General features: G+C 39.7%; 5 protein-coding genes across 11 annotated transcripts; all 5 read left to right on the top strand.

Moving 5' to 3' along the window:
* The first annotated feature begins 5956 nt into the window (after positions 1–5956).
* Positions 5957–40794, top strand: LOC133136348 (angiopoietin-1-like). The gene is made up of 9 exons (XM_061253782.1): positions 5957–6678; positions 19950–20105; positions 20294–20415; positions 22127–22359; positions 25152–25279; positions 27238–27339; positions 28176–28342; positions 38230–38360; positions 40163–40794. The coding sequence occupies exons 1-9, from the start codon at positions 6325–6327 to the stop codon at positions 40321–40323; spliced, it is 1554 nt and encodes a 517-aa protein (XP_061109766.1). The 5' UTR covers positions 5957–6324; the 3' UTR covers positions 40324–40794.
* A 4898-nt stretch (positions 40795–45692) lies between these two features.
* On the top strand, positions 45693–50168 carry LOC133130793 (zymogen granule membrane protein 16-like). The gene is made up of 4 exons (XM_061245637.1): positions 45693–45741; positions 47270–47357; positions 48470–48602; positions 48787–50168. The coding sequence occupies exons 2-4, from the start codon at positions 47306–47308 to the stop codon at positions 49133–49135; spliced, it is 534 nt and encodes a 177-aa protein (XP_061101621.1). The 5' UTR covers positions 45693–45741; positions 47270–47305; the 3' UTR covers positions 49136–50168.
* A 361-nt stretch (positions 50169–50529) lies between these two features.
* LOC133130781 (zymogen granule membrane protein 16-like) lies at positions 50530–55283 on the top strand. Of its 2 annotated transcripts, none has more exons than XM_061245624.1 (4): positions 50530–50671; positions 52327–52414; positions 53841–53973; positions 54158–55283. In XM_061245624.1, exons 2-4 carry the CDS (start codon positions 52363–52365, stop codon positions 54504–54506), a joined length of 534 nt encoding a protein of 177 aa, XP_061101608.1. In that variant the 5' UTR covers positions 50530–50671; positions 52327–52362; the 3' UTR covers positions 54507–55283. The 2 variants fall into 2 exon arrangements, with proteins under 2 accessions (XP_061101608.1, XP_061101599.1); XM_061245615.1 differs by lacking the exon at positions 50530–50671 and adding an exon at positions 50686–50984.
* A 303-nt stretch (positions 55284–55586) lies between these two features.
* On the top strand, positions 55587–111215 carry samd12 (sterile alpha motif domain containing 12). Of its 4 annotated transcripts, XM_061245601.1 has the most exons (6): positions 55587–55983; positions 70924–70995; positions 71240–71415; positions 79582–79711; positions 85456–85596; positions 108533–111215. In XM_061245601.1, the coding sequence occupies exons 2-6, from the start codon at positions 70980–70982 to the stop codon at positions 108553–108555; spliced, it is 486 nt and encodes a 161-aa protein (XP_061101585.1). In that variant the 5' UTR covers positions 55587–55983; positions 70924–70979; the 3' UTR covers positions 108556–111215. The 4 variants fall into 4 exon arrangements, with proteins under 4 accessions (XP_061101585.1, XP_061101577.1, XP_061101565.1 ...); XM_061245593.1 differs by lacking the exon at positions 70924–70995 and having other exon boundaries at positions 55591–55983; XM_061245581.1 differs by lacking the exons at positions 55587–55983; positions 70924–70995 and adding an exon at positions 56084–56781.
* Positions 111216–122263: 11048 nt separating this feature from the next.
* LOC133130918 (exostosin-1b-like) lies at positions 122264–193059 on the top strand. Of its 3 annotated transcripts, none has more exons than XR_009708975.1 (12): positions 122264–124054; positions 170186–170279; positions 173613–173720; positions 176492–176611; positions 180092–180224; positions 180531–180649; positions 180972–181067; positions 186191–186280; positions 186452–186612; positions 186714–186885; positions 187922–188429; positions 188589–193059. XR_009708975.1 is itself a non-coding variant. In XM_061245920.1 (11 exons), exons 1-11 carry the CDS (start codon positions 123102–123104, stop codon positions 188105–188107), a joined length of 2232 nt encoding a protein of 743 aa, XP_061101904.1. In that variant the 5' UTR covers positions 122264–123101; the 3' UTR covers positions 188108–193059. The 3 variants fall into 3 exon arrangements, 1 of the variants encoding a protein (XP_061101904.1); XR_009708977.1 differs by having other exon boundaries at positions 187922–189816; positions 192189–193059; XM_061245920.1 differs by having other exon boundaries at positions 187922–193059.
* Positions 193060–288358: the final 95299 nt, after the last annotated feature.

The following is a 288358-nucleotide window of genomic DNA, read 5'->3' as shown; positions in this document are numbered from 1 at the left end:
ATGCACGTAATACAAAAACAAAACATTGTACAGCAAAAATGAAAATATATATTGTGTATAAAATGTGACTAATCATTGCTGAAGGTACTGCATTGACTAATGAAATATAAATGTTTTAAAATACTGGTCATGTGCACTCAGGTGCACGACCCTCATTCGCTCATCACTCCTGCTGAACCATAGAAGCTCATGAAAGCGTAAAACTCCATGCAGTTTCTGCTGACCGCCGATGTTTGTTTAACATGCATTTTCCTCTCAGGGTCAGGAGAAACAATCACATTCTTCCCTTTAGAACAAAAGACTGCTTGTGGTTTCTGTATAAACAGGCATGTCTGCCATACAGATCTGCCCTGTTCTCAGTCTGGCACTGATATGGGAACAAGCTGCATAATGAGGATAATTTTTGAATACCAGTCGATACAGAGAATCACATTTGGAGTGGAGTTTACCACATACGTGCTATACCAAAAACATGCATGTTCACCCTCCTACATGCTTGCACACGCACCTTAAATTTGGACATTTGCCCTGACTTTTTCCTTGTAGACTTATAGCTCTGTTGCAGAGGTTGATTGTGGCACGATGTCATCGATAATTATTTGATTGTGAATTAGAGCTAATTGTTAATAAGAGGGTGCACATTGAGGCAAAGAATTGCAATTTGACTGCATGTGATAAACTTTGTAGCTAAAAGACACTGCTAAAGTAAAGATATTGAGAAATACTGGATTTAAGAAATCTAAAATGAATTATTGTCTGGGATTTATTGTACATTATGCTTAATTGCTTGTTTGTAAATCTGTATTGACAGGTCTAATTTTTCTCTGCTAATACATTGGGCAAATACGTATGGAAAAATGAATGGCAACCCAACATTTATGAGGCAAAGGTGTTCATTGTTATTGATTCATTAAATGTATAAACACTGTGCATTTGTATTACCTACATAAAAAAATAAAATTCCTGAACATTCCTGATCCTGGAAATTGAATAACAATTTGACTCCCATGAACAACTGCAACACAGAATTGTATTCCTTAGTTTGTGGGATTGCTGAATGGTGTGGTCAATTTGTCTAGCATCCAGGTCAGCCAAATGCATACAGCCAAAGAGATGTAACATCCAGGCCAGCCAAATGCACAAAGATTACAGCTTTTCAGAGGCAGATCATGTAAGTGATAATATGTCTACTATTCCATTGACATTTGCCTGTGTTTCATCTTCTTCAAAGGCCATTCAGTCCTCATTTTCCGCAATAGATCTTGGGATAACCTATAAACAACCTCCAGTTTGACACAAGGACCCATGTATTATTGCTGAACCCCCCAAACCCCTGTGATCTCTCTGAATCATTAGTATTTCAAGCATGAATCTGTTGGGCTGTATGGCTAGTAATGCTGTGAAAACATGAGTAAAACACTCAAACATTTCACACATCTCTGTGACCTCACTGTAGCTGACTGTGTGAAGAGCATGTGGCTAATCCTCATTGAATAATATGTTTCAGATGAAGCCCATATTGTGATTTAACCCATAAAATAATTACAAATGTAATTCCCTGTGTAGAAATACTCAGTGGTAGGCTTATGTTCAAATTCTTTCTTCCGGTCGATACATTTGGGACAAATAAAGGCTATTGTCCATATAGGAAACGGAGCATTTATGTGAGCTTGTATTACACTGAATCTGGACTGGGGTTATTGTACCCATTGGGATTGTAAGGTGTAGCAGAACAGCAAGTACATAGGACCATGGCACAAACTGCAGAAAATAAAGGAATGATTCTGTATGAATGATGATGCAATTACATTTACTGAAATTACACAAAGCTTTTTCAGGGTAAGGGAGTTGAACTAAAAGTTTATGATATACATTTCTTTAGCAACCAACGTGGGCCTGTGTATGTCCAATCCCCACCCTAATGTGGAATGCTGAATCTGCAACTGAAGCCACATTCATTTACAATGTGGGAGAGTGTACATCGTGGTTCTCCTCCCAAACGTGGTGGCGCCAGCTGCTTCTTTTCACACCAAGTTTGTACAGAGCGGAGTTGGAGGAGGAGGACTTTTCATATGGGGCCATGAGATGCAGTTCACGGGCAACCAGAATGACCAGCGGGGGTCACCAAAGAGTGAGGAAACGTGGACTTCTGACCACCTGAACCCTCCAGTACCCTGGCATATGCGATCGTCTGTTGCACAAGGCCCTACAGAGGTCCCGGCTGCAATTGGCACAGCCAATTTCCGGATTCGATTCATGGCACTGAGAAGAATATAGTTTTTAAGAAAGCAAACATTTCTGGCAATTACATATGTGTTTCTTGCTTTAGCCCTTGTTGATATTGTAGATCACATGTGATGTAACCAAATGCTTATCAGAGATAAGAAAGTGACACAAACTTATAGCACTTCATCATGGAATCCCCAAGAAGGAATGCAGGCTACAATTTCTTTGTTTCTCTGGTTTTATTACAGTTCCACAACTATTGTGCAATTACTGATTTTCATGGAGAAAATGCTAAATGTAGGAATGGTTGGATTCTTACTTAAATACAAAAAATGGCTTCATAGTTAAATATTTTCAAAAGTTAAAACATGTGACTAAAATGTCAGTTTAAAAAAACTGCAGTTTTTCACACAGTTTCCCTACTTGTAATTCTTGTAATAAAATGTATGATTTGTTGTAAAATACTGTACATGTGTAAAATAAAAGTGTATATTTGGTTTAAAACAAGTATATAACTTAATGAGTTAACTTAATGGGAATTTGTCCAGTTAAACTGCAGCAGGATTGTATCTTTCCAGTGGTTCTTATAAAAATGTATTCACCAGTTGTTCCCAAACAAAATGATAAAGAAAAACGTTGCATTTTACTTTTCAATTATATGAATAATTGTAACTTGTGTGACCAATCTCTTGTGATCCCACTAGTCACTGCTGTTAAACGCTTCACTAGTGTAACTGCAGCATTTACTCTACATGTGTTTTGAAAAGCTTGTAAAAATATTACTCTATATAGGAGCTTTGGAGCCTCAGATAGATAACTGTGTGGATAATTGCTAACTAAAAGAACGAACAGAAAGGCCAGGCAGTAAGAGCAGTCGTCTGGCAGTCGGAGGGTTGCCGGTTCGATCCCCCGCCCGGGCTGTGTCGAAGTGTCCCTGAGCAAGACACCTAACCCCTAAATGCTCTTGACGAGCTGGTCGGTGCCTTGCATGGCAGCCAATCGCCGACGGTGTGTGAGTGTGTATGAATGGGTGAATGAGAAGCATCAATTGTACAGCGCTTTGGATAAAGGCGCTATATAAATGCCAACCATTTACCATTTAAAGAACAGGTGTAATCATGCCACAACCCTCCTCATCTTCATGAAATAAAAAAATAAAAAACTTTCCTACTAGAGGGTGTGGTACAGCTCCATCATGTCTTCTATCAATCTTCAGACTACGCAAATCACTTCATTCCGTAACCTCAAGATGACTCCTCCCCGCGTGGTCGCGTCTCTTCTCTCTGTTCTGGGCCCACGGTCAACGTGGCCAAGAAAACGTCCCACAGTGGTGGGCCACAGGACAACAAGATGGTCTTCTGAGGAGACTGAAGATCCACCTCTTCAGACTTGTAGCAACTCCACTTTACTAATTCAGATTATATGCTTATGGTTTATAGATTATATTTGTGTGGTTATACTGTATGTGTGATGTTGCTCTTTTATATTCCTGATGTTCTCTGCTTTTGCTGGTTGCTCTAGATATGGCATCTATTTATTAAGGGTACAGTAATGTGAAGTGAACACTCAGTTATGAGGCACACAAATCGTATCACAATACTATACTGCTAAAATTATTTCGTTGAATAAGGCACTGTAAAATAGTTATATTTTTTTACAAGTCCTGTGAGACCCAACATTGTGAATAATATAATAAAAATAAAAAGTATTTCTTTGCATATTTGGACAATGCAAGCATCCATTAAATTTATGTTTTACAGGGTTCACTGACACATGTTTTAAATAGAGTGTTTTGGAATTAAGAAATTTGGCACATTCTGTATGTATGAAGAATGTTTTTCAATATTCTCTGTGGCAGGACTCCACCCACCACACTTTTTTTTATGCTAAAGAATACAGAACAGCAACAATAACTTTAGAAGCCTTGAAATTATAAAATAATCATACATATCATACATCATGAAAAGGGATATAAACTTTAAAAAAGTAATGCCTTGTTAAGAGCCTCGTCTTTAGGTTTTTGAAACTAAAGCATTTCTCAAAAATAACAAAAGGACTCAAACTCAAATGTTGCAAATGTTGCAAATAAAAATCCGTCTTTCCCTCTCTCTCACTCTCTCTCTCCCTCTCTCTCTCAGTCTCTCCCTCTCTCTCACTCTCTCTCTCCCTTTCTCTCTCTCCCTCTCTCTCTCAGTCTCTCCCTCTCTCTTACTCTCTCTCTCACATTCTCTCTCCCTCTCTCTCTCAGTCTCTCCCTCTCTCTTACTCTCTCTCACAGTCTCTCTCACTCTCTCTTTTTCTCTCTCACACACACAATCCCGTTCAGTTTGCTTTCCATTCAAGGCTGAGTCACAGAGAGATCTAGGCAAACTATTCCGGCAGCCGCATTATGTAAAACTGGACTTGGACTTGGAGAGTAGCCCCTTTGGATCTGCTGACCGCTCCTGCTCCTTCACAGGGAATACACAGTGCCTCAGTGGTCCCTATAAATATTTATGGGACAGTGGAGGGCATTAAGGAATTCCCTCTCTGTATTTGCCTCCCTGGCTCAAAGATGCAACCATATTCTCAGAATTGTAGTATGTCTTTTAATACCAGGCATAGTTGATTATACTTGAGAGGATAGTTGACTACACAATAAGTACTGCTTGGTCTAGCACTTGTTGATACAGTATTACTGGCCATGTATTACTGCTGGTCTTAACAGTTCTTAATGTGTATGTGCAAACTGCATACAATGTAATGTGTTGCATCACCAAACCTCAAAACTGAGAACTTGACTCATGTTTTAATACCTAATGAACCTGTGATCATGAGCAGTTTGAATGTTTTATGAAATCATATCTGAAGCTTGACAGTCATTTAAACTAAATTATGTTTACACAAATTTACAGCATCAAACCAATTAATGGTCAGCCAAGATTTCAATGCAAGGTTATTTGAAAGAATGAGAAGGACATGAGGCTCTCATTCTTTCAATAAAGGTTGCTGAAACAACATCCAAGGTTGTAAGATATGCAGGACAAATATGTGCCCAAACACAGGTTTACCAAGCTATTTGTGTGTGTGCCTGTGCGTGAGCATGTGTAAAGACAGTTGAGTGGAGGACTGAAAGATGACACTCAACAGGAAGAAAAACTCTTCTCATAGTCTAACAAAGCTTTAGCAAGCAAAGCTGCACACAGCTTTAACAAACAGAACTGATAGGTAACAGATAATGACATTGATCTTCACAGAAAATGCTGGGGTAACCAGGCATGGCAATGCTGGATTTAGGTATGACTTCTTCACTAGATAATATAATGTCTCCAGAAATGTCCCATAGGTTTTTAAAGAATGAATACAAAAGTAATTTAACAAAGGTCAACTCAAGGTTGAAACTTTTCCATACATATTTTGTATTTAATAATATACAGATGAGAAGAAGCCTAATATTGTAGTAGATCTTGGTTCTCCTTCTCTCACACACACTCTCTTACACACTTTCTCTTTTGTGTACATGTGCACTCATTCTATCCTGCCCCCCCTCTCTCTCTCTCTCTCTCTCTCTCTCTCTCCCTCACACACTCTCTCTCTAACACACAAACACTCACACTCACACTCTTGCATACTGTACTCTCTCTCTCTCCCTCCCTCTCTCACACATTCCTCTGCAGTCACTCAGTGGGGAAAGTGTAGAGCTGCTGTGTGTGAAGTCTCAGCAGTGTACAGCCCCCTCTCCCTATAAACACACACAGAAGACACAGAAGGAGCAGAATGGACTGCGAGCAGACAAACCCCTGCACAGCCTATGTGTGAAGAGTGCATACCCTTTTTTTGTGTGGATAGATTGGGAGACCTGCTACCAGTCGAGAACAACGCACCGGTAGAGCATCAGGGCAGCGATGTTCCACAGGCTCAAATGTCCCTGGACTCAAGTCTCTATATTGTCCAGTGGGACAAAAAGTGAAATCTCAGCTGATCGTATCTGCAATAGACCTCAGAATCTGCTGGAGTTTTGAAGAGAGGAATCTAACTTTTGAAAGAAGGACTCTACCCAGGAATCACCTCAGTAAGGATCCTCAGTTTTCTCCTTGGCTCTGTGGCCACAAGTGGGATATGTCTCCCTGCCTCTGGCTCTGGCTGACAGCCCTATTGGTAAGAGCTGGTGTGGCACAGGACCAGCGCCCAGACTCTGAGGGCACTGCTGGCACAAGTAGCACCAGTGGTAGTAGCAGCAGGCGACGCTACAACCGCATACAGCATGGAGGTTGCACCTACACCTTCCTGCTGCCAGAGAATGAAGGCAGTGGAGCCCCCTGTTGGGATGGAAGGGCAAGGGTAAGAGCAGGTGGCCAGTACAATGGTAATGCTCTTCAGAGAGACGCACCACAGCTGGGACAGGACTTCTCTGAGCAGAAGATCCAGCGTCTGGAACATATCATGGAGAACTACACCCAGTGGCTTCAGAAGGTGAGTGAGTGTGTGTGTGTGTGTGTGTGTGTGTGTAAGGGAGAGAGAATGATAGAGAGAATGTTATCTGTCTTTATCTGTATGGATATACAATCTCTTATTCAGAATGACTCACAACTTAACGTATACTGTACAATAATTTGAAGCAAACAAGATAAAACAACCATAAAACCATAGCGACAAATCCTTAATCCCCCATGAATATCGCCATGATAGCTCAATTATCAAAACTGGATATTGCTGTGTTAACGCTTAATTTCGCCTGATGGTGTATAGCTGTATTATAGTGAGTGTGGTTGCGCACTATATGTTTGTGTTGGTTAGCTCTTTCATTGAAAATAGAAATCCAACGGATCCCGATACAAGACCACTCATTCTGTAGGTAATATAAAAATATATGTGCTTTTTCTAATTTCATGACTGTACATTTTATTAAATTTGAATTAGATCTCAAAATTCTACATTTGATCATGAATTGTCCATAACATGGGGAGACACAATGCTAACATGAATGAGCCTAATCTAACATTCTATATGAACATGAGATCATTATGTTCAGCAACGTTATCGCATGCAGGTAGTAGCTAAATGACATTCCATACCATATGAACAGCAAGCTTACAGCAGCCAGTCTTGCAGCAAAGCAATGGGGGCCAAAAGCTAAGTTGGTGTACGTAAACAGAAAACTTACAGCAAAACTGCCAGCTATAATGCTTTATCGGGCTCGACATAAACACCAACAAAGTGAGTTCACTAGACTAGCCAGCTGGCTCTAGCTACATGGAAAAATTATCCAAATGGCAGCTAGTTAACTAGCTTGCCTATAGCAATATCCTTTTAATTCAATTCAATTTTATTTGTATAGCGCTTTTTAAAAGGGCCTTTGTCGCAAAGCAGCTTTACAGAGAAACCGGGCCCCAAGAGTACGCCCAGGGGAACAGTGTCAAGGAAAAACTCCCTGGAAACAGGAAGAAACCTTGAGCAGAACCTGACTCAGTAGGGGAACCCATCTGCCGCTGGTTGACACCGGTTTGTAGAAACAATGGTTTTAAACAGAAAACCAGATTAAATAAAAGTATATAAATATCCAATAACTTGAAGCTTTTAGCTTTTGAAAGTAGTTTGCGATCTATTGTTACCTCGCTAGCTAGCTGGTTGGCTGATGTGGGATATTTCTCATTACACATGACATGAGAGAACATTCAATCTCACTAGCAAGATAATAATATGCAAATACCGTGTTGACAGCAGACAACTAGCATGTCCTTAAGCTTTGATTTAATAAATGTGTTTAAGACAGCAGCATTATCATTGAATTAAGTATTAATTTAACCTCCCGTTGTAAAAACCAAGGAAATGAGTCACAAAAACATGTTTTAAGTGAAATGTTTGTATTTGCAGAAAGCCTCAAAAGAAAGGAAATTTAATTTATCAGCTCTAACGCTGACATAAACCTGCTCTCCATTAAGGTATCAGTACAAATCTTTGACTACAGCCCTGTAATTTATATTTAGTCTAGAACAATACTTTATAATTTCTGCCCAATTATATGCATAGTATTATATGCAGTATATTTGTAAATTCAACAGAAAATTATTGTAAACATTACATACAACATTATAAATTATTTCAACAATTATTATCAAAGTGATTTGTGGGTGACACTATCATTGTGTGACTGTGAATGCACTGCCGTTTTTTAATTGGTCAATTACTTTTGGTCAAGATATGTGGTCCCAAATTGGACACATGGATGGAAATTGAGCATACTTTAGAAGTGCAAAATAAGTATATTGCCTCTAACTTTAATATCCAAAATTTGCAATACATTTAGCACGCCTGCTATTGAAATTTTGTAGTGGGCCATTGTAACATGAGACATCATTCAGCAAATGTACAATGACCTACAATGACCTCTTTCATACTTGCGGATAATGGCACTTCAGACTTAATGGGCTCAGTGTTTTATGGTCGGTGCTGTTGCAAGCCGTCGCACTGGCAAAGTGGTATTTTTGCGAAGGATTTTGATATGGCTGAGCCATTTGGTATTTCACAATGCACCAGTGGGAGGAGAGCCACTGCTGTGTGTGTCAGTCAAAATCAAGCAGCACGCTGCAATTTTGGTGTCAGTCTGGTGTGCAAATTGCAGTGCCACCTCCCACCTGCTCAGACCATATCTACACCACAAGCCATAGCCAGCATGAGCATATTCATACCCTATTCAAAAGCAGTGGTTTCCATGGATTAGCCTGTATGCTGTCCAATTTGGCTTTGATATACACTCACTTTGATATAAATGTGAACAATTTCAGAAGTTCTCTTATTTATGATATTTGTTGCATTTTTTTAACAAAAGAACATCTCTGGAGAAAGACGACATTATCCTCCTCTTCCATTGCAGTAGCACTGTATACTATGGAAATTGGCAGTATGCCCTGCACAAAGTGCATGTAAAATGCTTATGAAAACATGCCTACTGATAATATATTTAGCTTAATTCAGCCCATTTTCCACCTGCACTGCACGTTTTGAGCTGCATGCTCCTTCATTGGTCTTGCATGATGGTGTTCACACTAGCACACTGGGAACAGATTGAAGGTTTAACACATGAGGACTCACTAGCCCAGTTCTTAACGTCTTGTCTCAAACTTGAAAAATCTCACAGAAACACGACTTGTCACAGAGGAAGTTAAAAAAGGTCCTGTTGAGCATAAAACTCAGACTTGGATTTCAGGCTTTGACCAATTCACACTATGCAGCTTATGAGCCAGCTGATAAAAGCACACTATGCACTTACAGATAGAATACTGGCAATTAAGTGAAGTGTTGCATTTGATCATTTGGGTCCTGTATAAATAAAATTAAATTGAAAAAAGGTCTCATGAGACTTATATGACCCATACATTACAGAGCATCCATATAAAGATATGGAAGTGCTTCAGGATGATTATGGATAATGACAGTGGCTCATCTGGTAAGTACAATGATGAGGTTAATATGCAACATTGACATATGGTATCACTTTAAAAATATGTATTGCAACTTGTAATTCATTAAGCAATAGTTTTTCAAGGATGTGTCTCTACAGACCAGATTTCATTAGTATTTGGCAGCCAGAAAAACAATGTCTCTTTTATATATAATATAGGATGTCATATGGGAAGAAGAACTGTCTAGGCCTATTAATGAATGGTAATATACAGCATTGAGAAATCAGGCCCAGTCCGCTCTGCTGTTAGGTACAATCTGTGGACCTGGGTCATGTGCTGATGTGGGCCTTTATACATTTGACCTTGTGGTTGATTCTATGAGGACTCCTGCACATATATCCTCAATGTAGTACTAAAAGTAACGAGGAGCCAACGCTTGATACAATTAAAATAACAGAAATGCAGTAGTGTGTCACACGGATCTCTTCTGCTCGAGTGTGCAAATGATAGTACCTTATATTGAAAAGGTTTGCCAAGTTAAATGTATCTGTTTCCCGTGACTTTCATAATATCGTTTGGGAAAAAACACTGATATTCTTCTCAGAAGACAGCTGTTGAAAGGCTTACAAAGGTTTATAAATATCAGGGAGACATCAAACATCAAATAAATAGCATGATCAGCTATTTACAGTTTAGCTTCGTTCCAATTGTCTGCTTAATTCTGTTTGTGAACATCTGATTAAAAATATGAATACATTAATTGTGTATTTATGCCCATTAGCAGCTGGATATGCACCAAATTGGTGTTTCACAGAATAGTCTAGTCACTGTGAGGCCATGTTTTATTGAATTAACAGATATACTGTATTTAAAAAAAAGATTGTACATATTTAAAGGAAAAAATTAAATAGCATAGTTTTTTTAAAATAGCATAGAAATAATTGAAGCCTATAACACAGCCTGCATATTGATGTTTCATAAGTAGACAGAAACAGGCAGAGATGAACTAAGTGTTGTGTCTTGTATGACACCAGATGGTAGTATGATAAATGCAGAGCAATTTGTGTGATGACCGCTAATGATATCACTTCCTCCCTCTATTTAAGCTGAGCTGAGCAGCTGATTTGACGCTTGATTTTCACTTGTTCTTGATTCCTTCTTCATGCATTTCTTAGACTCCTGAATGAAGTGTTTTTCCTGGAACTCCTTTGTGGATTAACATTTAAATCATATTATTACATAAGTAAGTATTACATATGTCATCTGCTGTTTTGGATAAAATTCCTGATAGACTAAAAGGCATAATTACTTTTGAATGGTACCTATTAGCAAAGGTTTTTTTTTAAATGGCATACTTTTTGTATAGGAACTAGTAACAAGTCTGGAAATGCGCATTCAAATTTTGTGAGTTGTACAATGAAAGGCAAATTTCTTCAAAAGGCTGAGCTGCATCTGCCTGTGGACAATGTTATTATGACAGCTTGGTGCATGAGGATGCCTTATGAACACAAATAATACAACATTTAAAAGATGACATCATATGAATAACACAGGAAATGCGGTTGTCTTTCAATGTGAATGTTTTAATATTGAGAAATGAAAACATCTAAAGTGAAAAAATCTATTTGGGAATATTCCTTGAAAGTTTTTGGTAACTTCATAACCATTCTCAAGTCCATGCTCCATCCCATAAGAATATTTTCTCAACGGTTACCTGTGAAGGTTATTTAAGATACTATGTGATATATTTCCATTCTCATGTCATGATTTTTATAAAGCATAGTGAGAATTAACATAATTCTCAAAATGTCTTTTCAACAGTGGCCGGGATATATTCACAGAATTTTCACTATTGAGCTGATTTATGGCTATTTTCAGATCTAATCTAGACCATGGACACCTATGACTAACCTCTATATTTATTTTTCTGACCATAAAAGTCTAAATGGTCTACAGAGACTACGGTAACGACTTCTGCCATCACCACTAATCTCTTAATGGCTATTCTGTCCAGGCCTAGATATCAAGCTTTTTATATTTTCCAGCTTAAAATACAGCAAAAGCAGCTCAGTCATACATGACAGACCTGGAATGTGTGACCACACACACTAAAAGGCTCCCTAAAACAATTCCTGTGGACAACAATAGCACCTACCGCAAACCCGAATGTGGTCTTCAGCTTCAGCAACAGTTTAAGTATTTCACTCAACAAAAGAGTTGTTTTCCTAGCCAGTCCGTATATCTCAACCTTGTGCAATGACTGCCATTCAAACTGGCTCTGGAGAGAAACCTTTTGGTGGATAGCAGGCGCCTCATTGTTGGTGCACAGATGGCAGTTGACGGCTCACTGTGCACTTCTGCAGATACTGGAATGACATCATGCAGCTGCCAAAGAAGAAATGTGTCAGACTTGTGTCCGCGCATACATACAGCAGGTAACCGGGTGAGCACGAACGCTGGTCCTATTATTGTTACATTACGTAACGTATTTGCTTAGCAGACATCCTTATCCAGTGAAATTTACAGACGGTGGTGAATTTAAGACCTGTTGGGGGAGGGGGTCATCTAAAAACTGTGCAGGGCTGTGTTTGCCTTGCCTGGGAATCATGCCAGCCTTCTCACTTTCCTTGGAATACCACTGACGCTGCTGTCATGGTTAATCACAGATAATGGTTTATGAGCCTCTCCCTGTCCAGCTCCTTCCCCACTTACACTGTACAAAACACACACATGCACTGGTGAATAGATGCAGTGAGGGTTGCTATGAAAGCATCGCTTTACATTAAGTCAAAGGTCTACTTAACACAACAGGGTGAGAAAAGAAAGAAAAGGCCTCTATAAGCTCATACAAGGGCCCCGGAAATGTTGCCAGCAATTCTCTTGGCTTTGTTTGCATTGATTTTTAGCTCTAATAATAGTTCATGAGTATTGCAGCTTGTCCTGGTTATTTTGGTGATAGTTATCATGGATTTGGTGGTTATCACAGATGCAATGTACTATTATAACCTAGCAAATGAATCATATGCTACTGTGCTTACAAATTTAAATATTTATGGCAATAATTAACACTGCTATTAAAAACGAATAGAAGTTGATAAATTCCAAAACTCAGAATCCTTTCTGCTCATGGAAAACATGTGAGCCCTATTCAAACTGAATTCAAAATTACATCAAAATGGCTAATTACTTTAAGCAAAACGTGTTTTTGATTTTTCCAATGGGACATGTTCATTTGTGTATGATGTACTGTATACTGGTATGATACATTTGATATTTACATTTTTAAATATAGAGCACTGCATGTTTTAAACCAACATTGCGGACAGAACTAAGACAAATAATTAAATAGATGTGTTGTCCTTCTCGCAACAATGACAGCTCCTGCAGCCCTGGGTCTGATTAATTTCACTGTCACTATGGTAAGGGGACTTCAAAGCAACCTATTGAGACCCGGAGCAGCAGAGCCTTAATGGAAGCCCTGTAAAGAGCCAGACATTCTCATTTCCTACCACCCCACTCCAGCTTCTCTGTTAGAAATGAAGGAACAAAATAAATAAATAAATGCAATGCTGATCTGAAGAAGGTATTCAACTGTAATGTGGTTAAACTTAGAGTTTCTTTGAAAGTGGGTTGGATGACTGAGGCTGTTGTGGCACAATCTCTCTCTCTTTCCCTCCAGTTCCCAGGTTCCACAGTGCGTGTTACCCCCGCTCTCTTGTCCTGGCTAATTAGAGGTATAATCAGAAATGGCTGGATGCCACAGACTTGGCTTTGTGAGTTTCATCATTGTGGATTCTGAGATGGAGCCAAAGGGACACATTGCATTTGACCCCAGTGAGATCACTCTCTCTGCCAGCTCAATCAATGTCATGTAGTCTTTCAACCACATTGGTGGGATGTGTTCAGAGACCACACTATGGAGTAGTATTGAGGGAACTCAAGTTCTAGCCTACAGCTTTCAAATGACAGAATGGGGGGTTCACGGTGTGATGCGACACACATTCTAATCAGAATTTGCAACTGAGGTTATGGTTTGTTTAAAATGTAAATAAAAAAAGTTTTTCAATCAAATAAAGTCTGGAAACTTGAGATGGCCCTGGAAAAATATTTATTTCATGGTTGGTTCTTTTGCAGTGGATTGATCCAATTTTGGGCATCCAGGTCCGGCTTTTTGGCTAAATTCATTGTCTTTTGTTCATGATTCTATGACACCTTAACCAGAGCCCCAGGGTCAATAGATGGAAAACAAACTCATAACATCCAAGACTATACTACCATATTTCACAGGCATGCACTTCATTTCAGCATAAGTGTGCTACTTCTACTGCCAAACCCACTGCTGGTGTGAATGGCCAAACAGCTCATTGTTGAATGACTTCTGAGCATCCTGCCTAGCTCCAATCACAGTTCCAATGCCCTTTAGCAAACAGCAGGCACTTATTTTTGACTTCCCTCAGTTGAGGCTTTTTCTGGCAACCCTTTTCTGGCAACCCTATTGGCACAGAGCTAGTGTTTCTAGCAAAGCTTTAGCCTCATGGGCATGGGAACAAGATGCATTTGTGTCCTCTTTCAGGCAGGTTTACCTCACTGCTCCAGTTATTTTAAACTTCCTTATTCACATAATGGGATGGGGGAGGTTGTATCTTTAGTTTTTAGTTTTTTCGATATGTGAAAGTGATCAAAATCCTATGTCATATCGACAATGCTTAACATTCATCTCTGCACTGTAACATTTAAGAAACATGGATGTAGAGAAGTGTTTCCTGTAGCCTACAGTTTGCAGTGAGCTGCAAGAATTAAATCAGCATGGCCTCTGTAGACTCAAAGGAACAACTGACTAAAGAGAAACTGCAAGATTGTGTTCTGCTCAATCTGGGATTATCAAAATAGCTCAATTGGATTAAATTAATTTTACATTGCATCAAAGTACAGTTTGTGACTGAGGCTAATATAAACCCATCTGAAGAGACTAGTTACTGTAGCTGTAAGCTTGCTTACTGTTACCCAACTACAGCTTACACGCTTGTATAATGTAGTCTCAATTCTCAATCAATTAGCTTTCCATAAACTGTATTTGGTATGATGGCACTCATTTACACATTTATTCGTTTTTATTTCTGAGTAAAAAAGCAACAAATACAGGAGCGAGGATACAGCTGGGCACCCAAAACGGTCTGCACACCCTGGAGAGACCGGCGAGTAGAAATGCACATTATCCTGCCAGAAATTGCTGGACAATCACAAAAGAAAACATTTATTGTGCATTGGTTATGTTCTAAAGATTACTGGTATAAGCATGAAATGAGCATGTTCGATAAGGGATGAATGAATGGACAATAGTAGCAAAATAGTAGCAAAATACTCTTTGACTCTTAAGTCAAATAATTTAGCTTGCTAAAATGATCAAACTGCTCCCATTCATTTCTTAATCAGGTTTCGTGGACACAGATTAGGCCTAGTCCTATATTAAATTGAATGGTGGTTCTCCATAAAAAACTTAATTTAATCCAGGGCTAAACTTAGTCTGTCTGTGAAACCAGCCCAACTTGTTTACATAATCAAAGCTCCAGCTCCTGTTTGGAAATTGAGGAATAAGTGTGAACAATCATCAAGGTGCTACCTCAGTCAATGTTGCTGCTATTATTGTCTGCATATTTTAAGTGTGTAGTTGATGTTCATACATTCTCATGCTCAATGTAATGTGTGTGCTGCCTGTCTCTTTCTCCGTTGAAATTCCCTGCTGAGACTTGTATTCCCTCTCTCTCATATGTTCATCCCAAGTTTTATTCCTTGTGGCAATCTCTTTAAAACCAAAGTTAGAACCAAAGTCCTTAAATTTAAGATTTTTGAGAACACAATGTCCCTTAGGCAATGGGGAACAGAATTCCTTGAAAGCGGTCTTTCATAACAGCAAAGGGAGAGGACTCCTGAGCCCTGGCTGTTACCAACTGAAACCTCCTTTACACAAAAGTACAGAGAATGAAAGAAACACAAAGCCGAGTCTTCTATATAAAACTCTCAACCCTCATTCATTGCTGTCCTTTGTATCCACTTTTTATCAACCCATGGTTTAGCCTGCCATGAAACATACACACGTGCACACACACACACACATACACACACACACACACACACGCATACATGCACACACACAAACAAGCAGTTGTAGTTATATGGAATTCTCTCCTCTCTTTGCTGCACGGTTGCTATGACAGAAATCTAGCTTTCTTTCTCTAACCTGCATTAGGCATGAGAATGTATGCCTGTGGCAAACAAAAACGGCAAGAAAAATTGGTTGCTATGTACACATGACAGAAGGACACAATGTCAGGATTTACTCTAAACAGAGCTGGTGTGTCATCTCTTATGGTTAGTCATGGGTTTTCAAAGTTTCAATTAAAATTGACTTGTATAGGTACTGTAGGATAACATGGACAAGTTATTCCATTGGCTGTAATAGTTTAGTGTCGTTAGTTTGATAGTTCACTGTTCACACAGATTTTTTTCTGAATAACCCGCCCCCCAAGCATAGTGTGTGGGTCTGATTTCGCTGTTATGAACAAGCTGTAAATGCTTTTGTGAAGGCAGTATAGCCAACCTTACATTTAATACAGTGTTTATTTAAATTTAAGAACAAGGGCTATGGCTGTATGAAGGTAATATACCTTTGATCTGGGAGTATGCTCTAATGGGGTGCTTTTCAAGTTTGGTTCTAGTCATATTCATAATGCAGCTTAAATATTATTCATAGATTTGCTGCTATAATGTGTCAAGAAACAGCATAGCGCACTACCATGCATTTATGGACTGCTCTCCAAAGTGTATGCTCCAAATTCAACACAATTCGACACATAATTTTTTATTCAGATTTCTCCATCTGCCAAAATTGTTTTATTTATATGGATTTTGATTGAGGTTTACAGTCAGATTTCACTTCTCGTGTTAGGTTACACTTGAATATATATTCTATAAGGTAACTGTACTTCCTAATTCCTTGGCAATGATATTTATGACTCCCATTTGATGCCAAATGTATTATACATTATTTTATTCTGGCAGTCTACATTTTATTTAAGATGATACCTGATTATGGTACCATAGGTATACATAAACTTTGAACCTTTTTTTGCTTGTACTTATTAGTACTCAAACGAAACATTATTGTACTTTCAGGGTACATAGTGATGGCTACAGTAGAGATTTACATGCTAGCTGATTGGTGATGTTGGATTAAAATGAAATGAACACTGAGGGGTTCATGAATACAGATGGTATTCGGTCTACTTGTAACAGAGCTTTGAATCAGCTTGTAAACTTTGTCAAACTATGCTAACTACAGATGCATTCATTAGTATCCATCTGTGTAAGTACGGCCATGAAAGTGTGCATGCATGTGTGCATGTGTTTGCTTGTGCATTTCAAAGTGCATTCCATCTGAATCTGAAATGAATGATCTTTTCTAATTCAAGTACTTGTACATGTCCAATATGGTTCATATTGTTCTTTTCTTAACATCCCTAATGCTCTGCTATTGAAAACAAATAAGTCCGACATTTCCCAGTAGAGACTTGAACAAGCTTCCAAGACCTCTAACAACAAAACCTCATTGTGTGATAACTTTTTTAAATAATTTATTTCATGGGCTATGTGGATATTTTAGACTGATAGTGGTCTATTTGGGTCCTGACTGAGCCCATTTCTCTCTGTTCTTTTCCCCAGTCTTTGGGAGAGGTGGGCCAGACCACAGACTGAGTTATATATGGAGCACTTTCAGTAAGTGTTACATTGACCAGGTCTAACCACATTGTCTGTGGTGCTGCTGAAAAAAGGACGTGGCCTTTATTTTGACATGAAAAGTGAAAATCATGTTACTTTTGCAATAACAGGAAGGCACTCCAGCCTTGATGCACTTTAAAACCGTAAACGTTAAACCACTCAGCAGTCACAAAATTCGGAAACCATTTAAGTAACTGCACTCCAAAAGGACATTCTGGAACATTTTTCATCTTCTACTGACAAGACTGATATTAAGCAAGTATGTGCCTGTCAGTTCAGTGATATTGAGAGAGACAAATTATCACAAAGAACCAAGTGAAGTCACCACTACGGCTCTATTAAAGGCTAATGCATGTCAAAGCAAAACATCTGCAGGCTACATAATCATATTGATTATGCCACTGTTTGGCCTATCCATTCTTCTTTATAGAATGCTGAAATGTATACTGCAGGAGAGAGCAGTTCACATTCATTTTATGGATAAAAGGTACAACGGCAGTGCTCCCTTGTCAGAGAACATAATAATCTTAAACCAATACAGCATATTGGCGGCCTCTCATGATAAACTACTACTGTACACCACCATAAATTACGATGTCATCATTGAGGCAAGTTTATAATTATCAGATATAACTGAAACAATTCATATAATGATGTCTTGGAAGAGTGAAAAAACTTAAAAGTACTATTGTCTGTCAGTTTAAGTGTGGCACTAAAACAAACCCCTGTTCATTTAACTGACTAAAACATAACTAAAACTTTATTTGTAACCCTTTTTGTTGTCAAGTGTCAAAGTTTTGTCTGCTTGCCATCATAAAGGCTTCATTTATGCTTTTGAAGTGTACTGAAACCATACAAAATCTCACTGTCCATGTACGTGTTGTTTCACGTAAAAGGTATCTCTCTAAACTATGCTTTAGCAGCAGTGTGTTTGATTGAAAAAACAGCTGGGTTGTCACAAAAAAAGTCAATTTTATCTGCAATTCCCACATGTGTTTTACTTCCTTCTGTTTCACTAGTATGTTTGAAAAGCTTATTTCAGCAAGAAATAAATACTCAGACCAGATTCTGTTCACACTGCTATCCTGAATTTATGCACTGCAATGTCTGGGTGAATGTCTGGTTGCCCTTTTACTATTGCTTGCTGAATTTGCACTTTCTTTCCACATCTTATAACACTTGAGGGATTTATTTTTATGTTTCTTCTAACACTTGAATCAAACATGTGGGGACTGCCAGTTTATAGTCGGCTACAGTACAGAGCTTGAAAATGAACTCCATATACAGTAGTGTGCAAACATTTGGGCACTCCTGGTCAAAAAGCCTTTTACAATAAATATCTAAGTGAACAGAAGCGAACCTGACCTCTAAATTGTACAACATGACAAATTTTAAAGCAAGATTACTTTTTATTTCATTTTTTATTTTATTTTTTAAAATCATTTTTATAAATGTTATAATCAGTCAATGAGTCAGGAACAATACGGCAATCTAATATATTAAAGTTCTGTAAAACCTTTTGTTGTATTTTCTTACCTTAGCGTGAAATTATTTCTGGTTTGCACTTCAGTACATTCAGCCGAGGAAACAATAAAACAATCCATGCTGTGATAAAGTGTTTGTTTACCTTTTAAATGCTGTAATTGTAATATCAACAAATGGTCAAAGACGTATTCATATGGTATTCATATATTAATTGTGTAGTGATCAATGGAAATACATTTTCTTGGGTGATTTGGCTTAATTTCCCTTCCCTGGTTTTATTTCAAATGAACTACCATTGATCTAACTCGCTTCAGAATTGTTAAATTGTTTACAGAAAAGCTGGTTTTAAGCTCATGATAACATCATGACAATGAAAGTAAAATCAACATGATTTGATGTACATCTGGTTTATCTCAACCTGACTATGACAATATCCGACTATGGTAACCCAGACAACAGTTAGGCCTATGGAATGAATATGAAAATAGGTTGTCCCTGTACAAATATCTATTTTTATTGTAAGAGTATATTTTATGGAACTCAACCCAAGGAATGTATTACTCATTTTATTTACTCTGTGTAATTTTTATGTGGCATTTCTTTCTCTTTGATATCGAATCCAAAACCTTGAACATTTATTATTCTATTGCTTTCAGAGTTATTAGAAAAGACTCAGATTTCATCCTGTACTTTAAATAGCTTACAGTACTGTAAGTCAGGAAATCAATATTCTACAGTAACATGACAACATTCTTTTCACCCAACAATGTTGACATACCAAAGATTACTCAAATTTGTAACTGAAACAAAAAAGCATTACAAATGACTTTATTACTACAAACTGAAAAACGAGTGAATATGAAAAATTTGTATTTTCCTAAGCTAAAATAGTTGATCAACCAAATAGTTATTAGCGGTTTTAAGATGAATGAACAAATGAAGGGCTGTAATTGCCGAAGTATACTTTACACATATAGACAATTCTTTCTTGTCTGTTGAGTGGTTCCCTTTCTACCAACCATGAATCCATTTTGGTAGTATTTTCAGAGTTCTCGTGTGTCATGGCCGTGTATGTTCTAGATTGAGAGCTCCATCAGGGAGAGCATGCGGACAGAACTGGCTCAGCTGCAGCAGACCGCGGTGCACAACCAGACAGCTGCCATGCTGGAGATGGGCACCAGCCTGCTGTCACAGACGGCTGAACAGACCAGAAAACTGACTGACGTGGAGACGCAGGTACTGCCTCAGTTGGGTTTACCAAGCATTTAAAATCAGCCTTCAACTTGAATACTTGAACTAAATTGAGTACTGTATTTCAGCCTGGAAGTAAAGCATTTCACTCTATTGGGTTTGGATCTGATTCTAGTCCGATTTCTGGACTAAACTGGAAAAGCTCTGTGCTGATGCTCTTTATTTTTGGGCAGGTTTTAAATCAGACGTCAAGACTCGAAATCCAGCTGCTGGAGAACTCCCTCTCAACCAACAAGCTGGAGAGACAGCTCCTCCAGCAGACCAATGAAATCAGCAAACTCCACGACAAGAACGGGTAAAAGCGTGTGGAAGCACTGCGTCGCCCTCTCTGCACAAAACGTATTGCAGTGTCAGGATCTCCTGCACTTTCTCAGAAGCATTTGAACTTGTATGGTCTGACTTTTATCCAAATATGGCCCATTGTACGGTGGCCACAGAGATAAAGAAATGCCTGCAAGCTATTTTTAAATAATTGGGACAGAAGTATAATGTCTCAGTTAATGATGAATCATTGAAAAACACGATTATAGATCATTGTATCAAACAAAGTACAATGCTTTAACTGAATTGATAAATACATGAATAAACAAATACTTTCACCCCTAAATTATGATAAAATATTTGTCTCAAATAAACATTATTTTCCTGTTGATGTTTTCATTTTTATATTGCTGCTGAGAGGGGGCATCAATTGGAAAAGATTTGATAAAGGAAAAACACATTTTATTGATATATTTTTTATATTTCATATTTCCACAGCAAATCTCAAACTGTAAGAATTTCCAGAAATGACTGTTGTAACATTTCAGAAGAAGTGAATGACTGTGTTATTGATTGGCAGTGTTCAAATAATGTACTGAGGTGTTCTAAACACTTAAATCACTGTGCACTCAAAGAATACAGTTCAACTGTGCAAGGTGATTCAAACATGTACATTTGCTCTCTGTTTCTTTCCCATCCCTGATGGAAATTTCAGCTTCAGTTCTAGCCTGCTTTTAAGATGTTCATGCTGGTTTGAGGCTAGTTTGGAGTTGGTCAAGCTGGCAACAAGATGGTTGAGATAACAATCATGCTGGCACAACCATTTCTTGTTGGTTAGCTTGGTACAGGCAACAGACATCACCAAATCATGAGCTGAGAATTACAGAAATTAGAATTTGAGAATTAAAATGTCAAAGAACTTGAGATATATGAATATGCTGTTTATAGGAAACCAAATAAATGTATGAAATTGTATACTCTTGAAAAGTATGAAAAAATGCTCAATTTAAAGGTTTTGTCTGCTCGGATCCCATTCACTTTGAAGCTCAATATCACAAAACTACTCAGAGTGCAGATAGAACCTTCTAATTCTCAGTTCACAAAATTCTAGATGGCATCCAGCTGGAACAGAAGTTGGTTCCAGTCAGATTCCATCTTCGGCTGATAGCTGGAATTTCCACCAGTGGTTGGATTTCATTGTTTTTTCCCAATCTGATCTAATGGCTGAAGTTGAAACATAATTTGGACATATTTGAAAAATGTAAGTCTGGATGGATTGAAAACATACAATTTAAGAAGACAATCATAACATTTTTAATTTTGGATTGAATATTGTTGGCTCTGGATTACAGTGAGCTCAATGTTCTGAGTCATGTCAGAGAATCTAATCATGATATCCATTACCTCTCTGTTTGCAAGTTGGTATTAACCTGTTTTATTGAAGATGGACTGTTGTTGATATGGGATGGACTGGCATCCTGTTTTGGGGATTGACTTCAACATCAGTCTTCAACCATATCAGCCTTTGAATGTCATATGAAATAAACTATAACTGTATAAGGGTCCCAAACTTGGACATTTCTACCCATTTTCCACTGAAGTACTGGAAAAAGGCTGACTCTTACATACCTTTAACACTGTAGACCTGGGACCTGGTTGATTCTCTATACCCTTTTTCTACTCATTGTTGGAAAACCTTTTCAATGGATGTGTTGCTTACTCAATGCCATATAAACTATGACCAGGTTTCTGGAGCGAAAGATGCAGGAGATGGAAACGTGGCACCAGAAGGAGTTGCAGTCCTTGCGGGAGGAGAAAGGAAGCCTGCAGGATCTGGTGAGGAGGCAGACAGGAGTGATCCGCGAGTTGGAGGTCCAGCTGGGCCGAGCCACTGGAAACAATAGCGCCCTCCAGAGGCAGCAGCAAGCTCTGGTGGACACAGTCAGCAGCATTCTCCGTCTCTGCTCCCGGGAAGGAGGTACAGAACACACACCCACACACCTACTGCATATGGGTACATCCTCCAGTGATTTTGGAGTGATCTGCAGTTACAGCAGTCAAGGTAGGAGATGATCAGAGACAGAACCAGAAGCCAGAATGGTTCCTACAAGATTATCATGATTTACAGAGCAGGATTAAATAGGTCTAGACCATAAAGGTGTTCATGAACCACTGTTTGTGCCCAGGGCAATGGTTTCCAAGATAAAGTCAAATGTATATCAGTGGCTGCTAAATATGATCATTTTTACAAATATTCATAATTCATGTAATTAGGTTAAAATTAATGATCAAACACTTCATTGATTTTGGATGTGGACTGATATTTTCATAGTGAACTGTTCTTAGGAATGTCTCTGAAACTGTAGGTCATTAATTTCCTATCCAATAATGCAGTTGCTAACTGTTACTTTGGTTTGAAAGTGGCATACAATACACAAAACAACTATCTGTGCATGACCTTACGACAATGACAAAAAGGCTTTTTATGTTTTCTGTGCATGAAGACTTGTCACCTTTCATACTGTACACAATTTTAGTCCACTACCTTTAAAATTGTGCTCCACTGCTTAGACCTGGGCCGTCTTCATCTCCCGTTCTGATGCACATAGTGCTATTTCATTTTTGTAATCTGCCCCCTCGACACACTGAAATTCATAGCCTCATGTAACAGCAACCACATGGAATCAAAGAACCCATCAAAGTGATTTATAAAGGAGCTTTGTGTCAACTGTCCTTTTAACACGAACCCTACACTGCAGACAAGTCCCAGCTGACCAGAATACATGCCTCCTTGAACAGTGCATCGATAATAGTGTCAAAGCTAAATTCAAAACCATGAAACTTTAATCTAAACCTTATATCAATTTATTATATGACCATGAATTCTGCAGAGCTGAGCACAGTTATGTATTAGGTAGCACAGCCTGTTTGTTTGACTCATTATTCAGTTTCCTTTAAAATAGCCTATCTCTTACTGTAATATACTTTAATAGGGCATAAAGGCTTGTTTGCCAGCAACATCAGCATAACAGCATATTGTATCCATAATGAAATTTATGTAATGCAAGTGATTGGGGTTTGTGTGTGGTCTAACTAATGAGTACTAATTGCACTGTTTCTAGTAGGGAATAAATGAATAAACAATATGAGGAATATAACTTTACAGAAAGTAAGTCATACTGAAAAGAAAGAATGATGTGGAGTGGAAAACATATGAGGTGGTATGGAAACAACCAGTGACTATTCATTACTACAAAAAGCCTGCTAACAAATCACGTGTTGGCATGGAAACTGTCTCTGTGGACTTTGTGCAGTGTCTGCAGTCCAAGATCACAGTCCAGCCGCCTGTCACAGTGGGAGATCTCTGTCACTGACACTCAATACCCTGCTAAAATGGGAGATATTATGTGTTTGACAAGAAACTCATTCTTCAAAAGCTCGCTTTTGATCATCGCAGGGAATCACAGCTGTCCTTTAAACGACGGGGACGCATGTCACTGTTGAGATCCACCTCCTTGAGAAAAATAGACTTTAAAAACAATGCTGTGAAAGCCGAGATTCGATGTTGTTAAAAAAAAAATGTCTGAAGTCTGAATTTCCATCTCCATAATTGTCATTTTCATGTTGAATGTTAGCCACTTGTTCACTTGTTATTACAGAAACTTGAAACGTTTAGCTTGTAGTGTTTAGTCTTCAGCCCATTGCTTGGTTTGAAAATATCTTAGCCTTCATCATCTATAGATGGAAACAGACTTCCAGCTGACACTTTGAAATACCTGTCAAAGACAGTTTCCTTCATTTGAAGGCAGAAATACTTCAGTTGATTGGCAAAACCACATTTTGTTCATTGCTTACATCTAAAGGGTTTATCAAAAGGTTTAGCACCTTTTGTGCTGTGACATCCCATGATACTATGCTGATTTCTGTTTTTATAAATGTTTCAAATAGATCACAGTGCGAGAGCTCACTGATGCATTATCACCTGCGATATAAATATTGTAGAGTATTTAGTATTACTAGCACATTATTGCAGGTTTTGTTACATCTACACGTATATTCATTTGGACTGAAAAACTAACCCAAGTACTATGCAGCATATATTTTCAGGTGATCTAGACACTAATCCTGCAGACCTTCATGGCAGCTCTCCATCTCACAATTAAATCAATTTGCTTATAAATCTAATCATCGCTGCTGACGTGAGGATGTAGAACAGAACAGCAATTTAGCCTAAACTGTTGAATGTAAAACATTGCTGTTTTATTCTTACGCATTACAGTATATACAATATTATCCAGCTGTTTATTTTTGTTATGTGCCTTATGGAGGCCAAAAATATTTCTGCACAAGAGTCAGACATATCATTCATTTTGTGTATCGTCTTATTTGCTTCACACGGTAGAGTGCAGCTTAAATTTAATGGCAAAATTCTTTGCAAATGCATCCAAGCTGATGAGCTGAATGTGCACTGATGGACTTCAGGTTGCTAGATGTACCTTTCCCAAATGTCCCCACCATTGATTTTAACATATATCCTACACGCCTGAAGATTTCAGTATTAGCCTGAAGGTTTTCAATTGGCAATAATATACACTGCTGCTCCTGTTGTGAGACCTTCAATTGAACCCATTACAAAGCAATTCACAACAAGCACTGAGGATTTGTGAATCCTGCCATGTTACCTGGTGGTAACCCTCTCATTTTAGGGTTTAAAAGCCTTACTTTTCCAGCCCTGACACACATGTGGACATGTTGTGTGTTTTTGAACAGTGGCTCTGAACATCTCGAAGCAGGCGGAGGAAGAAAGGAAGTTTCGAGATTGTGCAGATCTTTTCCAAGCTGGGTACAATAAAAGTGGAGTGTACACCATTCATATTGGCATGCAGGACACCAAAAAGGTGGGTATGGTTTGTACATGGCTATCAAATACATTTTACCTTTCATCATTTAAGTCTATATTGTGCTGCTGTCAGAGCTTCCCCATTGCCTGCTATAACTATGAATGTCTATGATTTTAGATATTTTCTGTGTTCCATACACACACTTGTATGTAAAGTGCAGTAGCCCCCATAGCTCAAAGCCATAGCCACAGCATCTCAGGGAAAGGTACAGTCCAGCAGCACGGGTTGACTCATTACAGGGCTGGAAATGAGTTTGAAGGCCCGTGAAAACAGCAGATGTTCAGCAATGCGTTGACTTGCTGCCAGACCGCAGAGACGTTGGCAGTGACCCCATGCCTGATCCTGGCTGAGAGACCTCCCTAATTGCATCCAGCTCTCCTGTAGCATTTTCAGCTGTGCTGGACCGTCAGGAGAGCCCTCCTGCCAGATACACTGCTTGTGCCCACCTGATACAGCTACAGAGGAATGTTCTATTCGCAGTTGAGAACAAACTTTTACAGAGGTGACAGGAATTCACTCATATGATAAACTGTTTTAAGTGAAGGTCACCAGCTTTTGTGAACTGTGGATTCTTGTTGAACACTGTAATTGCTTAACTGTGTCTTACTGACCTAATTTCCTGAGGGAATTTAAGGAGGAACAAATTAGCTCAAATAAGTGGAGTGGCAAGAGCTATTAAAGTGCAATAGGAAGCAGAAGGAATGTGTTCAGAAAGAGGTGAAGCTCTTTGGGTCATATGTGAAAGGAATCACCTGGTCATATCTCAGGTCAATGGTCATACATGTTGGGTGGGGTGTTGGGTACTGACTATTGTTTTTGAATGGCTGTTCTACCAAAAAGTAGAGCAACAGCATTAATCTGAATTGTGTCAATGGAGTACTGCTAACTGTATTAATTTCTTATTGGGCATTCACATAAACTGTTTATAGTCTTTTTATGGATATTTATATTTATAAACTCTCCTTTAAAGGCATCTATTTTTGCAGGTATGCTCCTGTTCCTCTACCATGTTATTGTGTTATTGTAACCACATTTTCAGTTTGAATGAATAAAAATGATCTGCTGCTGACATTTTTATCTGAGAAAGCTAGGGATATAACAGTTTCAAGTTGGACTGCTTTTCCTGAGAAAAAAATACCTCAGCTGCTTAATTGCTTGGATAACAAGTGAAATGTTATGGTGAGGCAGTTAAGATCTGGACATACCGTGATAAAATTGAACTTCACTGTGCACAGCCGTTTAATTATTATAACAAGCTACATATGTGCATATGTTATGGATAGCATATTATAGGTATATGCAGTCAAACAGCTTAGTGATATGACTTAACAGAGTACAGGAGCCATTTCCAAAATGTGATAGTTCTGAGCATGTTTTCTATTTCAGGCTGAATAGAGCCAGCAGATCTCGCTTTGGCAAACACACACACTGATGAAGATGGAGACACATACACAGACATAGCTTGAAGTTGGACTGGCTTGTGGGTGCTGCAAGCTCTATTCAACCTGAAATAGAAAACATACCTGTACTTTATAACACTTCCATACCAACAAATGTGTGTATTTTACTGGTCTTCTGCTAATGGCTCATATAGCTGCATATTTTCTTTCCCTCAAAGGAGAGAATGCAGGATCCTTTATATGATGTGTACGCAAGTTCAAAATTTCTAAGCTGCACGACAGAAATACAAACCATGAACACTAGCAAACGTGAAATGAGTTCACCTTGTGCAATCAGTTAAAATCATTGAGTAATCAACAGAATGATAACTACAGCCCTTATGGGTCCATGAAGCCCAAAGCATTATGAATTATATTACATGGAAAATTTGATTAGGGCACCTTTATATACTCAGAGGAAACTACACCTCTTGGTGTTAAAGGCCTGTGTCCCTGAGCTAGCTTCATGAGCTTGAGCTCCTGTACATCATTGAGCCTAGCTGTCTTTCTCTGTAGGTGTACTGTAACATGGAGGTGCAAGGAGGGGGGTGGACAGTGATTCAGCGGAGGCAGGATGGCAGCGTGGACTTCCACAGGACCTGGAAGGAGTATAAGATGGTGAGCCAGAGGAACATACTTCAAACCCCTTTTCCAGCTACATTGGACACACTGGATTTTGTTATTAATTGCATTTGAGTTATTAATTTGACAGACACTATTGTCCAGGGTGATTTACACTCACTGATTACTTTATTAGGTAGACCTGTACACCAGAATGTTAAAGCTAATATTGAATCAGCCAATCATGCAATTAAATGCATTAAAGCAATGAGAGAGGTCAGAGGAGAAGGGCCAGACTGGTCAAAGCTGACAGGAATGTGACAGTACTGCAAATAACCAAGCATTACAACAGTGGTGTGCAGACGAGCATCTCAGAACACACAATGCTTCAAACCTCTATGTGGATAGGCTACAGCAGCAGAAGACCAATAAGTAAAAGAAGAAGTCTAATAAATATCTAATAAAGTGAATGGTAAACGGTTGGCATTTATATAGCGCCTTTATCCAAAGCGCTGTACAATTGATGCTTCTCATTCACCCATTCATATGCACACTCACACACCGATGGCAATTGGCTGCCATGCAAGGCACCGACCAGCTCATCAGGTGCATTTGGGGGTTAGGTGTCTTGCTCAAGGACACTTCGACACAGCCCGGGTGGGGGATCGAACCGGCAACCCTCCGACTGCCAGACGATTTTGACTGCCTTACTGCCTGAGCCATGTCGCCCCCACACTCACTGCTCACTGAGTGTATAATGTCATAATATCAGGCTGGGTTCACTCACTTTTGCAGATTTTGATGAAAGAAAGCTAAAGAGTCATAAAATTGATGTAAAATGTCATATAAAATCATCCAAATACCAGTAGGCATCTCATGTCCCCATGTTGCAGGGTTTTGGGAGTCTGTCTGGAGAGCATTGGCTGGGGAATGAGCTGGTTTTCCTCCTCACCAGCAGGAGGCAGTATGCTCTGCGTATTGAGCTGACTGACTGGGATGGTCACCTCGCCTTCTCCCATTATGACAGGTTTCACATTGGCAGTGAGAAGAATAATTACAGGTAATTACAGGTACAAAACTGAATGACTTCATGGAAAGAACGTTATACATTTCTGATCTACACTACATGTTCTGGTCATAATTATTTATTGTGTTTGACCTGTTCAATGAGGTTATGGCTTTCACAAATTCAGAAGATCCTGCCATGCTTTCTGTTGTACTTACAATTATAGATATGGAATTTTCAACTTACATTCATTATTCCTGTCACAAAGAAGAGAGGGGACTATATGGGGTATATCATGAGGCATTAGCACATGCACTTATTAAAAAATGGAACATGTATGTGCATATAGATACAAGGTACATATATACCTGCCATAGGTACATATATGGACAAAACAGTGTCAATGTTCTGAAAATACAAACTAATAAAATCTCATTGTCTCACCTAAATAACTACATATTGTAAAAAGTGTTCCCCCGTCTGAAAGACATGCTAGGAAGAATACAGCTTTCAGAAAATACTGCAAACATTTGAGACGATGTAACAAATCTCGCTTCTTATTGTGCTGAAAATGTATCACTCCTGTCTGGATGCTTTACATTTACATTTACATTTTAGTCATTTGGCAGACACTTTCAATCCAAAGCGACTTACAAGTGCATGCTTCTGTAAGAAGTAAAGGAAAAGTATCAGGGAGGGGAAAAAATCAACCATGACTCAAATGACTTATTGTGAAATGATTCAACTAATTATGTATTACAGTGCTCATAACAATGCTTTATTGCCTAAATTAAATAGGAAATTGGAGAAGTTTAGATTACATACCAGAGATTCTGAGTGAAGCATCTGTTTACACAAATTAAATGTTTCTGATGTCTGTATTAGCCAGAACGATCACAATCAGTTTTATTTATCTAAGTTTAAATTAAAGTTACTTTGCTAGAATGCCAAAATATATATATTTTCTCAACTTTGCTTACAGTGATGTAGTTGTGTTGGATAAGAAAGTCTCATGATAAACAACATTATGTCACACACAGATGTTTAATTTTACTTTTACTAAGCTGCTTTTACAAGTTTTAGAAAACAAGGAGAAAAGTGATATTTTATCTGTTCGTTTATCTATGATCATCTTCTCGGGGCATTTGTACAGTATTTTCAAGCAAGCTGCGAGCCAAAAGATTTATTTTCATGCACAAATGCAATATACTGAGAATTGCTGTGTGCTAAGCTTCGGCTTCAGAAAAATAATTGTTGGGCTGTGTAATGGAGGTGAACTACATTTTCCCAGTCTGAGTGGATGACTCTCTGTCATACAGATGTAAACACACAAATAGTCATATGAAGTTTCACCAGGTAGAGGTCACCATCATAAGGGACATTTAAAAGGACTTGATGACCCATATCCCCATTTCAGCCATCTTAGAAATGCCTAAATGGTTTTTCCACATTGGACCTGCGTGCCGCGCTACCCAACTGGGAAGCACCAACACACAGCAGGTCGCCAAGCAAGAGCGATCGCAAGTAAGGCTAGTATCTGGGCAAGTAGTTAGTCTTAGAACTTTTGGTCATGTTAATGTCATTGTAATGATTGTGCGAACTTTGTGTTTAAGTGTTTAGGATTCCGGTGCTAGTTGCCCACTGCGCAGACACACGTTGCGCACATGCAAACATGCCCTCTGCACACACTCCATCCCACGCTGTACGACGGGTGCCAGGCCCTTTGAAATAATGACTGGCATGCACTGCATCTGTTGTACCGCCCAGGGGTTGTGAGTATTGCAACCACATACAGTATGTGGATGGCTTATGTAACCGTCTTCAGGCCACATTTGCTTGGGCCCAAAGGAACCTTTCGGCTAATGTCAGGAGAGAAGGCCTATTATGACAAGAAAACATTGGATTGCGAGTATCGGATAGGCGACAAGGTCCTTCAACTTCGCCAAACCTGTGGGAATCTCGAATAAGTTCCTGCAGAATTGGTCCAGGCCTTATGAGATTGTTGGCAAACTCTCCCCCGTAGCTTACCGCATAAGGGTGTCAAAACCAAACCAGAGACCAGCAGACAAGTGGGTTCATGCGAACCAGATCAAGCCCTTTGGGCAGTCACCACCCCAAAGGGGATGGACTAACAAACAAGTTCCACTCAGTAGTAAGCATGCATCACCGACAATGCCAGCATGCACTAACCCCTGAGATACCAGAAAGAAATTAAGATAATGTATGCTTTCAGAGGCCATAACCTCAGCATTTATTACTCCCTTCTACAGCAGCTTCTGGTCAGGGGGACCAAAATTTGACTTCAGTTTAGAACAGACCACATTCTCCAATTATGTGGTCAGACAGGCTCCTGTTTCAGGGCATTCCTCTAGCCTGGTTGCTCTTGGGCTTCGCCTTAGTGCAGGGGTGTCAAACTCGAATTTTGGAGGGCCGCAGTATCTGCTGGTTTTTGGTGTGTTTCAGCACGAGAGATACATTTCTAAGTCTTTCATTGGTTACAGAGTCCACACACCTTTTTCTCAAGGCCTTAATTGGCTGCTGATTGAAAGGAAACCACAAATACCTGCTGACACTCCAGGAATGGAGTTTGACACCCCTGCCTTAGTGGTTGGATAATCATGGCCAGCATTGCTTACATGCTCCACAAACACATTCAAACCCTATACACCAAACCTGACTCTTGCCTTCTTCAAGCACAAGACCTCAGGAATTGAACAGCAAGGTAATTTCCTTTGTTTTTGCTATACACAATTGACAATTGAGTTTGAGGTCAGATGACAGATCTGAATTTGAGCTTTTATTTCTGGGGTTTTTTAAATTTTTGAATCAAGATATGTTAGACGACTTAGAACATATCACCTTTTGTTTCAGACCACCCAATTTTTAGGTGAGCAAAAGTATTGGAACTTGTGACTGACAGGTGTTTCTTGTAGCCCAGATGTGTCCTGTTAGATTGATTGGTTAAACAATAAATAGTTCTAAATGTCTACCCTTGGTTTTAGAATGTCCTGAAAAAGAAGGAAACTGCTGGTGTACTGAGCAACAGACATTGAATAGGTCGACCAACAGCAGTTGATGACAGAAACATTATGAGAGCTGTGAAGATAAACCCCAAAACATCAGTCACTGACATCACAAACAATCTCCACAGGGCAGGGGTGAAGGTTTCTCAATCAACTGTTCGAAGAAGAGTTTTGAGAGCACCAATATAGAGGCTATACCACAAGATGTGAACCACTCATCAGTAGTAAGAATCAGAAGGCAAGATTACAATATTCAAAGAAGTACAGAGATGATCCACAAAAGTTCTGGAACATAGTTTTATGGACTGACGGGACCGATATTAACCTCTACTAAAGTGATGGAGAGGCAAAGTGTGGAGAAAGAAGGGATCTGCTCATGATTCAAAACATCTGTGAAGCAAGGTGGAGGAAGTATCATGGCTGGGTCCTGGGCTTCTGGAGTGGGGTCACTAATCTTTTTTGATGCTGTAACTCATGATGGTAGCAGCAGGATGGATTCAGAAGTCTACAAAAACATTGACAGAGAAATGGTTCCAATCTAACAGAGGAACTTCATCATGCAGCAAGACAATGACCAAAAACACACTGCCAACACAAAAAAAGACTTCTTTAAGGAGAAAGAAGACTCACCAAGTCAATCACCAGACCTTAACCCAATTGAGCATCCATTTCATCTCCTGAAGAGGAGATTGAAGGGAAAAACCCCCAGAAACAAACAACTGAAAGGGGCTGCAGTAAAAGCTTGGAAAAGCATCAGGAAAGAAAAATACAACAGTTCAGTGATGTCAATGGGTTGCAGGCTCGATGCTGTTATTGATGATCTTGACCCCTGATCGAGAGGAAAATTGACTTTGGATTTCCATGTTACTTGTGACGTACAAATTATAAGCAAAAATGTCCTTATGATTACCATATTACAAATAAACATGTACATAATTTACACAAATCATGAGTACCTATTTATAGTGCATACATTCTAAATTATAAATTATAACATATAAATGTGACAAATTTTATATGGTGACAAAATTGCTCAGTTGGCAATGCAACACACTGTAATGGAAAGATTCTCTCTGGAAGCCAACTATCTCTTTACATATGCTTGATGGGCTTAGATCCCATTGAAGCCTTGCCAGAAAAGTATTTTTGAAAATGCTGGAGGTTGAAACAGTTGACCTCATGTCCTTCGCTCTATGTTGTGATGAGAAACTCACATCACCCTTTAATACAAACTTCAACCCCACACAACGAAGACACTGTTGCCTTATGATAAATGAATAGGGAACAGGCAATACAAGACTTCAGCAAAATTGAATGCAGAGTAAAGAGAATACTTTAAGCAAAGATTGTTAACTTGGGTGTGGAGCAGGGAGCTGTGTGATATCTTTGTAATTGGACACATGCTTGCTTGGGCTCATTGAGGGCTCTGTGAATTGTTTTTGTTGTTTTGGGATTGCAACCTTTCACTGACTGTAGCACTCTCAGACCTTTGCTGAGCTGAGCCTAGAGGCCTATCCTGAGACCATCTCCCATAGCAGTTTTGCTTCGGAAATTGTTCCCTACCTTATTCCTAAGGACTCTGTGTGCTGGATTTCATTATTGTTCAGCTCAGTACATTATGTTTTACTATCAGTTCAACACTGTTATGACAGATCTGATTTTTAGTATCTAGTATTTAGTATATTTAGATTTTACAAGTAGATACATCATTTTATACAGATTCCTTGGCGTCACAAAATCTTTTATATGGCCTAAAATATGTCATAACATATGTATGAAAAGTATAATTCATACAGCTGACAAACATGTGAAGTAGAGCAGAGCCATAATGTACTCTGTAAGTGTTGATTTAACACTGAACATTTTACTGTGCATTTGAAAAGGTTTCCAGCGATTATCTCCCAAAATATTATTTATTAACTCAAAAAGCTTTCTGGAAAATTGATGTCACAGCCAATTATTCACTGTCCTGCCAGCCACAGTCAATGCTGTCACAAACGGGATGAGGCACACTCCAAGCAAAGCCTACTCAAACCACTGACAGTTGCTACGTTTTAGTCCGACTGGACATCCATGTAAAGCACCACTCTGTAAATAATACATTTGTGGAATAGAGCAGGCATGGAGATATTTGGAATCTGTAATCTGTACACAAATTTGAAAGAAGCCACACTGGACTGGAAAAGCAGATAAAGCAGTGTACATGGCTGAACTTTTCATCATTTGTCAGTGAGAGTGTGACGCTATGTGCAAAGGTTTTTTTTTAGCAGACCTGTAGCAGGGAGTGTGTTTGCAGGTCAGACACAGCAAAGCATTCCATGGCTACTCAGGCTCCAGGCTCTGGTGTTTTGCCCTTTGATTTAGTTTGGCCACAGCTCGCTCTCTGCATTGCATCGCTTGACAGATCTAAAGAGACATTTGCTCATGGAGGGATCTTGTCTCCCTTCTATTTTATGTCCCTGGCCTAGATACAACCAAACCGTTATGACCCCATTATGTGTCCTTCATTTTGAACTTGTTTAAGGATGTGCTTTTTTGTTAATCCTCTTTCATCACCCATAGTTTTATGCTTCCTAAAAGTAATGAAAAAGAAATTCCTTAAAAAAAGATTTTGCTAATCTGAATTTGAATTTGTTACTTTGTAATGGTAACCATCTTCCTTGCATGAAGTACAAGCTAAAACACTTTAAAGAATAATGTACATAAAGTGTGTAATTTTGTATACCAGTACAATTGAAATTGAACTCAATGTCATACAGCAGAGAACAGCTTTTTATTCTACTCATCTAATTACTATATATGGTAGACACTAGTACAGGGGTCTCACTGCTATTTCATATGTGCAGTTGCAGGTCTCTGATAAATCCGTGCACTGTATGTGAGACATGTTCATAGGAATGAAAACCTTGTGTTCTCTACAGCAATGTGACCGTTCCAGTAATATAAATATCTGACATGCAGCAGCAAAGTGATTCCTGGAGGGCAAAGTGGCGGAGTACTTAAGGGATTGCAACCTTTGGGATTGCCTACACTCATTTTATATTGAATCCCCTGAAACATATGAACTCTTATCTCAAACATTGCATTCCACTGTAAATTATATGTAATTCATGGAGAATAATGATGTAGCTGTAGCCATAACTCTGGCTTCATGCAACATTGCAGAGAAAGATCAGCATAAAATGATTGATGCCTCAATATTGTAGCATGTTTTTTTAACATGAGACTGTTGCCAAATGAGCCACTATGGAAAGGTTCCAGATGTCTTTTGGGGTTTTTTTGGGTTTAGATGTGTCCTCATGCAAGGGCAGGTGAAAGCTAATGGTGCTGTATTTCTGTGCTAAATTTGGTCTGACACTACATTGTGGCTGGGAAGAGGGGCTATTCATGTAATGCTCTGTATTTTTAGAGCTTTTGGATGCCTGTTGCTTCCACAGAAACTGATGTATACATTCCTGTGGAAATCTGGAGTAGTATAGAGAATATTTAGCTTCTATTTGACTCTTCCTCTCTTACACCAAAAAAAAGGGATAGGGATATTTTCTCTACCTTACAGACTCTTACAGACTGTGATGAAAAATGTATTCACCCGACATAATATGCATACAGTATAAGGTAGCCCTGTAAGATCATGAAACTCAGGAATCTTGGTTGTTTTCCTTTGGTCCTTTTCAATAAACATAGTCTACGTAAGAATGTTCCCAGGGGTACAGCATTTCATACAGTGTATCATTATGTATCAGTATATATCAACTGCTGTCAACTGCAGTTGCAGGTATCTGATAAATCTGTGCCCTGTATGTGAGATATGTTCATAGGAATGAAAACCTTGTGGTCTCTTCAGCAATGTAGCCATTCCAGTAATATAATTATCTGTCAGGACTATCTGTCAGAACACAGGAAGCAACCGCGAACAGAGAGGAATCTGATCTTTAATTGCAGGTCAGGCAGGCATAGAGCAAGTACAACAGAGGGGAATGTCACAGGTAACAGAGTTTGTGGTCATTAATACAGAAGAGTTTGTAAACAGGGCTACAGGACACAACAGAGGTAATCCAAGAGGGGTCACAGGCAAAAGTTTGTAAGCGAGCAGGTAGTCAGATCTGGCAGAAACACCAAAAAAAATCCAAAAGGCAACAAATGAAATTCCAACCCAGTCTGAAAACAGCGGTTCAAAAACAGGCAGAAGGGTAATCCAGAAGGCAGTGGTCAGGGTAAACAATATAGTCGATACACAGGTGAGTCAGACAGAGAAAACACTGGAAGGAATGGCGGAGAGTTGAGAAGTGACAAATGGTCTGAGGTTGGAGACGTGGAAGACAGGGCGGATGCGACATAGGTGAGGTGGGAGGCCAAAATAAATGGCAGAGGGTGTGATGATTCCGGTGATGGTGTAAACCTGGGGGCATGCTTGTGGAAGATGGCGCAGAGGGGAATGTCCCTGGAGGACAACCTAAGAGTGGACTAAGAGTGGCTAAACCGGGGCCGCCACTTCCCTCTCTTCCACTGGGAAGAGAGGTGGCTCGTAGCCTAGACAACAGACTGGGAGCGAGTTTACATTACATTACATTAATGGCATTTGGCAGACGCCTTTATCCAAAGCAACTGGATTAGACTAAGCAGGAAACAGTCCGCCCCTGGAGCAATGCAGAGTTAAGGGCCTTGCTCAAGGGCTGTGCGGATCTTATCGTGGCTACACCAGGGATCGAACCAACAACCTTGCAGGTCCCAGTCATGTACCTTAACCACTACACTACAGGCCGCCTCTATGAGCATTAAGAGTTATGAGCGTATACGTTCAGTCTGTCTGTTAGTCTGTGGATGAAACCTGGACAACTGGGCCTTGGCTCCAATGAGTGAACAGAATCCAAAAATGGCTGGAGAACTGGGGACCTCAGTCAGTGGTGACTTCCAGGGGGAGACCATGCAGGCGGAAGACGTGGAGGAACAGCAGTTCTGTGGTCTCTTTGGATGAGGGTAGTTTAGGGAGTGCCACGAAGTGAACAAACTTGATAAAGCGGTCAACTTAGTTTAGGTCCACTGACATTCCCTTGGAAACCAGGTTACGTGGGACCAGGGATGCATGCTGAGAGATGAGCTGGAGTAGACCCTGAGGTTGCTGATTACTAGACTTCGCTCACACACTGGTTCTGGTTCAGGAGGGCTAGGGTGCTCCAGATTCCCAGGTGACAGAGCTCGAATGGCATCACCAAGTACTTGTAGTGGCCTCGAGGGGTGTTAAAAGCAGTCTTCCACTCGTCACCCTCATGCATCCGAGGATAGGTCAGTTCAACTTGGTAAAAAACGTGCAGTTTTGGAGGGAGGAGAAGGCCGATGAGATATCTATTCTTGACCGTGATGTCGTTCAATCCAAGATAATTAATGCAAGGGTGCAGAGTTTTGTCCTTATTCACCTCAAAGAAAAATCTGGCTCCAGCAGGTGATGAGGAAGTACGAATAAGACCCTCTGCCAGGAACTCATTGACATAATTTTCTTGAAAGATGTTGAAAGATGCAGATGGAGATAAGATTACAAGACTCGAATAACAAGATGACAGGACTATGGAAAGCGACTGGGGACAAAACACACGAAACACACAAGGAAACAGAAAAAAGGGGAAAAAGAGGGGAATGCATGTCTTTAAAGAAAGATATTTTTCTGCAGCATAGTAAATACTGTATATCCAGCTGTATACATGTATTTTCTCTCTTAATTCCATAATTTATTTATCATTTCTTTTTACCTTTTTATAATTTATAATGTATTTAGTACATTTAAATTGGGTACTGCTTTGCAGTTTTTTTTGTGTATTTTTTCAGTTTGCATATTGCAAGGGGTGTTGATGTTATTTCTGAGCATGTTACAATTAATCTATCATAACTGTCAAACCAAGTTGCAGACCACAGCTGCCAAAAATATTTAACGCACACCACGTACAGTGATAAGTTAAATCACTAATGACAGTAAGTAGTCTGGAATATTGGTTCAACAAGGTGATGACTTGTTACTTCAGCTGTGCAATTTACATCCACTGAGACTCCTGTCACTACACAAGTATCTGATGGAGAACAGCCATGAGTTTAGCTTTAACAAGTCTGTTTCTGCTCTCTGCCAAAGACCAAAGCCCTAAGGAATTAATGCCTCTTAAAAGGCTGTCTTACCATGACTGTTAACTTGAAGAAAGGGAATAAGGAAGCAATTGTACTCATTTACAAATGTACATGTATTCTGTATGTTGCCTGGTGTGAAAGAGCAATATCTGGAGCACTGTTGTATGGCAAACATACTGTTCCACTGAAAATAGCTGAAAAATAGGTAGCACATATCAAGGAAAGGTTTTCTAAAACCTTCTGTTGAATTTAGAGCTATTTCATAGCTCTGTTCTGTGGGTCTGACATGTTTCCTGTGGGGGCTGTGTGCTGTATAGGAAGTGATTTACTTTAATGTGTAATGCACTTTAAAGCTGTGGGCTTAATCCTTTAGTGTGCAGTAGGGTTTTAATGTGCTATGTCTTTGCGTTATTGTAATATGTTGCAAGCTTTAATTTGTTGAGCTTTAAGATATCGTATATTTAGTTACTACATTACTATGCTCTTTGTTTTAAAGTACTATAGGTACAGTGTGCTTTAATATGCTGTATTTTTATAATAAAATCAAAGGAGAGCAATATGTTTTTCTAGATCTGTATCTGTCAAAAAAAGCACCATCATCTCTGCACAATCCCCATTCCTAGTAGTCTGTATGAAACTAAATCCTGCCATACGCTGTAGAAAATGACATGCCTATACAATAGTTTAATGTCAGGCTGATGTGATGTGTTTTTTGATACTGTACTCCTATATGCATGACCCCATGTATTTGGGGTACTCCTTAATGCTGGACTGTCTGTGTCTCTCTCTTCCTCTGGCTTCTCTCAGACTGTTCCTGAGGAGCCACAGTGGAACTGCAGGCAGACAGAGCAGTTTAGTGATCCAGGGAGTGGACTTCAGCACCAGGGACATGGACAATGACAACTGTATTTGCAAGTGTGCCCTAATGCTGACTGGAGGTCAGTCAAAGTGATACTTTCACTCAAATCCCCAACAAACACCAGAAATAACAATAACCCGATCAAATCAATGTCAGCCATCGGCTGAATGTCATTACCTTGAGACAGGTATTAGCAAATTCCTTTCCATATAAGAACAAAAGATGTATTTCATTACAAGCTCTGGTGTTTGCAAAGTTCTCAATTTACACATGTGAGTATGGGAATTGGATAAAGGAACATAGTGATAATATCAAGAGAATCAGCAAAATACATTAGTACTAGATATTGGCTAAGAAGGATTAAAATAATAAAAAAGTAAAACTAGAGTAAAAATTTATAATAAGACCAACAGATTTGTGATTTATGCCATGTGTCAAAGAAAACCCTAGATGAGGTGCAGTGGGATAAAGTCGTGTGCCTAAAATCTAAAAAAGATGACTGTCAGACAAATGTCAATAAGCATTTTCATTGGCAGAAATAGTTGCTGTTGATGCAATTCCTGAGAATGTACACCTGGGATACATTAGCAATGGACGGCCAAGCACTTTGGAGCAAACTACTGCACTCCAAAAAGCCACTAAGCCTACTTTAAACAGAGATCACATTTGCTCTCGCTCTGTCCAGCAACATGCATTTGAATAGCCTTCCAAGAGGGCTTATTCTCACACTTTGTAGGGCAGGGTTTTTATAAAGGAATAGTGCAACAATCCTCTGCTGATGGCTCACCTCTGTGAAGACTGATAGCCATCTCAGTTCAGATCTCATGTCACTCATTCTAAATCCAGAGTGACTGGACGTAGGAAGCGGTGACTCTTTCACAGGACAATGATTTACAGAAGAAAACAGGTAGAAGGAAGAGTGCAAGAAGATGCGTGTGTGTGTATACTGCATGTGAATACCCCAACAAATAAGTATAAATTACTGGGCAATGTAATCACACACACACACACATAAACATACAGCAATACATACATGTTGTATTTCTAAGTAAATAAGTTATACACAAAATAACAAATTATGCATTTTTACTGGCCACTCGCTTTTTGAACCGGAGTGTAACCCTCAGTCAACGGGTTGAGTTGTTACTTAATCGTACAAGTAGATATCATTATATATGTCACTAGACATCAAAATGGGATGTCAAGATGTGGTCCATGTCATGATTAATCGTACTATTAAAATAATCAAACCTTGTATTTTTTTATATGTCCAGTGGAGATATAATCCTCTAAAAAGTATATTCCAAGGTAATGTAGGCTGTAGGTTATTCCCTTTGATGTTTTCTCAGTTTCTGCTTGGTGATAGAAGGTATACTTTCATACTTAATTGCTGAGATCATCTGTGTTCTGTGGGGTTTATTAAACTTCACTCCTCCACTACTTCATGAACTGATGAATTGGTCTAACTGTCAAACAAATATGGTTATGAACCAGAATAGAAAACAGTGATTTGTTCAAGTCAGGGAGTCACTGATGACCCATGATAACTTTGTTCACTGTGAAGCCTCACTCTTTGTTTGATCAGAGGGGCCATGTTCATGATCCCCATATAGTGAACGCACAGCGCAAACATCACACATTTAATTACCCCTCTGAATCTAATAATTTTTTACATTTTGTAAAGGGAAAAAATCTATTCTATTCTAGATAGAGCCAAAACAAAGATGGTGACTCTAACATCAGCCCTAGATTCCTCTCAGGATTCAACAGACCCAAAAGTTGAATGAACATGTTTTCCTACTAATTATGAATTATTATTTATTATTATTTTTCCTTCCTGTCTTGTTCTATAACTATTTTTCTCTCAATATCTCTCTTCAGGTTGGTGGTTTGATGCCTGTGGACCATCCAACCTCAATGGCTTGTACTATATGCATGGACAGAGCATCGGTAAGCTCAATGGCATCAAGTGGCACTACTTCAAAGGCCCCAGTTACTCCCTGCGGGCCACCGCCATGATGATTCGACCACTGGACTTCTGAAGGAACCCCTTGCTGTCAGTCCTTTCTTTTGATGATACTTTCCACTCAGGCTGGTTTGGTCCTGGGATGGAGGTCTTCCAGGTTCTTTAAAACCTCTTTGCATGGAGTGGAAAGGACCAGGTAGTGGAAAGGAGGACTCATCAAATCCATCACTGTACAACCAAATGTTGACTGGTCTGCTCTTGAGAACGCAGGTCTCTCTTTGGATTCATGGACAGCCATTGGTGGCCAGTCAGCCTATTCAGATACATGACATTGCTTCTTTGTGTACATTTTTCTTACGGCATCTATAGTTTGCATAAATCACCATCTCCTGTGGGCATTTTCAAGAGCTTTAGAAAAGCCTTTATGTAGGACAGTGCCATGTCAAAAATAATGTCAATGCCATTTGTTCTTCAATGTTTTTTATATGTAAAAATGTATTTTGATGTTAAAGGCTAGAGTGCAAAGCAATAAATGATTTTTAATGTATCTCAGATTAGTGTGACAGCTTGAGATATTAAATGTATTTCACTTTATTCAAGTGTGATGTAGAGGTCAGTAAAATAATTTTTTAGTGAAAAAGTGTGAAATTATTTCCCTTTTTTGGAAATTTGGATAGAACAATTTTACCATTAAGGCTTCATTGATACTTATATTCTGTCTTATTCAAGAAAGACAAAATACATTAATAAATTATGTCAAACATTAGTATTTTTAGATACTACCCCAGAAGTCCTTTTGTGAATGAATAGCTTACTTTGTTTTGCTCTGCTGAAACAAATTTCCTTGTATTCTGTGCACAATATTTGGCAACACGTGAATGGACTGCAATATCTGCCAGTGGAACATGTAATGGAACCTAGCATGTTATATGAACACAGTAAGTTTGAAATACTACATTTTGCTGAAGCTATACCATATTTACCTATGATTTATTGTGGTTATGCAGAGGCCACCATGTTGGTGCTGTGTTATTGATCAGTGTTTTTGACAATTGTTGACAAAGTTTCTTTGATACATCCTTTGATACATGAATGTAGTACATTTGTGACACATTCACTTTTGTTTACTGCAGTCTCAATTTTTTAAATTCACAACAGTTCAAGGGTTGAATGCCTGATTCTGATTCTGATTGTAAAACAAAAGGCACTGTGTTTACCATGACACCCTTTCAATAACTGATTACATAATATTCATGTATTGGTTACACTGTGCAGCAGTGTATTGTTGCCACAATTAAAAATATATATTTTCTGCTCACCTCAACTTTTCTCATTATAGCATTATTATAACAACAAATATATCTCATTAAAATGAGAAAGTAATCTTGTTATGAGAAACGTTCTTGTTGTAATAACAAGAACACATTATTTTGAAGATAGGGTGATACTCATCAAAAGGCACAGTTCATTGACATCACTAGGTTATAGTACAGGCCTATGTAGATCACTATCTCCTGGGATGACAAACTGAAATGCTAATTATGATACCTTCTACTGTGAATATCAAATGTTACAGAAATTTGATAGGCTAAATAGGCTTACGGATCAGACAGATTCTTCTTTCTGTACAGGCCTATACATTTCAGAATAATTTTACAGTAATTGTACAAATACTGTACTTATCACAGTGCTCAAGGATAAGTTATTGGCCGTCACTGAATTAATTCTGTCTATCCTTTTTGATAAGCTATATTTTCTTGTTATAGTGAGATACAGTTTCTCGTTTTAACAAGTATCTTGTACAGAGTGGGAAATATAAAGAAAAAAATGTCACTGTGTTAATTTTAAAGGAGTTAAAGGAGTTATGCCCATTGCATCAATATTTTTTACATGATGTTTTATACTTATCAATTCAGGAATGTATAATGTATGTTGAGCGAGTCTTCCACAAATCAATGATACATGAAGGTACAGTACATGCTTTATTTATTAGTGTGATTAATGTGTAACAACACACAGCTTATAGTCATTCCCACCATCTCCCTGGAAGCTTTGGAACCAGTGCAACAAACCCTCTCTCCACTGTCTGAAATGGAAGACCAAACAAACAAGAATGTAATAACACGGGAGATGGGGAGTGAGCTTCCGGGAGGGGGTTTGACGGGGAATGTCCTGGTACGAGAGCCAGACCTTCTGACCGACCGTGTAGTTAAGAGCAGACGGTCAGCCTGGTTCTTCATCCCGGAGATATTCCGCAATAGGGTGGCCCGTGCTCTTCTCCAAGTTCTCCGGGCTCTGGACACTAGGGGCTGGGCAGAGGGAGTCTCCACCTTCATCTCCTCTTCAGGAAACATTGGGGGGCTAGTACGCTGGAATGGAGAGATTCCCGTGGAGGAGACAGGGAGAGAGTTGCACGCATGCTCAATCCAAGGTCAGCAGCTGGAACCGTGTGGAAGAAGTTCTCTCCCCCAGGCAACCCGAACCCTTCCCCAGCTTCTGTGAATCAAGCATTCCGTCTGCCCATTAGTCTCGGGGCGGAACCTGGAAGACAGGTGCGGTGTGAGTACAGACGGCCCGCCAGAATCTGCTGCCAAACTGAGGTCCCCTATCAGAAACCACCTCCTAGGGAAAACCGTGGAGGTAGAATATGTGTAAAACCAAAGGTTCTGCTGTTTCCTTGGTTGAGGGGAGTTTATACCACAAAATGTACAGCCTTGTAAAAATGTTCCACATTAGTCAGGACCACAGCGTTTTCCTTCCGAAGCAGGTAGTCCCGTGACAAAATCCAAGGCGATGTGGGACCAAGGGCGATGAGGTACATCTAGAGGTTGGAGGAGACCACTGGTGCACTGATTACCCATCTTAGTGCATGCACACTGTAATGTTCTCGTAAGGGTGTAACAACCGCAAACTAAACATCAAGTTAAACTCCACTCAAAATGAAGCAAAGAGTCGTCGGCGTAGTAGTAAACAAAAACGTTTACTGCTGACTCCTTCACCATGACATCGAGTGAAAACTGCAAAAATAAATTACAGAAAACAAATACACTGAGTCTTGTGTCGTTTTAAAGCATCCTCAAGTTGATTTGTTTATGTATGAAGTGATGCAGGCCATGGTTGGTAAACCATGTTCATAATTATATTTTTTCTCCAGTATGTTCCTGCATCAGTCAATTGAAATGGCTTTGCCTCAGTGGTGGCTGCTGGCCAGAATTTTTGGTGAAGCAAACCCACCAAAATCAAACCTGTTTAGCGGGTAAAGTGACCTGCTTTACCTGTTGACCTAGGCAGTTTTGAGGTGATAAAAACAGACCACATCACACAGCCTGTTAAACAGGTTTAAATGGACAATCAATCACAATGGGCATGCATGATTAGAAGACATGAGTGAAGCATGCTTCACAGGTGGGCTTAAAAACCCATCATAAATCCACAAATATCCAATCAATGGCTTTTATGCCTTATAAGGTCTCTCATTAAAATATATAGGCCTAGTGAAGCAAAAATGTGTTTGCCTCATGAGCGGAGGTGCTGTTTCATGATTTTGAGGCAAAATTACAAAGGTAACTGTCATTGTTATGATAATTTAACATGAAATAAATATGTGTTATGTATGATATGCATGTTCTTTTTTTCCCTTTTTTTGGCACTGCTTCACCTGTTGTCAAAGAGTAGCCTCCTCTGCTTTGTCTGTGTTACTGACCCTTATCTACGCAAATAATCTTCCAGCATCCAGTAGATGGCAGTCTTAATCAAATCACAGACTAGTCCTCTTATACAGACATTATATCCACAAATTGCTGTGACTAACATAAAAATGTGGCAAGGGCAGGTTTGCGGGAAGGAAGCAAGCAGCCCAGGCATGTGGCTTACTTAACCAGTAGGTATATGCTTCCTTCCCGCAAACCATGCCCTTGGCACACAAAAAAATAAACACTCTGAAGACATACTAAAAACTGAAGACATGACTCTGCAATCAACCCACAGAATACATTTTAGGAACCTGTATTATTAACGTTTCAATTAATGTGTTTCAGTCACCTTGGCATTATCTGTTTATTGCAATAGACTACATGTGAGTTCACTGAATCAGTAAAATGACAGTAATGTGTGCCAGGTACTGGAACATTCTCTACAAATATAAGTTTGGCCGTAGTTGTACCAGACGTCTAAAAATAAGTTATTGAAGAAAACGTATTTCAACATGAATATATTTAGACATATCAAGAAAATATTCTTGGATGTAAAGTTGTTAACTTTTTTTGATCAGTGCACCATTAATGGTAAATAAAGCCAGCAGTTCACTTTAAAAATAAAAACATTTGCCACTGTTAGATGGGATGGAGAGATATTCTTTTGAATGGTTATGCATTCTGGTCCTGGATTGAATTACTTGCTGGAATTATTTGTAACTAGGCATATAGCATTTTAATGGTCTGCCACATAACCCAACAGCATGTGCCAAACATTATTAACCATTAATTAATTACTAATAACCTAACTGTAGATCCCATTCATGTAAATGAAATATGGCTATTTCTAGCTTAGATCTTTTGTTTCAAACCAGAAACCTTTTTTATATTAATCAAGGCTGTAAACATAATTTGCTTACTGAGATCTCTATGCCGACTTCTTTCTTTCCGGTATGACTTTGCAAAATATCAGCTGATTGCTGATTGCAAAGTTAAGTAAATAAATAAGTATATACATTTTCACAATTTTCACTGAAGAGATATTTTTCACGTTTATCTTTTAAATCGAGTAACAGAACAGATAAAAATGGATATGATTTCACACATGACCATCCACAAGAGAAAACCTTCAGGCTGAGAGGTCAGTAGGCTGATCAAAAGGGTTTTTCGGTAGGGAGAATGTAATTAAATGAATGACCAATGGGGTCAATGTGACTGATTTCAGCCCTATACGTTAAATAATTCACTAAGTAACAGATTTAAAGCTGATGGTGCTAAATAACTAATACATGGATATTTCATGAATACAGTCCTTTTATTTATAAACAGACAATCCAAAGTACTGAAGAATACTAGACTAATTGAATGTGATGCAGTATAAATAAATTTCAGTTTAACCCTGTAATGTTCTTCTCAGCCTTTTGGTAAAGCACATTTTGATATCTTGCTGAAAATTATGTTGGTCTGTGCAACATAAAACATAAAAAGTCAACATAAAAACCTGCACATTTTATCCCAAGAAACTAAAACATTCAACATTTTGACATTGCTTTTTTCTTGGTGAGTACATAGGTCCACATTCAATTACTAAATGTTCCTTTATTATCAAGAGATCAGGAATCAGGAAAAAGTCTCAAATAAAAAACAAAAGGAAATATGTACGTTCTTTGCCAAAGAATGTAAAGACGTCACCCACTGGAATGTAGCCTACCTTACACATATAAATACAAGAATGTCCAGATCAAAATATCATTCTACACCTTTGAAAATCTCACTCTCTGCATCTCTACATTACTGAGCTGGTGAGTTTCTGCGAAGCCACTCTTGCAAGCAATTAGATTATTTATAGATTTATGACTGAAATAATTTTCTGAATTTATTTATTTATTAATGAACATACTGTGCACAACTAACAATGTGGCAAATTAGTAATAAACCACTGAGCTAGAAACAGTTATAAGAGTATTACTAAATATAAGTTTGTAAATAATGATTTAAACATCATACCAATATTTCATTATTTTACAGTAATGAATTCTAAAGACAAACTAGCCCATATTCTTGCACAGGGGTGTGCACAAGATTTCAAAATCAGCCACAGGCTGTGAAATGATCATTTCTGGTGAATGTTAAGAGTGAAATACAATGAATTACTTACATTTTTAATACAAATGTATTAAAACAAAATATATGGCCAGTTGCCCGCTGCTATAGGAACAACCTACGAGTAATATACATACTTAGGTATAATATACTGTAGATAGGTTGGTGCACTTAATTCACTCATCACAGAAAGAAAGAGCGTACTGTGTACTTGTTTGCCTGTAATTTAACAGACCATTGTTATAAACAGGGTGATCTCAAATTGCATTACTAAATGAAAACCTGGTTACCGTGTGTCCATTTTGATTAAGGTTTGTTTTGGCTCAATATATTGTGAGGTTTTGATGAGCGCTTGTTGTAACTGATGTTCATGTAATGGGGGAAGGAGCACTGGGTATCAACACATACCCACATGTGGGGTGGCCTGTAGTGTAATGGTTAAGGTAAATGACTGGGACATGCAAGGTAGGTGGCTCTAATCCCGGTGGACCCACAATATGATCTGCACAGCTGTTGGGGCCTTGAGCAAGGCCCTTAACCCTGCAATGCTCCAGGGGAGGATTGTCTCCTGTTTAGTATAATCACCTGTAAGTCACTCTGGATAAGAGCATCTGTCAAATGCCATTAATGTAATGTAACACATGTGTAAGGGTCTTTTTGGGTGTATTAAATTATTACATTCAATTAATACATATTTTGTTGTATTAAATTATACTGTCATAGTGGCTATTTTGAGACAATTCAATGTTTTTTTTTGTATATTTTAAATAAAATAGAAGATACTGGATGATGATTGGTGGTCGGTGACTAATACACACAAACCCCAGTCCTGCACGTCAATTACCGCTCATCAATATTTCTGCTGTTATTAATGTATATCTGTTTCATTGTTTTGAAGTACTGAGATTTATTTTCTAACCTTAGGTTCTATATTTCTAACCTTCTCCCTAATGAAGGTCCCTAATGTAAAAAAAAACGAATTCTCCTTCATATCTAGAATACACACTGTAAATACTTTTTATGGCTATGCAACCCTAAGATCATGGACAATTATTAATTCTGTTCGGGAAGCTTTGATACAGTGCATGACACTTGGACATACAATGGATAGGTTTCATTGCGCTAAACAACTGGATCAGTACTCTGCAAACCAAAATACGCAGAACATGATTTATATCATTTACTGTAGCATGTGACGTCCTTCTTCCATTTTGAATCTGGTTACAGGTTTCTAGAACAGTTGCTGATCACGACTACTCCAGAATGATCTCTATCTTCATCTTCTGTCTTTGCTGTCTCACAGCTGGGGCTAGGAGTAAGTGTCTCACAATATCACATACACTGTAATAAGTTTTAAGACATTATTACATCATGCGTTCACTTGACTATCACATTCTAAGAACAAACAACCTGAAATGTAAGCCAAATTGCAGTACACGCAAAATGAATATGACTGGATTGGCATAATCACAATTTTCAACAAATGTCCTACAGATTGCTACTAAATAATTACTAGTGATGATGTTGCATATTGATAGAATTCAATCTCCTTTTATAAAAAAATTTAATTTTTTAATTTGGTAGCCAATTGTACCCCATCTAATTCAATTAGAGTTAGTGTTAGATACACCGTGCACACCCCGTCCCACGGTGGCCGAAGGAGAACAATACCAAGTCCGCTGCATCTTAGCCTGTTGCACCACCGTGGCTCTACCAATATATTCATTATATAATTTCCTTAAAAAAGTTCCAAAATGAAAACAGAATGGGGGAAAAGCCATGCTTAGCATTTTTGTATTTTTAAAAATGTTTGTACTGGACAATGGTACAGAAATAAAATGAATAATTATTATTATTATGAATATTATTATTATTATTATGAATATTATTATTATTATTATGAATATTATTATTATTATTATTATTATTATTATTATTATTATTATTGTTCTTATTATTATTATTATTATTATTATTATTATTATTATTATTATTATATTACTAGAATCCTTTAGGTAAGTTGGGAGGAACCCTACTTCCAGCAAGGCAAAATAAATTCATACCCCACCACTGTGGACCCCAGTCATACCCAGCAAATTAAACAAACTATTGAATTTGCCAAGCGAGTCACTCAGTAACCACAATTTTACATTATTGACAAAAATGTGTGAGACTTCTATTTCACATTGTATTACATAGGACTGTAATGGATAGAGAAGCAATTATGGAATTAAATTTAGTCATTGATTGACTAATTGCCTAATATTGACCTGTGTTGCCTATTGGACATATGTGGGAAATGCACTGTAATGTACAGTTATTTTACTTCATATTGTATTGTCTAATGTGTGTTATGTTGCCCTGGAAAGAAGCATTAGTCTAAAATAAATGATTAAAAGCCGTGTCATTTTGTCTTTTCCTCCTCAGACCTACCATACCACTTCTCAGGAGCAGTAGGCAGGGGCAGTGGTACTTCTTTTACATCTGATCCGCCTAACACTGGGACTGGGCGTATCACTGGAGTCAAAGTGTGGGAGCTCAACAACGGCTACATCAGGGGGTAAATATCAACAAATTATTATTGAATTAATCCATTAATCCATCTGTTGCCGTTTACCACTCAGGCAAATGAAATTATTAAATAATGTTATTTTTAAAAATGTCAACATTTGCTCTTAAAATGAAGTGAGAATGTAGGTTTGCCTTTGTATTTATGATGGAACTCTTTTCTTGCCCTGTTTCAGATTGCAAATAAAACATGACTACGACTGGGGAGAGCTCTTTGGCCGGAATACAGATATAGAACATGAATTTATCCTATTTGAGCATGAGGTCATTGTGCAGGTTTCAGGGAAATACAATCCAGGGAACTGGATCTACCTGCTGACCTTTGGCACAAACTGGGGGCGCACTTTCACAGTTGGCCAGGCCTCTGGCATTTCCTTCAACTTCTTTCAAGCTTATCCTCTTCAGGAGCTTGTAATGGTCAGTGGACGGTTCGATAATAATGGTCTCTCCTCCATTGCTGCACATTGGGGAGTATTGGACCTGGGCTCCACGGGTAAAAATGAGTCAGGTGTAGCCCACCACTAATTTATTAAAATACATATTCTGCTTATTCACCATTTATTAAATAGATGTCTGGATATTACATTATTGGCATTTGGCAGACGCTCTTATCCAGATATAGCTGCTTTGCTAAGATTAATTAAATCAAATCAAAATGTATATGTATAGCAAATAATTCAATCAATTGTCACAACACACCTTACAAAAAGCTCTGGCCTAAACCCCCACAATAGAAGCCTAGTGCAACAGTGTGAAGGAAAAGGGGCTGAGCGGGGGGTGATGAAGCGGAGGCTGGAGAGAAGCAGTGGAGGAGCCCAGATGATTTGGGACAAGATCCTCACCAGCAGTATGGAGGGGGAAAACTGAGAAAGGCCATACGGGAAGTGCAACAGAGCAAGAGGAAGAGAAATCAACAGAACAGGGACACCCATACAAGAGGGAGAGGGAGACAACCATTCCAACTTACCAAGATAAGCCTAGCATTGTCACATACTACTGTACATGTACCCAGTTGCAAAGAATGTGTGAATGCAGAATTTACAAAACAAATACAGATTTTTCACAGGTTTACACTCTCCACTATCTGATCATGACTTAACATTTGATGCTTCAACCAATCAGTCCAGCTCAAGTTAAATGACTGGGGATGCCTACTAGTGATGGAGAGTAAAACCATTCAATTTTATTTACTTTTTATAGTTGTAGTACATGGTTTGTTTCTACTCACTTCTGCAAGGTTATGAACAATTCAGTAATGTACAATGCATCAGCAAGGAAAACTTTTATTCAGCTGTGATGATTTTGTAATATGTCTATGTGGAATAAATCAAATGACTACAGATATTAATTTGAAATTGCCCTGCCATTTCTCCCATTTTTTTAAAATGCAGATATTTTGGAATTATCCACATTTGCATTTAAATACACATCTCTTATATCTTGAATTACAGGTTATATTTCCCCCTGCTGACAGAATGACGATTTCCCTTTGATGTTCTCATATCTTGACTGATGTTTGTTCGATGTAAAGCTTTTACAATAAAGGTTGTAAATGTGAGTTGGGTTGAGTCACTGTTAAGAAAAAAATACAAAAAAATAAAATAGAAAAAGAAATCATGTAGTGAGTTGCTTTTACGGAAAAAAGCTAAATAATTATTTGATTTTTATTAAATGTGAGTATGCCTATATTTCACACAGGCTTGTTCCCACGCACTGAAGGCCTTTGGTGTGATTTTACTTATGAACAACATCCATCCCAAATGAATTTCCCTTTCAGGTGTTGTTGTAGCTGTTCGAACAGTCTTTAAAAACAGCTACAGGTTATGAGGACAAACAGGCAATGAGGTATATTAAAATCATTGACGGGCGGTACGAAATACAAATAAACTACATTTCCCATGATTCCACAATTAACAAATGAGTTTCGCAGCGTGGCTGATGTTTGTCTGTGTTGGCTATTGTAAATGCCCAGAAGCGAAATTCGGCTGCATTGTATACATGTACACGAATAATGACTGAATTACATGAATTAAATGAAGAGTAATAGAATGCCTGTCGAAGGTAAGACGGCTAACATTTCTTGAAGCAAAGAAATATCTTCATCCGCCAATGTTTGGAGTTTGGGAATAGAGCCGCGGACAATTCGCAAGTGGCTATGATTGGCTAGTGCTGCACGCCTCAGAAAATCAGTGAAGTATAAACATTCGGTGTAAAAAGTCTCAAAAAACAAAAGGAAATATGTACGTTCTTTGCCAAAGAATGTAAAGACGTCACCCACTGGAATGTAGCCTACCTTACACATATAAATACAAGAATGTCCAGAGCAAAAGGTCATTTTACATCTCACTCTCTGCATCTCTACATTACTGAGCTGGTGAGTTTCTGCGAAGTCACTCTTGCAAGCAATTAGATTATTTACAGATTTATGACTGAAATAATTTTCTGAATTTATTTATTTATTAATGAACATACTGTGCACAGCTAACAATGTGGCAAATTAGTAATAAACCACTGAGCTAGAAACATTTATAAGAGTATTACTAAATGTAAGTTTGTAAATAATGATTTAAACATCATACCAATATTTCATTATTTTACAGTTATGAATTCTAAAGACAAACTAGCCTATTCTTGCACAGGGGTGTGCACAAGATTTCAAAATCAGCCACAGGCTGTGAAATGATCATTTCTGGTGAATGTTAAGAGTGAAATACAATGACTTACTTACATTTTTAATACAAATGTATTAAAACAAAATATATGGCCAGTTGCCAGCTGCTATAGGAACAACCTACAAGTAATATACGTACTTAGGTATAATATACTGTAGATAGGTTGGTGCACTTAATTCACTCATCACAGAAAGAAAGAGCGTACTGTGTACTTATTTGGCTGTAATTTAAGTTAAGTTAAGTTAAGTTACTTTATTTGTACCCGTAGGTAAATTTGTTTGCAGAGAGAGTCACACAATACTTAAAAACACATAAAATACAACAAGCGTATAAAGTGCAGGGTGCAAAAGCTGGCAACAGCCCTTAACCCTGCATTGCTCCAGGGGAGGATTGTCTCCTGTTTAGTCTAATCAACTGTAAGTCACTCTGGATAAGAGCATATGTCAAATGCCAATAATGTAATGTAACACATGTGACAGGGTCTTGTTGGGTGTATTCAATTAATACATATTTTGTTGTATTAAATTATACTGTCATAGTGGCTATTTTGAGACAATTCAATGTTTTTCTTTGTATATTTTAAATAAAATAGAAGATACTGGATGATGATTGGTGGTCGGTGACTAATACACACAAACCCCACAGTCCTGCACGTCAATGACCGCTCATCAATATTTCTGCTGTTAATTAATGTATATCTGTTTCATTGTTTTGAAGTACTGAGATTTATTTTCTAACCTTAGGTTCTATATTTCTAACCTTCTCCCTAATGAAGGTCCCTAATGTAAAAAAAACTAATTCTCCTTCATATCTAGAATACACACTGTAAATACTTTTTATGGCTATGCAACCCTAAGATCATGGACAATTTTCAATTCTGTTTGGGAAGCTTTGATACAGTGCATGATACTTGGACATATAATGGATAGGTTTCATTGCGCTAAACAACTGGATCAGTACTCTGCAAACAAAATACGCAGAACATGATTTATATAATTTACTGTAGCATGTGACTTCCTTCTTCCATTTTGAATCTGGTTACAGGTTTCTAGAACAGTTGCTGATTACGACTACTCCAGAATGATCTCTATCTTCATCTTCTGTCTTTGCTGTCTCACAGCTGGGGCTAAGAGTAAGTGTCTCACAATATCACATACACTGTAATAAGTTTTAAGACATTATTACATGATGCGTTCACTTGACTATCACATTCTAAGAACATCCATCCATCCATCCATCCATTATCTTAACCCGCTTATCCTGAACAGGGTCGCAGGGGGGCTGGAGCCTATCCCAGCATACATTGGGCGAAAGGCAGGAATACACCCTGGACAGGTCGCCAGTCCATCACAGGGTACACACACCATTCACTCACACACTCATACCTATGGGCAATTTAGACTCTCCAATCAGCCTAACCTGCATGTCTTTGGACTGTGGGAGGAAACCGGAGTACCCGGAGGAAACCCACGCAGACACGGGGAGAACATGCAAACTCCACACAGAGAGGCCCCGGCTGACTGGGATTCGAACCCAGGACCTCCTTGCTGTGAGGCGGCAGTGCTACCCACTGCACCATCCGTGCCGCCATTCTAAGAACAAACAACCTGAAATGTAAACCAAATTGCAGTACAAGCAAAATGAATATGACTGGATTGGCATAATCACAAATTTCAACAAATGTCCTACAGATTGCTACTAAATAATTACTAGTGATGATGTTGCATATTGATAGAATTCAATCTCCTTTTATAAAAAAATTTAATTTTTTAATTTGGTAGCCAATTGTACCCCATCTAATTCAATTAGAGTTAGCGTTAGATACACCGTGCACACCCCGTCCCACGGTGGCCGAAGGAGAACAATACCAAGTCCGCTGCATCTTAGCCTGTTGCACCACCGTGGCTCTACCAATATATTCATTATATAATTTCCTTAAAAAAGTTCCAAAATGAAAACAGAATGGGGGAAAAGCCATGCTTAGCATTTTTGTATTTTTAAAAATGTTTGTACTGGACAATGGTACAGAAATAAAATGAATTATGATTATGATTATTATGATTATTATGATTATTATGATTATTATTATTATGATTATTATTATTATTATTATTATTATTATTATTATATTACTAGAATCCTTTAGGTAAGTTGGGAGGAACCCTACTTCTAGCAAGGCAAAATAAATTCATACCCCACCACTGTGGACCCCAGTCATACCCAGCAAATTAAACAAACTATTGAATTTGCCAAGCGAGTCACTCAGTAACCACAATTTTACATTATTGACAAAAATGTGTGAGACTTCTATTTCACATTGTATTACATAGGACTGTAATGGATAGAGAAGCAATTATGGAATTAAATTTAGTCATTGATTGACTAATTGCCTAATATTGACCTGTGTTGCCTATTGGACATATGTGGGAAATGCACTGTAATGTACAGTTATTTTACTTCATATTGTATTGTCTAATGTGTGTTATGTTGCCCTGGAAAGAAGCATTAGTCTAAAATAAATGATTAAAAGCCGTGTTATTTTGTCTTTTCCTCCTCAGACCTACCATACCACTTCTCAGGAGCAGTAGGCAGGGGCAGTGGTACTCCTTTTACATCTGATCCGCCTAACACTGGGACTGGGCGTATCACTGGAGTCAAAGTGTGGGAGCTCAACAATGGCTACATCAGGGGGTAAATATCAATAAATTATTATTGAATTAATCCATTAATCCATCTGTTGCCGTTTACCACTCAGGCAAATGAAATTATTAAATAATGTTATTTTTTAAAATGTCAACATTTGCTCTTAAAATGAAGTGAGAATGTAGGTTTGCCTTTGTATTTATGATGGAACTCTTTTCTTGCCCTGTTTCAGATTGCAAATAAAACATGACTACAACTGGGGAGAGCTCTTTGGCCGGAATACAGATATAGAACATGAATTTATCCTATTTGAGCGTGAGGTCATTGTGCAGGTTTCAGGGAAATACAATCCAGGGAACTGGATCTACCTGCTGACCTTTGGCACAAACTGGGGGCGCACTTTCACAGTTGGCCAGGCCTCTGGCATTTCCTTCAACTTCTTTCAAGATTATCCTCTTCAGGAGCTTGTAATGGTCAGTGGACGGTTCGATAATAATGGTCTCACCTCCATTGCTGCACACTGGGGAATATTGGACCTGGGCTACACGGGTAAAAATGAGTCAGATGTAGCCCACCACTAATTTATTAAAATACATATTCTGCTTATTCACCATTTATTAAATAGATGTCTGGATATAGCTGCTTTGCTGAGATTAATTAAATCAAATCAAAATGTATATGTATAGCAAATCATTCAATCAATTGTCACAACACACCTTACAAAAAGCTCTGGCCTAAACCCCCACAATAGAAGCCTAGTGCAACAGTGTGAAGGAAAAGGGGCTGAGCGGGGGGTGATGAAGCGGAGGCTGGAGAGAAGCAGTGGAGGAGCCCAGATGATTTGGGACAAGATCCTCGCCAGCAGTATGGAGAGGGAAAACTGAGAAAGGCCATACGGGAAGTGCAGCAGAAATCAACAGAACAGGGACACCCATACAAGATGGAGAGGGAGACAACCATTCCAACTTACCAAGATAAGCCTAGCATTGTCACATACTACTGTACATGTACCCAGTTGCAAAGAATGTGTGAATACAGAATTTACAAAACAAATACAGATTTTTCACAGGTTTACACTCTCCACTGTCTGATCATGACTTAACATTTGATGCTTCAACCAATCAGTCCAGCTCAAGTTAAATGACTGGGGATGCCTACTAGTGATGGAGAGTAAAACCATTCAATTTTATTTACTTTTTATAGTTGTAGTACATGGTTTGTTTCTACTCACTTCTGCAAGGTTATGAACAATTCAGTAATGTACAATGCATCAGCAAGGAAAACTTTTATTCAGCTGTGATGATTTTGTAATATGTCTATGTGGAATAAATCAAATGACTACAGATATTAATTTGAAATTGCCCTGCCATTTCTCCTATTTTTTTTAAATGCAGATATTTTGGAATTATCCACATTTGCATTTAAATACACATCTCTTATATCTTGAATTACAGGTTAAATTTCCCCCTGCTGACAGAATGACGATTTCCCTTTGATGTTATCATATCTTGACTGATGTTTGTTCGATGTAAAGTTTTTACAATAAAGGTTGTAAATGTGAGTTGGGTCACTGTTAAGAAAAAAATACAAAAAATAAAATAGAAAAATAAATCATGTAGTGAGTTGCTTTTACGGAAAAAAGCAAAATAATTATTTGATTTTTATTAAATGTGAGTATGCCTATATTTCACACAGGCTTGTTCCCACGCACTGAAGGCCTTTGGTGTGATTTTACTTATGAACAACATCCATCCCAAATGAATTTCCCTTTCAGGTGTTGTTGTAGCTGTTCGAACAGTCTTTAAAAACAGCTACAGGTTATGAGGACAAACAGGCAATGAGGCATATTGAAATCATTGACGGGCGGTACGAAATACAAATAAACTACATTTCCCATGATTCCACAATTAACAAATGAGTTTCGCAGCGTGGCTGATGTTTGTCTGTGTTGGCTATTGTAAATGCCCAGAAGCGAAATTCGGCTGCATTGTATACATGTACACGAATAATGACTGAATTACATGAATTAAATGAAGAGTAATAGAATGCCTGTCGAAGGTAAGACGGCTAACATTTCTTGAAGCAAAGAAATATCTTCATCCGCCAATGTTTGGAGTTTGGGAATAGAGCCGCGGACAATTCGCAAGTGGCTATGATTGGCTAGTGCTGCACGCCTCAGAAAATCAGTGAAGTATAAACATTCGGTGTTGCCTAGCTAGGGAGTGATTGTCTGTCGGTTAGAAGAATATTTCAGTGTAAAATATTAATAGACTATGTGGGCAGACGTTTTATTCTCGAAGAACCGAAAACACGCAGTAACTAGCTTTTCAGCACAAACGCTCATCGCCTTTTTCCAATGCCCCTGTCAATTTATGATGCGCACTGTGGAGAGACAGAGCTCCTTCGTATACCTTATGTTTGTAGGCTACTAATCGGTTACGCGTGATTTAGTCATGGCAAGGAGCGAGACCAGCCAAATAAATATTTAACGTTGTTTGTAACTTCTCATTTCTTGAGGAATATTACATTTTCATTATCTCGAGATTCCAAGACTGGTTCATATTATAGACAAAACTGAAGAGATTATCAGTGCGCTAACGTTAGTTACCTGTACGCTACTGTAGCGTAATGTAGCCTACATAATTGGCCGCATTGGACGTAGCTCCTCATGAGATAATCGTCCGCTGCAGCTCAATCTGTCGACACGGAGTGAATTGTTTTTGGGAGAGAGCCTTGCCTAAAACTGTCTATTGAGGACAAACGTTTATATTGCGTGTGCAAACATCTGAGGCGGGATGCTAGGACAGTCTCACCACCTTATCGGGGGGATCCTGTGGATTCAAAATCCTATGAGAGGTAGGTTTTTAAAAACCGGTTTTCAAGGGGATCCTTCTCAGCCGCCAAACGTTTTTTAATTGGCACATATTTTTGCATGACGTCTTGTGCATGCCACGGATAATTAATGGTGTTTGCGCTACAGTCTGCGGTAGGCTATATCAACATCCATAAAGTCTGATTAAAACTATAACGTTAGCTATATTAACTCTAAAATATGTATCCCTCAGATTGTATATGCTAAATATGGGAGTGCAGTGTGTTTGCGTTGTTGAATAGGACATGTGCAGGCACAGCAGTATGATGAGCGTTCTGATAATGCTTGACGTTGTGGTTTTGTACAGCAACAAGGGGAACATTTCTCGTTTGGCTCAAACCAACGCGGAGAACCGACGCTAATTGAAGAGGCCACGTAGCCACATTTTAAACAACCGGCCTACTAATTTTACCAAATCTTCTTCCCAACCAAATACATAATAACCACATACTCTAACCTACTTAGAACCAATTACATGTCTGCAGCCTAAATTAACATTATTTTATTAGCACTACAATGAAGTGCTGTTTCTTAACACTACTTTTTGTCATTTAAGTTCAAAGTTTGCAGGCTGTGTGAATTAAGATGAAATAAGAATTAGTCTGCTTTTAAATATAATTCTAATTGCAACGTATTGGTTATTGTGAGAATGATATAGCGGCTGTGATATTCATTCGTATATGTAGTCTCAATGCATGTTATACAGCATTTTCATATTCTCTTTATAGTATCTGCACAGTACTGTACGTGGCATACTACCATTTTTCTCAAACCTTATGACAAAAACATGGACAAGTGTGGCCTTGTATGTAAGGGATTGGGTATTTAATTCTCACTGTGGGTAGGGGATTGCTTAATTAATTGTTTGTTTATCATTGTAGTTGCTACTGCTATTGTGCTCTGCCCTTGAGCAAGGTGCTTCTAAAATCTTAATTAGGCTACTTATATCTTTCATATTTTTGTATGAATGGAATATAATTACTGTAAGCAATAAGTCACTGAATAAATGTGTCTGCTAGGCTAGTGATTACTAACAATAAGTATTAAATGTCCAGTGCTCTCTGTAGACTCATTAATTACTGAAGGAGAGAGCCTGTTTGAAGTAGAATCACCCTTTAATGATGATGTGTGTCCTGGGAAAAGGGAACTCTTTCAGTAAAATATTGCGGTCATCATTTTGCTGATGTATTCACTCAGTGAATATAGGGCAAACATAAACAATTCAAAATAAATGAAGACTGCTTAAGAAAAGTGCATCTTCTTATAGGCGCATATATTCAAATTAAAAGTCCTTTCAAAGATGAATGGATATTGAAATATGTACAATGCACAGGACTTTTCTGTATTTTTCAATGCGTTAGAGATGAATGAACATGTTTTCAAAGAGAACTGAATCAGTCCAACTGTACTACTGTGTTTGGTGCTGTAAAATCTTTTCAATCTTTAACATGTATATCAAACACAGGATATGGTGTTTCGGAGAATACACTAGCTAACAATGCAGTGCTTTGCTCCTTCTTCCAATTATGATTTCCAAAGATTAAAGGTTAGCCTTCATACTGGAATTCAGGCTGATTTCTTGACTCCCTTGGAATAATTGTGAAGAGGAGAGTGGAATACTGGAACATTGTGTGTTGTTAACACAGCCTTGAGATAGACCTGCTCATTGGACCAGGCAGACATGAAGTGGCAGTGAACACGTCATACACAGTAATGTGCACAATCCAGTGAATGGATGCCACTCGCTTCCTCTTTCTTGTCTTGCTCCAAATACCCCTTTATGGGTGGTGTTTAAATACTGTGCCATTTTTATTCATAATAAGCACAGCACTGTCAAATTGAGAATTGAGAATGTTAGTTTTATGTCTTCAGTCAATCTTAGTGTTGTTAGAAACATGCACCGACGCATTGTGGCACACAGGCCTTCATCGTCCTGATAAAGGCCTGTGTGCCACAACGCTTTGGTGCATGTTTTTAAGTTCTTGCCTATGCATTAGCCATATTAGCAAGGCTTTTTTACGGACCCAAATCATCAGTGCCTTGGTTGCCATCCTTAGCTTATGAAGTTTCATTGATTGGAAACTTTCTACCGTACCATCTACTTGGTTGAACACTTTTTGGTAATTTTCTAGCCTGACCAAACTTTATTTGACATTGTATAATATAATAAATGATCTATTTGACTTTTTACTTGTGGCTGTTCTTAACCAGTTAACCATCAAAGTTTATTTTATCGTGAATTATAAAATGGGTTGTTTCGATCTTGAAAGCTGACTGGTTGAGCTTTTCTACCGTGATTATAAATCCCATAAAGTAACAGTAAATCAAACAGCCTGTTTACAAACAATATCACCCTGCTCATTATTTTGTGCTTCTATTCTATGGCCCTGTGTTCTATATCGATACGTTATGAATTTTTTTTTACCGTTATTTATCTTTTTGATTAGCCTAATGTTAGCCTGATGTTCAGAGTAAATTTTGATAAGTTTGACAGAATGTCAATGGATGACATGTTTGAAAGCCAAAGTGAGGGTGGTACAGCTGGGATACCTGGCCATCCTGCTAGAGCCAAAAAAGAAGCAGTGGATAAATGAGAAAAATCTCAAAACGAAAAGAACGCCGAGGCCTCAACAAAGTGGGCAATTAGGATGCCTTATGGACTGGTGCCAGGAAAAGGGCATAGGAGCCGATGGGGGTGAACTGGCTTGCAACAATGTTGCCAAGGATCTGTAGAGCCACAGGCACCACAATCTATACAAACCACTGTCACCGCAGTACCATGGTTTACCATCGTGCAAACTTTATTGGATGCGGGGCTCGGCGCGAGAGAGATAATGTCAGTCAGTGGTCATAAATGTGAAATCTGCCTTGAAAGCTACTGGAGACCCAATGTCACAGAACGAAAATGCTGGAGTGACATACTGGCCAACACTGATGTCAGTGTTACCCCAGGCCCAGCAGTTAAAAGTAGAAAACGAGACAGGAGACATTTTATGGACATTTTTTCAGTGGCTGTACAATTTATGGTAGCATCCAAATAAAGCAACCATTAATTGTGTTCTGTGGACTACATTATCTGGTGGAAGAATAGTTGCTTTATGAAAATAATGATTTAGAAAATAAAGTAATATTGTGTCATCCATTAGTTGTTCATAAATGTTGTAACGCTTTTATAAAAGCAATAAGGCACTTAAGCCGTCTTGTATGGGGAGTTAAAGGGTGTTGCCACCACTCGGCGTCGAGCCTAAGCACACACTTTAACCGTGACTGCATTCCCCATACAACAAGGTCTCTTGTGTTGTATTCTCTTTGAACTGATGAAACATGCTAAGACATAGCAGTAACAGCTCAATATTTTGTACATACATAGGAGATTTATACCTTTTGAAATACACAAACATTCAATTTTACCTTCTACCTGACATGCAACACTATTTGGTCATTCCTGGCCAGACCTAACTTGATGTAGCATTTTTTTTTTTTGAGCAGTACAATGGAAAACATTCATAATCTGAAAATAGACAGAAAACTGTGAGAGTACACATTTTCAGGTTTTTTCCTGCTTTAATGCCTAAGATGCCGCTCAGAAATCAACCAGTTTTCATTGAGAGTGACTTTTTTGGTGCCACCCAGCTTTTTATAAGAGCCGATATTTGCAGAAGGACCAATTCAATGAGGCTAATGTTTAGCATTTTCTCTTGAATTTACACAAAGTTTGAGCAAAATTGGAGTGGTCACCGATAACACCTCTGGTTGATTTTTCATGGAATGACCCTGGTACATTTTGCAGCCAATAATAATACAGACCAATTAAAATAATTGTCACACATAATCTCATGTCTTCTCAGTTTCCTTTGTTAATCTTACCTCTGCAACTCTTATTATGAATTTCTCGAGTTAAAAAATTACTTTGAGAATGTGCTAAAAATGAAACAGAAACTGACAAATATCTTTGTTCACATTGCCTTTGTACTACACACAATTTTGCTGACATTTGCTGGCTTCCTTATTATGTCATTAAAATGTTCTGTTTTTAAGTCATGTGATGATAAAGAAATTGGAAAACTGAAGTAATATTTGGGGTTAAAAAGCAATTCATACGCAACATTAATGATTTGTGTGTTACTGACCTACCCACCATATACTGAGAAGTCTGCTGTTGCTCGAATGAGAGCAGGCTCAGCATGAAAACTTCAGGAGAAAGAAGACTGTGTCTTTAGATATGGTTGGGGGTCCAATATGGGTAAACATTAAGGGCAAACATTTGTTAAAATGTAAAGGAGTGAGGTCAGAAAGTGATTGATTTCTGACAGAATGCCCTTGCTATGATCAAAATCACTTTGGGAAAATTAAAAAAGACACAAGGTTTCCATTTAGAATGCTTTATTTTATATGCAAATGAGTAGTTCCAGTAGTACATTAACTAGCCTATGTGAATATCTACAAAATCATAATTGTTTTCTTAAATAAATTTTTCAGTTTAGTTTGTTTTTAGTTTGTGGGTTTTTTTTTGTTTAAAATACTAAACTAGTTTTCATCTTAGTTTTTTTTAAATAGTAGTGGCGGCAGCTTTAGCCAATGACATGTTGAGAGAAGCAGAGGGGTCTTAATCACCCTGAAGGAAATGGATGACCTTGTTTTTTATTATTGTACACACAATATACACACCCAATCACTGTGAATAATTAATAGTTTTATTATTATAACATTTATGTTGTTGGAATTTAGCTTTGAACAACTGAACTGCATCATGGCATTTTTGCACTTAGTGGAAAAAGTAATGGTTTTATCAAAAGATGGCATGGTAGATTACAACACAGCTGTGTTGCTCCTGTGTTCATATTATACTGCTTTGCTCAGACAATAAGATGCACACATCACATTCATGATTAAACTAGCCGTTTTTTTTGCTTTGTACGCACATAAAGGCATTCTTTTTCATTTTCTGTTTTTAGCAACTATTTCACTTAAATGAAGAGAGACTAGTCATTCTAAAGAAATGGAAAGACCTGCCATATTAGACCCTTCTCGATTCTTAGGGCTTTTATATAAACAAATTCTCTTGTTTTTGTTGACAGTACTGTGATTGGAGTGTACTTGTTTTTGATTGCAGGAGGCTGTGTCCTGTGGGTTTGATTAGGCTAATTAACAAGTGTTAGCTACATGTTCAAATGGTCATGTTCTGTGTTTTGTACTGTGGACGTCTTTGAGATAGAATATTTCGCACTGTATTTTATGGTTGCTATCTTGGCCAGGTCCCCTTTGAGAAGAGATTTGAATCAATATTATGAATAAAACCAGTGAATAAATATTACTGTAAATGGTCCATCTGCAGTTCATAGTTAGCTTTTTTAGGTAATTACAGCTATTGGTCTCTCAATGAAGCTGCAACAATACCCACAGGCATCAGCTAACATTGTGTGCTCTGTTTAACTGGAGCACATTCTGTTAATAATAATAATAATAATAATAATAATAATAATAGTGGGTTAAAGTCTTATCTTATTTTAATTGAAAGTGAGGCACAGTGAAGACCTACTACTGCTAAGGCTGCATAAATAATCATATTAGCAATCATTACAAAGCAGAAACACCCCAACTGTAATGCATAAAATATTATTAATAAAGTATGATGGCTCAACCAGAATTTCCCGCTGCTTAAAATAAGAGCATTCTCACTGTCTTATGCATTTGGTCTGAAGCACTCCTCTGCTCTGAGCATGCTGTTGGCCCTGTAATGCCAGTTACGAGCACTATTAATATAGCGTGACTCTTTTTGTAAATATTCAGGACAGACAATTGACAGAAAGTGTAACATTTGTGGGGCAGAAACCTAAGTATTTTAACTTTGTGTTTGTTTGTCACAAAGGATATTAGGCGGGTGTCTATTGTGTATGGCTGTGATATTGATGCTGGATGAAGCTGACGTTGTGTTGTTTACCTGGGATGTAGTATGAAAAAAAAAGAAAAAGATTTGCTGTGAAACAACACCAGTTGAAGCAGGTGATTTATGATAGAACCCATGGAATGTTGTAGAATGTCTGCGTGGTTGGTTCATGGGTGTGTGGTGCTTGGTATGCGTAGAACTGGTCAGGCAGCCACTGGGCCTGTCTTTGCTTGAGCAGGAAACTGCAGGAGAAAGGTGCATCGCAAACTAGTTCAAAGAGATCAGAGCACTGCAAACCCGTGGTTTTGAAGTTATATAGCTTACATCTGACTGACTGTATAATGCACAATTGCTGTGATGAGTAATTGGGGAGAGTCAGGGAGTAATAGTAAGTATATTATTTTTTTCCTTCATTAACTCTATTGGGGAAAAATAAATATGCTTGTTTCTAATTGTGTGTGGAAGAATTGGAATGGTTGAGGAAAACTGAAATGGAGGTGAAAGTTTTTATTCTGAGGCTTGTGATCTGAGCAATATTGAAGCTGAAAGTGGCACAGTATTTACCCTGAGGGCACCAGCCTGGATGCTGTTTTCAGTTCCTCTACTCCTTTCTGGGCCCTGCATATTTCAGTCAGATGTCTCTTAGTAAGCACACTCCTATACTGGAAAGATATGCATGTTAATAATTCCATAATAATTGGCCTAAATGATGAAAGTGCTGTTCCTCATCCCTCTTTTTAATAGAACTGGGTCATATTTGTGTTGTCATTCAATGGCCTACAACTGCCAAAGATATCTCAAAGCAGCATTACTTCCACAATTCCAAAAGGCTAGGCTCTGCCCTATTTATCTGTGTACGCCTGGCATTCTTCCACATTAATTTCCTGGAATGACAGACAGGGCTGCGTGATCTGATAGGGTTGTGTGACCTGTTTTTGCTTGAAGAATTTAGTGAAGCAACTGAGGACAGAGAAGTTGGAGATTCCAGGACCTGACACTGTGATGAAAGGTTTAGAGTCGGGTGGAGGTGGTGCACAAAACATTGCCTGTAATCTGGCATGAGCCAACAATCAGCTGATGAGCATTAATACGTATGCTATGAAGGCTATAATGTATGTTAAATCTATTTAGTTGTCTTCAGTGCGTGTGCCAGCGATTCAAAACATTAATACACTATCCACATCTTACAAAGAAATCTTGATTTTTCAATGAAAATATTGATGAAATGTGGCAGGGATACTGGTTACCTTTATTTTGCTATTAATAATTTACTTACTTTTTTACCTTGGATGGCAGTGTTCCATTTATGAGTTCATTTGAGAGGAGCAGTTGTATGTTGTTGTGGAAGAATGACTATCAAGGGTTTTTTCTTTGGGAATTTGAGTTTGAGTCTTCTTGGGTCTCTACAAGCTTTGCACACCTGGATTTTGGCAGTTTCTCCCATCCTTTCTGGCAGATCCTCTCAAGCTCCGTCAGATTGGATTGGAAGCATCTTGAACTGCCATCTTCAGTTCTCTCCACAGATGTTCTATGGGGTTTAAGTCTGGGCTTTGGCTGAGCCACTCAAGGACAGTGAGAGACCTGTCCTCAAGCCACTCCAGTGTTGTCTTGGCTGTATTTGTCTGTATTATTTGCTTCATTGTTGTTCTGAAAGGTGAACTGTTGCCACAGTCTGAGGTTGTGTGCACTTTGGAGTAGGTTTTCTTCAAGGACCTCTCTGTATTTGGCTGCATTTATCCTTGCCTGAATTCTGACCAGTCTCCCTGTCCCTGCCGCTGAGAAGCACTTCCATAGCATGATGCTGCCACCACCATGCTACACCATAGGGATGGTATTAAACAGGTGATGAGCAGTGTCTGGTGTTTGCCAGACATAGTGCTTAGAGTTCTGCCAAAAGTGTTCAATTTTAGTCTTTTATTTGCCGTTTGGTAACTTCCAAGCGGACTGTGAAAAAAGGTTTTTCACTCACGAGTGGCTTCCACCTTACCACTGTACTGTAAAATGGTGGTCCTTTCGGCAGGTTTTCCCATCTCTGCAGAGATTAGTTTAGATTAGATTAGATTCAATTTATTGTCATTGCCTTCTAAGGCAATTAAATGCTTCCTCTGCATTTAACCCATCCTAGTTACCTAGGAGCAGTGGGCAGCCATAGTTTGGTGCCCGGGGACCACCTCCAGTTCTCAGGCCAGTGCCCTGGTCAAGTGCAGCGGCAGGAGTACACCAAGGGGGAATTTAACCTGACCGGAGTACCCGGAGGAAACCCACACGGACACGGGGAGAACATGCATACATGAAGCTCGAACCCACCACTGTCTTGCTGTGAGGCAACAGTGCACTGCACCACCAGCAGTGAGCGTGTTTCACTGGCAGCCTTACAGGACCAAGCCATAACACCCCCTCACCTTTGTCTCATCTGTCCGCTAGAGTGCAGAACAAGTGATCGAACACAGGAACAAATGTGAAGAGGACCCTAGAGGACAGTATGGTTCCGAATCCAAGTGTGACCATACACCTTTTTGTTCTTTGGGCTTATCAGTGGTTTGCATCTTGTAGTTGAGCTGGTATAGAGCTCTATGTGTGGTAGATTGTCAGGGGGGTTTTCTTCACCGGGCTGTATTCATCCACTACAGGTCTTCCTGTTTCTGCCAGGTCTTTTGACATAATAGAGTTCACCAGTTGTTTTTTTCTTCAACCAAACTTTTGTCTTGGGCATGATTTCATTTCTAAGCCTCATGATGGCCAGTTTAATTTGCATTGACACAGCTATCTTCCTCATGTTTTCACAACCCAAACGGCAATCTCACACAGGCAAGGCAATTGGCATTTGCAAAGTCTACCATCAAGATTAGACATCAACAGCTCAAATGAATGCACCTGCCTAACAAAACACGATTCAACAAATACTTGTAGGACCTAAAAATGGGTGGGACCATGTACAAAACGGTGCTTTCAACTTTCTCAAGTAGCGATATTATTGTTTAATGGAAAAAAGGCGATTTTCCTTTTGATCAAAGTGCATTGTGAACTCAAAAGGTTTGAAAGTGATATTGGCGCCATTTATTTTCAATTATGTTTTACTGCCAAAATGGTTCCGTAAACGAATCTCGTCACGTGACGGCCGGAACTCTATACTTATGGAAATGAGAGATGAGAGAGTTTTTTATTTTAAATTAATTAGCATCATTATGGGTTATTGAGTGTAGATTGATGGGCAGTTTAATCCATTTAAAATTAAATCCACAACACTATACAGTGTGGAAAAAGTGAAGGGTGTCAGATTATTTTCTGAAGCCACTGTAGGTGGCTGAGTAGTTTAATGTAATTACATTATAGGCATTTGGCAGATGCTCTTATCCAGAGCGACGTACAGCAAAGGTATAGGTATATAATTACACATTTACAGTAATATCATTACTTCATCTCAGTAATATTTACAGTAATAACAGCAATTCATTCCACTTCATACCATTTGCATGGAATCCAACTGTTCTTTTAGAAGGCAGGGCATAGTCATTATTACCTACATGGCTGGAATTCATTCACAAGATCACAAGTACTGACACACAAATTATTATTACTGGATTTGGTAGTGAACTCCTCTGAGCAGGGATGCCTGTCCATGGCTTGTAATCTGTGTTTGCTGTGTCCGGCCATTGAAATTGAGATGTTGGTGAAAACCTATACTTGGTGAATGTCTTGCATAAGCCCCACAAGGTGCTACGTGAGCAGAATGGTGAGAGGTGAGTCTGAACACTGCACCTTGGATGGTAGATCAGAGCAGCTGGCACGGCTGCTTCCGTGCAGAGAGAGGGGGAAGGAAGAGGGGAAAGAAGAGCAGGAGGAGGAGGGTAAGAGTGCTTTGTGTGCATCTCTCCTCACAGTGCTGATGTCACTGTGGAAAAAGGGGAGATGGGAGAGGAGCGCTCCAGGATATTTTTAGCAGCAGAGGCTAAAAAAAGCCCCAAAGCTCCCGAGGGGCTGCGGCAAAGCTGAACACTGAGAAACAACCGGAACACTCTCGCTCTCTCTCAGTCGCTCTGCTTCTCCCTGTGTCTGTCTTCTTTCTTCCTTCCTCTCTTTCATTTATATCTGTCTTATTCTCTTTCTCTTTACCTCCCACTCTGTGTCTTTTCTTCCTCTGCCTGTCATCAAGCTCCCTTTGCTGAGATTGGTTTGTGTCGTATAGCCTGCTTTACCACTGTCTTCAGCCCCTACACACATTTCCAGGAAGGATGAGAACAAATGTTCACCCATACAATTATTGTTCCGCAAAATACTTTCCGTTGTTAGCAAATCAGTGACTCTTTCATGTTTGCCTCAATGTTTAGCAGTCAGTGTTGCTGAAGGTTCTTTCCTAGTTTGTGGGCGTTGGATGATGTTTTATTATGTCACAGTGTATTAGTATTAACAGACTTGACATGGGAAATTCTGTTGATTTTCAGGTATGAAAACATTTAGAAAATGTAGTTCCTGTGTGCATGTGTGTAATGGGCATAGCATTTACAGTATGAGGAACTGATCATATTTCTGATATGACGGTGACTTCACATTTGGAAACCCTCCCCACCCTCCACCTCTCGATATTCCAGCTTCCAGACAGGCGTCAAATTGGTGATTCGACCGTCTTGACAACTTACAAGCATATCTTTCTTTGTGTGGAAAAATACATTTTGACAGCAGCCACTCTTGAAATGTTTTGGCCTGAACATAATTTTTATATTGCTTTAATGCAGAAATACACTACAAAATCACTGTGTTTGTACCAGTATTTTTAAAAAAGGGGCTTGTATATATATATATATATATTTTTTACAGCCAAACAGACTAAACAATATGGACTGAATGGGAGATTTTCATCATGTATTGCTTTAATCTTCCAGATTTGTACACTACTGCCATCTAGTGGTGCAACTGCAAACTATACATAAGTGATTTGTGTATATTAAGTGGCTGTCAAAACATTTTGGTGAGTGTAACTACAGTACTGTGCAAATAATTTGGGCACCCCTGGTCAAAAAGCCTTTTAATATCTAAATGAACAGAAGCGAACCTGACCTCTAAATGATACAACATTAAACATGACACATTTCTTCCCAATTTAAAGCAAGATTACTTTTTATTTTTACAGTTTCAAAATAATAAAAAAGGAAAAAGGCCCTGTGTAAAAGTGTGTTCCCTGTGGAAACCCTGTCAGTAATTACAATACAATTATCATTCAGAAATATGCTTTCCATTGTTAGCAAATGCGTGTCTCTTTCATGTGTGCCTTGATGTTTGGCACAATCGGTAATTACATTAGAAATGAGTGACGCTGAATGTACGCCCAGTCCTTTCCTAGTTTGTGGGCATTGGGTGATGTTTTATTATGTGACGATGTAGTAATATTAATATAGACATGGAAACATTGGAAACTTCTGTTGATTTTCAGGTATGAAAACATTTGTAATTAGTAATGTAAATTAGTTTATAATTAAGTCCTTGACCGCATTGTCCTTGGGCCATGTGTGTTAATTAAGTAATTCAAAATTGGCACTGTGCATTCAGACACCATAGGAAATAAAAGGGCTTGTATTCATAACTCCTAGGGCAACTATAACAGCATGTAAATCCCATTTTTCCTGGCAGAACTATTCTTCAGCCTCCTTGCATGTACGGCATGTTTGAGATCTTTCCACAGATTTTCAATGATATGGTTGCCATTCCAAAAGCATCATCTCTCTTTCCTGGAGGTACTTCATGGTTGATTTTGAGGTATGCTTTGGATCATTGTCTTGCTGGAATACCCAACCTCTCTTTAACTTCAATGTCTGGACTGACCTTTGAACATTAGCCTCATGAATTTCTTTATATTCTTCGACTCGCACAATCTTTTCTCTGCCTTCAGCTGCCACACAACCCCATAATAGATCCACCTCCATGCTTCACAGTTGGAAAGTTGTTCTTCTCTACAAAGACTTCACCCTTTTTTTCTCCAAACATACCTTCTTCGGTGGTCGCCAAAAAATTGAATTTTGGTTTTGTCAGTCCAAAGCACATTGTGGGGCACATAGGGGGCAACGTTGCTCAGGCAGTAAGTCGTCTGGCAGTTGGAGGGTTGCCGGTTCGATCTCGCCCTGGGTGTGTCGCTGAGCAAGACACCTAACCTTTAATAAAGGCGCTATATAAATTCCAAGCAATTACCATTGTTCCAAATGGCTTCAGGCTTCTAAATGTTTCCTTTAGCATACATCAGATGCTTAATTTTGTGTTGAGGTTGTTCTTTCTGGCAACTCTGCCATGTCGGTCTTTGATGTTTAAAGTACATTGTATTGTTGCCATGTGAACAGCATGTGCCTGCTACTCTTTTTCACAGCTCTTTGGAGTGGTGTGTGGGTTCTTCTAAGCATTTCTCACCAGGTCTCGGGCCATTCTATCTGAAATCTTTCTTGGTCTTCCAGACCTTGCCTTGACTTCAACTGTTCCATTGGACAGTGGAAATGGGTAGTTTGAAACATTGAGAGAGTTTTGTAGCCTCGCCTTTCTTGGTGGAAATGAACTATATTCATTCTGAGATCTCTGGACGACAGGAATCCATTGGTGTTAACACCAGACAGAACAACCACTGAAGTTGGATATTTTAGAAGTCACGGAGTTACTTCAGAATAAAATGTTCAGCCCTGGAATTATACTTACTTGACCGACTCATTGAAGCCGTAACTAGTAAATTACTTGGGTCTGGGCCTTTGAAATGATCTTTTAAAAAAAGTATCAAAGAATAATCCATAGGGGTTCCCAAACCTTTTCTCAGAGCCCTTTTTCTTTAAAAAAAAAGAAAAAAAAAAGTTATAAAAGAAGAAGAAAATAAAAAGCAATCTTGCTGTAAAATTTGCAGAAAGGTCTCATGTTCTGTACCATTGAGTTCAGGTTTGCTTCGATCACATACAGATCATTTGTAACAGATATTTATGAATACTAACTATAGTATTCTAAATAAGTATTTATATTAGCGGTGTGATTAACAATCATTTCAACACTTTTTCGTTGACCAAAAATTGGTAACGATATTTTTTTCTGAACTTGAAATGGTAAGCTCAGTTTAATTAAATGAACGCACTTTCACCACCAGTGACAAAACACACAAATTGGTCGGACAATTGAAATCCTGTCATGACAAAGATTGCCCTGCGCTGTATAAAATCAAATGCATTGACAAAGTTTACCGTTACATAAAAATATAAGACAAATTGTGCAGAAACCATTGCCATTGCATGTTACTCTATATCACGCGAATATTGAAGACTAATGTGACAGCGGAAGTTTGAGTGCACAACCCTGTCTGTAACAAAGTTCTCAATAGCAGCGGATTGGGCACATTTCATGCCAATTGAGTCTGTCAGGCGGAAGCCATGGGGAATAGGGATGAAAACACCCAAGAATGATCATTTTAACCGATGCTTTTAAAAAAATGAGACGCGATCGACCAGCATGACTGAGTATATTTCCTTTAACAGTATATTTAACTTTCAAATAATTTATATTCATGTTTCTATTAATGTTTCCAAATTTTTATGTAATGTTTTCAGGAAATATTATCATTATTGTTTTCAGGAAGTATTATTGTTACTGTTGTTTTCAGGAAATATTATTGCCTTGTATTCATTTCGAAAATAAAGAGAATGAATGCATGCTGGTTTGTTGTGAAATATTCTAGTCTTCATGGCCATAAGATAGATTTCACCCTTAAGTGGAAGGTCATCCAATAGCTCATCTAATCCTCCCAAGTTTACAAAAAATTATATTCATAAACATTGACCAATTATACATAGCAATATCTTCGAAGATATTTACTTTTGAAGAACAATCTGTTCCATTGTTGTGGTGCTCAGCCCTGCTTTGATTGCAAATGTTCCATAAAGCAAGAACCCGGAACAGCTCCTTTTATTTCAGTCTATGTTCCAGATTTGGCAGGGACTGGGTTTTAGTCAGTGCAGCTGTTCGGCTAACTAGGTAATCCTGCTTTGTGGAACAGGTCCCTGAATTCATTTTGTTTATTGTAGCTGTTAGTTTAAATCACCATATGCTTAGAAAGTTGTTTCTCATGTAAGGATTTTACATGTTTTTTAATAGGGAATCATTTTGCAGGCATACATTATTATTGGCAGTGAAGTTTGTATTTGGCTGTTGATATCATGGTATGATTGTTGAAACATTTTTATGGAAAAAAAAATTCTGATCATTCATTTCTTTTGCTTGTACACAGCTTGAGGGAATCATTATTTCTGTAAGATAAAAGCAGTCCTCTGCTGACCTGAGGAAATGCAAGTGGTTACTGGTGAGAGCATTTCTGCAGAATTTGGCAATAAAATACGCAATATTGGTTTTAAATTGCTGGATAAACGAACACGCTTCACGTTATGTTCTATATTTGATCATGACTAATTCACCCTTGATTCACTGGTGTTGTACAGGTCAGCATATACGGTGGACATATGCCATCAAAGTGTCTGTCCTACCGATGCAGTCTTTGCAGAGCTGAGTGCAGTGATGACAGTCCTGCTTTCCATCTCTCCTCCCAGCTGTCCACTGCAACCTGAGTCACAATGGTTTAGATCACCAGGTGTGCACAGAGGACGTGACATCACCCCTGGATGAACTTCCAATCGGTCATGGAGTGGCCATCGATGATGACAGCCCCACATACCAGGACCAGAGGGAGCCCATCTACCAGCAGCTGTCAGACCAGGCCATGCAGGTAACCAGCAGCCTGACAGACTAGGCCATGCAGGTAACCAGCAGCCTGTCAGACTAGACCTTGCAGGTGATCAGCAGCCTGTCAGACCAGGTCATACAGGTAACCAGCAGCCTGTCAGACCAGGCCATACAGGTAACCAGCAGCTGACAGATCAGGTCATACAGGTAACCAGCAGCCCGTCAGACCAGGCCATACAGGTAACCAGCAGCCTGTCAGACCAGACCTTGCAGGTGACCAGCAGCCTGTCAGACCAGGTCATACAGGTAACCAGCAGCCTGTCAGACCAGGCCATACAGGTAACCAGCAGCCTGTCAGACCAGACCTTGCAGGTGACCAGCAGCCTGTCAGACCAGGTCATACAGGTAACCAGCAGCCTGTCAGACCAGGCCATGCAGGTAACCAGCAGCCTGTCAGACCAGACCTTGCAGGTGACCAGCAGCCTGTCAGACCAGGTCATACAGGTAACCAGCAGCCTGACAGACTAGGCCATGCAGGTAACCAGCAGCCTGAACTGTTCTGCATGCTGATTTCTTTATGAATGTAGCACATTCACATATTTAGCACATAACCCATTCTCAGTAGATGGTGACTCAGGTGCTATCCATGACGTGTGCTAGTAACTGCATGGATGTTCTTTTTGATTGTGCTTCTCGTGAATTTTCAATCAGCAGAGGCAGAGAATGCCATATTATTTGAAATTTTGCAATTAAAAATGCCAAGTAATGCAACATAGCTTTTCCTTATTGTTGCAGTTCATGATGTATGGCTCAAAGCCAATTCTGCTAACCTTTTGCCGGTGTGTCTTTGTGTGCAGACCATGGAAAACAACCCCAAACTTTAAACCTAAGTGGACTTTGTTTGTACGTCTTTCAGAATAAATTAATCTGTTCTGATGACATGAACTGAAACCACTCAGGCTCCTGCAGACTGCAGAGCTTACAGTATACGACACTAGAGTATTCTCGGCTATCAGATATGATCTCAAACATGAAATTGGATATGGCTGTCTGTACAGACTGTACATCAGAAGTGGGCAAATGTTTTCCTGATTCCACCATTAGGTGGCGCTGTTAACTCACAAGAGCTGTTACAATATTTAGTAACGTTGCAGCATTAATCACTCTGGAAAAGATTTCAGTGAGAAGACTGACACTTTCTTGAAGCAAAATTGCATTGGAATTTTGCAAAAAGTGGTGAAAAGACAATATTTGGGACAGATTTTCATACTATATCTATACTACAAAATGTGTCACATTAAGATTCTCGGTTTTTACTAGGGGGTATTTTTATTTTGCTTTCACCATGTAAAAAAGACAGAACTTTACATACTGTACATAGTCCCTTTCCATTTCAGGGCACCATGATGTATGGGACAAAGGGCTTCACATGTGTTTCTGGTTAGCCAGGTGTGTGCACTCGCTTAGTGTAGGTACAGGTAAGAGTTTTCATTTCTAGGCTTTTATTTTATTTTATAAAAGTGCATTGCATTCAGGAATGACATAGTTGCACCTATTCTACCTATATTCATAGAAATCATGGTCAGCCTATTCTTAGTCCTACTGTATTCTTAGTCCTACTTTTACCATTTCTACGCCTCATCATGGCTTCCTTGACTTTCACTGGCACAACTCTGGTCCTCATATTGACAAATGTCACTAACAGACTCCACAGGGATTCAAAAGTCTAGACCAGATGCTGAAAGCTTTCTTACCTACACCTATCAGAAACACATATGAAGCACATATGAAGCTATTTGGCCCAAATATCATGTGTAATTCCTACGAGGCTCAGCCAATCTGGATGTAAATACTCCAGTCTGTGCCAGTCTGAACTTTAGCCTCATATTCACAATTTTATTTCAAATCCAGTGTGCTGGACAACAGAGCCAAAACGTCAGAAACTGTACCAAATACTGACAGACCGCACTGTATGTATATTCACAATCTCTCAAATATTTCAGAAAACAAATTAGTGCCAATTGGCTTCCAGTAATGTTGTTTTGAGCACTAGAAACATATGCTTTCTACTGGTGATCTATGCAGCTCCTATCTCACCAGGCTTCTGCATGGTTATGTGCTGTCATCATTGAGAGACTCACTGCAGAATATCATTAGGTCTCTTGTACTCAGGGTTTGTGTGGCGAAGGTCACTGGCTCCAAGTGCTCTTCAGAATAGTCAGTTGAAGCACTGAAGGGTCATTCAGGCAGCATAGCGGTGCATCGATTTCTGATTTGGCAAGAGTGAATTAGAAAAAGACCAACCCCCCCTCCCACAGAAAAGAAGAAAAATCAGTTGGTTAAATTGAAACCATTCTCTTTGTCACATTATACACTGGGACATTTGGCTGTAATGCTACTCATCAGGAGGAATAGATGTGCACACAGTCAGATATTCCAGCAAAAAAAATTGATTCTCTCCAATAATTTAACTTGCATGTTGCATTGTTTTCTGCTACTATGTGCTGAGGGGTGTCAATACTGTATCAAAATATATTGACTGATTCTAACACACGGTTGTTAATTGCAGGGCAAATAAATAAATAATAATGAAAAACAGTATAAATGTAAATGAGCAGCAGTAATAGATAGGCCTACCTGTAAAACAGCAGTCAGAACAAAGAGGGATTAAAACACTCCTGTATGAAATGCATGTTTTTTATTTGCTTAATGGGTTGACTTAATTGGCTTTGAGAGATCGTTTTCACTTGCACTCATGCAATTATGCTTACTAGATGTGTACACTTTGAATACATTAGATTATGTTTCATCGATCCATTCAATTTGAAAGTTTTGGAAGATATTTAAATTTAGTTTAGATCAAGCATCTTTCCTGTGGAAAAAATAACTTCCCCTTCCTGCTTTTCAGACTTTTTTATGCATCCCTGTGTAGTACTAGACTGTGATTAAATAGTATAACTATTTATATGTTTGACAAAAATTGGACAAGAGCACTTGTCTGTATTTAGAGTAGTTAGACTTCACAATCAGTTATGATTTATGTACGTCCGAATTTGAGGGGGAGACAAATGAAGGAAAGGAGGATCCATTTTAGAGGAGCAAGAGGAGGGAGGAGATTTTGAATGAAAGGGAGAGATGATGGTGTAAGAGGAATGGTTTATAGAAAGGAGGAGGACATGTTTGATGAAGAGGAGAGATGATGGTGTAAGAGGAATGGTTTATAGAAAGGAGGAGGACATGTTTGATAAAGAGGAGAGATGATGGTGTAAGAGGAGTGGTTTATGGAAAGGAGGAGGACATGTTTGATGAAGAGGAGAGATGATGGTGTAAGAGGAGTGGTTTATGGAAAGGAGGAGGACATGTTTGATGAAGAGGAGAGATGATGGTGTAAGAGGAGTGGTTTATGGAAAGGAGGAGGACATGTTTGATGAAGAGGAGAGATGATGGTGTAAGAGGAGTGGTTTATGGAAAGGAGGAGGACATGTTTGATGAAGAGGAGAGATGATGGTGTAAGAGGAGTGGTTTATGGAAAGGAGGAGGACATGTTTGATGAAGAGGAGAGATGATGGTGTAAGAGGAGTGGTTTATGGAAAGGCGGAGGACATGTTTGATGAAGAGGAGAGATGATGGTGTAAGAGGAGTGGTTTATGGACAGGAGGAGGACATGTTTGATGAAGAGAAGAATATTGATGCTGGAAGGGGGGTGGAAAGAGGAGGGTAATTATATTTGTGATTTCTTATTTGTTTTTATTTCTATGCAGTTTCTCGTTTTGGTTTTCAATTTCAGTTCAGTTCACTTTTCAGGGCAATTTTACAGTTTCAGTTTAGTTTAGATTTTCTCAAGATTTTTGCTCGTTTTAGTTTGGTTTTTACTTTGTTTCAGTTTCCTGTATTAATGTAAGAATTTGTCAGGGCTAAAAAAAATATTTATGAAAACATGCATTTACATCTATTTACATAATTCATTCTTCAAGTCTTAGTCATGAGCAAAAAGCACAGTGCTTACTGTAGTTGGCAGAAGTCCAATCCATTAAATGTAGTTTCGCTAGTTGGCAGCACATGCCATACTGCTGTTGCCTTACCTTAGTACATAGTCTCTTTTCTGTGATTTTGCGAACTGTTTGTATTTTTGTTTCCGCAAGCATTTTCTAATTCCAGGCTGCTGATTGCCCTGTTAACTATAATAACCTTGGGAGGAGGAGAGTGGAGTTACAGTGACTCTGAGTTGAGGCTGGAGAGTTGTGAAGCAGATGGTTTGCTACCCTGGTCTCAGAAGGCTGTGAGTTCAGTCAGGGTGGAACAGGAATCTGGATTAAGCCGGAAACCTTCATTTTCCCTCCTTTTTCACTAAGCACTACTCCATTCCATATCAGCACTTTCAGTCAGCCGTGTGTAATTATCCAAAAATCTTTTTATTGCTTTATGCACACAGCAATTATTGTAATTATCGCCTACATTCCCTTCTCAATGATCTGAAGTTGGGAATCGCACATTAAGGGGTTGGAAATATTGAATTGTCGAAAACAGCTCTGCCACCTTTGAGCCCTGTAGTTTAAGTGAAATAAATTCTATTATATTTTAATTTTGCATGTGATTTTATGAAGCAAGTAATTTTTCATTTATTTATTTATTTGCTTACTTATTTTTTAAACATATAGCCTGGAGGTATTTTGGTATCTTGTGTAATCATAATGCAAGTGTATTTAATGCATCTAATGCAGTCAACAGAAAGGCAGTGTGTAAACAAAAAAACTGGAGATATTAACTTAATATTAAATTAATTGGGCCTTATTCATTCAATTATACTGTATTGTATATGTGTATCTATGCACATTCTCATGGAAAATGTTGCATTTATTATTTATAATCAAATATTTATGGGTTCTCATGACCTTGTAGATGCTGCACACGTCATTGTATATGGTATTTCATCTGAGCAAATATGGTGGATCAGGGTAGCCAATTCCAAAATATCATAATTAATACCGCCTACTCCAAAATAGGGATACATTAGTGCCCAGTACGTAAAGTATGTTTCTTGTAAACAATGACCTTCAAGTATGTTTATATTACAGTTCTGCCATTTGCTAATGCTTAAAAAAACTACAAAATCTGAAAGTATCCTGAAACAAAACTCATAATACTTTAATAGCGTCATGAATTCCTAAGTACATGCACTAAATAAATATTTCACTGTGTGACCCGATTAATTGACATTTTTAGTAATCTGCTGTGAAGAAATCATCTCACTTTACTGACATTGGGTCTAATAGTTTGAATTAGCTAAAACCTTAGTAGGAAAAACATTGAAAGCCTCTATAAAATGAAAGAAGATCAGAGTCACTCTCTGGTATTGAAACAGACACTCGTCTTCCCAGTTCTGCTGTCTCTACCCTCCCCCACTGCATGGGCTTCCTTTGTGTGTAGGGATCCTTCATTTTACACGCATGTTCTCAGCAATTAACACAACACAATTAACAAAGCAGGGATTTGTTGCTGATGCTGAAGGTTTGATATAATATATGAGCACACTAGCACAACAACTTGTTCAACTACTAACACTAGGTTTGTGTTTTACATTTGAATATGTATGCTCTTATGGCATTCATACCAATGAAACAAAGCAAACTTATAAGTAGCTTATAATCGTTAGGATGCTTAACGGTATGTTTTGTTCTTTGATTCAAATGTACAGGTGATATGACAAAGGACTCGGATTTTATTATCAGTTGCTGTAAAGATTGAACAGAAAAGTACAATAGCGCTGGCAAGAAAATGCGTACATGCACCTATAAACTCACACATTTATAGGCGGAGGTGTTTAAGGCAGGCGGGTAACAGGGCTGCTTGTTTTTATTTCAGAACTCTGCTTCATTTGTAATTTATGGTGAAGTTAGATTTTATCAAACCTAAGTGTAAAGGTGAGAACTGTGATAGATGATCACTGAAATAACATGCCGCTCTTTGAACTGTGCTGCTAGTGTAGTGTAAACTGTGTTTATTTGTGACTGCTTTTTTCAGTGGCAGGAGGGTCATAAATGCATGCTTCAAATGTCCCTCAAGGCAATAGAATGGACATCTGTTCTATAAATTTGTGATAAAAAAATATGGTTCTCTAGTGACCAGGGCTGTTTTGCTAAATTAAGTGATGTAAAATGGTTTCAGTGCACTGTGTATTGCATTGGGTTGTGGCTTCAGATACCTTGGGCATAAACAGGCTATCACACTTGAACGTTTCACATAGTCTGCATGGTTTAACCAGGTGTATAAATGTGTCAGTTTCCCTGGCTGAAGACAAATGCTAGGCAAACAAATCATGTCATATAACGAATATTTAAAAAATGAAACCTGAGTAACCTGCTGCTATAAAGCTGCTAAGGTTATCACCACTGTCTGTTGGTGTCAACAGGGTAATATGAGTCATAGTTCTTGTGAGTTAGTATTCAGTAATTACCTTTTTTTCTTTTACATTACATGGCAGACGCTCTTATCCAGAGCGACGTACAATTGATTATACTAAGCAGGAGACAATGCAGGGTTAAGGGCCTTGCTCAAGGGCCCAACGGCTGTGCGGATCTTATTTGGCTACACCGGGGATTGAACCCCCGACCTTGCGTGTCCCAGTCATGTACCTTAACCACTACGCTACAGGCCTCACGTTCTTTCTTTACGTGAGCTTGCACTGGAGGGGAAAGGCATTTCAGTGTGACGCGCCCTGCTTAATGCGTGATCTCAGCGCGCAGAGAACATGGCGGATTACAGCAGCATCATTGACCTGTAAATGTCTGAATCTTGGACCTGCACAGGGTTGAAGCACGCTGAGCCAGTTCAGCCTCCCTGAGCTCACAGTGTCCACCGTGACGTGGCATATGCTAACACGGTGTGACAAAAAGCCATTCCACACAGAAACCCTGCATAAGACGGCTTGTGGCTGTAAAAGTAACTTTCTCGGCTCACAGAATACCTGTTCACATAATTCCGCCGTAGTAGTCTGGGGCTATTTCGTAGCCGCTCCAGGAATGTGGATTGTGCAGCTTATTTGCGGTGTGACGTAGGAGCTGAATGTTAATCCGCCTTCAGGGCCGGGGTAGCGGGAGTCAGCGAGACGGCAGCAGCATCAGCAGTGCTGAGTGTGCTCCGACTCCCAGCCATTACTCTAATAATTACAGCCATCTGCAGGGGAGGAGAGATAATATCCACTCCATTCCGGCTCCGCATGGGGCAGACGGTGCTGCGAGACGTGTTTATCCCTAACAGAAACCTGCACGTACCTGTCATCAGATGAGGACCGAGCAAATCAGGTTAAGTACCCAGAGTGCCTTGCTCAAGGGGGCTGCCCGGGCTTTGGGAACACAGTCCTCTGATTGCGAGCCCAGTCTCCCGACTGTTAGAGGCTGGCAGGGCTCGAACAATTTGGATAAATGCATCCTTTCCTTGCAGCGAGGATCCCAAGTGTAAAAGAAAACCGGCTTTTGTGCAGTGGCAATTATGGAAAATTTTGAGTTAGGCTTGCACCCCCCAAAACAGCGGTCGGTTCAATTTCCATGAGTACTTTTGAGGCACTTAACCTGGTTCAGGAAATATGTAGCTATATATATATATATATATATATATATATATATATATACACAGTGGTGTGAAAAAGTGTTTGCCCCCTTCCTGATTTCTTATTTTTTTTGCATGTTTGCAAATATTAGTCAAAGACAGCACAAGTAAACACAAAATGCAGTTTTTAAATGAAGGTTTTTATTATTAAGGGAGGGCCATGTAGGTTTGGATTTTTTTTCTCCCTTAATAATAAAAACCTTCATTTAAAAACTGCATTTTGTGTTTACTTGTGTTGTCTTTGACTAATATTTAAATTTGTTTGATGATCTGAAACATTTAAGTGTGACAAACATGCAAAAAAATAAGAAATCAGGAAGGGGGCAAACACTTTTTCACACCACTGTATATATATATATATATATATATATATATACATATATACAGTGGTGTGAAAAAGTGTTTGCCCCCTTCCTGATTTCTTATTTTTTTGCATGTTTGTCACACTTAAATGTTTCAGATCATATATATATATATATATATATATATATATATATATATATATATATGTATGTTGCATTTAGACAATACGGCCATCTCCTTTGAAAATAATATAATGAAATGAAATGTTTACACAAGTTGTTCTTGAATGCTGTTTCCACAGACGGGGAACTTGAAGCTGAGCAAGCCAGTTGCCCTGTGGACGCAGCAGGACGTCTGCAAGTGGCTGAAGAAACACTGTCCCAACCAGTACCAGATCTACAGCGACACCTTCAAACAGCATGACATCACAGGTGATCCCTCAACCGAACACGTACTCACTCCTCTGTCCTCAGTCTCCGATGACAGCCATGTTGTGAATGATGCTAGAATACACCTTCACTCTTTTCTGGTTTGTGATCTTTTAATTGCCTCAAGTGATTCAGCACAACAACCACAAAACCAGCATCAGCTCTTCCACAGCAAATCAGTCATTGAAACTGTGCTCATGACAGAGAGGCATGGTGCCTGACAGATATTTTTTGTAAGAATATGGCTGACATTAATAGTGGAAGCCACAGGAGAAAGAGACATCTGAATGGAACATCCTACTGTGACATCCTTTGAGATATTGTGGAAAAGTATGTTGGGTTTGAGAGGAAAAACAAAGAAATCATATTGAAGCACAAGTGAGGGAACGTGGAAAAATGTCCCTTGGCAACCAAAGATAAAACTGTTTTATTGAGCTCGAAATTGAATTGAACAAGTTTGAAGCTTCAACAAATTCTCAGTGCACAACATTAATCAAGACATTAATATTATTAAGAGCTAAAACAGAGGAATGCAGTTTGACAAGGAAAGCTCTCCAATGTAAGACGATTCTTCTGGCCTGGTCAGGGGTACTTCTGCCTTGCATGGATCCAGATTTAATTGGACTGTGAAGTTGGGTGTGCTATCACTCACACACTCACTCATTCACTCACTCACTCACTCACTCACTCACTCACTCACTCACACACTCACACACTCACACTCATTCACTCACTCACTCACTCACTCACTCACTCACTCACTCACTCACTCACTCACTCACTCACTCACTCACTCACTCACTCACACACTCACTCACTCACACCCTCACACCCTCACTCACTCACTCACTCACTCACTCACTCACTCGCACCCTCACTCACTCACTCACTCACTCACTCACTCACTCACTCACTCACTCACTCACTCACAAACATTGGGTCACTTGCAACAACATTTTCATATTCTCCTCGGTAACTGGTTAGAGAAGTTAGAACTTCTCAGTTCTGTCAATGGATTATGGGTATTAAGTTTAGTATGTGATAATTTTGTGTTGGTCTTACACTATTGGTCTTCATTCAGTGCATAATATGGGTTGCTCTCATTAATGGGGGGCCGCAGGTGTAATGTAGGTAGCATGACCTCCATTACATGCAAAGCATAAATATGCATAGGTGACAGTGGATTTGTGAAAGCAGCCACTCCATGCCCACGCCACCTATTTCCATTCTTAAAAGAGACCACAGAATAAACGGGGCAGAGATTGTGCTGGAGTGGTCTTAAAGCGAACATAGATGCCTTTCGCATGGACCTAATGTACTGGCAAAATGCAGAATTCAAAACTGCAGGATCAGGACTCATTTATTTCATTTATGGGATTGATTACCAGTTTACATGCAGTACACACATACAGACCGGCTACACTTCAGAAAATTCTATTAAATAAAATGCAAAGTATGTATATACAGTGTCGATCTGTTACGCAGTCAGCAGATGTATTTTATGTTTTAAATATTAATGGTTCTCAGTGGATTACTGTAGGTATAAAAGTGAGGCAGTAGAAAGATCATAGAGGAGCTAATCCGTGCTTATATAGTATGCATTTTTTATTTTCTGTTTTTACAAATGATGGATGTGACCCTTAAGGCCTGGTTCTCCTTGTATTATGTGGCATGCGAGTTCATGCAATATCTGAATGTGTTCTGTAATCTCCACCAAATGATTTATCTGGAAATACATCTGTGAGAAGCTGAAAGCAGATTAAAGCAGAGAACCTGAAAGCTGCATGGAGGAGAATGCAGTGCTGGTTTTTTACCTTCAGTATCAGTGCTGTGCAGGAGTTTGTGTTGAAATAATGCAGATCTTTCATTATCTGAGAATAAAATTTACATCTAATTAGTGCACCGAGAACAGCCTGTTGGGAGCTCTTGACATTCATTTCGCCTAAAGAATCGTGACATGGTCAAATGCACTATTTCTCTCTCTCTGTGCTTCCCTCAGTTCAACCATCTATCCTTCCCTCACTGCCTCCCTGTTTCTCTTTCTCTCACTCTCCCTTTCACCTTCCCTCTCTCTTTCGATCCGAGGCACAATGCTGTAGGTCCGTGGGAGCGAAATGAGAAACAAGAAATTTGTTGACTGCGGAACAAAAGTGCTAGATTATTTAGCGGCGTGCATGTCTTTCTTCTGCTGTCAGGGAATCGATCGAGCTGCCATCAGCAAAACAATTCGCCATCAACCACGAAGAAAAGCTTCCAGTTTAACTCTCTCCCAGGAACTTCATTTAAAAAGATCAATAGTGCTGTGTAGGAGGACAGCTCTCTCTCCGGGGTGAGCTGTGCCCCTGCATGGTTCCGGCGCAACTCCTGCAGCTCCGTCAGCTGCCTGAAGAAGATTGACAGCGCTGTCAAACGTGTTAGACAGCACTGTCTTGTTTGAGAGACAGCCCAACAATTATCATTATCATTATGCGTCAGAGAAAGACAGCACAGCTATGTGCGAGATAGACCAGTCACGCTGCCGGTTGGGTCAGACACACAGACTGTCCTACTGTGTCTTACAGCGCCATCAGGCGTTTGAGCCCATCCACGGGTGAGGCTGGTTATCACGGTTGCTTTCCCTTCGTGCGTAGTGTGGCGACACTTGCCCAGAGGATTGTGGGTATGCCCGTTTTCCCTGTGCACATGCACACCACCCTCAATCTGGTAAAGACTGACTCTAATCCTGTATCTCTGCACTCCGCATTCATTGACCTCGGACCCGCTGCCAGATTCATTCACGTAGTCGTGAGTTATAGCCCTCTGAGGTTTACAAAAAAGGGGAAGGTGGCGCAGATTTGTAGACCCCCTCACCCCACCACACCCCCGTCCCGGCCCACTACAAATGCGTAATTAGTAGAGTACAGTCACAGCGCTGGAGGTGGAGGCAGGATGATGGCACAGGAAGGTGAGCGCATTAATTCAGCAACATTAATCACAGCTTCAGGGTCCAAACGTGGAGATTAATGTGCAAGGGATTCTGGGAGGTAGTAGTCCCGCTCCGTCTCTTTCATTAATTTCCCTGCTATGCACGCACTTGTGCTCCCACAGTGAGGACAGTCCTGTTGAGGCTGGTTCAGGTTAGACTTTGGGAACACTGTTAGCACCAGTGACGCTACAAAGTGGCTCTTGCACAATGACCAGGCAGTGGAGTATTAATATTCTTATCCGATTAGCGAGGGAACACATCAGTGGAGAGGCTTGTGACAGTGGCTGAGCCTCTATTTCTCAAACTTGTCTCATTGATAATTCCACGTATAAGAACAGTGGTATTAACATTCTGCTTCTTTTGAAATGGCCATAGGCCATGGTGGGTAGAGCTAATGGTGGCTATGATCCAGCCATGTTCACTCTAGCTATAACTGCAATATTATGATCTGCGTCAATGCCCTTCTATTAATATCAATGTATTTGTGTTTTGTGACTAGAATTTTTTTTTTATCCTCATAATCTGTGCTCCTGTGCTTTCCCCAAAGATGATCAAAAATAGGCACCAGTGATATTTTTTTTCATTCACCTCCATGTCCTCAGAAACACTGAGGACATGGAGTGATTGGTTGAATGCAAGTGGAGTAAAAAAGCTTACTGACAAAAGTTGATATATTTACACCTGGTACCTTTAGGGAACCTTATGGATTCTAGCTGGTGCGTTCATTAGGGTCTTGTGAATTTGGCTAATACTGTCTGACCACACCTCAGATTTTCTGCCTGTCCATGAATAACTGCAACAGTCCTTGGAAAGACAAATATTTTACCCATGCTCTTCATTATTTGTAATTTATATGATTGGCAGACGTCTTAATTCAGGCTGTTGAAATTTTACATTATTTCCCCAGATTCTCTGGGCCTGATCAGAGAGCGCCTCGGTGTGCTAGGCAGCTGAACACAGCCGTTAGTGTGTGAAGAGTGGAAACGCTCACGGTGTTGATGAGGAAGCAGTTGCATCAGTTCAACTTAAATCCTGCTGCTTATAGGGCTGATGCAAATACTGGCAGCAAACAGTGTTAGATAAACATGGACTAGTTACATCATTACTGCATTTTACACGTCTCTGGGGACAATAGAAGTCCACCGTTGATACCAGGTAATGGACGGAGGTGATGAAGCAAGCTTTTTCTAGGTAGAAACAAGAAAATGAGTGGAAGCATTCTAATGGAAATGTATTAGCCATATGGGCACGTGATAAACACTGCTCTGACTGCCTCTGTGCTGTGTGCTCCCTTTTAAGGCATTCCTCTCTGTAGCCATTTCCCTCCTCACTTCTGGCCCACTCTTTATGGCCTGGGGCTGTTTCCAGCGTTATCTCTCTCTCTCTGTAATGTAGCCGCCCGGCTCTCCTTGTTGTGCTGTCCCTCAGCTGGAGGGAGGGGTGTGGGGGGGTCATTCAGCTGACCCCGAGAGCCAGAGCTCTGCTGAGCTCCACTACTCTCAAACCTCATTTGTGCTTTGAGAAATCCCCGCCTGTCTCTTTGGGGACCTTGAAACTATTGACCCGCAACCGAACAAGGAAAAATGTTTGTCTATAGCGAGAGGTTTGCGCAAAAGTAAGTAAGCTCAGTTTGATGTTTGATGTACAAGCACACGCCCATGGACAGACTATCAGTCTGCCCAAGGGCCATTACCCACAATCCATTTATTTTATTGCTTTTGGAACAAAAAGTAAATACACTAACTACCATTTTTAAAAGTGTTCAGTATGACTTGGCCCAGAATTGAACTCAGTTTTGTGGGGTCAGGGCACACATCCTAACCGTGAAATGGTTATTTCTGTGGGGAAAAGGGCACAAGAAAAACGGCACTCAGTGGACCAAAAGAAATGCACTCAATGAAGGAGAATGGTCATTTGTACACACACACACACACACACACACACACACACGCGCAAACACACACACATACACGCGCACTCACACTCAGACATACACACACACACACAGACACGCATACACACACGCATACACACATGCGCACTCAGGCACACACACACTCACACACGCACGCACACACACACACACAAAGCTGTATAATATTAATATTTAGTCATGGCTGTATCTACTCAAGAAAAGCACGCAAAATAATTCTATGACCTCAGAGCTGCCTACATTTGTCTCTGACTGCAGAAATAAAACAGAACAGTGTAACTTAAGGGCAGTACTCAAAAAAAGAAGAAAAAAGCATGTAAAAATAGCCTGTTCATGGTGGCTGGAGTAACCTTCAGCATATTGGATAATACCAGCCGACTAACCTTCAGCGTGATTAATTGCACTATTGGTTTTTAGGACACTGCAACATTTTATAGGATTTTTTTTGCTTTAAGTATGATGCATGATCAAACGGAATATAGATCAATCAAGCTGGATTTTTGTTTTATTTTTCGTAAATTACACTTCATTGCAGAAAAGAAGATAACAGATTGAAATGAAAGATTATACCAGTTACGAAGAACAAAATTGTACAATGACAAAAAGTATGAAGTGACGGCAATTAAGCAATTACTGCGAATCATTGGTAGTTGACATCCATCGCGTGGACGCGTGTGATTTGTATTCAGGAACCGGGTTTAGCTCAAATGCGGGGACGAGACTGTCCAGGTCAGCAAGACGGCACGGTCCACTGCGGCCGTCGATACGGGGGGACGTAACAGATATTGGATTAAGGGGGCACAGGGGCTGAAAATGCTGATGTGGTGTTTGGCCCTCTCTCCCTCCCAGGCCGGGCTCTGATGCGGCTGACAGACAGGAAGATGGAGCGGATGGGCATCATGCAGGAGAGCCAGCGCCAGTACGTCTTGCAGCAGGTCCTGCAGCTCAGGGTGCGAGAGGAGGTGCGCAACCTGCAGCTGCTCACACAAGGTACGGGCTGCTGCGCTGATCCTGGGTCAGTCCCCAGCCTTTTCCTTCACATTACTGCGGGTCTCGACTAGCAACGGGTAAGATGATCCTGGATCAGGTGGGACAGAGGGTACAATGCACTATACGGTATGGGCTCCATCTTCTGTTAGTCACTTCTGACATGTAGGCTTAAGCGGCGTGGCGCTACCCAAATAAACCAAGACATTGTTTAATGGTTGCGGTAGATTTTGTACTGTGCAGTGTATGTCTCCTCTTAGCATTCAATTCTACTGTAATAAAATGTAAATTACTTCTTCTTATAACAACATCTGAATTTCATAAACAGAACACAGCTTTGTATTGTCTCCAGAACTATAATCCATATTGCGTTTTGGCAACATTCATTCGCATCAGCTACTGCCTTGTCATAACCTCAAAACAGGATTGTATTTGCCTCAATTCTGCTATTTGTGTGCCCACAGAATTGTGTAGCTCAGTTGGCTTTGCGCTGGTCCGTGCCCTGGCCTATGAGTAGATTGCTGCTGTACAGCAGCAGGTTAGAAATGGCCAAGCGGTGTAAGGAGAGTGGAAGTGAGCTGGGTAATTGTGTGTTAGGGAGGAAGGTGCCTGTGGGAGAGGCGGCGGTGGCAGGGGAAAATAACAGCTATAATGGAATGGGAAAGCCCAGAGAGTCACCTGTTTGTGTGCAGGCCCTGTGGCGGGTCATTGCGGGCGGTGATTCATCTTCGCTCAGACACCGCAGTGGTTGCTGCTCATGTACAGTAGCTGACCCTAGTTTGTTTTGATGGGAAGTGGAGCTCTGCTTGTGTTCCCTCAGAGACCTGACTTCAGCAGTGCAGTCCTTTCGCTGGAGCTAAAATGGCTGAAGGTTATGTGGCGTAGTGGCTCAAGATCTGGACTGCAGCATTGCCGAAATGTTTTCACTCCTCACAGAAGCAGCTTAGGGTCACAGAAGGTCCCAGGGCTAGATGGGCCGGTCTATTTTAATCCTGAACAAGGTGCTTAAGCTGAATATCACCAAATGTTTCCAAGTCTGTAGCAGATGGGGGGGCTTTTGAAATTCCCTGTACACTGGCACAGTGTGGCACAGGCATTATTAAACCCATGGTAAAGTACTACAGGGTTTAATAATGACCAGTGATTGGTTTTCCTGCTTGATTATATGGCATTAGGGTGACATGGGAACCAGTGAAGGACAGTGGATGGTGCAGTCAGTTTACACGGGAGGTGATCCAGACACAGTGGTTAGGAAAATGGGGAGTCCAAATCTTTAGAGTTGCTCCTTTGACACAAAGTACTTGCCTTCAAATGCTGTTATAAACCGCCGTCTGTATTGTAATAATGGGTCCTGTGATTGTATAGACAGAGTCATCTGCTAAACGAATAAGAAACGCAATATTATGTGTTATGTGCCATGGTTAAAAGATAAGAGAAGAGTCCCACACGGAATTGTTTTCTAACAGGGTCATTTTGTTGGCAAATGGAGTAAAAAGTCATTGGTCTGCATAACCTTTCAGGTCATTAATTTGTAGTTTGGTTGTTTAGCAGACCCTTTTACCCAGAAGGACTTATAAAAGTATGTTGAGGTAAATTGGAGAAAATTCCAAGGATTTATTTTATGGCGGGATTTAATTTACACTGGCGCATGGAATGCTAATTCTATTGGAAATAACTCAAGGTTTGAAAATGTGAATATAATATAATGTTCAGAATAATTGCCAAGCAGAGCTGTTTGATATGCTATATTTTTGCATCATGTAGATGGACCTCTGATTAGACAAAAATGAAGAATGATTGTAATGATCATTTGACTGTGATCAGGATCATGATCAAAATGCCACAGACTATAATGTGCTTCGGAATTTATACATCTGTCCATTTCCTTGAGGCTAGCATCGTACCTTTGTTTTTAAATATCCTAATATCACTACATTCAAGTGTAAGATGAGGTAAATATGGATAACAAAATTACAGTAACCATGTTTATATTTCAAATCTCAATTATGGTATATTTTTGTGCCAAATGTTCTCTATATATATCCTACATGTTAATATTCTTATATTTGATATTCAAGGTTCATTAAAAAAATGAATGTGCTCATGTTAAGTACAGAATTTTCCTGTTAAAAGGCATTATAGTTTCTATTTATTTTATGTTTCCATTTCTTTCATCAACCTGAAAATGTCAGTGTTTTTTTTAACACCCTTGCAACCCGATTAGCTGCATTTTCAAAGGCATTAAAAGGCCTTATCATACGTAAATAACCATGCGCCTTTCATGCAATTACATTCATCCCAGGTGCCTTTGAGTCTCATAGAACTCCAGTTTCATTAGTAAATAACTGAAGCTGATGCTATCAGCACTTGCATTTCCATGACTTCTGTGAGATTAAGAGTTTTCTCTTGCTGCGTGTGGCCTTGTCTGTAGTGCGATTAAGAAGGCTGAGGCAGGTGACATGTCAATTCTGTCCCGGCAGCCTCTACATGGGCCTCTACATTTGTACATAACGTGCAGGGATCGTATGCTCTCCTGAGAGGCAGGAAAGATTCAGTGAGCAGGACACTGTACAGAATTCATTATCACCTCCATTCTTGGTAGGTTTCCTGCTGAGCAAATAGTTTCATCATGTGATTCCTACATTTGTAAAAGTAAGTTCTATTTCATTCAGGTATACATATTACAACTGTAAATTGAACTCATACCTTATCGGGGGAATGGTTTAGTGTGCCACTGTAACCAATGGTACCTACATCTAAAAAGCTTTAAGAATCTTCACTAAGAACATCTCCTTTCAACAGCTATGCTACGGTACTTCAGTCTCATTGCTTTTACAGATAACAAACCTTAAATTTTCATCCAGTAAGTGATTTATGGCGCTATTTGTCTGATAAAGGATGAGACGGCCCACTTGATGGTTGTGTGATTTTGCAGCAAGCTAAGAGAAGTGTGAAATGGACCTTTTTATATTGGCGCTGCATTCATTAATGTGTTCAACCGAAAGATGTAGCCGGATGCATACGCTGCTCTGGTCTGAAAGAGGAAGTGTGCTATTTTGTTGTAAAAGCATATGAGTAGTCCAGCTTTACATAGTGAGATGTTTTACTGTTCCTGAACCTCTTCCTCATGGCTTTGTCTCCTCTCCTCACACTCTCCTTACATCCTTACCCCCAGTGTGAGTCATTGATTAGGCAGTCAAGCTGAAGTCAGGGTCACTCTGTGTGAGCTGTAGAGCTTCAATTAGAATAAATTCCAGAGGGGAAAATATAGATATAGGAAGAGAGAGAACAATTTCTGCATTCATTTTAATTCATATTAATTTGTGAGACAAATTATTAAAGCATTAAACGCTTATCCTCAGAATGTTTCATTTTAAGATATGTGGTAAAGTTGTGTCCAGTAACTTTACTGTTTTTATTTTGAATGTGAATAGTCTGCATCTTGGGTGAAGTTACATGTTGTGACATGCTATCCATTTATACAGCTGGCAGTAAAGCCGGCCAGGTTAAGATCCTTGCTCAAGGATACAGCAGCAGAGCCCCCCCCTGGGGTTTGAAAAGCCTTCTGATATATGCTCGTGAGCTGAAGGCCTGCTGTGCAGCCCACTGGAGCTTTCCGCCACTGTTCATGATTGCATGCATGTCCTGAAATTAATCTGCCAGTCAACCGCTGTACCCACATGCCCAAGGAATGAAACCAAGCTCTCTCATTTTTTTTTGCGGTGTTTCCCTTTCTCATTAATCCGTTCTTATTTCACACGGAATTCACAAAATATTCCTCATAGGTAGAAGCCATATTTATTAAGAATGGGAGAAAATGTTTTTGTTTGTGGCTTAGATGTTTATAAAAATATCCAGGCCAATACCCTATAATAACATTTTTGCATTATTTGGTCTCACTACGTGCTCATTGGATTTCCAGTAAATCTCCCTTTATGCCAAAAAGATTTTTTCTCAGAAGATGCATCTTAATACATAATTGTCCACAATAAATCACAAGATAAAATAAAGGTATAGATATAATATCAGAAAAATCTATTTTGATAGAATGATTCAGCCCATATACATTAATGAAGATGGTGTTGTATATTGAAGCCTATTTTTATAGGTTCTGAATTCCTGGAGTGTATGCTGGCTTTTGTTCAGTCCAATTATGCTGTTTTAATTAGTCCAATTAATTACCAAGACTACACAGTTACACAGATGCTTTCCCTGGAATACACTGCGGAAAAATGTTTGTCTAGGCTACGTGTGAATTATTCATAAATATTCATGTTTTTGAAATTAAGATTAGAGGTTTGAGAAAAAAAAGCACACCTATCTGAATTCAGTTTATTGTTAGAGTGTGTGTTTTTCAGGATGCTGTAGTCTTGGCTTGTCTTGTGGTGTTGGATGGCACTGTAGAACATGGGTCTTGAGTAAACTCATGTGGTTCATTGGTCAAATGACCGATAAGACTGTGCTAAGGATCCATGCTATAACTTCACTTGAAGTCTGACATTGAATATGCTGCAAAATATCTCCAGACTGATATTCATATTAAGAAGCAGGAACCACAGAGCTGAAAAATCTTGATCCTATACACCAGGGATCAGGAACCCTGTTCTTGGAGATCGACCATCCTGTAGGTTTTCACTCCTGTATTATGGTTGGAGTAAAAACTGTAGACTGTAGACCTCCTGGAACAGGGTTGGTGACCCCAGCTCTACACCTTTCAGAATCATCAGCAATAGTAAGCCCATGTTGCCTGTTATCGATGGGCTATTGCTCTGGTCAAATGAATCACATCCTTCACAGTAAGACAAACTGATTTAGAGTAGAAAGAGTAATATGTTCACATCTTGGCTGTCTCAGGTTTGGCTTAACATTTAAGCCGATCAAGACTGGTTTTTAAAGAATGTATAACACGATTTGCAAATGTAATTTGCTTCAGCCCACAGAGGGGAGTTGAATTAAAGTAATGAGTTATGTGCTTTGCATGAGGGCTTGATCTAAGTTGCAAGACCTGGAGAGAATTTAAAATGAGTTTAGTTTGGAAAAAAAAAAAGAGGGTTACAATCCAAACCTGACTGGATTTTGAATGAAACTATCCTTAAGAGCACAATATTTACTGTTTTTATTTACTAGCTTTTTTAAAAAGATACTACTGTAGAGTTGAACTGGAGGTAGTGCGATCTGCGCTCCCTCCATTCCTGCTTGCGTTACTCTGTTTGGATGTCTTTGAGGCTGCAGAGCTGTGGGGTATGCACTGGACCCTGGAGAATACACCAGATGTGAGGATAATGACAGTGACAGGACAGATGGGTAAACAACAGGACATTTGCTTACGAACATCAACAAGTATAGCAAATGAAAATGGTCCTTATGAACCAGGAAAGATCGACAGATGGATGCTGTAGCATTAAAACAATCTGAATTATGCAAGTCTGTTGTCATCATCATAGTGGTAGCTTATGCAGTTACCTCTTATTGAGATCCTTATTGTAAAATGGATTCTCTTATTTTCACTGATACAAAATGGTGAGAATTAAGCACAACAGCTACACTTTCCATCAACTAAAAAGCTGGAAATCCACCTCCAAACCTAGTTATTTGGGCAGCAGCATAAAGGGATTAAAATGGTATCTACTTAGGGTATGTACAGGGGTTTTGATGCCTTGTTATTTGGCACATTGATAGATTCAGTTCTTTAATAGTGTTACAAGCAGCTGAAAATGTATATTTCTCTTTTTATTTGTGAATGAGATGTGATCATTAACCTGTGTCTATCTAATAAGCAGGACCGACCTGAATGGGTCAGAAAATGTAACCAGATCACATGGCTTCACCTCTTGGTGTAAGGCATGTAGGACAAGGACATGGGCCTTTATTTATTTGAGGCAAGATGATTCATAAAGCTTCAGTTTTTCAACACAAATACATCACCTTGTACTTCATTTCCATGTGCTCTGGGGTCTCCAAGTTGAATACATTTCAGACCAAACAAAGAAAGCAGGCTTTTAATCTGTCCAGTCCAAATGCCGTTTCTCATAGATGGAACCAGTGGCTGTGTTTGAGCCTGCAGCACTATCAGTAACCCTCAGAGTGCTAGTGTCATCACCCACCTTTCATAGTTTACTTCAGTTATGTTGCCGTTTCATTAAGCCTGATTCCAGATGCAGTGCAAAGATGTGCATTACCATTTAATACATGAATTATTCAAAAGGACAAAGCAGGTTTATGTGCCTGATTATTGTTGTACTGTACATTCTGTTCAGAAACTGTTATTCTTACATTTGTTGTTTGCTTATGTCGGAAACTACTCACATTTTGGTTTTGCACAGCAATTAATTTACTTCAAAATCCACATTCCAATCACAAGTGCAGATGAGAAGCTGCTCCAGAGAAAAACAAAAAGGTGCTGATAAGCATGTCCCTGGGAAAAGCATATGGTTTGCACCTGCAAATTCATTTCCCTGTCGATCAGCAGAAAAACAAGAGTTTTTCTGAAAATGCCGTCAGTGTTCGCTCTAATGGCTTAGTGAAATATGTGGCATCATTGCTCAAATGGGTCATTGTTCAGGGCCATGATTACAGCCTGATGTATAAGATTAATCCTAAAACTGTAGTTTTTGTAGTTGTCCACCTGCCATTTGCCTTGCCGGCTGTCTTGAAGTGTTAAAAGCAGTGTGGCAGGCTGCAGAGTGGCTTATCCTGTTAAGACACTGTACCAGTGCAGGGTCACGCCTGACTGTTGGGGACTTGGGGATGGGAGGGTTTCAGTTGGCTCAGGGTTACAGTGCCTCATTGTAGGGACCAATGATCATCCATCTGCAAATCTGCATGGTAATATTGATTTGCAGTGTCTTCCTCAGCCTCATGTCTGTGCGAACTGATGTTGTGATGAGTAGCACCGGCGGACATTTTGTGCTTTGAAGGAGAGAATATGCTTGTCTGTACTCTCTCTAAGTGGAGGTTGTAGCAAAGAGCACTAATACAATTGGGCATTCCAAACTGTAAAAAGATGTTTAAAATAATTGTAATTGTGTTTGACTTGATTTCACAAAACCAGTTGGTGAAGTGAGTGGGTAAATTGCAAATATAATTGGAATTTAAAAATGACAAGCTTTCGGAAGGTCAACAATGGATTTGTGTAAACTAGGAAAGTAAGTATTTGCGATATTACCAACCCACATACCATAAGTGCTTTTCTTACAAATGGAATGCGTGTCAATAGTGATATCATTTTAATGTGTTGTCTTTATAGGGCTAAATGAGGATGATATTTTATGATGCAGAAGCATCGCTTGCTCACTCACTCTTTTTATTTTACTCTGAAGTAGGGAGAATAGTTGCACTTAATTTCAAATAGGTAATAAAGGACACACAAGGTAGTAGTAGTAGTAGTAGTAGTAGTAGTAGTAGTAGTAGTAGGAGTAGTTGTTCATGCACTCTACACAAAGCACATTTTCTATAAAAAAAAAAAAAGAAGGAATAAAGATCAAGAGGGAAATGGCACAGTGTACTATGACCTTGAAGAACAAATTCATTTTTTTGGTTTATACTGGAAAACATGTTTCAGCATAATATATCCTTAGTCACGTTCTGGGTTTGTCTGCAGAATCTTGAACAGAATCAAACTTGAGTTCTGTGGGAACAACTGTTTGCCAAAGGACACGGAAGAAAAACTGTACTGATGATGGTGTATGGCAGGATTTTAATTGTAGCTTGCCAAAATTGACAGAGGGGTAATTTTGTTCTTAATAACTTGCTTGCTATTTCAGTTATTCAGTTGTCTGAACATGAAGGCCAAGGGATTGTTCTGCTTTATTATTGTAAAACTCAGGTGACCTTCATGAAGAGAATAGCTGAGTGAAGCCAGGTGTGACCAAGTGAGGAATCTGTTCAGGTTGTCTGCTCACCCTTCAGAGTCTAAAAATCATGACATGAATTTGAGAAACATTCTTATGAAAATGCTTGTGTTTTTTTGGGCTGCAGCACACACTTGTAATAGTGCCAAGCTTGTCACCAGCAGGATTTGAATTCAATCACAGTATTAATTGAAAGCTATTCAGATTGTTCAATTAAGCAAAGTGCTTAAACCAGTGTTGATTTAGTGGATATCCGACAATGTAAATAGGCAATATCGACATTGTAGGCTTTGTGAATTTGCCTGGATGAAGGCATTTGCTAAGCGAATGAGTAATGATGAATAATAATCTGTTGCATAGCATTCTGGGTGGAACTGGATCACGTCAGCTCACAGTCTCATGGATTTCTGTCTTAAATCCTGCATTCAGGTTCTCTGCATTCACGTGTTGTGCCTGTCCTTTTGGTCATTCCTTACATGTTACAGTACATGCATGAAAGCATGTTTCTCTCCACCTCTCAGTCGGTTGCTAGGGAACAGTGGGTTGCTGCCATGCATTTGACGCAGAGAACAGAGCTCTCAGGTGCCATTTTAAAAATAAGTAATTCCGAGGCCACCGCAACATTAATTTCAATGAGTCTGATGCATGTTGCTTGTAGAATGAGCATATGTGTCCTGAGGGTGTAAGGAAGACATTGGAGTGCAACTGGGAGTGATTATTCCTCCTACTGTGAAGATGGAACGCACTTTAGATTAAGTGTCAAAGGAGAAAATATGGCTAAATAAATTAGTCTTGAGGTGGTTTCAATCAACATTTGACTTGGCTTTCGCAAATTAAATGTTTTTTTTTTTTGTTCAGATAAAGTTAATTCATGAACTCACAAACTGTGTTTAATAAGATTAAGAAAAAGAGAAACATCTGAGTTGCAAGTCTGATTTCATGACAAATGTTGAATGAACCCAAGTCCCAGTTTGTTGCAAGCTTGATGTGCTTATAAAAATAAAAAAATGTTGATTTTCTGTAGATTTGTACATCAGATATTGAACAAAATGCAAAGGCCAATGAAAAGCCATTTAATATGGCTTGCAGGTGTCACTAGTACAAGCCTATACACACTGGTATGTCTACAAGCATCAGGAATTGTTGAGGAGGATTAGAGTTTGAGCACCTATTATCGTAACCAAGCTAACCTAGAAGCCTAATGAATCGTTGCGATTAGGGAACTCCAAACGTGTTGTACAGTAAGTGTAATGTTAATATTGTAAACAAAGTCATATTAATATTATGAAATGTAAATGTATGAAGTAGTTTTTTTAATGTAGAGAGCTTATTATGTGTATTTTTAGAGGACTTTTACAATTAAATTCGTAATGGTGTTCACTTCTCTCAAATAATGTGAATAGAAACGTTAGGTAGTCGGTATGTGTCCCCCCTGTTGGTGGTCGATAATAGGTGCGCAACAACAACAATCAGATTTCTATGGTAAGGTCAATGAACTCACACTCAGTTGATGGAAGTGGAAATGCTGTGTTTGTCCTCATTTCAGAAAATCCCATGAAAATCTCATGACTGAGAAGGCTGTGATATATACATAAACCATAAACCTTCCCGGTTGGAGCACCGATGTTTCCATTTTTGGGTTCACTACCTGTGGTTGCGTTGGCTCATCTGCCCGCTACAGAAGGTGACCTCACTCCCACAGTCAGAAGAGAAATGCAGTTTCTGCATTTATCTGGGGGGAATCTCGGTCTGTTGCTTAGTGACCTGATTGTATGGTTTCTTTTGTAGTGTGTGAACAGGGTCTCCTTCCGAAACCTTGAGCAGGCTGAATTCCATCATACAATGAGGGGGCCACTGGGGGCTTCTGAGTTAAGGGCCTCCCCGTTATCCCCCCCCCCCCCCCCCACATGTAGTGGAGGTCAGCCTTTCCCAGGTGCTGTTTTCACATCTTTCCACGATGCAGTTTTGCACTTTTCCATCTCACTCCCCCTAGCTCCTGTCATCCCACATCAAAAGAGAAGTGTATTGCATTGTCTGTAGGGATGAAAGCCAATCTTTCTTTCAGAATTTCAACCAGGTATTCGACCGTGTTATGAAAAATTGATGACTTGGATTTGTAATTTGTATGCTTGTTATTGAAGACAATGTGTAAAAAAAAAAGAAAAATGTTTCCCCTTTCCTTCAATATTCATGAAAGAGAATCTGGAAGAACTTGCTGCATTCAACATCTTTCCTAACCTGTATGTGTGAGTGAATGCGTAATATACAGAACTGCAGCTTCCCATACCTAAGATTAATTTGATCTTGAGTTTCCATAAAGTATTATAATAAAATGAGTAGGCATCTGAGAGTGCTCTGTAGGTTTTGTCCGTTTTTGTGATGTGATAACGGAGAACCCAGATATATATTATTATCAGTATTAGTGTTGTTAAGAATGTCTTTAGAAAACAGCCTCATGTTGGGTATCTTTCACAGTTTCATATGAGCTTACATGCATTTTGGAAACTGCATAATTCAATTAGGCGGTTCCCCTCCTGTGGAGTAAACCTCTAACAAGCTTCCATCACTGATTTCAAGGAATCAAGATGGGCGTCTTGGCATGTTTTACAGTGAAATAATTTTGTATATCAAGTAATATGAAAATCTGTGGTTATTTGGAGATTATTAGGTTATTTATACTATTTTTGCTGTATGATATCCAACATTGCGCTTTCTGTAAATGAAGAATGGTGGTCCAGTTCATTCACTCTATTTTCTGTACCATGTCATCACTCAGTAGATATGGAAGAGAAGTGGCACACTGTATGTGTGGATGAATGGATCCAATGTGAACACAGCAGCTCTCTTTGGAAGGCTGATGGATGGTGAGGTGGCTCTATTCTGTCAGTGTTATTCAGGTTTTCCTGCTGAGCTGAGGTCTGCCAGAACTACCTTTGTTAGAAATGTTTGTGTGCTACTTCTATTCTTGTTATGTAAACCAAACTGTTTTTAAAGAATTGTGAACACAAGTTACTCACTTATCCAGTTTAACCCTTTCACATTGAGTAACTTGTGCTATATACTGAATTATTTTCGTAAAATTAGCTAGCTTGTTTGTCTTCCGAAAAACATTATATTATGCCACACTGGCACTGCATGTGACAAATGAATATGTTGCTCTCATCTGTAGCATTGACGTTACACATCTGATTATCTACATAAGTAGCTGGTGAGTCCATTTGATGACCCAGTCCGGCTAGATAGATAGCCTAGTCAACTAGCTAACCGGCCAGATGGATAGCCTAGTCAACTAGCTAACCGGCAAGATGGATAGCCTAGTCAACTAGCTAGCCGGCTAGATGGATAGCCTAGTCTACTAGCTCGCCGGCTAGATGGATAGCCTAGTCCACTAGCTAGCCGGCTAGATAGATAGCCTAGTCCACTAGCTAGCCAGCTAGATAGATAGCCTAGTCCACTAGCTAGCCGGCTAGATAGATAGCCTAGTCAGATACCTTGCTAGCTGGCTACATAGCTGATCAGCTAACTAGATTTCTGCCTGGCCCAATCAGAGACATATTCCCCCCCTCTAAAAACCCAAACATAACTGAATCCTTTCAACTTTACTTTCTTTGACAATACTTTGGTGTTGCTGCACCCATTAGCTAAAATATTCATGTATTTGCATTGGGTGCATCCAATTAGCTTATTGTGCCATGATAAGAATGTTCTTCCATGGAAGTTGGGCTGAGTTGCAAGTCTGTAACAGAGGCTGTGCATTGTTGGAGCAAATATTGTGTCTATTAGTACTCCCTTCATGTCCTCCATCAACTCGCAAGAGTACAGGGGTCAGGGTCTGTGTGAATCCACATTAATGCTGCTGGCACAACTCCACGGCCTAAACCATTTCATCTGCCATGTAAACATTTTCCAGCAGAAATATAATTAAAATGTGAGTGCAGTGCAATAAATATACAGTTCTGACAGTAATTTAATAGGATATGCCATCACTCAGGGACTGAAAGCTGACTTCTTCATACAGGCATGCACGGAGACAGGGAGAGAACGGATGAGGGGAGGGACACTTGAGGGAGGGTGAAAAAGAAAAACATTGTTCTCCTTTCATAATTATTTCCTAATTAGTGTTGTTCCTAGATTTTCCAGATGGGTGAAAAAACTACCTGGGAAAAAATAATAATAATTCCTTCGGTAGAGGACACTCGGTACACATGAAACTGGCACATCCAGAGAGAGTGTAGACTGATACATTACAGGTATTTATTTTCCTTTACATATTTAAAAAATGTGTTTACATTGTTTATATCCTGTTGGAAATGGAGGTAGGGAAAGATTATTCAGTTTCATTTGTTCTGGCACATGAAACATTTTGTTATACTATCTTAAATATGGGATTATTTGAATTTGAAAGCAAGAAATGAAAGAATCCCTGTTGGGGTGAAGGAATGTGAGCGTATACTTTGTTCTTTGATAATATTGCAGGTGCCTGTGAACATTTAACTCAACAGTTAATCTTACTGGAAGCAGGGGGCTCAGCTAATTTTATTTCTTCATCCCACAGTACCCAACACAGTGGAAAAATGTTTTTAGAAAATTAATCTCAGAATTCCACATATCTATTCCATATATATATTGGTTGTGGGTAATGAAGTGTACAGTAGCTCCTGAGCAAATGAAAGAACAGCTGCACATCAGACAGACCAGGAAAGAATAAGGAGTGTGTCTCTACTTTGATTAAAAAGCTCTTCTCTACTCTGAGTATTGCCTTCCTGTGACAGATTTGTTCTTTTAAAACAAGTGAACGACAGAAAATTAAAGATTTGTGGCACGCCTACTCGGTGTGTTGATTTATTGTCGCGTCATTCTCCGCACCATCTTTCATTTCGCTGAGGGCCAAACGTTGGCGGGAGACTTTCTTTTGCAGTCAATGTGATGACTGTCAGCGGAGCGCTGTCATCAACAGCCAAGCACTGCCGAGCTGGGGAGCGACTGACACCACAGAGATCACAAAATACCATCTAAAAATAAAAATGAATAAGGCACATTTTCTTCTTAATTCCCGTGTTGCATAAAACTGTGTACTCACACTCATGCATGCGTACACTCCCTGAGCACTTTATTAGGAACACTATACTAATACTGGGTAGGGCCTCCCTTTGCTCTCAAAACAACCTAATTTCTTTGTGGCATAAATTCCGCAAGACGTTGAAAACATTCCTTTGGGAGTCTGTTTGACATGATTGCATCACGCAATTCCTGCAGTGTTTTCACTGTATGTGTGGTGTGGTTATTTGCGTTACTGTCACCTTCCTGTCAGCCCTTGACCAGTCTGGCCCTTCTCCTCTGACCTTTCTCCTTAACCATGTGTTTTTGCCCACAGAACTGCTACTCACTGTTTTTTTTTTTTTGTTTTTTTGCAAACTCAAGAGACTGTTGTGTGTGAAAATCCCAGGAGATCAGTAGTTTCTGGGATGCTCAAACCACCCTCTCTGCCACCATTCCATGGTCAAAGTCTCCATTCTGATATTTGGTCTGAAAAATAACTGAAGCTCTTGACGATGCTTTTATGCATTTCGGTGTTGCCTAATGATTAGCTGATTAAGTATTTGCATTAACATGCTGGTGTACAGGTCAACCTAATAAAGTGCTCAGTGAGTGTACATACATACATACAGCTGGCCCATGACCAGGACCCACAATTGAATTGCTGTGAACATTTTCCTGTGATATTTAGTATTTATTTACTTGTTTCTCTTCCATTTAAACATTAGCTTGTTAGTTGAATGAAAACTGACTTTTAAGCACTATATTGGCAGCCTGTAGCGTAGTGGTTAAGGTACATGACTGGGATCCGCAAGGTCGGTGGTTCGATCCCCGGTGTAGCCACAATAAGATCCGCACACCCTGCATTGCTCCAGGGGAGGATTGTCTCCTGCTTAGTCTGATCAACTGTAAGTCAATTAGAAATAACATGTAAGAAATAGCCAAATACATTACATGTAATGTAATATTGATAGTCGGTTGTAGCTGTGCTTGTAGATAGCCAGGTTTATATGTTGCCAACAAATGCCTTCTATGGACAGTTAATAGAAGTCAAGATAACCTCCCCAACTTCAAGATAACCTCCAAGTCACAAATAAATGTTTAGTCAATATAAAGAGTGAAAACGAATCTTAAATATTAAAAAGCTTTCACTCTAGTTTGATTGTGGTAAGTCAAAAATAAAGTAACATACATTTTCTCAATTTTAGGAAGTAAAGCAGATGCAGTTACTTGAACAGCATACATAACACAAGATATGCGTTCTATCAAGATATCATCAATCCTGTTAAAACCCATATCATTATTTGCAGCACATGGTAGCTCCGTGCATGGTGTGGTTTCAGTAAGCCTCACACTCCCATCGTTCGTCCGAACCCTCTTTTTCTCTGGCTTCCACACTGAGGATGGTGAGGATGAATGCCGGATGAATGCCAGACTACGCAGCACTGACGAGCACAAGTGATGAATAAATCCTGTACAGTCAGGGAGTGAAAGATTAGGCTTCTGGGATCCACACAGGACTTAGTCGGAGAGATAAAGGGATGTTCACACCAAGCTCAGGTCTTGGCCCTCTTCTGCCACAGTCATTCTAATGCTGTAATTAAAGCACCAATCTTGAGCTCAATTTACACATCATGCATACCTAACTTCCACATCACTCACTTAGGTAATCTCAGCGCATGTTCAGAGGAAGTGCTGTGAGCTGCGTATTTAAATACATACAACAGAAAAAAAAGGAAGAAAAGATGCGCACAAGCATCGTCATGCTGAAACGTGCATTGTTTGTTCTTTTTTTACTATGTAAGAACAAAGAACTTTTTTTCATCTAAGGTCAGTCCTTTTTTTTCCCTGAGTGTGAGTTTTTTTTTGTGTTCTAAAGTCAGCATTCAAATCTCCTCCGAGGCAGGGATACAGTGTTCAGCGCATACAGAATCGGTAATCAATCCTATATATGCTGAAGAGAATTTAAGCTTTCGATTAATGATTTTTCTGTGTTCTCTCTTCGATAACAATCACAGCCAAAAGATATGGAGCAAAATTTATATTGGTGTCAAAATCAGACCAAAGGTTAATTTCCAGCTATGTGATGCAGAAACTCCTACCTGAACCACACAGTCTATGCATGGAATGCTAAGAGCCCCTCAGGCTGTGAAACAATGATTCATATAAATGCGATTCCTCGATTTCTCTTAAAATGATGTATAAGAGGAATGCCCCTGTCACATCCTGTCACAGTTAATTTTTTGGTTAGTGTTGTCAAAATTGTCAATGTGCCATGAGACAAGGATATTAAGGTGCAAAAGACCGACTACATTACACTGCATGCTCCTATACAGAGTGACTTACTAAAGGGTAAAACATCTGCGCTGGGCTCAAGAAATGTAAAATGTGCAGAGCCGTGCTAAAATTGCTGATGCAGTACCACTTCTGAAACCTATTCACATTTCACTAAATATCACTGCTCACCTTTAATGAACATCCCATAGGCCATTGCTTGTGTTAGCTCACATATGGTGCACAATATTACCACAGAACCAGGTGAAGTGTGTCAAATCTTTAAGGTGTGCACAGTAAACGGAAACCTAATATGAAAGTTAATATGAATATGAATAAAAAGTAACCTGTCTAATTAGCTGGCTGTCACTAACGTTTGAGGCAGTTAGCTCCAGTATGTTGGTGTTGGTGTGGCTGGAGCAAAGCCCAGGAGGTCCACAGGGTTTTGACTGGGTTCCACTGGTTCTCTTTGGGTAATGAATCTGCAGAAGCAGCTGGCATCCTTTATAAATTAATAAAAGCTTGCCTTGAAGGAAGATGGGTGAAGGGGGGTGGAGTGGTGAATCTAGACTGCTTAAATAATAAAAACCTATCAGAAGGATAGGTTTTTTTTTTACCTGTCAATGTTTTTCTTAAGTACTGCTCCAGCAACAAGGAAATATTAAGAATGTCCCCAAGTTCAGAATTCACCAAATACTACTTATTAATGAAAATCTCAAGGGCTAAGCTATGAAAAGTCAGCAATTCTCAATGCTCTGTTAACAAAAACAGCAGAATAAACCAAATTTGGGAACAAACTGAAAACTCCCTAGAAATGGGGCAGAGGGACTGAAATGAGGAAGGATAGACGCTGAAGGACCAGAAACATGCTGCAGGGTGCAATAATGAGAGAATGAGGGAGGGAATTACTGTGTGGCATGAGAACCAGAAAACAAGAGGCTAGTACAGAGTGCAATATTGTATTTAGGGAGAAACACCTCCCATCCTAGCGGAGGCAAAATGGTGGCGCATACAGTAAGACTACCTCTGCTTTCCCTATCTTTCTTCCTGACTGTAATCTATCATTTAATAAGGAGTTAGGGGTTCTACCCCCCACCTCACCACTGTAGACCACATACATTTAAAATGAAGTTATAGCAAGCATTCTCCTACCTGTTGTGTGGCAGACCGGTTATGGAACTTCAGACAGTCATTAGTGGGTGGTGGGTTCAAATGTAATGTGTTCTTCTGTTGTTTCGTTAGCAAAGATTATTGCCATGATACCTTAATAGGACAAGATAATAGATGCAAGGTTATCTGCTAAGAGAGAAATTTGCAATTGTATTCTTGTCTTGATGGTTAGTTGTTGTTGTGATGTTCATATGCATTGAAATAATGCTCTTCTGTTCATTTATTTCAGTAAAATGCTCACAATAAAATGTAAATGTTTGTTTTCCTACATAATGGAATTGTAAGGGACTTAGAATCCACACACTTCACACCCTCTAAAAGAATAATTACCATGCAAACTTTAGCAGAAAATTACAGTGTTGTACACTGCCTCAGTGAACTTCCTGAAAAGAGAGTTAGACCATTTATGGATGTCCATGTTTCTTGTCATTGTTATAATGGGCCCCATGGTCAGCCCCATAGCTGGATGCATAATTGGGTCTAATGTAGCCCTGGGATAGGACAGCTACATTCAGAAGGGATGTCTGGGTCAGATAAGATGTCAGGATGTGAGGTGCACATTAATGGTCTCTCTCAGATTCTCATGTCTGTGCAAGCACAGTTTGCGAACTGCAACATAAGAGGTAGCCAGCCGGTGGTATGGCTTGCTTCTCTAGAAAGTAGTACATGCTCCCCAATCGACAACAGATTGTTATGAGCATTTCACCGTGTGCATTATTGGACATTCCAAATTGTGGGTAAAAAATGGGATTAGATCTTCGATCAATCCCCAGCGATGCTAAGCGTTTAGATAAATAGATAAGGCCCATAATTTATCATCGCTTTAAAATCCTCAAAACAAGTGCTGAGCCATTTTGTTTTTCGTTATCCTCAAGTGCGCAGGTGGTACGTATTCCTGCAGCCTGCATGCTGTGGTGGAGCAGATGGAGTAAAGGCGTTCTCTTCAACCGCCAGTTAAATAAATTACCACCAGTCTATTTTTGAGCCAATGTGCAAGTGTGGCAATCCTCAGTGCTTTGAACATGAATGTTCCAAATCACAGCAGGGAAGCACAGACAGTATCTCACTTCTCCTCTCCCCCTTCTCACCCCCCTCTCTGCCTCTTGTGTTTGGAAAATAACTATAGCTAGGCTTTTTGTATCTGCATCTGTCTGTGTGCCTGTATGACTGTCAATCTCAGGTTGGATTACTGTGCTCACACTGAGAATAATGAGGAATTTAAGTATAGACACAGTTTTGCATATTTTTATCGCCATGTTTTTCTGTTGTATTTGTAGACTCATCCTGTCATGGCAACACTATTGATGAATTTGGGTGAGTGCAGACTAGCACACGCGTTCTCTGAAATGCATGTATACCCGGCAGCCAGTATTTCTGTTCACAGTGCCGTCCAACATCTCAGCGGATTACGTATGTTACAATTGATTTTGGTAATCCTTGGCAGAATATTCACTTCTTGCTCCTGTTCTGTCAGTTATTGTACTGAAATGGGATAGAGCTTCACTATGGTCGTGTAACGTTTGGACCTTTGGCAATTTGAAGGCTTGCACTTTGATGAAAGAAGATAAATATGTTGATTGAAATGTGCGCTGGCTCTTGAGAGCTACATACGTGTCTGTTGTTTGTGTCTGTGAATAAGGGATCCCCAGAGAGTGTAGTTAATCATTAATCGGTAATCATTACTACTACAACCAACATTGTAGCAACACTTCTTAAGGTTGTTCCAAATCTTGTTGGTGTTTATCAGTGTCAGGTGGAAAGTCTTCGTCCATTGAACACTACACTTCGTTCACTGCTTCTACTGTATGTTCTGTGCTTTAATGAAAATGTTTCCATTCAACATTTTTCAAAGCGTAAGGACTACAAAGATGCAAGAGTAACTAAAAACTTTACGGCACTCTTTGATTTGTGTAGTTTAATTATATACAGGTCTACAAAACCGATCCTTGTGATGTAGCTACCTCGTTCTTTGTTCCATATGTACCTTTGTGAAGGTTTCTGTTTGTTCTTTTAGCTGTCAACTCTCAAGGAGGCTACAGATAAAGGAAGAAAGGGATTTGAAAAGCAAACTAACCCCCCATGGTGCCTCCTGCTGGCTGAAAAAAAACTGCTGAGAAAAACAAAAGTTTGACACGGTGGAGAAAGACTATGCAATCAGTGAGATGGAGGAGATGGAGAAACCCCTATTGCTCAGTTTCAAGATTTTTACTGCTCTGTTCCCCTTTGTTTCCACCCCCTCCAGCACACGCACACACACACACGCACGCACGCACACACTCGCGTGCGCACACAGCTCCAAATAGAGAACTGGAATCAGGACAAATGATAGGAGTAAAAACAAAGATAAAATGCCACTGTTGGGATAAATATGCTTACTCAACATCAGGGTGTGTGGATGTGTACTTTCTGTAGCATGAAACTTTTGGTTGCTTATTCATCTAAACAAGGGCAGGGAAAAGGCAAACTAAAAAGTGCATTGAGTACATGATGCCCTATTTCCGAACGCCCAGAATGGGAACTTTTAAAAAGCTGAAGATTAAGCTGGAATGGTTTGTTGTGAAAGGGCTAAGTACAAGTACAGATATGGTCTTTCACACTTGATGGTAATGGTGACTCAGTCATGGCTATGATGACTAAAGGGTACAGACTACTGTAATTGAGGTCAAAAGCTCTAACCACAGCTTTGTTGGGGTCTGGATTCTGATCTGGTCAACGAGTGGTTATTATTTCTCAATGATGACCACTGTCTCATAGCAGATGACATCATTCTGCATTCCGTAGCCAAGTCGACAAGTCAGAATGCACTCTTGTGTCAGTATCTAATGTTACAGTTAACTGTCAGGCCATTCAGGAAAAAGCTTGGAAAGAAGGAAAGGCAAATGTATAAAGCTGATCATGCTATAGGACGCGTGAAGCCTGGCCATCCCTATCCAAAAATGCCCCTTAGCTTCTGTGTGGTTGCTAGGATACTAAAAGCAGTTTTATGGTTTAGCCATTTTGTGGTGGAAGCTACAAGTGTACAAATATGCATAATAAAAATCTAATTTTGACAGATTGTTCATTTTCCAAGTAGCCATGGTATCAGCAGGATACTTTACAGCATGTTTTAAATTGTTTTAAGACTAGCCCCTTCAGGGTGTTGACCCTGACGGTTTGTGTTCGGGTTGTACCGCCCTGTTGGGCTTTAATTTGAAATGACTGACTGTACAGGATACCTTACTTATTGGGGTGGCATTCAGTGCAGCTTTTAAGATAGTCTAAGTGGGTCGTACAATATAGTGTGAATTCCACAGTATGGATGTAGAATAGCAAGTATCTTAACTCATCGGTGATAATCCATCGAAATCTATTATAAATTAATCAATTAATCATTTAAGCAATGATAAAATAATTTACTTAACTTTAAAATGCATAATTATTTGAATGCATAATACATACCATTTTAAAATGCATAATTATTGTATACATATCTGTAACACTGCATCAGACTTTGAGAGCCAGGGCTTTGAGACAAGTATTCAAATTAATGCATGCTCATGAAAGCAAGGGGGCATTGCTGCAGTGTCTATGAGCGGTGATCTTCACTTTTAGTGCTTTGCTTAATTAAATATCCAGTTCTATAAATGAATAACGTTTATCGTTTGAGCCGAGTCACCTTGGATCTGGAGCCAGATAGAGGAATCGTCACATAGATCAGTCCTCCATTATCATCATGAGTTCTCCTAAGCAAAGTCTCAGCGTTGACCTTCAACAAATGACTCCCTCGTGAAGCACTTATCGCTCTATTCTCATTTATTATGCCACACATTTCTTTATTTATTAAGTCAGTTTTTCGCTTTGTGTGCCTGCTTGGGAGTTTCTTGTGCTGAAGCTGCTTTTTTTATCCGTTTTTAGTGCTTGTGCTGAGTGTAACAGTGTGGGATCGGGTGTTCCAGGGTGCTGACGCACAGCACGGTAATATTTTAATAGTCTTACCAGTGTGCCGTAAAAACGGCGGTTTTTAGTACATGCTTGCTCAACAGCCATTATGAAACTACGGAATATTTATTGACTACTCTGTTATGGCACCTACATGCAGACACGGTTTTATATAGTAGCAGCGGTAATATTAATAAATGTGTCATAACTAAATGAATGAACGCACTACTTCTTTTTTTTTTTTTTTTTTCTTACGGCTGGTTTTCATTATGTTAAATTTTATATTTGCGGTGAAAACGGAACGGAGGAAGACACTGGAATTTGCAGTTTAACTATATTTCCATTTCATTTTTTTGTGTCATGCAGATGTTCAGAAATTTTGGATACACTACTTTGTAAGGGGTAAGAATATATAATATAATGTCTGTATACTGTAGATAGTGCCATACCATTTATTATAACAAAATAATCCTGTTTACGGGCATATTCAGTTCGGCCAAATACGTCAAACATACTTTTTACGCTTGTAAAGATTGGACGGTTGGTTTAATGATGGTTAAGGTGGGCCGGGTTTTACTCATGTACTGTAGCTTTAACCTGGTTAAAATGGGGGCACTTCTAATGCATTCCTGTGTATTGTGCCTTCATTTACTGGATACATGTATTAGACTGTACTGTTTAAAATGTGGCGGCACGGATGGTGCAGTGGGTAGCACTGCCGTCTCACAGCAAGGAGGTCCTGGGTTCGAATCCCCGTCGGCCGGGGCCTCTCTGTGTGGAGTTTGCATGTTTGTGTGGGTTTTCTCCAGGTACTCCAGTTTCCTCCCACAGTCCAAAGACATGCAGATTAGGCTGATTAGAGAGTCTAAATTGCCCATAAGTATGAGTCTGTGAGTGAATGGTGTGTGTGCCCTGTGATGGACTGGTGACCTGTCCAGGGTGTATTCCTGCCTTTCGCCCAATGTATGCTGGGATAGGCTCCAACCCCCCTGCGACCCTGTTCAGGATAAGCGGGTTAAGATAATGGATGGATGGATGGATGTTTAAAATGTATAAAATGACACTGCTAGTGTATTTATTCTATCTATCCATGTCTGATCCTGATCACCTGAAACATTTAATGAAATCATGAAACAAAACAAACCTGTGCTGTGGATGTGTAAACAGTAAGTGATTTAACATGCTAACATGTACAACCCAAATACAAACTTAGCACAGAAAGGCAGGGATCTTTACAAGTAGCGCCCCACCAAGCAGATGACCTAAAAATATTTTTATTGGCTAGATATAGTGGACTTTATTGACGTCCAACGCTGGATTCATCTGGGAAAGTTTAATTGACTTGCATATGCCGTTTCATAGATCATTTGATCGCATCATGCCCAGTATATAAGTAAACATGCAATTATACACAGACAACACACCAAGTGTATGTCTATTGTGTCATCAGCTAATTAATTCCCTCAAAAAAAATCATCTACTTGCATGAATGTTGTTGATACAATTAAATCTATCAATCAATCAATAAATGCCTCTATTGCCCCTGAGGGGCAGGTTAACTGCAATATAGTTAAAACAGACACTCCAGAATACAGACACAACACACAGGAAGAAATACTATGGTTGAAAAAAAAATGCATAACTGTTTAAAATATCAAATTGTCACAGCACCATGTAAAACACAATCATTGAATGCATTAAAGGGAGTGAAAGCCTCCTAATTGCCAAGTGCACAATCACACCTTCATCACACCTTCAACTAATTACAGCAGAAGAAGCTGCCAAATTGTGCTATCCACCACCTTTCCCCCCCATGAAAACAAATGGCAGACATACCTTTTTTTAACCTGGATTGGATCTATGAGCAAAATGCATTTGCACTGAGGAATTGCACATTTAAAAAGAAAGAAAATTGTAAAGAAATCAAAAGTTCATAATCCGATTCTCACAAATTCTTTTCTGGAGACATCAAGAAGCCCAGAGTTAATTCAAGGAAAGCAGCTGGAAATCTCTGGTGGATGCAATTTAGATTACATTTTATTTAACAAATCAATGTAACACAGGAAAATATTGGATTGACATCTGCTGTAAAGAAATGAGCATTTCTCCTGAATGAAAATTTCAAGTGAATTATATTGGAATTATTTGAAGGTATCTGAATGAGGTATGATGGAAGCTGGTCTAATGGCTCTGCACTATGTCTGAATGAAGGAAGATCTGCTGTCAGACTGATAAAATGTGTGTTATGATGTCATGACTCTGCTCAGAATTTGAAGTTGACCTTTAATCAGATTAGATCTGCGAGATGGAGAGTTCTCTACATTCTGTCACATGGTTGAAATGTCCAAATAGGAAGTTCCAGATGGAATGAATTAGACTAAAGAAAGAGACATCATTGTTGCATACCACAAGAGCATTGTGTGGTATTATTTATTTTGAAGGGGAAAAAACAGTATTTTCAGCTTTGAAAGACAATCAACTTCTATGGAATGTCAGAGGCTACCTTTGTCTTTCCAGCTTTCTGTTCATTGGACTTACCCCTTTTTAATTTATGCATTTTACATCTTAATGTCAATTGATGCCTGCTGTATACTAAACATTTGTCCTTCTTTTCCTACTTCTCTCTCCTTATCTCCTTTCCTCCTATACTCCTCTATCCTTCCCTTTTATACTCTTCTCCTGTGCTACAGGATCCATGGAGGGTTCACCATAGGCCTGAAAGTTCAAGGAAATAATCAGCCTCCATGTCTGTGTCTCTCCACCCAGAAGTAATCCAGGAATATGCTGACACCCCCTAATCCCCACATACCCATTCTCCAGCTGCACGCATTCACACACGGACAAACACACACACACACACACACACACACACACACACAGACACGTGCACATGCACACATAAACACACACACCCACTCACAGACACATGCACACACACCCACCCACACACTCACACACACAACAGAAGACAAAATTAACATCAAATGACTCCAGAAAAAAGGACAAAGATGACTACAGCAGCCACAAACACAATATTTTTTAAAATAGCGTGTGCTTGTACACTGTTAACTCTTTGAAAGTAGCACATTTAATGTCTCGTAACCTATTACTGTTTATGAATAGCCAAGTATCACTAATCAGCAATGTTCAGATGAACAGGTGAAAAGCCGGTCACATATCAGGTAGATTTGCCTTTATTTTTTATTTCTCTTCTGACCAGTCTGCAACAAAGGATGTTTCAAATTGAAATCAAGTAGATAATGCATTTTGCACTTTGATGTTTTTTTCTTCATATTTTAATGTATTTAATGAAGTGCATTTTAAAATCCTTTGCTTTTGGTTTTTTTAATAGGATTTATTTTTCTTCCTTGAACGTGAGTTTGTTGTGTGTGTACAATCTTTAAGAAAAGTTCACTGTGACTCGGACCCGATGTCTTAAACAACCTCAACCTGAAACTGACAGTAGCTTTCCCACCTGACATCATGGTATCATGTGTGGTCTGAAACTGAGAGTAGCTTTCCCACCTGACATCATGGTATCATGTGTGGCCAGGTGTTTTCTCTGGAAGATCTGTGAGAAAAAATTAAAAGGAAATAAATGGGTGAAAAAAAAAAAACTTTATTTGTTCTCTCACTGTAGCTACATCAGGCAGTCACAGTAATGTGATTATCTGACCTGCACTGAATTTAGTGTTTTGCAGTGAATCGCGAAATCTTTTGATTGGATTTTACAAGGCAGTACCTGGTAGTACATGGTAGCTCCATCTGTTATGTGGTTCATTATGCCTCACACTATATTGTAGAATCTTCCAGAAAACAGTATGAAAAGGAATTAACTTGGGGAATAGATATTTATGTCACCATGATTAAATTCATGCATTGTTACCATAACTTTAGAATCTAAAAGTTAGAATCTCAAAAGGACATTTTATATATTGCCAAAGGCAAGTTTCTTTTTAAATAAATAGCTACAAGCATAGAATTTATTTATTTGCTATCGTAATGTTAGCTATATTCTCACTGTGTCTTGGGTTGCCTTACAATGGGCAAAATGAGTTTAAGAGCAGCAATCTATTATAGCAGTAAATATGTTATATTTATGACCCAGTCAAGGTGTAGGAGACCAATAGTTTGCTTTGTAGCTGTCCATCTAGCTGGGTAATTTAGGTAGTGAGCTAACTTGTGGTTGAATGTTAATGTGAGATGAGGGACGGCTACCTGCAGTATGTCATAGTTGTAGAACCTACAGTAGCTAGCTGAATTGATAAATGAGTTTGCTTGGAATGGGCAGTACAGAATGTTTAGCTCCGACCGACCAAAACGGCCTACAGTGAGTCAGTCAGTGATGATGACATCAAAATGCTACGATAAAAAATTTTGAAAAGAGGTTACATAGCACACATAAAAAAGCAAAAAGTCATTTTCAGACAATCCTAATAAATTTATGTTTTGTGTATCATATATGTGAGTGCAGATGCTTTTAGAATGTTTTATTAACCTTTAGAAGTTTGGGTTACTATTATTTTGCTTTAGTGTTCAGCAAAGTAAAATAAAAAGTCTTCACATTGCTCTTAGCCAATCCAAATTATATTTTCTTTTAAAACAGATGGAATCCCATAAAAACCAGAGTGGAATAACCTGCACCCAAGTGGTCATGGATTTTTATTGTTTCACACACACAACTTTGCCTTGTTTCTTCCTCACTATTTTAGATGTAGTTATCAAAGCTTTGCCAGAGAACAGAGAGGAAGGTGAGAAAAAAGGGTCTCGCTTACAGCATGTACTTACTTAAGTACAAATCTATGTAAGCCTGCTATGCCAGTGTTATTAACATACAAAAGTAAATACTTTATATGGGAGGGATTTAATACTATACATGTTGTGTAACACTACTGTATTTACTTTGTAAGTACATATAAAATTATATCACTATAATGTAAAGTATGATTGAAAGGGAAAAAGGTAGTGGGATTAAGGATTAAGGTGTAAAGTTACAAAGGCACATACACAGCTGACATAGCAGATAAAAGCTGTCGTTTTGGTCAGCTTGTGGGTTTTCAAGTTTGTTTATTCATTTATCTATTTTCATGTAAAAATTGTCCCAGGAATTGTGATTACAGACTTGTCAGTATGAACCAAGGCCCAAACTGAAAATGTACATTTTACTGAGAGGGACCAGATTGCATGTTCTCTGTGAGTTTCTAATGTTTTCTTTGACATGGGCATGCACATCAGCTCCTCTTCAGTCTGCACAAACCTTTTTGTCCATGCCTTTAAAGGGTGCCTGTTCGTCAATACTGCTACTGCAAATCTGTGAATAACCACGATCATATCAATACTGTAATGGTACTATAAATAAACTGTTAGAACAAAGTTGTGTTTTGTGATTCATCCAATGTAACTTTTTTCTCATAATTGAATAAGTTTTGATTGGGGTTAGAAAACTGAGATAATTGCTCAATGCTATTTTGAACATGTTATCAAATACCCTTCCACAATTGACTTTGAATATCTGGAAGTTAACTGTGACTCTGAAGTTCTGAAAATGGGAAATTGTGCGTCAGAAGCAGAGAAAGAGGAACACGTACCTCTAAAAATACATTGTAATATCACCTTGGGTTCTGTGACAAAGGTGGGCCATGTGAACCTTTGTAAGTCACACTGCGTACATCTAACACCGCATACATTATCATATACCTTGACAGAGATATGTTATATTGTGAGTACTTAATAACGTGTAATGCAAGCAAAGTATTTTGATATATTTTCCTTTCCTGGGTCCAGAATTCTCAGCAGCTTCATACCTGATGTTGTTCTTTGATTACAGCATAAAATGCATTTAGCAGTCACTGCGTTTGTAAATACCTCGGAGACAACCACACCTGAAAGTTTTCTTTGATGTTTTTTTTTTGTTTTTTTTTAATATGAAAAGAACAGGTGGTGGAAAATTTTAAAAATAAAAGGAATACTTTGCTTTCAGTCCACCAGTGGTAAACTGCTGACTGGGTTGGCTTCTGTTGACAACTGGCTACGTCTTCATTCTTATGCTTTCTTGTTTAAGATCTTTTGGAATGTTTATGTTGGTCAATTAATAATGCATCCTTCAACATGTAGCTTAGCAGTGCACATCCATATCGCACTGTGCTGAAGTATTTTTCCATTGATTCAACAGGGTGTGTCATGGTTTCTTATTTCATGGTTGCAATTTTGTTTCTTATTTTACGAGATCAATTTACATTTTGCATCTCTTAGTGACTCTGAGTAAGCTGGAGTGGTGTTCATAAGGAGAAATACAGGGAGCTCCATAATGTTTTTTGCGGGGAAACATTTTCTTGATTTGTCTGCAATTTTACATTTGTAATTATACAGTGCACATTCAGTGTGCTTAAAGTATGGATTATTATCTTATTATCTTTTATTATTTTTTATACATTTTGGTTCACCATGTAGAAATTACAGCTCTTTTTATACATAGTCCCCTCCATTTCAGGGCAACATAATGTTTGGAACAAACAGCTGTTTATGATTAGTCAGTTGTGTTAAATTGCTTCCATAGTGCAGGTATAAAAGAGCTTTCAGTATTTAGTCTTGATTCTATGCTTTTGTTTGCCTTTGGAGTCTTGTTGGTGTGTTTTGTGAGTTGTGATAATGAAATTCAAGGAAGCCAGTATGAGGTTGAGAAATAAAAAAAAAAGTCAGAAACATTCACCAAACCATAGGCTAGAATCAACTGCCTGGAACATCATTAAGAAGAAAGCACTGGTGAGCTCAGTAATTGCAAAAGGCCTGGTAGGTCGAGGAAGACCCCCACAGTTGAAGAATTCACACAAAAATGAAGAAATACCCCCAAACACTTGTCTAAGTCCCTCTTCAGGAGAGACGTGGATGTGTCAGTGACTAATGTCCCCAGAAGACTTCCAAAACAGAATTACAGAAGCTATACTGCTTGAGGCAAACCACCAGTAAGCCACAAACACAAGATAGCCAGGTTACAGGTTTGCTAAGGAGTACCTAAAATACACACACACACTGTTACACAAGAAAAAAGGCACATATTATTTTTATTTTTTACCTGCAGTTAAGGGAACTCTGCTGCTCTGGTGCTCTGCTGTGTTGCTTGAACTGGGTCTGTCTGCTTCTAAGTTTCAAATGTTTTATAGCGAATGTATGGAATCTGTAGTGTCTGCACACATTTTCCGTTATCCTGAAATTCCCTCCCTTCAGAAAGCAGTGTGATCTGTAAAACCCCACAGTCATGGCACCAGTGGGCAGGGATGTTTTTTTATGGTGAAGTCAGGTGTAAGGAGTGGTTAAAGACATGCAAAACTGCTCTGTCATTGTATTCATTACTAAACAGCTCTCCCACACAGTGGTGTTTGTTGTTTGCTTGTTTTTCAGTTATGTGGAAAGGAGGTTACCCTTTGTGTGCGTCGGTGTCTTGATTGTGAATATGATAACACAGACTTTTATTAAATCTGGAGAGATGTTTACCAAAGGTCAATGAGGAAATTATTTGATTTTATGGCTGTTGTAGATGTGTGCACTCTACTGATTTTCGCTATAGTTAATCAGAATGCAATTTCCTCTCTAACCTCTAACATGAGGAAGAAGAGGTGCAAGAAGTTATAGCAATGATTTTATGAGAAACATAAACTTGTGTTACAGTGTAATATAATACTGAGATGTATTGAGGAACCAGTCTATATCTTCACAGAAATGAAAGCAGTGCAGATTTCCCCTGCAGTTCAAAAAGGCACAGCTGCTATCACATGCCAGGGAGTTTACTCTGTTCACAGGCTTCTTATAAGTTTATATTTGCTTCATTTTAAATTGCATTTAACAACATGGTCAACACACTTTACAAATCAAGGGGTTAAATTAAGAATAAATGAGGCAGACACAAAAAAGCTAGAAACACGAAGACTATAAAAAGGTATTAAAAAGGCATTAAGTGTTGGAAAAATCAGTAAATGAGCATGAGCACACACATAAAATTAAAAACAAGTGAAAATAAATTGCAAGGCGTATTAAAAGATATAAGTATTAAATATTAAAAACAGTGACTATTTCTGGTTCCCTAACTTTTGCAGGAAGATATTGCAGTAAAGCGGGAGCTCTGTAAGAGAAGAACTATCCCCAAGTGGAAATGCTAGGAATTGTCAGACAGACCAGCATCGCTGGAGCGTAGTGCACAGGCTTAAATATAAGGCTTGAGTAAGTCAGTCAAACACGACAGGGCTAACCCATATAATGCCTTATAGGCCAGTAAGAGGACTTTAATACCAATACAATATTTTATTGGGAGCCAATTCAGGGATGCAAGCATGGGAGCAATGGGTTCTGACCTTCTGGGTCCTGTTAGGACTCTAGCTGAGATTTGTAGACTGTGGATGAGTTGTAGAGATGAGTTGTAGATTATTCAGTGTAGTATTTCAGCTGACAGCAGTGCATTACAGTAGTTGATAGTTATATTTACCTGGAATGTGACAAATGCATGAACCCATTTTTTAACTATCTTTTGAAATGTGGCACAAATGATAGAACAGTTGGAATTATTGCTAATATGGATACCCAGGGAGAGATCAGATTCAGTGTTACTCCACTGTTTTACCCCAAGTTTTTTGTCTAGGTTTTTATGTATAACTGTACAGCCATCTATTTTAGGGCTAGATTGGAAAGTTTGGATAGGTATTTATTGGGACTAGTAATTAGCATTTCTGTGTTTGCTTTTTGGTGATTAATAAAAGATTTTTTGCCATCCAAACTTTGATGTCAGTGACATAAGACTAAGTAATAAATTCTTAATGCAGTGCAATCCTATTTTAAAGGAGATTCGCACAATGTTATGACACCAGCACTCAAATGTCAGTCATACGTTCCACTCCCATAATGTAATAAACATAATCCTAAAGGTTACATAAAACAATTTGATGCAATTGTCACGTATCTGATATTTACTTTTGTCATTTTTATGACCATTCAGATTTGGTCAAACTGTGACCTCTGGACACTGATTGTCACACAAACTTACAGTAAGAAATGTTCTAATCTTTCCCATAGATCCTGAATTTTTCTACTCTTTTTTTATTCCTAATCCCTTGAGGAAAATCACACCATTTTCTTTTTTATGTTAATCTAGGACAAGCTGTATCAGACTTCATATACAGTATAATAATTAACTTCACATTCTTATTTTTGCATGCATCATACAGGTGAAAGAGAGACAATATTGTTGAACCACCTTGGCCTTGAGATATTTTTAGCACAAAAGAAACTGAACTTCAGGTATAAAAAGGTACAGATTGTTATATAGTATGTGGTGACCGATAGCTTTTCAACAAACCAGTCTATACCATTCACTTGAAGGTTTTGACAAAGTAAATGTATTCAGCAACATTTTCTGTTCACCCCCTCTGCTCATCACCACAGGCCCAGAAGTGGATTTTTCAGTCCAACTGTTTCCGTGTTTACAAAACCTTTGGGAAAACAACGAAAACTACCCGCTCTATATGCTGGGGGTTTCTTATGAATGGATTTTCTACATCCATTAGATCCACCCACCAATGACTGACAATTTTATTAACCAATCACATTAGATGTGAACACAAGCCAAAGCCAACTGACCCCTGTTTGTAATTTAGTTTATCTGAGATTACATTATATAATGTATTTGTACTTTGTAGAACAGATGTGTGCTGTCCAGAGATAATTATTGAATATAGTGTACATATTCTCATTCCATACAGCTAAGTACATATGTATTCAAGAATGTATTCAAAACAATGGTTTCAACACCTTGCTGAAAGGAAAAGCAGGTGTGATACCAGTGATTAGAGATAAGAAACCCATTTGTAAATAGCAGTTCCCTGCAACAAAGACATATCATTTACAATAACCTCAGGTACTTGCTGATGTTATTTCCATTGGCAGTGGTGCACACATGTTCCAGCAAATATACCTTTTCATTCCAAAACATTGTGACTTTTCACTTAAGTAGCAAATCTAATTCTTCATTTCAACTAAAAATACAGCGTAACCATTGAACTTGATTTTAGCTTTTTTTTAAATCAGGTTTGTTTCATTTAATACAGAGAAAGCCTGAATCCTTTAGAATTTCCATTTCTGGATAAATCTGGTTTGAGATATTCTTTGTCCTACTATTAGTTCTATTGAATGAATGGATCTAACGACCCGGAGAGCGACACACCTTCTCCAAGCCGCATCGTCTCCAACGCGACTGTGACTCTGAGGCGATGGGGGCGCTGTTGTTGTATGCGGCGAGCCGCCCTCGGAGCGGCGGCCAAACTCAGCCATTGGCAGGACTGGGAATCGAACCCCAGTCCTGCCAATAACCTCCTGGTTTATTCAGGCGATTCCTCCTCCTATCAACCCATGCACACCACTCTTGTTCAGATATTTCCCAACATTAGTCAATGCAAGAAATCGCAGATCCATAGCAGATACCCTGGGGTTCTTCCTGACCTCCTGGGTTATTGTGTGTCTTCTCGTTCTCGTCTCGTTCTTTGGATGACCCCTCCTGGGAAGAATATGATGTTGAATGTTCTCCAATTATTCACAGTCTGCGTGACCTTGAACTGAATCCCAACATCTGTATTTTTGTAGCCATTTCCAGTGTAATATGCATCATGTCTTTTACTGAGTTCGTCATAAATCTATTTTCATCAGGGCATAATGAACTTTCACAAAGCTGTATCATGGGGCCTTTCTCAATAGAACATATTATCCAGGTTCATTTCAACCTGTATTAGAACACAGATTAAAATGATATATATTTTATCTTATGTAAAGTCATTGGACAATTTTATGCAGTTTGTTTCACAAACTTTCTAAATTTACTGTAGTTTTATGAATAAGTATACATCTCATACATTGTACATATGCATACTCACTAAGTCATACAGTAAATGTAAATATCTTCATGTTCTGGATCACACATGGAATGTTATACCACAGCAATGTATGAGTAAATCTAAAAATTGTTTTTGAATCAGGAGGATGAGTGTTATTTTTGTGTTGGTGTATATTATCATAGAGCTGGGGCAGTGACAGATGAGATTACTTGTGGATATATAGATTCAGATATTTCCATGAGTGTTATCACACTCTGAATAAGCTGCACTAATGAGAAATGGAACATGGAGCTGACGAGATCCAAACATATGTGGCATGTGAGTATGTGTGAGTATGTGTGTGTGTGTGTGTGTGTGTGTGTGTGTGTGTGTGTGTGTGCTATGCATGTGTTTTTCAGTCAGAGAGAAATCATGACTATTCATGAAGCCATTGAATATATTGACTTGTATGTCTATGTGACAGTTTAACATTTAGTGTTGGGCTTTGGCTTTGCTGAGTACCCCTCCATCAAGGAGACCAGTCATGGCAGTAATGGCATAGGGCACAGTAGCTGCCAGTCACACTAGAAGCAGGAAGTGGGATGAGGGATGTATTGCAAAGCATACAGTAGCCCACCTTCAGTGAAATTTGCTGACTGCATTAGACTCTCTTAGATACCATATAAAGTTAAGAATAGTATGGCTTCAGATGACTTTCAGCAGCATTTAGCTGGTAGTTTCCAGACAACTCAGAGAAATCTCTATCTGAACCAGTTACACTCAATTAGGCATAACTTTGGGTGTTTGGTTCAGTGCAGTACAGGACCTCTAACCATGCTACGTACTGTATATCATGAATATAACCACAGCTAGGCACTGGTATTCTAACTCTAACTTCTCACATTCCTTTCATCTACCTCCCATTCTGAATCAAACACATCTGATTTAGCTGAAACAGTCCCAATTCTATTTCAGATTGCCAGTATCTTTTCTCTGACAATTGAGTTGCCCATAGAATACAAGTAATTCACAACCATGGATACCTTTGTCTTTTGTTTTGTCTTCTAGGTTGTTGCATACCACGGATAATATTCACCCTATTTATTTTTCTGAAAGTTGATTTGGATTAGAGAATATGATCTGCCATCTAACAGGAAGATATTTGATGTAGATTTAAGCCCAGGAAATGCTCTTTGTGCTACTTACATAGTCAGATGGAGGTAGGACTGTTTGTCTTTGCATTTGGTTTGCATTGTTTGTGTGCTTACCTGAACAGTGATGAGTACTCTCGATAGAAGGACATCGGCCATTTCATCTGACTGCAGTTAATTGTAACAGTAGCAGGAAACAACAAAGAACTGAACTAGTTACTGCAACCAATTATGTATTTTAGTGACTATTTCTAGACATACCATACCATTAATGATAATATTTTTGTTTTTATCGTCATCTATTTTAAGGAGCCACAGAGACATAATTCAGCTTTTGACTTTGTATAGTAAGATAGGAGAATTCACAGCACAAAAACAATTAAAGCAGTATTCTACCACAGCAGCTGACACATAATTTTCAGTGTTATCGCATATTATCTACATTATGTTCTTACCCATATGGTTTAGCAGTTGTAAAAAAGAAAAAAACAGCCCATGCTTTCTTAAACCTTCGCCCTCAGCTGATATTTGGAGTTGCTGCACTCATCCGGTACCCATTGGAATCAATGAACCTAGATGGCAAAGAACACAAAGTGCATTAACATAAGACCAATGTGGGAGGCTAATAGATGCTCTGAAGCCTCCTTTCATTCTCCTTCATTTGCTGATTAATGAGGCTGATTTCAGGATCTTTACCCCACTTATAAAGCATTCTCTCTTATCCAGTTTCACTCAGATGCTATTGCTAATTGCTACCTGAAACGTAGTCCCACATCTCATTAAATGCGCAATTTATTGATTGATCTATTGATTGCAATGCATACTGTTCTGAAATATTCCATTTGTCTTTTTCAGAACACACATGACTTGTAAAATGCTGTGCCTTTGTTTCTGTCCATATTCATTTTGTAACCGGCATTGTACACAGTGTTCACTGCTTGGTTCTTAAACAAAACATAGCAATTTTGAAAAAATAAATCACTGACTAAACACAATGATGAATGATACTGATAATATTGGGTGTTCCATCAAGTCACTGATGATTTACTATGTGCATTTTGTGGGCTCTAAATGTTTTACAAATGTCCACATTGCTTTCACGCCTGTTGATCTGACAGCAGTCAGGAACAATCTTAAAGTGTTTACTTTTTTACTTAACCTAATAATAAACTAATTTCATTTGTATTCTAAGCCAAGCAAACAATATTTTCTACACCAGTTCTCTTCAGGGCTTCTGGTTAGCAGCATGAACCCTTCTTAGCAAGAGCCCCCTTGTTATGCAGGCATAATGATTTGCCCAGCAGTAGGCTAGTGTGTAAGACACAGAGCCAAATAATGCACTGAACAGATGGTTCTCTTTTTTAGCATCCAAATCACACACCAAAGAGGAACAACCTTGAAGGAACCAAGTGGGACAAATATAGATTCACAATCAAAGTATTTCCCTGTTAAAATGTACAGTTTACTTAATTTATATTTTATATAGAAGAATAAATTAATATTAGAAATTAATTTCTATATTTTGAGAACTTACAGTATATAGTGTGCACGGGTGTTCACATTCTATATAGATGATATCCATTGCCTCAGAAACCTACTTTCCCTCCTGCAGAGCTTTCATATTTCTTTGACACAGACCTTGCAATCATGAAACCTTTAAACAGGCATGATATTTCTTCATCATCTAGACAAGTGCTTACACACTGTCAAAGCATTGTGAAAAAAACTTTGCTTGACAAGTCAATATAATAGTGGGTAATTTCATTTGATGAACACATGACAAGTAAACCTGGAATGTCCCTTATGCAAGAAGATCAAGGAAGGCCAGAAGGAATTCATCATCTTCTGGTGAGATGAAAGAAATGTTCAACTTTTTGAGTCCCAAAAGCCTTGCATAGTGCCTTGCCCAGTCAGTACCATCCCTGCTGTCACACATGGTAGTGGCATCGTATGGGGATGCCTCCCAGCTGCAGGGAGGGGTAAGCTTGTCAGGACTGTGGGGAAATGGTTGGAGCAAGACAATAAACAGATGTGATTGGTTGGTGTGTTGATGTGTGTTTGAAATGGGTATTGACCAATAGGGAGAATTAAACATACTGTAGGTATTGTAGGTAGGGAAATTAAGCAGTAGACAAAGATGTTGAGGCATTAGAACAGGGACACAAGGAATAACAATAATACAGCCCAAATCTGGCACTCAAAATACTTTCAAATGCAGTATATGGTTTTAAATTAAATAGTAGGACCCAAAACGAGGGCTGAAAGAGATAACAGCTAGGAGAGACCATGTGATAGAGAAGCAGAAGGGAGAGGAGGAGAGGAGAAATTGAATCACTATGGACCTTAGGTAGGCTACCACAAAGGGCATAATTGATGGTGGCACCCATCCCATTAAGTTATTGACTCATTGGCACTTAATTCATCCGAACAGCGTTTGAGCTGCATGATGCCTGAATATACAAATAATAGCCAGAGAACAAGAAGAGACTGCTGTAACTTCTAGAACTTTTAGACCTCCCCTGATCCTTTAAAGCACCCAGCAGTGTCATACCAGTCCCAAGACCAATGATGGGGGATTTAGCGTATGTAGAAGTGGGAGAAAAAAATCCATTGAGGCATTGTGCACTCTATCCACATTTGTGTTACAGTACCAACACATTTGTTTTAATTCTTCAGAATTGTTTCCTTTAGCTGCAAATGAGAGGAAGGAGGTAAAAACATATTTCTTTCTTGTAGTGTCCCTTTAAAAGCACTCTGTGGATGTAATTTGATTAAGATACATGCTGTGCTTGGCTCTGGAAAATCTATTTGCTGCAACAACAGTGGTGGAGGTTGGTGTGATCTGGAGAAGCACGGCTGACTACTGGGAGGAAACCAGGAGAATGTATCACCAGCAGTGTACAGTCCTGGTCTTTCTACAGTTCCCAATGTAGAGCTGGAGCAATGCAATATATGCAATTTTCACTGTAAATCTGCAATGAGACTGGCTCATTATACCACTTTTTCCAAAGGAGAGTGGGAGGCTGGGTCTTTTTGAACCCCTTTATGCTATAGGGTTGGGATGAGGCCAACATCTTACCCCTTTTTCACTGCTGACTTAATGAATGAATGAACATGCTTGTTAAGAAACATAATATGCCAAGAAAGTGACCACCGGGACCAGGAAATTCTGCTTCTGCGCTGAACATGTGGAGTTCTAGGATTCGGACACTTTGGAAAGTTTGTCCGGTAGATGATACACCTTGCATGCACAAAGCCTAAGAGATTAAGAATTCAGTCTCCTGAGTTCCCAATAAACCAGTGCCTGAAAGAATGGGCAGTCATATTCCCTCAACTCAGAGACATGCAAATGCATATATCCATATATGCTTGATTACATTTTGAGCATTTTGCAGACATCAAACAATATTAACAATGTTAATGTAAATGATGCTATATCCAAACCAAGGTGGAGAGACAAGAGAAGAGAAAAAATTTACAAGATAAATAATTTCTGTTCAATCATTGTTTTGCATCTAATTAGATGAGACATTATCAAATGAATCATCATGCACTTTGCTTCAAAATATGCACATTTTGCAGAGCAAAGCAATATTTGAATGTGTTCTTTTTACACTGCAATGCTGCATGTTAAATATCTGCAAATATCTGTTCTAATTTTAAGTTTAAACACCTAATAACATTTCTGGAAGTTGTTAGGCACTGTTGGTCGGACCTTAATATGTAAATGTGTGAGGAAATTAAAGAGGGAAAATCACACAATTGACAAATGTGGTCAACTTCACTGGATAAAGTTATCAAAACATGTTTAATTTATTTCTGTATAGTTTTGTTTATTTGCACAATGTCTTTCCAATATGGTATACGGTATAGTGCTAAATGCGGCCTGTAAGGTAGTGGTTAGGGTAAATGACTGGGACACACAATAAGATCTGCACAGCCATTTGGCCCTTGAGCAAGGCCCTGAACCCTGCATTGCTCCAGGGGAGGACTGTCTCCTGCTTCGTCTAATCAACTGTACGTCACACTGGATAAGAGCGTCTGCCAAATGCCAATAATGTAAATGCAATCCACATTTATATTTCAGAGTGAAAAGTATGGATGCTGTGATGTTTTCTTAAATCTTAATAGTTTTTAGAAACTTGCAAATTCTCAGAACTTGAACCAGGCAAAGACCACGGTTTCTACTTCACATTATATCAAATCAAATATATGGGTCACTCGTGTAAGGTATGTTGCTTTAAAACACGTTTAGGTAGGTTCAGGTTGTGAATGGTTGTAGCGGAAGCACCGCCCTTTCAGGATGTGACGAAGACCAATCGGAAACCGGAGTGCGTGATGATGGGCCGTACGTCACTGCCGTCGTGTCTGGATTGGAACGTTACAGTGTAACAATCGGAAAAGCTAAGCATTTGGTAATTGGACACACGGGTAATGGAATCTTGCAGTTAACAAATACTTTTCTTTTCGGATTCGTGCTTTGAATTTACATTCCGGAAAATCGATGTATTCTATCTTTTTAGATTTTGTGTTGGCTACATAAACCCGGTGACAGAGATATGAATGTATCTACATTTATGTGCGTCGAGGTAGGTTTGTTTTTCAAATATAAGAGAAATGCAGGGATTCGTGCGGCTTGAGAAGACAAACTACAACACTTCACAACAGTCAGCTAACGCAAGAGGCATTAAATAATTAAACTTGAGAACCCGTGCGAAACCAGATGAATTGACTGCTCTGATCGCAAACTGGTTGCATAAAATGTTACGAAGACTGTTCGGGACTTTATCAGAAGTGTGGGTCTTGCATGTGCACGGCAAGGCACCTTAAGCCCCTTGGCAATAACCGAGTGAGTAGTTTGTCCTGGATGGTCGCGACCGGCTTTACGGAAGCAAAGGATGTTGTAGGCGCATCTCAACTTATTTGAAACGGAAAGAAAGTGGGAGAAACACAGCGTAGTACCGCTGAATCTGACTATTCACCTGGATCGGGCAATATATCGATACATTGCATAATATTGTTGGCTAGTATAGAATGATACATAACATAGGCGAAATAGATAAAAATTAAAGTCGCCCACATGCGCTGGATCAATCGTTGGATTGGGGAACGGAATCAGAAGAAGGTGGAAGAGGTGAGTTCAAATTCCTTACAGGCTGGTGGAAGATGGCGGAGCGGTGCTGCCGGAGGTGTTGAGAGCGAAACTTCGGGGCGCCTTGGATTTATTTGCGAACATCTCGATTCGGACCGTAGGACACATGCAGGCCAAAAAACGATATTTAATTTTGCTCTCCATCGGCGCATGTCTTGTTCTACTGTTCGTCTTTGGGGGTTTTCAAGTCCCAACGTCCAGCAGGAATCCAAGCCGGCGAGACGACCGCAGCCGCAATGGATACCACCCGGATCATCATTGGCCACACTTCTCGGACGCTTTACTACCGTTTCTTCCTTGGGATCAAGGGGATACCGAGGATTACAACATCCACGTATCGCCGAAGCAGAAAAGAGACATAAATTCGAGTGTTTACAAAGGCAAACGATGTCGCATGGATTCCTGCTTTGATTTCTCTCTTTGTGAAAAGAACGGTTTTAAAGTTTACGTTTACCCCCAGCAGAAGGGTGAAAAGATCTCAGAAAGTTACCAAAACATTTTATCGGCCATAGAGGGGTCTAGATTTTACACAACAGACCCAGGGCAAGCTTGTTTGTTCGTCTTGAGTCTGGATACTCTAGACCGGGACCAACTATCGCCGCAATATGTTCACAGTTTAAAAACTAAGATTCAGAACTTGCATTTCTGGAACAACGGTAGGAATCATCTTGTATTCAACCTGTATTCGGGCACATGGCCGGACTACACGGAAGATTTGGGGTTCGATATAGGACAGGCCATGCTGGCAAAAGCGAGCATAAGCACGGAGAACTTCAGACCGAACTTCGATGTATCTATCCCCCTTTTCTCGAAGGACCATCCCAGGACAGGAGGGGAACGGGGATATTTAAAGTACAATTCGATACCCCCCTTCAGGAAGTATATGCTAGTATTTAAGGGAAAGCGGTACCTGACTGGGATTGGTTCAGACACGAGGAATGCCTTATATCATGTTCATAACGGTGAGGACGTGGTTCTGCTCACTACATGCAAACACGGCAAGGACTGGCAAAAACATAAAGATGCACGCTGCGACAGGGACAACGCCGAATATGACAAGTAAGTTGTCTTGTTTTGGTACGGTTATCATACTGTGAATTGTTCTGCCACAAACGTATGTGCATCACGCTCAGTGTGATAGGCCTTTTTTGAGTTATCCAGCTTTAGTTGATATCCGATTTCTCCTGTGTGGGCATTCCGTTTAATATAGCAATGCGACAGACAGGTATTCACGCATTAGGCTTCTATACCTTTGTTATTCAGGTACATTTTGTCAGTTTTCAAGAGAACACGCTACCATAACGCATAACCTGATTATAGGCCCTATGGTTTCCTGAAAAGTCACCTTCCTTTAAAAGTTCAGTAGTTGGTTAATAACTTGGTGCGAAACTGGACGTGAATCACCTAATGCTCTGTTCCAGATCAAAAAAAGAAAAAAAAAAGGTTTCCGCCCGAGCTGACCACCTAACCGCCGTACTAGTTCCCCATTCACTCACACTGTAGGCAACCAATGATGCAGCAGTGATCTTCTTCATAAGTGTTTCTGAAGAGTAGTTTGATGCTCGCCTTAACTCCTCCTTCCCAATTCTCAGGCACAAGGCTTCCCTCACCTTTTTGGGAATACAAATGTTCAGTCTAGTTTACTGATTGGTGTTTCAAAATACAGTACCAGTCAAAAGTTTGGACACCTCTTGCCCTTTTCTGGATTTTTTTTATTACCGTTTTATTTCCACTGTTTGTAATCAAGCAATTCATATGTAATGCAGGTTCTCATATTTTATTAAACCATGTTTTTTTATACATTTTGGTTGCACCATGTAGCAATTACAGCACTTTTTATACATAGCCCCCCATTTCAGTGTTACAATTTAACAATGTCAAATAAAATAGTCATGTTTTGTATTTGGTTGCACATCCATTGCATTGCATGCCTTCCTGATGTCTGTGACCTATCAACATCACCAGAGTCTGGATATCTTGTTCTCCAGTTGTCCTACAAGTGATTCTGTAACTCTTTGCATTTGAATGGATCTCTATGGGAATTGGGGGGTGGTACTTGATTTGGCTGTAAATTAGGGGTCCAAAGTATCAGATGAGCCTCAAACCATCCTGCTGCTGCCAGATATGCTGTGGATACTACAAGGGACATTTCTCCTAATTTCCCTGTTGAACTTAATGGAATAATTGTTCAGGAGAAAAAACCCTGGAAGTATCTACTGTATATCTAGTAGCAGCATGGTTGTTTGAGGCTGGTTTCATACCTCGGACCCTTGATGACTTAAAGCCATTTAGCCAACAAATGTGTTCTATACTGTATCAGCATAAATTCACAGCCGACAAAACAAAAATGGCAGGAAAATAATATGATTTTTTTTTTTTAAAGCAATTAGTACTTTTCATGATAAATGTTTGGCAAACCACTGTGTACAATTTGCAAAGGTGGAAAGTCCAGGGAGTCATGAGGAGAAGGTCCCATGAACTTTGCACATTAGAATTGTGGTAATTGGCAAATCCAGGTGATTGGAACAAAATACCCGGAACAACTTTTTTCCTCATCTGACAATTTGCATCCATTTACAGTGTTGCACAGGTTGGCTATTTTCAGTTCAGAAAAGAATGGGGAAGAAATTAATGCAGCAACTGTAAAGGATTGCTTCTATCATTCGGGACAATGTCCAAAATCCTGTTTTTTAAAGTTATGACTAGGATCTATATAAAACTTACACATTTCAAGGTATCTATTTAAAACTTCTCCATCTATGGAGCCATTTTGTTTCTAGCCGTTTGCCTTCAGTGTTAAAGGGGTGCTCTGTAGACAAAGGTCTGACGGTTGCTCCTCGTTCTTGTAATGACCATGACCATGAATTTGGCTTAGAGATTCAACAAAAAACTGCTGAAGAACATTTTTATATTTTACTGCCACTAGCAAACTATTCAGTTCAGATAACTAAGGCACAGACACATTTTCTGTATATTTAATAAGCTGATTAGTGCTTGCCCTACTTTGAAGAAGTGCATTGTACAGTACCCTCAGAAAGTATTGGAACCATGAGGCCAATTCCTTTGTTTTTGCAATACACTGAATATATTTGGGGTTGAGATAAAAAGATGAACATGATGCAAGCATTCAGAATTTTAGCTTTTATTTCCTGGTATTTACACGTAGATGTGTTAAACTACTTAGAATGGCATAGCACTTCTGGCATCAGACCACCCAGTTGTAAGGTGGAGCAAAAGTATTGGAACAGAGAGCATTTAAGTAAATGAAAGTAAATGACACTTTATATTTTGTAGCATAAACCTTGCTTGCAACTGCTTAACATTAGCAAACTGTTGCCTTCTTCTTTTATGATACTTTTACTGCAGCCTCTTTCAGTTGCTTGTTTCAGGGGGTTTTCCCTTCAATCTCCTCTTCATGAGGAGAAATGCATGCTCAATTTGGTTAAAGTTTGGTGAATGACTTGGCAAGTCTAAAACTTTGTGCTTTTTCTCCCTAATGAAGTCCTTTTTTGTGTTGGCAGTGTGTTTTGGGTCATTGTCTTGCTGCATGATGAAGTTTCTCCCAATTAGTTCGGACACATTTCTCCAGAATGTTTTTCTAGACTTCTGAATTCATCCTGCTACCGTCATGAGTTATAACAGCAATAAAGATTTGTGAGCCCACTCCAGAAGCAGCCATGCAAGCTCAAGCCATGACACTTCCTCCACCGTGCTTCACAGATGCGCATGTATGTTTTGAATCATGAGCAGATCCCTTCTTTCTTTTCTTTCTTCACACTTTGGCCTTTCCATCACTTTGGTAGAGGTTAATCTTGGTCTCATCAGTCCATAAAACTTCCAGAACGTTTTTGGCTCATCTCTGTACTTCTTTGCAAATTGTAATCTTGCCTTCCAGTTCTTACTACTGATGAGTGGTTTGAATTTTGTGGTATAGCCTATATATTGCTGCTCTCTAAGTCTTTTTTATACGGTTGATTGACATACCTTTACCCCTGCCCTGTGGAGGTTGTTTGTGATGTCACTGACTTATGTTTCTTCACAGCTCTCACAATGTAACTGTCATCAACTGCTGTTGTCTTCCTTGTTCGACCTGTTTGATGTCTGTTGCTCGGTATTGATTTCCCCTCTTTTCTAAGCTTCAAAATGGCTTGCCTTTCTCTGAAAGACAGCTCTCTGGTCTTCATGTTGGTTAATCTTTTCTTACAAAAATGCAGTCTTCACAGGCAAAATCCAAGGCTAAAACCAAGAGTAGACATTCAGAACTATTTATTGTTTAACCAATCAATCTAACAGGACACATCTGGGAAACAATAAACACCTGTCCGTCACATGTTCCAATACTTCTGCTACCTAAAAATGATGTGCGATATGTTCTAAGTTGTTTAACAAATCTAGATAAAAATACCAGGAAATAAAAGCTGAAATTGATGTCATCTTATATACAGCGTTTGACCTCAAACTCAATTCTCTTCAGTGTACGTCAGCAACAAAGGAATTGACCTTGCTGTTCCAATACTTTTGGAGGGGACTGTAGCTGTGGAGATGAAATCGAGTGCGATTGATGTGTGTTGATGTAAAGGCGTGGTACAGTGGGTGTGACGGGGGATGCTCAGTTGTCTGTGCAGGAAGATGAGGTAGTCATCATTCCTAATTTAGCTGTGGTTCCCAGCCTGCATCAAGGAATGTGACAGAAAAGGAAGCTGCATAGTTATGAGTCCCAAGCTGGAGAGGCCGTCTCCCAATACAGCCTATATGTGATCTAACCCTCCATCGTCGCCAAACAGGAATGTCCTGGGGTCATTCCGTGTGAGTTAGCACGCATCCTGATACAGCTAGGGACAACGTATATACATAGCAAAGTGGGTTAAGGTCACTCCTCCAGTTGCATTGAAATGTATCTTTGGAGTGATTAAACCAGCCTGGGAAGAGGAAGTGTTTTTTTTAAATTTATTTATTTATTTTTATTTTTTTACCCACACATTTTTTATAGTGATGCATGCACTCACTATAACTCATAGTTTTATTTTTGTAAGTTCTTTCTCCAGTATGCCTGCTGTTCACAGTATTGTTAAATAAGAAGACTTTAAGTCATACTTGGAAAGGGCAGTTATACAACTGCAGTCTTCTTTTGAACATAAAGTATTTCGGTTTCAGGGCATCTGTACTTCACCAGCCGGATGCGTTTGTTTCTTATATTAAAGGTCTTATTGGCCCTTAATATTTTCTGTTGATTGGCTAACTCTGAAAAAAGAAACCATGTCTCTATGCAGTATTGATTTTGTCTGAAATTGTTTTCATGATATAGGCCTATTTGCTCAAGAGGTCATGGAAGTTAATTTGAGAGAAATGGGAAATAATGCTATAACGATTATACATCAAAGTATATGATATTTTTTGAATGTCAGTGTATGTTCTATCCTGACAAATCCAACACATTCATGACCACATTTAGGATTCCATCAAATTTAACTTGAGTGTGGAATTTGAAGAGGTAGGATCTTTAATGTTTATTTTACCCAGAATGCACAAGAAAGTGTACAAAAACTAGTTGGAACGCGTATCACGATCAGTATCACCCCCTTCTACATGACTGTTGATCTCTTGGGTTTCAACAGCTGTCAAGTTATGTAGGCTACTTGAAACTCCTTCTTTCCGGACATTTCACGCTTGTCACTTGTCATAGCCTGTCTCTTCTGACAGTCAACATGTTTAGCTCTGCTTTCGACATAAGGCAGTATTGGGCCGGGACTGTTTCTGTCTTTAAGAGCTACTGGATCAATGGACTTTAAATCTGTCTCATCCCTAAATGATTTAATTGAAGTTATAATTTGGAGAACCGTTCACTTCACAGGGCTCCCATTCTGAAATGACACCTTCAGCATTGCTTTGTCATGGCCATGCCATTCTATTCCACACGTGTGGGCAAATGTGACGCAGTCAGGCAGATATTCATTTACACATTTGGATACCGTGACAGCGGTGTCTAACTACTGATTCAAACTGGCAACAGTGAACCATTTTCAGTGGTTTAGTATGGTATTTAATTTTTATCCACTGCTGATTTATTGAGGGCATGTCCAATTTAAGAGAACTGAGAGCGTTATTGGCATATGCATGTAAAACTAAATAAATAATTTGTATCATTTGGCCATCTAGAAATGTGGGCTGAATGAATTTTGCCCTGTTTTGATTAGGACAGAATAGGCACACTGGTGATGACTGATGCCCCAAGGGTCTAAAATGGACTCTTCTCTCGCATTGGTCTGGGTATGTATGTCGCCGAGCACGCTTGTATTTGCGTGCAGCTGGCCGGATGGGTCTATGTGTGCAAAATACAGAAACATAACCTCCTTTATAGGGTTTACTTATGTTTGACCAATGGATAAATGGTCAAAATTACTTGGAAAATGATCTATTTGTTAAGCCGCTGTCCCTCCCCTGCCCCCTGTCTCTCTTCTGCTGAGATGTTTTTCTGCTGTGTGCCTGTATCTTTGATGAGAACAGACAGTTTCCTGCTGTTTCCCCCTCCCTCAGTCTCCGCTGTGTCCCTGTGACCATCTGAATGAGGCGGAGGATGATGGCCATCACAATAGCTGATAAACTTGACAAACCACTGCTTTTCTGTGAGGTACAAACCAGCCGGTGGCAGCGTGGCTCGTATGTGATTTTTATGTAAATCCGATCGGGGTTTTTTTCGAAGGCCGCAGAGTCAATTTGACAATGAGTGTGCATTGCTGTGTGAAGGATATTGTGTGAATGGAAAATTGACACATTGACTGACATAAACTCTTGTTTTCCAGGAAGTGGTGTGAAAATACACCAGTATTACAGATTTTGTATATGTGCTTTAAGATCTGTTTGTATCGTTATGAAGAATTTACTAAATTGAATAAAAAGTGAATTTTAATTTGAGCTTGTCTTTAAGTTTTGTACATCTGGATAGATTTCATACTGAAACAATTAATGCTGGCGATATACCTCTTCTCATGGCTGTTACTGCTGTGCATCAGGGAATAGAACCTTATACAAGCCCTGTTTGAGCCACTGCAGTGCCATTTCTATATATTAACTGGAGGGTTACATTGTCAGGGTTATTTTAACTGGGCCACGGCCCAGTGGTTTGATAGGGCAATATTAGCACAGGAGCAGCATACATTTTATTTTCCATTGTCCACATCTCCAAAGATTAAAGGTCTGCTTGTTTGCATAGACATTTATTATTTAAAGAAGAAGCTCAATTTCCATTATATTAATATTGAAACGGTCACTTGTGAAGAGTGTGCTAAATCATTCCTCCTTTGTACACATTTTCCGTAGGCCTACTCCTCAGGTAGAACTGGCATATTCCTGTGTGAATTATAAATGGTATGATGAAAAGTGTAAAAGATTTGTGGGGGGTGGTGACTGGGGGAAGGTGGTGTAACTCTCATTCCCTTCGTAGCAGTCAAATATAAACCTTTCAGTGCTCTCTTTTCTCCTCCTTTTTGTGGTGCACAACTGCAGAAGCTAACCATTCCGGGTAATAACAGTTAAGTAACTGTAAAGTAATGCAAGTTGGAGTGCCATGGTTTCATGGTCCGTCTCCCTGTTCTACTGCCATTCACTGAGTGAGCTAGGCTGCTTTTGTGAGCTTTTATACTCCAGGAAGGGCTGTATATTCTCTGAATGAGACCTTGAGGAGCTGTCAGATCTAATGCTTGGTAAAAGGACAGGTTTATTCTCTGGATGTGCCACTTTCAAACCCCTGTTTAGCAGGCCAGCTTACAGTAATTTCACCATCAGATTGAACATTCCCTGAAAGAATGACCTTTTGCGTGCGTGCGTGCGTGTGTGGGTGTGCACACGCGCACAAGTCAATGTGTCCATGTGCAATGTTCAAAAGCTTTCAGTTTTCAAAGCACTTCAAAATTCGTCATTTTATACACTTTTATAGGGAGTTTACTTTTACTTGTCATTAATTTATTCAAATTTCAAAAGAAAATGCCTTTTTACAGTGGATGCGAAGGTTGAAAAGCAGAATGGTATAAGAACATTTTGCCATGAAATTGGCAGAAAAACAGTTTGTAGCTGTTATTTAAAAGCTTATTTGGCTGTGAAAGAAATGTGTGTGAGGCTCTTAAGATCAAAACCCCAGGTTTCTGTGGCAATATAGATTCATAATGTGCACCATGTGTCAGCTCTTTGCTGTGTGGCAAAGCCAATGACTGTTCTGCACAGCTAGGCTGAGAAACCTCAACATGCAGAGAGAAAGGCCCCACTTATTTGATTCAAGTTCTATTAAATGCTTGGTCACTTGCATTGTCAGATGTGTCCTAATTAAGCTGGGAGAATATGAAAATATGAAAACATTTCCTCCAAGAAAAAAATCACTGGACGACGCAAGCATGGTAAGCATAAATCCATACCGTTAACCATCCTCAAATTGTACTATGGTTGTCTCATTCCACCACGTGAGCCCTTTCACACTACAAGCAATGTGATGTTCCTTAAGACAAGATTGTGGTATATCAAAAATGCACAAGCAAACCTTACACATTTCCAACTCATGAATATTATTATAAAAATAACTAAATATTTACAACGTTTATTTACAATACAGGGGTAGTATAAATAAAACAAGAACAGAACTAGGGATGGGGGAAAAAAACGATTATGCTAAACGATTACATGTGTTTACATGTTTAAATGAGAAACTTTGGTGCGGGGGACAGCTTTCGAAAAACATTGTTTAATTAAACCTTGTTTAATTCCACCTTTTTAAGGTGAAGAATATCACTGTTTGTTCTGTGAAATATCACTGCTTGACAATTTACACACACCATGTTCATGTTTTTAGAGCAGGAATTGTTTGGGCAGGAGTTTGGAGGGGTGTTCCTGTCATTCCTGGTCAGATAACCAATCAAGGCAGAGCATGTGGAAGAAAAAAAAATGCAACACTCACCCAAAATGGCCTCACTGATGGAATGTGGGGTTGCTGTACACTCCTGTTCTGGCGGCAGCGATGATGAATAATTTATTTACAGTATTTTATTCATGTCTCTTCACTTGCAATTTTGCAGCCACCCATACATGTATCCTCCCTTTTTCATAAGCAATTACATTTCATTGTTATTATTTCCAGCTTTGTTGATAAAGTACAGTATCAACTTTTTGCCAGCCCGCTGAAGATTATTATTTATTATCAATTGTTCAATTAAATAAATGATTCCTATTATTCAATATCAGTTTTATTTCAAACAATGAAATGATACAGTAAAGCTTGCTTTGGTCTGACAGAGGCTGATTGGGTTGAGCAGCCTTGGTGCATTCGGTCGTGCAGGAAAACATCATTTATTACTCACTTTCTCTTAATGCTGGAGGAACCTTAAGATTAAAGCACAGTGAACCAACAGCTGAGCTTTCTCTGTTTTAAGCATTGTGGAATAAAGCAAATGGATGCTTATTTCTGAAGTGAATGGAAATTCATGCTGGTAATGCTCAAAAGATACTTTTCCCTCACCATGGGCACTGGGAAGTGTCTGGTTAGTTTACATAGTTGTCAATGAACTTTTGAGGTTCATTCTGGAAGAGGGGAGCACTGGTATTCTCGGGCAGGTACTGAGCGATCAAGAGGTGGTCTCTACGGGAGTGCTGATGAACATTGCAGCAGTGTGTAATTACCGCTAATGAATGTGTAGCTTCACAAGCTGAAACAGATGGGAGTGGCAGAACTATAATTTTTGCATTCCTGCTTTAAGGTATTAAGTTCTAGGTAATGGAGCACTTTCCTTAAGTCAGGGCTCCCTGTACTTAAGGGTGAGTGCTGTCACGGATATCTGTAGGCAGCGATGAGACTGAGTCATTCTGATTTTTTGACTGCGAGATTGGTAGCAAATCACTCGGATCCACAGTTGAATGCTTATTAATGAGGCAAAAAAAATCCAGCTTTTTCTCTCATCAGTATTCAGTAGAGGTCTGCTGAAATCCTTGTATGAAATTGCGAAGTCACAAGTGTTATTAATTTTCTTGCCTGAAAGTGTGACCGAGTCCAGGTCTTTTGGAGTGAGTCATTATTCACACAGAAAAGGTGAGATTTGTTCAGTTCTTGGGGGCAGTGCAAATTGCTGACTTAGTACAGCGTACCGCAGCCCAGCTCCGGGCATGGACGGCTTATTATCTCCGACTTCCTGTTTCTGGGGAACTGAGGCCCAGCTTCAGAGCTCTGCGTTATTGACGGTTTGTGCTGGTGGCCGATGGAGGTTTTGTGTGAATTCTGAGTATGGCTTTCTGAAAAGGTTTTTGTTGTTATTGTTGTTGATTGCCTGACACAATCTGCCCTCCTGGCACTTTTTTCGAGAGAAAAGTTTGGCCACTGCTGTCCTTTGTGCAATTCCTGATTCAGGGTGTGCCATTATCATGCCATTTCATCATCAGTGTGCAGTTTGGAAATGTCTGGATTCTGTAATGAACAGGGAAGCAGACATTACTTTAGACTGAATAAACTTGGGTTTATAAATGAGAGGGAATTCACTGCAGCATTTAGGACTGTGGCAGCTGTCCATATTCCAAAAGATGTATTGCAAAAAAGGCTACAAATGTAATTAATGACTGACTAGAAATAGTTATAATAATTAGAAACTAAATATCAGTGGAATACTTTACGTGCCATTGTTACCATTTTGTAATTGTCAATATATGGTAACTAATTAAGATTAGTATGGAAGTGCATACTTATTTGACTGAAGACTTGAAGTGATATCAGGATATTACAGAATTAGCTCCCACTAGAGAATGCTAGTGCAGGGCTAATGCCTGACTTCTCATCCACAGGTGCAGAATTTACAGATCAGATACTTCGCTTTATACTTTTGGCATTCTTTCAAGAGCTAAATTTGTGCTCGTTCAGGAATGAGCTTCATCAAAGACATAACATCACAGCATTATGGAACATCCTTTTACCAAATGCTACCTCACATTTACAGAAATAGGTAGTTTGGAAGGCACTGTATCAGAGAATTCTGTATCAGTCCTGGAAGTTGAATATCTATGTCTTCTGGCATATGAGACTCAATACCATTCTTTGGCCTGTGTGACAGAAGTGGTTAGCCCTTTGTGGTGACTGTCTGCCCTCTCCAAAGACTGCCCCCATGGGGAACCCCACAGAGCCTCCGTCTCTTGCTCTCTTTCTAACACTATCACAAGAATGTGCGAGTTTGCTGTCTGTCCTGGCTTCTGATCTGTGCAAATAAACACCAGAGCCAGCCTTTTCCATTCCTCCACCAGACATTGGTCTCTGCTCACTGAAAGAGCGAAACATCTATGAGGAATATATGCCAAAGGAGCGGAAGTCGTTTATTTGGTTACGTAAGAGTGGATTTAGCCCCTTTATTAATCAGACTGTAATCCCCTTAATGTCCCCTGGATCTTTTGTAAAACCCTTTCTTACTGAGGATATGGATTAGTGGACACACTCCGCGGTTGTGCACATGTAACATGAGTCATTTGTGACGTAGTCGTTGGACTGCATCACTTTAAGAATAATCTAAATAAGCGAGATTGCATAGGTCAGGTTTAAAAGCTTATACTGACATCCTGTATTGGTTTGAGTGTGCCATTTCCCTGAGCTTTGTTCATTCAGCAGATGTCCATCGTTGTTAATGATTAGCAGAGGTTCGCTGCTGTTCTCCCTCTGCCACCAGACTTTTGGCAGTACCATGGTTGACACTGGTAGCATTCAGAATACACGTGGACAATGTCAGATTTAAGCATTTTAGTCCAGTTCATAACTGTATAGCATCCTATACTGACCTAGACTGTTTGGAATAGCTGTTATGAATTACTGGATTCTTGAGCTAAAATCTTCTTTGCTAGCATAATCCACCAGTCTTAAAAATGTTTAGCTTTTTCAAAGACAGAGCTTCATTCAGATATCATAAACCATACGGATCTTTCTGAAGAGCATTCTTTACACTTGGACAACTGAAAAGGCAAAAAGGGCCCTATGTAAATGTATCCACAGGGGTAGTCTAGAATTTTTACTATGTAAATTTGTCCCTGGGGGTAGGTCTGATTTCTGTACTATGTAAATTTGTCACTGGGGCAAGGCTTGCTTTTCCACTATGTAAATGTGTCTGCAGGGGGTAGTTGGCTTTTTGCACTGGGTTTGTTTTTGGCTATTCATAACTTTTTCATTCTTTGAAGTTGACTAAAGGAATGCCTGTTACTAAGTGTTGGTGTATTTTTCTTCTTAAACCCTGTGAATACTCCAGTACCTTTGTAATGCTGTTCATACATTTCAGAAAATGCAAGTCTGGATCTCTGGATTCTTGTTTGTTCATTTAGTGTTTAACATTTATGAACTTACCTAATAATGGAAGTGTATTTGGGCAGTTCTGCTTTTCTTCTGTGAACCAGGAGAGTGAAGGGAACAAGCAGCCACATATCATGTCATGTAAATAAGAAGAAATATCCAACTGGAACAGAACTTTGCATTCCAGAGTCTGCACCTGTAAAAACACACCAGAAGCTTGTATGACAAACTTCAGTCTAACAACCCAATGCACATTCAGATTGGTTCAGGCCCCAAATAAGTCTTATCCAGGTCGAAGAGAACAAGATGTTTTTACCGTCCTGGAAACTACGCTACAACTTGAACATTTTTGTTCAGATGCTTGCTTATCAAAACTAAATTAACAGTCATCCTTTCCCTAATGACACTTGCTTATCAGTAACATTGCTTATCAGTGTTACATTTCTATTCTTACTTTTGCTTACCCAAAAATTGGTTGGTCATTCTTGAATGTTTTTACAGATTAAGGTCTCAATCGGTTTGACATATTTACTTCTAAGTTAAAATGCCTTTTTAGAGAAGTGACAATAAAACAATTACCATAGCTATCTAGCAAATCTAGACTTGACACCGGAAAGTCCCTTATCAATATCTATCAATCAATCCAATACTAAAATTTCCTTCTTTGCATCTTTGTAGCTCATTCAGGCAAAATCGCCTTAATGGTCTTTGCTAATCCTGTCCATTGTAACTGTGGACCTGCATCAAACCTGCATCAAAAGTGTGTCGTGTCCAAATGGACTCTTGTGTAATTCTTGATATCCATTAGATAATTGGAAACCAGTAGAAAAATATCGGAAAAGGTATAAACATTTTTTTAGTATAAAACAATTGGTTGTAGTAGGCATACAGGCCTGCAGTATGAAAGGTAGTATGATGGCATGGCTCCTGCTTGTAAAAGTGGTATAATGAGGCTGCCAGGTTTCAGCTCTGCGGTGAGTAGGGGGTGTCCATAGCAGTATGACCTGCGCATCCCTGCCAGGGAGAATGCAGAGAGCAGGACCTTGGAACCGTCAGATGAAAGGCCCGATCCCTCAGTGGCTCATTAGGAGACGCGGGGCGAGGAGAATACCTCCAGAGGTGGAGGTGTTCTCGGGAATCTGTAATGCGCTCTGCTGCCCGAGGAGAGGCAGGAACGTGGAACGCAATCGGAAGATCACGGCACCCTTTGTGATGCACAACAAGTTAAGCATCGAGTGCTACGGGTGGTTCACTGCCAAGAGGTGAAGAATAGGGGCAACATCAGAATTAAAAAGGAGAATATCTTGCCCGCTCTCTCCTGACCGCCATCCTCCAACACCCCTCTTACTGGAATTCTTGCACCCAGAGCCATGGTGCAAAATCCAAAATGAATTCACCCTTCCTTTTGAAGCGAGGGGCCTGATGCATGGTTCACGTGCTCCGAGATCCCAGGTGAGCTTCCTCTTTCACAGAAACCTATAAATCTTTTATTGTTTTTCAATTGCTGGCATCAGTCTTACTGGAGCGGAATCGAGACACAAAACGAAGACGCTGAGGGTCGAGAGTTGTGTACCAACAGTTGTATTGTTCAATGTCCCGGATACCTGTCACAATAATTATCGTAAAGTCAGTTGTTATTTTCACTCATATCTCAAGTCGTCACATTTATTTACATGAACTTAATACATTTTTGTATAGAACTTAATCATTCATTGTATAGAAAGCACTTTAAAAAAAAAAACCATTTAAAATAATTTGTGCAGGAAGACGGTCCTATTCCTTTCTCATCATTCTCATTTAGTGAGACAAATCACTTTTGTGATTGTGAGACAAGATTACCTTTCCTGAGACAAAATTATGATTTTTTTTTTTCTTTCTGAAGGTCACCAATTATATTCTGAAGATGATTCGTATAATCATGAAATTAATGAAATTAAGGTAATTTGGTGTGCACAATAAAACACATTGACAGCTGCATATATTATATAACAGTGTAATATGAACTGATGACCCAACCCTCAATAAGTATGACGTCTTATTACATTTTAAATAATATTTGATAATGTTTGAGATATTAGTTTGTGTATAATATGCAGGTTTTGATGCAGTAATTATAGAAGTATTTTGTGAATAATTGTGATTATCATTTTCATGTCCTGTCATAAATCTGATGCATTTAGAAAAATAATTAAATTTTATTAACAAGTTCATGCCATGTATGAGTAGTTGGTAGGATAAGTTGTCTTCGGAGGGAGAGGTATTTCGTTTTTCGGGAGATTTGCAGCACCCTTAAAACCTCCACAGTGCCCAGAGAGTCCCTGCATCTTTTACGATACAGCCATCTGTCCAACACGGCGACGGATCTGCAGTCGACTGCTGTCAGGCGTGTCCGTAGCATGGCGCCCATTTCACGCTTTGCTCCTGTCTTCCTCAAGGTTAACTTCATACGGGATGCTGAAGCCCCCCTCCTCCTTCTGTGATGTAGGCTAAGTGATACCATGTGTTTGCACTGATAAGGCCTAAATCCAGTATCTCCCAGCATTACACCTTTAATTACGCTGCAGATAAGGCAGACGCTGCAGCATACCCCACTTTGCTCAAGTGTTGCTCTGCACTCGGGGGGCCGAGCGCTCCCGCTACCCTCTGCGCCTTGCGCCCGTGTAGCATCCTGCAGAAACTGCGTGCGCCTCCTATAATTACCCAGGGAAAGCAAAAACATCACTAATCACACATTCTTTATTGTGTTTTGTTCAGTGAAATCTGTCAGGGGAAATGTAAACCGGGTTATTTTTGCCTGCAGGAGAAGACACACTTAGGCTGTTTACGATGTGAGACGCACCTGTATGTCTGCTACAAATGGAATGCTTCACTTTGTGTGTGTGATGATGGAGAATCCAGAGAGAGAAAGGTTGGTGGGAGGGTAGGAGGAAAAGGTGGCTGGTTACTGATGTTATTATTAGTACTTACTATTATTATTATGATTATTCTACATTCATTACATGCTTCACATTTGATACATTTTGCAAGTGAACATTAATGGGAAGATATGGGGCTGTTCTTTTCAAGCAATGAATGCCTGTTATAGTCTTAACCCCCTCCCTTATAAACTGGTGAATGTGTATCACTGTCAAATCAGAAGCCAGTCCGATGACCAGCAGGCCCATTCTTTGTCCAGTTGGCAAGAGCGGTGATTTCATTAAGCAAATGAAGTCAGTCAGGTTTTTTGTGCTGTACGTTTATAGGCTGGTTGGAGTGCTTAGCATGAGATGCAGTCACCTTATTCTTAGGTTAGCCCTTAGAATCTACAAAACTATCTAGTTCTCAAAACTGGACATAATGTGTTAGTACAGTGGCAATGGTCATGATGTATGGTCAATGCAATCATATATCTCTGAAACTTTAGTGGAATTAGTGCATGTTGGCGTAAGCATTAATGGTAGTACTGGTGGTACTAGCTGCACATATCCTGTTTCTAGTATTGCTGCTGCTCTTGCTCTCCTCCTGTCCTTCTCGTCTCATATTCTTTCATAGCCCACCTCTGAAGCTGTTTTGGGAGAGATGGAGTGAAAGCCAATGGGCTCACATTTTTTGAGGATTTAACCAGTGTCCCTGCGGCTAAGCCTCTCTATAAATACAGCTCCAGGCAAACGTCAGGCTGCACTTGAGCGCGTGCGCATATTTCCCTCCATTTCTGCTCTCCCTGTTTTTGGCTGTGCTGCTTAATTGGAAACGTGCTGTGAGCTTTCGGTCTTAGCTTAGCATTTGATCCCTCTGGCTCATGGTGCCTTTCAATTCAGCTCCCCTGCTGTGAGTTCAGGGATGCAGCAGTTGAGGATATTATTAAAAGATTCTGAAAAAAAAGATGGCGGGGGGCTGCTCTGTTAATTTGTGTGAGGGTGTGGCGGGGTATAGCTGATGCTGATGTGAGAGATGGTGATGTTCTGCAGTGTGTTCTGTGGCTGAGTGTGAAATTTGTGAGTTGTTACTCAATGAACAATTATTTTTTACTGCAGTTATTTTAAAAACTTTTTAGTTGGTTGCGCTAGTTGGTTCTCCAAGTCCATGGCAGTCAACACCTGCATAAATGGGCGCTCATTACTGCGGTTCACAGAAAGGAAGGCATGACCTTTCTACATCAGACAGAAACAAGGGCAAGTGTATCTAGCCTGCCTGTGATTTGGCTGGAGTCTTCAAAGAAGCGTGCTAGCTGAAAAGCTATAGGTTTGCTAATGTTGGCCTGTGTTGCAGCGAGACCTGCTCATTTACATTCTGTTTGAAAGAAGAGGCTTGATCTTTGTATTTTGCTCATAGATGTACAAAGATAAGCACGGTCTGTTTTGTATTCCTAGATGTACCAAAGCAGGATGGGTGATATTTTCAGAGTGGCCTAAACAAAGCCGTAAATCTACAAATTTCCTCCCTCATACGTACATCCAAGTTTCCTCGTGTGGCCATATGACTGTCTTGACTTCATATGAAGAATGATATAGCGTTGTTTCTCTTGAAATGCTGCCAGTTTAAATAACGCTACGGTATTGCTCTCGAGCAACTGCACGGTTGTTTTATTGCAAAACCTTTGCTGGAGACGGTCAACCTGATGTGTGAACTTTAAACAGCCTCCACACCAGTGGAAAGATTTTATTGAATTAAATGGTCCCACTAGATTTCCATTATTTTGAGTTGTGTTTTCAGCACATTGTTGACACGGTTTTCTCTTCTGTGGTCACCCTTGGCTTGAATACTGTTGCAGTTCTTTCTCAGACTTACTCTTGTTGGTTGAAATATGAGTACTTTTTGTGGACCCAAGGATCTGTCCCATAGTCACTAGTGCTATACTGCTGTGGTATGTGGTATGTGGTATGATTACATGTTGGTGGATCAGACTGATGAAATAATCTTGGGATGTGCATGTGTAAAGTTTATTCTTCCTGGCAGCCATAGCCATTTCTGACAAATTGTGACCTTAAGAGAGTAAATTGTCTGCCAGTCGACATGATAGAGAATCTCCATTCTAAATTTAATTTAGTCTAGGGCTTAATCTGTGTTAATTTGTTAAACTGCCCCCAAGTGTCTAATTAAGAGGTCATAACAGCTCAAAACTGCAAAAGGTTGCAGTTATTAAAATGAGTGTACACATTGGATCCCCTGGATCAAGTTTTATAGCCCCTCTGGTAGTGTGAACTACAAGCCAGCAAATAAATACATTTCATGTCCACTTGTTTGAGTCTGTATTTTCACACAGGAATGGGATTGGGACTTGTAAGCAGAATGTTGTTTGTTCAAGTCTCAGTTTGGTGATTTATTTTGTACTCCCGAGCTGTTGTCTTGTAGAAATATTTAGCAGTTGCTCTGGAATAAGAGTTTTGTAGTTGTGCTCCATAGCTAATTAAGTTGCTGAGATCACCAAACCAGAACGCAACCAAACCAGAAAGCAACCAACACAGCCAAGTTGCTCGTTTCTGGCTGGCATTTGCGGAGAGCCATTTGTGCTCTGTATATCTTTGTTTCTCCATCCAAATCCATCAGAGTTAAGCTGATTTGCAGAATTATAAAAATCTAACTGAGAAAAACATTTGGCTAGTTATGCAATGGTAATGCATAAGGGCAATGTGGGGCCAGCCAGCGCACAGCTCTTGAGTGGCAGCCCTGCACCGGTTAGTTAGCCAGGCACAGTGTTTGGTTGCCAGTTATCCACTTCATCCAGTGTTCAGTTCTCCTGAAATATTTGGCAGACTTGACTTCTTCTTGGCGGCCTGGACGTTTGCTGATATATGGGGAAAGATACGAAAGAGGCCGTTTGCACACCTGTGCTTACGGAAAAAGGGCCTTTTATTTCAACTGGATTAAAACTTCCCTCGTGGAAAGGCAGCTGTGCACCTGAGCTTTATGTACGTGTTCACCATTGTCCAATTCTTTTATTTCATACCTTTTGGCTGTTTAAGTATTTTTTTTCTCTCTTCACCATACCTTCCAAGCGTAGAAATAGAGACTCGTATGTGGATTAATTAAGTTTTGTGAACCCAAAGTCAGTAAGATTTTAAAAGCTGGCATAAAGTTATTTTGTCTTTCTGCTCAAAGGTCTCCTTGAGATGTGCATGTCGGGCATCGTGGTCTAAAGGGGCAGATGAAGCAGGTGGTGTGGGCCCAGTTTAGCTCCGGGTGAAGCCCCCTGTATGCAGAGGTCAAAGCCAGAGAGCGCTGATGTCTGTGCAGGGAATACCACACTCATACCTAAAACTTTGTAGTCTAAACACAGCAGAGACGTCCTGCTGCTTTTTGCGGTCCCAGCTGAAGGGAGATCAAAGCTGGGAGATGTTATTTTAACAAGGTGACCACTCTGCCTAATTTAAGGACCGGTTACAGGAACAGTTTGATCAGAGTTCAGAGGTCACTGGCTGGGAGAGACGGTTATTGACCATACAAATCCATGTCTGGTGCTTTATTTATTTTAACCCTTTCATAGTCCAGCTTTGAATTTGCAAAACAAAAGCTGAAATGTGCCAATCTTGCACATAATACAATATCTGCATAACTAACTCTTTAAAGTAATAGCTGGGAGAATGATTGGAATAGTGGAAGGCCTTTGGATGCATCAGGATTAAGACCACATATGTGAAGGTATATCCATGATTTATAACTTGGAACTTGGAGTATTCAAATGCTTGTTGATTCATAAAAATGAATAATTATCGTCTCAGCAGTACTCATGAAGGAGAGTAGGGATGTGACAAATCAGTTTTTGTAAACGGTTCCATTTTGAAAATGTTTAACCATGTAACTGATACTATTTATGACTGTAAGGCATCATGTCTTATTTATGAAAAAAAAAAAAAACATTGTAAGACAAATGATAGCCTAATTTCCAAATTAAGGATGTACATTTACATTGACATTGTGATCAGAGATATCCAGCAGTCTACTTAAAGCTGTGTAGGCTACGTCCATGCAAGCATGTCATTTTTAAAAATGCATTGGTTAAAATGATAATTCTTTGTGTTTTCATCCCTCTTTCCTATGGATTCTGCCTGACAGATTGACTGGCATGAAATGTGCCCAATCTTACAGACAGGGATGTGCACTCAAAATTCTGTGGTCACATTAATGTCCAATATTTGTGTGATATACAGTAACACTGTAAATCTGGTCTTTTTAGGCGGGGAATCCAATGGAAACGATGGAAATATAAAAAATGGGATTTTGTACAGATACCATAGTCGACTGGTCTAATGATTTTACGTTTATGCCAATGGTTTATATACAATTTCGCTGATATTTTAATGTAACAGTAGACATTGCACACAACACAGCCAGGCATCCACAGGTTACTATGTTACCACTTTGTTCTCAATGAGAAATTTACCTGGAAAAAGCTGCCTCGTCCTAGATCTCATGTAGTGTCATGAGGTCTGTGTGAATTAGTCACTGGTTCACAGACGAGTGTGTCTGAGGGTTTGTGCTTCAGCTGCTGGGGCTCCTTGTTTGTGGGAAAGTCAATAGAGGTGCAAATAGGGGGCAAAAAAAGTCTAATGACAAAAGCCCAAGTCTCAGTAAAATAACAGATTAATTTATGTGAATGTGCCTGGCTAAGTTTCTGTGAATGCTAATCTCTTTAATCATTGTTCACAGAGAAGAAAACTGAAGTATCATGCAGTGCTTGCGTACAATTAATTTAATTTAATTAGTTGTTGGGATCTATTGAAATAGTGAATCATTTGACATGTCCATATGCATAACAATGACATGCATGTATCCGGTGAACCTGGGAACTGGGACACCCATGGACTCAGTGGTGTCCATTTATATCAAGATGACCCATTGAAAGGGTTTCATTACACACACTCACACTCACACTCTCACACACACACACACACACACACACACACACACACACACATACACACATTCTTTCACACACACACACACACACACACTCTTTCACACACGCACGCACACTCTCTCGCACTCGCACATGGGCCTTTCTGTTTATATAGGCATTGTATGTGGACACGGGTAAACTCTGCTGTTTAGCTCTGATCCTGGGTTGGTTTGGACCTTCAGGCTATAAGGTTTTGGGTTCAGGATTAGCAGTGAGTCAGCTCATCTTGGAATGCTTGTGAGCAAAAAGTCTCTTAAGCCTGTATGTGGAGGAAAGAATTCACTTCCTTAATGATGAGTGGGTGTAAAGACATGGGGATTAGGTGGGGTATTAATGTTCAGGATAATCTGCATTGTCAAGACAATTTTCAGTGTTCTGAAATTAACTACTAGTTGTGTGCATACTGTTATTTTGGCAAATTTGTGCAAAAACCTGTAATAAATAAAACTGCTTCCACAAGTGCATGCATGGCCATACTCATGCGCACAGTGCATGCACACATGCAAACACATGCGCACGGCAGTGTTGTGTACTTATTGGAGATGGATGGCCTTGTGACCAAAAGCAGGTTTAAATTTCAATGGAACACTATGGCAATGAACATTTTGTAAACATCTTTAGTCAATATTCATTTTTGGGGTATTTTTTATGTGAATTTTGCAATTTGAGTTCTCAATTAGTGCTTGCTCAGCAAATAATGTTTAGTTTCTCCACGGTATGGAGAGGTTTGTATTTCATATTTTTTTGGACACTGTATAGCGGAGTCATTCCTGCTTCACATGTATGCTGAGATGCTTTTCCTTGCTGTTTGCTGTGTTTGTTAGGACTGTCTTTCTTGGAAATGGTAGGGGAACCATGCAGCTTTCAACTTAAGGAGTCTATTCAGGCTCTGAATGCTAATATGCTGTGTATTCTGCTCTGTCTCTCTTTGCGCACACACACACACACACACACACACACACACACACACACACACACACACACACACATATGCAGACACACGCACACACAACTTGCGTTTATATTCAGAAGTTGCTTGCAATCACATAAATGGAACCGATTCCCCTTCACAGAATTGCTGAACTGTGTTACCAAGTTCATTTGGTCCACTACAAGCATTTGGCTTGACCAAAGTCATGAATAATTCCTCGATAATTCATGAAAATAACATGCCTGTAATTTCATGGGTGTTTCTTAATTTGCTAGGCTATCATTTTGTATATACCCACGGAAATGTATGGTCTTTAAAAAGGCCGCCTCCAAACTTTTCATTGTCCAGTGGGGAAAATGTTGAATCTCTTGAGTATAACAATTCCACATGTATGGCACTGTTATTATGGAACTGGAGTCCTTTGCTTCAGGTGTGATGGCATGGTGGTAGCATTGCTGAGGCGAATATTGAGCTACCTCATGGATGGCATTATGCACTGTCAATAAGCGTGAGAATACTGAGGTTTTGGCAGCAGGCTTTGTGCCTGAGCAGCGCACAGTTTGGTTTAAAACTGTTTGGCATTGTATACTTCTACTTATCGTTGCCCTCAGCATACCAACAGTTGTGTTGTATGAATACACGTGTTTTTTGGGACCCTTCTGTTTCCATACCAATTCCTAACCACTATGCTCACTCTGTTTCATCGTGAATTCTAAGCCTCATTCAACTTATTTGGCTCAGTGGTTACTTTTTTATTCATTATTCCTGCATGTTGCGCCACACATTGGTCTGCTAAATAAAAAGATGCCTTTCAAAGGTTGATCTGAGGGGTGTAAACATAACATTCTGGCACTTGCGAGCCCTTCCTTCTAAAAGACTCAATTTCTTCTGAGCGGTCAGTGAAAGTCACGGGCTGTAGCCAACATAGCAGTGGAATATGGATAGCAGTTGGACTCATCATTAGACGGCTCCCCTAAGCACTATCTGAAAGCCGTGCCAAAGCTATTCTTCAAGGTGCTAAATCAGAGGTCATAAAGCACAAACTGCATAACCATACAATTACTATAAAAATCTCAATCAAATGACAATATTTGTAACCTGGTTTAAATGAATTAGCCTGCCTTTTTTGTGTGACTTCATGACTCTTACACTCAGTGTCATATAAAGGAAATGTCTAGGCATATTCCACGAACACCTATCCTTTAAAAAAAAAAAAAAAAATTATTTGGGGCCCCCCCCCATACATTTTCTTCCCTGTGGCCTGGTTATAGAGTGTTGCATTAAGGTGGTAATAAGACATACAGAACTATTTATCTCAGGGAATAGTATGTTAGGTTCTCCTGCCAAAAGCAGCCGAGAGTTGGTAATTGGCCTAGATATTCCACAGAATATGTGAAGGATTTTCACATGTAAGTGAACAATAATTGTTTCTTTGAGTTGTTGCCATAAACATAATTATTTTGTTTAAAAGTAACGTATGGATTATCTGTTTCCCACCTCCTTAGTCTGTGCCATCCTTGTCTGTGTTTCTCAAAAAATACACCTCTTCTTCCAGGCATTTCCTCCTATTTTCAATGATCCTACGTTGCCTCTTCTAAAAAATGCCTGTTGAGAATTGGGTCCCTCAATTCTCCAAATGTGTGCGCTGTCTTCTTGGCCTCATTCTCCTGGGGCCCTGAATGGGTTACTAGGTACACTGCATTCTCCTTTTGGGCATTCTTTCATTGACCCTTTCCAGTCAGGTTTCTCTCTCTCAACAGAGACTGCTAATCTATCTGAATCGGTTCCATGGGTTCTTTCAGCTGGTTTTTGCTTTCATTTCATTTTCTTTCTGTTGCTTATGATCCTGGAATTGGTGGCATGGTTGTGCATGTTTTAAAGGAAATGCACACGCTAGTTGTTTAAAGGCAATTTCATCCAATCTTATGCAATTCAAATGATGGCCGTGAGTGTGGGGCAAAAAGACAATTACGGTAACCTAGTTTATTGCCTGAGGACATAATCTTCTCGTTTTTAGAGATTTGGGAGATGTTCAGCAATTCATGAATATTCATTAGGAAACCAGAATTGAGAACACATCCATTTTTATATGGCAAATTGCTTAGTGTTGCCACAAAGAATATGTGTAATTACTCTCTCCCCTCTGGTGTGCCCCAGGGCTCTTTTTTTGGGTCAGCATCAGCTTGCTTCAGGCAGGGTCACAGTGTTCCCTATTAGCCTCCAACAGCTCCTTTCATTTTCTGGAGATGGTGCAGTTATTTCACCATTTTGCTCTAAAAATGAGACGTCTGATGTCCTCCCCTTCAATCACCATTGGTTGAATGCAATCACTGGAGTTTACTGGACAACTTCCGTCTGTCTCTGTCTTTTTGTAATGAAAACACTCTTCTCTCTTTTCTGTTTCTTACAGAATTTTCCTATTCCTAGCAAAGTATGAAGTAGGTCCCTGTGCAAGTTATTCTCTTCCTGGCCTTGAGCTAATTTTAGCATTTAAGTCATTGGTTCTTTATTTCTATAGGCTAATGGAGAATTCATGTTGCTTGTACTCAAAGATATTGTTTCACACCATGTTAACTGTTTTCATCTTTAGTACATTGTGTCTTTGACAAGACTCATAATGTTTTTTCATCTGTAATTTGCCAGTCTCACCCCCATTGTCTCCCTTCTGTTCCTTAATGTTATTTGTGTCTTGCCGACACCTTTTTATTCATGGCTAATATTTTCCATTCATGTATCATTAATGTATAATGTGTCAAAAGTTCTGGTTTTATTCTGTGCAAATATACCACGTGATCAGCAAACACAGCATCCCTTTTGTTAAACTTCCTGAAGGTTTGATTAATTGGGTTTTCTGCATTTCATAGACTTACTTCAGCGTTGTGTTCTCTCTGTGTGGAATGCAGACTTGTGGTAAGCTGCTATCTCAAAATATATTATTAAAACAGTGCTTCCCAAACCTCTATTCAGATACCTCCAACTAGACCCATGTATTTTGATGCTTTTCATCTCAAGCATACCTGATGGCGCTAATTAAGGACTTGGTGTGTTTAGGTGGAAGACAACTTAAAACCTACTGCTTTTAAACCATGCTTCCTTTGTTACTCTAATATTAGCAATTTGGGATAATGAAATTCCACTAGATATTGGCTGAAGAAGTTACCATAATTTCAGGAAACTATCACTCTTCATACGTATATTTGTGAATGGGGAAGACCTTCCTAACCCATAAAATTGAATCCGGTAGTGTTGTGTATTCCATGTGTGAGGAGTCAAAAGGACCTGACAGTGAGGTGACACTGTGGAAAAGCTTGCCTTTTCCTGCTCCCATGTTAATTGGGTTTAGATTTAACAGATTTTGTTCTGAACCCAAAATCTCCCACAGCGCAGTCAAACGACACTTCTAGATGGATCATTGCAAATGTACAATACAAGTTTAGCACATTTCAAAATGTCATGAAAATGCCTCAAGGGAGAGATTTTGATCTGTTCGTCTGCTTGAAGCAAATGTCAGAGATTGTCCTGATTTGTATACTTTCAGTCTGTGGTCTCTGCACAAATAGATGGCGTGTTTTCTCCTGCACATCACCTTTTGGTGTTTTTGGCGATCTTATGAAGTTTCAGCAATACCACAGGTGTTTATCATTTGGCTCAAAATCAACCTCAAACAATGGCATACATTTATTAGCTTTGTTTAGCTGATTTCATGACATTGTTATATTTGGCCTCTTTACGGCCAGGGGCTAGCAGTGTTAAAAAGGGAAAGTTTAGGAAAGAAAATACTTAGCAGATGGGAAATCTGGAGTGTTTTATGGTTTTTGCTTTACTAGTTTTCTAACTTTTGTTGCTGTTGTTTTCAGTTGGATTTCAATCCCCAAAGGAAAACTGTTCTTTCTTTTCTGTTGACATGCATTTGCATCTCAGCAATGTTGACACATCTTCAACTTTGTCTTATTAACAGACTATGGCTGTAGGTGCAGGTCTTGTGAATCAGTGAATTAACAAAGACTAGACAGAAGGTTATCTGATCAGAGTAAATGCCAATGTATCTTGAAACGATGACACCTTCAGCTCTATAGCTGTAAAGAGTGCAATGAGGCAGCCTAGTTCCAGATCTACAGTGGAAATTGGGTGCAAAATATGGCTTCATGATAAATCTAATTGCAATTTCTTTTGCAGTGAGAATAATCGCATGGCCTTGCAGTGCATCAGCAATTTTATTCAATTTTTGTTTTTTTAAAGATGAAAGATGGCCATTGCATCGCATGGCACCGATTATTCTTATTACGCTCTTCAAAAAAAAACATAATTAGATAGTATATTGTGTAGCCCTTTGTGTAATTGTCGTTGCTAAGGAAACGGCAGACTTCAAGGTCCGATCTCCAGTTTGTTGAAAAATAACTTCAGGAAGGAAGAGATACCACGGCAGCAAGCTCTTCAGAAAAATCAGACTTCATTGGCACACGTGCACAACAGCCAGTTCAAATCCGCAGGCTCCAACCTTGAATATCAGACTTACACCCATTTTATACACTGTTCTTATCTCAACTCCTATAACTTTCCAAAAAACATCAGCTGACTTGGCTGCATTACAAGGATTTAGAACTTCTCGGTTCTGAAACCATGATGGTGAATCACCCCATTGAATAAAAGGCTTTTATTACATACATCTTGCTTTGTAAGCTGTTTTTTTAACAAAAAGGAATCATTAAAATAGGAATCATGTAAAACATGGTTATTCAATACATGGTGCTTTCCGGTACTTTCTACGGCCTATAAATAATTTTTTTGTACTTTCCACAGCATATTAATCATTTTACTCAACTTCAGATTACACATGGGTCACTTATGCACTTCTAACAACAATTTATCAACAGTAAATCATAGAAAATATAAAGTGATGAGCATAGTACTTACTCAGAGTAGATACAGAGCAAAACCACGTGCTTAGTCCAGGTCACTGTCTACATATGAAGGAGTACGGCTGTGCATCTACAGTATAAACTGCATGGTCAGTGTCCGGCTGTTTGAAACGTTTTTTTAAACCATGTGCCATCCATGCAAACAGCCAAATGTTGCAAACAGCCGAAAATGCTTAGATGTTTTTTAAACGCAAGAAAGCCAGCCTTGTAGACTTTCCAGCTTCCATGTTTATTTTCAATCTGATGTTATTGCAACTGTTGTCACAGGTTGATTGTTGCTATGCAGCTACATCAAAAAATACTCTAAATATAGTTGCAAGTCTTGTGGCTCCTTCCTGTGTGAGTAGGCTTTGAAAAGTACAGTTGGGTACTGTGTTTAGCGAACCTGTATGTATGTTGGGGAATGTATCTTTACTGTCTCTGCTGTAAGAGTGGGATTTACCGTACGTGCAGCTGGCAGTATGGAAGTAGCAATTAGTATGTTGAATGAACTCTTAAAGCATGTTTGGTGGAGTGAATGCTTTGCAATTTATAGAGTGCTGCTGAGTGCTGAATGGGTGGGGGCGGGTCTCTGATGGGCAGGAGTGTTTGTGTATGTATGTATGTGTGTGTGGAGTGTTTGTGTATGTGTTTGTGTGTGTGTGTGTGTGTGTGTGTGTGTGTGTGTGTGTGTGTGTGTGTGTGTGTGTGTGTGTGGTTGTGTCAGAGATGGTGTCTGTAGTATGTACTTATGCATGGTTGTGTGTACTGCACAGCTGTGTTTGTGCATGTGTATCTGTGTGTTTGTACGTTTGCATGTTTGCGTATGTGCCTGTGGCGTGTGTCTCTGTGCTGGGGCGTGAGAACACTGCAGTTGTTTGACTGGGAGCATGCCCAGACTACCAATGGTCTTTCAGAGAGCATGTAAACAGCCAGGCATCCAGGAGCAGTAAACAGCCAGGCATCGAAGCATCTTACAGGCTGTCTTCATGTCTTTCACAGCCTCTTTTGAGCTGCTGCAGAAAGGAGCAGTCTCTCTTCTCCACAGTGAAAGAACCAGGGCTCCTCCAGTGAAAAATCAACTTTTTGTTTTCATTTGTTTTCCCGATTGCGGACTTTTAATTATTACATAGTTGGTGACTATTTTGTGTCCTGAATTAACGGTTAATATTGTACAACCTTAGTGGCCATTTTAAAACTGTAGTGTGTCCGCACTAGAGTTTTTCTGCAACATCACAATCAAGCATAATACACATTCTTACCATTTGAAATAATCCTCATATTTGTACAAGCCTAAACCGTGACTCCATTGGTCACTTACCCCCAGCCTCTAATCAGAGGAGTGCTCCATCCGTTTCAGTCTCCCCCCCATCCCTTGCTTTCTGTCTGCCTTTCCTCTCTCATTTCATTACTCCTTCAACTGAACTGAGCGCTGGCCAAGAGCAGAGGAAGCTGTTCAATGTTACATACCCCTCAAAGCCAGCCAAGCCACATAAGCTGACACTGAGTGTAATGGTTTGATTAGTTTATGAAAGGAAAAGAATGTGTTTTTTTACTGTGCATGGCTCTTTAATCATGTTAAGTAGTGGGCGGCAGATCTCATTTTCATCTTGGAAGAGGTGAACATCGGTGTAGATCAGTCTTTCCGGGAAGCCAGCCCCCCCCCCATTTTACAAACCCTGTTCCTTTTTCTGCAGTGTCATTTTTCTTTTTGTTGAATGGGGTTGAAGAGGCTGTTGGGGTTTTGCTCTCAGAGCTACTCTACAGCTATGAAAGAACTCCTGCACAATGAACAATGCTATGATTTTATGTCATTGAGCTTTAAGGTAGCTCAATGACATAATTTCACCTGACAATTCAAATAACTTTCTTTTAACTGCAGCTTATTAATTACATACGATTGCATCTGCATTGAGTAGAGGTGTTGACCTTAGGTTATATTGAAATTAAATGACTGCTATTATTATTAGCTTGTGTAAGTGGATAGATTTTCTAAATTGAGAAAATGAATGTGTTATTAAATAAAATAAAAAATAAATCCAGAAAAAGAATGAGTTTGATGTTCTACATTCATTCTCACAAACGTTTCTGCCCCGAGGCTGCATGCCCATGATTTTTTTTAATGCACATTCATAACTCATCTGCAGCCTCAGGAATGCTTTTAATGCTTTTATTCTTTTATTCTTCTTTAATTTTCTGAACACATGGAAGACTGCCCATTCAGCATTTCACCCGATGCCTCTCAGAAATGGCTGACCGCTGAATATCAGGCAGTTACACCTTCTCCTCGTCACGGTTCAAGGAGCGTGTTCACGACCGGGACGCTGCGTTTCTTTATTCCATATTGCAGGAGCGCGAATCCCAGGATGACCGGGTATTTTTGTAATTGCTCCTCTTGTACAGTGAAATGTCGTACATGCCGCCCGAGGAGTGTCCGCCAGGCTAAGACCACAGGCAGGCAAATCAAGTACCCTTTATATTCCCCCACTGAACTGCCCCTATCTTCTGCACACTGCAGTCGCACTGTCACCTGACGCAAGCTGCACCCGTGATCTATACATTAAGCACTGTGTATGTCGATGATTCTGGAAGTCATATCTCCTCTACTTGGGGCAGAGTTGGCGTGCTGCCCGACTGGCTTATGAGAAGCAAATCAGGACCTGAAACAACCCTTCACATTCCTGCATTCCCTTCCTATAGAATTATGCCTATAATCTGTACAATCTATGGTCGAATGTGTGTTTCACAGTCTTGGGAAGGGGAAAGGCTAAAACAGGTTTCAAGAGAAAGACTACTTGTTACTCAGTTTGATCACATAGCTAGAAGCTAAGATCTGAACGATAGCAGATGCATCTATACTCACCGTATTCCAGAAGGTACTGAAAGTGCAAAAGAAATGACTTACGATGACTCAAAATGTCACACTTTGTGAATGTGACTACATATTTGTAAACGACAGAAACGCTCAAATGAAAATATGTACGCTGTGGTATTATGCGCGCCTTTCATTTTTCAGGAACTGAGAAGGAGCACATTGTTCCACTGACTGAAGTGCAAACCGAATAATGTCAAGGCCTTATTTAGAGAGCTAAACATTTTTCACTGTTGGGATTTGAACACTGAGTGCTTGAATTAGAGTTATGATTACAGTTAGTGTTAGGGTGAGGAAAACAATGAGCGATAAGGTTGGGGCAAAATTAGGGTTCTTTTAAGGAATTGGGGAAAGGGTTGGCATCATGATTATTCCTTTATTTGATTTCACTATTGGGCCTAAACACTCCTCGGGCTAGATTAGGATTAGGGTTACAGTTTGGCTTTGTGTTAGGAAAATGGTAATCCTTAGGGTTGTGGCAAGAATAGGGTTACGTTTCAGAAATGGGGAAAGGGTTCATACAATAGTTTTTTTAATTTTCTACTATTGGGGTCTGAAAATTAGGGTAAAATAAGGGTAATCCTGAAAATAAGTAATCCCGAGACCTGGTATTCATTAATATTCACTGATTGCTTTTAGAGGGGAAGAATAGTTCAAATTATGCTAGGATACTGAAGCACTGTTTAAAGTTTGGGGACTTAACCAAGTCACTGCAGCATATAAGCAATATCTATAGCTCCATCTGCCTGCTCAACCCATCAGTTGATTATCTGGCATCTTGAGCTTTGCAGAGTTCTGTCTGCTAAAAGTAGAGTTTGACAAACTTTAGAATTTTCCATATCTAATATGTCATCTCATTTCATAACATTCTGACATGCAGCATTCTATATGGTTTATATTTTAAGCCTTGGTACATATGCTTGACCCTTGGTGACCTACACACTATCACATCTATGAGAGAAGAGTCACCTGGGTGCCACTCACCCTGCCCGGACACGAGAGGGAGGCGTGTCCAATCGTTACCTTGTCACTGATTTACAGAGGATACAGTCTTGCACACGCACAGGCAGGCTCACACGCAAGCTCCCCATATCTTCGGTCTACCACTGCCGATAAAGTTCGTGCAGTCATGCAACCAGGGCAGGCTGGACTGGGTCCAGCTGTGTAGGCCAGCACGAGACCCAAGTTCTGCCCAGTGAAAGTACAGCAGAAGGCAAAGTCATTTGCTTAAGAAGGTAAAAGGTATATTGTGCAGCTCTGCAGAGCTCTGCAGCCGTGCTCTGAAGTAACCAAGGGATCTTCTTATTCTAGACACCGCCATCGTTCCCTGAAGCTAGGTGGTGCACTTGAACACATGCTGTAAACATCTGGCTGTATACATGGATGTTTTATGAAATGTATGTTGTCATGTACGATGTCTCCTCACAGACAATTTGGTCTTGGGATGCATCCTGCTCTGCTCGGTCTGTGTTGCATGTCGATGAGTCTTATGGATTTGATTGACATAATTGTTGGAACATGCAAAACTGCCATTCATGACTATAAGCTTCAGGTTGGCTGCTTTCTCTCCATTTGAAGGAGCATTTCAGATTTCCTGTGGATCGAGTTTAATGTCTTGTGTGCAAGAGTTTCATTAAGCACTCTTCTCTCATTTTATCCTCAATGCTACCAGTTCATTTTTCTTTTTTCTTCTTTAGCTTGTCTGATACTTAACTGGATGTGTAAATAATTTAGCGGCCCAATTCCCTTTTTCCCCTCTGTCTTTTACTTTACACTTTACTCTCTCTCTCTCTCTCTCACTCTCACTCTCACTCTCACTCTCACTCTCACTCTCACACTCACACTCACACTCACACTCACACTCACACTCACACTCACACTCACACTCACACTCACACTCACACTCACACTCACACTCACACTCACACTCACACTCACACTCACACTCACACTCACACTCACACTAGTGCCCCTCACTCTACTGTGCTGATTGAACATTAAGGATAGTGAGGTGGCCACAGTGGACAAAGGATTTAATTCTCGGTGTACACAATGCTGGGATGTTGTTTCCTTCTACGGTTTGCAGTGAACACCGCAGGCAACAATGTTTTTTTTTTTTTCAATGCCTTTGCTTTTCTTTCTTCACTTACATTTTAGTGGAAAATTAACTTGTTACATTGGTTGTTTAGTGGCTTTAATTTGGTACTGTATTTTTTTAAATTATTTTTTTTCACCAAGTGCTTTATCCATAGTTAACTGATACAATATTTTGACTGAATCAGTTGGTCCAGACAGTAGTTTGTGATAAATGTGATAACGTTTTCACTGCTTGTGATGGGTGTGGCTGTTTCAAAAGCACGACATGTGGAGAGTCTTGACCATTGAATTGAATGCGTCATCCTATTTGTCACACGTTTATACACAATTAAAGACCAAAACTTCTTTGTGGGTGCCTACTTTCCATTAATAGAGTAAAACAAACCTGTTTGCTTACTTTTTGGTACTGTATGTTGGATATTTAGCTTAATTTGTATGGTTTAGAGAGAAAATATGTTGAGCTGGTATGACATTGCATGCAAGCCTTCGGTAACCTATTTAAAATGTTTTATCCAAGTTGTGATGTTCTGTGTGATAGCCTCTTGGTCCTTGCACGCTGTTCCGTGATATGGCTGTCATGACTTGAAAAGACTTGTTCTTTAGCCGCTGTTCATCGATGCCCTCAACTGATGGGGTTGGATCGCACCATTCCATCGTGTGTTGATTCCATCTCGACATTTTGGGTTCTGCAGAACACACGCATCAGTCCGGTTTCCATTAAAGCTGCTCCACACTGCTCAGCTAAGACTCTTAAGGCCGTAATTTGAATGCCAAGAGAAGAGTGTCTCTGTTCAAGGCGCTGGATTATTTAACACCTGAAGGGTTCGCGGGACCTGCTGTTGCGCACAGCGGGGCACAATGTCTCTCTTTGTGGTAAATTGGCTCTGCCTCAGAAAATGGCTGAACTCTGGTCTGCCACTCTGCTGGTAGTTCTCACTTCCATGTGAGAGTTTGTCACTGCAGGCTGCTTTTGGTGATGTGCTCTTTAATCCATCCCGCTGCTAAAATAATTACCTGCCCACAGCATTTCGGGAGACGGGCCTGAGCCCGGACTGTGCTGATTTGCCATGTAAATGGGGGTTTGCAGGAGTGGCTTTGAACACAAAGATAATGAAGTACATTTACTTCTGTTCTGAGTCAATGGGTCCTAAAACATGACTTTTGTGTGAACGTTGTATAGGCTAGCTGTGTTTCTTGGTTCTTGCTAAGCCTCGTCTCACTGGGAAGAGTTATCCGGCTGCCCTTTTTGAGCTGTGGGTTGTTGAGAGGGCATGACTCCTGTTAGTTAACATTTGGGTGTTAGCCATTGTTCACTGCCGTATATTCCGTCTCCAAGGGGAGTCTCTTACCCTCTCTTTTCCTATCAGCAGCCCTCACTCTGCAGAAACATGACCCACCTCTCCGTGCTCTCGCTCACAGCACCCGGGGGACTGCTGGACCCCGGCGAGAAGAGCGGTTAACCACTGACACTCGTTTTCGAAAATATCCCCGTGTTCTCTCTCACACTCGCACACGCACGCAAAGCTGAGGAAAAAGATGATGAAAGCTGATGTTGGTCCCTGTGTCCAAGCCTTCTCGGTTGGCTCACGTCCCGTTCCCACAGTGGGCCAGTGAACCTGTTGTCCCCGCCTGTATTTAGAATAGATTTCGTATTCTTCTGTCCTCCTATTGTGCTCTGGTAATGATTTTTTAAAAGCTCTAGAAAAGCCGTTCTGAACAATACATAGATTGTAACTGCGCATTTGGCTTGAATGAAGTCAGTGTATTTGAAATCCTGAGAGGTTACAGCTGTGCTGTATTTATTTTGTGATTGCATGAATGTCATATCATGATGGTGCATCTGTAAAGCAGCCTGAACTTAACCTGGACCAGCACCCAGAACTGTGTTTAATGCAAAAACAAGGTTCTCTTGAGTGTAAAACATAATTTCCCTGAGGTCCACATTATGCATTACTTTTTATCTCATCCTTGGTAACCTCCAAGACCTGTATTTAACATTTTAGATTGTATTATGTTCCTTCAGCAAAAGAACACGCTATCGAAACACTATTTTCATCACTTGGAGTGGCTGTGATTTGCAGGCAGAATTAGAATGAAATACTGAAGTCCCTGAATGCCCTAAGTAACATTTGTATAGTTTAATCTCAGGGATATTTCACTTCTTTTTTTTCAGTGGAATTTGTATTAGTTTTTAGTGGTTTTCAATGTTTTTAAATGGAAGTTAAGCGTGGAATTGTCAGACTGGTAGGTAGGCACATTTATTGTACATTTTCTGACTCCTTGTGCTAAGGATGAACTATTTGTGCTTCTCTCTAATGTGTCTTTCTGTCATGTAGCTAGGATTAAGCGTGATCTGTTATCTATTGGTAATAATGGTCCAATCCTCTTTGCGCTTTCCATTTCACACTAAATTCTGTACTGAACACAGACTTGGCCCTGTTCACTCTTGGACGTGTTATTACAAGAGTTTCAAATTTTTCTTAATTAAAGCTTTTTGGGGCCATCTGTTTTTTTTTTTGTTTTTTTTATATATTTTTAAAATTTGCGGTGGGTGGGATTTGTTCAAAGAACATCCGTATTTTAATGAAAGCCAAGATATTTCATGTTTACAGGCTCATCTCTTATCCAGCCATTTGTCTTCCATCTGTGACATATTTTTTCTTCTGCGTAACAAAACTCGGTTTTCCAAACCAGGCACAAACCATGCGGACATGATGCAGAGCGGCTTTACAAAAAGTAAGATCGTTCACGAGGATGCTCGCTTCGAATAAAACGTGCCCCCACTGTGCAGAAGCAGCAGGTCAGGGAGAGCAATGACTGGTGATTTTCTCTCTGTGTTCTTCTTTTTCTATCACACAGTGTTTTGGCATTGGCAGCCATGGCCCACGTCCTTTTGGATAATGGGTGCATGCTGTTTTATTTGCCATCTTCACACTTGTGAGGTCTCAAGCTGAGAATACCCTCGCCTGTGCATATGGAGAGGACATTGTCATCACCCTAAAAGTGACCTCTACCATTTTATCACTAAATCCTTCTGTCCTTCTGAGATATTTTGTTACTTAAATGATACCAAAAAAGCAAAGTGTTTCTCTTGACAATTAAATGCGAGCGCCGTTAGCTGCTCCTTAGATTTTGTGTTTGAGTCCTCGCTAAAATGCTTCTAGCAACCGTTATAGCATTTATAATGTCTGGCAACAGCAGTGCACTACTGGAATGATCATCTTTACCTGGATCCCACTTCCTCAAGGCTGTCAGAATATCTAGCCCATTCTTCTTGTAAATCTGTTGTCCTTTGTGACTGCTGGCAGAGGAACAGATGGATTCCTGGCTTGTAATTAGCTGTTGATAAGGTAACCTATCTTTCTTCAAGGAAGCATCACTGCAATTGCCAAGCTTATGTACTGATGAAGCGTTTTCCATTAATCTTTTTGGGCTGCTTAAAAGCAGGATAAGCGATCGTGTCTTCTGATCTCTTTCCTCCCGAATGAAGGCAGCGTTGCTCGATGTTTTCACTCTGATGAATATACGATATGTCATCTTCTTGAGAACTGACCTGCCGGCATGTCAGCTTTAATTTTCACAAAAAATAAAATTTGTCATTTGATATGAAGACCAATAGGACCACAAGAGGAATGGGTGTTTCAGCGTGTCTGCTTCAGAAAGTCATTTAATTTCTTTAATCTTTGTGCTGTAATTAGCCAAATGAACCTGCGGGTCATGCTGTGCGGTGGGAGCGGAGTGATGTTTTTTTCCCTCCATGCCCTCGTTAATGTTTTATGAAGTTCCCTTTGAACTCCTCCAGTAAACGGGTACTCGGGGACAGCCTCGAGCAGAACTCTTTCATATGAGTTTAATAATTCTATTTACCAAAAATAAAATTAAACAATATTTTTTTTGCGTATTTATTTATTCCTGCAGTTGGGTAGTTATTTTTCCTTTCTGCATTTGTTCTGCTCTGTGGAGATTCTGTGTCTCTTGCAGTTTCTCTCCGAATTGAATTGCCCATCCAACTGCTTTATCCTATATGCGAAAGTGTCGTGTGTCACTTTTTGAGGTTGGAAACTTTGTTTTGGATGACTATTAGAACAAATTTTTTAATTCCAATTTTTGGTCAGTTTTTTTTTTAATCGCTTGAATCATATAATGAATGGGGATTTCTAAGAAGGGATGCATGGCACGCCATTTTAGCAGACACTAAACAAATTGGTGTGACATCACCATGAGGTAATGTGTGCATTCTCTTTTGCTTTTTTGCTTGCATGTTGTTGGCAGTCAGTATTTAACTGGAAAAGCGATCTGCTTTGGAAGCCCTGTCAGTAGTTGTGGACAGTTGTAAATGCAGCATGTAATGTCAGTGGGAGTGAAGCATTACGCAAGCACTATGTTCAGGCATAGTCAGGACCTCCTATTGAGCCACATGCAGTGTTTTCTCTAAGCACCGCTGCCAGCAGTGTCATATATTTTGTGTGCTTTCCAACTTCAAAGCGGCTCTCCAATAAGGGAAATTGTGGCTATTAACAGATGGTATCGGGTAGAAAGGGCAGAATGCCTTCCCCACTTCCACATGACTAATTAAGATGCCTCTGTGACATTGTTTCTTTTGTAGTTTTTTAACATCACAGATAAAATATGATGTAAAGTGGAGCGCAGCTTTAATTAAAATTATGTACATTTAAAGATAAGTAAACATAAGTTTGCTGAAAGGCAATGCAGCTTGCCTTAATCACTCGGCACCAATTTTTACCACTAAAGAAATAACATTGAACCGTTCTAACATTATATTGTAAATGGTTCTCAAATAAAATCCTTTTATTTCACCAATTCTTTGATTTAAAATATCTGTATATAAAAAAATAAAGAACATAATGTTTCTTCCTGTTCCATTTGAATTACCTTGGTGACGGCAAGATACAGCTTTGGCTTAATTACCTTGTATGTGTTTTTGAAATTGGAGTTAAGTTTTGTTCTTTCCAGTGAAATAATATCTTGTCTCTTTTTAAAATACACAGGAAAGAGGACTACCAGTTTTGACTAAAAAGTATATTTCACCATCACATGAATCCTTGTGTATAGATTCAGTGACTAGCTGATTTCTCAGCAATGCATTTAACTCTGGGTTTCATGTATTGCCTAGTCTCTCACCATGCTTGGACCACTCTTCCTTACAGAACTTAGCCTTCTTTAATGTTGCGCTCGTATCAGGTAATTTAATCTCAATAAACATATTGTGCTCCAGAATCCTCCAGTATGTCCTGGAATTCATGTTCTCATTGACTCATTGGCTGACTCAGCCCGGGTGCTGAGGCCTCAAAGTAGCCCAAAAAAAACTATTACCATCCCGCTACTGTGTTCTATTATGTCAAGTGATACTTAAGCAGTGGGATTAATCCGTGTTAATTTTCCTATCGAGTTAAATGTGCAAATTAGCTTGGAGGAACCCTACTGCTGGAAGTACCCCTTGAGATAATGAATAAGTTGTTATTTTTCCTTTTTTTTTTTTTATTTGCTGTCACATCACCTTTCATCTCTCAAACCAATGTGATGATCTGGTATTACAGGAAATATATTCCAAAACTGTAGCTATTTTTGTGTTAAGCAAGCATTACCCTTTTCCAAAAGCAGTATTTATAATTCTAAAATAGTATTTTATCAAAAACGGCATATCAAATTTAGCCAATTATAAGGTAGTTGTAGTTTGCCGTTTTCTTTATTTATTCACATTCAGGTAAAGTAAATGTATCTATGGTGCAGCCCTCTGCTAACGTGCCTATGTTTAGTTACCCAAGTACCCAAGCCAGCCACTTTGCCCCACTCCTATTCAGTGTTTTTACAAGCCGTTTTAATTCAATATTTCATACCCAGCTGCCTGTGTCGCATGCAAATTTTCCTACAGTGAGTAGTCTGCAGGAAATGGTCTCTGCATGAGAGATTTCCATCTCAGTAATGGAAAGGAAGTCATGATCTGAGGGGACACACATTAACAAGGGCTTTGAGATGTTTGTTATTTTAACCAAACTGTTGCTCTGGTTTCCCAATGCAAATGTTTATCCCCTGACTCAGACAACACTGGTCATTAAGGACAAATCCAGTCATAATCCATTATTTGCTGTATTTGGTAGTGTTTGTAAAACCTTCCTAATACAACAGAAATTCTAGCACCATCATTGAGACATTGAAGTAATTGAGGGGGGATATTTAATCTGGCCATTTTGTCCAAAGTTATTGTCATGTGTTGAGGATTACTTGGCAAAAGGCAATTGACCCAAAAATGAAATTGAGCTCTGTGTCCACTTACCTGGATTATCGTCTATCCATCCAGTAGTTGAGATCTGACTGTTTGGTTGCAGCTCTGTTCTGACCAAGGATTTTTGTCTCCTCAAAGCGCTAAAAACATACATTTGAGTAACTCAACAGCAACGTCTCTTTCCAAATATAATGCCACTGTTACTCATGAACTTCCACTGAGCTTCCCGTTGAGGTTAATTTCATCAAACGGTGCCTTTAACACTGTTTGTATCAATTCCTTCAGGGCAGAATGCATTGGGCCTGACTTTTGTTAGTACAGGACAAAAAATATTTTGGATGAAGTGCTTGTATCGTAGCTAGAGGAAGTTGGGATTTTTTGGATTGGATGCTCAAACTCCATTAGCATTTATTTTTATTGCTGTTTTGGCTCTGCACTGCAAAATGGCAATAAACAAAGTTTTGGTTAAGGAGTTTTCAGTAGAAATGTATGCTTGCATTTGATCTGAAATGGTGCAGGTCTGGGAGTATTGTCCTGGAAAGTACATTCCTGTTGTTGCCAAATACAGCTTTTTGACTGACTGATGAGCAGCGAATGATTTGGAAAGTTAACAAGTTTCAATTCACCAATCCAAAAATGTATCAGAATTCCTTCTGTCTTAATTTCTGCTGATATGTCTAAATCTGCAGAGAGAATGAGGTCATTGTGGTTGTATTGGGTTATTGACAGTGCTAGACTCCTTCACAAACACTTCATTGAGGGGGAATTATATGCCTTGGGGGAAGTTCTGACCGGCCTGCCCTGTATCAGATCGCAGCAGGAGATTGCCTGCTCTTGACCGCGTTATGGAAACCCGGTCTTAACAAAACCCAAAAAAAGAATAAATAAAATGTAACATTTTTAAATGCCTGTCTTGGTGGGAGGGTAAGCGTGGACAGCGAGTGCAGGAGCACAGGCTAGTGGACTTCACGCACGGTGAGCACATGGTAGTGGACTTCACACGGCAAGCACAGGGTAGTGGACTTCAAGCAGGCGAGTGCAGGAGCACAGGGTAAACGAGTGGGAAAAGGGGAAGCTGCCGCTCATGCAGCGGGGAATCTCACGCCGCTGCAATGAAAGCTGTTACACTCTTTATGTTTCCTGACGCCCTGGGGTGGATGCTTGTCTCCTGTGGAGCAGTTTGGCTCCATTTGGCCCAGGAATTCTTCCCCACGCGCTGTAATTAGGCTTGTTTTTACCTGCGGCAGGAAAAGAGGAGGGGGAAGGGAGGGGGGGGGGAGCGTGATGTGTTCAAAACAAACAGGAGATGTGATTTCCCACACGGGGCGGTCCGCGCATTCCGCTGGAGATCTGATGTCGTTTGTACGGGGGCAGCGTGTGTGGAGACAGCCAGCAGCTCTGCTGTGTGGAGCCCATGGTAGGTTTTCAGGTGAAAGGAGGTAGCACAAATCCTGACCAGGGCCACACTCTAAATTCAGCCTTTTACACTACTGCTATAATTCCAGGACTCATACGTTATGGGATGTGTAATGTAATCACACCAGCGCCGGTACAGGTAATGGCACCAGCTGGTGATTCCAGCCTCTTTCCAGTGAGACTGCTTTTTTTAATGTTTCCTTTTCCCTACATTTTCGCCGGGTCTGTAACGATCACTTGGTGATATCATGACATTTCACGAGGAGCAGCTGCTCACTGAGCTGACAGGGAGCTTTGGCACTAGCCCAGGTGTGTCTTCAGGTGTTTGGCAAAAGCAAACGTAATGGGGAGACTACGTTCTGACTGTGTTCTTCCTTCTGATGTGTGATAACATGGCACTCAGTCCTGCCTGGGGGACAGAATGCTTCTGGACTGAGCTCATGGGGAGGGTCTTCAACTGAAGACCAAGAAAAAAAAATCCCACAAATGAATTTAGTAATTAATGACCCCCCCCCATTGCTTTTGCCGCCCATCCAAGACTCTCGAGTAACTCCAGAATCCTCCCTGAAACCTGTAAGCCCAGCAGTTATTACGTCTAATGGCACAGCTCTTGCATAAGTTTTTCATTTATGAAAAGTTTTTAAACCGTTTTGAATGACATGCAGTGTGTGACTGTTATAAACCTGCTTTGTCATCTCTTTTGGGATAGTAGTCGGAGAAACGCATACATCGCTGTTCAGATGGGTTTTTGGGAGTGCTTTCTATTCAAATTTGTGAGGAAATTAACAAGACCTCTGTCTCATGTCTGTTCATGATATGCATGTGTTTAGTGCTCAGTTCAGAGCCGTTGCTGAACTAATACCAATCCCCTTGCCTTATACTATCTTATCTTGGCTTGTTAATATTTCTTTGCCCAGTGAGCCAGACCCACATGATTCGACGGTGACAGATTACAAGATCTGATGCATCAAATTGCTGAAGTAAATCATTTTTTTTTTACTGGTAATTTACATTTGATTTATTTTGGTAATGTTGTCATATCATCATATGTTGGGGGTTGACAGGCTTCGAACAGGAGAGCAGCCTTTCCTGCCAAACTTGGTGCTTTACCATGGAGAAACAGATGGTCAGGGTGAGAACAGGTTTTTGGACTGTTATAGAATATTCTGGAGGTAACGGAAGGGGCTTCTCAGGCAGAGGGAGCATCGGTGAGCTCTGAAGCAGAACTGCCTGTCAGAAGCAGAACGACGGGGAGCCTGTTAGTCTGTCTCAATGACCGACTCCACCTAACATGTACACACTTTACAACCAGCTCCTCAGGGTCACTGAGCATTGGTCATCACCCCAAAACCACCCCCGCTCATTCCCCCATCCCCTCTGCATCCTCCCACTCCTAATGAGGCTGGCAAATGATCTCTTCTGATTTTTTTTTTTTTTTTTTTTAAATGCCAGCCTCAATTATGCACCCATGGGTCATTGGTATTGATGTTAGGAAACTAGACTTTTAACCAAATGTTTTCGGGCTTGAATCCCCCATGGCTCTGGGCCATACAACTTAGTAATATAGCTACGGATTGTTTCTTCCAATATTCAACCTACAACTATATAAAAATGCAAATGTATGCTGAATTGTCAGGGTAACACCATCTGCTTAAAAAAATACATGGTAAGAATGAAATGCATAATGTGATCGATGTTGTACAGAGAACTTTATCATATCTTCAGGTAATTCCTTCTGCAGATTTTTGAGTTAGGGCACACCCATTTGGTGCTGAGGCCTGTTTGAAGCGCCGGTCTTGATCACACGCTAGAATTTCCATCTTGCTGACTCTCACATGGGATGAGGAAATGACCATCAGACTCAGTCTTTCCAGGTCCCGCCGGTTACTGAGTAATATTCATTGTGCCATTTTACTCCATCTGTGTATGTTGCTAGGAGACCAACTTGTCCTTTTATGTTGCCTAAACTCTCCCACTCTTTCCTGTGATTTAAAAAAAAATCTGATTGGAGGTTGCAAGAAGATGGGAAACTGTTCTAGCCTGCGTTATTCATTTTCCCAGCTCCCCTCCTCTCGCACGGTGTCTTTCTTTCATAATCCATTAATTCCCAGTAGAAATTTAATGAGCACTTTTAATCGCCTTGCCTGAAACTCACTACTTTAATTGGGAGCTCTTCTTGACGCACGCTAAAATGAGCTTCCTCTGCCTACATGGAATTGTTTCAACATTTTGAGCTCATTCAGTTATTTATCCCTTTGTAGAACGTGGCTTGGCTGCATGCTGGGTTGTAACTGAACTTAAGTCCATGAAAAAGCTCTGTTTTTATAGACTGAATTTTAGTCATGTAGTTGAAGGGAGAGAAAGAACACGGTGTAGGAGAAGGCAGAATGTTATTAGCGATGGCTGGGCTGAGGGCGTGATTAATGATGCTCTTTACTCAAGGTGCGATGATTAATTGGCCGAATTGGACCTTGTGGTCCGACGTCCATTAATGACCACCTGCTTCAGTGTGCTTCCAGTCTGAACAGCACGGTGCTGTGTTGTGTTCTGTCCCTGTTTAGCAGTTGTACAGCATTAAAAATGGTGGTAACCTTCATTTGCTGACTGCCTTACAAAGTACAAGCAGTACCTGTTAAAAAGGGATTCACCAGAGTAATCTCAGGACCTACACTGCTCTGTTCCAGCTGCTGTTATTTTTCTGGATCCGCTCTGTTCCCATCTCCCCTGGCCTGGCTAGAAGATGGGGGAGATGGAACAGCTGCTGGCCTTTCATTCCAGGGCTTGTGCTTTTTTCAGGAAGTCTGAGGATAAAGGTCACACCTTTGCTAATGACTCATTCATCTGTGCTTGGAAATATGATAAGCTTGAAACATGAAACTTTAAAATATGATACAGAATATATTCAAACTTCATTTCTGGTATATTTATCCCTGCTTACACATTTGTCACGACTGATGAACATGGTTCACTTAGCTCATTGTGCATCTCTACAGACGGGTATTTACTGAACTATTTGAGATTAAGGACAGTCCACTTCCTTGTTAAAGGGTCCAACAGCAGTGTCTTGCCTGGTAATCAAATCTGCGACTGTGGTTAGTACAGCTCCTTAACCACTAATTTGCTCTGCACACCTCACAAAGCATATGAGGCATGTTGCAAGGCAATGTGAGCAGTGCATGGTGGGTTATTTCAGTAGATGACGTGAGCCTAAAGTAGTTATCTATATTGGGTAATGTCCCAAATGGAAGGGAGCCGGACTTCAGGCTCATCTACGGCCCAGGCATAGTGGTCACGACGCGGTAGCCTGCTGCAACTGTCAGTGAAGCGTACCTAACGTGATGGCAGTGCACGAGGTTGTCTACACCAGGAACAAACGTGGCACAGACTGGTGTGAACGTGCAGCAGCACAGCTTTGGAGTAGGCGTCCTCTATTTTCAGCCTGCTGCACAGCACAGAGAAGAGGCATTTAACAATTTATACACACGTTTGCTCTGAAATGCTGAAGGGATATCATCTGATGCAGATTGTGTCTGTACCAATGGAGAAAAACAGATACTTTGTGAAAACAGGCCTTTTATTTTTTTTGTATGGTCCTGGCAGAAAGTAAATAGAATAAAACCCTTGGGGAAAAGGCAGCAGTGTATCAGATGGAGAGGTGGGGTGAGAGATGCAGATCAAATGGCACGGCCTCGACGTGAAGGGGAGAACATCCACCAGGATTTGTGAGCTGGAAATGAGATCTAAGAATTTGATCTCCCATTTGATATCTCGTGCTTATTCAATCTTACTGCTTGCAGCAAGGACTTTGGGACAACGTAGGATAATTTGCACTGCATTAAAACTGCAGGTTCAATTTCTGGTTTAAATGCACCAGGTTTGTCAGTCATATTTGCCACCACTAAGCATACTGGGTAGATGGGTCTTTAACACTTCCAGATGAATTTGACAGAGCACTTGATTTTGATTACTTTAGCATTAAAAAGGTGAGGTGAGGAAATGGAGGCACAATTACAGTGTACTGAACTCTCACCTGATGGTTGTGGGTTGAATGACAAATTGAGACATTGTATCTGAAATTGTGCATTGACTTACATTCCCACTGTATAATGATGCTCACTTAAAGTGCACAGCTCTCCTTTAGACTGCTAAAGGTTAAGCTTGTCCAAGTGGAAACATTCACCTGCAGTTGCCATGGAGAGTTGTTCAAATTTGCCTGAAGCGCTGGTTAAGAAAGGTCACAGGATTTCATCAATTGCACATTGGATCCAATCACACCTGTGAAACGCATATTTCCCTCAGTCTCCCTCTCTGCCTCTCAAACACACACACACACACACTCACACACACCCTCTCTCTCACACATACACACACACGCACACACACACATACACATACATAAACACACACACACGCATACACTCTCTCTCACACTCACACACACACACACACACACACACACACACACACACACACACACACACACACACACACACACACATCCTCTCTCTCACACATACACACACACACACACACACACACACACACACACATACACATACACACACACACACACACACACACATACACACACACTCGCATACACACACACACTCACTCTCTCTCACACACACACGCGCATATACATACCCCTCTTTTTTTCAGAGAGAATCCACCTGGGGCATCCTTCACTGTCTACACAGTTCACTCTTCTCCCTGATCTGAGTGGAGTCTGTGTGTGGTCCCCTCTCCTCTTCCTCTCAGGCCTGTCCTCTTTAAAGACTGGATTCATCATACCATGCATGCGTTCCAATGCCACCGCAAATTGATTTGAATGTGATGTGATGTGTGACGCGGTTTCCATGCACTCCAGTGTTTTCCTGAAGAAAGGGACAGGGAGCATGCCACTTACAGCAGGAGTGTTCCTGTATTACAGGACACGTGTAATGCCGTTATGAGTTAAGTGTACCCAGCTCCGCATAAATTTCCACTGTGAAATGTGGGAAAGAGTGAAGGGATTTACCTATTGATCATACAATAGCCCAGCGGGGGAAACCACCTTTTGAAAGGCAAAATGGAACTTCCTCCACCGTTTGCTGTAGGTTTTATTCACAAGTCCCACAGAATTAGAAAAGAGGGAAAGTTCTGGAAGTGACTACTCCTTTCAGGTTGTGGCTGTATTATTCAGGGTAATACACGCCGTCTCACCTTCCTTCCAGAATGACACTAATTGTAGCACAACACTGCCCAATGACCACACTCACATTTTTATCGCTATGTCTGAAGCTAGCATGAAGCTTACAAACCAGGCAGACATGCGCAGAATCTTTCTTTGAGGACCGTGTTGCCATCCCTGTGTAGGCAGGCAGGCCTTTACCTCCCAGCTCTCCTCCTGCGATGCTTTTCCTAATTCAGATAGTATACTGCTGCTGACGGGGTGAAAACACGCACACGTCTCTCTCCTGTCTTCACCAGCGTCTCCGAGAAGCATGTCACCCACACTTAGCCCAAGTGACTAACTTTGATTTGATAGGAGTGTGCTTGCTGCCTTGTAACACAAGCATTTACATGAGGGAGGGGGATCTTTTCTGCCTGAAATTTATCTTCCTGACACGGCACAGCAGATAAGCCAGAGCTCTGTGCTAGTTTGATAAAGCGTGGCATTTTGCTCGGTGCTATCGTAGCTGACAGGGAGTCATTGGTCTCTGTTCGGTAATTATCGATTGCTAGTTCTTGTAGCACCTTTCGTCATTAAAAAAAATTGGAAGCAACCAAGGTTTCTCCAGGATTTAAAACTGTACCTTATTTTTCCACAGGGTTTCATGTTATCAGTGTTGGTTCTTTAATCTGGTGATGGTCGATGCCCATTCATAATAAAGCAGTAGTTTCACTGCATGAAGTCTCCCAGACTAGCTTTGCTAGTAAATTTGCTGTTTGGGTTTACAAACAAGGAGTTGGTACAGTTCATCTCTCAAACATTCCTTATATATTAGACCAGAGGTGTCTCCATGGGCAACGCAGCTATAATATGCTTTTGGGGACACTTTGGAGTCCATTAGGAAATGGCTTTACCTCATGCAGGGTTCCCCTGAATTCTTTAACAAAGTACATCATTTGAACTTCTTCTGTAGATCGCCAGTTGTCTGATTGCAAAATAATGTAATTGACAATAACGCATGCTGTGGGGATGCATAATGAAAGTAGTATAGCTGCAAGCATTCCTTTTCTGCACATATTTTACAAAGCATATTTCTTCTGTAAACTTGAAGGTTTTTGTGTTGGTTGGTGTCCCGGAGTTGGAATTATTTGATCACCATTGGTTTGCAGTACCATTATGATTTCAAATTTTCACCTCTAACTGTCCCCATTAAATGGAAGTGTTTAAAGAAGCTAATGGCTGAGAAAGGTGCAGTTATCTTCTGTGCAGTGTGCACATTGTATCATCACCTTTTTAAAAAAAGAACACTGTAGAGCAGGTCCTTTCTCCCAGGTAATTGTCTGTCAGAAACCACAAAAGCCAATCTAATTTAGTTCTGCCTTCAAGAGGTAGACCGGAAATGGGACAGTTTCACATGCAGATGATACAGGCAAAGTAAGAGTCGAAGTGTAAGTCTGCATAAGCCTGAAAAATGAGTGCTTCTTCAAGGCTACACATTGCATACTGAACACAGTATGTAAATTAGCTGAGGGTTCCCTCTGCGATCAGGCTACATTCAATTAGCCTGACTGATGAAAGATGTATGATGACATGTCTGAGAACCAGTGTGGCATTGTTCTTTACATCGGCACTGCTTGCATATAAAAACTTTCAGCTCATGTGAGAATGTGTGTGTGTGTGTGTGTACGTGTAACTGTGCCTGTCGCACCAGTGTGCTGTGTGTGGGGCTATTTGTCAAGTCTGTGTGGGTTTCGTCTTGTTCTAATTACACACAGGCTTAAAGCCAGCTCCACTCAGTCTTCCTCCTTCTCTAATCTGATTCATGGCAGAGAAATGGCTCTCGTGTGAGTTTGTGTGTTCCTACGGCAACACCTATGAGAATATTCCTTTAGGATGTGATCTATCGTGGCTGAGTTAATACAGATGATACAGATTGTGTGTTTTTGATGATACTGTGAATCCATGTTGTATGTATGGCTTTGAGTTGAGAGCAGGATTGTGGTCACTGGGGGGTTTTAATGCCTTTGGTAGAAAGAGCCTGGATCTGTCCTAAATGGATCCGTCCTCCATGACAAACATGTAACATTATTCCGACATGCTGTGCTGTTTTTTGATGTGCCTCATGTAACCGTGTGCAAGGGTACTATCCCCTCTCACTGTGCCAGATATGAAGTGCTAAATGAGTATTAAATAAGTACAAATAAACAGAGTTCTCATGTGACTGTGCTTAATTGCGTGTTTTCTCAGGCTGAGACAAGTAGCAGTGAGCATTGTGCTCTGCTTCTGTCCTTGGCCTCCAAGCCCAGTAAATCCTGCTCTGAACCCCATGGTTTCCAGGCCAATGATGCCAGTGTTTCTGTGTATTAAAAGCCCAGTGAAAACATCATTCTGTGAGCAGCAAGGCTGCCTAAGCTTTATTTTTAGAGTAGTCTCCTCAGCCTTTAGTACAATGTATTGTTTGCATTTGTTGCTGAAAAAATGTTTGCTGGATGCAAATTCCGAACAGAAAGTGCTTTCTGTTCAAATATTCCTCTGGGAGACTCTAGCCCCAACCACAACTGTATATGGACAAAAATTGCAACTGATATAGGATCAGTGTTTAATAAAGATAGATTATACCTACATAAATGCAAGCCAGAAGCATTTCCACAGCAAACTCACCCAGGCCTCTAATGTGCTGTCCAGCCCCTGATATAACGGGAAGCTGGCTCCGAGCCCAGGAGGGGAGTTGGGAGTAGGCGTGCACTCGGCTAGCCGGCTCCACTTCCACAGTCAAGAGGGGCATTATTAACAAGCCTGATTCAATATAAGAAATGGAGTATAATTGAACTATGTTTCAGACTATACTGTGGTAAAGGAGTATATGGCTTAGTGAGGTAGTAATAGTCGTTGATGGGGAAGGGCTCTGTGATGGGCCTGGCCTTTGCTATACCCTGAGGGGAGAGAGGGAACTGTTGCCGCCATGCTAAAAGGGGACCTTCATCTCTCACTGATAGAAGCCGGAGCAGGCGATAAGATTCGGGAGCAGTGCGTAGAATTACGGAGAAGATTAATTAATTCTGTTTAAATATTATTTAAATCTCCATGCCTCTGTATGTGTGATTACCTTCATGAGGCCACAGCTCAATTTGCCTGTGAATTTAGGCGGGCGCCTTCCAGCTCACCTCATTAAGTGCGCTTGTTTGATGATGCTGTACCCTGGGTAAATGAGCGCGACAGAGAGCGAGAGAGGAGGAATTTGGTATTCACAGCTGCAGGCTCGGCTGTCACACCTGGGGCTATAGGTGTTGACGGTTTAGCAGATGGAAGTTTCTTCGTCAGCGGTCTAATTCTTTACACTTCTTTTCTGCCTTCCCGGAAAGTTCCGGAAATGCTGCTGAGCTCACACCATCTCCCCTGTCTGCTGTTGCAGGTTCGACTACAGAGAGATGCTGCACAACTCCACGTTCTGCCTGGTGCCACGCGGGCGTCGGCTCGGCTCATTCCGCTTCCTGGAGGCTCTGCAGGTGAGCGCACAGGTGGAGAGTGGAGTCAAACTCTTTTTACCCTGGGAGAGGAAGCAGTGCGCACCACACACACACACACACACACACACACACACACACACACACACACACACACACACATTCAGTCACTTACAGAAAAGTCTTACATGAGGAAAATGTTACAGGTGACTGTATATAATGCATTTTATACCATGGCTTGGATTAATACTCTGTACTGATTGGTTGACAGGCATGGTTTATATTCTTGGTTGTGGTTTATATCTTACATATAAATGATACAGACATCATAAAGGTATTGAAGTGTAGTTTGTCGGATAGACTTCTCATTACAGTAAAAATCCTCATTTACTTATTTGCTGCTATCGGGTGAAACGGTCACCACCTGCCACTTGTTATTCCCTTCCCACCACACTGCTAGTTCAGTGGGATGCCTCTCTCTTCAACCTGACTGTCTTCTGTCATCCATTTTCTATAAATGCTGTATGCTTGCACAGTGCAATTCAGACTATTTTCTAACTGCTGTGTGATGGAAGAGAAAACTAAGAAAGTTCAGATGCATTTCACAACCCTGTCAGAGTAAGGTTTTCGTACATCCTACGCGGAAACATTAAGGATTGATGTTTTTCCCTGTGCATAAATACTCTTACACTCTTAGAGAATTTTTCTGTCCTGTCGGGTCGAGGCTAGCACTTATGCCCATACTTTTTATGTGACACCTTTATGAGTTCATGACTAATGGACCCCATTTACAGTATGTCCCGTACACACAACCGAATTCAACAGACCCCTTTTATCTGTTGTCTTAAAGGTCAGCTTGCTATAGATTGTTATCCAGTTTAATAACGTACTGCAGACTGATCTAAGCTTGCACTCGGATATGAAAACAGCCCTACCGCCTTCAGTACTGCTCAGGCTGAGTGAATCAGAACAGGCATCAATATCACAGCTAGCTTGTGATTTATGGTTCTTAATACAGCACCTTTGAAAGAAATCACACCATGTACAGGAGAAAGATCAGCCTGCATGTGATTGTGTATGGCTTGCTGCTATTGCTATATATACAGTGGGCTCCAAAATTCTGAGACCACTTTAAAAAAACATTGCAGATTTTCAATGTAATCCTGAAAATATACAGAAAGGATTTTGAAAAAATGTAGTTACTCCAAACCTTTGGAAGAACTACTCAAAGACCAAAGAAGAGCAAGGAGTGCTGGACAATCCACAATCACCTGTCCTTAACCCCATTGAACATGGGTACACTTGAAGACTGACAAAAGGCAAGCATTCAATAACATCACAAAATGCTCTTTTGACCATTGTCAAATAATGCTGGGATAACATGAATCATCAGGTTTTGCACAAATGTGTAGAGTCTATGCCAGCTCGAGTGCATGTTTCCATTAAAGCAAAAGGTGGACATACCAGGTACTTAGAAATTCTTTCAAAAATTCAACTTTTCACTCAAATTATTATGATGGTAATATATTTAGTAATGACAAAGTTTGTATTGAATCAGAAAATAATGCAAAATGGAAGTATTTTCTCTTGTGGTGAACTTTTGGACCCCACTGTACATGTGTATCATGTGTATGCAGGTGTGTGACTGGCTAGCCCCTCTGCAGGCCTGTCCTGGTCTCTGGTGCTCATCCAGGCTCATAGCTGCTGTCTCTGGGTTTAGCGCCTATGTGGGTGGGTGCAGCAGCTCCCCAGACTGCAGCTGTGATGAATGACAGGAGACAAATGGCAGCAGCTAATCACAGAATGGCACCCAGCTTAACGGATTAGAGCCTGAGCACTCTTGTCGGGCCTGGAAGGCTGGTGGCCATATTCTTCTCTTGTACGCTTGCACACGTGCAACCAAGCAAGTACACACACACACACACACACACACACACACACACACACACACACACACACACACACACACACACACACACACACACACACACACACACACACACACACACACACACACACACACACACACACACACACACACACACACACACACACACACACACACACACACACACACACACTTTATTTCTGTTATAAATCAGTCCATATCAGTCTGTTTCAGTACCTGCCTTTATATTTGCTCTCTTCATCATAGCAGTAAGTAATCTTGAGGGCGTCGCAGAGATCACCGATCGGAAATTATTTCCTGTCCTTCTTCCCTTTTATTTATTTTTTGGTTTCTATGCAAACCTCTTCTGACTCATAAGTGTTCTGCCAGTATTTTATATCATGACATGCCTGTGTGTGCGGGCCCACGTGTGTGTTTGCATGATTGTGTGAATGCAAGTGTATGGGGTTATTTGCTTGTGCAAAAAAACATATTTGTGAATCAATTGTTTGTAAGATGCAAAAATATATATATGTATATGTGTATATATATGTATAGGTATATCTATATATATATATATATAGATATACACATATATATATCTATAGATATTTATATATATATATATATATAGATATATATGTATCTATCTATATATCTCTATGTATATCTTTATATCTCATATATATATATATATATATATATATATCGCTCTATATATTTATAAATCTCATTTGTGTATGGTTCAGATAATTTATTTTGTAGTTTGAGACCATAACGCCATACACAGTGCTGTCCAAAAATATTTGGACAGTGGTACAATTTATGTTCTTTTGGCTCTTTACTCCACCGCTTTAGCTTTGAAATGAAATCATGAATATGATGTTAAAGTGCAGATCGTCGGCTTTATTTTGAGGCTATGTACATTCATATCAGGTGATCTGTGTAGGAATTACATCAGCTTTTCTACACGGTCCCCCCCATGTTAGGGGACCAAAAGCAATTGGACACCTCAGCTGTTTGTGTTAATCAGGTGTATTCAATCACTTCCTCAGTGCAGCTATAAGAAAGCAGGCTAGTACATTACATTACATTACGTGGCATTTAGCAGACGCTCTTATCCAGAGCGACGTACAACAAAGTGCAAATCAATCACAAGAACAAGTGCAAAAGTAGACCTGAGAGGACAGTACAGTTCCGAGTCCTAGTGTAAACATACAGAAATTCAGAACCCTTGAAGAGTACAATCAGCTTTCAAACTTGCATACCACTGTTGGCAGCTAGAATACAACAACAGCCAATAAAAACAACAATACCTATACAAGTAACGATATCTATACATAAGTGCCATTATGGTCTAAGGCTAATCACAGTGATTGTGAGTTGGGGAGGGAAAGGTGTAGCCTGAAGAGATGGGTCTAGTATATCTATGTATGTAATGTGGTCCTTTCTGAACTGCTTCTCTGTATCAAATGCATGCGTTTCAGGCTGCCTGTGTCCCCGTCATGCTTAGTAACGGCTGGGAGCTCCCTTTCTCTGAGATCATCAGCTGGAACAAGGCCGCTGTGATTGGGGACGAGCGGCTCCTCCTCCAGGTATGGCACAGTCCCACTTTACCTCCGTCCCACACGGCCCCCGTCCCGGCGGCCATTTTACCTCCTCACCTAGCAGGCATATCCTGTGAATCCAAATCTCAATTAAAATTCCATTTGTATTCTATTCTATTCTTAACAGCTTGACAAAACAAATCTGTTTCCTACAGATAATGTCAAGGAAGAAAAATGACAAAAAACCGTCACGCGCAATACATAGAAAAGCCTCTCTCCTTTCCTGTCTGCTCTGCCAAGTACAACCCCCCTTGATTCTCTGAGATTCTGTGCCTGTTCCTTTGGAAGGAGGTAGCACTAGCTGATGAAGTGTGCCCTGTTTCAAAATGCTGCCTGGGCAAGGCAGCATTTTGTTACAGTCTCTGGTTGCCTGCATGCACCAGCCGAGAGTCTGGTACAGGGCAGGCCTGTTGTAGGGACCAGCTTGCGGCCTATCAGATTGTCAATCTTGTTGCAAAGTCTTGGCACAGATCCCCCCCCTTCCCAAACAGGAGGCGGAAAAAGAATCACCTGGCCAGCCAAGCTTCATGAGTCATTGTCACAGGATCACTCCTACCACCCCCCTCTTCAAGCAGAAGAATGAAACTTTACTGCCAAAGTTAAAGTTTAATTGGCCTTTCTCCAGCACGACAGCCTAAACAGGAAGGGTGCCGTGCTCACACAGGACAGGAAGGCGCAGTACAATAGCCCAAACTTGTCCGTTTCGGAGATATGTTTTTATAAACCTTTATCTTTTCCTCCAGTAAAGAAAGGGGGTAAAATATTGGACTAATTATTCTGATTCAGTGAGCTTTGATCATTCTTCACTCTCTGTCTTGTTATACTTTTTATAGTCCTTAGTTGTGTCAAAGTATTTTTTTGATCTGGGATGAGAACCAGCATGCACACATGCATACATGCTCATGAACCTGGACATGCATAGACATTTTAGGGCTGGAGGGCACACTACATGTATGATACCATATACCTTTCTGTGACACATGTGGGTCTGTTCTTGCTGTGTACTTTAAATTGTCACATTCAATACTACATGAGCCACTCATCAGCCTTAGTAGTGTTTTTAATTTCTAATTTGCACGTACCATTAATACATTGCGGTTGTGTCTGACTAGTTGATAATCGCAACGACTTTGCGATTTTCTTGCGAATAAGCTTAGAGTTAGATATTTCTCTGACATTTTGCAATGCAAAAAAGCTCATGTCTTTATTGTGTACGAAGGAGTGATATACAGTACAGTATATTGCTATATTAAATCAAGTGACTATCAATTTGATCACTCTTTGGAAGGCAGAGTTTGACCTATCAACTGATGTGGGAGCCGGAGAATGTTTTTACCTGGATGTCTATCCTGTTGCTAGTGATTAAAATCAAACGATACATCTGCCTGATGAGCCCTATGTTTGAGTGATGCACTCAAACGGCAGAATGAATGCACAGAACCTCAGCATGGTTCATATGCTCATGCCTCCGCATCTGACCTCTCTCGACTCCACTCGCTGTCTTTATTATTGAGCTGAAATCATTCCGGTGTGTGGTCGCCCGTGCCCTCGTTTTAATATAATTATGGGACCTCATTCCGGATGGTGCTCTGAGTGACAGGTTGAAAGACCAGGCGCTCAAACCCACCCTGATATCTCCATACACCTGCACAGAAAGGTTTTTATTTCGCTCCCCAGTCGCTTGGCCACATTATGGAGGGGTGGTAAAAACTGAGCAAAATGAGCCCAATTGCTAACTGATGATAATTAAAATTCAAAGGTTGCTGAATGTGCATAGCCCGTTACACAGACCTATATCACAAAATGTTCCATTTCAGTTTCTCCTTGTAAAGATCAATATTGTCATTTTATAGTGATGCATGATGTGGAAATTCCTGGGCCGATATCAATATTTAATGTTAGGCTGGCCATATTGGCCAATGCTAATGCCTTCCTGTTTTACGTTTTGGCACAAATGCAAACTGTCACCGGGCTTCCGAATTTATAGGTGTACAGATATCATCTAATGAAGGAAAAAGTGTTTACAATTTTAATTGTATAGCACAATATTTCAACTTGCTTACTTTATTATGAAGCAGAGGGTTGCTGTAGCAGTGAAGTTCCTACCCTTAGATCTTTGTTTTCTTCTGTTACAGGTCAACCATCTCACCTTTATATGAAAACTGATATTGGGCACCATCATAATAATTTTTAAATCCATGACATGCAATCTAGGCCTAGTTTAACCCCTGTGCTTTACCACAAAAATGAATGGGTTGCTATGGGTTGTTGTGGCCGCTTGTCCTCCAACACGTCGTCAAGGAAATTGTCACGTGATTAAGAATGATCCATACCATTAGGGTCCCTTTATTATTTAGCATCCCTTGTATTTTATTTCTCAAAGTGTGCCTATTGCCTCTTACTGCCACATACATCCCTCCAAAGCTCTGTTTATTTATGTGCCACTCATCTGTGGATCACCAATACATGCTCTCCTAATGATTTATCTGTGACTAGTTAGAAGAAAAATAAGTATTGATCACTTGGTCACTAAGCTGTTATTTATTGAAAACATGCCTTCTTGACCCTTATTGCTGACACCTTGTTGTCAGGACAGCACATAGGCTTCTGATGATGAGGATTTTACATTTACTTTATCCGTAAATCTCTGGTCATTTATTTATTTATTATTATTTTTTTAGGAGCTTCGGCTCCTGATCGATAATCGTTGGTCACATCATTTCGGAAGTTACATAGGCTCTTGCCCTGTCTCCTAACAGATCCCGTCAACAGTCCGGTCCATCCATCCAGACAAAATCTTATCTATGCGGCAGCAGACACAGTTCCTGTGGGAGGCCTATTTCTCTTCAGTGGAGAAGATTGTATTGACTACTCTGGAGGTGAGTGGGCATGCCAGTCAGATTCTGAAGGATCTTGGCCATCTAAAGCTTGGAATGCGTCTTTGCTTTTGCACATAGATCATCTTGGGAAAAAGGAGAGTGCTCTGCATCAGTAAATAGCAATCCAGTTGTATTTGATACCTTCTGGTAGTTCTGTATCTATGGGTTTGTGTCATTGAGCTCATTTGCTCTGAGGAAGTTAACCCCTTGCATTCTAGTGGGGGGGGGGGGGGAGGACATTTATCTGTCCTCTATTGGAAACAAAATAACTGAAATGTTAGTTTGTGATTGCTGAGAGAAGCAGATAGAGTACATTTAGATGGGGGCTGAGAACTTCAATCTGGATTCCATCATCCATCAGGTCTTGCCACTGCATGCAAAACAGACACACGACTCTAATCGAGGGCTGCAGCTAATGACTCTTTGTAATTAATCTTGATTATTTAATTAATCAGTTAATCAATTAATCTGCACAATTCATTAGCTGCTCAGATTTTTGATTGCTTTTGAGACCGTGTTTTCCATACTTTCGTACAGGAAGTCTGTTACTCTGATTACACCTAACCCTCCCTACAGTTAAACTACAATAAACCGGTTTTATTCTGGGACTCTCAATTCAGGCAATTGATGTGCTTCGTCGAGCTACGTGATACCCTGGGTTTGTCTTTTTTGGGTTTTTTTGTTCAGTTTTTTGCCAACTTCCAAGTAAAACAAGGCTTCAAATAATCAGTGCCGCAAAGTCAATTCCCAAGACACTGTAATGCTTTTTGTGTATGTGGGGTACCTCCCTGTGGTTTTGGTTATTGTTTGCTGTTCCTCCTGCCATAATATCGGTTTCGAAAGTGTTTATTTGGAAAACAGCTCTTCATTTGCAAATAGAAAAAAGTAGAAATTCCTACTGCTGGAAGAAATGCAAACAAATTGTAAAGTAAACGTTAAAACACTTTTGCTATGTGGCATTTCTTTCAGATTAACCGGCACATTTTATTGTAGTCATTATTTTGGTTGATTTATGTTTATCTGCATCACATTGCATGACTTTACATTAATTAAGCCTTGTAGATTCTGTCTTCTGATCATGCCCTGTTCCTTTAACGGCCTGCCTGAGCCGAAGCCATTAACGTTTTATAGTAACGGAATCGGAAAGTGGAATGTGCTGAACTTTCAAACGTGGCTTTTGCTGAAATCTCATCAGCTGTGGAAGGTGTACTAAAATGTCAATTTGAATAGATTACCGATATAAAAATGTTGGGTGTGATTTAAACCAAAAAATAAAAAGAAAACATTATTTCAACCCGTTCCCTGAGGCACATTTGCGCCAAAAAAATCACAGAATCACTTATTTAACACACACAGAATTTAGGAATAGTGAGGTTTTAGGTTTCTAGTTGTAGCTTGGTTTTATGTTATTTATTTTATGCATTTATTTTTCACAGTTCTGGTATTCAAGTGATGTGTATTTCATATAATCTATTTTGCTTGGGAGAATATTTAAAATATATAATATAAAGTTGTGCACATTTTGCACGATTCCATCTCAGAGTACCTGACTGTACATCCATATCCCCTTTCTACTCGGAACTTTGTATTTCCAGTGATATTAATGTGTGACCTGCTCTATCAAAATCAGTCGTATTGACCCCAAAACTTGTCATCATAAACCCTATAAAACTGTATTTTTCCCTTTTTTTGCATTAAGACATGCAGATTATGAAAGCCAAGATATTGTTCTACAAGATGAAAGCCTAAAACAGCCAAAAATGAACATTTCTACATAAACATGGATTTATGTGAAATTTATGTATTCTTGGTATATTGTCAACTTTTCTGTGATTGTATTAGCTTGTTTGCACAGTGTACTGCTGAGAAATTAGGCTGCACTAACATCAATCTGAAATTATTTGATTTGTTTTTTATATGGTTCACTCTATTTGTGTTGCCTGGACTGGAGCTGTGATTGAGAAATGTGTATGTAGGATAGGGGTATTTTGCCACTACATTTCTTAAATTGCCACATATTTCTGATTAGCATAGAAACAATCTGACTTAATCTGGTTGGATGAAGTCTGGGGAAATTCATGAAGGCAACCATGCCTGGTCCTGCAATATTAATTTTAGAGTCTATTTCCCTCTGTATTTGTGAGTAAAGAAGACTGCTATTCCTGTCCCCCAGTGTCTTTCTGCTGCCATTTATGATCACTTGGATGTCAGGAAGCATAACCCCTGACCTCTTTGTTTACTTGGTGTGTGGCTCTCGGGTCTGACTCTGGGTGTGTGTGGCTGTCGGGCCTGACTCGGGATGTGTGTGTGTGGCTGTCGGGCCTGACTCTGGGTGTGTGTGGATGTTGGGCCTGACTCTGGGTGTGTGTGGCTGTTGGGCCTGACTCTGGGTGTGTGTGTGTGGCTGTTGGGCCTGACTCTGGGTGTGTGGATGTCGGGCCTGACTCTGGGTGTGTGTGGCTGTCGGGCCTGACTCTGGATGTGTGTGTGTGGCTGTTGGGCCTGACTCTGGGTGTGTGTGGCTGTCGGGCCTGACTCTGGATGTGTGTGTGTGGCTGTTGGGCCTGACTCTGGGTGTGTGGATGTCGGGCCTGACTCTGGGTGTGTGTGGCTGTCGGGCCTGACTCGGGATGTGTGTGTGTGGCTGTTGGGCCTGACTCTGGGTGTGTGTGGCTGTCAGGCCTGACTCTGGGTGTGTGTGGATGTTGGGCCTGACTCTGGGTGTGTGTGGATGTTGGGCCTGACTCTGGTTGTGTGTGGATGTCGGGCCTGACTCTGGGTGTGTGTGTGTGGCTGTCGGGCCTGACTCTGGGTGTGTGTGTGTGGCTGTCGGGCCTGACTCTGGGTGTGTGTGTGTGGCTGTCGGGCCTGACTCGGGGTGTGTGTGTGGCTGTCGGGCCTGACTCGGGGTGTGTGTGTGGCTGTTGGGCCTGACTCTGGGTGTGTGTGGATGTCGGGCCTGACTCTGGTTGTGTGTGGATGTCGGGCCTGACTCTGGGTGTGTGTGTGTGTGTGGCTGTCGGGCCTGACTCGGGATGCATGTGCTCGTACGTGAGTGTGTACACGCATGCCCGTGTGTGCGTATTCAAGCCCGTGGGTGTGCCTCAGACCTGGGTCAAACACGTAATTGCCTTGGATTCAAATCATTTCCTGTGTTCAATTGATCTTGCCTGGAGCAGTTGAGCTAACCAAGACAACCAAAAGCCATAGTTTGCAGTTTTTGAGAGTATTCCATCAGATCCAATACACCAGACAAGTTCAGTGAAGCACAGAATAATCTGATTGAGTGGGAATCGAAAAACAATTGCTTATTTGACCCAGGTCTTCTGTGTATGTTTGCATATGTGTGGGTTTTTACAAGTTTTCAGGATGTTTTTGTGAGTGCATGCATGCATATATGAGATTTTTCTTCTTTTTCTCTCACTCTCCCTCTTCTTCTCCCTCTCCCTCTCCCTGTCCCTCTCTCCCCCTCTCTCTCAGATCATCCAGGACAGGTTATTTGGGCACGCAGCCCGGAGCAGTCCGATGTGGAACAGCCGGCCCGGAGGTCTCTTTGCTCCTCCCCAGTACTCTGCCTACCTGGGCCACTTCCCCTTCTTCTACTCCCAGCTGGGTGAGATCTGGCAGACCACAAGGCTGGGATTTCATGTCTGGCCTGATTATCATCACATTCATCCCCACACAAAATCCCTTCCTCATACTTGGGTGACTTGTGTGAGATAAAGAAATTACAAGGAATTCTTTGGCATTTTTTTAAACTGACTAGTTAGTTACCATGGCTTTAGCATGTAAATGAAATACATTGAAGTAATATTGTAATATTAAATGTCACTATCGATGATCAGATAGTATATATCATGTAATATTTCATTCACTAAGAAATATTTTAAAAAGTTTGTTCCTTTCCTCCTCTCCACAGGTATCAAACCCTATCCGAAGTTCACAGCGGTCATCCACGCAGTGACTCCCTTGGTCTCCCAGTCCCAACCTGTTCTCAAACTACTGGTTGCTGTGGCAAAGTCACAGTACTGTGCCCAGGTGTGTGGGTTTGGACTACTGTTAACAATGCGTCTTAAAATGATGTAGTGGCTGTTCACTCAGTGAGTCATTTACTGAACAACAGACAGCCCTGTCTCAAAGGCTGATTCATCGTGTGGCGGAAATGTTCACTTCACAGTTATTAATGCTGGCTGAAATGCTTGACTGGGACTTTTGATGGCAATTAGCGTGTCACACACATTATGTTTTGCACTCTTGTTTTGTGCTCCTTGTTAAAATGACAAAAGTTCTAAACTCATTAAAACCACTTGAATAGTGTAATCAAGTTCAAACTCTGTCTTCCTCTTTCTCCTCTCTTTAGATCATTGTCTTGTGGAACTGTGATAAGCCCCTCCCTGCTAAACATCGCTGGCCCTCAACCCCAGTGCCTGTGATTGTCATTGAGGGGGAGAGCAAGGTAAGTTCCACAATGCCAAGCCAGGCACTGACACAACCACTGGTGACACGACAATGACATGCCCCTTTATGACCCCGAAATGACAAACCCGCTGGTGACCCTGCTATGACACATCTCCTGGTGACCCTGAAATAAAATGGCGACTGGTAACCCTGTAATGGCTTTCCCACTGGTGACCCTGCAATGACACGCCCCCTTATGACCTCAAAATGACTCATCCGTGCAGATTTCCCATTGTGACCTCAGCTTGTGAACAACCTGAATTCACTGCCGTCAAAAACATGCAATTAATCAAACCGCACCACAGCTGTCAACAGCTAAATGCATGTTTCACTCAACCAAAACGTCAAACCTTAACCGACTGATCTTATTTTGACCGTGTGTTTATTTTAAGATGTTATATTGGAAATTGCTCAATTTATTTCTGAAAATAGACCTGCAGACTGAACTTTTTAAACATGAACTTACATAGCCAAAGTACATAGTTTTTATTACCTAACTACATTTGCTTTTATTGTATTTGCATTTGCGTTCTGTTAATATTTTGTTTTTATTCAACCTGTGTACACTACCCCTATGGTTTTATATCCAGGTTATTCCAAGATCTGATGTATGCATTACACATTACTTGGTATTATGAATAAAAAAAAGAAAAGTATTTGAAGTATGACTAAATCATATTGTTTCTATGATATTAGAAAGCATTTAAAATGAAGTTGCCATATATGCATCCATGCATGTGCACATATGCTGATTTTACAATACAGGCAGCACACCTAAGCAAACGTATGGCAGCACTGCTAGCTTGTCTCATACTATAAATCAATGCTTAAGGGGCATTTGTAATTTGAGCTCTTCAGGGTTTACTCACCTTGGGTATTTAAAAAAATATTTGTTCAGTATGTGAGCTGCCACTTGAAAGCAACGTGTGTTTTTGAAAGTGAAGGCAGAAAAGGTCGAGAACTTCCTTGACACTACCCCAGCATGTACACGAGAGCCCATGGAGGGGTTCTGCTTATTCAGTCTCTTTCTAAATCACCGGCTGGTGTAATGTCTCCCTGCCTAGACTGCACGGCACGTCTAACCTTACAGATGATTTGTTATGTAACGGGAGAATCTGCCATCCATTTAGAACCCAGAGAGAGGGACAGTTTGCGTTGCTTGGAATCACTTCTGAAGATACCAGGAGGAATGGTCTCTTTCTCCAAAATCAGGTGGCTTTAAGATTAAGGAAAATAAAACCAGTGAAAACTTGGGACCTGAGGCCGAGTTCCCCAGAAGAATGTTTGAAATGGGTGTCGGGGCGAGGTGTCTGGTTCTGCTTTCCGAAATGTGAGACCGGACTTCCTTGGTGTCCTACTTAAGTGCGTTAGGAAAGATCTGAGTCCGTGCCAGTTATACTGGGGAACTTTATTTCATCTTGCATTAGGAATGTAATTAAAGAGCTCTTATGGTTTATATCAGGAACAGTATGTAGCAGGAGGTATGAATGGACTCCACACTTGCATTGCTGTCATACATTGTACATCAATCTACTGTATCAACAGTAGATGAAATACAGGGAAGAGTTGATTATATTGTTGATAGATGATGAATCTTTTTTTTTATTGTCTGTACGTGTGAGACAAGTCTGTACTTCTTTTGTCCGTCAGTTGTTTGGCTTTTCAGATGTATGGATTGATTCCAAGGCTGGTTGATGTTCACATGTAGTTGTCTTCAAATGTGGTCTGAGTGGATTATGTTGCAAACAAATGTTTCAGTCCCCAAATTGGCACGATGACAAATTGGTATTGACACCACCCAACCCATGTTGACAGGGCCAATTTTAGGTACAGGCAACAAGGGCAGTTGCCAAGGGTGTCTTCCCTCAGGAATAATGAAGGGGAAACTAAGTCCAGGCGCTGTGTCCATGAGAGTCTGTGCCACAACCCCTCTATCCGGAGTCTGATATCTCACCTACGGTGACAAAAAAGACTAAAGCTGTGCCTGTATGTTACCTGAAATGGGTTTTTTACAGATGCCAAAACCACCAAACCAGGGAGGGGTGACAAATATACCGTTTATGCAGGATCAGTGGAGCAATTCCACAATCGCTCAGGCATATTTGTCACCAAAAGCAGGCCCATTGTCAAAGTGTTGTTTTCATATTGTTATTTTTTGTGATCTTCCTGGAAGCCAATTAAGAAAATCACAGTCAATAGAAATGCATGTTTTTAATCTCTGTTGTTTTAATGTTATGTTTTGCTTCCCCATAACCAGCTGCTCCTTTTTTGAGGATGACAACTAGCCTGAAACTAATTAGACATATTTTACTGCCTGTCTTTACTGACCATAAACCCATTCTGAAGGATTGGGCAGAGCATTCCATTAATTAAAACTCACTTTGGTTGAATGCTTAAATTCCCTCCATTTTTCTACAGTTGTACAGGGGTTACACTGGTCCAGCTTTGAAGCATTGAATGAATGTTCTTCACTGTCAGTGAAGCACCAGTATTCTCTTTGTTAATGTTGTCCAAGGTTCTTGGAGGTTTCAGCTCATGTGTAAGCCGTTGAAGTGTACAGGGTGGAACAATGCCGAATAATGCATTATTAATGCAGAATCATTGGTGAGGTGATGAAAAGGTAATTGAACACTATACTCTTCTGATTGTGGGAAGGGGTTTATTCCACTGCTGAAGAGTGAGGCAGTTTCAGTAATATCAAAAGTAAGAGATGGATTGAATGCTCCAATCGAATTCCCCAGTGATGCCTGAGCTAGGATCGATGCTCTGCCAGCAGAAAGTCATTTCCAGGCAAGGTCAGTTTGAAAAGGTTGTGTTGGAAATCCATTGCTGCATTGTTTGAAAGATGTCTTGCTATACGAGAGGAAATGGACAAACCAGAAAACAAGAACCCTAAGATGCCATTTTTACACCTGCACTCAAATCAATTGCATATCTTTTTTGTAGAGATGGAGCATCCATTACGTGTGTTCCACTTGGTGTCACACATTTTAATCATTGTGGTGTTTATTTTCAGGTACACGTATGTCACAAATGTCTAAGGTCGTGGCTTAATGGAAAGTCAGGATTTGATATCACAGCTGGGAGCAGAAATCACAGAAGAAACAAACAGAGTAAAATGTTGTTGCCTGTGTGCTAATAATAGTGAATTTACCTTTCAATTTCATCATTGCTCTCAGCCCATTTTTTTCAATCAATAGAATTCCTTATATGGGATAATAAAGTATCACTTGACTTGGAGTTGGATTTGTGGGAGTAATGTTAGGTGAGTCATACACATCTAGCTAATGGTGTTTTGAACAATGCCTCAAGTGTGTGAACTTTAGTGTCGCAGCTCAGCTTAGTACTAACATGGTAAAATAATTAGCCATGAGTGCAAAAAAAACATAAAATCTATTTTTCAGTGTGTGTAAAAGGCCTGAAGATTACCAGATCATCCTGAAGAGTGAATGAGTGGAGAGGTAAAATTATTATTAAAAACCCATTCAAGAGAACGGGCATTGGCAGAAAAAAGACAATGAGTTACCGATAGAGGGCCATTTTCTAAGACGTGAGGGACATATTATACAGACTTACGAGTTTCAGATGAAGAAAATCTGTTTAGAGCTTGTTAAAGACGTTTGGATGGAAAGGTAAGCAAAGAGGCAGGGCTGTAATTTTACAGGTTTGAGGGCTCAAAATTGGGGCGTTTTTCCTGAGAAGAGTTGTTCTCCAAGGTTGTTTGAAGAACACTAAGAGGGAAAACACATATAGGTTGTCTAGTGTAGGGGGTAACCTAATAACAGAGGAAGTACAGGTTAGAGGATCAAAAGTACTGTGCAGGAAAAACTCCACCGGATCCTTGGTGTTTTGCACAATGGACCTGATTTACATACTTGAAACTTGTGGTGCATCATGTTGCCTCATGATGTTGGTGCGGCTGCAGTTTGCCTGAAATTAACATATTTACTAGGGCTGCAACTAATTACGCAATCGGGGCGGGGCTGCTTATAAGTGTGTTTTGTGAATCAAGCAGAGCTGAAAATGTAGTACACTGAATACCTGGGGAAATGAATGTATCTTCTGGTGTCAGCACAGGTTGAAATGTGTAGATATTCCAGCTGTGGCCGCAATTCTCGTTTGAATTAATCTAGATGTGTAAAGTTGCGAGGGGTTTGATTATTACCGGGGTAGAATGGGAAAGTTGTGTGGGAGGCTCCAGAACCAGAATTGTATTTATCCAGGAATAGTAATTATTTCTATGGCTAGGTGTTTGTCACAGTAGTCACTGGTGATCTTTCTTTTTTGGCAGTTCCGTGTCTTTCCCCATTTCTACTGTTTCTATCGTTTGCATAGTTTTGGAGGATAACTAATCAAAACAGACACACAACCCTGTTTCTATCATTTTAGCAATGTAATTTGAGCAGCTGTTTCTAACAATCTTCTGTTAAAGGCAAAAAGCATGCTCTTTTGGCGATGGAAAAAAGTGATTAAAAGCAGCATGCATTTCAACTGCTCATTGTTTTTCAGTGCTCGGGGAAACTTTTTTCAAACTTCAAGCACTTCTTACTGTCATTACAGTTGAGCTTGTTATATTGACTATTTTCCTCTCCTGTGTATATGATATTGGCTAATTAAAAAAAATTATATTTTGCAGCCTAAATATTTTCCATCACACACACCCAAACTTAATTATTGTGTGGTAGCTTAATCTATGCAGTATGATCATTTCTTGCTTGGGGAGATTAAATAGTTGAAATTCTCTAATCCTCAGTCTTCATCTTTCTTGCGTCTTGATTACACTGCTCTTTAGAGGCAAATAAATTTCTCTCTAAAATCTACCCTCACTAAGCACATGAACTTTTTTTGTAATAATCAGCCACACTTCTAATATCTCTGCTCGTTATTTGTGCGATCCTCCCATATGCATTAAGAGAGAAGCGCACCTTGTCATGACCGGTAGATGGCAGGCATTCTGCGCTTCCAGTCCCATGTATAGGCGGTTAAGGGAGGTTCTGGTAATCCACCTCCAACATCCCTGTATATTTGAAGTTCAGGATAAGAGTATACATCACTCGGACTGAGTAGAACCAACCGCATTACGGCAGCTGTTTATTGAATGACTTGTGGTGTTCCCTGCAGGTGATGAGCAGTCGGTTCCAGCCCTATGAGACGATCGTCACCGATGCAGTGCTGAGCCTGGACGAGGACACGGTGCTTTCCACCACTGAGGTAGTGGAGCAGAACCAAAGTATTGCTCATTTTAATGCAGTTCAGAGGACTTTTTAATCCTAAACTTGACAGTCCACCAGATATATTTGATTATGTGTGTGTGCATGTGCCTGTGCCTGTGTGTGCCTGTGTACACTAAATAATTATGTGATTTGTCACTGTTCCCTATAGGTGGATTTTGCCTTCACTGTGTGGCAGAGCTTTCCAGAGAGGATTGTGGGGTATCCTGCTCGTAGCCATTTCTGGGACAGCAACAAGGAGCGTTGGGGTTACACCTCCAAGTGGACCAATGACTACTCTATGGTGCTGACTGGAGCTGCAATATACCACAGGTGCTCTACCGAGATCTTTTCAAAGTTGACCCTGTATTATTTTTAACGCTGAAATAGGCCCTTGCTCTTAACTAAACCACTTGTACTTTCCATATCTCCAGATACTACCACTACTTGTACACCAATTATCTTCCGACAAGCCTGAAAAGTCTTGTTGACCAGCTGGCCAACTGTGAGGACATCCTCATGAACTTTCTGGTGTCTGCTGTCACTAAACTGCCTCCCATCAAAGTCACTCAGAAGAAACAGTACAAGGAGACCATGATGGGACAGGTGTGTAATTTGTTCTTCCTGCTGCCCTGTGTGGCCATTGAACCTTGATAAGAATTTACTGTGCTTTACATTCAGGATTTGATGTGTAGGTTCCAAACCATTGTCTTGACTCAATTGAATACTACATGTAAATTATGTCCATGAATTGCCATACTACAGTCACGTCATCATGTTGAGAACAAAGTAATGAAAGTGTCATGTTGATGGATTTGGAAAAGGTCATTTTAGTGTGTTTCTCAAAATTGTCCCAAATTCCCAAAAATTAAGGAAGATTACAAGGAAAATTGTTCAATTTCCTCTAGCTTCAGAGCTACAGATCTACACTACTTTAAATTGTGTCTTGTTCAGGCTAATGTGTCTAATAATTAAGTTAAATATTTCCATGTAATATTTAAAATTCAAATTGATTGGCATTGATCTGCCATTGAATTTACTGTTTTTACTTAATTTGGGGGCCCTGTTATGTTCTATGATGGAAAAATTAGTTTTCCAGTCTTATTTTACCGAGAACTGTTGTGTCCATATGTTTTTGTTTTACCTGATCTATGTTCTGACAAGGTGGAGTGGGCATGCAGTAATTCATTGTGGGTGGATGTTATGGTCATGCTTTCTTGTTTTTCCACTTTTTCACTGGCTGTGGTCTCAGGAAAGACACACTGTGACACATTTCCCTCATCCTTGTTTTTCTCATTCCTCCGGACCCCCGACAGCTTCGGCAGATGCTGTGGCCTCTGTGTTATTGTTCCCTGACTTTTAACTCTTCATAGAAAAACCACACTGCATTCCTGTCCTGCAAATGAATTGAAAAAGAGTTCATTTTTGTGAAGTGAGAGGGATCCAAAAGTTTCAGATGGAACTTTTGATGAAAGGATGATTAAACACTATGTGAACTTATTCATCTGGTGTATGTGGGTGTTTCCTGAGTTTTGAAATGGGGACTCATTTATTCCATGGCCCTGGTTGCCAGGTGAATGACAAGAGATATCCAAACCAAGTGTTAAAAAGACGGATTCCCCCTCTATCTTTATCTCTGCAGGCCTCCCGCGCCTCCCGGTGGGCCGACCCGGACCACTTCGCCCAGCGACAGACCTGCATGAACAAATTCGCCAGCTGGTTTGGCTCCATGCCCCTGGTCCACTCCCAGATGAGACTGGACCCGGTTCTGTTCAAGGACCAGGTCTCCATCCTACGCAAGAAGTACAGAGACATTGAGAGACTCTAATGAGCCCAGGCCCCACCCTCCCATGGGGAAAGGGTGGGGTGCAGATAGATATGGGGATTTGGGTAGGGAGAGGTGAGAGGACAGGTCAGGCTGCCATATGAACAGAGGGCCCTGTAGCTCTGTCTCCCTCTCCTTCAGTCAGCCTCGCCTGTGATCGCCATTACTACGATGACGGCTGTGTCAGTGGAGCTGACGCAAGAACACGCGCACACACGCATCGCTGATCGCAGGACTTCTGGTAGCCCTTTTTACTTTCACAAATAGCAAATGCAACAGAGATGTATGAATGAGTCGTCCCGGCACAGACAGATCATGGTTAAAGGTAGGAAGTGCATCTGGTTCAGTGCAGTGTTCTCCCTTTCCGAAAATTTGTGCCCCGTTCTGTTAACTATGCAGAGTTATTTCGGAGATCTATGCTCTGTTACTTTCATACGTGCCCTTTGTTTTTCTTTGGCCAGCAATATTTGTGTCTCTTCCACAGAACTCCCGAGTTCGTATGCCTAGTGCCATTCCTGGGATATCACTTTTTCCACTGTAGAGCTGGAACCAGGCAAGTGTATTATACACCTTTTTCCACTGTTGAGCTGGAACCAGGCAAGTGTATTATACACCTTTTTCCACTGTAGAGCTGGAACCAGACTGACTTGCTTAGTTCAGACTGTGGTCATACAGGCCTATTTTACCATGTATTGGCATCAGCTAACTTTGGCTCCAGTTTGAGGCTAGCCTGGATGCAGCTTTATCGTAAAAACCCATAAGTTGTCATTTTGGACATCATAATAATGTTGTTGAAGGTGCAAACATAGCAAGACCTTTAGTAATGGAATCTACATTAATCTCTCATGACTGGCAAACGCCGGGGTGCCCAGTCATGTGCCATGAAGGGCAGAGAGTATGCTGGTTTTCATTGCAGCCTATCACTAGACAAGCTGATTTCACCACTTAATTCCCTTCTCTCTGGTTGAAGGTGTGTTAATTAGTGAAATCAGCTGGTGTTGTGATGGGTTGGAATGAAAACCTGCATGCTCTCGGCTCTCTGTGGCACGTGATTGGGCACCCCTCGTCAAAAGCATTGTTGGACTGACAAAGGTATTTTTTGTTGTATTTTCATTAGAATTATACAAAGGAACTTTATTTTAATTAGACACTTTGGGGCTGTTATTGTAGTGAACTGACATTGTATTCCCATCACGATCACACCCACAAAAGCCTTTAGGTCTTTGCTTGGCTGGTCTCAAACTGATTGCTTATAAAGCCTTCCGAATGTTATGGAGACTTGAACTTTAGCTTAAGCATTAAATGAGCTGTGAAATGCCCCCCACACCATCCTGCCCACCCCCAACACCCCACCCCCCCGCCACAGTTCCTCAATGAAATGTCCTCATGGTGAACACCTTTCTGTCTGTAGAGGGGATGCAAAAGTCAATCCATCCAATCTTTGCTTACCTTTAAATTTAAGAAAAATCCCAAATTTTCAAATGTGAAAGCCCACAGACAAGCGGGAGGTCCCCACTTAAGTGAAATGACATGTACATAGTATTGTCTCTACAGTCTTCTAACTGGAGTCACTTAGCTGAATGCAAAAAGGGAATCTTTTGGCAACCTTGTTGCCCCAATTTTTGTTTGTTTATTTATTTATTTTTTTACTTTACGTAATGTTTGTTTTTCTCCCAAGTGGCCAGACTCAACTCCACCACACATATTGAGAGGTGAGAATTTCAATCACGTTACAACTTTAGATTTTTCCAAACTATCAATTACGGTTGTATGGGTTGCATGTAATGATGGAACATTTAAACAAAGGCAGAGGTCTCATTCCACTAAGCTGCTTCTGAAATGTAAAGCAACACTTTCTGTACAGAGCATGTCACACAGCTGTCTCATAACCCCACATATGAATGTTATAAACCTTACGCTGGTCCTAAACATTTCTTCACCTTTATCCAAGTCCATCGCTGCATCCCAGACACAAACCTTTCGATGGTCATGTGATTGCGGTGATGTTGCTCTTTCACTACACATAGTCTGTCTTATTTTTGCCTACTGTTTATAATTGCATTTCAAGGGACGGTTTCTAAGACGGTTCCGTTTTTAGTCTAAGAAATTTCAAAGAAATATTTCAAGAGCGGGGGCTTATTTTAGTCTTTGCTTTCACTGGTACTTGAATGTTTGAGGACTTGAAGGTGTGCCGTGCAAAGTGGCCTTTTTTGTAAAGGCGTCTGGCTTTAACTTTAAGCAGCAGTGAGCAAATGCCATATCTAGTTTGTTGCACTGTTATTGTAGATTTATAGGTTTATAAAATATGCAACCAACATTAACTTGCCAATTAAATTGCTTCCTGTTATTCTGAATTCACATTACAAATTAATGCCTTTACCCATCTACTTTACACAAACAAATAATGTATGTGATATGGCTTTTTGCTTGTCACAAGAATTCAAAACTCATATTAGGTTATTCAAGAGGAAGTTCATCAATGGACAGAGGTTTTTTTTTTTGTTTTTGTTTTTTTTTTGGGAAGACATCCCTTATCTGTTTGTAATTGAAATTATTGTCGTCATTAACTTTGCCTTTGTCATGATTCATTTATTATCCGGGAAGGTATCTTCCATTGTTATTTTTCTGTGATGTAGTAGATCTTGGAGTTCCTTGTGTGATCAAAGTGTAATGCTTTAATATTGAAGTATTGAATAGTATGCTTGAATGAACTCCAATGTCTTGCATAAATCAGTCAACAAAAAAATACATTTAACTATATTGGTTGTTTTGAACCAATTGCTCACATCTGATTAATATTTATGGTCAGTACCCCTTTAATCACCTTACTTTCTGAGAAATATCAAGCCTTTTTAAATCTGAATTTCATATACAGTAGATGTGCAAAATTAGATGTATATTGTATGCTTATTGGATCATCTTATATCAATGGGTCCCATAAGCAGCCTTTTTTTTTTTTTTTTTACATTTATATTGTTATGCATATTTATTTTCACAGAGGAACAAAAACAAATCAAAAGCTCAAATATGTATACAGTGTTATTCTTGAAATGAGTGTAGTATTTTCATGACTGAGGGAAGAGTCAATCAAAACAAGGTATCTTCATTTTCTTTTTGGGTCTTTTGAAGCCCCCACTACGCTGCCAGGATTCAACTATTTTTATTTAATTTTGCCCCTTTTTGCAATGGGATTACCCCCACTCAAACCATTTATGTCTTTGGTGCAGTTGTAACCTGGGAAAGCTTAATCAAAGATAGTAATGGTATTTTTAGCTGCAGTCTGAATATTTATGTATTTAGGTGGATCACCAGGTCTGTTCTAAAAATGTATTCCCTTGATATAGACACATTTCTTCATAGCAAACCTACCAGATGGATATCTAGTGTTGTAGAATGAAATAATCTTTTATGTTTTTTCATTATTTCTCATCTGTTCCCTTAAATTACATGATTCTGTTGGCACAGTAGAGATTTGTACCATGACAGTCCCACTCTAATGTTACCTGGAACTGATTTTCATCAGGCGAACACAAAGAGCATACCGCTTACCTGAATCCTCAGTCCTGCATATTTCCATATCTTAATGTTTATTCATATTTGTTAGATATTTTCTTTGAGGGCAGTACTGAGGAATGGGAAACGCCAAATGGAAGACCTTAAATAATCACTTCTTTATAGTTGTCTCCTTTTCTCTCTGATGTATTTCATCGAAATGTGCGTCTCATCTCTGCACTGGCATTTCACTGTCACACTGATTTTTATGCATTCAGTCATTTCACTGCTAAAGCTGATTTCATCTGCCCACCATAAGCTTTTTCTGTGGGCCAGTCAATTTAATGGCAATGTGCTTCGGAGCATTAAAATATCTCAAATATGCCATGAATTCCTTACTTAGACAGTTATCTCAACTTTCAAAATAGTGAGTTATACTTCCTGAAATTGCTAGGAAAGTGATGATAAAGCCGTTGTTTTGGAAACGAGTCGCAAGTGCTCTATACAGTACACAAGCGCTCTTGTTTTCCAATTTTTACTTTGTGTACATTTTTATTTATTTGTTTGTGTATTCCATTTTTTTTTTCTGCAGGTTGAAAATCCAAACAATGTCTGACTTGCTAATCATCTGGCTTTTTCAAGGGACAGTGGCAGTTTGTGTTTAATTTTTTTAATTGAAAAAAAGGGTGAAAAAAACAGATCATAAGAAGCACACCATTCTGTAATGAGAAGGTATTGATATGTACATTTGACTGTGCTATGTAACTACCGTGACGAGTCTGAGTCATGGTCCATATGCGTTATATGCTGCAAACTGCTGCAAGTACATGAGCGGGTTTTCATGCATTGCTGTTGCAAGCTGGACGAAAACAAAGAAAGCTGAAGATTCAATGGCGATCGATTGGTTTTGGTTTTGGGATGTATATTCTTTCGGGTTTTTTTTCTCCCCATCTTCTCTGTTTAAAATGTGCCTTCAGTGAAAGACACTTCAGATTTCCACTTTCAACAGGAAACTCGGCGCACCTCCTCCAATTTGTCCAAGAGTTCAGATATTTTGCTTTTTAATCTGCCTTCCGGAAAAAAACACAAGGGTTATTTCGTTTACCATGTCCAGCACTGGAATTTTTTTCTTTTATTTTTTAATGAGCATACCCGCATTCCATATCACTGCAACAAGAGCTGCTCCCTGTGTCACAGAAGATCATACCCACAGTTGAAATGGTTAGACCCACACAAGTTCAGTGGCCAGCCCTGCTTGGGATGCATTCATTCATTATGGTTCCACTATTTCCAGAGACTTATCAGACTTAGAGACTTTGCAGATTTAATTTGATTTCTGCTACTCCCTGCCCACCCCATAGCCCTTGAATTAAAAAAATATTTTATAGGGATAAAGGAAGAAAATAGAAAAATCCAAATTTTGTAAGAATGATTTTTTTAAGAAAATAAATCATATTTGATAACCCTGTGGTTACTTTGTTTGTTGTTGCTGGAATGCTTTCACTCAAACTATGGACGCATAATCTCTTATGTTTTTAGATAATATTAAGGTGAGGATGCTTTATTTAGTCTGTTTATTGCGGACGGTTTCCTCACAGAGCAACAGGGAGAAGACGTGAGTTTTCCTGAGCATTTCTACTGTACAATGTATCCCTCGTCTTCACTACACCTGGTTTAGTGAGTTACACAGGAGTGTGTTTTCCTCTCTATACACATGCAGCACTGGAGCCTACATGATTTTATTGGGTGAGAGTGTGGTAAGTGGTGCTTCCAGTATTCAAACTTAAGTAGTAAGACATGTCTTAGATTTTCATTTAGTACACACAATTTGTTCCTAATGCTTGGCTTGGTTGGTTGTCATTCCATTTCTGATCCATCAACTTTAATGCTGAAACATTAGTGCTGTGCTGGCATAAATTGAGAATGGACTGCTACTGGTTTTTGCCAGTGCGGAGGGGTCCTTGCACCTGAGCTGAATCACTTCAGCCTCAATTGCCCAACAGCTCTCCAAATTGAGAAAATATAACCATAAGTGATGTAAGTTTACTTTAGCTTTGTTTAATACACAACTTTATCAATCTAAATATTGTTTCAACAATGTCCTTGGTTTAGGTGTTGAGTCAACGTTTGGCCTTAAACTGGCTGCAGTCCGTTCACCTCTTCCACAGAGCTTCACTAATAACTGGGCTTATGTCTACCAACCGGTCTACAGAGTGCAGTCTGACTGTAAGGAATACAGTAGGTTGTCTTTGCTTGATTCCACTTCAATCTAGGCCACATTCCATCTCTTCAAAAACTCAACATGCAAAATACAAATGGGAGCTGACTGGGATCAACAACGGTATGCAGCTTTTGGCTCTAAGGTCGTTTTCTCCTTAATGAAAGCTCATTTACTCTGGATTCAGCACCAGTGCACACACCCACACACACTCACTCACACACACACACACACACACACCCACACACACACACACACCCACACACATTGTTATGCTGATTGTGTGATGGTTTTGTTCCCATCATCTTTGACCTCAAAAACAAACATGCTAATGGCAAGGGTGAGGCCTAGTTCATCCTGTTGTTCCTCATCCTACAGTTCCCTCCCCTTGCTTTGCAAAATCACCTTTCATCATCTTGTGTTTGGTCTTGGGAAACCTTCTGTGCTAAATTTACTGCGCAGGAGCTTTTGGGGGAGAATATCTCACAATAGACTTCCCCTGTACTAATGAGGAACAGGAAGTCCTAAATGACCACTAATTATAGTCCAGAGCTCTTCTACATTATTAATGTGGCCAATATAGGGAATACATTGTGTTTAGTGTAGTGCTGTGTGAGATTGCTTTTAGACATCTGGCCCTGGAGAAAAAGCTGTTGTTTTTTTTAGCTTTCCCTGTAAAATAAGGACTGACTAAATTGGTTCAGCGTTGGCAGCCCACTTATCTGAGTCAAGAGACTGAGGCATGGCGCCTTTTTTATGACACTGACGACTTGTTCATTTTAATGTTCCACCTGCGTCATTACCAAAATGCCCAAAAAATTAAATCTGTTTATCAGCCTTATTATTTAATGACGTATACCCATGAAGTTGCAGGTCTCGGATTCAGTGATTTTGACCTTATTTGTTACTTCAGTTTTGAATTTTGACTTTCAACCATAACCTAGCCTAGAGTGTGACTTGTATAGGCCCAAGCATTTTAACCATAATGCCAAATACTAGGAGAAACAAAGTGTGATAACTTACAGATGTACAATGGAATCTGTTGGAATGTGCTGGGATCACGATTCCCCTCCTTGTTAGTTGCAATCAGATGTATGACAAACCCTGTCAACACTGTTGATGACTCACGCTACTTCTCCCATTAAGGTAGCAATGTCAGTGACATCAAACACTCCAACCTCACAATGTACAACATGTTTTACCAAAACAAAATTTAAAGAAATAAAAACAGACACAGTAACCCTGAATTATTTCTGAATTATACTGATACTAAAATTCTCAGACGGCACGGATGGTGCAGTGGGTAGCACTGCCACCTCACACCAAGGAGGTTCTGGGTTTGAATCCCCATTGGCCCGGGCCTCTCTGTGGAATTTGCATGTTCTCCCCGTGTTTGTTTCCTCCGGGTACTCCGGTTTCCTCCCACAGTCCAAAGACATGCAGGTTAGGCTGATTGGAGAGTCTAAATTGCCCATAGGTATGAGTGTGTGAGTGAATGGTGTGTGTGCCCTGCGATGGACTGGTGACCTGTCCAGGGTGTATTTCTGCCTTTCGCCCAGTGTAAATGGTAAATGGTAAATGGTTGGCATTTATATAGCACCTTTATCCAAAGCGCAGTGCAGTTGATGCTTCTCCATTCACCCATTCATACACACACTCACACCGACGGCGATTGGCTGCCATGCAAGGCCCCGACCACCTCGTCAGGAGCATTTTGGGGGTTTGGTGTCTTGCTCAGGGACACCTCGACACAGCCCGGGCAGGGGATCGAACCGGCAACCCTCCGACTGCCAGACGACTGCTCTTACTGCCTGACCCTGAGCATTGTATGCTGGGATAGGCCCCCCTGCAACCCTGTTCAGGATAAGCGGGTTAGGGTAATGAATGAATTAATGAATTAATAAAATTCTGGATGCCACAATTATTTGCTTTCATAGGGCATGACATGAGTGAGAATTTTACAGTCCTGGTAAACTCCGGAGGGCAAAACAAATAAATATATTGTGGCTGGAATTGTGCACAGGTTTAAGGCAATATCAATTTTGTTTTGCATACTACTCATAATGAAACATTATCAAATATTGCCTCACCATTATGTGACTGTTTTGATTTCATATTTTCAGACAAACTTTAAGGTTTATAATAGTCATTGAGTAACAAAGGAACCTGTCCCACCATGCAGTGGGCAACACGCAAGAATACACCCTGGACACCCTGGCCCACGCACATTTACTCACACATTAATACCTATGGGCAATTTTCAGTCTCCAATTTTTACTGCGGGAGAAAACCGAAGTACCCAGCGGGGACCCACACAAATATATGGGGAGACCATTTAAGATTTCCACAGAATAGTCCTCTGTTGGGAGTCAAACGCAGTACGTTCTTGCTGTGAGAAAATGGAAAATTGAACACGTTCCAGTCAGCAAAAGGCTGTATTGTACCTGAGAGTTGCGTCACCAGACAGTATTGTTACACTAACCTGCTACAAGCCTTCACTTTACTGTACCTCACTGTGCTTTATATGGAGGGGGAGTCAAAGTGGGGTGATTGTGGTGTGTGTTGTTTGGCTAGTTACCTAATAAGCACGGTGAGGTGTAGTAAAGTTAAGGCCTTGGAGCAGGTTACCATGTCATGCATATATTCCCATATATTCCTATGCCCTATGTCTTCCTTCACATGATCTTTTACCCTGCAGAAATATTATATTTTGATGACACGTTTAGACCACATAAAATACTACAGATTGCATCAGTCTGTTCTTAAGAGTGTCTGCTCTTATTTCAGAACATTGGGAATTCACTCCCCAGCCAGGGTCAGTCTCTCGGATTAAGTGGATTGTGGGTAATATACATGATTGACTAATACTGTGTCCTTTTTCTGCCTGTGTTTTTACATTGAGCGATTTCACACCAAACAATACATTCCTTACTCATGAAGGCAGATTGGCTACAGGCCAAATCACATGTCTGTTTCCTCCAGATGGGCACCCCCATGGCCAGAGTGACGTTTTCACAGTGGTTCTGACTGAAGCTGCACTGGAAAGTTGGCTCTCCGGAGGAGGGCCTTGGCATTGCAGTGACAAAAACGGATGATTAAATACACTGAAGCCATCAGAGACACTCCTTTGCCCATGATTAATTGTAGGCGATTAAGAAAAGCTGGCCGCTCTTGGAGTTTGTGTATAGTTAAAACTCTGGGTTAATTTCAGGCTCCTTTTCATGCATCATTTAGCAAATGGTTCTTAGCACAGACCCAGACTAGGCCATTATCTGGGATACAGCACAAGTAACCAGTCAATTTGGCTTCATAGTGTGGACTCAAACTTGACAAGAAAATTCTAGAATAATTGACCTGAAATCGTCTCCATTCAATAGGCTCCACAGCAGGGCTAGCAGTGTAGCCATAAACACATTGGCAGCTGGTAGCTTAACTAGCGTATGGGAGTCACATTTTGTGCTTTTAATGTGTGATGAAAATGCTATCTGTACTGATAAGACCCAGTTATTAATTTCCCAAACATTTGTAGACACCAAGGCCAAGGAAATTAAGACTGACTCCGTGAGCGATTTGGTCGACCAGTTGCCGGAAGTCCATTCATTTTCTATGAAGCTGTGCAACTGGGCAACTGAGTGATGAAAGTTGTCAGAAAAAAGTCACCAATGGCTTAACTGTGGGCATCGCCTGTCAACATCGCCCGTCTGAATCTTGGGTTTCATATTTGTCCAACTGATATGCTGCCATATTGTGAATAATTGTTCCACCTTGTTTCAGTGCAGAAAAATGGTGGAACAGCTTGTGATGATGGTACAATCCAAATGGGTTTGAATACAGAATTTTTAGTTTAATATCTTGTTATGAATTGCCCATAGGTTGAAAAAAATAACAGCCTAGCTAGGCTAATTTGGCTTAGCAGCACTAGCTGGTATAATATTATGTACACATTGTCATTCTGTCATTTTCAGTGTTGCATCGACCCCAACATTCTTAGGCTACTGAGTTTTATACGGCACTGGATGGCTATTGCTAGTGATCTATTAATTGAGAAATGATCGGTAGCAACCGAGAAAGATATATTGCTTACTAGCGAAATAAATAATAAATGGCAAATAATAATTATCCATCTCATTGCTTAACTACATGAACCTTTTCTTGTTATCTTGTTACTTTATTTTATTGTCTACATTTTTGTATAGTGTCTTTTAATAAGTGTACAGTGTCTGTCCCTATATGTTGTTTTATGACTGCCACTTGCCACTACTGTACAGTGTCCTTGGGTGACGTGAAAGGCGCTTTAAATAAAATGTATTATTATTATTATTATTATCTTGTGCGTTGACATTCTTCACTTCAACTGAGAGTTTGTAGCTGCACGGGAACACTACGAGGAAACTAGATTAAGCTCTTGCCCTTCCCTCAGCCAAATACACTTGAGTCACCTGTCAACCAAGTCGCTCAGAGTGAGAACATGGGGTGAGTGTTTGAGCCTGCACTAAATCACAGACAAAAAGTGCTGACAATAGTTCAAAGGCCATCATTGACAATTTTGATCATGAAAACTACCTAACTGAAAAGCTAGTTGGTTTTATGTCAGATGGGGCCACTGTGATGCTCGGATGAAACCAGGGGCAATGTTTTCATCAGAATAACAAGATGACCCCTGGCCACCAGTAATGGACTTACGTGACTGAATTGATTATAGCCCGATGTGCTGTAAATAATGAATTTATCAGCTATCAGCAACTGGCCTTTTCATTTTTCATTTCATTTCATGTCTCTGAAGCTGATAATGACAAAACCTTCTCAATGTTATTCCTGTATTTAGTATGATTTTTGAACATGACATAATATTGAATGTCTTGAGGGGGTTTTGGCCAGGAAGAATCACAAAGGATAAACCTGGAACTTGATGACTGTACTTCCCTTTTATAGATTTTATAGTTTGTGGGTTGCAGTTCCCGTTCCTTAAAGCCTGTTTAAATGTCCAAAGTTACATTTCAAATGAATAATGCATTTTACTCTTCTGGGAAACTCAAGCTTATTAGCACACAGTGCTGGACACCTGAGCTGAAGCCTCTCAGCCAGATATTCATCCTGACAGCAGACTCTTTTTAGGCTGAATCAGAGCGTTTTCTAAATAAGATCAGATTATTAAATATATGAATGTACTACAACTGCAAAAGAAAATTTTCAAGATCTTCAAAGAAGTATTTAGGCTTTAACCTGTCACATCTTCAGAAGTGTAAAAGCCCTGGGTTTGTGGTGCCAGAGCAGGGGAATTGATTGACTTAAAAAAAGAACATGGAGTCTCCCCCTTGTTGAAGCATTTAGAGGAGAGCAGTGCAGTCTAGCTTCACGTACCAATCATGTGTCAGGCCTAACCACACTTGCAGCTACAAGCCTGCCTTACATTTACAAAATGCTGGGACAGAGGCCAGGCAATGAAGCAAAGGGGTTTTCACTTTCTCATTAGTGCAATGTCTGTATGTAAGCATCACTCCTCCCAGAAATTCAGACAGTCCATGCCTGAACAGATTTCAGCGGAAACATGCAATGGCTAAATGCTGAAGCTCCACAACTGGCGTGTGATGTTAGGTAAAAGTCAGCATGAAGGGTGTGAGAGACAGAGAGGAAGATGGAGGAAGAGGACTTGGAACGATCGATCTGGGAGTCAAAATAAATAAACTTACTTTTTATTAAATTTGGAAAGAAGGCTGTAAAACATATTTGAAAAGATGAAAGAGCATGCATTTCCAGTTCAAAGCTTTGGATGATTCAAGACGGTTGAAATATGGTCAGGGCAAAGTTAAGTAATGGACAACCCTGGAATGGTTGAGCATATCTGCTAATTTTGGCAACTTGAAACCGAGATGGACAGATTAGCTTTGAACTCCTTTTCAAGCATAATTATACAGGAATGCTATATGTAGGGTTATTATTATTGCAAATTAATGGTAGGTCAGCGCAATTTAATGCATGCCTGTGGCTTATAAAAAATATGAATCACTCTGTATAACAGGATTTTTGAGTTCATGTTTAGGATAGCATTCTGGACTCACCAATTTCTAAGAATGGCCTAATAATTGTGGAAATACATGGAAACTAAGTATTATCTACCACCTACGGTATTTGAGAAAATGACAATAATACATACATTTCTACTGCACAACAGCTTACATAGACTGATATCTATATCACAAGATATGCACCAATTTAAACATCATTAAAGTAATTCAATGGATGAAAATATGTTGCTAAAATGTAAAAGGATGTATAGTTCAGTACAAAAACATTTTCAACATAAAAAGCCAAGCAACATACATTTCTACATCTAAAACAAGTTTTGACTCAAATGGTGCTTTATTGTGTGGCTGTGCTTAATGTTTTTTTTAAGGAGTGAGAGTCTGTGGTAAATGTAATTATTTCTCTGGGAAACACTGAAGAGTGCTGAATCTTCAGTGCTGGGCATTTGCAGTTGTGTTCTCTATGGCCCTGATCACATGGTACAGATGGTGCCAGTGTACCGGTGACCCATAGGTCTGAACACCAGACGCACTGTAATAGGCCATAACCATGCCCCAATGTAATAGGCCATAACCATGCCCCAATGTAATAGGCCATAACCATGCCCCAATGTAATAGGTCATAACCATGTCCCAATGTAATAGGCCATAACGATGCCCCAGTGTAATAGGCCATAACCATGCCCCAGTGTAATAGGCCATAACCATGCCCCAGTGTAATAGGTCATAACCATGTCCCAATGTAATAGGCCATAACCATGCCCCAATAGGAAGGATTTCATTGGACAAGGTAACCCCGTCAATTCATTCTCTCAGTCATACAGACCGAATCTTCAGATAAGTGACATGAATCCAGTTGTGGCTGTCCTGTGGGGATCCATGAAAGAGTCCTGTGGGTTTGATATTTCTGCATTTCCTGAATTGCATATTGTAATTATAATGATTATACATTATATTACATTATTGGCATTTGGCAGATGCTCTTATCCAGAGCGACGTACAGTTGATTAGACTAAGCAGGAGACAATCCTCCACTGGAGCAATGCAGGGTTAAGGGCCTTGCTCAAGGGCCCCACGGCTGTGCGGATCTTATTGTGGCTACACCGGGATTAGAACCACCGACATTGCGTGTCCCAGTCATTTACCTTAACCACTACGCTACAGGCCGCCCCATACATATACAGTACTGTAAAGATTGTTGAATGGAGATCCATAATATAATGGCATACATGCAGATGTTTCCATGTACTAGTTTGTTAAATAGCCATTGATACTCAAAACCTACCTTTTTTTATGTTGAGTACTTGGGGTCCATAGCCAAAGCACCTAATGGTTATATCCATCAAGTGTAAAACTGTTTGTCTCATCAAAGATGACCTTGACTAATATCCAGTCACTAGGACGAGAGTGGATATTGAGTGTATATTCACCCTTGTGAGTGCCAACAGTTCCCTCATCCCTTGGAAGAAAAAATAAATAAAAGAGAGACTGTGGCACTGTGAAAATGAATAATAAATATTTTCATAACATGTAACCACAATAATTCAGGTTCAAATCACAGAGGGTTTTTGTAAATATATCCACTCATCACCTCAAAATACTTATACCTGATAACTTCCATCCATCCATCCATTATCTGAACCCGCTTATCCTGATCAGGGTCGCAGGGGGGCTGGAGCCTATCCCAGCATACATTGGGCGAAAGGCAGGAATACACCCTGGACAGGTCGCCAGTCCATCGCAGGGCACACACACCATTCACTCACACACTCACACACTCACACACTCATACACTCATACCTACGGGCAATTTAGATTCTCCAATCAGCCTAACGTGCATGTCTTTGGACTGTGGGAGGAAACCGGAGTACCCAGAGGAAACCCACACAGAACATGCAAACTCCGCACAGAGAGGCCCCGGCCGACAGGGATTCGAACCCAGGACCTCCTTGCTGTGAGGCGGCAGTGCTACCCACTGCACCATCCGTGCCGCCTTACCTGATAACTTTCACAGCTTATATATAAGGGTGCTTCTCCAGCAAATGAATAATATATTTAAGCCTACTGACCCCTGTCAGAAGATAATCTGGATTCTGTGTTTGAACAATCTATGAGCTTCAGCTAAATTACAAAATTTCAACATTCATGCATAATCAAACTTTGTGCATTATGAAACCAATGAGTCTAGGCCTCACCAAAACCTGCCATGAAGTTCCTAACTCATCACCTCAATCATCTTCCCACCAACCTGTCATCTAAACAAAATAACCATATTTATACTTTTATTTTGTGGACTGAGCACAATGAACCGTAACGCAACCTGAACCATAACCCTTTTTGTATTTGTTTATCATCTTCTGACATGCATATTATCATTATTAATGCATCATGGATGTTTGCACAGTTATTTATGAAAAAACCTATTTATGTTAAACACATTAACTTGTTTTGAGACATCAGTATGACTAACTACAGTAATGAACACATCCAACCACTATTCCAAATAGAACAAGAGGCCATTTCAGAACTAAATCATGCGACCAAATTTTTTATAATTGTTATCTTTAAATCTACAATGTCAACCGGAGTTGTGAATCCTAATGGAATGAAAAGGCCACATCTGTTATGTCCATGTGTGTTAGGGTTGGCACATCTTGTGCACATTGCATCACGCCTCAGTGCCTTTCCTTCTTCCTCAAAGATTGCTCAGCACCAATCAAAATGCTGTCTGGCTCCCACACTGTGGCAGATGCTGACAGAGTTAAAGCATCTGTTTTTCACCCTGCCGATTCCCCCTCTCTTCACTGCCCGGATGATTCCATGATTCAGCTGTTTCCCACCATATTTACTCTCGCTCCAGTTTTAATTTGCTGCTGGGTGACTTGGCTGAGAGATTGCAGGGTCTCAAAACCCTCCTGACAAGGCGCATTGTCCAAAACCTAAACCCTCTAATTGTTTCTTGGCCCTCTGGATACATGAGAGGGCTGTTTAAGTGACAACAGGGACATATAACAGACCTGAGAAAATGTCTTTGAATATGAGTGCTGTTAGCATTTATCATCTTATCATTTAACTCTGTTTTATTAGTACCTGTATGTGAACATCCATCAGGAAAAGACGGATTTGCATTCCCATTCACTCATTCACTTCATTCTCTACAACTCCTTGAGTGAGACAATTTTTTGTCCTATATTATTGCATAGCAGTCTAGCTGTATACACAGTGATCAGAGGTGAACACACAATATCCCATCACTCATCCAAAATGGTGAAAAAACCAGGGGCTGATGGCAGCCATGTGATCAATAGCTGGGGAGTGCTGTGTAATGGCTGATTATGGTAGAAGAAGCAAAAGCTATGAAACAAGTTTCAGTAGAGGTAGTTCTTAAAACAAATGTATTGCGTTGCTGGAGCTAAGCCAGCAGTCTCAGTTCATGGATAAGAAGTCCCAAACTGCATCTGGAATGAGGAGGATATACTGAAGGCTTAGTACACATTATTTTAAAAGCAAATGTCTCACACTCCTATCCACATTCCTGAGTGTTACAACACTTTCCTTCGTCTTTCCTTCTTTTCCTCCTTGGACACAATGTTCCAGGAGTTAATACAACTGATGCAACCTGGGATCCTTCTGTTGCAGTGACAGAACTGCCACACACACACACATGCACGCACACACAGATGCCTGCAAACTCTGAAACGTGTTAATACTCCACTGACTAAAAATCTAATTGATTTCTCTGGTCATACATCAATGCTAAGACATAGCCACTAACCTGACCAATGAGAACAGAATATACACTCACAGAGCACTTTATTAGGAACTTTATTACACCTACTTATTCATGCGATTATCTAATCAGCCAATTGTGTGGCAGCAGTGCAATGCATACAGGCATGTAGATACAGCTCAGGAGCTTCAGTTAATGTTCACATCAACCATCAGAATGGGGAAAGATTTAAGAGGCTTTCATCATGGAATGATTGTTGGTGGCAGACAGGGTGCTTTGAGTAAACTGCTGATCTCCTGGGATTTTCACACACACTCCAGTGAGCAGCAGTTCTACAGATGGAAATGCTGTGTTATTGAGAGACGTCAGAGGAGAATGGGACAGGAAGCTGACAGGAAGGTGACAGCAATGCAAATAACCACACATTACAACAGTGGTATGCAGGAGAGCATCTCTGAACACACAATGCACCATAACTCTAACTGGATAGGCTACACCAGTAGAAGTCTAAAAAATAAGTCTAATAAATACAGAATAAAGTGCTTGGTGAGTGTATATTCTTGATATACATACCATTCAGTTCATTACTGACATAAAAAAAATCACTTTAAATCCAAATAAGTATGTCTGAGTCTGAAAAAAGCAAGTTTTCCTTGGCAATGAGAAGGGAAAATCTGCTGTGTAGAAAAGGCCCATGACTCATAAACTAGTCACCGAAGCCAGCAGAGGACCATGATTACTGGATATCCAGGGAAGGACAGGGCAAACCTGTTCTCAATTTTCCTTTTGTACTACGGAATGAAAAAAGAGACACAAATCTCCTGGTTTTTTTTCCTCTGAGGAAAAACCAGCATATTCAGACGGCCAGGAAATGCTGAAACAGATCATTTAGCCAGCTGTTCATTAACAAGGCTGGAGTTAATTAAGCTGCTCTGAGGTAATGCTTATGCACTGCTCTGATAAACCACGTTGAAGGGCTTTTGCTAACATATTTCCTCACAGACCAGGGAGATTTTAAATCACAGGGTAATCATTCAAGATGTACAGCCCCATTACATACACCATCTGGCCTGTTTCCAATGCTTCATATGGGGGTTATGGAAAGAATAGCTTGTGCCAGAAAGTTCAAAATTCTTAAAAAAGAATTGTCTGAAAACTTCCACCTATGTTCATAAACTAAAACACAGCCCATGAAAAGCTGGCAACTATGAACGATCGAAGCCATCTGAGATACACAGTATACATAAATTTTATGTTATTGCATATTCAAGAGGGAATTTTCAAACTGGCTGACAAAAACAACAGGAATCTTCACAAAGAATATATACAAAAACAACGACCAATGTAGTAAACCAATAACATGGAGGAAAACAAACATCAAATACAGTAATGGAGTAGTTTTTCAATGTGGCGATGTGCTCAAAGTTGCTGACAAGTACACATGCGTTATCAATAAATGGATTCTTGAAAGAAGGTAGGGCTATGGCTCAGAGAAATGTCTACAGCTCCCAATCTGTCTGATCAGTAACAGCCCTATCCTGCCTGGCATAAACAATGTGGTAGTCACAAACTACATCTGAAGACAATATAATGCATTAGCTCACACCACAAAAAGGGCTGAAATCACTGCCATAAAAATGTACCAAATAAACACACACATTAAATGAATAAATAAGGTGGAAATATACAGACATTTTGTAATTGCAAGCATTGAAAATAACCTTGAAAATACATAATGTGCTGATATCATAACACTGTGTTGCAAAGTCTTACAAAATACATTATAGGTTTAAATGGAAAAAAAGAACAGTGCAGCCATTGTTTGGTGAAATTACAATTTTTTTAGTCAATTAACTACTGTCACCTGGTGGCCAAAATAAGGTACTAGCTGCAGCATGGAAAAACAGCACCATAGTCCAATGACTTTCATAACATATAGCAGCACAATATTATATATGATAAAGTTTTATTGTCCATTACTGTAGGTCAACACAACATAAGACAACCCCAGAAGTACACACTTGGTGGTCAGTCAAAGGAAACTGGGAGACATACACACAATGCCGACAGTATGAACAGAATATAGGGCGGCCTGTAGCACAGTGGTTTAGGACCATAACTGAGACTCACTAGGTCGGTGTTTCGATCCTTGGTGTAGCCACAATAAGATCCGCACAGCTGTTGTAAGGTAATGTAATGTAATGTAATGCATTATATATACATAATACACAGATGGACATTGTACATTGAACCACAATGTACTTACAGTAAAGCACAAATCATTTGTGTGTTATTCATTTTTACACAAATAAAACAAAAAATGTAAATAATGTAAATTTTATGTCAAAAATTTGAAAAACATTCAGCCAAAACATCATTATGCCAAAATGGCATAAAAATCATCTCTCACTCACTCTCTCACACACTCTCATACATAAACACTCATATTCACTCAATATTCTATTAGTAAACCACAATTAATTTGTGCATTATTCATCTTTACACAAATAAAACACAAAAAGTTAATAATGTAAAGGCGTGAAAGTGCAGCTCGACCACCTGGTGCTTGTAATGAGGGGACCGCAAGGCAACCAGACCTGGCAGACCGGAGTGGTCTCGCTGGGGTGTAGGGAGCAATTAAAGTTTGGGGCAGTCCCCTTAGCTAACACTAGCTCCTTGAAGCGGACTGATGTTTAATTTAATTTGTATATATTAAAATTTTAAGTTAGTGGAGGGCCCGCCATTCTTGCCCTGTACACATGGAAAAAAACTGTGTGCGGGTGCGGAGATGTTTACTTTACTTCCAGCAGCGACACAGGAGAGTTTGAGCGGCATAAACACAAGAGGAGAAAGAGTTTGAGCACAGTTGTCGTTGTTAGCTGTAGCTAACGAATGAAAATTGGAAACCATTGTGGCAAACCATGCCGCTGTGTTTTGGAGCATGTCTTCATAGTTTATGCTCTATGATTGCCAGAGGTGCTGGCTCACTTCCCTTCTTTAATAAGGCACATTAATAAAGATAGGAGCAGCAGCAGCAGAATGAATTCTGAAATACAGAAGCATCTTATCTGCTCAAGTTCAATCAAATGCCTCCAAATTCATTTTGGACGGTGCTTCATCCCACAGCAAGGCAAGGATCCCAAACACAAACTAGTGTTGCAAACAGTTTATTTCTGTAAGCCTATTGTTTGTTTGTCTCTGTTTTTCTCATATTTCTCAGGCTCATAATTGCTTTTTTGACTGTCCTTGGTACAGCTCTGATGCTCATGTTGACAATTGACAAAAACAAACTCAAAAGCAATCAAAAGCCTAGAATCGAGACTAGATATTGAATGGTTTCTTATACCTGCACTGAGGAAGCAATTAAATACATCTGACTAAGTCCAATTACTTTTGGTCCCCTAAAAAGGGGGGCCACTGTATATATAAAATGAATGTAATTCCTATATGGACCACCCAATCTGGGTGGTAATACCCTCAAAGATGACTGTCTGCACTTCAATCACATATACTTTGTTTCATTTCAAAACCAATGTACTGAGGTACAGAGCCAAAAGAACAAATAAAATGCACTGTTGCTGCTTGTAGACTGAATGTCCTTCATGAAGATAAATATGGCTGCGCAACAAACTGAGTGGAAATGTCATTTTTTGTGATTAGTGTTTTGAAGTGGAAAGGTAATTTTGGACAGGAAGCTGGGGTTTTGCGTAGCCTTGCAGCTCTCCAATGGATGAAAATGTATGGTCTCAGATTGAAACTCACTTGTAAAAGTATGATGCATATGAAGCAGTACAAAATTATATTTCTATACTTGCAAGATTGTGGATTGTATACCTCATGGACTTCCACCAATCAACTATGCAAATGATACAGTAGTGCCATTACAGGGTGATAAATTGCCTGCGATCACGCCAACAACCATAAATCGTATTCTCCTCTGTGATGAGCAGGGTGGACCATTTTTTAATTTCCCAGTATTGTTCAAAGTTAATTCTTCAATAAAAGCGATTTTGTTCTAGATGCACAGTATGAGTATTTTTTTTTGTTGCCTGGTGTACAAAGGCACCCACCATACATTTTCTATCCTGTTTTCAAAATTAATTTCATTTTACACTGTTTGTGCACAGATGTGAAAATTCCAGGCTCAGATAGTAAAGGTATTACATAGCATTTTGTTCCAATCACCTGGATTGCCAATTAGCGTTATTTTTTAGCAAGGAGATATGACTAATTCTTTAAATCAGCTTGCTGAGTTTTTTTTTTCTTTGTGACTCCTCGATTTTCCACCTCTGCCAGTGTACATGTACACATTCACATTAAGCAGGTGGTTGCAGGCAATTAATAATGTAATTCTTTTTTGAAAATGGAACATTTAACAAATCTAAAGAGTAATGTGATGACTAAAGGAAAAATATGAGAATTCCAAAAGGCATTTTTTTTGGAAGGCATGTATAGACGATTCTCTTACCAGTAATGAACACTGAACTGAATACAGAATTAATTTACGAGGGTGACTGGTCAGCATGTGAAGCTTGATTGTGGCTAGCCTTTCACAAACCTTTAGAAGTTGTGTATTGATCAATATAATATGTAACAAATTTGAACTGCAGATGGTATTGCTATAACACTAGAACACCAGCTGTACAGACAGAAGAGATCAGAGATTGCTTTAATATTTTATTTATCGACCATGTCTGGGTAACTCAGGTCAAATGCGAGTCCATCTACAACACGATCACTTTGAGATTTTTTTTGAGATTCATAACTTTGATGAAGCACTACTCGATCCGGTGTGAGTCACTGCTATAGAGAGTATCTGTATGTTTCCCCATGCTCCAGTAACCAGAATATGATTTGGCTTTGATTCTGTTTCTTTCCAAAGAGACTTTTTTCAAGTGCAATCAACTCATGTGCACCAGTAGATCTTTCTCTCCACAGCTAAAGCTATTTGGAGTTTGAGATTTAAAAAACAAATACTGGTGAGTATTGTGTGACGAATTAGGTTCAATGGGCCTCATGCATGAACATTTTTGTTTTTTCATCATACATTTCTTGTACCTTTTTCCTATGAAGGGCTCATAAGTGTGGCCTCGTCTTAACCCTTTTATATCAAAAGATATATAATGTACACAAATGGTTGAAGTTTTCAATTTAAAAAGAGGAGCATGTACATACAGTGTATGCAAAAGATACAAATATACAAAAAGATACAAAATTACTAAACACCTTATGTTTTTATAGTTTAGCACTGGATGCATTTTAGAACTACTTTTTGTTTGTGCACAAACTTGCTGTCAACTTGTGTACAAAATATGGTAAAGATATTGACTGGCATTCATATTCCACATGAGTTTTCGCAAAACTGCACCCAGATGTCCTCAAGTGCCCCCAAAATGGCTGAACGGATTACGAAATAAACTTTTAACAGTCGTGGCTGCGTAACCAGTTGAGATATTTGGTTCCATAAATATGTCTGTATCGAATAATTTGCAATACAAACATATATTTCTACCAAACTGGAAATATGTTGGTCGGCTGTAGAATTAAAGTGAGCTAAGGAAAAAAACAAACAATGTATTTAGTCATGCAACTTCTGAATTGAATATGTTTGTTCTCATATTGGAACATGATTTTTTGACGTAGAGAAATGGTGCTAAAGGATTATTATAATATGCGTTTTATTGTCCGAGTCTGTGGCGAGGTGAGGGTTGTAAACTGTGAGCTTGGCATGAGAAAGGCTAGAGTTTTATTACCCTGCTTTGGAAATAAGAGGCTGATAAGCATCTAAACTACTGGTCTCACTAGTGGAGAGTCTTTTTAACAATCTGGTATCGCTGTTTGGGGTTTACACCACAATTTTTTGTATGACATGCAACCGCAACCATAAATTGAGACAAGGGGGCAAATTAGATATGGTTAACTTCAGAAAACTATCCTAAATGAAGATGGCTGTTATAATAGAGTGTATATGGTGCTGTAGGTGGGTTCTGTCATATAGATGGCCAAGGGGATTAACTAGAACAAGGGATGTATACATATACTGTAGTTGGTACCTGATTTGGTAGACTCTTGGTTTTGGCAAACCTTTGATTCTTTCAGATCTTTGAATCCTCACAGGATCCTCTTTTTCTATCACTTTTGTTGCTCATCTGTTACAAAGTCATATTTTTTTGATCAACCGACAAAGTCTAGACTAGATGAGCCACTATCCCCATTGTTGAATCAACTGACCCTACTGGCCCACAGCAAGGATGGTGCCATTTCCATGGAAACTGATGGCATGTGCATGTCTTTGGAGAGTATATGGGGTGCATTGGTAAATTCACTTTGAGCGCTGCAGCACACCCCATTTTAAATTTGAGTCATTTTTCACATTTGACATTCAATAATGAAGGCTATCTGGATACACTCAACAGAAAAGGCAGGTTGCTAGAGTGTGACAAATTTCAAAAGACAAGCAAAATAATGAATTATATATTTGTGGTGTAGATGTGATTTCATGAATATTTCTGATATATATATATACATCTTAATGGAGAAAATATTTTATCATTATATTTATCTTTTTAATAATAAAAATAATAATATTACTTATATCTCACTTGTTTATTAAATGTCAGGTGTTTTACAAGCTTTTGAACAGTAGGGTCTAAGAACATTCTTAGGATTGAAAGGAAAATGGATGGCGCAAAGTAAAAGAAAATCCTTCAGTCCGCTATGATGAAAATTCTACTTTCAGAGGGACAATGAGACAAAGCACAAGTGAATGCATAATCACTCTGCATGTATCAGGTTCCTATTTTTCTAAGTGCAATCCGAATAAAGCACCACTGAAAATGACACATTACTCTACTGTAACTTATTCCACCAGTTCTGATTGTAAACAAAACTGTTCACTTAAAAAATATACTGTATACATTATTTGTTTTTTGAAGAAATCGGGCCTCGTTGGAAGGAGATTAATAATTTTGTGACATATACTCTATAGAGAAGAGCATCAGCCTAGTTGATGCTATGTCACAATAGTAATAATGCTAGCATAGGTATTTGTCACACTATCTATACTTTGCATTTTCATGTACCACATGCAAAGGAGGATACTGAGACCAAGACTAATGTTCAGGGAAGCAAGCTGAGTGTGGACCATATTATGGAGCTGAATAGAATGGTAGTCTGTGCCCAGCGAATGTTTGTTTTGACATTGTGACCTTACTGTGATGGAAGATATTGGCACACACTTCTCTCTTCCTGTCCAACCTCACTGGATCAGTCGATTTTTCAAGGTGACATGCATAACATAAACAAACAAATAAAAATACTGTATTGCCCTTGTGAGTTGAACTGTTATATTGTGGTTAGAAAGCTAGTTGTAACCAACTGTTGTGACCTTCAGTGAGGTCACGGAAATGGCTTGGCAAATATCCAGCTCTATAAATGGATTAGTATGTGAGATAAATGCTAAACACTATATTTGTGATATTTTACCTTGTACTGATTTATTTTCTACTAAAAAATAAACTAGCCAAATATTATGTTTTTACAAGTGAGTTCTAAACTGCAATGATTTTACCTCACATTGTCATTAAATTACAGGAAATATATTATCCAATAAAGTACAGTAGATAATTGTTATATATTTCAAGTTGTGTGGTATAGCTGCATAGGTTATACTGTCCTTTCTGTTGATGTTTTCCCCAAGCCAACCATGCTTTTCTCAGATAAGTCTAACAATATGATATTAAAAGAATGCCAAATATACATGAATCAGTTGAAAATCGAACCCACATTTTGGCGGACAAGTGTCAAGCTCTTGCAAGCATTCCATTGTTTCCCTTTCGCATTATCATTTTCACGCGGTCGTGCAAAAACCCTGCCAAAAATCAAATTGATAATGTAAATCTCCTTTGTATTTTCATTTTCACTGTCAAAAGGCGTTACAGAGGCATTCAAACCCAATGAAGAATTATCTGTTGGAGTCCCCGGCTAGCAGCTATGCAGCTAGCTCGTCAGCTAGTTCTCAGAGTTTGGGAATAAATATTGTGAACGAGAAGGGAAACCGGGTAAACAACGTTCCATAGCTGGAGTAGGGCATACACTACATATGTATGGGGTGCCTCAGGTGGGGTAGAGCAGGGTATACACTCTGATTCCACATATGTAAAACCCCCCACAAGACAAATGATTCCTTGTACCATCAGAACGTATCAGAACGCGTCTGCCAATTGACTAAATGTAGAACGCACTGTCATGACTCTCTGTCATTACTAATACCATATAGAGTAAAGTCACAGGATTACATAGGAAAATGGGTCGTATGGTTATGTTGCTTTCATAACTATGTTAAGCGAAACCATGTGTCCATGTGTAATGGCCGTCTACAAGAGATGGTGGTATAATGTATCACTGCTTTCCGAACAGAACACGGGGAAGTTAACATCCAATGGTAGTTTATCTCCTGAAGAATGGGGTTTATGATTATGGTTGCATATTGGCTATTCCAGACACTAGAATATTGGAATTTATGTGAATTTGTCCAATAAATATAGAGAAAATGACAAATAACTACACAACTTCCCTGTGTTCTGAAGACTACATTAGCTAACGGTGAGTTGAACACCTATTCACAATGTTCCGAACAGCACCTGAAGCACTGAAAAAAGTTTTGCAATTTGTTATGCAGGTAAATCTCTATTAAATCTTTATCTGGTTAATCTTATCATTAATTAAAAACGAATTCCGTCTATATAAAATGATGTGTGTACGCGCTTGAACAATTTAAAAAGGAACACTTCTGGCTGAGCCGCATAAGCCTGCCAGGTTCATAGTCTCTCCTTAACAACAGCTTCCCCACCACACTGTCACAGGGGAGCATCATTACCATGTCACTGTATGCTGAAATAGATTGTGTATGAGGCTTGTGCCAAGTTTTTATGAAAACAGAAAGAATTAGGCTTTTCACACACTAAAACCGAAGTTGATCGAAGTTTCTTATTTATTTCTCATGAAAGTTGCAATGCTCTGAACACCGCTCAAAACTTTGTTTTCGTAATACTTAGAGTAATTCTGACTTGGAGAACAAACCACAAAGGGTTACTTTTCAGAAGACACCAGGATTATGCCTGTAGTCAAAATGGTTCAAGAATAATAACCATTTTATTTTGAGTATGTAATTTTCAAGGTTGTGTTAAAAAAAAGGGGTGATACTTAAGGAATAGCTTTTGACTGACAAATAAATTAATTTAATTAGAGTAATTTGTAGAAGAGGTATTGGTGCAATTATCATTTGAATAAAATTTTAGATATTCTTACAATAGATGGAGTCATGGATTTCTTTGGGCAAATAAGAAATACAGGGAATGTAGTTCATTGGCTTCACCAAGCTTTCACAAATTTCTGTCTGGTTGCACCAGCTGTACATAAACTCAAACGTAGGGTAGTTATAACATCTTTACTTAAGTAAGGTTACTCATTACTGAATCAAAACTTTGAAATTAGTACCTACTAAATATTTATATCTACCCATAGTGTAAAGTGTGGAATAACCATAGACCAGAAAAAAATGGTACCCTAACCAAAGGCAAAGGCTTAAATCACATTAGCCATCAACATGTGTTAGAGGTTAAATCCTTTCGATAATTATAGGTGATTGTTGAAGTTTGTTTAGTTTGCTAGTGAAGCACAGTGAGGTGTGGAAAAAAAGGCCTCTGAGCAGGTTACCATGACAACACTCACTGGCGATGCAACCCTCTTAATCCCACTTAATTCCAGGTAATTCAGATAAACCCACACAGCCTTGATGGCTTTTTGAAACCAATTTTTTTGGAAAAGTAATTTCCCCAATTTGCAAACTTATCTATGAAGGTGCAACCCAGTCCTGGTCTGTAAAGCAAACTTTTTTGAGCACATGCATTTCCTATGGGTTAATATTTTTTATATGGGCATGTAATTGGCCCTGTAACCCAATAACCATATTGTTTCAACTGGTATATAAATGTAAGTTAATACCAGAGTGAAGCTGAGTGATAATTTGCTATCTGAGAAATGCAATTGATGCATGTCTGTGTGGCAGAATACAGTACTGCACTACTTGTGGATTATGGAGGCTGTGAAGTGTACAGCAGAGGACTCTTCCCTGTCACCCCTCCACTCCTCAGGTGGTGGAATACACTGAGATAGACTGACCTGTGAGTTTGGCTCTATTGATGAATCAGCCACTGAATCAATGAATCAATGAATGAACATGTGTCACTTTCATTAATTCATTAGTTGATTCATTCATTCATTCATTCATTAATTATGAAACATACACATGCTTGTGTGCTGATGCTCAGCGGAATAGTCAAGAGACAAACTTAATTTCTTGTTTGTCTTTCTGTTAATATTTTTTTTTAATTTTGTATTACACTTTTGTAATTAGGTGAATGTCAGCGGCCTGTTTGCAATTGTTTTTACAGGATTTCTGGAATTTTAAGACCGCTTATACATTGTCTTTTGAAGGAGAAATGTTTGCACCTTGATATTTTACCACCTGAAAATTGAAAAGCCACATTCTCTGTGTGTTAAACTCAGTCATACTCTAATTGATTTTTCCAGGTATGCAGTGCTACCAAAGCCATAGCTAGAACTACAAATTTTGAAAATATGTGTGAATTCAAATGACATTGATTCTTGTTATAATAATAATAATAATAATAATAATAATAATAAAAATAATAATAATAATAATAATAATAATAATCATAATCATAATAATAATGGAAAAAAAATTTTTTTGGCATGATGTATTCTACTCCCCAAAGCCATTCTCCTTTATGTTATGACAGGGCTTCTTTAAAACCACAAATTCTAATTTGTTAGAATAGCATAGCCAACATTTTTACAAAGTCTGTCAAAAGGAACTACCTACTTCTTTTCCCGACCTTGAGAAAGGCTGAATCATGAGGTAGAATGACAACCCCTTGCTTCAGTATTGTGAATAATCATTTCAACTACTCATCTCCAAATTAAGGCACTGTGAGAAATCTTTGGTCATTGAGAGCAGTGCATTAGGGATAATGCCTGTAGTTTTAAAAACCTCTGGTATAGCTTCCCTGTTGGATCACAAGCAGCTGCCTTTACTGAAAACCAAATTAAAGTTTGATGGAATTTCGGAACAGGAATTTCCACTTCAATGAATTTCTCAATCAATAAATGATATTTTCTTTGCCATAAATACCTACCATTCATGACACCAACTTGAAACTAATATGATGCAGTTGAAGACAGATAATTTGTGGCAGAAACAGCTTTGGTATAAACCACAAGAAGAAAGGAGTCCTGCTCTTCAATCGACCGATCAACAACAGTAGAGAAGAAAACAGCATTGAAAAGAACGGAGCAAGAGAGTACAGCTCAGAGGAAGCATTTGGTTGCCAAGCCACAGGAGAGTTTCATTTACTTGTCAATACAATATTGACTTAGTTTGTTTTCACAAAATTGGAGGTAAATAAAATATACTTTCCTCATTTGTGCTTGAATATGCTTGTGTGGTAAATGTATTCTGCTTGTCTTCCACATGAATGATTTGATGGTCTTTGTGCAAAACAAGGACTGTGCCATTGATGTCCAAAGATGTGAAGCAGAAAATTAACGATTTAGGGCACGGCCGAGTGATCAGCACTCTCAAATCCACCTCACAAAAGGCAAACTGAAACATGTTTTGGAAGAGAAGTGTATATATCCTGCCAGCTCCCTCATCACCGTTTACCCTGCTCTACCCCACCAGAGGCACCCCTGCCCCTGTCCCCACCACCCCGCATGAACAACAGCACTAGCAATATGGTCAAAGGAAAAGGGTAGGCCCAAACTCCCTGCCACCCTGAGCCCAGGTCCTGAACTGGGCACATGGCCCAACATCCCTATTCTCACCATACATACCAGGCCATTTTTTTGCCTTTTGCTGGACCAAATACCGCTAAAACATTTTTTGTGTGCAATCATTTGTCACGATCGTCTATTAAAAGTTATTTAAAGGGGTCTGTCATGTTTGGTGTTCGGTTTTGCCTGTGGTCTTAGTTTCCTGCTCTTTTTTTTACATTTCACCCCTGCCTTTTTCTGCTGTCTTTTGGTTTTTGAAATTTGGTCTTGGTTTTCTTTGGATTTACCTTGGGAAAAACAAGCTGTGGTTTGTGTCTTCAGCTAACATGCATGAGGGTATTAGCTGTTGAGACTGCTGGATTCTGAAACTGTCAATTTAATCAAAAATATCACTTCCCCGACAGCTAATATTATAATCATGCAGTGTTCTGCAATCAACTTCTCATTGATATGGCTCTTGAATTAGCCTCTGTAATGAAAATAAGGAATGCGCATTATACTGCTAATTAAAGTTGTTTACTGGCTGTGGGACTTAAGCTGTGCATGCACACACATATACAAGATAAGTGTGATTTCTCAACAAAACCAAGCCTGCTGTACTCCTATTGGATAAATAACAAGTTTTTCATGTGAAGGCAGGGTTGTGAATTTGAGTGCATGCTGAAATTTACAAGGAAACGTGTGCCAAGTTTGATAAATGGGGCCCTTGGGTGGGAAGTGAATTGTAAGAGGATGATGCAGTGATGGGATTATCTTTTGAATATGAAGATGAATGTCTTAATTATATGAACAGGAGAAGTACTGTAAATTGAGTTTAAATAAATTTGTCCTGTAACATGCGATGTGAAATTAGTGCTCCTGGTAGGGCTGTGTTCTGGAAACGGTGAGACACTGGGGGTGATAATGAAATGCTGCAGAGGGAGTACAATCTTCGGTAATCCTAATTGTTTAGGCTTATGGCAAAACACCGCATGCAAGCAATCCCTCCCTTTGACTGCAGAGGGAAGTGCTGAAACCTTTTCTTAGGATACTGCACTTATGGACTGCAAGTTTTTTCTGTTTGTGGACCCTCCCCCCTCCCGCCAATCTGAAAGCAGTAATTCCATTTTTTTACACATGCTTCCAATGAGGTAATACACAATCCTATTATAATCAGAGTTAAATTGAGAAAATAGGCAGAACCAATTTAAATCAGTTGTTATAGATGCCAAACAGTACTTCAATATGCAGTGTTTTTTTATACATGAAATGTCATTGGCACACAGCAGTGACAAAGTGTCCACAGTGTACAGCTGCAAGCCTTTTAGAGTCACCTCTGTACATTTACAGAACATGTTGGATGAAAAATCAAACCCAAGTCTTACTTCAGGCAATTTCTCCCCTTGGTCCCTCAGTTTGAAATTCAAATTTTGACATTTCCTTCTCTCCCTCTCTCTCTCTAATTCTCTCTCTCTCACTCTCACTCTCTCTCTCTGAAAGATCATGCAGAGGAAAATGTCGTTGGAAAATGAGAGAACAGCAAGGCTTTCTCTTCCTTGCTCTAGCACATTGTGAATATGTGCAAGTAGCATCCATATTTTAGTTTTATTGCTGCTGTTGTCAAAATAATGAAATCTTCCTCACAAATCTGTACAAACCTCGCACCCCTGTTCTTACAGTATCTGACCTTAAGGTACAGTACTGGGCCCTCAAATCCTCTGGCAGTAACCTTTGGCAGGGTACTTTTGGTATGGCCCAGCCTTTGGAGTGCTCTTTTAAAAAGGAACTCAATGCCTTTTTAGCATTGCTAGCCTTGTATATGCCATAGACGATAAAGGCACTTATATACTTATACACTTATATACTATACATATATATATATATATATATATATATATATATATTCTAGCTGCCAACCGTGGTATGTTAGTTGTAAGTTGATGTATTCTTCAAGGGTTCCGATTGTATCTGTATGGTCACGCTAGGACCATACTGTCCTCTCGGGTCCTCTTCACACTAAGAGCGTCTGCTAAATGCCTTGTAATGTAATGCTTTAAATGAATAATTACTGTTTCAGTAACAATTGCATCTATGCTATGTTTTAAGCATTTTAAAATGTACTTCGATACCTTTTTCCCTTATGTTATACTTATGTTGTCTCTTTTTATAAAGGCAAGTTCCTTCAGTGCTTGTATGTATTTAACATCCACTTCTTTTTTAATTTTATTAAAGTAGTTTTCTTGTGGGAAATTAATTTGACCTTTAATTAAAATATGAAACTGTGCGATTCATCATTATTTAAAACAAATTAATTGTGTTTTTTTACAAGAATGAGTTTCTCCCACTTATACTCCCCTTTATCAGTGATACTGTTTGTTGAATTTTTCCAATAACCGAAAGCATCTAGAAAAACTGAACTTGAACTGATCACAGTCAAGAACACTGTATGTGGAAGTGGCAGAAACTAAATGTATAAACATGTAGTTTCTTGTAGTCATATCTTTCTTGCAGATTATGAAAGCATTATCATACCCATGCTATTCCCAGTATTACCTCTGGCCACTGGATCCACCTGCTGATCTGACCAGGATCTTCCTCATGCTTTTGGAAGTGTTCTACCTGTGCCCTGGTAGGGACCACATTGTTCAAGAGTCATTTTCACAGGTGCACACTGTGGCCAGCATCTCTAATAACCTCATGCAACATTGTTCCCTTTATCGGATGATGTTACTCTGCTCTCCTGGGCTCATTGATCATTCTACCCCCAAGGGTATACCAACCTGTTCCCGGAACTCCACCCATGCATCTAATTTATTATTACACCTAAACAGCACAGCCAGTCAGGCCTGAAGATCAAGAATATTGCTCCCAAGGTTAACCAGTTGGCATTGATCACCAAGTCCTTTCAGAAAGGTATGTTCTCTTTGGCACATGTTCTGGCCCCAAAGTAAATAAATAACCCTGTGGTACTGTGGTACTGCCAAGACGGAAATACCAACTCCTGAATATATTGGCTGAGATATGAGGGCAAGTACAGGAAAACAAATTGTGTTGGAAAAGTAATTATGTATTCATTTATGCAGCACTGTTGAATACTTGTGTTAAAAAATGCATAAAATATCCCATTCGGAATAATATAAATAATAACAATTATTTACACAAAATTCTTTTTATTTTTCAGTTTCTGGTCTTTTATGATCATGTAGGGGTGTATTAACTCTTCGATCTGTTTGTGGCAACTTGAAATGTCTGTCCTTAGCACATCACTCTTCATGCATTTATAAGTCTACTCAACCATTGGAAGGGTACAAGTTCCCTGGATACAGTCTTAGTCATTCTCCTATTAATAGACAGATTCATGGTAAAAGAAAAGGAAATCAAATGAAATCACTTGATGAAATCCTGTATGTTAAGCCTGTTCCGGTCACTATTTGTGACAGACAGTTTAGTGCTTTTAATGAAACACCTGAATGGTAAAGAATGGTTTGAGATCCCATTTCCTCCTCAAATAATTTGAACTCAATTGTTTTAAACTTGTACACAGGACTTGTACTCACCCATAAGATACACTGCTTTGAAGTATGATATAGGTTTATTTTGTTCTGTGTAATTTTGTAGTGATTTTAACAAAACATTAATTCCCAAATGTAATGAATTATTGGAAGGATGTGGCAAGTAGTGTTGCTGGGGTCAGAGAAGTGAGCAACACTGATAGAGTGGCAGAGCTCTTTGTGAGGAAATGTCAAGAGGTCAACTGTCTCTCAAGCACTTAACGTATCTGACCTCTGTGGTTTGTTATTTTCAGTCTATATGTACATAGTTATTGACAGCTCAAGTAATTGCTCAAGTAAAAAAGAAAATTCTGTAAAAGTTTGGTTTGAAATTGTTGTTTGTTGGATTACAGAGAATGCTAACACGCGCAGGTTTTAAACAGTAAATGTCATTTCATGGTCATTTACTGTCGGTCTTTGAGTTGTGTTACTTACACCTGCCTTACGCTATGCCCCTATTATTTCTCATTGATTTCCTCATGGTTTCATTTGCTTTCCTCCTCCTCCTATAAGGTTTTCCCTCTTGTATTATCTTTGCTTTGATGCATTACCTTTTGGCGTCCCTCACACTACCTTACTGCCTGTAGCATGAGGCCACTAGAGGTGACCCTTTCAGTTTAGTCTAGTGTTTAGTCCATGGGCCATGTTTGCGTTTATACCGACTCTGTCCCTCCCCAATCAACAACCCTCCCAGCCCCCAATACGGTGACATCATCGGGGCAAAATGACCTCAGTCAAATAACGACACACAGAATCACTGGTTTATGTTATTCCGGCTCCATGATAAAAATGTCTTTAAGAGGCGGGTGAGGAACAGCGATAGCTTATTTAGCTGCTGTGTGGGATGAATCGGATAGGGTTGACCTAGAAGGAATCCTGCTGCTTCTCCTGCCGGCTCTGTGCCCACCTACCCCCAGCAGGAACTTTGTTAATTGGCTAACCCACCCAGCCGCACGGAATTCTCTGCAGTATCTCTTAGCGTCCACCCATACAATTATGAAAGAGATTACTTTTATTAGAACAGATTTATTTCACTGTGGTCTAGGAATTATTGACACTGATACACTCTGTACAATGAAAGTATTCATGGTGGAGATGCCCTGTGTATTTATAATTACAAGGGCTGTAACGGGACCTCTGTAAGTGAAGCTTCTCCTTCAGAGAACCTCCATACCACTGGAGATCCAGGCAGCAACAAGGTAACTGTCAGTCAACTTGTTTGTCTGTCAAAGACGAATCTCAGCACTGGGATGTGCATGAACTCTTCTTAAATAAAGGCAGATGCATACCAATGCTAATTAGGGAGTCTAATTAAACATGAAAACCTTTACACATTCTCAAGTCTGTAGAACTTTTTTTCAAAAACATTGTTTTGGAGCTTTATTTCATTTTTAAAGGAGTGCAGACCTGTCCAACTTCTTCTGTTTATTTCAGTCAGATAGAAAGCAGAGAGGGTACAGATACTGTAAAAGGAACCACAGCTGACAATTGTATTATTCCCACTACAAGCTTATAATTAATTACTTTTGCTTATATATACACTATATACTCAGTGAGCATTCTATTAGGCAGACCGATACTAGAGCTTATTAATCAAAATATTAAATCAGCCAATCATGTGGCAGCAACAAAATGCATAAAAGCATGCATACGTGGTGAAGAGGTTCAGCTGTTTTTCAGACCAAATGTCAGAATGGGCAAGAAATGTGATCAAAGTGACTTTGACCATAGAATGATTGTTGGTGCCAGATAGGGTGGACTGAGTATCTCAGAAACTGCTGATCTCCTGGGATTTCCATGCACAACAGGCTGTAGAGTTTGCAGAGAATGATGAAAAAAACAAAACATCGAATGAGCAAAAATGCGTTGAGGGCCAGACTGGTTGAAGCTGACAGGAAGGTGACAGTAATGCAAATAACAGTGGTATGCAGAAGAGCATCTCTGAACACACAATGTGTCAAACCTCTAAGTGGATAGGCTACAGCAGCAGAAGACTTAATAAGTCAATTTCCTAATAAAGTACTCAATGAGTGTACAGCATACTATATTTTATCATATACAGCATGTAAAGGAAGTTGCCACATTTTTGTCTGAACAACATTGTAGACACATTTACCAATGGCCTGTGCATGTACAGTACAATTTGAACATGTATCATGTGCAGTTAAAAGTAAGTGGAGAAATTACAGTTTCATAAGAGTATTTACACCATACATACATAACCATACATACGTAAATTTCACTTCCGCCATTTCAGAGAATTAATTCAATTCATGATAAATTTTGACTGAATTGTAATGGATTTGACCCCAACCCAGTGCGCTGCACATTCTCAACATTTAAGGTTAAAAAGGTTCTAACGTTCTCCGAAGGATTATCACTAGTTAAACATATAATTTATTCAGAACCTTGAAGCTTGAGATTTAATTGCAGTTTTATGTAACTGAATTTAAAAATGAACCCTGGGACCACGTTTAATTAGATGTAAGATGCAGTACCAAACAAAAATGTCTGTATGTTTGATTAACAAATGATTGGTATGTCCAACTAAAAGCTTTCCCTGGGTTCTGGGCCTGTTGAAAAGCGTTCCGCGGGTCTTAAATAAGACCCTTTGCTGAGCCACAGGGCTGCTGAGCTGGGAATGACAACAGCTCAGAGAGTACTTAATCAAAACCATGTCTGGCTGCCTGCGGAACCCCTACCAGCTTTATTTGAGTTTTCATCCCCCCTCAGTCCCCTGCAGAGGAGTAGTAACAATGTTTTATTGGGTTTCAGTGCCGCGTGTAGGTGGCTCATGGCTCCGAGCCTTTACAGCTCCCTTTTCAGCATTCATTACTTTGCTTATTTTCCATGGCTGAGAACGGTAACAGCAAAGGCAAACTACTTTCGTGGGTGATTAATGAATATACATGCGTACAGTACATAGTAAATAAATAAATAAATAAATATAGAAGTTGGATTAACAGCCTACTTCTGGGCGGTAAGCAGCTTAAGTGGAGAGCTTTACAAATCTGTACCCACACAGAGGGCAGACGTATCACAAGAAGACGTTACTTTTTTTTTTTTTTTTACAGTATTTTTACTATTTGATATTACTTTTTTTTACAGTGATATAACTCTTTGACCTATTTTTGCCAAACTGCTATTTCCAGCTTTTGATAGACACTATTTGGTGTACACTGCTACTCATTGTTAGGTCATAGTATCTGTGTGCTGGAGGGCTCACTGGAGACTAGAAACAAAATCTTTACATGAGACACGAGATAATGTTTATTTAAAGACATATTATCAGGATAACATTTTTCATTTCAACATTACGTGACTTACAAAACAGCACAACAGCAGTGCCTGACGTGGAAAATTGGCTTGCAGTCTACTGGTTACGGCTCATTAATCACTACACCTCAATAATGCCTCATTGAAGGATAAAAAACTATGGGAGAATAGGACTGTATGTAATTTGGATTATATAAGGAATATGAATTATAGTAATATAATCTGGGTTCTCTACAGGCTTCCCAGTGCCAGGAGTTCAGTACTACAGTAATGATTTGAAGAGAAAAAATGTAGCTAATTAAATTCTAATTTGTTCACATTTTGTTCTCAGTGCTGTCTCTGCTAATGTGCTAGTTTGGACTCTGTGGAAAGTATTTCTAGCTCCTTGGGTTGACGATAAGAGTTGTGTGAATTGCCCCTCTGGTTTTCTGTAGAGACTAAGAAGGTTTTAAGGAGTGAAACAGCAAAGCTTCAAAGTAATCTGTAACATGACTCCCCTTTGATGTTCGGAATTCATAACCAGAGCATTTATTTCTTTTTCCTGCTCGCTGTTGGACAGAATGAGATACATTGGTTGACAATAGTGCAATATGACTTAATTTAAATAGAAACGTGGGTCAGTAGCGAAAAAATTGCAATTTAAACAAATTTAGGTCAGCAATCAAAAAGTTCATGCAATTTACAAGATATGCAAAGTAATAATACATTGGATAGAGCTAGTCTCGTTAGTGTTTTGTACATGAAAAGCGTAATGCAGCTCCTCTCAATCATACAGTAAACACACCAGGTTGACTGTGTCAGGTAATTTAAGTCCAGCTCCATAAGATGCTGCATTTTGGCTCCAATGACTTAGGAACCAAACAATTATGTAGAAAGTGTATTGTGGTGTGCAGCTATGTGTATTGAAAAAATCCACGTTAGAGATGATGCTCCTCAATACTTTGACTTCATTTTCATTGGTGTTAAAAGTGCAGTAACTCTGTAATATCAACAGAGGGCTACATTGTCTCACTTGGCATACTATCAGTGCCTGCTGAAACGTCCTATTCTTTAATAAGGTGAGGCTCACTAGTTTGTCATGGCAGGGCATTGTATGCAGTATTAAGAAGGCAAGCTCGAATGAAGTTTTTGAAAGAGGATGCATGCACTGAATTTTTACGAACATACAGTCACACTCTGCTGAGAAGTCAATCATAGGCCATTTCACTTAGTCCCATCCATCCATCCATCCATTATCTGAACCCGCTTATCCTGATCAGGGTCGCAGGGGGGCTGGAGCCTATCCCAGCATACATTGGGCGAAAGGCAGGAATACACCCTGGACAGGTCGCCAGTCCATCGCAGGGCACACACACCATTCACTCACACACTCATGCCTACGGGCAATTTAGACTCTCCAATCGGCCTAACATGCATGTCTTTGGACTGTGGGAGGAAACCGGAGTACCCGGAGGAAACCCACGCAGACACGGGGAGAACATGCAAACTCCGCACAGAGAGGCCCTGGCCGACGGGGATTCAAACCCAGGACCTCCTTGCTGTGAGGCGGCAGTGCTACCCACTGCACCATCCGTGCCGCCCCATTTCACTTAGTCGACAAATGAATTTGAATTAGGCATCTGCTTTTTTGGTGCCTTGTATGGCAGCCATTTGCCATTGGTGTGTGAGTGTGTGTATAGATGGGTGAATGAGAAGCATCAATTTTACAGTGCTTTGGATAAAGAAGCTATATAAATGCCAACCATTTTGAAATCATTGTCTCACTGGATTGTACAAAACTGTGCCCGTTTGGCGTCGTCTGTACGCGTGTGAACTTGTTAATGACTGTATGGAAACCCACCCGTGAAGTGGTTGTTATCCTGCTGTCATCAGATGCGAAAGAGAGACGCGTCTGTGAGCGGATGAGCGTGTACCACTTTCAGCCAGCCCTGAACAATGGAGACTCTGCGCTTGTCCAGAACACAGCTTGATGAGACACTGGTCTCAGTGGACAGGCCTCAGCAGCCTGTCTGCTTTCGACAGCAGCAGTCGCCACAGTTTTGTAAGACTGAATCAGTTTGGTATCTTTAGGCCCTGAGGGACGCTTCATTTTGTCAGACTCAGTGGTTTATTTGACCAGTGGCGTTTTCAGTATGCTCTGTGCCAGAATTGCGGCATGTGGAGAGTTTGTTGGAGATTTTGAGCAGAGGATAAACTTGGAGAACTATTTAGTCATGTCGTGGTAGAGTTTTATTAGTGGGGAGGACTGTGCTTATTTTCTTTCTCGGAAAATGCCGTGCTAAAAAAAAAAAAAAAAACAGCTCAAGCTAGGTTTTGAAACAGTTGGTAGCTGGTTCACCTTCTCATACCCAGCTAGATCTTCTTCATGACCCGCTTGGCCATGCTGTTTGACCAGCTCATTCCCAGCTGGACCAGCTTATGACCAGCCTGTCTAGCTGGATTTTACAGCAGGCTAAGCAGCTGTTTGTGTTTTCTACGCCCTGAAAGGAGAAACAGGTTAGTGAGGCTTTTCTTATCATGGGTGAGATGGGGAACATGTTGCTCCACAATGAGGATAATTGTCTCGTTTTTCTTTCCTGATGTGTCAAATTACCAAGATATAAAGTAATGACTTTTATAACATTCTAGAAAATGATTGTAATTTTCATATACACTGGCATGCAAAAGTCTGAGATGACATTGAGAATCATTGAGTTATTTGTCATGTAAAAAACATTTTGAAAATTTTAAAACAAAGAACTGCTAGAACTACTTGAAGACCAAAGAAGAGCAAGGATTGCTGCACAATAGACAATCACCTGGCCTCAACCCTATTGAATATTTATGGGGGCACTTCGTAACAACACAAAATGCCCTTTGGAACATTGTCAAATAATGCTGGGATAACATGGATCATCAGGTTTTGCACAAATTTGTGGAGTCCAAGATAGCTTGAGTGCATTAAAGCTGGAGGATATACCAAGTATCAAGAAATTCAGAAATTTGTGTACATTCTTTACAGATTAAATTTTTCACTGAAATTGTTATGCTAATAATGTGATTTGTAATGAAAAAAGTTGATTAAATTAGAAAAGTATACAAAATATGTTGAAAAGTATGCGAAAGTATGATGAATGAATGAATGAATGAATCTCTTACTTTTGGACCCCACTGTATATTTTTTCCTTTTCCAGACAAGTTGGTCCACAGCTCACACAGATTGAAAGAAACACCTGTGTAAGAGGCCTTTCTCTTAATTACTTCTCAAATCCACACTGCTTAGTGCGTGCTGACAGGACTCCATGGTCAACAACAGTGACAAACCAAGATTAAATTTTCACATGTTGTTGCTTTACATATTACAGCTGGGCACATTAAGTGCTGTGCATAATCACCACGGCCCAGTCTGGAAGTCACACCTGCATCCTCCTTTCTCACTGCGACAAACAAGGGGGGGTGACATGGCTCAAGAGCAGTCGTCTGGCAGTCGGAGGGTTGCCGGTTCGATCCCCCGCCCGGGCTGTGTCATAGTGTCCCTGAGCAAGACACCTAACCCCTAAAGGCTCCTGACGAGCTGGTCAGCGCCTTGCATGGCAGCCAATTGCCATCGGTGTGTGAGTGTGTATGAATGGGTGAATGAGAAGCATCAATTGTACAGTGCTTTGGATGAAGGTGCTATATAAATTCCAACCATTTACCATTCACTGCATTGCTGTTCTGCTGTTTACATTTGAATATTAGTTCTCAGATTACAACCTACTAGAGCGGGCACTTTCACATGGGTACCTTGTTCATGCTCCTTAAAAACAAATCTTTTTTTCCTTTTACAACAAATCTTTTGATAATGTTATGATGCTTAGCTTTGCTTCAAGCAACTTTACCAGCTCTTGGATAAGCCTATCTTCACCGTAAAAGAACCAGACCCCTTGTCAGCGCTTTCAACAAAGTCACACAATTAGGGTTAACACTCAGTTCCTGCAGGGTGAAGTATTTATGACTACTGAGGGGAAAGTTATTTTCACTTTTAGTGTTTTAGATTTGAGTTATGGTTTGGAGCAGAGAGGAAGTGTTTTCTCTTTTTTTTGTGGTAGTTCCGCAGTTGTTGGTGTGTTCCGTCACCGCTTTCTCTCCTGATCTCTTTTGTTCCTGAGGCACTAACATTGGAAGAGTAATTCTCTCTCTCTCTCTCTCTCTCTCTCTCTCTCTCTCTCTCTCTCTCTCTCTCTCTCTCTCTCTCTCTCTCTCTCTCTCTGTGGTAATTTCAAATGGGTGTCTTTTTTTAAACAAATATTTTTGTTAATTACAAGTAGTGAGTAGATCCTTCTTGCCTACAGTACGTGCACTACGATGTTCTGCTGAACTGTAATCTTGTAAATTTCTTCTCTCAGCTCCAGAAAGCAGCTGGAAGTTAGAACTTGGAAACGCCCACATCCAGCTTACTGTCCCTTTTCACCTCCCAGAATACATTTACTGTACCCAGAGGTATTTATTTGATCCCTGCAGTACATATGCAAATGAGTCACATTTGCAGTGGCACAATGAAGCCTATTATGTCACTGAGTATTCAGCAATGAAGACATCAGCAGTGCTTTATTTGCTAAAACTAGACTGGAACATGTAGCACCTTTATAAAACAAGGCCCTCTTGATGTGCCTCATTGAACTCATTGGACTCTCTCTGTAGTCTCTGTGGCTGTACCCTCCATGACACTTTCTATGTTTTGTTTCGTTAATCAGGCAGGACATCAGAGGTCGCTATCTTTTGATGTTAGGGCTTACTGTTCTGTGGTTGGTTCAGGCTCATTTGGCCACCTGGCTGCTCCTTTCTTTGTGTTCATTTAGCACATTGTTCCCCTTTTGGGCATTCCCCTTCTGGACCCTGCGATGATCCCCATTCTTCTGACCGAGCGAGCCGTTCCTTACTCAGTGACTGATCTCATTTTCTTTCATTTTCAAGGTTAAGCAGGGAGCAAACTACTAGTTTTTGATCAGCCTGAAGCAGACCGACTGTTGTGTTCCTTTCTGCAAATAGAAAAATATTTCTTCTCACCATCACACACCAGCATACCTTTTATTTAACTTTCTATTTTAACTTAACTTTCTTGTTGGTTCAAAGTCATCGATGTTTGGCTTTTCTGACTGCCAGCCTTTCTGGAGCCTGGGTGGTGTGAAAATGCTACAGGACAAGTGACCATTAAAAAAGACAAAATATAAAGCTAGAATTTAGGAAATTAAGGAAGCCACTGTTAATGTTGAGTCATTGCCTCCCCTTGAAAATCATTAATCATTCATTAAACCAAATGGATGGAGCTTCCTTGTGACCCAGACTGCTTATAATTTCTAAATTTCCTACACTGATATGAAACAGATCTCTTTGCATTAGCCTACCAGGCAAATACTGGTCAGGTCTCCCATTTGTGTGCCTGTGTTTGAGAGAGAGAGGAAGGTGGGTGTTTTGTTTTTCATAACACCGGGCAAATCTGCTCCAAATGTCTCGTCAGCCAAGTGGAAATTGAGAGGCTATTTGTCTGTTGCCTCTCTCCCACCTGTTCCACATGGGGTTTTCAGATCACATTCCTTAGCTATACATCTATCCGTTCACTCTCCCATTCCTTTGATTCTTTCTGTCATCTGCCATGTCTTTGATGCAGTGTAAGTGCTGATGAAGGACACGGATGCGGGCTATTTATAACAGTGATGTGTCTAATTACTGTCTGTTTGATCAGCCTCAGTTCAGCTGGGACACTCAGGGTTGCCGCCCCACTCCTGTTCCAGTCTGTCTCTCTGCCCCCCCCCCGCCCCCCTGTCTCTCCCCTGCTCTCTCTCTGTCTCTCTACCCCCCCCTCTGTCTCTCCCCTGCTCTCTCTCTGTCTCTCTGCCCCCCCTCTGTCTCTCCCCTGCTCCCTCTCTGCCCCCCACCCTCTCTCTGTCTCTCTGCCCCCCTCTTTCTCTCCCCTGCTCTCTCTCTGTCTCTCTGCCCCCGCCCCTCTGTCTCTCCCCTGCTCTCTCTCTGCCCCCCACCCTCTCTCTGTCTCTCTGCCCCCCCGTCTCTCCCCCCTCTCTCTCTGTCTCTCCCCACCCTCTCTCTGTCTCTCTGCCCCCCCGTCTCTCCCCCCTCTCTCTGTCTCTCTGCCCCCCCGTCTCTCCCCCCTCTCTCTCTGTCTCTCCCGTCTCTCTTCATGCCCCCCTGTCTCTCTCTCTCTCTTCCCCCTTCCCTCTCTCATCTCCCCCCTTTCTCTCTCTCTGTCTCATCCCCACCTCTCTCTCTCCATCCATCCTTTCCATTTTTCTTCTCTGTCCTTACACATCCACACACATAATCCAACAATTATGTCCATTCTGAAGTTTGTCGGTTCACTTTCCTGGCTATGTTGTTGCCTCCACTTTCTGTACACATGGTGCGAGCATTACTAACGTAAATTCACCGTGTTCCAGGAAAAGGCCTTTTCCACCAGAAGTTAACGTCCGTACAATGTCCGTAATATTTCTCCTGAAGAATGTGGTTTATGATTATGGTTGCTTATTGACTATCTCAGACACTAAAACACTTTGATTGATGTGGATTGGACCAGTATTTTTAGAGAAAACTGCACAATGTCCCTGTGTTCGGAAGACCGTGTTAGCTCACAATGTCCTAACACCTATTCACTCTGTTATGCAGGCTGAGCCGGATAAGCCTGCCCGGTCCGTAGTTTCTCGTTAGCAACATCTTCCCCGCCACAATGTGAAGCACTATTACCATGTCGCTGTGTGCTGAAATGGATCGGGTATGTGACTCATCCCAAGTTTTGATGAAAACGGAAGGAATTACAAAAAACCGAAGCTGTTCTGGGAGTCATTATTTACTTATTCGTCATGAAAGTTGCATGGTGAGCTAACTCAGTGTTCGCAACACGGTGAGTTTACGTTACACAATCTAATTCTCTTATAACTCCCCCCCCCCCCCTTTTTGCGTCCTCTCTCTGACGGCTGTTTGGCCCGCTCTTGTCAAACTCTTCCTTTTAAGCCTGGATTTTTAGAAGACTTGATAGCTGTTATTTGCTAATCTCCTTCCCGTCTCTCCAGACCCTGGAGCTGGTTCTGGCAGCACTGCAGCTCTCACTCTCCTGACATGGCGTGCTGCAGAGAACAGTGGGTGGTGTTGCTCTGGCAGCTCTTTATACCTCATCGCTCTGCTTTTCCACCCATCAGGCATATGGAAGGAGGAGGGGGTCATATCATTTCCTTCCTGTTGCGTTTCCTTCCTGTGTTTTCGCATCCAAATACCACTTTACACCAAATAGCTTTAACTGCTTTATTTGTTTAGAAAATATTATTTTCCATTTTTTACGCATGGTCCATTTATATAGCTGGAAACTGAGCAGAAGTTCCCTGAAGCAATGACCTGCTCGAGGGTACAACTGCAATGCCGCACTGCTGTCCTGGAATGTTGTAAGGTTGCTGCGGTGACGAGGAGAGTCCGGGGAATTGGCGGTCTGCATGGTCCATGCTACTGGCTGGCTGCTAGGAAGTGCATTCACATTCAGATCAATAGATACATAACGATTAAATAATGAATGTAATGCTGTGCTGGTGCACTATGGATCCCAAGAACCCTGAAGACACCTCAAATACCCTGATGAGTAGGCAAATCCCAGTCTTAAAACCAATGCCAAAATGATGGATACTCAGTCACCCCCAGACCCGCCCCGCTCCTGACACCTCTCTCACAGCAGGTAGCGTAGGCCTGGGTGCCTCTGCAAACGGAAGATTTTATATTCCCTTGCCCACTGTGTGTGGGCAGTCACAGCGAGAGGATAGAGCGAGACGAATGAGTGAGATTCAAATGCAGACACCCTGCTGTCATCGGTGTCTGAAGGACCAATTAATCACCTGTGCTGCAGCAGGGACATGGCTGGTCTGCTGGCTCCTGCAGTACCGGCCCTCTGTCAGCAGGTGGCAGTGTGACGCTGCACAGGATGGAGAGAGGCCAGTGGCTAAGATGGGAGACGGGGGAATGCATCTGATAAACACATGAATAATAATGCGTGGTTTAAAAATGTCAGTTTCCTGCCGGCTGAAATGATTCAGGGGCCTCCTGATGAATTGTGGACAAATACTGCATTCATTTTTTGAATTATCTTCTTATCTTATCTTTGTTTGTGGGAGATAATATCATTATTATTATTATTATTATTAATATTATTATTATTATTATTATTATTATTATTATTATTATTATTATTATTATTACTATTATGTTAAATTAATTGCTTATCCAGGATGATTTGCAGGGCTTATATTTTTACATCTTTTGTCCATTAATACAGCTTGATATTTACCGCAGTGTTGAGCCTCAGGTTGAGTGATGGGAGCAATGGCAGTACGTCATCTAAGAATTGAGTTTGCAGCCTTGTGGTTATGAGACCAGTCCCTTAACCACTACAGAGCACTGGAGTTGAGGTGTCTGTTTGAATGTCAGAGAGAGGAATAACATGAATAATAACAAAATAAAATAACACAGTATGTGAACCACAGATCAGCACACTGACAGCAGACCATGCAGGGGTTGGGGCAAAGAGACTTCACATTCTGTTCTTGTTTTGCTGTGTGTCTGCCTGCAGTACTGATGAATGTTAATGATTTAGGTCTATCCCGGAATTATATGTTCAGTCTTGTGTGTATGTGTCTGTGCATATCTGCGTTTCTTTATGCATGTGTGTGTGTTTGCGTGCACATACTGTCAAACTGTTTAGCCGTCTGTTTTGTGTGCATGCCGGTTTTTGTGCATCCAAGTGCATACCGTATGTGGACCTGTGATTGTGTCTATGCGTATAAATGTGCTGTGTACATGTTTTTCATCTCCGTGTTTGCGCGTGCGTGTATGTGTGTGTATGAGCAGCTGGGTATTGCAGGCGATGGTAGTCAAGATGTGCTGCTTCCTGCACCATGAGTCTGGGCTCCGACTCCAGAAAGGCTGGCTGTGGTGATTGACCTCCAGCGGTTATTCCCTGTCACATCACCATATGTCTCCACAACACAACACAAGCCAATATTGAATCAGAAATGAGACGTGCCAAGAAAACCTTCAGGAGCTCCCCCTTCCCCGGCATGCAGGAATCTCCCCGCACAGTCTGCGCGATCCAAGCCGTGGACACCGTAAGAAAACAACAGATCATTTCTAAATCATTCCGTACTGGATGGGCAATGTACCTGTCAATAAATCACACGTAATTGGCCCTCCATCCACCTTTGAATTTTGATGAGATTAGAGAGCGCTGCATGCTTTTATGAGAACTGTAAATATTCCTTTTAGACAGAAGGCATTGATAATTTTAATAACGTTCCTGAGTCCCTGACTCTCTGAAATTGCATGTACCTCAAATGATGGATTATAGCAGTTTACGAGGATTGACTGAATGTCCTGATGGAAACTAGTTTCCTCTTGACATATGATTTCTTTTAGCAGTTTCAATTGACTTCAGGACAAAATAACCATTTGTGTGCCTATGTGTGTGTCCATGTGTGCATGTGCTTGGGTGTATCTTTGCATGTTTGGCGGATGTGTTATTGATAAATTCTGCTGGTGAGTGTTTGTCTTCTGCCCGTGGTTGGTCGTCTTTATTGGCTTGTTATTCAGTGATGCATTTTTTATGAAAAGAGCACAGTGTCACAATATAATTTCATGCCTTAAGGCTATTTCCAAATATACACTTTTTCATCATCATATCCATATTGATTATTGTCCTTTAACAAAACCGACCGTCTCGGAGTTTAACCGTTTTATTCGTGTTTATTCGTTATAGTTTTACAGAGGTTTACAGATTGCTATGGTTATGTTTTTGTGGGTGTACTGTAGTTAAGACTGCAACAGATCCTGTCATAGTGGTATATTAATTATAACTAACCTGAGGTCGGCCTGCAGGAGGGTTTGTCTTTTTGACCCAGTAGTGCTTCTGACCTAAGCTGTATTTTAAGCTCTGGCAGCGGTGTTGTGATGAAACCAGGTTTATTATGTGTGTCACGGCAAAGAAGCGCAGCCCAGGTATGGTTTCTGAGCTGCCCGCGTGTGATTTCCAATTTATTATGAGGAAATAAAAATTAAAAATCAATATTAAGCACCCTGACGCATATTTCAATGTCACTTTTGGTGGCTGGCTGCTTTTAAAAATGGTCTGATCAATATTAATCATACAGGAAGGTGCTTTATGGGGCAGCTGAACTACAGATATTTTTGTATTTATATTCTATGTATCTCGCAGCAAATCGAGACCTGCGCAAAAATGGCGCGATTTCATATAGTTTGTTACCGGCCTTCGTTTTCAGTTCTGGAAGGATGCAGTTTAGCGCTCCATTGAAATGAAGATGCCTCAGTGTAGTTAGAGCTCTGACAAACCTTGCATGCAAAACCATAACCGTAAAGCAGGTTTAGCCTGCTCGGAGAATGTGCTTTCCAACATGTCCCTCAGTAACTCTTTAAAGGCATGTCAGGACACTTTGATGAGAAAAGTGCTACCTCCCAAAAAAAAAAGAAAAAAGGAGCTAAAGCTTGCATTTCACCGATATCCAAATGCTTTCTGGGAAAGTAGCCAATGAGTGACCCGCGATTGGCTGTATATCAATGGCATGCTGTACTGCGTGGGAGACGGCAGGAGGGGGATATGGAGGAGGGGGGGGTACGCCTGGCGTGCGGTCAGCAGCCCTCCCCTCCTCCCCGTGTCAGTGATGTAGGAGTCACGCAGGAGCGCTGTTCACACGGTCCCTCCGCCACGCGGGCTGCTTCGCTCCCCGGCTCCCCGAAGTAAGCCTGTCGCGGTGTGGCCGCCCGCAGGACAGGACTGGTCAGGGGAGCGAGGACAGCCAGAGATTTGAATATCCCACTTGTGCGTGTCAGGAGATAGGCTTATCGGAGCCAAGCACACGTGGAGTCCCGCCCCCCCTCACCCCCACTCACCCGTGCCCCACACCTTTCCACCGGCTTTCTCTCATTTGGATTATTTACGTGAATGATTTCCACCGGAACACACTCGTCAGTGGACTGAAGGCTTGCTTTCACACCGCAGTGACGAAGAGAATGAGATTACTCATGCCGGTAATGAGACCCCCCTCCCCTCCCTTCCTGTGCGGTCTCCTGATATGCCGGTGCAGCCAGAGGTAACATGAAAACAATGTACCGAAACTGCTCACTATTCTTCAAGTCAGTGAGGTGGGTAAAGGGTGCTAATTACCCCACACGCCTCCCTGAAAGACCTTTTTATGCCCCCACATATCTTATCTGGATGCATGTCTACGCTAGAGATATGCCTGTATTGAATACATGTATATACTGTACGTAGGTCTGTATTTGTGCTGTTTAAAAATCCTTTTCTTCTAATTTGTTCGAGCCAAATCTTAGCTAGTGGGATATTGTTACATTGTACTGGTCCAGCTATGTAGGTATACAGTAAGTAGATAGTGGATTGGTAACAGTAAGCCAGATAAGAGGGGGACAGCACTGTAGCTGCTGTTTTCTCAGTGTCTTTGTAGCTAGCTCTCCTGCCTATCTTGTTAGACATAGGAACTGTAAATCAAGGCCTGGACATGGTCGTTTTTAAAATTACTTCAATTCCTCATTGTGTCGTTGTGTTCAATCGAATGCGATTAGCGATGCACCCGCATTAATTGGATGTGGATCATCAAGGCTAGGTGGTTAATTGCATGGCTTTTGAGAGGCCCCGTGCGCAGAATGGCTACATAGAAACGCAGGCTCTTTAATTGAAGACTCATTTGAGTCAGCTCATCTGTCACCATTAAGCAGACCTTGCACACCTCCCCGCGAGACCAGGTGCTGAGAAACGCTCCACAGCCTGCGGAAAGTCACAGCCTCCGGGAGGAAAGACCTGTGTGCTCCTTCCTCCCTGCAGCAAGCTGTCCACACCGCATTACGATGAGGAATCTGCAGATATTTCAACGTAAAGAGCATATAGCGGGAGGCGCAGGGTTCAGGAGATGAGGTCACTGTGATGGCGCGGACACAGTCAGAACTTTGTGTGAGGGATGCTGGTGTGGCTGTATTGACAGGTTGAATGTGAGAGATGTTCTGTGTGTGACATAAATAGGTCAATGTCTGAGACCAACCCCAACATAAAGGTGCTAACAAGCCATTTGAGATTATGACATGACCAACGAAAGACAATCTTCTCAAGCACAATTCGCTTGTTTTCACACATATTTCAGTCCCATTTAACACTTTTCCAAAACTTTTAACACAATTTCAAAAAAAGGAAATCTCTCTTGATCACATGACCCGGGGTACACTGGGGTCAAACATTGGTTAGAATTCAACTAAATCTCAGCTGTTTTAGAAATTTAGAAAAGAGAAATGAGAAATATTTTCTTTCGTTTTTTTACTGTAACTTATCAATACAATACTCTGTGATTGCTGTCCTTCGGAGTACTGAATGTATACTATGACAAGGGGACCACAGTACACAGAGTTGTCATGATATCCTCACTTTCCTTGACATACTCCATAATACTCACATATCAACTGATCAGTGGGGGGCAGGCCAGGGAAAAATGTAAAACATACGGAATGGTTGCAAACTTGCTAGGAAGAGGATTCAAGTGCATGTTATCCTCACAGATGGTGAGTAAGATGGTGGTTGAGGCCTTAAACAACTGAAGGGTCACCATTTACAGTTTTACAGCTTTTTCTTCATACAACTCTCAGCACCAACACGCAGCTTGGTGCAACAGTTCATTTCATGTTCAAAATGCACTAAAACTACCAAAACTTTGCAAACATGTCTCAAAATGAATGAATTCACCATCATCGGCACTAGTCTTCCTCTTTCACCCACTTTTGCATTTCATCCTGGGTCACCATGTAGAAATTACATCAGTGTTTATACATAGTTTATACATCGCTCTGTATAAGAGCGTCTGCTAAATGCCATGTAATGTAATGTAATGTAATAGTACCCCCATTTCAGGTCACCATAATGTTTGGACCATAGCAATGTTATGTAAATTAATGTAGTCATGTTTAGTATTTTGTTTCATATCCTTTGCATCTTCTGCAGACAGTGGTCATTGACAAATCCACACCTGACTCCTGGATAATGTTTCTGATCAGACAGTTGTTTTTGGATTTTTCTTTATTATGGAGAGAATTCTTCTGTCATCAGCTGTGCAGGTCTTTTTTGGCCTGCAAGTCCCTTTGCCATTAGTAAGCTCACCAGTGCTCTCTTTCTTCTTAATTATGTTCCAAACAGTTGATTTTGTAAGCCTAACGCTTGGCCGATGTCTCTAAGCATTTTATTCTAATTTCTCAGTCCCATAATGACTTCTTTGATCCTCATGTTAGAAAACAGCAAACCAAAATGTATAAATAAAATCTGATATAAATCTAATAAGATCTAAGATTTCGGCAAATCAAGACATAATGGGTCATTGTCCCAAATATTATGGAGGACACTAGGTAGGTTTTCCAGGAGAACAATGACTCCAAACATACACAAAATTCCTCACAGAAATGGTTATGTGAAAACAACATCCATGTTCTGGAATGGCCATCTCAGTCTCCAGACTTAAATTCTACCAAAAACATGTGGGGGTCCATAAGCACAAACCCAAGGATATCAAAGATTCTGAAAAGTTTTGCATGGAGGAATGGTCAAAAAACCCTCCTAATGTGTTCTCTAACCTAATCACAAATTATAGGAAAAGGCTTTTGGCTGTCATCTTTGCCAGGGGTGTTTGTTCAAAGTATTATCTCAGGGGTGCCAATAATTCTAAAACCAGTTTTTTTGGGGGGAAATACTTTCTTTTATTTACATTTTTTTTAACTTTGATGATTCCATGGAATCATTAATAAAGCACACTATTTTTCACATGTCGGAAAATAAAGCTTAATACCCATATTATTTTTAGCATTTGATTCTGGAGCCCATGGTATATGAGCCAACAAAAATAATGACATTAGAAGCAGCAGGAGAGCCAAACCAGCCTATCTCACTCTGCAGGAAACACAATCAGCTTCAGCTGTGCATGCCTGTAGGTGAGACTACTGCTGCCCATTGTCCTGAAGGCTGCCTACCCCTAGATTCAATCAAATGCACTTAGGCAGTTAAAGGGCATATGCAATTTAATTCAGGTCCAAAGTTGTTTTGGATTCATCCAAACAAACATAAAAGCTATTTAAAGCTGAAAGGCGGTTTTTAGAAAGTCTTCAGAAGAACGTTTTATCGGCGTGAACTGTCCAGATTTAAAACGTTGGCTCTCTGGAGTTTCGAAAACTGAACATGTCAAGTCTTAAGCTTGAGTTTTAGAACAATTAGTGATTTAATGTTACAGTTAACTTGGGTCATCATGGAAACAGTTGATTATTTGTTTACTGTTGATTAAGTGTTTTAGTGTGGACTGGCAAGTCCATACTTGCGGACATTTTGAGATTTCTCTGGTCTTGTCTCGTCTCCTCTCGGTTGTTTGGTGGAGACCAGGCTTTAGACTATCTAAGAGAAATATCGACATACTAAAAATGTTGGTCCCCAGGCTGGAGGTGCAAGGTTTTTTGAACTTGAACATGTGAACTTGCCCTTTCCAAATAATATATTTGAATATGCCAACCAAATAACTTTGTGAAAAGGGGCTATCATCACAATTGACTCCTGCAACATTTCAGGAATAACACATATTTTCCCAGTTTTTACTTTAATATTTTGGGTATATGCTTTGCATAATCTCTCATGTAATACTGTGAAGAGGATGGAATCATTAATTACAATATAAATGTACTGTAATTGGATTTCAGTGTTCCATACAACTGATAACACAATTGGTAGTATATGGTAGTATTCTGATGTGGTGAATGATGATTAAGGGGTTTTTGGAACTGGGTCAGAAATACATTTTTTTAATGTATTCAGTAGCTTTTGTCTGATTAAAACAGTTAAAACAGACATTATTTTACATTTGGTTCCTGAAGATCTCGCCAGTGAAAATATAAAGTCGACCTCACTGGTGTTTTGTCTTTCTGGCAATTGTTAATTCTGGCACAAGCATTCTGTCTTGCCTTGTGGCACCACATAATAAATCAAATTTCCTGTTTTCACAGAATACATGTTGCCTGTCCCATTCCAAAGGCAGTCATAAATAAATTAACTTGGAGTAGTAATTACTAGGATGTTGAAATATAATTTAATTATAGTCTCTATATCAGCGCTACTCAACATAAATAATGCTACTTCAGCTATACTTGTAATCAAGTATGGTTGAACTGATGTTACTTTTAAGTAAACAAATTAAAACAATGAAACATAACTTCTCATTTTTTGTTCGATTACCATGAAGGCAGAAAGTCTTCGTGAAGATACAACAGTCTATATTGATATCTCCCTGTGCGACAGAGAACTGAATTTAGAATGATTTAAAATGTGCAGCCCAAATACATCTTTTAGCATGAAAAGGTCAGTATTTTAAAGAGCGGCCAGACCAATCAATCGTAAACATGATTGCCAATTTCTCCATGAAAGCTAACGTTCATTGGTGCAGACTGGCTACTTCGCTGGTCACTGAACTCAGTAATTTTATTCAAATCTTATGATTGCATACTATGCCATTAGAGTAAACAGTTTTAGTGTGTTTGAACAAAATTGACCCTTCACTGTGGGAAAGAACAGCTAAAGAATACCCCTCTTTGCCCCTCTCTGACCCCTGCCAGTATCATAAGGTCTTACAGGCAGATACAAAGTACAGTTGGCATGTGTAGGTGGCAATCAAACGCTCCCCCAAACCCCTCCTTTCCAACCCCACCTTCTCCCTTTCAGTCTGACACCGTTTGACTGTCAGCCTTTCTTTTCCACCCTTTTCTCCAATTTCGAATTTACATTTCAAATGTTATAGTGACAGGCCATGATGGAATATACTGCAAAAACTTTAACAGCTGCAAATGGAATAAAATCTCTTTGGAATGAATCTCTTTCTCATACTCAAATTTAAGCGTATTTTTGCATGCCAAATTTATCTGCCTTCACTTAGGCATAGAAGAATAAAATATGAAAAATATCCACCTATTACCTCAACCATGCACCCTGAAAAAGACAGGGCTGGGTTCAATCAAACACACTTGGAACATTTAATGGCACATCCAATTTTAACTGAAACCTCTGGATGAATCTAGTACCTTATCTCAATAATGTTGGAGGTTTGTAACATATCGATATTTGTATTTCATTTGTACAACGTTAGCTGCATTGTGAAGGTAGAGTTTCACTGCAGTACTGTATAAACCAGATAATATTATATATTACATGGTTTATATAATGGAAAATCTAGTAATGACCAAGGTTATTGACTTTATTTGCTTTAATGCTACTGTATATTGTGGCACAGTACCTACATGCAGTTAGCACGTTATTAGGTATTTATTAGACTTCTTTTTTAGACTTATTAACTCTTGTACTGCTGTAGCCTATCCACAACATTGTAGGCCAAGAGTTCCATTGAAGCATTCATTCTAGTACCTATCCATAGACACTCTAAGCACGGTTCTAAACCAATCAGAGCTGGATGTACCCTATCAAGAATGTAGGCAGTCCAGCTGCAAAGAGTCTCCCACTTCCCTGTCAAGACAGGAGTTTGTGGAGTGAGATACGTTTTAGCAGGATATATAGCGTATCTAGTACTATTGCACATATATACGTATGATTACGCTAGTTATATATAGTTGAATACTTGGCACAGTTTTGTTTTCCAATTTCTGCTTATAATTATATTAATATTTCATGCTTTCTGTGATGTGTCATATTGTTTTTGGTCGTTTTCCCCTAGGTACGCATTATGTGTTGGATGTGTGTTATAAAATGCAAGAAATTAATTTACGTCTTTCATCGTAGTTCACACACACTTAATACAATGAAATGACTGTTTCATGTTTTACTCATGTAGGTGAGCCTGTTCTGAAAAAAATGAGCAATGGCTTGATGGTGAAGGTAAAGTTATGAAACTAAACAAAAGTTATGAGTTAAAAACTAAGAGGAGGGAGAAATCAGCCAAGATATGCTTAGGTCTTAGGGGGTTAAGATGATTGTTTAATTGAATCCAACATAAGCAAAGGCTGATTTTATTGAATTACATATGCCATGAACCTGGATAAGTGTATTTGATTGAATCGAGGAAATCATTTGTGCAATAAAAATAAGCTCACTCCTCGGACTAGCAAGAATAAAAATTCTGTTCATCCCACACTTTGCAATATAGCAAAGACAGTGGGCTGCCAACTCATTACTGTGTGCCCTTTCTACCTTCTCTGATTTTAACAGATACTGAAAACAATCTGTACTCAGATAAAATTTAAGGTGCTTGTCCCTGATGAAGAGATGTGTGTGCTGGGCAGTGGGTGGGTGCCTGTAGCAGTGAGCACTGTTCACTCAGCCCATTTTTTGTCTTGCCATTTGTTTTCTTGTGTCTGCCAGTTTCCACGGTTTCGACTAACCACTGAATTGCTGTCTTTTCTGTGATATTTGACACAGGCCAGGTATTTTCCCACACACTCTTTTCTCTTTTTTGTCCATTTCTCAATGCTCTGTATATTGTTCTGTTGTCCATTGTTCTGCTGCTACTGACTACAGTGCCTACGGAAAGTATTTACTCCTCTTCTCTTTTTCCACATTTTATTTTATTACAGCCTTATTCCAAAATTTATTAACTTCTTTATTTTTTTTAGTCAGCAATCTACACACAATACCCAATAATTAAAGGTAGAAATTTTTGCTCATTTATTAAAAATAAAAAACTGAAATATCACACGTACATACGTATTCACTCCGTTTACTCAGTACTTTGTTGAGCCACCTTTGGCAGCAATTACAGCCTCATGTCTTCTTAGGTATGATGCCACAGGCTTGGCACACCTGTATTTGGGGTATTTCACCCATTCTTCTCTGCAGATCCTCTCAAGCTCTGTCAGGTTAGATAGGGAGCTTCGCTGCACAGCTATTTTTATGTCTTTCCAGAGATGTTCGATCAAGTTCGGGCTCTGGCTGGACCACTCAAGGACATTCACAGACTTGTCCTGAAGCCACTCCTGCCTTATCTTGTCTGTGTGTTGGGGTCGTTGTCCTGTTGGAAGGTGAACCGTCGCCCCAGTCTGAGGTCCTGAGCACTCTGGAGCAGGTTTTCATCAATGATCTCTCTGTACTTTGCTCCATAAATTTTTCCCTCGATCCTGACTAGTCTCCCAGTTCCTGCTGCTGAAAAACATCCCCACAGCATGATGAAGCATGCTACCGCCATGCTTCACCGTAGGGATGGTATTGGGCAGGTGATGAGGGGTGCCTGGTTTCCTCCAGACGTGACGCTTGGCATTCCGGCCAAAGAGTTCAATCTTTGTTTCATCAGACCATAAAATCTAGTTTCTCATGGTCCGAGAGTCCTTTAGGTGCCTTTTGGCAAGCGGGCTGTCATGTGCCTTTTACTGAGGTGTGGCTTCCCTCTGGGCACTATAAAGGCCTGATTGGTGGAGTGCTGCAGAGATGGTTGATCTTCTGGAAGGTTCTCCACAGAGGAACGCTGGAGCTCTGTCAGAGTGACCATTGGGTTCATGGTCATCTCCCTGACCAAGGCCGTTCTCCCTTGAATGCTCAGTTTGGCTGGACGGCCAGCTCTAGGAAGAGTCCTGCTGGTTCCGAACTCCGCCACTGTGCTCATTAATGCTGTAGAAATTTAGCTGTACCCTTCCCCAGATCTGTGCCTCGACACAATCCTGTCTCGGAGGTCTACGGAGAATTCCTTCGACTTCATGGCTTGGTTTTTGCTCTGACATGTACACTCTGGGATCTTATATAGACAGGTGTGTACCTTTCCAAATCATGTCCGATCAATTTGATTTAATTTGATTCACTGCCAAATGTGGCTCAACAAAATACTGAGTAAACGGAGTGAATACTTGCATGTGTGGCATTTTTTTTCACTTTGTCATTATTGGGTATTGCGTGTAGATTAGTGAGAAAAAAATAATTTAATCCATTTTGGAATAAGGCTGTAACATAACAAAATGTGGAAAAAGAGAAACAGAGTGAATACTTTCCATACGCACTGTATGTCTTTATCTTGTTTTTTTCTTAGGTACTGTCCACGCATTTATGTTTCTCTCTCTCAGTTGTGTCGCAGATGGAGATAATGCACTTAAGAGTGCTATTGGGCTGGAACGGGGGTTTGCAAATCAAGAGTTCCAGCAGGGAGTTTGTTCAAAATACAGCAGATGTTATGGTGATTTCATGGTAATGTTCAGTCCTATGAGCTCGGAGGCAGATATGAGGCAGAGGCCAAAGTGTGAGATCAGCGACTGCAAGTAATACAGCTTAAGTCAGTGAGAGTTTATTCAGTTTAAACAACAACTTATATTCAGGTTCCATTAACCAACCATTACAGTAATTGTTTAAATTTTGGAAGGACAGACTGCTCAAACTAAGTCAAGTACTACTTCATAGAATTGAAGTTTGCAAGCATTATCATTTTAAGGGATCAACAGTGCTTATGATTTCATGATAATTATATTACCAGATGTTGGTAAGCTAATGTTTCATTTAGGGATGGATTGGTATCACCTCCAAATGCCACCATATTTCTGGACTACGTATCAGCAAAGACACCCCCAATCTTATCCTCTCTGACACTATAACATTGAATACGCACATTCATTATAAAGCACAGCTTCTTAGGCTGCAATGAATGTGATACAGCATCTGAATAATCTACTCAAAGGTGTATACTGACTTTCCACAGTTTTTTCTTTTTGTTTTCTTTTTTGGAATCTTCAAGTTTGATGATAATAATTATCCACCACTTATGTGATGTTATTTTGTTTTTCAGCCATTGAATTTAAAAAGTTGCATGTTGCAACAATGTCATGAAGACTTACCAAAAACCTAAGGTGAATTTCTGGCATGAATGTAACTGATGTTACAACTGCTGGATATTTGGGTGGTAAAGCCCGATACAGCTACATAATAGACACTGACACCCAAGGGTTATAAAAGCATATGTCAATCTTTTATGTATCTGTATTGGGCTTTACCACCCGAATATCCAGCAGTTGTAATGTCAGTCAACATGGAATCGCCTGCACCATTTTAATTAAACAAATATGGCAGTGTTGGTATATATTAGGCTTATCCCACACTGTTCAGTATTCATGCTCCAAATACCAAAAGATTGATATTGCTTATTAGTTTGATTGGTCCTTATTTTTCTGTAGTTATATTAGGCGTTAAGTTTACCTCTGTAAATTGCATTTGAAAATCCAATCCCTTCATACCAACATTGCTCAACTCTAAGTCTGTACCATCTGATAATAGTGTGTTGTGGAGATGGTTCAAGGAAAAACACAGCTAGCCATACTGCTTACCTATATTTAGGCCTATTTATTCTGAAGCAGACTTTTTTCTGTATAAAGTTTACAGTAGGTCTATCTTGCCTGTCTTGGAATTGTTTTACTGCTTTTAAGCCATTGGGTGTACTTGTGTGTAGGCTAGCTGTTGAATATTTTTGTAAACATAAATAACAAAAATATATTGGGACTGGCTGATACTGAATGTTACCATTCTCAGATCAGATCGGGAGACAAAAAACCTGGATTGGGGCATCCATAAAATAAATAAATAAGCGTCTTACAGAGTGTTACCCCACTGTTTTAATTCACTAGTTAAGGAATGCCAGTGGCATTCTCCTGCCGAATATGCTTTTTTCATGGCATACGTATGAATAGTCTTCATGAGTTAAAAGGGAATGAATGGTTTTCTGAAAGTCCAGATCTTTTGTTTAATAACAGAGTACGTGAACATGGAGTGGTCACACTTGTATACTGTAAATGTGGGGATATTTTCAAAGGGATCAACTCAGTTTCATTTTACAAGTTGTAAAATAGGCCTATGTATGAAATTATTCTCCAGTGATCCAGAAGGATTCTTCCAACCTGGTAGTTTTATGGATAGAACTCCACTCTAGATAGATCTCTGACTGAAAAATAAACCAGCTCTTTCAGGATGAAAATGTAGTTTCCCCAAAAATGTTTTACTGTGTGTAGAAGGGATTAATTTATATGTAGTTTATAAACTAACTGACATCAAATGAAGTTGTTTTTTGCAGCTACATTCATAATATATGAAGCAAAAGTAATAGCTTAATGGAGATCAGTGGCCCATACTAGGCCCAACAATACAGTACAATAGGAAAACATTAGCAGACAACCACATTAGTTTTTCATTTAGATAGTTTATTGCCGCTGGGATTAAACTCTTCCTGAAACACACTGTTTTGCAGTGCAAGCAATAGTGCCTATGACCCAGAGGCAATTTTTCAAAAGCAATGGTACGAGGGAGGCTACTACAACAGCTCAGGTGAAGTACAAACATATGCACACACATTGTACTTGTCTCTCTTCTTGCTCCCTGTAGGTGGTGCTAATGGGCACGTCTTGGCGACATAGACGTATTCCCAAGTGCTAACTCTATCATTAGCTGTAGGGACAGTTTACTGAACCTGTCAGGTCAAAAACAGTCATGCGCTGTTTATAGTCCAGTCCAGATGCACTGTGCTGACCTCGTAGCCTGGCAGAAATTGCTTTTAGATTGGATTTTGAAAACAAACATAATGAAGTTATTTGGAACAGATCACAATTCCGAGAAGATAAAATGAAGAGATATTCTTTCTCAACCAAGTGGCTTCATTAATTCACCATGTCCCTATTCATAAGGAGTCCCCAGTGAAAGGGGTGCAAATGTGTGTGTTCAAAGTGATGAGACCCATACGTAGTCTGTAGATGGCCTCCAGGCACGTAATGTCCCTGCATCCACTCTCTCATCCTAAATGAATGAATAATATGGTTTATGGAAAATCTGATTGACCATGGATAAAATCACAGACAATTTTATTTTTGTCATATTCCTCTGGTGGTAACGGATGTGGTATGCATATAGAAGTCTCAGTGCCGCAGAGCCTCCATTAAATCCATTGTCTTCAGTGGCAGAGCAGCATGATTGTCTGTATGATTTCTGAAACCTCTCCTCCAGGTTTATGCCTCTATCTCTCCTCTGCCCTAAGCTCAGCTTTTTTGAGAACAGTAGACAGGAGAAAACAGTGTCTTAATTATGTCCTGTTGCTGCATTATTATGAAGAAACTAATGCTACATTTTATTACTGGTCTAATACCATTTACTTATAGGTTAATTTGCTTTAATGCAACGTAGAAATTAATGAGACAAGCAGCTTTTATTCAGTGGAAAAAATGCTCAACAATGGGCCTCATTTATTAAGCGCATTTGATCGTAAATCATTTGTAAATGCATTTAGACAAACAATGTAGGATTCATCAACATTTTCCTATGTCTGTTTGTTAGTAGAATCCAAACATGCTCTTATGAGTATTGTGCGCATAAATGAAAAAAAAGAAGAAGTTTGTTTTGTGCTTTATTATTTCATTAATTCATATTTCATTTTTTAAAAGTTGCTGAATTATTTCAATTCATAAGTTAATTGAATATTAGAATTTTTCATATCATATAAAAAAATACAACTGGATTCAACATTAAAACGGGTGAAGCTTCATTCAGGTAATGCTGATTAACCTTTGTCTTGTCTTAAGGGTCAACCTGCCACTATGTTTAACAGCAGAGAAAACCCCCTAAATTAACTTGAATAAAAAAAAAAAATAGAAATTTCAACTTGAAAAGTCAACTTTGATGACAATTGTGATGAGTGACAGGTTGTTTCTTCATGCAAAATAGATTTGAAAAATAGAAATTCAATTAAGCTGCTTTATTTTAGGGGTTAGTGAAGGCCGGTCAATCACGTATACACCAGCAAAACCCCTCCATTCAGCTACTTTAAGACGCCTGGTACCTCCCCCTCGCTGCACCTGCACTTCTTGGTCACGACTGCTGTCTGTTCTGGCTCCACGGTGGTGGAATGACCTTCCTGTGGATGTCAGAACAGCAGAGTCTCTGACCACTTTCAGACACAGACTGAAGACTAATTTCTTCAGGCTGCACCTTTCCCTCCCTACCTCACCACCATAATCAGCCATGTATATGCCATAGATTATAATGGCACTCATATATAGTTTTATATATATATATATATATATATATATATATATATATATATATATATATATATTGTTGTATTGTATTAGATATTGTATTGTTGTACTCAGGGTGCTCTAGCTGCCAATCGCAGTCTGCTAGTTTAAGTGTCTGGTCACGCTAGGACTCGGTACCGTACTGTTCTCTAGGGTTCTTTTCAAACTTCTGAGTTCCTGTGTTTGATCTGCACTTTGTTGTATGTCGCTCTGGATAAGAGCGTCTGCTAAGTGCTTTGTAATGTAATGTAATGGGTCATTTGTGACCCTTAGGACAGGAGGAGTATACAGAATGTTAAGACTACACAAGGGTTAACTAATGTTTAATTGGAGTTGAATATAATTCCATAAAACACATAAACTATTAAGTATGCTATAATAGCTTAGGCCTTCATTGCTATGGCTGACTTCTCTTTGCATTACATTTACATGTATTGCTTTATTACAATATTTGGCAAATGGCATACTTTATTTGAGGCTTGTGAGACCGTTCAGACTGCCCAGACTGCCTGGCTCTGTGACAGGGAAAATGTTAGAGACATCGCTGTCTGGAATCACCAGGGTGACAGCGATGTCTCTATCAATACGCTCCTCCAGCACGCACAACTGGGACAAACTCTGACCTTCCCCTGTGGCTGATGTGCTTCATTTCCGCATGATTTTCTTGCCTCAATGCTCACATATGCTCATGGTTACCCATCCTGAATGGAGTACTAATCATTCTATATTGCAGATAATATGTTGCATAATTGCACTCCACAAACAAATGCAAACTATCAATGGCAAACATTGAGCTATTTTGCCAAACAACAACAAGAACAAAGTAAATGACTTATAAACTTACTTCTGCAACGACACACACCATATCACAAACAAGTTTCATTGGGAATAAGCAATAGTGATGTAAGCTCAGCTCAGTGAGAAACCGGCATCTGCTCAGACTTGCAGCTCTGAAATGGTGCATGCGCAGTAAATGTATAGTACAATATCTTGGCTTTCATTATCTGCATGTCTTAATGCCAAATTCAGAGTAAGAATATAGTTTTAAGCTTTTAAACACAAGATGTCGAAGTAAAAATAACACCGAAGGTGTGAATTGTTTGGAGACTAGCCAGCTTGTCAGCGTTCACCAGTGACAAACAACCACATCAGCTGCGTTCATGGATACATGTTAATGTATTTGCCTGTCTTAATGTCAAGAGTAAATATAGTTTTGTTGATCGGGGTCAATATGACTGATTTTGAGCAGGTCACATATACTAGAAAGTGAAGTGAGTGAGTTATTAATTTTTGTGGGAATTCTTTTTATTATTACTTTGTCAGGAAAAGCAAATTTGCTGTCCTTTTTTTAGGAGAGCCTGACATATATATATAGACAGTTATATATAGACAGTTAAAATGACAATGTCATGATGACAAGACATATAAAATACAAAACAGAGGTTGGAGCAATACTGGAACTCAATAACATTTTAATGGTTATTTATACTGTTAGCAGTTGAAATATATTTTACTCTGAACAATGTATTCTGACAATGTTCATTTTCTTGAATTCTACGGTTGTAGAAGCACCAGAGTGAGTGATTGTGTAATTTGCCTCAATCCCTGCTTTGACTGGTCCACCAGCAACTTAATGGAGTGGGGATCATTCTGTCAAAGCCCCTATCCTCTCCCTCCCTCTGGCCAGGTCAACCCTTCTAATCCCAAGCACCCTGTTTCCCCTGATCCCTCTTGAGTACCTATAGTACAGTTCTGAATACATTGATCTGAATGAGAGCAGCTTTTCCCTCACTGGCCCTATGATTGCACCAATGACCTTCTGCCAGATACCACTCCTCCCCGAGCAAGCCTCTGTCCCTCTTAGCCACCTGCTTTCATCTGCTCCTCCACTTCTCCTGCCGAATATATGTTTTTCTTTGTAAGAAAGTTGATACTGCATTGATGTAAACAGAAACACCATTAACCATTACCCACTCTCTTTGCAGTGGCACCATTTTCACTAGAGCAAACTTTCTCAATGTTTACAATCTGGTTCACATCCAGGAAGATGATGAGTGGAATACTGCATTCAACACGCCTAATGGCCACTATGAGTATCGTGTCATACCATTCAGCCATGCCAACATCCCTGCTGTTCTCCAAGCCCTGATTAATTATGTTCTCACAGATACACTTCACTGCTTTGTGTTTGTCGAGTTGGATCACATTCTGATTTTTCTGAAAGTCTCCCAGAGAAAATGTCCCGCACGTCAGGCAGGTCTTGATTTGTGAAATCTGTGTGAGTTTCATGTCCCCAAAGTCTGCTTCCTGGGCTACATCATCTCGCTCTTTGTTAACCAGATAGACCTGGAGAAGATATTTGACTGGCCGCAAGCCAACTCTGTGAAATGGACAGAACAATTTTTTTTGCTAACTTCTTTTGCCGTTTGATCACAAAATTCTGTTTTATTTCCGCCCCACTCACTGCCCTGAGCAGAAGCATTCCCACCTGGTTCTCCTGGACCCCCGAGGTGGAGACGTACTTCCAGGATCACAAGTGCTGCCTCACATTTGCTGCAGTCCTGGACTACCCAGATCCTGCCCCACCTTTCACGAAAGCATCTCATTTTATTAATCCACTGCCCAAATTAATGATAATGATTCACCATGTATTTTGGCTCCATAGTCTGCCTCAGGATATTTTGTCTGATCATGGTTGTTACAGCCCTACCACTGTGTAAGGGTAAATGGAGGTGACAACACAACAACCAGTATGTTGTTACAAAAATTATGGGACAGGACTAAATGGAGTAACAAGTAAAGTGCTGTGTTTATTTACAATAGTGAGACTAAGAAAGTGAATAAATGTGCAATTTTATACACAGATGGAAAACTAAACAGGCAACACAGGGGGGAAGGTGCCATTTGGTGCCAAATCAAATAACTTGATGTAACAAAAAATAAATATAATAATAATAATAATAATAATAATAATAATAATACATAATGTACATTTATTTATATAGCACCTTTCAAGCTAATATAAATGAACAAGTATTAGGTAATACAAAGTTAAGTTTGGTAAAAATGAAAAGTTCACTTTTGCTCCATATAGTGCCCCTATAGCCACTCCAGCCACCGTCAGCAACCATGCAAAGTCAAGTGCATGTACTGAAATGAGCCAGTGACTGTTTTCATCAGCGCACCACAGGAGCTTGGAGGAAAGGCTCACTTCTCACTGATCACTTGTAGTTTTCAGCCAGTCCTGTAAAGACTAACTGCCATGGTAATATTACACGACTACCATTTAGCTGACACTCTTTTTTCAAACGTGATTGGTACAACCTTTACTAAGTATCTATGTTTAAAGCTTGATATACTGAAGAAATTCAGGTGAAAAGTGCTTTGCTCAAGGATCAATGGCGGTGCCCTACCTGGGGGTTGAACCTCGCTGTTTTGGGTTACAAGGCCAGTTCTCTGACCATTATTCTACACTGCCACCCACAGCGACTCAAGGAACTCTAGCCAAATTAAACTTCACCCCACACCCCAAATCAATAAGAAGCCCACTGCTAACCACCACTGCAGACTCCAGGTCATAGTCAATTAATGACACAGCCTAGGATGTCTCGGCTGTAAGGCCCAGCCTGTACTAATGAATAGTGCGTTTACTGGATGAACCACTTTACCCGCTGAACATCGGAGCATCAGAGGTATTGGAGGAGCAACTGGTACTGAGGTACAGGCAAACAGAGACCTGCCCCTGCAGTGATCTGGGTGTGCTCACAGGTGCAGATGTTGCACTGTAGTGTGCTGAACACATCTTTGAGCAGCTGTGATATCAGTTTTTTATTTTTGTTTTTCTCTTATTCCACAGCTGTTATCTCGGCTCTGGGGTGGTTCCCTTGAAACCACAGTAAACAAGAAACATCATTTTCTGAGAAGAAGCCCTCTCTCATCCCCCGTGTGTCTTGTCTCTCTCTGTCCCTCATCCCCTTCTTGTTCTCACCCAATCACCTTTATTTTTTCTCTCCCTTCCCCCTCCCCTCTTTCTCTCTCCCATTTTCTCTTGTCATCTCTTTCTTGGTGTTCCAACAAAATGGAGCTGTTTGCTGTTAATAGATTTCTCTTCTTCTCAATTGAATTTCCCCCCCTTCAAAAGGAATGAAAATAAAATTATCAGCATTCAGGAGGCACACAAAGGTCTTAGCAAATTCTAGAATTTGGTGTGGAAAGGGTTTCCTGGTGTTCTGCTCTTTATACCATCAATCTTCAGCTGTTTAATAGGCATAGGAGCTCACTGCTGTTGAAGGAAAAAAGGGAGGTGGACCTAAATCGGAAAGTTAAGTCCCTTAATGCATGAGCAAATAATCTCATTTTTCATCATGGCGCCTTTTTTCTTTCTTGTTGCTGTGCTGATGGAAATTCTACCTGAATGTAGCCTGTTCTGATGTATGAAATATTAAGGGTTATGATTCACATATTTTCACCGTTCTTCAGAGGCAAATCGATTAAATAAGCATTCGATGTTCAGAAGCTCTGTTCTAAATATGGCTCTGTCTGTAATGTGTCGGAAATTTTCCTCTACCTTATTTTTCGTCATAACCCTTAACCTAAACCCAATTCTATACTGTAATTATAGGCCTGGCAGTCATCTAAAATGTGGCATTTTTTTCCATTTAAATGGAAAATCTAAATATAATCAGTTCAATAAAATAGATAGAAAGAAAATGTGTTTTGAAAAAAAATGTAATTTAAAAAATATCAAGAAATACACTGTAAGTCCTAGACCCTAACAGTTAACCCTTACTATTAAAGCAATAACTGGCAATATTTGAGCCAAATTGCCTCAGTTCCTATCTCTTTTCAAAGAAATTCACACATGGAAAACAGCAAAGCTGTGAATGCCCTGGTTGTATCCTTATTTTTATGTGTATTCAGCATTTTGTTTTCACCATTCAAATACGGTGTCCTGGATTAGCCATGTTAGATTTTCACTGTAAGATTAATGTTATATTTTAATGTGGCTAATGTGCAACTAATGCAGATTAATTGTGGCTGTTGTTATGATGCATTTCCTTAAAAAAGGAATATTAAGTTAATGGGATGATGTTTGATGATGCATTCGAGGAGCGTATTCGGCCTTTTGGACTAAAGACACCAGGGTACACTGCTTACACAGTTCTACATATCATCCTTAGATTTTGGTCAAGGAGTTTATGACTCAGAAAATGTATAGGTTTACATGTCATACTGTACACTTGGAAACTTGTGACTCTCAGTATTTCATCGCAAAATACAGGAAAACAAATAAAATAAAGGCATTTTCACCTACATTGTTTTGTATTTGTAGCACTTTTTAAAATGTAGTTATAAATAAACTACTGTAAATTAAGGTAGCATTGTAAATGGTACAAGTCTCTTGCTTAATTTAAGCAATATAATAATTGAAATTTATCTTCCCCAGATAAGTCTGTGAGAATACAACAGTGCTGTCTTGAAACTGCTGTCTTGCTCAGCATCTTAAAAATTGTACACATTATCAGTTCTGAAGAAGCCTTGACCTGTCCATGGAAAATGTCCGAGACTGTTGAACAGCCACCAACAATGAATTTATATGCCATCCTTGGCTTGATGGGCCCCATCACTGTTTATGGAGCTATAGCTTCTTATATATTATAACCTGAAGCCTTTAAATCTAGAACTGATATTATTTATGAAAGAGGAAGTAACTATTTTGATGTCAGGGCCATAGAATATATTTTTATCCATTTTTTTTATTGAGCAGCCTATCAACTCATCATTCTGTGAAATGTGTTTTTACCACTAACCTCACCTTAAACCACCTTGAACAGTTTCAGAGATCTGATTCTACCTTTGACCTTTCAGTATCTTCCTGGAGAGTCTGTGAAATTAGTTCTGACCTATGATCCCGCAATAACCAGTCAGGAAAGAGTGCTGCTACAGGGTGGATGAAATTACACAGAACTACAGTCCAGAGCAACATGCATAGGAGCAGAAGCACCAGATAAGATTGTCCAAGCTACAGTACCACACTCCTGCATATTCCCTCTCTCTCCCCAGATCCTAACCTTCTGATCTTCTCTCCCGGTCACTCCACCTTGACACCTTCTGATTCTTTCAACCTCCAATCTCCTCTCTCTCACCACTTCACAATTTCCCAACTTGAAGCAAATATCTCGTAATATGAAAATTCTCCGCATCCTTGGATCCTGTTTCTAGTGGATCCTGTTTCTCTATTGCTTTTAAAAGCTGCCTGGAAAAACTCTCAGGGTCTCCTAAAAATAAAACCCAAATTAGATTCTAATTTATTTCTTTTATTATATATATTTTTTTATCTTCAAAAGGTTAATGGGAAATGCACACAGTGTGCAATCTGGGCCAAGGAATTATTAATTTATATTAGGCTTTGTGACCATATTAACTTCAGCAATAAAAATAAAGATGTTTGTTTGGCACAAGCTATTTCTGTGATTTCTAATATATTCTTCACATATTAGGGGTGTATTCGCTTGAGCAAGGTTTTACCTGAACTGAACCCATGTGAATGCGTCATCTGACACAGTCCTGAATGAGTTAATATCAAATAATCCATCACAAACAAGAACTTATGATGAAAGCCAATTTGAGTTTGCAGGTATTTAAAAGTGCTGCTTTTTTCACTGTGATTCCTTCCAACATTTTTTAAGCTGCTGTAGTTTGTACTGGCTGGTCGTGATGTGTCAACATTCAGACTATATAACAGACTATAAAATACGACTTTGATCTGAAATATTTGATCTTTTTTGCATCTAAAAATACACTTAAATAGAATCAGTTACGCAGTTGATCCCTCCTTCTGAGCATGTAATGTTGCCCTGTCATGGTAATTGAAATGTGTAATAGATTACACAGCCATTGGCATGGTCCAGTTGCAGGGTGCACAGGAAACAGGGTGGCATCTGTGAACACAGCATGTGCCAAACCTGTTCTCGGAGTCTGTTAGCGTTATCACTCCTGATGCTATTGGCTGTCTGTAAATTCCAGCCACAGCCCTGGTGTCTGTGAGAGCCGACAAGGTTCAGAGCTGTGAAAGGCATGAAATGGCCTGCTGCTGATAAATGGAGAGCCTTTCTCTGCTGCACTTTTAACTGTGGCCATTTTGGGCACCCTCCTCGCACTGCCAGCATGTGCTACAGTAAGTGCCGATGCCACAATGCCTCCTACGATGTTTGTACTGCGCTGGCCTTTGCAATCAGTATGTGTGAGCTTCATTGTCAACTATAGGCCATCTGTGTGGACTACACTTCCTGCAGTGTTCTGTCTGTGCTGTACTAAAAGAAAAGAAAATAACCTTGATTTTTTTGGTGTGAAAAAATACAAAGGGAGAAAAAGGAGAAATGTTTTTGATTCTCATGGTGTGTCATCTGATCTTGTCGAGGTATGGCTGTAATTGAATAGAAAGGAGAGAAAAAAAGACGAGGGGCAGAAAGAAAGAAGAATGTAGAGAGAAGGAAAAAATATTTGTAATTGTATTATAACCAGGACTGGGGATGAGATGAGAGATATTTCTCAGGGGAGCGACAAAACAAAAACCTTTCTTTATTTTTTAATAAAGTAAAGCTGGCTTTAGGTGAATGCACAAAGACCTTCAGGTTTACTGAGCGAAACCAGGAAGGGTGACCCCTGTCCTCCACCCCCTGCTACCTCAATGCCTTCTTGTCAGTCACAAGAGAGGACTTCCATCGACCTCTCTCCACCCCTGTAATTATCATCAGCCCCTGAACAGGCTGAGGTAGATAAGCCAAATAGCTTGTAATAATCACCATTTAACTTAAAGAGAGCTAAGTACTGCACCAGGACAGAAGCCATTTTTAATTTAGCGCTCACAGTGGACAAAGTGGCCTGCAGGTATCACTGCTCTGGACAGATAAGTCTTGAAACCATGAACGCGTTTCCTTTTTTTCACGAGGGTCACTGTGCTTTCAATTGCTCCGTTGCTATACAGACCATTCCATATTGATCTTAGAGAAAGAATTATGTCTATTTTAAATTCATCACAGTTTCTAATTGAAATAAATCAATTAGAAACTGTTAGAGTGCCTAATGTGGTTTAAACGGGTTTTCTACAATATCTCTAATGTGAAATTCAAGGACTCTTCAAGAAGCATCATCTTACTAGTACCTTATTTGCAAAAATTAGCATATGATGGGACTTTGCTAAATGTTAACAAGACATTTCATTCATTGAGATCCTTGCCCTACCACTGAAAATAATGACCAGGAATCAATTCTGTTTTGTAAAGAATACCAGTGTCACTGAAGCCCCAGGTCTTCTTGTGCATGGTATGTATACCTATCAAAGGGAGGAGAGTTTAAAATGATGCATAACACCAATAGAAAACCTTTGAATTCAAGCATTTTCCAGATTTCCACTTTTGAAAAGGAATAGCTAGTTCCCCAATATGCTTGGAACAACATTTTTTCAAATAAACCTGCGAGACAGTGTACATAAGTGAATTTATGCAGTTTTAAAGACAGAGGGTGGTCACAACAAATATTAATTTGATTCAGTTTTTAATTGTTCAATTGTTCATCTTTTACATTTGCCTAAGTCTTTTGCACAGGACTGTATGTGTTTTCCTAGGCTTGGTTGAATAACTCTATTCTGACTGGCTGATAACCAGGCTAATAAACAGATATATTATATAGGTATACTTCAAAAACAAGTTCCAGTTAATGTCAAAATAATGGCAATGTTACCTCCCTGCAAGAACTCCCTGCAAATTCTGCTCATTCTGGTGATTGGTTACACTACAGTCTATTATTAACATTGCAGCAAATGATTGCTAGACTGAGTTTGGTCACTAATAAACAAGTATATTTGCTAGGAGGCAATACAATTAAGTCAATAAGTCAAGTTACTTTGCAAATGTTTCACAGATTCTACTGTGATTGCTAATCCATGCCATTTGGTGTTAACTAGCTACCTCACTAGCTAGAAAGGTAGCGACTGGTTTGTAGATAACAAGCTCACTAAAGCTAATATGCTCAGTGAAGATACATTCAATGAAATCGAGTATTATCAAGGCCTTTAAAGCAGTTATATCATATGGTCAAAGAACCATTGTTGTTCTACAGTCCTACAGCAACATATGCTTCACTATGGGGTCATGAGGGAGAGGGCTCTGGTGCTTGCATATGCTGATATTAGTGGTAGGAGTGGTACCGTCACAGGTCCAAAAATTACCATTCATTCAAGCTGGAGCTGCTGAAATGGGAAGTTACTGAAAAATGTAAAGATTACCTCTCGGGAGCCACATTCATGACACAGTTGGTTGATTTTACCTTTACAATTCAATATCAGCCAGGGATGTCCAATCGGAATGCTATTGTCTTGTGGCTGGAGAAGTCAGCGTTTCTGCTGCCCAAACAACTGGCTATGGAATGTGAGCAGAGCATGGATCCAGGACCCATACCTGCAGGCCCCAAGCCTGTAAGCAGAGAGACAACAATATGCTCTATGAGGGAGTCTTGGTATGCCAAATTCAGGGGCCAGATATAGGCCAGTTGGTACATCAAATGTTGGTCCCCGGGCTGTCAAATTCTGGAAGTTAAGAGATAATATTATTGTGCAGTGGGTGGTGCAAGCAAAGCCTGAGTGTGCAGACAGTAAAGCTGGACCTGTGGTGACTGTTCAGTCAATCACAAGCTGTTTGAAATGGTGGCATTGGATTATCTGGCCCTTTCGACAACTAGAGGGCTCATTCCCTTACGTTTGAGTTATTACAGACTTGTTTTCCCACTATGCTGTAGCAATTCTGACCAGTCTGCCGTGACTATGGTTAAGGCTCTCTGGGGATCACTCATCCAGCCATTTTAATGCCCAGAGCACATCCTGGTTTATCAGGATGCAATGTTTGAGTCTGACTTGATGTGGCAGCTTTGTGAATAATACGGGTGCACCAAGAGCCATATTACACCCAACCATCTACAGGGTAATGGTGCCTGTGAGTGTTTTATTAAAACACTGCTGTCTCTTCTAGGCATGCTGAGCAAAGAAGTGCAGGGATGGTGGACCAGTCAGCTACCAGCCTTGGTTTAGTCCTACAACAACACTATACAGAGTTGTACTTGGCACTGTGGTGTTTGACTTGCTTAGCTTCCAGAGGATTTGTATTATTTTGATTATCATGCCCCTGCAGTGGAAGGAGATGATGGATGGGTGGTTGCGGCTCTATTACCAGATGTTAATGGAAGCCCACGATGATGTGCAGGCCCACACAAAACAGCGATAAAACTGGGACCAGGGCAGATATAATTGAACTACCTGGGCATTGCTCTACTGGCAGGGGAGATGTGCTAATCAGGATGTTCCACCATCCGGTTGATACACCAATGGACTCCCTCACATTTGATTGTGAATGAACAGGCGCAGCCTGGCCACCCAGTTTACAATGTGTGACCCAAGGAGAAAGAAGAAGCAGTGTTCACTCTTCATTGACAAAATCTTGTGCCCCTGCCTAGCTAGATTTCTCAAGGTTCTCTCAGAGCTAACAAAGGAAACGGGTGCTCTGGTAGCAGTTGACGTCCAGTTAACTGGCTATTTACGCTACATGCATGGTAATCGTGCACATAGTTCCTGATCTTGCCAGTCCCAGGCCTGGGAACGAGCCAGAGCCAAGGCTGATGGTACAGGTTGTGCCTATACCAGTTTGATTAAAAAGAGGATCAAGCTGAACCTCCACTGTGCAGATCGGAGTCAGGAATGTGGCCCACACATGAGGCTGGTAATGCAGGTTTAAATTCCCCGGGGGAGCTGAATTTGGCATGTTGTCAGGGAACTGGGCCGGAGTTGCCTAGAACAAGGATGATGTGTATGGGCATGACCTGGATGTTCCCAAGCAGCGCAAACTGACCATAGAATTGTTTCTCCCCTTGCTCAACCAGCTGCGCCACATCGAGGAGGGAGGACTTTGGGAGCTGGCATGGAGATGACAGGAGACAGGCGTGACTGCTTTCCCCAAGCACCCTAGCTGAACAACAACAAAAAAGGGAATGCTGATTTTGTTGCGTGGGAAGCACAAAGCAGCAATCAAAGTATAAAGAGGTCTGATAGGCTATTGAGGGGGAGTTCATTAAGTTTCTTTCGTGTTACTTTGCAGTGCAGGCTGTGTTTTGAGCCAGTGTGTCCTTTTTCACAGTCTGTAAGATTGTTCACTGGGAAGCAAATGCTAGTGTGCAAGACTGGGGAGACTGCTGGTGTATGCTACCAGCATTGTCCTTAGGCACTAAATTTTATTCCCATGTTCCCGTGTAGTGCAAGTAAATAATCACAATGTAAGACATGCTACTTCAGCAACTTACTGTATATGTTGATGGATGGGGGAAATCCTTTTCGCTGGATGGACTTAATGGAATGCTGTGTATGTGAGTGTATGCTTCTTTAATCTGCCACATGAGGGCTATACTTGCCTTAGCTCTGTCACCTGATTTAGGTTCCTAAGTCAGTGAATTACCTTCCAGCTTGCTGAATCCTCTAGTAAGGTGGAGTCCGTTTCACCATGGCTTTCCATCATGGGTATGTGTATTAGTGGGTAAGAAGGTGTGAGTTTTCATCAAATTTAATGAATTTGTGTTAAAAAGGATTAGCTTCTACATTTTACATTTTTTACATTTTAGTCATTTGGCAGACGCTTTTAATCCAAAGCGACTTACAAGTGCATAGGTTCTACCATAAGTCAGAGCACCACATCCAGTCCTGTGGTGTCTTGAGAATCTGTTATTGTACTGGGAGGGAGGCTCTAAAGATAAACTGGAATAAATGTCTATCTGGTGTTCTCTCTCGCAGCAATAAATAGCACAAATTGCTGTAGAGTTATGACCAATATTGCTATTAGTCAATGGTGGCCATGTTATTTATCCAGTTGGTCCAATTTACCTTGATGAATTGATGCAACACAAGAACGTTTAAGTGCCACATTGTGGCAGTCTCAAATTGCAACATTGTATCACTGTCCCAGCTTTCTAAGTTAAAATGGAAAATAATGTATACTACATCAAAGAGTGAGAAATGTGATAGTTTTATTCGAGCCATTTTGGAATTTTGAACACCCTGAACGAATCTCTCTCTCTCTCTCTCTCTCTCTCTCGCTCTCTCTCGCTCTCTCTATCTCTCTGGGAGGGACCCTGGGGGTACATTTATAGCTATCTGCTTAGGTCATGGGGAGGTTTGGCAGAGGAGATGACTGTCACATTCATGGAGACAGTCATCACCCGTCTGTCTCCCACTCACTGTTTGCATGTCCCTTTCATCCCTTACCACTTCCCTCAGCCTCCCTCCTCACACTCCACGTCCATGTGTTTTGTCTGACATGTCCTGGATGCAGTCCTGACAAAAGTGAGTCAGTATGGAGTATTTCCATCTTTTTTCCTCATCTCCACTCTCTTTCACTTTCTCTCACTGCTGTTTGTCTCTGTATCTCTATCAGTCTGTCTTTCTCTCATTACTCACTCTTCCATTTGTGTAGCTTTTTAACCCTGATGTTTTCCCCTTGCTCTCCCAATTTGGGATGTCCACTTATATTTGCAGGCCCATCTATCCATGCAAGGTTCTCCATCAATTGGGGAGAGTGCAGAAAAGCACACATTCTATTTCAAAGTATTTGCTCAGCATATTTCATTAGCTCCTGCAAAGGTCTCCTCCGATTTTTTATTAATGTATCTTACTTTATTTTTTTCCTCATATGTTTTCCGCTCCCTAACTCAACCTCCCACTAAAAGGCTGAGGTACACCAACAGATATCTGGAAACTGACTGCTTAATAGACGGGGTATCGGGTATAGGTATAGGGTGGTTTCAGTGGAAGAGGTGATTACAGGACTTGCCAAGGATCTCTGGACCAAGCAGATACAAACTATGGGTGAGAGCTCTTCAGGACTGTGATTGCTTTTCCGATGTAAAAACAGTCCCTCCAAGGTTACAATATCAATGTGGGATTTATTAAAGGGTTGTGATGGGTCACTTTTTAGTATGTCATTTGCAGGGATTTGGTCACTCTGCAACTTTTCTGTTAGGCAGGTAATTGCCGTATGTTCATGCATACAGTATGTATACCTTGAGCAAAGATTCTAAAACAGAGTGGATATTATGGGAATTGAGTATTCTGTGTGATTTCCCTCCTATAGCCCACACACATTATGCTGCTTGGCTATAGGTTATGCACTGTGGCAGCATGGGGTGGGGATGAAGAATGCATCCATAATAACCTGTTTCTACTGATCTCTCATAATGTGTTTCAGAAGTATAAAACCACAGTTCTGAACTTAAACAACTGTTCTGCATATACGTTTATTAGGCTATATACTGAATTGTGAATACAGTTTTACCATCTCCCATTACAAGTTCATTCATGTCAATTCCTTACATTTTGTATTCTTTTTGTATGGTATTGTATTCTTTATTTTGTATTGTATTCTTTCCTTTTGAATTTTGTATGCAATGTCACTCCAAGTAGGCGGCACGGATGGTGCAGTGGGTAGCGCTGCCGCCTCACAGCAAGGAGGTCCTGGGTTCGAATCCCCGTCGGCCGGGGCCTCTGTGCGGAGTTTGCATGTTCTCCCCGTGTTTGTGTGGGTTTCCTCCGGGTACGCCGGTTTCCTCCCACAGTCCAAAGACATGCAGGTTAGGCTGATTGGAGAGTCTAAGTGAATAGTGTGTGTGCCCTGCGATGGACTGGCGACCTGTCCAGGGTATATTCCTGCCTTTCGCCCAATGTATGCTGGGATAGGATTCAGCCCCCCTGCGACCCTGTTCAGGATAAGCGGGTTAGGATAATGAATGAATGAATGAATGAATGTCACTCCAAGTTCCCTCTCCGTTGCCGTTGTATTCCAATGTTATAATATGCTGTGAAGCAGCTACACTCTGGTGACTATTAGGCTATCTATATTTCCTGATCTGAAGTTTTCTTTTTCTTTAGGTAGCTCCATACTACTCCATATTAATGTGTGGGTGTTTGCTACCTAACTCCCATATTATGTAACATGATGCAATGTCAAACTCATTTTAACAGAATTAAAAACTCCATACTTGCTAGGAGATAGCAGTGATAAATGTCTTCTGTTCATAATGTATATTTAGAATCAGTCTCTACATAGTCAATTTAGTGTAGAGACTGGGATTTGAAATACACATAAACAAACATATGGTACATTCATTGAGTACGAAAATGTCTTTTAACCCATAAAGGCTTTCAAGCTTACAGTATAGTAATTGGAGCATGCTGAAAACTTGTAATTAAACTGCTAATTGTCTTAATCCTATTTTGGTGGTTTTACATGATTACAGTGTTTCTGTATGGATGAATCCCCCGCAAGCAGATTTCCTTTTTCTTTACTGCCTGCTTCCAAAGTGTTGACCTTCACATGTTTTGCATTTATTCTTGGTCGGGAACATAACATAATCCATCCATCTATCATTTTGGAAAACAACAAGCATGTGTTTTCCACATCATGTTGCTCTGACAGTAGCATAGTACATTGTGTACCATAGAGCAGGTAGAATAATATTTTTGACATGGTATAATTTCCTTCTGGAGATAGCGTGCTTTTATTCAGCGGGAGCTTAGGAGCACATCGCTGCGAATCAGTGTTGCGAGTATAATGTATAAGGAGGTCTTGAGAGTCCTCAAGCACAGCTGTTCAGTTTTCTTCTTCCATTATTTTTATTCTTATTTATTTACTGCACAAGCACACTTATTCAGAGTAGCTTGCATATATTACATTTTGATGTGTAATTCAACTGGATATTTACTGATATCCAAGCTGCTGTTCAGGCGCTGTAGTCAACAGTACAATTGCCACCTGGGAATGAACCCAGCCTCCTGGTTGAAAGATTCTCAGCTTGGCCATGCAATCTTATAAGGGACATGATATCCCTCTTTACAGTATATTGTTGAAAACAGGTTATGAGCTGCACATGATTGCACATGATACAAGTCAAATTTCATGAGAGCATGCCTTGTTTGAAATGGTCTTCATGACCAAATGCTTTATGATACTAAAGAGGAGACATGCACATAGATTCTAACATCACCGAAGGGCAGAAGAATATAATGAACTGCCTTACACCTCTTCTAACCAGTCAGGGCAGTGCAGGCTTGATGTATAAATACCTGTGAGGACCCCAGTGTCTCACCCTAGTGAGCAAGGCAGAGAGGCAGTGGGTCATAGAAGCAGTGAGTACACAAGGGTTCCTCTAACTAGGCAGAGGAGTTCTGGTGTCAGCTAGGGCAGACTAACTACAAGATCGTTATGCCTACAGAAAGGGTAGTGACCCCTCAAGCCTATTGGATTTAATCAATAGTTTAATGCTTTGTAAAATCCTGAGAACATATTTACTTGCATGCAAATTATTTTCTTCAGTTTGCATGTCAGTTTTGTCAGTGCCTGCAGTCAAGATATGTCTGAAAAAAATAATTGGGTACTTTGACCTTTGAGTTTCACAGAATCATTATCAAGATATTTCAATATACAGTATTTACAATTGAGGACCTGAGAACCTGTTGTCAGTAAAACCCCAGAGAACAGGCATTGTCCAGTATTAAATGAGTCCTTTAGACCTAGTTCAATTTCAATGCAGTCCATTTTTCTCAGCCTTCCTGTTTGCCAAAAAGCAAGAATTAATGAGCTCATGGGTTGTCTATTTAGATTTTGCATTCAGATTTGTTAAACCTTCTCTCACAAACAGAGTCATTTATATACATCTTGTAGATTCCAATCTTTCTGATTAGTCGCACATCCCTAGAATCTTTGGATTGTTTCAATGTATTTATTTATTTTTATTTATTGCATAATCATTCTTGGGCAGTACATCTCAGGTCTGATGTTTTAAGTCTCTCTACAACTGTCTCTGAGCCAACTAGTTAAAATAGCATTTTCCTCTGCCATCAATTCTTACGGTATATCCCGTATATAACTGAACTGAATGTTCTTTTATGCCTATGCAGTTTACCTAAAGTATGCAAAAATAGTAGATCTGCTGTACTGTACATCCATATATTTATGCATTCCCTGTTCCTAGCCAATTTTATTTTATCACACACACACACACACACACACACACACACACACACACACACGTGAATTAATTTATAGTGCTATTTAAGTGATTATTTATTGCATTACTCCATTGCTATTATATTCAAATATGTAATTGCATCTGTGTTTTCAATCACATTCCTCTTTGTGCCTACACACCAAATGTACTTACAATGCAGTATTCATACATTTTCCCAATCAGTAGAGTCTCTAGTGATCAAGGTTTATCCCTGACAAGTGGTTAGGGTGTAATTCAATCAGCCTTCATATGCTTAGATAAAAAATAAAAAAAAAGACATGTCTCTGGGCTTAGCCAAGATCCCTATAGAGTGATCACATTTAAAAGCACAGAACCCCCTGCTGAAGATAATGATATGTTTAAGCAAATGGGTCATTTCATTGATTCAGGTCTGAGGTGGGGGAGAAGCTTATGACCCCAAACACTGAATGGCAGATGTCCAAAGATTCAGTGCTGTTTTAGAGTCTGAACTGATCTGTTGGTGCCATTTAATCTGGGTGACCCTGCTCAAGGACATCAGACTGTAAATTCTATTCTATTCTCTCTCTCTCTCTCTCTCTCTCTCTCTCTCTCTCTCTCTCTCTCTCTCTCTCTCTCTCTCTCTCTCTCTCTCTCTCTTCTCTCTCTCTCTCTCTCTCTCTCTCTCTCTCTCTCTCTCTCTCTCTCTCTCTCTGAGCTGAGAAATACGTTCTCAAACAACTGCTTGTGCATTGAATACAGGTTGGTGAATTCAATTTCATGAAGTCCTCCACTTTGGGCAATTTATATTGCTGTGTATGCAAATGTGCACATTTTCTGCGTGTCTGTCATTGTATGAATTTGTATGTGTGTTTTCACATGTGTCTTTATCTTTCTGTGTCATGTACATATACATGAGGATACAGTTAATGAAGCCTTACCACATGTATCTATAACTCTTTCACGTCTGCAGTTACTTTAAAGTGACCTATCAAATACATGTCAACATATGAATGTAACTAGTCTTCTTTCTGCAGGGCTTAAATATCCTGATTCTCAACAGCACAACATTTTTATTTTGTACTCTTGTTTTATCTTCAGGGCAGCACCCACTGACAAAGATGTACTAACGACTTTTAGCTGAATTATATCATTTTGTGCTGGAGCAGGTCTTATTACAAGGGAAGGTGCCAGAGGCAATGACACCCAATGTTCTGAACCTTTATTCTTTATAATTTTTCAATCAAACAAATGGCACAAATGGTCTCTACACTTGAAATAGCTTGGTTCCTGCAACTTCCAGCTCTAGGTCATATCATATACAACTCAGTTTATTCAATTCAATTCAGTTCTATTCAAATAGATTTATTGACATGAATATACAGTAATCACACAACATTGCCAAATCCATATAGTTGATATACATGAATGAATAGAATTCAACATTTGATTGGTTACAATCGATCTAGAGATAGTTTAGATAGTTTAGTAACTCATACTCATTTGTTGTGATATGTCATAACATAACTTGTTGCAATTCAGGCAGTTCACTGACCCATGACAAGTTAGAATTGGAAATTCAGGGAGTTAATACATTTCTATAGCTTGCTCTTGGAATGTTACCTGCAGGGAGTAAAATTTCTCACAAGGAGGGGAAAGTGCATTTATGTTTCTACTGTACGTCCCCTGTCATGCAGTGACCACATGCACTGCTCCTATCTGGGAAGCCATGTCTTTTTTTGTTTTCCTCTTTCTATGTTATACTGAGCCTGTTCATTGTGTAGGTTAATTTTATGCTAGTTACCTTGAAAATTGGAATGCTAATTGCTTTGAAAACAAAAAGTAGTTGTGTACATACGGATGGTATGTTTCTTGGATTGCTGTTTCGCTCATTCATTGAAAAAAGTTACATTTAATTTCCTACATTACTATATCTGACTGTAAAGCACTCTTTGTCCCAAATAAAGCAATTTTGCATGCTTTGCATGCTGAATTTGGCATCTCATCACATCACTCAATGTGTTTTTTCTCTTGCCAAAGTGTCATTGTTATTCCTTTCATGTTAAATATTACAAGCTATAACTCACAGTTTTTTTGCAATACACTTGCAATGATTTCCTTTTTAGGACTGCAATTGATTGATTGATATGTATCATGAAGAGATAGTATATTTCATGAAGATAATTATATTATAAAGGTTAATTTGTCATTGGAGGCATTAAGCCTATGTATAACCTTCGCGGCATAGACTTTTGAGCCCAAACACAATTTGTGAGGGTCACTGGGAGGGAATGAACAGCCCTGACCCTGCCATTTACACTATCCATCAGTTTTGTTCATCATCGATATCACTTCCTTTGCCTCATCATCGAGATTCATATCTGACTGGCCGTTGCACTTAACGCCAGGCCTGCCCAATGTGCCAATACATCATTTCTGTTTTCTAGTGGTGTCACACACTTTGTTCTGCTATGAGAGACATTAATGGCAGTGGTCATGAAAGGTCAAACCATAAGTTATTATTTGAAGAGCAAAAACATTCTGAGAACTTTTTTAATTTAACCTTTATTTATACAGGGTAGGTTGGTTGCACACTGATTCTAATTTACAGAAACACCCTGTGCACCCCCCCCCCCCCCCCTCCAGTAGCCAAACCTGTATATCTTTGGAATTTGGAAGGAAACCAACCACTAATACTTGCTGCCTATGAACCTTGTATACCTTGAAGCCCATACATGTGTTATGTCTTAAATATCTGAATGGTACAAGCCTCTTCTTTACTTTACTAGTACAAAATAGGTGGAAATTGCCATCTGGGGGGGTAAAAATAAAGAGAGTAATGGTGATCTCAGAAATCACAAATGACCTGGTACCCCAAGGAAGACTTATACAAAGTACAGAAAATCTAGCAGTGCAATGACTCCATAAATACATGAAAATCCACACAGAAAGTGAAAACAACATCCATGTTCTGCAATGGGATTTTCAGTCTCCAGAGAGAGAGGGCCCATGAAAAACCTGTGGTCTGAACAGAAGAGAAATTGAAACCCAAATCCCTCCAAATGTGTTCCTTAACCTGGTTAAGCATTACAGAGAAAGACTCCATGCTGTTATCCTTGCTGGATGTGGATGCACCAATTAATAAACCAGCGGTGGAAATAATTATGGAACCTTGATTTTGGTGAAATCAATTTTTTATTAAATTATCATGTGACGCCATGGAAAAAATGATTAACTTTTGGTGAATATCCAACATGTGTGTCTGGCATATCTTGACAATTGCATAGTGTTGGCAGTGGTATGTGTTCTCTAAGTGCTATCTTCTAGTTATTATATGATTTTATAAAAACCAGTATTGAAATATGCCTTTGGGTCACGGTGGGAAAGGGTATCTTTTTGTTTTGAGCCAGAGAAGACCTTGGTGGCGGGGCAAAATATCCAGCATTTTGCAGATAAAAATGAAGTGAGCAATTGGAAAGTACTCAGTACCCCCTTGAGATAACAGAATGGATATAAATGTCAGTGTTCAGCACAGTAAAATATTACTCTCGCAGCAAATGATGCATTGGCCTGGATCAGGGTGGGCTCTGGAGAGCAACAGCATTCCAATAAAAAGCTTCTTCAGAGGAGCTTGTCAGTCTGTCTGAAAGGCAGACATGGCTGTTTAGTCAACTCATATTTGAAGTCTTAAATTGCAGAAAACATGGTTTTTCATGGCCTCATTAGGTACTTGTTTTAGATCAGCTAAACAAAATGAAAAGGCTGAAGTCATGAAAAAATTAAGTACAGCCATAAGTATATTATTGGAAGTTAAGCGTAAAGCAATAAGACTGTATAGTAACCAACAACTGTGTTAAGAATATCGCCAAATACTATTCACACTGCTTTGGAGAATCCAAAGTTTTATCGAATTCGTCTCAAATCAGTCAAAAATTTCCTTCAAGCAGTGGCTTGTAAATTATATTTACCAAAATAACAAAAAAGAAAACCAAAAGAGAAAAAAGTACACATAACACATACACAGTGCTTTCATGTCAAGAAGCCAGAGTACAGCGGTGACTGTCTTCTTGCCTGACTCTCTTATGCAAAAACCATGCTGGCAGCTCGCCTGAAGGCCAGGCCATCCACTTTCGCTGATATCAGCTCTTTCTCTCCTTTTTATTAGGAACGATTGCATGCCCTTTCACAGGCATCCTCGTCCCATGCTTTACAGAATGATTTATCCACTATTTAGTGAATGGAGAAGATTAAAAACACAAATTTCCGAGTTCAAAGGCATTGCTTTGTATGGTTATTTAACTGCTGGCAGCCAATATCCCCATGAACAATGAGGAGATGTGTCTAGCATGCAGCACCGCAATGATGAAAGATTAAACTGATATCACGGACAACACAAATTTTGCTGGAATTTCCCAATTTTCTCACATGTTATGTGAAGTGCATTGTCATTTGCTCCTGCAATGCATACATTACAGCATACATGAGCCTGACAGTGATGTCAGTTGATAATAGTTTGTTATATGACATGCAATGTAATGTTTGATTTAAGAAATAATCTCACTGGATATGAGTTCATTGCTTTTACCCAAAAGGTCCAGTGAATGTGACAGCATCTTCAATTATTAAAGGCACACTATACATTATAAGTATCATAAAATATACATGCTCAGTCATCATGCTACACTGGCTACCTGTGTCTGTGTTCACTTCTGCCCAATACCTTGTCTACTTGTATTTGTTATTCTAAAAACTCCTCGGTCCTCTTCTGGGTGTGGCCTTTTTTATTTCTCTGCTTTATCTGAAAAGCATGTGTCCAATACACTGAACTGCTCTTCATGCTCTATGATCCAATAGAAGCAGGAGGGAGGGCAAGAGGAGACCATTGGCTACTACAGTGATGAGCTGGCTTTGCAAGAGATTAGCCTTGGTGGCTAACCATTAATCAAGTTGCTGGCCAGCTAAATTTTTTGTATATCAGTTGCCTAGCCTTGATAGCTGGGTCCCACTAATATTACTGCTTATATTTTCAGGAGATTCTACCAGCATATGGATCCTTCTTAATCACATTGACGATCTAAATGACTTGGAATGACCGTGGAATGATTGTTGGTGGCAGACAGGGTGGTTTGAGAAACTGGTATCTCAGAAACTGCTGATCTCCTGGGATTTTCATGCACACTCGTCTCTAGAGGTTGCAAAGAATTGTGTAAAAAAAAAAAGAAATCCAGCGAGCAGCAGTTCTGCTGACAGAAATGCCTTGTTAATGAGAGAGGAGAATGGCCAGACTGGACAAAGCTGACAGGAAGGTGACAGTAATGCAAATAATCACACATTACAACAGTGGTATGCAGAAGAGCATCTCTGAACACACAACGCAATAAAGTTCTCACTGAGTCTATATATATATATATATATATATGTATATATATATATATATATATATATATATATATATATATATATATATATATATATACACACATAGTATATAATACCGCACTAAAAATGAAATTTAATAAAAACAATACTACAGCAGCCTTGAGGGCATAATTACTCATTTGAGGGAACTAAACGTCATTATTTAATGGTTCATTTTCTTCCCTGTATTTCTAGCAGATGTTATCCCTTTGTCTTCTGTCTCTCATTGTTTCTTTGGCAGCCGTGAGTGAGAGGTCTATTTAGATTGGAGCCCTCTCTGTTTACATTCTAGAGTCCTCTCTCTACATTGGATTGTTTGTGCATACAGACAAAGAATCCCCAGCGTTCAGCAGACAGCTGGCTTGTGTATTGATGGCTAGTGCCCTGCTGACAACCATCTTTCCAGCCAGATTTCTGTGATGGCTGACTAAGGCTTCATGAACAACAAAATGGGTGGAGCTATCAAGACCAGTCCTTGATGTATTGCATTGCTATCAACAGAAAATAATTGTTCCGCTTCATTGGTTCAACTTGGTGATTGTATTTATTGGCACCCGTTGGTAGTTCTATCCATTATGGATTTCATAAATCTCACAGTCCACAGTCTATCTCTACCAGTCACCCAATTTCTCTAATTTACTCTGTAAATAATTAAGTCTTTTGCTGTAATGAAACATTTTTCTCACACATCTCTCCACACAGTGAGTCATGGGAAATTATGACAGAAAAATTATAAATAATATAATATCTTTCATGATTAAATATTCCGCAAGTTAACCCTTATTAGCCTAGAGTGCAGCCTATCCTGAAGGGCTGACGTCCAACATGAATTCCCTCTGCGCGTGAATACTAGAGAAGAAAGCTTAATAGGCTCAAATGGTTCAATTAAGACACTTATCTCCTCCCCAGTCTCATGTGAATGTAAAACTTGTCCTCAGCTTGTCAGAACCTCCGATTTATATTGGGGAGGGGAGGAAGGGTGGCATCATGTGAGTCTGCAACTGATTCTAGTCTTCATGCGGTGCTAAGATCATGCTCGAATGCTTGGAACATAAAACAGTGTACTTTGAATGTCATTCAGGCCTATGGGTACATTATGACAGATACTTTCATACTAGATGGATGTCATCTAAGTGCCACACGTAACTAATTTATGTTAAGATAGAGGTTTTATATTACCACTCATAACTAATTAATATTTAGATAGAGGTATTAAAACATTTATGTTGCTCTAGGCAACTCATAAGTATGATAAATTATTCTGCTTTATTTAACTATTTCAACCATTTCCAATTCAGCTTGATGATTCAGGTGCCATATGAAAAGCTTAACTATTTAAAGTTCAGTATTTAAATATACATATTCCAGTCTGTCAAAGGCTAAGTAGAGTGATAGGGAACCACTAACACAACATACTATGGCATTATACATGAAAGGTTTTAGGAAAATAGGGGTTGGGGTTGGTCCCAACTAGACATTACTAAATTTATATGCAAGTGGGCTGCCAAGTGGTTTTTATCTGTAAATGCACTCTCCTTAAATACAGACAGAATGTTACACCCCAGACATTGTTAGGCTGAGCCAAGACCTTGCCATTAGCCAACCAAGACCTTGGGGCCATTTCAGAAAGGGCTCAAGAAATCTTTAACTTGAAGTCTGTCTTGCTTGAGCTAGATGCAAAATTGAGTTACAAAAGTATACAAAAGTATACAAAATATATATTATTTTTTATAAATTAAGACCGATATGTAAATCATTCACTTAAAATGAGTAATCTGCAAAACTGAGCCTGATATGGCGGCATTAGTGTAGCGGCAGTAGTGTATTTGAAATTAAGCATGACACATCAGACACATAGGCTATTTTTTTTGTGTTAATGTAAAATGTCATGTGAGAGTGAAGATGGGAATGGCGTGTGGGAATGGAAAGGGGTGTTTGCAGCTGTCTGTGCTGCTGAAGATCAGGAATTCTACTGGACTCTGGACGTAGTGGCCGTCTCTCACAGAAGGGGTAGCACACAGTCTATTTCATCTGAAACACATAGGTAACTTATTATCTTTAGGCTGAGTCTAAATGCACAGGCTTTCAAAGAGTGATGTATGAAAACAGCTCTCATGCAATCTTTCTTCTGGAGGGAAACCCTGTTTGACAGCAGCGCAGTGGATAATCTTCCACTGCCACCTTTCTCACAAACTGTTAAAGCCTGCCTCGCCTGCAATAGGACCAGATCCTGACTCGAGAAACTTAAGTGCTTTTTACGCACTCCCAGCTATGCTGGACCTCACTTGAGAAGCACAATTAGTTAATTAACTCTGGAATGATTGGTCCATGCAGAATTCTACTGTATATAATCAAATTATATTGTCCCAACCCATGCCCACAGATGGAAAATGTGAATTTGCTTTGAGTTACAATTCTGTTGCTGTTTCCTATATAACAAGCCATTATTCATTGCAACAAGGCTTGGATGACTTTTATAAAATAGTCAGCAGTATATATGTACATTTAAAGGGGACCAATCACCCAAATGAAAATGTGGATTATAAGATTGTAGCAGACCCAGACACATTAATTTAGACATTTGGGATAGAGTAACAAAACTAAAATAAGCAGCATTCACTTGAGGCAATTTGGGCAAGTTTAGAAAATGATGTTGTCACCAATTCTGAAGGTTCTTACAGAACATTTGCTTATCAAGCAAATTAGGTATTTTGAAAACTTTAAGTTCATGCTGTTATTTTCACAGATATCATAGATATTTAAAAAATATCACCCTGGATACAAATGTAGAAAAAGAGAGAACCCTTATTGAGCACATTACAAAAACTATGTTTCTGGAGTTTGCTAAACATAATTGGAATTATGGCTGGAAGAGAGTGCTATGGTCAGATGAAAAAAATGAATGTTTTGGAAATACGCACCATTGATATGTTTGGCGGAAAAAGAGGAATGCATACAAGGAGAAGCGCCTCATACATACAGTACTGTCTAATATGGAGGTGGGTCATTGATGTTTTGGAGATGTTTTCCTGCCAGTGGTCCAAGGGAATTTGTATTTAAAATCAATGGCACAATTAATTAAACAAAGTACTAGGAAATATTGGCAGGCAACCTGGTTGTCTCTGCTAGGAAGCTAAGACTTGGTCATAGGCACATTTTACATCGAAATCTACACAGAAATGGTTATGTGAAAAAAGCATCCATGTAATGTAATGGCCATATCTCCAGACTAAGTCTCCAGACTTAAATCCCATTAAAACCTGTCGTCTTAATGGAAGAGGGGGTCCATAAACGCAAATTCAAGAATATCAATGATACTGAAAAGCCTGCATGGAGGAATTGTCAAAACGTCCTCAAAATGTCTTGTCTAACCTTATCACAAATTATATTATGTTCTGTTTTGGAACAATAAGCTTTGGATTGACAAAACCAAAATTGAACTTTTTGGCCACCACCAAAGGAGATATGTTTGAGAAACTAGTTGAAGAGGAGTTACAAAGTACTGACTGACATGGTTCCCAAACTTTTGAACAGGGCCTTTTTCCTTTTTTTATTATTTTGAAACTAATTCAACTTATTAAAAAGTTAAAAATTTTAAGAAAAGAGTGATGTTTAATGTTGTACCATTTATAGGTCAGGTAAGTATTGCCCCCAAAAAATTAAAAAATTAAAAAATAATACAAAAGATTTCCATAAGGTTTTCACTATTTATTCCATCTTTTCTTACAGGCAATGGCTGTGTACTGTATATAAAATTGGATCAAAACCCAGGGAAAAAAGCCAGGGTTAAAAGTCAGGATTCACATAACTCAGGATTTAATGGGACCCAAATTCCTTTCAGTGAAGTTCCACCCCAAGCGCACATCAATCATACGCCCTTTAAGTCACCCAAGTCAGAATTCACACAGGTAAAAAAGCACTTCACTTGCTAAGAAATTGAAGTTAGGAGCACGAATTGGGCCCTTAAAGTAAAGAATGTTTAATGTGACATTGCAAAATGCCCTGCAACTCCCATTCCCATATCTGAATTACTGTAAAGTGCAAATGTTTAAAAGCAATACTGCTGTGGTGTTATTCATGTAGTACTTTAAAAGAAAAGACCACAAGTATAGATGCCATTTGAAGTCTCCTTTATTCCAGCAGTTTGCAGTGACAGTGCTGTGAAAATGCATTTGCCCCCTTCCTTATTTATTATCCATTATTTTCTCGATTATCCTCCAGTAAACCATTTTTTTTCTTGAACTCAAAAGATATGCTGTGGCAGGACCTGAAATGAGCAGTTCATGCTTGAAATCTTACCGATTTGTCTGAATTAAAGCAGTTCAGCAAGAAAGAGAGGGCTAAACTTTCTCCACAGTGATGTGAGAGAACTGATACCAAATTATAGGAAGGGTTGCAATTATTGTGGCTAAAGGTGGTTCAACCAGGTATTAAGTCTAAGGGGACAATTACTTTTGTGCAGGAGTGATTTGGGTGTTTGACAATGTTTTTCATTAAATAAAAGAAATAGTAATTTCGAAAATGTGTTTTGTGTTTCAGGTTCCATTTGTTTAATATCACAGTACATTCTGTCTGAAGATCTGAAACCTGCTCTCTTTCTGATTTCTTCTGATTTCTTATATTATAGAGGAAATCAGAAAGAGGGCAAATTCTTTTCCATGACACTGTCATTGTATTTAGTATAATATTATATTACTATGTCATAATTATAAAGTACAGTACTATGGCAATTATTGATAATGCTGTATGTACTGTAATGTGACTTCCAATAACTTTAAAGGCTGGGCGAGAAGTTCTGTTTGTGTACTTGTTTATTCATACCTTGTGTGAGAAGAATAATGCCCCTTTCTTCATCGTATTCTGCTTTTATTAATGAAGTTCTTACATTATTTCATTGTTCAACTCTTCATAAATGTGTAAGCTGTATGTGAACGGACATGTTGTGGAGGATGATTATCCATCGATGCACATTCAAAGAATATTCCCTTTCTCACCTGTCTGAAGACTCCCATCTCCTCTTCATGTTTACAGTTTCAGATCTGAGGCTGGTAACGTATAATTGAATGCACACAGAAAATGAACAAGATCTAATCTATTTCAAACAATGCATGATTTCATTTGATAAGTCAATAAAGAGGATGATCAAAACCAAAGATAATGCATGTGGAATGAATTACATCCAAAGATGATATGAGGGACATGATTTTTCTCATGACTGAAAAACCTACTTATATCTCCTCTGAATAATGTGTACTAATTCTGAATAATCATTGGGTTTTCAAATACCTGCTCATATCTGTATTAAGCATCTCATGGTATGCATGTTCTTTGTATGGTATGTACTAAGCCTTTACCATCACTGAATTATGTAACTTGGTGATATGTGTGTAATCGCCTGAGCTTAAGTGTTAAAATAGGGTGACTCTGATGTCAAACTGTGTGTACATCAGCTGTGTGCCTAGCAGACCAGGTACAGAACCTTGCTGCAAGTGGGCTGGAAAACAATGTATTCATTCCAGTACATTCCTTCTCACAAACACACAAACACACACACACACACACACGCCCATGCATGCCACTAAATATTCACTTTACTTATCATGGAACACTCACTTTGCTAATATGTTGCAAATCATTTAATTGTATTTATTGGATTTGCAGTTCTATAGCAATGGCTTTTCTGCTTCAATTTCTCTCCCTTCTTCCTCCTTTCGCTGTGCCCATTAAAGGGGCCTGGGGGGGATCTTCCCTGCAAGCCTGATCCAGGAGGATTATGCTGCAAGATAACACTGAAGCTGCCTGGGGAAAAAGACAAGGATTTATTTTTCTACCTAATGATAAGTTTTAACCCTCCTATTATGTTAAGGGTTTATGACCGTTTTTATGTTTGACCCCAACAATAAATAAACGCAAAATTATTGCAAAGGAAAATGGACACTTTGTGTGTCGCCTTCTTATTGTCTACCAAATTACTAGCCTTTTATCCATAAATATGAAAACTCTGTGAGAAACATCTCATTTTTGAGCCTGAGGTGCAGAAAATGAGTTTGGAACCTGTATGGGAAAGTGCCGGCAGAATCATCCACAAAGAAATCTGAGATAAAAATAAAAATGGTTTTATATTTTTTGCCATTTCATACAGCAACAGAAGGTCAAAAAAAGCCCATACAACAGATGCAGAGTTGGTACAGGACTTCAGAAAACTTAGCATTGTGATTATTGCATGTTTACTATTTAATAGAAAATTTTAACAATCATACGGTATCAAGATGAAACAAAGATGAATTGGGTTTTAAGAGATGTCAAACACTGAATAGGGTCAAATTGACCCCAAATATAATGGGTGGGTTAAATCCAAAATAACCATTAATTCTTAAAATAGGTTATAGAGAAAGAAGTGTGGCTTTTAAAGCTTTCAATCGGTATATTATGTTACCATAGTGATTGAAAAGTGAAAAAAGGAATGAATGCAAAAAAACCCACACAGGCTCAGCCCTTAATTTTCATTTCAGGTGATTACTTATTTCATCTAGTCTTTTCATTGCTGTATTTAAGCCTTGAAAAAAATGAAGCCATTTGCTCAGGGGTGTCATTTCAAAATAAAACTAGGGGCCTGTAGGCCTAATGAATTTACAATTGCAAACAAGAAGTGTCTATAACAGCTTTTAAGACATCCGTAATATTTCCAAATTCATTCCATATTCACAACATCAACAAGGGATAATTACATGAAAATAGTAACTCTAAACATGGTAAGAAGCAATACCAAGATATCCAGCAATACTCAAACATAGGCTGGACATTTGCTGAATGGAGCACACAGCACTGAACAACATAGGCACACAGACACAGTGAAAGCTCTTCAGCTCATCCAATACGAGTAACACACAAAAGCTACTCAGATTAACTGTACACTATATGACAAAAATACTCAGTGTGACAGTCAGATGGAACATTTAGTAAACAAGCATGGTTAACGGCAAGGTTAACAACACACACTTGCACTCACTGAGTGGATGAAAACTGTACAGTGTATGTTTCACATTTTAAAGGGTAAGCACCACAGAGTGACATCCCCTAAAGACATTATTTTTATTCCAGAGGTTTATCAGTACATTAAGCTGAAATAGAGGTGAGTATGGCTTCAAAATTGACAAATTGATGGCTGCTGATGGAAACATCGGAAGTCACACCGCACTTCTTTGATGCGTGATGTCACAGGTGAAGCACAAACAGCTCTGCTATTATACATTAAAGTTGAAAATATAACAGAAATTGACAACATTTAAATATTTGAATCAAAGGACATTATAATTGACTCAGATGGCTCAACGAATCAATGATCCTAATACCAATATAGCTGTTCAGGATGGGCCAGATGTGTATGGATCAGAGGATTGTTCCCAAAGCCAACAAGCAGAGCTTGAATTAAAGGAATACTTTTTGGGAACTGGCTTGTGTGTGTGTGAGAGAGTGCCTACGAAGTTAGAGCGACTGAGCCCTTGGTAACCCAGATCTTACCTGGAGTCATATGAGATTGATACCAATGTCACCCCTGTGAGTCCAGTACAAGTATATTAGACAATATCTATGGGCTGTGTTCACTGCCTATGTTACAGACAGACAACACTAGTTTAGCTCCTACCTTATCTCTGTGAAGTCAGGGAAATGCACCTTCCAGCATCACCAAAGAGTCATTTACACAATACATCTCAACAATACTCAACAATACAGCTACAACCAACACATTAGCCCTTATATCGCTAGCATTTTCTTTTACCCTGAATCAGATTAGGATCTACTGTAATCCACCTCCAGTGAGCAAATTTATACATTTAACTCATTATTGTCGCAATTACTTTCTTATGTGCATCACTTTGTAGTGATATTATTTATTTCTTGCCTTTTGGAGACCTTGCTGCAATCAGAAAAAAAGGTTTTCATCTTTTAAAACTCGTGCACTGAGTAGTACTGAGACTGGAGCAAGAGACGGATGACATAGGTATAATACAGTCTGGCAAAACACATTTAAGGCTTGAATCAAATATATGTATAAAATAAAATTCTGAATAGTATCTACCAGTACAAGGTTTAATCTATGCGATTAGGTGAGGGATTTTGCTTGTACCCCCTTCTTGCTCCTACACATTACGCTTGCTCTGTGCTAGCACTGGCCAATGTACAATGAATGTCTGACCCTGCACTGCTTATTTGTTCATAAATGAATGTAGCCCATGACTCAGCACTGAGGTAATTTGTGTTGACGCTGCCTATAGCACATTCATTCAAAATGCCATTATGTACATTGTGAAATAGAATTACCAACTGCCTTCATCTCGTCTAAACTCAAATGAAAAAAAAATTGGCCTCTTTCACCTCCTGTGCCCAATCAAATATATCATGCCCTGTTCACCCTCAGTGGAAGAATAGTGACCATGTTTCCTGACTTCACCCCTCATCAGTCACACGAAGCATGTCTACAAATTGAAGAAAGTTACCTTTACTGGCAGAGTGGTCCTGCTCATTATGTCCAGGTAGCAGTAGGCCCTGGTTCCCTACTAATGCTGTAGCCCTAAGCATGGTTTAGACACGGGCTCTGTTCCCGTGCACCTCTAGCGTTCAGTTCAGATCATTTTAGAGGCAATAGATTCCTTTTACCCAAAAAATACTGCCCTGTAGTTAGTCCATAGTATTACAGCTCCTCTGTGCCTCTTACTGTCTGAATGTCCCAGAAAATGTTCCATCCATTTTTTTCCACCATGTAAACCTGATGATAAAAAATCCCTTCTTTTCCCCCTGCTAATATTGCCTTGTGTAGAGGATTGCAATGGCTGTTGCCTTTTTTGTGTTCTCATCCTCGACAATGGATTACTGTCTGCTATGATGGTGAGGCATTATGGAATCCTGTCTTTTTTTATTATTATTGTCAAATGAATTCATTCATTCATTCATTATTTGCTAAAATGATGGAAAGGCAAGGAATGCATAGAGTCTGACTCCGTGTCGTGCTCGGTCCATTGAGTCTTGTACAATTGTGCAGAAAAACATCTTCCATTCTTAGCAACACAGTTGGGATTGCACAGGGGAGTTGTTTTTGACTCACTAATGTCTCTACGGTAAAACACCACTTCTAACGTTAGCTGATTTAAATGCTGCTGAGGCTGCTGTCGATTGTTCAGCGAGATTGCTAGCTTCAGCAAGGACGTTACTTGTCGAACTCAACTCATCACTTGAATTTTTGCTATGTTGTCATTTGTTCTTAAAGAAAAACATCTAATGCAAGTGGTTTTCATTTCATTTCTGGGTGATTAATTTCAGTATTTAAATTTGGTTGTTCTTCTCATAGGCCTAAGTTGCCCCTAGCACCAATCTCTTATGATTATTTTCCCCAGATGCATGTCACTGCCTGGTTGAGCATGCTGTGGTAAAAAACAGATTATTTCATTCCCAATGGACAGAAAGATGTTCCAGATTAATTAATTATTTTTGATCAGCATTTAGAGATGCTATAACAGGCTTTGATTGGGAAGATACAGAGATAGAGAAAATATGAGCAAACAACTAAATTGTAGCTTCAGTACCACCCCTGCAATTGCTCCTATAGACTAAGAGGTAATGTGCAGACCCCTGAACCTCTGTGTGGTTGGTATCTTCTCCTGAGCATCTCAGAAGATGCACATCCGACCCCGCAGCTCTTCAAAAGTATTGCATATTTTCCATTTGGATCATGTCCGTGGTATTCCAGTGCCACATCATATTATGTTTACACGAAAGTGTGTCTCAGAAATGATTTGCTTAAGCTTCATATTTCATTTATATCAACACTCGATTTCCAATGACAAAGGCAAAGACAAGCAAATACTTTTCCTGAGAGACTCAGAGACTCCATCAGTGGCAGCATACTGTGGATTTTCCATTTTATTCATTTTCAAGATAAAATAGACACAAGTCTGATTCTGTGTGCTGCGGTTTCATCTACAAGAAACACAATAGCTTTGTTTGAAAGAAATCCCACATCCCGACATAAACTTATTTTTACAAACAGCATTGACACAAAATCCAATCGTAGCCTGGGGGAAGCAAACTGTGCAAATAGACGGAAAATATTTAAAGAATGTTTTGATAGAACTCAAGAAAAGAAACAAATATAATCTGCAAATCACTTTTGAGAATGTTTTGCGAATTGTTTCATCTAATGTGATTTCTCCTTGTATCTCTAATTTTACTCATTTGCGCCTTTTTACGGAACAAAAATGGCATTTTATGGCAAATAATGTGATGTGCAGGTTGGTGAGAGTTCTTGCTCATTCTGGAAAAGGCTTTTTCTTCAGCTGCGGTTAGAATTAAATTATCATAAACTAACTGGTGCAACATGGGTGTGATGACAAGAACGATCCCTTCTTTGATCACTTCTATGGTATAAACTCAATAATCATGGATTATATTCAGCACTCTGTATACTAGGGATGTAACACATTCCATTGTCTGTTTCAGTATCTTTGCTTGTCAGCCAAAATGATCTGTATCTGTAGTCGGGTTGGGAATCCAAAATTGGCACCCATACCCAATAGCTAAATTCAGTATTGTAATCTATTCATCATCATCATCATCACACAATATCACCTAAATATATAAATTGCATTAGTAATAAGTAAAATCACTATGAATAATAATAATAATAATAATAATAATAATAATAATAATTAATAATAATAATAATAATAATAATAATAATAATAATAATAATAATAATACGACGGTTCTTATTCTTATTCATATTATTCATATTATTAAAATAGAAACAATATAATTAATATTGTTAATATTATTATTCACATTAATATTATTTATTTAACTATAATAATGAACCCCACCTGGAGGGCGCTTAATACTGAACTGCAAATGCAAAATTACTTTCACCCAATCATCAGTATCCATTACTGAGTGCAGAAATGGACCATCATGGCAGTGCACTGCAATCAAATCACCATTTGACTACCACTGCGGTCCTCAGGCAAGATGTTTGCAGATTGTTTCTTTTTTAAATGTTTTACAGGCAATAATCATTACAATGCTTTCTGATGTTTGAATGCAGTAGAAAGTAGAGTAGAAAGTAATGTCTGTCTCAAGCGAATGTTTATTTTTTTCTGATTGACTGATGCATTCATTTCCAGACAGAAACAACAAGCGTATCCCTGCATAAAACCGGTTATGATTTTAACAATCCAACAAAAATAAAAATAGTATCTGTCGCCTCGGTGCAATGTCACTCCGAATATAGACCTATTGTTAGGTGATGTTACCAGGTACAGGTAGCTAACATTAGGTATTAAAGTTAGTGACCTAAAATAGATTAGCTAGTATGTACTGTTGCTAGTAGGCAGTTGATATCGACTGTTATCAAGTATGTTTCTGTTATTGCATCTGGAGAATTATGTGATTGAAAACATCCAGATAACCTTGCAGATAGTATTAGTATAGTATTACGTTGTAGATGGCCTTGTCACTGTCATGCAAACGAGTCATAGCCTACACAGTCGCTGTTTCACAAATGTGCAATGTAGCAAACTGAATTTTGCATAATGCAGGTAGGCTTTCCCCGCAATTTAAAACCAATATTGTCTGAACATTTTTATTGTGAAAATGATTATCTGTTCAAGGTTTTATTACAGGATTTGTTTAAGATTTAATAGTGTTTTTAAGGCTTAGTGTGAGGGAAAACACCAACAATAATAATAATAATAATAATGATAATAATAATAATAATAATAATTTGCCCTTAAATAACTTAAAAACTCTCTGAGCCTTGGGCTTTTCACTTGATCACTGTGTGCTGATATGGGAGAGATTTCCATATTTTCTATTTATTTATTTATAGATTTACTTTAGCTGCAATAAAATATTCATGAAATTCAGACAGAAAAAAAACTGTTGTTCATCTTCCAAAAAAATCAAACTTTCACTTCATATAGCGTTCCACGGGAGGCATAAAACTTATGCTCTTTTCACTGGGAGGTATTCACTCTCAACTCACAAAACAAGTGCTGCAGGTGATAATGTAATCAGCTTTGGCAATAAACACACTTGTCAAATGCTTGTGGATATCAATGCCAAAGGCTTGCTATGTTCTTTCTCTTAATACTTTGTCACTGAATGGCAAGAATTTTAAAAGATGGAATTACTGCTGGTATGGAAAAACAGTAGTATGGATATAGCACAGCCCATAAAATATTTATCTATTCGTCTTTGGCAAGGATGGAATGGTGGTACAACAACTGACTGCTAGAAGCTGACTGACTAATTGAATATTAATATTTCATGCCGGGCAATCTTATTCAATTCAGAGCAAAATGCCACAAACAGCTCACCACAGTGCACACAACAATCCAGGAAATAAAAGAGGTCCTCTATTGGGTTCATGTCAGGTGAACAGGGTGACCAACCCGATGACAGTCCAGGTGTTTCAAGCCAGAAAGGTCTAACGATTGCCTCAGGCAAATAAAATGCAGTGCATTGTCATGCATAAACATTAGGACTTTTTTTTTTTAGCTAGACAGAAAGTGTGAAACCAGCAAGATAACATCAATAAATGCTACATTTAAATTCTACCAATACTGTATTTCAGCACATACCAGCACACCTCCAACTTGTCACTGAGTGTAGCATTGTTCCAAATGCCAGAATGATGATCTTATTTCTGCAGACACTTCAATTGTATATGCCAATCGTACACAGGGGTGGTGACTTGTGGGTGCCTTGGCTATTCAGTAAGAAGTCCACCCTTTCAGAGTGTATTATGATGGCAGATGATGTTGTTCGCAAAAGTTAGTAACTGTGGTCGGCTATATTTCTAAATGTTTTCATTCGCATTCACTCACAGTTTCTGCTGGCTAGTAACATGTGTCAAAACTGTACTGCCTTATAACCAACAAGACAGTGATTTAACCCTGTGTTGTCTTAAGGGTAAAACATGACCCACCACTATGTTTAACAGCAGAGAAAACCCCCTAAATAATATTTTTTCAACTTGAAATTTGATGACAAAGTTTGTGATGACAGGTTGTTTCTTCATGCAAAATAGATTTGGGGTTTTAAATTCAATTAAGCTGCTTTATTTTAGGGGTTTAGTGAAGGTGGGTCATTTTTGAGTGGCGAACGTCAAACCACTGTAAGGATTTAAAACTCAAAGGATTATTTTAGATGGGACAATGGGAACCGGTGGGTCATTTGGTGATCAGCTCATTTGTAATTGATCACTGATGTAGCCAATGGTCATGTGATGTAGTGATCACCTCTTGCACACATTGAAAGAAATTGCATAGCCATTTTTTACAATCTGTTTATTATGAGAGTAAAATATTTTGGCTTCATTCAATTTTTAAATAAAAATTCATTTGAACTGATTTTTAAAAAACTGATAAGTAACTGATTTTTCACATGGAAATTGCGTTGTGGCACACTGTTGCGCTGTGTTAGGGGATTGTAACTGAATTTAACATTCATCATACGACTCCATTTTCGAGGACAAATTATGACCCAAATAATATATCGTACAAGCTCTAAAAGTGAGATTTACTAGCATGGTGTGCAGCCTAACACTGCTGGGATATAATGTGCAGCAACCTGGACCCCAAGGATTCAGACAATTTTTGCAAGATTGAAAATGCAACCTGTTCCCAGAAGAGATCGAACTAGCAGCAGTTGCAGAACATCCCCTCTCATGAGGGGGAATACAAAATGTAATGTCCCCACTTGTGTGTGTGTGTGTGTGTGTGTGTGTGACAAACTTCATAACAGATGTTCTTAATGTCTACAGTCCTTTATTTAACATTACCGTTGGGAAGAAAAAAATTTACACTCACTAAGCAATTTTTCTTTTTTTTACTTTATAACACCTAGGTATTCATGCGATTATCTAATCAGCCAATTGTGTGGCAGCAGTGCAATGCATACAATCATGTAGATACGGGTCAGGAGCTTCAGTTAATATTCACATTAACCATCAGAATGGGGAGAAAATTGAGACGGGTGCGTGGGGGTTGGACCCAAAATGCACGACTCAGAAACAATAGTAATATAAAGACCCCTCAGGGCTTTATTCGGGTCGAATCCCAGGAGCGTAGTCAACACAAGCAAAGTCCATAACAAAAAGTAAACAAACAAAAAGCACGGTGCCGAGGGAAGAGGCAAACTCGTAGTCGGTAGACGTGCAGGGAGGTGTCAGCGGGGCAGATGAACAGACGGACGGCAGGCAGAGGCGTAGTCGTGGGCGAAGCGGGAGTCGAAATCATGAAACAAACAGCGAAGCAAAAGTTAAAAAACGGTAGGCGAGGACGTAGTCAAAAAACAAACGATGGTTACAAAACAGAAATCAATAAACGATGGTCGGTAAACAGGCTTGGATCGTAACGTGTAATCAATGGTAGTAAATGCTCAAGAGTTGCGTGGTAAACAGAGGCAGACAATTTCACAGTGAACAGTAGCGCGACTGGGCTATAAATGCGGGTGTAGACAGGTGCAGACAATTAGTTCGAGCGTAGCAAGGAAATGGAAAACAGGTGCGATGGATGACAAGTCTAACAAGGAGATTAGTAATCGTTAGTAATAAACCTATCCTGCCCTAGCATTAGTAAATTAGTAAATGACATGCACGAGAAACGTAAGGTAACATGAACACATGATTAGTCTTGTTAGTCTCTACCCAATCCTGATCTAGCGTTAGTAGTTTTAGTAAATAGACAAATGGAAACAATTAGGGAGTGAATGACAGGAAGAGAGAGAGAGAGAGAGAGCAAGGTTTGCGGAAAAACATGTAAAAGTGTATGCATAAACCGTGACCAGTTAACGTAACAATAAACATAAATCAAAACATGACACAAAGCGAAACTAAGACGATAATCACTCAACATAACCAGGTAATATAAACGTACGAAAACATAACTAGACATGACAAGAAAAGAAATCGTAACGAGACATAACTAAACATGACAAGAAAATAAATTGTAACGAAACATAACTAAACAACATGACGAACCTAGACTAACATAATACATGATAAGACAATACAAGACTAATACAAAATAAATAAACATAAAACATGGCGAGACAGACCTGAAACGTGACAAAAATGTGACTTTGACCATGGAATGATTGTTGGTGGCAGACAGGGTGGTTTGAGTATCTCTGAAACTACTGATCTTCTGGGATTTCCACGCACACTAGTCTCTAGATAAAGAATGGTGCAAAAACAAAACAAAAATCCAATGGCCAGCAGTTCTGCAGACAGAGATGCCTTGTTAATGAGAGTCATCAGAGGAGAATGGCCAGACTGGTCAAAGGTACATGCAGCCTATCTACTTAGAGGTTTGACACATTGCGTGTTCAGAGATGTCTTCTGCATACCACTGTTGTAATGCGTGGCTATTTGCATTACTGTGACCTTCCTGTCAGCTTTGACCAGTCTGGCCCTTCTCCTCTGACCTCTCTCATTAACAATGTGTTTTTGCCCGCAGAACTGCTGCTCACTGGATGTTTTTTTGTTTTTTGCAGAATTCTCTGCAAACAGACTCAGTTAAATACAAATGTTTATACGTGTTTATACTAATGTCATTATTGTAAAATTGTAGAACTCACTCAATGGTACAGTATGGTGGCATGTTTGAAAAAATGACTGACACACGATTTCTGTTCTACCTGCGAATGGAATTTGGTGTTCGTACCAAAAAATGCATAATACACCCCATGGTCTGATCATGACCAGGACATTGCCTTGTTTTTCCTCATTTCCCCCAGAAGGGGAGGAGAAATTACACTGAATCTGATGCCATCCATGCCAGCAGTCCAGACATCTGGAGTGAAACAGAACATCTGAAGAAAAATACAAGGCAGAATGATCCCACACCAGCAGCACTCAATGCTTCCCTTACCTTCCTAGAAGTGGCAGAATCAAAGTTGTGGGAGAGTGAGGATAAATTGAGATCAAAAACTCAAGGTGGAAGTTGATGAAATGGCAAGAACAACATCCAAAAGATTAGTTTCCAAGTAGGCCTCACTCCCTCACTCCTGAGACAGACATCAGTGTTCAGCATATCCCAGGAATGAGCCCTGAGGTGTTTTTGTCAAGATGGTGATGGAAAACAATATTTTAGAACAGTGCACCCTTGAATTTCATGGCAACAATTTCAGAGACAGCATCTTTCTCAGGGGTGTATGCTGCTGTCTAGTTTCTCGAAAATGTCATGGACATTAGTGAGAACAATAAGTTATCATCCACACTTTCCAGAGTACATTCATTGGGTTAACAAAAGTTGCACTCCAGTTTTCCAGATCAGCTCCAATTGATGACGCATAAACTGACATTTTGAATTTCAGCTAACTAATCCATAAAATTGGTCCACGGCATGAATGCGTAGTGATATTTTTAATATTGGATCTTAAAATCAGCTGAATTCCATACCAGGTGTTTCAGATGAATCATTGCATTGTAAAGAATTTAGAGCATTTTTATGTATTTTTGTTCAGAGTATTTTACTCATAACTCACCAGTTGTGACTGTATTGCACTGTCCACCTCAATAAATGTAAACAGGGACAAACTGTGCAAAGAGACACCTTTTTTAACAAATATTTTGCCATTACTCAAGTCTCTATTGCCCTACTGCCTTAGCTTGTATATAAATATTCATCGCAGATCATTCTCAAAGTTGCATTGCTCAAAGAAAAGTGAGATATCCCATGGGGCTGTCAATAAATGGTTGAGTGAATGAAATGGAGAGGGCTGTGCGTTGGTTACCTATGCAGAACAGGCTCCATCTGGGCTTGCGAGGGAATAATTACAGAAGCGGGGCAGCTCGGATCAGTCACTGAGCTCGTCTGCAGTGCGAATGTGACTTAATTCCCTGATGCTTACCCTCTGCTCCTCTCTCTATTTAATGAGGGATGACATCGACTGAAGCACAAAATTTAGAAGGAAAGAATAGGACATGACCTTTGAATGTACATGCATTTTTTTTTTTAAGAATGTGAACACCCTCAAGTGCTGGCCATAGGTTCTCCGCACTTTTTTCAGCTTTGTTTGATAGCTGTCCATCAAACTTCTTATCTTAGTGAAACATGGAGGTACGCAAACATAATGTAGCTAGACCACATATGTTGCCAGCTAGACAGGTATGGCCCCAAACTCATTCAGAATCACAGAGGGGGTAGCTGGCCAGTTTAGGAAATCTGCTGGCTATCACGCTAGCTAATGCCCAGCAAAAACCTGAAGAAAATCACTCAATAGCCCTCCCTTTGCAGTAGTGGGTTGATATTCCTCTATTCAATAAATTATTTTCTGAATTCTTTCTTTGATCATTGATTATATCTTATTGTATTAAATAGTGTGAATTATGAAAGTCCTTTTATGAATGAAGAGGGTTTGTGTGAGAAAAAGTGAATTATAAACATAATTAATTTTAGCTATTATATTATTCAACAAATATTTGTTACTGACCTGAAATCACAGGATGTGATAAGTTATTATATTGTCTGGAAAAAGCCATTGTATTATCTGTTCAAGTTTATTTCAAGATCTGTTATTACATTATTCAGTTTTATTACATGATGAATTGTAAAGTTATTACATGATATTATATGGTGTCATGGTATTATCCACTGTTGTAGTATGTTTAATTGAATCTAAGGGGCCGTCTCAACATTTAACCAACTATATCACTTTAATATGCTCTGAGCTCCAGATAAACATTTCCTGAGGGATTAAATCATTAATTGCTTACCCTGAGTATGTAGATGTGTAGATAGTTCCCCTTCTTTCTTACAACAAAAAAACAATGAAACTAGAACAATTATTTGCAAAAAGGTATCTTTGTCAGGGACTCCTTTGGGAAAGAGACAGTCTCTAGGTACTTGTCTGTGCCATATGTTTATCCAAGTTTTTGATCTTTTCTTACATGACAGAGCTTTCTCCCTGGCCTTGAAAAGGTTGCAGGGGTTTCTTCTGAAACGCACCATGGTTTTCTTCTGGTGATGAAGCAGTCATGATTCATTAATGTGATTTTCATTTAACCCTTTGTTTAAAAGAACAAACATTAGCAAGATGGAAAATAAGTAGTCAAAACAAGTTCTTATCAAGTAAAAAAAAAAAAAAAAAAAAAAAAAAAGGCTATGGTTTTATTTTCAGATAGACTATTTTGGTCCACAGAATGAAAATGTGCATTGCAAATGTGTCACTTCTAAATACATCTCTCAGACATCCCAAGATTAGCGATTCCATTTAGAGGATATTGGCAAAGGAAACATTTAAATTGAAGACATTTGTATGAATCTCAGTTTTTTCTGTAAAATAGCACATATGGTGTGAAAATTATTTTCTTTTCTTCTTTTTTTTTTAAAGATGGAACCATCTGAAATATTTTACAGTCTACCTTCAGTTGCTTTGTAAATGTTTACTAAATGTCAGACTGTGTAACCTATCTTCCTAATTATTACTCTTTTTTCAAGTCACAGGAACATAAATTTCAATCATATTCAATCATATTGTAATGTACCATATTGTTGTTATGTACATATGTATTACTAAATACAAAAGCATTTGTTGAGCTGTATGGAAAAAGTACCATAGAATAAGAGCAGGCAATGCATATAATATTTGGACAAGAAATTTCTGATTCAACATAAATGGCACATGCTGACTGAAAAAAGAAATGTTTTATAGCTGAAAGGCAAATTGGTTTGGCACAAATCTCCAAATCACTAAAGCTTTTAGAAGATTCTGCTGTCTCAGGGAGGACTACTTTAATTGTCCAAAAGGCTTTGCAGGTGGAAATGGTCAAAATACTTTAAAAGAATGGAAATGATTGTCAATCACATCAGCTCAAGAGAAGTGACTCTGAGCTTGCTTCTGATCCATGGAAAACAAGTTGATCGCCACCCTTCCCCAGCTATAATCGCTGATAACTGGTGATGGCCCCTTATTCAGCTGCCAATGACAAAGGACAATATGAACCCTCTCTTAATCCGTGCCACCGTGCTTGTGGGTTTTCTGTGGTTATGAACATTTTTGAACAAGCAGTCCTTGGTCCTGCTATTTAATCTGGTCTCAAATTGAGAGGCTTTTATTTGTCTGTCTGTCTGGGACTGTTACTCTATTGACTCGCTATCTCTATACTTAGAAACCTGCTAAGGAAATGGGCGCTGCCCTAGCTCAGTTCTGACCGTAGCTGAGACCTCGATGGGGGAGGAGGCGCCGCTCAGCAAAACCAATCCTCTCACTCAACGAGTGGATCAATACTTATTTACAGCCCGGGGGGCTTCAACAGGAAGTACACCAAAGACTACCTCCAACTACAGCAGGTTCACATGACCCCCTCTCCAGGAGGCATCTGCAGTATTATCGGGAGTATTGTGACTCTGGAACACATCTGGATCTATGGGGACACCCTCTTGAAGGCCCGGGCTGTAAGCCACCTATGGCTGGCCGACAATCATGGCCCAATGAGAGAAGCCGCTTCTCCAAGGGGCTCACCCTGTGCCGGGAAAACCACTGCTGCCGTGGCTGCATGTGGAGCAGCCCCAAAGGGACAACCTGGGCAGCTGCTGCCAACAGCCCCAGCAGCCTCTGGTCAAACTTCTGGGTCACCTACTTCCATACAGCAAGGCAGGACAATGTTCCCTGAACACTAACAATCTCTTTGGATTCAGGGAGGCTCCCATCATGGTGAGAGAAGGGAGTGAGGAGCAGAAATGGATCCCCTCCAGGCGACCTGGGATTCTGCTAAATAGGATGCAAACCAAGAGAGGGCAGTCCCTGAAATGATCATCTCTGCCAGGGTGGAAATCAGGATTTGGTAAATCGTAAATGGTTGGCATTTATATAGCGCCTTTATCCAAAGCGCTGTACAATTAATGCTTCTTATTCACCCATTCATACACACTCACACACCAACGGCAAAATGCACGGCACCAACCAGCTCGTCAGGAGCATTTAGGGGTTAGGTGTCTTGCTCAGGGACGCTTCAACACAGCCCAGGCGGGGAATCGAACCGGCAATCCTCCAACTGCCAGACAACTGCTCTTACTGCCTGAGCCATGTTGCCCCTTTGGTGGTTCACCATGTCAAATGCTGCAGACAAGTTAAGCCAGCCGGGAGAGCAGTCTCTGTCGAGTGTTCGGATTGGAAGCCAGACTTGTGAGGGTCGAGCAGGTTGTGCTGTTGGAGAAAAGAAGTGAGTTGGTCAGCCAGTATAGCTTATTCAGAGCTTTGGCCAGGAAGGGAAGTAGGAATAGCTCCTCGTGTTCGCCCCCCGTTAGTGGGGTATATCGTTTTTTTGTCAGTGACCCTACGATTAAAATCCAAGAAACCAGGTCACCTGAGTTAACTGTGTAATCAACTGCTTTAACAGCTTTAACTGATTGCTGTGCTAGTTATGTTCTGAGTAACAACGAAAGCCAGCAGACCCTGTGACTCAACATGACCAAAAGTGAGGACCACTTGCACAAAGATATGCCTCCCATAGCATCTAAACTTCCTTCCTTCCTTGTTCACTTTCCGTCCTGTCTTTTCCCACATAAGATTAACTCGTTATTTTTTTTTATAAATGTCTTAATTAGAAACTGAATTGTGGAACTAGTCACTTGACTGTGCTGCTAGAATGCCTATAAGGATTTACCATTGAAATACAAGTTTAAATCCCTGCATGTTTCAAGGTGGTGGCTCTAATAAAAATATGCTGTACATTATAAAAATGTTAGTTTTTTGCACTAAACATGTATAAACCATTGAAAGCCATGAAATATTATCTATCAACTATTTTATTTGAACCCTTTATGTACACATTATGTTCTATTTGACCTACACTTCAATTGTACAATTAACTTTTTCAAGTTTAACCATTGACCTTTTCATAGGTAATTTCTATTTATAAATGACTTCATCCCATAATGTAATCTTTCCCAAAAAAGCCCCATACTTAAAGAAAAGTGAATGTATTTAATCTCCAATTAAGCAGTCAGAATGTAATCACAATGTTGATTTTTTTATATGACTTAATTTGTTTTCAACTTTCAGCAATTAATTTTCAACACTTCATTTCATGAAAGGTGATCTTGAGTGAATCTCCAACATTCCAACACCCTTTCGGGGGCATCAATTTATGTGTAAATTAACTTAATCACATATTTCATGAGCTATATCTTTGTTGTTAATTAACATTTTTATGTGAGAACGGTCTCTCGTAAGACTTACAAAAGAAATGGACATTAAAATGATTTTAGTTTTTGAGATATGACCCTGTGAAAATGTATATGACAAAGTGCCCTAGTGGGTTAAAATGTATTGCATGCTACGTTTGCACAGTGATCTTGTGGAATTGACGTTTTAAAGTCCAATGATACAGCTTGCCTCAAAAAAGTCTTACTTGTAAAATTGTACACACACGTACACACATTGCTTTAAATATACATATCCGTTTTTAATTCATGTTAAGATCAGGTGATGTTCAAAATATTGTGAATTGGTGTTCAGAACAAGTTGTGTAGTTATTTGTTGTTTTCTTTATGTTGTTTTAGTGTTGGAATAGCCAAT

Source organism: Conger conger, chromosome 1, assembly GCF_963514075.1.
Source record: "Conger conger chromosome 1, fConCon1.1, whole genome shotgun sequence".
Lineage (NCBI taxonomy): Eukaryota > Metazoa > Chordata > Actinopteri > Anguilliformes > Congridae > Conger > Conger conger.
The sequence above is the reverse complement of the archived record's forward strand: the minus strand, read 5'-3'. Positions and strand labels throughout refer to the sequence as shown.

Bases quoted from the DNA above. Each gene is read 5' to 3' on its own strand.
- LOC133136348 (XM_061253782.1), top strand. From the start codon at position 6,325: ATGTCTCCCTGCCTCTGGCTCTGGCTGACAGCCCTATTGGTAAGAGCT. The intron at 20,106-20,293 runs GTACTGCCTCAG...ATTTTTGGGCAG, and splicing joins TGACTGACGTGGAGACGCAG to GTTTTAAATCAGACGTCAAG. The intron at 28,343-38,229 runs GTAATTACAGGT...GGCTTCTCTCAG, and splicing joins AGTGAGAAGAATAATTACAG to ACTGTTCCTGAGGAGCCACA.
- LOC133130793 (XM_061245637.1), top strand. From the start codon at position 47,306: ATGATCTCTATCTTCATCTTCTGTCTTTGCTGTCTCACAGCTGGGGCT. The intron at 47,358-48,469 runs GTAAGTGTCTCA...TTTCCTCCTCAG, and splicing joins TCTCACAGCTGGGGCTAGGA to ACCTACCATACCACTTCTCA. The intron at 48,603-48,786 runs GTAAATATCAAC...GCCCTGTTTCAG, and splicing joins AACAACGGCTACATCAGGGG to ATTGCAAATAAAACATGACT.
- LOC133130781 (XM_061245615.1), top strand. From the start codon at position 50,925: ATGTCCAGAGCAAAAGGTCATTTTACATCTCACTCTCTGCATCTCTAC. The intron at 50,985-52,326 runs GTGAGTTTCTGC...ATCTGGTTACAG, and splicing joins ATCTCTACATTACTGAGCTG to GTTTCTAGAACAGTTGCTGA. The intron at 53,974-54,157 runs GTAAATATCAAT...GCCCTGTTTCAG, and splicing joins AACAATGGCTACATCAGGGG to ATTGCAAATAAAACATGACT.
- samd12 (XM_061245581.1), top strand. From the start codon at position 56,721: ATGCTAGGACAGTCTCACCACCTTATCGGGGGGATCCTGTGGATTCAA. The intron at 56,782-71,239 runs GTAGGTTTTTAA...CTCTCCTCCCAG, and splicing joins GATTCAAAATCCTATGAGAG to CTGTCCACTGCAACCTGAGT. The intron at 71,416-79,581 runs GTAACCAGCAGC...CTGTTTCCACAG, and splicing joins TGTCAGACCAGGCCATGCAG to ACGGGGAACTTGAAGCTGAG.
- LOC133130918 (XM_061245920.1), top strand. From the start codon at position 123,102: ATGCAGGCCAAAAAACGATATTTAATTTTGCTCTCCATCGGCGCATGT. The intron at 173,721-176,491 runs GTATGGCACAGT...GTCTCCTAACAG, and splicing joins ACGAGCGGCTCCTCCTCCAG to ATCCCGTCAACAGTCCGGTC. The intron at 180,225-180,530 runs GTGAGATCTGGC...TCCTCTCCACAG, and splicing joins CTTCTTCTACTCCCAGCTGG to GTATCAAACCCTATCCGAAG.